Source organism: Dipodomys merriami, unplaced genomic scaffold (genome assembly GCF_024711535.1).
Source record: "Dipodomys merriami isolate MVZ:Mamm:240054 unplaced genomic scaffold, mDipMer1.0.p SCAF_63, whole genome shotgun sequence".
In the NCBI taxonomy this organism is placed as follows: Eukaryota; Metazoa; Chordata; class Mammalia; order Rodentia; family Heteromyidae; genus Dipodomys; species Dipodomys merriami.
This window is the reverse complement of record NW_027206213.1, coordinates 1285858-1519241: the sequence shown is the minus strand read 5'-3', so window position 1 is coordinate 1519241 and position 233384 is coordinate 1285858. Positions and strand designations below refer to the sequence as shown.

General features: G+C 40.8%; 3 protein-coding genes across 9 annotated transcripts; 2 read left to right on the top strand and 1 right to left on the bottom strand.

Moving 5' to 3' along the window:
• The first annotated feature begins 27095 nt into the window (after positions 1 to 27095).
• On the top strand, positions 27096 to 42561 carry Prokr1 (prokineticin receptor 1). 4 transcript variants are annotated; one of them, XM_070004488.1, is made up of 5 exons: positions 27096 to 27595; positions 28845 to 28874; positions 29676 to 29794; positions 29999 to 30648; positions 39554 to 42561. In XM_070004488.1, the coding sequence occupies exons 4-5, from the start codon at positions 30164 to 30166 to the stop codon at positions 40248 to 40250; spliced, it is 1182 nt and encodes a 393-aa protein (XP_069860589.1). In that variant the 5' UTR covers positions 27096 to 27595; positions 28845 to 28874; positions 29676 to 29794; positions 29999 to 30163; the 3' UTR covers positions 40251 to 42561. The 4 variants fall into 4 exon arrangements, with proteins under 4 accessions (XP_069860589.1, XP_069860591.1, XP_069860588.1 ...); XM_070004490.1 differs by lacking the exon at positions 28845 to 28874; XM_070004487.1 differs by having other exon boundaries at positions 28845 to 29794.
• Positions 42562 to 72386: 29825 nt separating this feature from the next.
• Arhgap25 (Rho GTPase activating protein 25) lies at positions 72387 to 151241 on the top strand. Of its 4 annotated transcripts, XR_011368224.1 has the most exons (12): positions 72387 to 72672; positions 108981 to 109186; positions 114311 to 114398; positions 117669 to 117785; positions 132233 to 132440; positions 137273 to 137405; positions 141457 to 141530; positions 143020 to 143141; positions 143724 to 143920; positions 146585 to 147093; positions 149547 to 150724; positions 151114 to 151241. XR_011368224.1 is itself a non-coding variant. In XM_070004485.1 (11 exons), exons 1-11 carry the CDS (start codon positions 72612 to 72614, stop codon positions 149758 to 149760), a joined length of 1923 nt encoding a protein of 640 aa, XP_069860586.1. In that variant the 5' UTR covers positions 72387 to 72611; the 3' UTR covers positions 149761 to 151241. The 4 variants fall into 4 exon arrangements, 3 of the variants coding, with proteins under 3 accessions (XP_069860586.1, XP_069860585.1, XP_069860587.1); XM_070004485.1 differs by having other exon boundaries at positions 108981 to 109180; positions 149547 to 151241; XM_070004484.1 differs by having other exon boundaries at positions 149547 to 151241.
• A 32308-nt stretch (positions 151242 to 183549) lies between these two features.
• Positions 183550 to 189323, bottom strand: Bmp10 (bone morphogenetic protein 10). The gene is made up of 2 exons (XM_070004438.1): positions 188990 to 189323; positions 183550 to 184490 (listed from the first exon to the last, which is right to left on the bottom strand). Exons 1-2 carry the CDS (start codon positions 189321 to 189323, stop codon positions 183550 to 183552), a joined length of 1275 nt encoding a protein of 424 aa, XP_069860539.1.
• Positions 189324 to 233384: the final 44061 nt, after the last annotated feature.

The following is a 233384-nucleotide window of genomic DNA, read 5'->3' as shown; positions in this document are numbered from 1 at the left end:
TTATGTGGTACTGAGGAATCGAACCCAGGGCTTTATGCATGCTAGGCAAACACTCTACCACTAAATCACATTCTCAGCCCCACCACATTTATTTCTTGACTGTGCTTGTTTTGATTTTGCATTCAACAAGACACAAATTCATTTGGTCACCACAGCTTTAGAATTTATTGAGAAGCAACATTGACTGGAGGGGCAATTGCCTGTGATTTCAGTTAGTGATGGACTGCTTTCCCTGTAATGACCTCATATCTAAAACAGAACAATAATTATCAATAGGTATGCTATAACTGCAATGTAAGGACACTTTCATATATTGTTGTATGATAGATCCAGTTGCAAGAACAGGGAAGCCTCCACTTAAAAGGCCAACTTTTGTAGTCTTTATTGGAGCGCTGGGGACAGCAGGGGGACCTCCAGTCACAAGCCCTACTGTGCTGAATACAACTAACACAAGGCTTATATGGCCAAAACCCACAAAAGGTGCATGGAATTAATCTTAATAAAGTCAAAAGCAAATCAGATGTGAACACAATCAAAGTAAATAAAAAACCAGTGAACACTCAGATCTAACAAAGATGTTAAATATAAGCCAAAACAAGTCAAGTGTGGACACAATCAAGGGGAATGTGTCAGGAACCAATCATCTGAGTAGAGTAAGACTTTTCTGGGACTTATCAACTCAAAACACGTTTGTAAACTAAAGAATGTCCACTGTTAGTAAGGTCTTTTGCTTAGACCCAGTCTCCTTACTTCAGTATGATAATTAAATAATATTTAAACTCTAAGCTTTGTTTATAATTTTTAATTTCAGAAAAACAGATCAGAGAAAACAAACAAAATGAATAACATAAAACCACCTATTTAGGTATGAAAGCAAAACCAATTCCACACTAGGATACTACTTTAAGGCAAGCATCAACCCAGAACCCTGTGGTTGCACAGATATTTTTTGACACAGTCAAAATAAGTACAGATACAATCTAGTTCAACAACAAATAACTAGGGATCCATAGACTAAGAAAATAAAAAAAAGAGTCAGGGGACCAGAAATTAATAGGTATAGGGTGAATTGTAAGGAGAAAATAAGATTAGAGGAAGTGGCGCTGCAGCTCAAGTGGTAGAGCGCTAGCCTTTAGCTGAAGAGCTAAGGGACAGCACCCAGGCCCAGAGTTCAAACCCCACAACTGACAAAAAAAAAAAGAAAAAGAAAAGAAAAGAAGATTAGAGAAAGGTAGAGAGCAAAAGGAAGAGAGAGAAGATAACTAAGACCTAAATTCAGAGAGAGGAAAAAAAGAGAAAGAAAGGAGGAGAAACAAAAAGAAAAAGGAAAAAATAAAAATTTTGAAAATGAAAAAAATTTAAAATATATATATAAAGAAATAATGCTACAATTACCCAGTCAGAACTTCTTAATTAATTAAAATAAGTTTTGAAAAAACCTTGAAAAAAAAAGAAATAATGCTACAATTAAAGGAGCTAAGGTTGAGAAATTGCAAATTAAGTAATCGATGTCTGAATTAAGTATTCACACATGAAGGATAAGGCCTAATGATCAAAAGACAGGTATGTATCTGGGGATGAACATGGTTTCCCTTAGTTGCAATAATTAGTATATGTCTAGGATAATCTTATCAGATAAACAGAAAAGCTCAAAAGCTATGTACATATGCCATATAAGATGATGCTAGACAAAATGAACCCCAAGATATGGGGTTTTTCTTTGTTGTTATTTTTAATATATTATGTGACTTTTTTTTTGTTTCCTTCGTATGTTCTTCCCCCTATGGTATCACCCCTGTTGTTACTGTATTTGATTTTGGCACCCTGCATCTTGTATATACATTTATCTAATCTGGGGAGGGGAAGGGGAATAACAAAATGCTGAAACAAGGACACAGGATGACCCATTGCAACAACGAGACTCACAAGACACTATGTTGGAAATGAACTTTACAACTTCTGGAGAGGGGAGGAGCTGAGGAGGTGGGGGAGGGAAGGGATAGTAGGAGAAAAACAAAGAAGGGGATAACAATGTTCGACAAAAATCTATTCATTACCTCACTTGTGTAACTGTAACCCCTCTGTACAGCATCTTTACAATAAAATAAAAAAAATAAACCCACCCATAACTACTGCCACCTCTGACTATTACCAGTCACTCCCATTTGGTGTATCTTAGTCCTGCTTTTCAGCTGGTATCTTGAAGAGGAGAGAGATGATAGAGTAGCCATCAGGGGTGATGCCTCAGTGCTTGGCAGAGACTTAGGTGGGACAGGTGTCTCAGGGTGTGGCTTCTTCCTCGTTTACAGCTGTAGGTCAAGTGCTCTATTCAGCCAACCTTGACTGCTCCCACAAATCCCTTTCCCTTCCCACCCTCATGGCTGGTGCTCTAGCATTTGAGCCATGCCTCTTTTCTGCTTGTTAATTGGAGATAAGAGTATCTTGGAACTCCAAATGGATCAAAGACCTTGGAGTCAAAGCAGACACTCTGAAAACATTACAGGATGGAATAGGAGAAATCCTAAGTCTCCTTGGCACAGGCCGATATTTTCTTAATAGAGACCCGGAAACACAACAAATCAAAGAAAGGTTGGACAAATGGGATTGCATGAAATTGCAGAGCTTCTGCATGGCAAAGGACATAGCTAGCAAGATCAGTAGAAAGCTCACGGATTGGGAGAAGATCTTTACTAGCCATACAATGGACAAGGGTCTCATATCTAAAATATACCTGGAACTCAAAAAATTAAATCCCCCAACAACAAATCTTCAAAGAAACAACTACCCAATAAATAAGTGGGCTAAAGACTTAAAGAGAAACTTCTCTGAAGAGGAAAGAAGGATGGCCAATAGACACATGAAGATATGCTCAACCTCTCTAGCATAAAAGAAATGCACATCAAAACAACATTGAGATACCACCTGATCCCAGTTAGAATGGCTATAATCAAGAACTCTAATAACAACAGATGCTGGAGGGGATGTGGACAGAAGGGAACCTTACTGCATTGTTGGTGGGAGTGTAAACTTGTTCAACCACTTTGGAAAGTAGTATGGAGGTTCCTCAAAAGACTTCACATAGAGCTCCCCTGTGACCCAGCAATCCCACTTTTGGGCATTTGCCCAAATGTTCACAAACAAGACCACACTAAAGCTACCAGCACGACCATGTTTATTGCAGCATTATTTACCATAGCTAAGATATGGAACCAACCCAGATGCCCCTCAGTGGATGAATGGATCAAGAATGTGGTATATATACACAATGGAATTCTATGCCTCCACCAGAAAGAATGACATTGCCCCATTTGTTAGGAAATGGAAAGACTTGGAAAAAATTGTATTAAGTGAAGTAAGGCAGGCCCAAAGAAACATAGGTCCCAGGGTTTCCCTTATTTGCAATAACTAGTATATGTCTGAGTCAAGCAGAAAAGGTCAGATAAGGTGATGTTAGGGAAATGAACTCTAAGATATGTATTCAAATGTTTTTTCTTTCATGCAATTGTTTCTAACACATTTATAAGATTATTTCTTTGTTGTTTTGTATGTCCCTCCCCCAAGGTATAACCCCTGCTTTCACTGTATTTGATGTTATAATTTGTGGAGGGGAAGGGAAAAAACAAATCGTTTAACTAGGGATACAGGTGGACCCATTGCAACAATGAGATGTACAAGTCGTTATGTCGAAAATGAACTTTACAACCTTGGTGGTGGGGGAGGAGGATTTGGTGGGGGTTAGGGGAGGATGGGATGGGAAGGGGAAACAAAGGAGGAGGCTACAATGCTTGATAAGAAATGTACTCATTATCTTGCCCATGTAATTGTAACCCCTCTGTACAGTGTTTTTACAATAAAAAAAAAGAAAAAAAAAGAAAAGTAAATAAAAAGAGAGTCTCTTGGAATGTCAATTCTCAGATCTCTGCCTCCTAAGTGGCTAGAATTAAAGTGTGAGCCACATCCTTGAGGCATAGTCATGGATTCAGTGATAGAATTAGTTCTTCTTCCAGGCCCACCTCTTTTCATGTTCAAACGTATAAACAAAATGAAGTGCTACGAGATCTGACTTTTCTCCATGTCTTAATCTTGCTTCAAAGTCCTAATTTAGAATATGGCCCAATAGGGACAGAGTCACACAATTATCAGCCCACAGGGTTAGTGAACTAAGGTCTGTTTTGCGAGATTTTCTGTTTAACACAGAAGGTACAATAAAGAAATAACGTGGATGCCACCTAGCATCATTTTTTTCTTTCTTCTTTTTTTTTGGGGGGGGGCTGACAAAGTATTTTTGAAAGAGGAGATCCTGATTAGAAATGTGAAGACCCCATTATGATAATTGCAGCTGATTTCCTGCCTCTAAATGTTCTTCCTGCCTGTGTCACTGCCAGTGACGGACAGCTGGCTTTATAATCACATTCAAGCACTGTTTGCTTTTCTTGACCTTTACTGAAAAACATTTTTTTTTCTGAGCTCTGGACATGAATAGAGTGTTTTAATTTAGGGGGAATAATGTGTTTGCATCATTCCCAGCCATCAGTGGATATGATAACCTGCTTTATTTCTACATTCCACTTCAAAGAGGACTTCTGGAGGATGTCTGGAATTGAAACCATTTCGTCATGAACCCTGGGCTTTGGCTCTCTGCACGCAAAGAAGAGCATGCTTGGTTCTGGTTGAGTTAATGAGGGTACAACTATACCCTTGGCTCTCTAGAACCTCCCAAATCTATTCACTTTGTAAATCAGACATTATTAAGTGTTCATGCAGGTCGATATGAACAAATAGTTTCCTCCACTTGCAAATATGACTTTTGTTTATTATTATTATTTTAAACTTTTCCTTTCTTCATCTTTTACTTTTGTTTCCAAATATACTCTCTACCTCCCTCTACTGGCAGAAGTTGGAGTACTACAGCATCACATAGGCAGTTCTGGATTCAGGTCTTAGTTTTCATATGGATCTGGGGCTAGCACATTCACCTATTAGATGGGTTGTAAGTATTAAGCAAAAAGAAGTGCATTTAACATGGTCCTCATATGCTTAGTACACGACTTGGTAAGCACTGGATACAAGTAACTGCTGAAGTTATTTTCTTGTGCATTTAAATGATCTTTCTTTCCATTCCCATGTGGTCTTTAAAGATTGTCCCCTTCTTTTACATCCCATCAAACCTTTCTTAAATCCTTCCTGGAGGACCAATATCTTGGGGAAAACTATCTCCTACTTATCAGAGCATGCTGGGGCTCCTTCACTGGTCTGGAATCTCTCTTGTGTTCTCCTGTAAGTATTGTACTTCGTTTTCAAGAATTTAGCTGGCTGACTATGATAGCTTCTTCTATAAACAACAGGTTCCAAATTGCTGAGTCACAGGGCAAGTAAAAGACACAAGCTTAGAAGTTTCAAAAGCCTGTGTTCAGGAGTATAGGATGTCTATATGTTATGTATAGCCACAGGCCATATAACTTACCACCACGCAGAGACACTTCTGAAAGGGAAAGAGCATGTTGTTGTTGTTGTTGGTGGTGGTGGTGGTAGTGGTAGTGGTGGTGGTGGTGGTGGTGGTGATGGTGGTGGCGGTGGTGGTAGTGGTGTGGTGGTGGTGGTGGTGGTGGTGGTGGTGGTGGTGGCGGTGGTGGTAGTGGTGGTGGTGGTGGTGGTGGTAGTGGTGGTGGTAGTAGTGGTGGTGGTGGTGGTTATGGGGCTTGATCTCAGGGACTGTGTGTGTGCTGTCCCTGAGGTTTTCTGTGTTCAACGCTAGTGCTCTACCACTTTGAGCCAAGAGCCACCTCTGGTTTTCTGGGAGTTAATTGGGGGTAAGAGTCTCACAGACTTTCCTGCTCAGGCTGGCTTCAAACCATGATCCTCAGATCTCAGCCTCCTGAATATCTAGGATTATAGGCATGAGCCACCAGCGCCCAGCCAGTATATTATTTTTTTTTAAGATTGAATTATTTAAAAGTATTTACTTATTAATCAATGGATTGGTTTTATTGTATTAACAGATATGAAGAAAAACAGAACAATTGGATGGAAAATTATCTTGATTTACAGACAACATGATTTTATATATATATATATATATATATATATATATATATATCCCTAAGCAAGGCCAACCCCACAGACACAACCAGTTATTACTAAAATTCAGCAAACTTGAAGCATACAAAGTAAATCAGATTATTTTTATGTATCAACATCCAATAATGTGAGAAGGACATTAGGAAAAGAATTTCACTAACAATAATATCTCCCATCTCCTCCCCAAAAGATAACTGCTTAGGAATAAATTTAAATAAGGAAGTGAACAACTTGCATGATATAATTATAAACATTACTAAAAGAAACTCAAGAGAACAGCAATAAGTAGAAAGACATTTTGTGTTCATGGATTGGAAAACTTCATATTATAAAGATGTCATTACTACTCCCAAAGAATATACAGATAAATTTAAGCCCTATCAAAATTAATGTTGCCTGAGGTATGGTATAATCATACATATCATACCTATAATCCCAGATATACAGAAGATGAAGACAGAATGGTTATGGAGCCAAGTAAGCCTGGGGAAGAAAACAGGATCCTGTCTAAAAAATAAACCAAAGCCAAAAAAAGCTGAAGGTGTGACTCCAGTGGAAGAGCACCTGACTTGCAAACATTAGTCCCTGAGTTCAAACTCTCCTATTGCCAAAAATATAACAATACCAATGGTATTTTTATTTTTTGCAGAACTGGAAAATCTCTCCCAACATTCATATGTATGGCCTCTCAAGGGATCCTGAATAAGGAAAATTCTTTTTAAAGAAAAACAAAGCTAGACTTTTCATACTTCCTGATTTCAAAATGTTACAAAACTACAGTAATCAAATCATTGTAAAGCCAAGAACAGTGGCTCACATCTGTAATTCTTGCTACTTGGGGGAGACTCCGAATTCGAGGATCACGGTAAGAAGCCAGCCCCAATAGAAAAGTTCATTGAGACCATGCCTCTCTAACTCATAGCTGGGCACAGTGGTTAGCACATATCCCAAAGCTACATGGATCTGGAGGATGGTAGTCAAGGCCAGTTCAGGCAGAAAAGTCCACAAGACTCCATCTCAGAGGAGGGAAGGTAGATGTAGTGGCCCTGCTTGTGATCCCAGCATCTACAGGAGGCCTAAAATGAGCAGATCTTGGTTTAGTTGGGCTGAAAGAAACACCCTATCCTAAAAATAACCAGTGCAAAACAGAACTCCAGCCTCCAGGGCTGGCTAATGCTATCCCACCACTCATCTAAGCAGGACGCTAGGTCACACTACGGCTATGACCCAGCTGCTTGTTTACCAACTAGTTGGCAAACGCATCAACACCAAAGTCTTTGCTAAATGACATGAAGGAGTTAGATCACCCGAGTCTACTGTGATCTGTCTCTGGAACTTCCCCTATTTTACACTGACTCTGGGCAATCATTTGTGTTTACAGCCATGGGTGCTAGAAGCTTACTCCCATAAGCCTGTTAAGGTGAATGTTTAAGGTGGCATTTTGGTTTCCAGTCCTCAGATTTCTCCAAGCGATTTCAAATACCTTATATAGGTGCCCCCTACTTTCCTACTATCTGTGACACACACACACACACACACACACACACACACACACACACACACACACACACACACACACAGTGCTCCTTCTCATCCTGCTGTGGATGTTGAAAGTATAGCTAATCAAGGGAAGCACAGGCCTGTGGGGCCACGCCTGTCTGATTCAAGGATTCATGTCCTGTCCCAGATCTATGCCGCTGCTTTTATACAGAAGCCCTGATGAAAGCACTGATGATGGATGGTAAGAGCTGCTCTTTGCTGAGAGCTACCAGGTCCTGTGGTAAGCATTTTACCTACTGAAGCACTTTAGGGTTTCACAGTCACTGTCTCAAGCTGCTAAGTTTGGATCATTTTTATGCATCAATCGATAATTAATATTCCTATAAACATTTACCCAACCAGCCCCTCAAACGTTACTGCCTAAAAACCAACACAGAGAGAGCGGGTGAGTCATGTGGACCTGTCACTGCATCATGCCTCTGGACATCTTTTCTTTCTGTCTTCTCATTCCTGTCTTTGAGGAATGTTTTTCTCACTCAGAAGACAGGCCATCAGAAGGTTAAGTGGAACCATGAGAGTGGTCCCAGAGTATGTTCAGTCACTACATCCATCAAATTGAGTCCTACGATCAAGCCTGAGTCCGCTGAGAAAGGATGTGGCTTGTGGAGCGAAGAAAGCAAACTCTTGTTACTGACCAGTGTGAATAGAGTTATTATAAATAATACCAAGTACTTATACACTCTATGCTTTTCAAGCATAGATTATGTTTTTGATGACAGATAGTTATATATTAAATAACTAATTGTATTCAAAACAATCAAAATCTAGCAGAAGTTTGCTAGAAGTTTGTTTCTGTGCTCTGTAAGATAAGCTAGTCCTTTTTTCTGATCTCTACTCCCTCTCTTCAATTCTAGCATTCTAGCATTCTAGCATTCTAGCATTCAATTCTAGCAATTCTAGAAGGATTTTTTTGTGTGTAGTGATCTGTTGAAATCCATAAAGCATTGATTTCAGGACTCCAAAACCTAAGGAAGCTCAAGCCCCTTTTGTAAAATGATACAGTATTTGCATATCACCTATAAATATCCATCCATTTGCTTTAAATTATCTTTAGATAGCTTATAATACCTAGGATAATATAAATATGATATAGTTGGTGTTTAAAAAATTATAATAAAAATTATCTAGTCAGGCACTGGTGGCTCACACATGTAATCCTAGTTATTCAGGAAGCTGAGATCTTAGGATCTCGGTTCAAAAGCTGGCCTGGGCAGAAAATTCCCTGTGACACTCTTTCTTCTCTTTTTTTTTTGGGGGGGGGGTTGGTTGTAGGGCCTGAACTCTGGACCTGGGTGCTGTCCCTCAGCTCTTCAGCTCAAAGCTAGCGCTCTACCACTTGAGCCACAGCTCCACTTCCGGCTTTTTTCTTTTTGCTTATGTGGTGCTGAGGAATCGAACCCAGGGCCTCATGCATGCAATGCAAGCACTCTACCACTGAGCCACCTTCCCAGCCCCTTTCCTCCCCCCCCCCCACATGACACTCTTATCTCCAATTAACCACTCAAAATTCTGCAAGTGGGTGGGTGCCGGTGGCCCATGCCTGTAATCTTAGCTACTCAGGAGGCTGAGATCTGAGGATCACGGTTCAAAGCCAGCCTGGGCAGGAAAGTGCGTGAGACTATTATCTCCAATGAATCACTAGAAAACTGGAAGTGGTGCTTGGCTCAAATGGTAGAGCACTAGCCTTGAACTGAAGAGCGCAGGGACAGCGCCCAAGACCAGAGGTTAAGCCCCACGACTGACAAAAAAAAAAAAAAAAAAATCTGCAAGTGGAACTGTGACTCAATTGGTAGAATGCTAGCCTTGAGCATAAAGAGGCTCAGGGACAGTGCCCAGGCCCTGAGTTCAAGCCCCACAACCAACTAAAAAATTATTTGTACACGTTCAGTACAGATACAACCTTTTAAATATTTCCAATATTTGGTTGTTGAATGCATGAATCCATACAGAGACCCACCTTCATGTTCAATTTGTTGTTGCATGTAAACTCTTCTTCTTGATGGCACTTTAAAATAATGTGACCTTTTAAACAGCAGGCATTCAAAAGAGCGACTGGATTGAATTGAGGATAGAAAAGCCATTTGAACATAGATTCTGTTGGAAACCCAGGCAACCTTTTCTGATTCAAGGAATTACAAACAAGAAAAAAATATTCCATACCACTCAGATTTCCTCGCATCCTTCATATCTGAAATAACTTAGTCCTAGTGATTATCAATGCTGAATTAGTTCACCCTTTAACTTAGTCTAAATTAACTAAATTCTATCTTTTTTAGGCAATGCAATAATTTTGAACTTATTTAATTCTATTTTTATTTTCTGAGCATTCAAGGAAAGCTTAACCTACTTTATTCAGATCTTCCAGGAGGTGAATATATAGTGTAAGAGTATAATGGTAATATCTCTCAGGTGATTCTGATGGACAACTTTTATTCAAAACCATATTCATGGAAGTAGTAAAACCTCGGTTCCCCAAACAGAATTAGGAGTTGGAAGGTCAAGTTCAATCCTGTATCTTTTCCTGTTCTCCTGCTTCATTTTTCTCAATAAGATGGGAAAGCCATAAGTTTCCAGTTGTATAAACCTAAATTTGAATTCTGACGCTACCATTTACATCCCATTTAACTATTTTATTTTTTAAATGCCAATGCCAGGACTTGAACTCAGAGCCTTGTGTTCTTGTTCATTTGTGCACTCCACTGGCACACTGAGTCATACCTCAGTGCTTTTTGCTAGTTATTTGGAGACAAGTCTCATGGATTTGTCTGCCAGGGCTATGAACCATGATCTTTAGATCTCAGCCTCCAATGAAGCTAGGATTATAGGTGTGAGCCACAAGTGCCTGGCTAGCCTTTTCATTTTTAAGTATAAAATGAAGCTAATGATAGGATCTACCTCATATCATTATTGTAAGAATGAATGGATGATATGGTTACAGGGCTGGTACACCTGACATAGTCATTGATACAGTGACAGTTGCACATTTGGACCCAGAGAGAAATTGGGCCATGGAGGGCAAAAACATGGGAGAACCACCAACCTGCCCAGATCCAGAAGTAAGGTGTGCACCTTCAACAAAGCCTTTTGGCACAGGAAAACTTTGCCTTGGAATTCATCTGCTCAAAGAAAATCATTCAGTGTTGATCTAAAGACAGAGTTGATACTGAATGAATAAGATTACGGCAGCTTATTTTTAAATATTCTTGCTGAGGGTGGTCTGGCTGATTTCTCTAAGTGTTGACTTGTTACTCTTTTCTACAAAGTCCCACAAACTAGCTGACTAGATTCTGAGGATGGAAACAGGCTTCATGGATGGGATCAGTGTGACTTTTAAGAGACACAAGGAAGATAATTTAATAAGGACTCATATAATAAGTCGAATTTTGTCTTGTTTCACACACATATAAAGGTTCATCATAGTGTACTATGAACAGCATTTTTGTTCTTTTTATCATTGGACTATTGCATTATCTGGCTATACCACATTTTGTTTTATGAATGAACATATATTTTCAGTTCTCATGCATTTATGCAAGAATGCATTTTCTGGATCATATACTATAACTTCTTGAAGTACTGCCAAACTATTTTCCACATTGGCTGTGCCATTTATATTCTCAACAGTAATATATTATGATGGTTCCAAATTTTCACATCCTCATCCACAATTATTCTCTGTTATTATTATTATTATTATTTTTGGGTCTGGTCGTGGGGCCTGAACTCTGGGCCTGGGTGCTGTTCCTCAGCTCTTCAGCTCAAGGCTAGCGCTCTATCACTTGAGCCACAGCGCCACTTCCGGCTGTTTTCTTTCTGCTTATGTGGTGCTGAGGAATTGAACCCAGGGCCTCATGCATGCAAGGCAAGCGCTCTACCACTGAGCCACCTTCCTAGCCCTGTTATTATTATTATTATCATCATTGCTAGGTTGGTGTGTGTATATGGTATCCTATTCAAGTTTTGATTTAATTTTCCTGTAGTTAGTAAGCATCTTTTCATGTGTTTATGTGGGGGCTGAACTCTAGGCCTGGGCGCTGTCCCTCAGCTCTTCAGCTCAAGGTTAGTGCCCTACCACTTGAGCCACAGTGCCACTTCCAGCTTTTTTCTGCTTATGTGGTGCTGAGGAATCAAACCCAGGGCCTCAGGCATGCAAGGCAAGCACTCTACCACTGAGCCAACTTCCCAGCCCTTGTTTATCTTCTTTAAGGAAATGAATTTAAAAGGTAGATTATTTGTTTTCTTATTATTCTTGAAGGTTTCTTTCTCTTATTTTGGATATGAGACCTTCACCAGATATATGATATGCAGATCTTTTCTTCCATTCTGTTGGTTGGCTTTTCATTTTTTTGGTAATATCTTTTGATGAATACAGAGCATTTATCTCAATGAAGTCCAATCAACCTACTTTTTCCTTTGCTTGCTTATATTTTTAAAAAATACAATTAAAAAATAGTCATACCTAAACTCACATAATTTATTCTTAGGTTTTCTTCTAAGAATTTTATAGTTTAGTTTTTATATTGAGGTCTTTGATTCATTTTGATATGAAGAGTCCAAATTGATTCTTCGTACATGGATACATAGTTGTCATAATACCATTTATGAAAAAAATTGATTCTCCTGCATCAAATAATCTTGATAGACTTAAAAAAAACAATTGATATAACCATCAGCCTGGAGGAGTCACATGGTGGAGTAGAAGCTCTCTCTACCAGACTAGTTAATGTGAGGAATCTAAGTAGCAAACAGCAGACTGTATTCTGAAGAGCAAATGAGAAGGAGAGCACCAAGAACCATGAAATAAAGAGAGAACAGATGAGGAGTCTGGTGAGCTAGAAAGTGAACAGAGTATATTAGGAAACAGCAGCTCCTGCTCCACTTCCCTGGGCAGGTTGGGATGTGAAAGCCTCCAGCACAAGGTGAGCCAGGTGGTCTCTGAGGCAGACTGGAAAATCTAGCTGTGGAATGAACCTTAAAACATAATGTGGGTTTCTCCTATTCCTTCCTATAATGTTTTCAGAGTGTCTGCTTTGACTCAAAGGAAACCCTACTGCATTGTTGGTGGGAGTGTAAACTTGTTCAACCACTTTGGAAAGCAGTATGGAGGTTCCTCAAAAGACTCCACATAGAGTTCCTATGACCCAGCAAACCCACTTTTGGGCATTTACCCAAATGATGACAAACAAGACCATACTAAAGCTACCAGCACAACTATGTTTATCACAGTATTATTTACCATAGCTAAGGAACCAACCCAGATGCTCCTCAGTAGATGAATGGATCAAGAAAATGTGGGGGATCTATCTATCTATCTATCTATCTATCTATCTATCTATCTATCTATCTATCTATCTATCTATCTATCTATCTATCTATCTATCTATTCTATGCCTCCATCAGAAAGAGTGACATACCCCATTTATTAGGAAATGGAAAGACTTGGAAAAAATTATATTAAGTGAAGTAAGCCAAGCCCAAAGAAACATAGCTCCCATGGTTTCCCTTATTTGCAATAACTAGTACATGTGTAGGACAAGCAGAAAAGGCCAAAAGCAATGTACATATGACCCTATAAGATGATAAGCAAAATGAACCCCAAGATAGGGGCACAATTATCTTTTTTCTTTCTTGCTATTGTTTCTAACATATTTATAATGTACTATGTGATTTTTTTTTGTTTCTTTGTATGCTCCTCCCCCACAGTATAACCTCCATTTTCACTGTATTTGATGTTGGTATCCTGCATCTTGTATATACACTTCTCTAATTCAGGGAAGGGAAAGGAAAACACAAAATGCTTAAATAATGATACAGGTTGGCCCATTGTAACAATGAGATGTACAAAACACTATGTTGAAAATGAACTTTACAATTTTGGCTGGGCAGGGCGGGGTAGTTACGGAGATGGGAGGGAAGGGGGAAAATAAAGGAGGAGGCAACAGTGCTCAATAGGAAATGTACTCATTACCTTGCTCATGTAACTGCAACCCCTCTGTACAGCATTTTTACAATAAAAAGTACAATAAATAAATACATTTATTAAAAATAATGTGGGGTATTGGCTTAATAGTAACTTCTACTGCATGATAGGACAGGATAGGAAGAGACAGCCATTCATTTCTACCTTGGAAAGCTACAGTGAGGAGCCATCTTTAAAAGGCCTGGTGATCAAGACTGAGTTAGCCTGGACCCCTAAAACCAAAGAGCAACCACAGCTCAGGGTTGGTCTTGAGACACCTGGCCAGGAGGTCTTGGAGCAAGATGGCGAAAGGCTCTCGTAGAAAGGAAAACAGTTTGGCATGGCATCCTAGTAAGTGAACAGGAGCTTGGGAAGTGCAAGTTGTGCTGCCTGCTGGTCCCTTCTGGCCTGGGGAGAGTGCTTTCACTGTTTAAGGATCATTTCAACAACAAAGAACTGAGCTCCCAGCTGGAAGAATACTGTGGTCCCTGAGCTGGTAGCTGATAACAGGGCTCAGAAGGCAGTCGGGATTTGAGACTAAAGTATCCTGGTGGCTTGAAAAACAAGGACTTAATTGCAGTTTAGGGTGTCTTGGGACACAGTGTCTGAAAATGGGATGGTCAAAATAGATGGGAAGAGGAATGGGTGGGAAGAGGAAGTGGCTTTTATGTGTGTAAACTGAGAAATTAAAGCAGTGTTGGGAGCTGAGGTAATGAAAAGCCCGGTGGTTAGTGGCCGCACCTTCCCTTGCTAGAGCAAGTCCAAGTGCTGAAGATGTAGCACAAAGCCTGTGCCTGACAGTGTTCAGCATCCAGGAGCTAGCTGCTAGCCATGGATGCGTGCTGCCAGGAAAGGCTGAGAGCTCTGAGCATAAGACCTGAAATTCACATGATGTCCCCAGCCTCTTCCTTTCCACCCATGCAGACTCTGAAAGAACTAGAACTTGTAAACAAAGTACCTGCCTCCTTCACCTCCCCACTACCAGGGCAGTACTCAGTGTGCTCTGTTTCCCCCATATCAGGCACATTGGGGAAATACCCTGAGGGCTATACCTGTGCTGCTCCAGAGAACACAAACAACAGAGCCCGGGCAAAAAGTGGCAACCTGATCGGTAACTAGACTACGAAGTACCAGGACACTCGCAGTGGCTTCCACGTACATAATGAAAGGGAGGCACTTTGGTGGAAGGAGCACAGAAGTAGACAACTGACCAGCCCCATCCTCAACCCACAAATAGCTGCAAGCCACAATTGAGAAATTCAAGAAAGTCCTGTTTTCCCCTGTCTGAATGATGCTGGGGACTAGGCCTGGTGCCCTGAGCAAATGGGAGTTTCCTATGGAATCAGTCCAGTAGTGAGAGATTATGATATAACCCTCTTACTACACAGCTTTGTTTGAATAATGAGTACACTCTAACTGAAAGACTATAGGTAAATCTGTGTAAATCTCAATGAAGAAACAGCACCTATGAAAAAGAAAGAAAGAAAAAAAAAAGCAATGTGATACCTCCAAAGGTCAACAACCCCAGACTAAGAGACACTAAGAATAAGGAAGAAGAAAACTCAGAGAACTCGGATGCATGATTATAAGAATGATCAATGAAATGAATGTGGTCATGAGTGGAAAACATGCACAAATCAATGTGAGGATACAAATAAACAGCTGAAAGAGCTCATAGATAATGCAAATAACCAGCTGAATGAAATAAGAAACAGAATGCAGGCTATGAAAGAAGAATTCAATAATGCTGTAGAAATCCTAAAAAAGAATCGACCTGAAATTCTGGAAGTTAAAAAAAATATTAATAAGTGAAAGACAAAACAAAACAAAAACAACTGAGTAGATAGTCTCTCTAGTAGACCGAACCAAATTGAATATAGGCTATCAAGACTAAAAGAGTAAAAGGGTTCATTTCCCTAACATCACCTTATCTGACCTTTTCTGCTTGACTCAGACATATACTAGTTATTGCAAATAAGGGAAACTATGGGACCTATGTTTCTTTGGGCCTGGCTTACTTCATTTAATGTAATTTTTTCCAAGTCTTTCCATTTCCTAACAAATGGGGCAATGCAATTCATTCTGATGGAGGCATAGAATTCCATTGTGTATATATACCACATTTTCTTGATCCATTCATCTACTAAGATATGTATTCAAATGTTTTTTTCTCTCATGAGATTGTTTCTAACACATTTATAAGATTATTTCTTTGTTGCTTTGTACGTCCCTCCCCCACAGTACAACCCCTGCTTTTGGTATAATGGTATAATTTGTGGAGGGGAAGGGGAAAAACAAATTGTTTAAATAGGGATATAGGTGGACCCATTGCAACAATGAGATGTACAAGTTGTTATGTCAAAAACGAACTTTACAACTTTGGTGCGGGTCGGGGCCGGAGAGGGAGAGTGGGGAGGATTGGGTAGGGGGGGAGAGGGGAGATGGGAAGGGATGGGAAGGGGAAACAAAGGAGGAGGCTACAATGCTTGATAAGAAATGTACTCATTATCTTGCCCATGTAATTGTAACCCCTCTGTACAGTATTTTCACAATAAAAAATAAATTTAAAAAATAAAAAAATAAAAAAGACTAAAAGACCAAGTAGGTGTATTAAATAGTCAGATGAAGAAAAGGGAAACAAAAATTAAAGATGTATAAAAAGATCAAATGAATGAATGGCAAAGGTACAAGCTAAAGAAATAGAAAATTTATTCAATAAAATAACAGGAAAAATTTTCCCAAATCTTGGAAAAGAAGCATCCACTAAGGTACTAAAACCTGCTAGGATTCTATCAGACAAGACCAGAAAACCACCACTGAAAAAGATATCATAGTTAAAAACATAAATATACAGAAGAAGGCAAGAATATTGAAAGGTGCAAGAGAGAACAAGTCAGCCAGACGTGGTGGCTTAAGTCTGTAATCCTATCTACTTGGGAGGTAGAGATTGGAGGAACATAGTTGTTCGCCAGCACAGGCATACAAAGTTTGCACAATTCCATTTCTCAATCAGTGGTTGGGTGTGGTGTTATACACATATCATCCAAGTTTCAAGGGAAGCACAATAGCTGGCTGTAGTCACGGGCACTTATCATCTTGGGGAAGCACAAGGAGGTGGATTTCAGCACAAGCTGGCCTAGCCATAAAATGGACCACTACCTTGAAAATAACTAATGTACAAAGGGGCTGAAGTCATAGCTCAAGTAATAGAATATACCTAGCAAATATAGACTTTTAGTTCAATTTTTAACATCACCAAAAACAAAAGAGAGAGAGAGAGAGAACAAATAACATATGATGACAAATCCATAAGAATAACAACAGAATTCTCAAATCTTAGAAAGTTATATTTCAAGCTTTAAAAGATAATAATTACCCATCTAGACTACTGTACCCAGCAAAGTTATTCTACAGAATTGATGGAGAAGTAAAAATCTTCTTTGATAAACAAAACTAAAGAAATTTAAAACCACTAAGAGGATTATAAACACAATTAGAAAAGCATCCATAAGAACAAATCTCAAAAGATAAGTCAGAAACCAATTAAGATGAAGATCCAATAATTATAAGAACACCCAGTAGCAGAAATCACTAGCACACTGTGGAGACTTTCATCAGAGCCCCACCACTGTAAGTCAGGAAAGAGGAAGAGGAGGGTCTGGCCTTGCTGCGTGGTGTGCCTGTCTGAAGCCAGGGAAGTTCAGCGCTATCCCTGGATCTTTCACACAGCCTCTCTTTGCCTCCATGGCATATGCTGTAAGATCTTTCCTTTTTAAAATCTAGGATCTGTCCATCACCTTTCTTTCTGGAAATGATAGCCGCAGAGTAATCACTGTTTTGTTCTCACAGGCTCCACCTGGAGAAAATAATATGAACTTAGAAACCTCTCAAGACATAGACTGCTCTTCCTGGTTTCACACACACACACACACACACACACACACACACACACACACACACACAGGGGCGGGGGGGGGGAGAGAAAGAGAGAGAGATTCTAATATGCAACATACTACATTAGAATATTCTGAAACCGAAGTGGGTATTTTGATCCATTGTGATATTACAGTCTAACATCAGTTTTGCAAAATAAGCATCCATCTATGCTAATATCATGTTTTTGTTTTTGTTTATTTTGCCAGTCATGGGGCTTGAACTCTGAGCCTCGGCACTGTCCCTCAGCTCTTTAGCTTAAGGCTAGCGTTCTACCACTTGAGCCATAGCACCACTTCTGGCTTTTTCTGCATGTGTGGTGCTGAGGAATCGAACCCAGAGCCTCGTGCATGCAAGGCAAGCACTCTACCACTGAGCCACCTTCCCAGCCCCTAATATCATGTTAATAAATACTGTACGAGGTTATTTGAGGCATTCTGCATTTAAGAAAATATCTAAAGCAATATATGAACAGAATCAGGGATAAAGTCATGTGAGAATTTTTGTTTTCTATACTTTGTATGGTTGTACATGTTTCTTTTCTGATTAGAGATAATATTTAAAACCACTAACAAATATATTCTTTGTGTACTATGCCTAATTGAACAGTATATATGCAGACATGTGATGTTTCTTTGTTCTCTTGCATCAAACCCAGGGCCTTGCTCATGTTTGACAAGTCAATTACCCCTAAGCTATGTTCCAAGTCATTACATGTCCCTCTTTTTTTTTTTTTTTTTTTTTTTTTTGGTACCAGGGTTTGAACTCAGGGCTTTTCATTTACTTGGCCGGCACCCTACCACTTGAGGCACATCTCCAGCCTGGCTTTTGCTGGTTATTTTGGAGATGGAGTTTCTCAGACATTTCTGATTGGGTTGGCGTCAAACTATAATTCTTCAGATCTCAGGATTACAGATGAGAGTCACTAATACCCAGCACATGTCTTTATTTCTGAGAATAGTATTTGATGGGAAGATAGTAGAGAAGGAAGGTGCAGGTGAGCAACATACCTGAGCATAGGCAAAGTGATGTTATCTACAGGAAAAAAGCTGGACAAAGATTCTAGGGAGTCAAAGACAAGGTGTTCCTTTAGAAAGCTGTGTTTCTGGCTTAGCAACTTCAACTCTTCAAATTCCTCTTAGTAAGTAGAGGCATCTATTCTGCTTTGCCTGCTTTTGTTTTGGTATTTCTGAACCTTGGCTTTTCCCTATGCTCTTTAAATACTATTTTAATTATCACTGAAAGTAGTTTCATTAGGTCAGCTATCACATCCTCCTGGCTTTTTGCCAGAGAGAAAAGTGCTTTGGTGCAGTCTCATTCTAGAATTGAAAATAAAGCCAATTAAGATTTTTTAAGTGCTTTTGAGGTTTTCCCATGTATATCTCATACTCCTTTCGCCACATACACACACATACACATGCAGCTTGAAAATGATCTAAATCTAAGACAATCTTGTAAACATTCAATGAAACATGTAAAAAACGAATTCCACTTTTTAAACAAGAAATTGCTCATGTAAATTTCTGCAAAGCAGAAGGCTACCAGAGTGGATTGGTCAGCACTAATCTCTGACACGTCTCTTGACTTTGAATGATGTCATCCTCCTGGCCTGGCGCCTCTGGCTGTTCTACTGGCGGCGGCAGCTGAAACTAATGTCCAGCAGACCTAAAGTCAGGGCAGGAAAAAATGGTTGTGTGGAGTCAATCAGGTTAACCTAGACTTACTATAAAGCAAATCTTGGCAGATCAGAGTAGAGACTGAAGAATCAGAGGATGTTCAAGGTATTTCCAAAGTTAGATTGTTTATTTGAGTTCTTTAATTACTATTAATCCACTTTTCATTGTCACATTTTATGCCCTTGGCTAACTGGATAGATAAAATGGCATGCTGTAGCTTTTAGATAGCATACATTTCACTTCTGTAGTAGTTGAATCTCCTCTTCATTGTTTGTGATTACTTTAGTCCTTTACTTATTTATCACATTTGAAGCATTACACCAATGGCATAGGTTCAGCAAAACCTCAGAACAGACAGATCATTGAAGTGAAACACATATTTTCTTTCCCCCCTGAGTTAAGTGTGAATAGTTTTCTTTTGTCCCTGTAGACATTTCCTTCTGTGGATGTTCTCATCACACATTTCCCTTCCAAATGGAATAATATTGCAATATGGTTTTATAATCTGATGCTTTCCATTTAGTAACATATCATGACTATCTTTCCATGTCAATCAGTACATTTTTACAGCGACGTATCCTAATTAACTTTTCACTGAAATCTACTACACATTCATAAAAGTACATTTTTTATAAGGATGTAGCTGGATCAATGTTTGGCAACTGAAGAAACCCATGTTACCAGGTATTAGGTTAAGGAATGGAATGTTACTGTATCTCTAAAAGTTACTTTCCAGAGCCTTTCCAAATAACTCTTTCTGGCACCTTTCTTAAAAGTGTTCTTCTATCCCAATTTCTCCTAGCTACAAATACACTTTTCACAGATTCTCTGTTAGTAGTGTTCCATATCCTTATCATAACATACTTGTTGTAGGTTAAATGGTGCTCTTTTGAAAGATATGATAAAATCTTAGACACAATGATTGCAAATACAACTTAATAGGCATTTTCAGGTGATTTCAGAATGAGATGAGGCCACCAGAGTGGGTCCTAAGTCAATAAGATTGATGCCATTGTAAGAGGGAAATGTTGTATGAAGACGGGTACACAGGGAGAATTTATGAGCTGACGGAGGCAGAGAGAATACAACTGAAGCCAAGAACACCAAAAATGGCCACCAACAGTTTAGGAAAGAGATAAATGAAGATGGATCCAGTTCTCAGAATGAGCATACCTCTAATGACAACTTGGCTTTGGATTTCCACCTCTGGAAATAAGAATAAATTCTGTTGTTTGTCACACATTACTGTAGAGAAGAAATGAATACAAGAACCCAATTTTGAGTGGTACTTTTTTTCTAACATTTTCTTACTCTTCATTCAATACCCGTATGTATGTATGTATGTATGTATGTATGTATGTATGTATGTATGTATGTATGTATGTATGTATGTATGTATGCATGCATGCATGTATATATATATATAAATATATATCTTTAATTATTTCATCAGAGGAAAGTTCAGATGTGGACCATTTGTATCAAAGAAGTAGGAAGTATTAGTAAGCTGATAGCTATGAATCACTCAAGTGCTAAACTCCCTAGTTGTGTTCTGGCTGTAGGTGTTCCTGATTGACTCCTCTTCAATGAACTTTTAGGTGGCTGCATCAAGTTTCATCACTAAGAATTCCCAGTCTGTGGAACAAAGGACTCAACTATAGATATAACTTCCTCCATATACTTAGTTCAGAACATCTCAATCCCTAAACCGGGAACAGCAGCACACATCTGTAATCACAGCACCTGTAATCTCAGGAGGCTGAGGCAGGAAGATTGTGCGCTTGAGACCACCCTGGGTTACATAGAAAAACTCTGTCTCAAAATAGAAAGAAGGAAAGAAAGAAATAAAGAAGGAAGGAAGGAAGGAAGAAAGAAAGAAAGAAAGAAAGAAAGAAAGAAAGAAAGAAAGAAAGAAAGAAAGAAAGAAAGAAAAAAAAGAAAGAAAGAAAGAAAGAAAGAATCCCAGCCCTTTGTCTTTGAGAGCCTCTGGAGGAGTTAGATTCCAGAATCCCCTTTCATATTCTTCCCCTGCAGCTCACCCTTCCAGGACATCCTCCTAAGAGAATTCTGGGTCTGCATTCCCCTAAGATGGTACTGTTTTAATGGTATGGACTCATCTCATGGCTTGAGGACCAGGGCACTGCTCTTCTTCTCCTCTATGCATCATAAGCTCCAAAGCAGTGTGGCCTATGCTCTTGTGTCTCCTGAGTCCCATTGCCCATGGTCTTGTCACCATGGGGTTTAGTTAAGAGGGATAGGCAGATATCAAGTGTGGGTTCTAACCCTTCCTTCCCCCTTGTCCCCCTCCTCATATAAAACATTCCAGGATAGTGAGCTAAGTTGACTTTACAGAAACCAGTAAATCTCAACAGCAGAACTCCCTTGTGATCATATCATGCTCATGTCATCTTATTGTTTCCTAAAAGTTCATAATATTCAGATGTTAATGGACTAACAAGTTGCCTCTTACTTGCTCTTCTTTTTTTCAAAAGATTCTTGTTTGCTCGTTATTCTTTCAAATAAACATCTGAACAGTTTCTCTAGCTTCCAAAAGAATTCCATAAAGGATATGTTAAATTGTAAGCTTCTTGGAGCCATTTGTAGATTTTTAAATCTAATTTATTTGGCGGGGGGTGTGTGTGTGTGTGTGTGTGTGGAGGGAGCTCTTGTTTGCCTTTTTAAAATTTCTTTTGGAATTTTGTTTGTTGGCCAAAATTCTGTGTGGTATTTTTCATAAAAAAATAAAATAAAAGCAAAATTAAAAAAGAATTGCGGCAAGAGAAAGGAGCATATGTCTCTTTCTACCTGAACCTACCTTCTCCCTCCCTGTGTGACTTTAGGGACACAGCGGATGCAGGAGTCCAAATAACCAGCCAGGTGGGCTTTGGGAAGCATGGCTGGCACTAATACTGGAGAGATAATTGGAATAGGAGGCAGGTGGAGCTCTGAGCCAGCTCTGGCATCTTCCAGGAATCCTTGATGTTTTTTTTTTTTTTTTGTGGCATTCGATGAGGGTGTGCTGAGAAAAGCAGAAAATAAGCTGATTTATCAAAGTTGCTAGGCAGGAGAAATTGTGGCTGGGCCCTGGAGCCAAGGACCATGGAGAAGGGAAAATTGGGAACAGGTAGATATGTGTTGGGAGTATGGCTGGCCAGAGAGATGGACAGAGGGCTGAGCTAAAAGTCAAGAGACTTGGAATGGAATATGAGCTCTGAAATCAGTGGGCACTGGTTCACCGGGCAAGTAAGTAGCTTTCCCTTTTGGCCATCTAGTAACTCCTTTTTCAACTGAGAGTTCTCACTGAGGGAACTCGAAGGCCTTTTTTGAGTTTATTTCTATATGCTATTTACTAAATATCATAGGAGCTGCATGGCTAAAAACAAAGCCCCATGATGTTAAAAAAAATCTTTTATGTCTAAACTCAAGGGACATAATTATAGGGGGAAAATGAAGAAATAGGAATTTAGAGGCTAGGATGACTGCTGTCACTAGAATGGGAAAAGAAGATGATCAAAAGTAGTCCAAGGATATGTTGGGGATTGGCTGGGCAACTCCAAAGAAAGTACTTCCCAAATAGGTTCTTTGATCTTGTTTGTTCAGGAATCCTGCAGATGACAAATCCTCTCAGGTGGCCTGGGTCTCTTTAGAGGCAGCAGGAGCCAAGTCATCTTCTTCCCACATGGCAGTATGCTCTAATCACAGACAAAACTTTTCATGTTTTTGTTGTCCTTGGGAGTCTAAGATTCAAAAAAATATCATTATTGGAGTTTCAGATTTTGTTTGGGATTCCTTTCCTTTTATTCCATTAAAGACATTTTAAAAAAAATAGTTGTTTCAGAGTTTCCTTTAAGACAAGGGAGTCCTAGTTTAACTCAGACTATCACAATTCTAACTGAATGGACTTCTCATAGTACCCAGCTCCATATTTGCTTCTCTGCTGGAGGGGGAGCAGAGTGGCTGCAGACACCTAAGCCCTTCAAAGGAGTTACAACAGCACTCAGAATACAGAGGCTACTAGATTGCATCTCCTTCCCTGAGTCTGTTTCCCCCAAAGGAATGCAATAAATCACTGTAATTACGTCCTCCTGATTTATTTAGGGTAGATAAAAATACATACTTATCCCCAAATCATCCGTAGATAAAAATACATACTTATCCCCAAATCATCCGTGGCCTCCCACTCCAGGTCATCTTCACTAGGGGAACTTCATTGTTAGCCTCAACTACCAGTTCCTGCTGGGACTTTGAAGGGGAAAAGGAAATTCTGGAATTCTGCCAGGTAGCCTGCTAGATTCCAAGATGGCTTCCATGTTAATCCCCACTGGTCGTCCTCACCTCTTGATATTCATATATGTGTGTGCTTCCCTTTCCAAATTACTTCAAGGTTTGTTTCAAGTCAAATAGCACACTGCAGAAGTAGAGTAGGTCAGCTGCTGTGCCGTGAGTTCACTCATGTATCAATAGCTAGGAACTGATCATGAACACTAGAAATATGATGGGGAACTGAAATCTGTTAACAATAGCCAGTGAAAACAGGCTTAACAGCAAACATGTGAGTAAGCTTGAGGGTGCTTTCTCTTTCTGTTGAAACTTCAAATGAGTACAACCCTAGCTAACAGCTTAATTCCAATCTCTGGGAAAACTTTGAGCCAGGAATAATCTAGCTCAGCCATGGTGAGATTCTTGGCCCTCAGAAACTGTGATAATATGTACTTGCTTTAAGTTACTGTGTTTTGGGGTGATTTGTCATGCAATAAGATAACTAATGCATAGATAATAGATAACTAATAGATAACTAATATGTTGTGTGTCATACTTTTCTCTTTTGAGTTAAAAGGAGTCAGGAAAAATTATGCTACATTTACACTGACAAATCAACATCCATCTATCTGTCTTAGGTACCTAGATTCTCAAACATATTTTCTCAAATAGGAAATTCTGGTGATGTCAGTTAAACGCACAGATATCTAGGCTTTATTCCTTGGTTTGGAGTGAGATTTAGGAATTAATATGACTTATTAGCACCCTAGTTCATTAGGCAGCTTTGAAATGCAGAATAGAATTTGAACTGAATGAGACCTAGCCCTTCCTCAGGGAACCGTGCAAGGTAGACAGCAAATTGGTACATCAAAGTGCATCTGCTGGGATGCACAAGCAGTAAGGAAGAGGTAAAAGTAAGTGGGAGAATTAATATATCCTTCCTACAAAAATAACATTATGAGCAAGTTTTCCAAGATTGGCTAGGATTTCACAGGGTAAGATAAGGAAAGAATCAGTTACAGTTATAACTGATTCTCAAGTGCTGGCTGTCAGGCATTGTACTAAGCACTTTGCTTGCCTTAATTTATTTAATTCTCACCATAACCTTATGACATAAGAGCTTTTGTCAGACTTAATTTACCAATGAGGAAAGGCAGGCTTTGGCCATCATATTGTTCAAAGTTAAATGGTTCATGTACATGGAGCTTGGCAAAAAGGAAGTAGCTAACTTCATATCCTAAGCTCTTAGCTTCTATCCAGTTTCAAGAAACATGTGATTCAGAGATGTGAAAGTGCTGTAACTGTTTTGAAAACGATGGAAGCATTGTTCAAATGACAGAAGACATGAACCAGAGGTATTGTGTGAAGTGTTGGAATCTGGTAGTGTTGACCTCATGCAACTCAACTCATTCACATTGTTAATGAGGAAACAGAGCCCCAGAGAAGTTTCATGTCTTGCCTAAACTGACACTTCAATAGAGGTAGAGTAAATCCAATCTCTGAACTTTTTCCATTATGAATAATTGGAGGCCAATCATGGGTAGACATGGGATGGCTACCTTGCTAGCAGAGCTATATACCTGTATAATATACATAACATAAATTCACCATTTTAAGTGCTCAATTTGGTGTCACAACTTGGTGGTACATAATAGTGTTTTTCACCATCACTATCCAGTTCCAGGAGTTTTAGAAATTCTGAACAATAATATCCCATTCTCCCTCTATCCAGCTCCTGATAACCACTATTTTCTGAATTTGCCTATTCTAGGCACTGTAGCTCTGTAGAATCATGTGATATATGTGCCTTTGTGACTGGCTTCTTTCGCTTAGCATAGTGTATTCAAGGTTTACCCACATCATTCATTAATTTCTTTTTATCCTGTTTGAAAGGTATATACATAACATTTTTACCATCCTGTCTGTAAGTGTGCAGATCAGTAGTATTAAACATATTCACACTGTTATGAACCATCATCACCAACCATCTCCAGAACTTTCATTTTGGAGAGCATGACTTCTGCGCTGCTTAAATAAGAACACACTTTCCATTACTATAACAAAATACCTGAGAAAAACAACTTAGGGGTAAAGATTTATAATACCTCATAGTTTCAAAAGATTTCAGAGTATAGTTGTTTGGCTCAGTTTTATCTGAAAACATAATTCAGGAAGTACATGGTGGAACAAAACTACTCATGGCAGCCAAAAGAAAGGAGAGAAGGAGAGAGAGAGGGGAGAGAAGGGAGAGAGACAGAGGAGGAAGGGAAGAGAGAGAGAGAAGAGGGGAGGGATGAAGGGATGGGATTCCTAATTTACCAGTATCCTCTCCAGGTCAAGTCCCAGTGACCTCACTTCCAATGACTAGGCCCCATCTCTTGAAGACTACCATCTCTCATTAGCAATATAAGCTGGTGATTAAAGCATATGGGCCTTGGGGGGTCATTTAGTTTCCAAAAAAACAACACACTCCAAATCCCCTATCTCTCCCAGCCTCTGGCAATCACTGCTCTACTTTCTTCCTCCATGAATTTGTCTCCTTTAAAGTAGCTCATATAAGGAGAATCGTGGAGAATTTGTCTTCTTATACTTGGCTTATTTCACTTAGTGCAATGTCCTGAAGATAGATTTGTATTCTAAAGGATACATTCTGGAACCATTATAAACAGATGACACAATATCCTTCCTTTCTAAGCTCAAATGATATTCCATTGTGTATCTATCACATTTTATTTTTCTATTCCTCCACCGATGGATGCTTGGGTTTCTCCAAGTTTCACCTGTTATGAATAATGCTATTATGAACATGAACACCCAAACATCTCCTTGAGACACTACAATCAATTGTAGATATCTACCCAGGAGCAGGAATGCTGGACCATATGGGAAGTCTAATTATTTGACTCCATACTGTTTTCCATAGTGGCCACACCTGTTTACATTTGCACCATCACCCAAGGGCTTAGGGAAATCCCTCATCAACAATGTGTGTGTGTGTGTGTGTGTGTGTGTGTATTATATGTGTGTGTGGAATATATATATTCCATTCCCTCATATGGATGAATGAATATATACTACATATACCAACTATGTTTTGTTTATCTGTTCACCAGTCGCTGGACTTTTGTTCTGCCTTCTATTCTTTGTGAATAATCCTGCCATGAATTCCTGCTTTCCATTCTTTAACGGTTACATTCCTCAGAGTGCAATTCCTGATCTTGTCATAAATCTGTATTTAATGTTTTGAGGAATCTGTAGGCTCTGGAAGGGAGTCTGTGTTCTGAGCCAGCTCTGGTCATCTCCGCCTTTCTCTGAACAGATACCCCTGGGGGTGGGGTAACCTTTCTCTGTTGAGCCTCTGACATTCCCCGTCCGCCGCGCGCCCCGGGCCATTTGCTCTGCTCTCTAGTTCTGAGCCTCTTTTCCCCCCACAGGTGCAGAAACTGACAGCGGAGGGCCGCGGCGTTCGCTCGGCCCGCGGAGGGACGGGCGCATCCTGCGAGGGCGGTGTCGCGGGCAGCCCCGAGGCTTCTGCGTCCTTTGAAAGCGCACGGCTCAGTGGGGCCGTGTCCGCCCACGGGTGGCGACGCCGGGGCCGGCCAGGTGAGCCTCTGCCTGGAGTCCCGTACCCCGGAGCGGGCACAGCCACGGCCCGGCCGGTCCTCCCTGCTCCGAGCGCGGGCGCCCTTCTTCCAGCCCGAGCCTGAGCCGGGAACGCGCCGCCCGGCCGGCCGCTCCCTCCGGCGCGTCCTCCCCGCGAGCTGCAATCGGCGTCCTCGGCACAACGGCCTGGGGACCACCCCGGGCCCCCCACCTGCTCGCGTGCCTGGCCGACCCCAAGACGTAACCCTACTTGGGGCCCCAGACTCCAGCGCACCCCCCCCCCCGCCATCCACGGACAAGCTCGCCCCCTCCCCGTCCCCCGCAGCGGCGACCCTCAGAGGCGGGGACAGCGAGTGCGGGGCGGACCCAGCTCGCTGGACTCGCGCCCAGCCGCCACCGCCATCCGACCGAGCGAGCGCGAGTCCCCACGAGGAGAGACAGGGCACCGGCCTCGTGCCGCTGGGCATCGGGGGGCATCGCTGGTCCTGGGCCGGGAAGGAGGAGGCTGGACGCCAGGATGCTGCAGGTATGGAGCGCGCCCATCCCGCGGGAGATGCTTCCGGACCCCACCGTGGCGCCCGCCGCTGGGGTCGGGGAGTGGGGGGCTTTGAATCCAGAGGGACTTTTTTCCAGGGGCTCTGCTGTGCGCATGTCGATATCAGAAAGCACACGCGCTCTCCTACTTTTGTCCTCGGGCGCCCAGATGAGAAAGTTGGACGCAGGCAAAGACCCATCCATCCATAGGAGCTGAAGAGTGGGGGACACGGCGGGGGTTGGGGCGGGGAAGCGTGGTCCTCCACCTGGGGAGCTGAGGACACAGGAGAAAAGACCCCAGACTTTCCTTTTAAAGCCTCCATCACCTAGTACTTTTCCCTAGAAGTTTTGGTGATTCTGTTTTGAAAGTTGACTTTGAACCTTCGCAGTAGGGTGCTTTTGCAGGGTACCCCTCTGGGGTGGAGTGGCATGCCAGTTGGAAGCCCGAGGGAGGGGGCGCGGGGCCAGAGGGGTACCCCGCTGATGATGGCAGCCCTGATGTCTTGGTCTAGCCTTGGCTCTTCAGCTCTGGGTTCTGAGTCTCAGACCTGGCAGGGCAAAGAAGGACTGGGACAGGCAAAACTGGCAGCTCAGTGGAAGGGCGAGATTCGGGTGGGTGGAGGAGGAGGCCACCCTTAAGCTGCAGAGGGAGGACTTTCCCCCCCTCCCCCAGACAGGCCCCAGAAGTCTTGCCTTTGAACAGAGTATGACCAGCAAGCTTTCTTTGGGGGTTAGGTGTCTCCTTTTTCCAGGAGCTCAGGTTTGCCATTCTTCTCTCCCTTTTGTTTTCTGACTTTGTTATTGTTACTGCTGTTGATACTTGTCTCTACCAAATCATGCCCTCAGCCCCTTTTTGTATTTTCTTTCTGGAATAGAGTCTCACTTTGCCCAGGCTAGTCTGGAAATCAATCTTTCTGCTCCCAACTCTCAAACTGGGATTATTTATATCAATTGGGATCACAGGCATATATGGTTTCTCCTAACATTTAGGGTGCTCTCCAGAACTCAAACAGCCTGCCTTCCTTCCTTCCTTCTTTCCTTCCTTCCTTCCTTCCTTCCTTCCTTCCTTCCTTCCTTCCTTCCTTCCTTCTTTGCTTTTTTCTTTCTAATTTTATTATCAAAGTGATGTACAGAGGGGTTACAATTACATAAGTAGGATAGTGATTACATTTCTTGTCTAACTTGTTGCCCCTTCCCTCATTTTTTCTCCCTCTTTCCTTCCTCCCCAATCCCCCTCCAAGTTGTATAGATCATTTCCAACATATTGTCTTGTGAGTATCACTATTGCATAGGATCCCCCTTTGTCCTTTGTCTTATCATTTTGTTGTCCCTAGTTCAAATAAACGTTTATACAATACTCAGAGTACCAAAATCCAACACAGTGACAACAGGGGATAAGCAACTCCTTACTCTGTCTTCAGACTCCAGGAGACCTCAGGAAGACCTCAGAGGACAGGACACTCTGGCTTTATCTCTTGTCCCCAGATGACAAACTCTCTCTTGCCACAAGTAGTCTGCAGCCCCGTTGTGTGGTTTGATGCCTAGAATTTCCCTCCCTTCCTCATACTGGTCAGAGTGTGGAGAGCCTGTGTTCAACAGTGACTCCTTGTAATTCGGGGTGTAACACTGCCTTGTTTTATAGACATTATTGATCCCCTGCCTGGAGGAGGTTGAACCCCTGAATTAAGTTTAAGCTATCCACCAGAGAACACATCAGCTAAGGAAGATTGACTCAGATCCCCTTTTAAACCTATACAGATCATGATTTTGCTCCTTCAGCTTCTGCCTGGGGACAGGCCTTGGTAAATATTGTGCCCCCAGACTACAGGTCACAGCTCATTTTGATCAGTGAGAAGAGGGATGATGGCTGCTCAAGGCTCTGAGATTTTATAGCTCAGTTTTGTCAGGCTACTAACTCATAGGAAGCTGATGAGTTGTCTGAAACCCAACCCCCACCCTGTCTTCAGTGGTATTGAATCATTTCTCTGGAGTCACAGGAAGGAGTGAATGTTAAGATCAGGCTGTCAGGATAGTGCTCAGTGTTTGGATCAGGTCACTTCTGGTCTCTTCAGCCTCTCCACAGTCCCAACTTTGGCCCTTGAGGAAAAGTGCAGCACGACTGAGTCTGCAGTGGAATGGAATTAAATGGAATCAGAGCCAATGGTCTCTCCAGCCATACAGCCTTCCCAGAGTGAGTGAATTGATGTGGTTTTTCATTCATTTGTTTTCTCTCACTGGTTCCTTTATTTCCACTCCACCACTGGCTGTTCACTCTGAGCAGGTAGCTAATGGGCTGCTTAGGTTGCGGGATGATTTTAAACTCAGCTAGGTTCTCTGCACCATGTTGCAACTCTGTGTGTGTATGTGTATGTGTGTATATGTGTGTCTTTCAAAGGTTTAGCATGGAGCTCGGACACTGAAGCCCTGGAAAGAAAGCTGACAAGGACATTAACTTAAATTTAAGAGTGGGCTAAGTGTCATCGGACTGGAGAGAGACCAGCCTTGTAGACATCGCTCTAAAGGATCCCCGGCAGTGTTGCTCACAGCCCCAACTGGCCAAATGGAGATCACAGTGGGTGTCACCGCTGAGAATGCCACCAACATATCCTCCAGTTTCCTTTCTGAGCTCGACTCCTATGGAGTCCAAGCTGCTTCCTTCCCCTTCAACTTCAGCTATGGTGACTACGATATGCCTATGGATGAAGATGAAGATGTCACCAATTCTCGAACTTTCTTTGCTGCCAAGATCGTCATTGGCATGGCCCTAGTGGGCATCATGCTGGTCTGTGGTATCGGCAACTTCATCTTCATTGCTGCCCTGGCTCGCTACAAGAAGCTTCGCAACCTTACCAACCTGCTCATCGCCAACCTGGCCATCTCTGACTTCCTGGTGGCCATTGTCTGCTGCCCCTTCGAGATGGACTATTATGTGGTGCGCCAGCTCTCCTGGGAGCATGGCCATGTCCTGTGTGCCTCTGTCAATTACTTGCGCACCGTGTCTCTCTACGTCTCCACCAATGCCCTGCTGGCCATCGCCATCGACAGGTGAGTGTATGAGTAGTACAAAGGTGGCTGAGCAGAAGGAGCATCCAGAGAGTCCCTTGAGTTTCTTTCCCATCAGTTGTGCACTGATGGGAAGTGCCTATAATCCCTCAGACGCATGAGGTCCTTAAATGTTCACCCACTGGCTGAACAGTGTGAGGAGTTCTTCCCCAGTTTTGGTCAGAAAGAGATAGCAGAGCCCCCTAGAGTTGTGTTTTGGAAGACTTTTGCTCACCCTCCTGTGTACATGCTCTTAGGTTTAGAGGAGACAGGGAAGAAGAGGTGCTGAACAAGTTTAAGTTCTGTTCCTGGCAGCTATTTCTGTGTCAACTTGAAAATCTTTTTCTTTGTTTCTTTTTTTTTTTCCTTCCTAGGGCTTGAACTCAGGGCCTTGCACCCTTGATTGGCTTTTTTTTTTTCTCAAGGCTGGTACTGGACAGCTTGAGCCAAACCTCCACTTCTGGCTTTGTCCTGGTTCCTTGAAGATAAGAATCTCACAGACTTTTCACCCTGGCTGGTTTGAACCAGGAACATCAGATCTCAGACTCTTGAGTAGCTAGGATTACAGTGTGAGCCATTAGCGCCTGGCATTCAACTTAAAAATCTTAAGGGAACCTAATATAAAATGGTAACCCTTCTGTAGGTCACCTTAATAACAACAATAAAAAACATCTTAAGGGAAGTTTCTATTTCATTAGACTTCCTTTACTTACATCTCTTCTCTAACTCACTTTTAAGATTAAGAGTTGTTTTGAAAAAAGGTTTAAAGAGATTAAGATTGAGTTATTTTGGGGAAAAAAAGGATTTAAAAAGGAACATATGCTCACTTACTTTTCCTTGTTGCTGTGGTTGCACTAATTTCTATCTTTATATCCATGTACACAGGACAGTACAAGCTATCTGTTGCTAGTGATGATAAATAATATCAAGAGCATCATCAGCAAATTTCTCTTTTGAAAATATATTATATTGTTATTGTAAAGGTGATGTACAGGGGGTTATAGTTGCTTAAGTCAGGTAAGGAAGACATTTCTTTTTGAATCCCTTCCCTTGCTCTCTCATAGTTTTTCCCTCCTGTCTCCACTCACAAATTGTATAGATGATTTTCCATATAGGGAAAATGTTTCTGATACTTACTCTTTTCATTTGATAAAGACTTGCACAAATGGGGAGCTCTTTGTTCTGGGGGATAGTCTTTGCAAGCTTCTCTGCCTGCTTCTGACTCTCAGTACAAAGCACTTTGTTATGGTCCATGGACAGGTACCCTGAGGGCCAAGTCAGGCTTCAGTGTGCTTGGATCTGAATGCACCCAGAGCCAGGAGCACACATGCTCTTCCTGTTCCACAGCCTCAGGGCTCTGCCCTGTTCAACTTGGACATCAATTCAAGCCATCCCCAGGGTAGGGTTTCAGGGAAGAACTTGGCTCACAAGAGCATGGGAAAGGGCTTCTAAGGAAAAGGCCATGAAGAGATTTATTTTTAAGGGTGTGTCAATCGTTCATTAATTATTATAATTATTATTAATCTTTAAGTAGTTGACACCAAGGGCTTTAAAACCACAGAGGGGTGGAGCTTCTGCCGGCTTTCCCCAAGAAGTCAGCAGCTGAAATGGCCCTTGATCTGTCAGCCATAGCAGGTGCTTCAAGCCATCCTGATGGAGGGCTACTTCTTGGTCTAGGTCCTCCACAGGAGTCACAGAGCCCATGACAATTGTCCACTGAGGCAAGAACTCTGCAGGAGCAGGAGGTGTATTTGCTTCCAGAGGGAAGACCTGCTCAGAGCTGGCCATCAGGAGCTTCAGGTGCTTCCTCTTTGACCTTTTCAGAAATTCAAAGTGACTATTTGTTTCTGAGCACTTGGACATGTCAAAGCCATAGGGTCATTATCTGTGTTTCTTGCTAGCAAGATTTCTTTGATGCTCTGGGCTACTAGGGACAGGGTAGACAGTGTCTGCTGCGGAGAGTGGCCCCTGCTCTCTGGGGCAGATCCATTTTACTGCATAATGGCCCACTTATCAATAGGAGTAACAACTCTAGGAGGACTTCCAGGAAAAAAGGAAGCCAGGATAAACTGAGAAGCACAGGGGTGTTTCTAACATATACAAGATAGTACTAATCTACTGAACGTGTTTAAACCCATATCCTGCTTTCGCACCAAAGTCAGCTAGTCCTCTTCCCCGCCAAAATGAAGACTGCACACATTCTTTTGCTGAGTGAATTTACATAATGCAAGCTGGATACAGTAACAAAGATGACTTAGGGAGCAGGCTCTGTACTGTGAGGGCTGCTGTTTTTCAAGTGGGTTTCTGAGGGGAAGCTTGCATCCAGACTGTATTGCATGAAGGATTGGCTGCCCCTGGCTTTGCCTGACTGTCTGGCTGCCCCAATGCATGGAGTGTTGTTAAAATATGTCTTTGTGATCTTTGCTCCAAATGATTTTAATTTTAATGTGGTGCTATTAGCTAGTTTTAAGTTTGAGGTCCAGGAACCATTGATTTTTGTCTCGTCTTCTGTGTTTGATTTTTTTTAAATTTCCATTTGTGTGTGTGTGTGTGTGTGTGTGTGTGTGTGTGTGTGTGTGTGTGTGTGTGTGTGTGTGTGTGTGTGGCGGGGGGGAGGGGTGTACTGTGGTTTGTACTCAGCCTCTGGCTTGCTAGACAAGCACTCTAGCATGGAGCCATGCCTTTAACCTATTTATTCAGTAGTTAATTTTTTCCTTTTATTTGTTTTGTTTTGTTTGATGCCAATCCTGGGGCTTGAACTCAAGGCCTGAGCTCTAAGGTTTTTTTTTTTGTTTGGTTGGTTTTTTTGTTTTGTTTTGTTTTGTTTTGTTTTTTTGCTCAAGGCTAGCAAAGGCAACCTCTTAAGACACAGCTCTACTTCTGGCTTTTTGGAGATTACTTGGAGATGAGTCTCACAGACTTTTAACCAAGTCAAATCTGAAAATCATTGATCAAAATTTGAATACTAGCTAGATGCTATGGATCTTACTTGTAATCTTTCCTACTTGAGAGCCCGAGAATGAGAGGATCTCAGTTCAAGCCTAGCCCAGACAGAAAAGTTCAAGAGACTCATTCTTAACCCATATCAGGGGACAATGGTGGGTGACTGTCATCCTAATCTATGTGGAGGCTAGACTGAAATTGGGGAGTTCATGGTTCCAGGCCAGCTTGGGCAAAAAGTCTGAGAAATTCTATCTCTTAGCAAGGAAGAAGCAGGTGCCTGTGGCTCAGCCTAGCTAATCAGGTGGGTGAAATCTGAGGACTGAGGTTCAAAGCCAGCTCAAGCAAGAAATTCTGTGAGACTTTTACCTCCAATTAACCACCAAAAAGTCAGAAGTGCAGCTGTGGCTCAACTAATAGAGCACTAACCTTGAGCAAAAGCTCAGGGACAGTGGCTGGACCCTGAGTTCAAGCCCCAGGATCAGCACACCAAAAACTCTTTTACTTTTGTCTAATAAAAGTTCTTAAGGGAACTATGTTAGAATTATTTTGCTGTACCATCTATTTGCTGTAGGACCTTATATTTGTTTTAGTTTGACCTTTCTCATTCAAGTGTCCTCATCTATAAAATGAGAATAAAAAGAAAACCTAATAATTTGGATTGCTTTGAAGATTATGTAGAATAATATCTATAATAGCTTAGAACAATCCTTAAAACAATAGAGTAAGCACTGCGCAGAGTGGCTATTATATAGTTCTTCAGTTAACCCTTAAAAGACCAAGAACAATAACAAAACCGGGTACACTAATAATCACTAGGACTATTATTTTTATGATGTGCATTAGACAAAATAGTAATACAAGGTTATTAAGAAACACAGCTCTCAAGATGTAACAGAACCGCTTGGATTTCTCTGAGCCTGAGTTCTTTGTTCTTCTAGACCTCGAAGTTAGAGAAGCTCTTTCCTCCTGGCCTCTCTTTCCTCTTTCTTCTCCCTAGTCAAACTCAGCCCTGTCCTACCAAGTTTATTTAGCTGGACTGTCACAGTCTCTTCGTGGTCTTCTCTCCTTCTCTCTCTGGGCTCTGCCCAGCTGTCCGTAAACCTTTGTTTATGCATGTATACATTCTTTCAAATCCCATGTTTTTATAATGTGGTTGGCTCATGGCAGGGACTTAGCCACTGATAGTGGATCAGATATAAGAAGCTACGAGCCCTCAAGGAGATTATTTCCAAAAGATAATTTTCAGACAAAGAAGGAAGGTTATTTTAGAGGTGAGAAAAATTCTGCACAAAAACAATCACATCCATAGGAAAATCAAGGATAATTGAGCTAGGTGAAGTGTCTCTGAAGAGAAGACATTTGGACCAACCTCTGAATGGGGGAGTATGAGTCATGAATATGGAGAGAAAGCATCCCAGACAAAGGGAATTAGAAGTGCAGAGGCCCCGAGGCAGGAACAGACCGGATGGATTCTAGGAACACAGAAAGAAGGCCCCCGTGGCTTAAAAGAACTAAGAAAGATGGCAGTTAAATTAACCTGTCTTGAACATGTCTGTTCTCTCTTAAATGACCAATTATAACTCCATTTTCTTGAAAATACAGCCTAACGTCCTTCCCTTAACTTCCAATCTTGTATTTTCTAACATTAGACTTTAAGTTTCATGCTGTATGAAAGTAATTTTTTCAGAGTTGGAGATGTGGCTCCGTTGGTAGAGCACCAGCCAGTGAGCAAAAGCATTTGGTACCAGGTTCAAGTCTCAGTCTTGGTATTAAAAAAAAAAAAGTACCTATGTTTTCCAAAAATGGTTACAGTCTTTTTGAGAGCTTCTGGCATGGTTCTTTTCCTTTTTTTTTTCAGTCCATTGTAGGGGTTGAGCTCAAGGCCTGGGTGCTGTCCCCAAGCTCTTTTGCTCAAGGCTAGTACTCTACCAAAAATGGTAGAGCCACAGTGCTACTTCTGGTTTTGAGTAGTTAATTGGAGATGAGTCTCACGGGGAACTCATGGCTTTGAACCATGATCCTCAGATCTCAGCATCTTGAGTAGTTAGGATTATAGGCATGAGACAGCAGAGCTCAGCCTCAACATGGTCTTTTATATTTCTTTTCTTTTTTTGTGGCTCATAACCAGCTAACTTTTTTTCACTTTATTATTATTATTTTTTATTGTCAAAGTGATGTACAAAGGTGTTACAGTTACATAAGTAAGATAATAAGTACATTTCTTGTCAAACTTATTAGGCCTTCCCTCATTTTCCTCCTACTTTCCCTTCCCCTAGTCTTCGCCAAGTTGTACAGCTCATTTCCAACATATTGTCTTATGAATGTTGCTGTTGCATTGGTTCCCCCCTTGTCCTTTGTCTCACCATTCTACGAGGATCTTGATGAGGATAAAGTTTTATTGAAATCCTATTAGGTAACCAGAATTCATGGACAGTCAAATGTATGAAGGAAGGAAAACATCCTTACTGCCATCTGAAAACTTAAATCTAGAGCCAGGGAGAGGGGAAGAAGTAGCACTAAAGTGATAGCCAGTGACTAAGGAACGGGTAAATTGTGGAGAGCATGTTGAGAAGGTTGAGCTTATAGTGTACTGGAGCTATCAGAGGAGACCTCATGGAAGAGGTGGACTCAATGTGGCCTTCAACAAATGATGATCACCAAAGGAGAGGAAAGGAGTGCAAGAGGATAGAACAGTGTTTGCGAAATGTTAGAGGTGGGGATGTCTGAGCCGAGTGTGAGGAGACCTGGGGATCTGTGTGTGCAGGGACAAGAAGTGTAGGCAAGTAGAGATCAGAAAGGATAGGGCCATGTTCTGAAGGATCTCAACATTCAGCAGAGGGACAGCCCAATGGTAGAAAGGAGCAGAGAGCGCTCTGTCTGCTAGGTCTAGAGTGTCTCTCTGATCTGGAGACAGCCGGCACTGACCTTGAGAGGTATCTATCCCTCAGATCTCCCAGAGATCCCAAAGGGCAAGATCACCTAGCGAGCATGTTCGTCTGCTGGGAGGCCCTCCTCTGCTTGATGAGGCCAACTGAGGCCTGAGCAGCCTCACCCAGCCTAAGGCAGCACAGATACTCCTGGGGAGGTCATCAGTCAGATCTGCCTGCCCCAATAAGCAAGAACATATTTGCTGTCCATCCTAGAACCAGGCCAGTATCAGCTGCATCTGTCTTGACCATGAGTAGACCTGGGGTTGGGTCCTGGGGATTGAGAAGGCCAAATGTACCAATCAAGCACCCAGCCCACTGTCAGCACACCAATTAAGGCCTGGACATTTCTGGGCTCAGCAGCAGAACCGGTGGCTTTGGATGGGTCTGGACCTAAGTCACTAAAGTCATTTGTGCATTGGGGAACAGAGGTGTGTAGAAAAGTAGCTGCTCACTACAGACTACTTCATTGTGCATCATGATGTAGGTTGAAATCAATTGTGATGAAGAAAAGAGGAGGAGGCTTCTAGGATGCCAGAGAGGTGGGAAAAAGGGTTGGGCTAGTTCTTACTGGAAAGATAGGAAGTAAATGGTATAAAGGAAAAGTCACTAGCTGGTAGCAAGTTGTGGATCTGAGTCAGAGTTCTGAGCACTTTCTAGCCATGTAGCTTTAGACAGATTATTGTATTTCTCAAACTTCAGTTTACTTATCTATTAAATTGGCATCATGCTCAATTATTGGTTACTTAATAAAATGTAAGTTTTAAAACCCTCTGTGAATTCTAAACTTCTTTGCAAACATAAACAAGTATTACTAAAGCTAGAGTTCTGGATTATGGATCCTAGCCTAGCAAAAGGTGATAGTAATTGATGGATCATATTCTGCAGCTTGTTTATTGATGGATGTATCAGGAAGGCCTGTGGCACTGCTTAAGGCATTAACCTTGGAGATGGAGTTGGGGTGATGTCAGAGAGAGCAGGGATTATATAACACTGAAGATTAGTTTTGATACAAAGAATTGGATTCAGTAAAACAGAAAGCAATAAACTTGCAAATGCGATATTTTCCAATTACAGGCAAAAGAACATTGTTGGCATGCTGAATAGCACATTTGATGATACTGATAGCTTCCTGGATATTAACAGGTGATTTTTATGTATATGTAGTTCAGTGGAACCTCTCAGTACCCAGGTAAAGTGTGAACTTATAGATGAGTAAGTTTAGTCATCAGGGCTAGCATAAATGACTTCAATTCACAGCAAGTGCGAATTCACAGACTCAATGCTTGGTCTTCAGAATCTTGGGTGGATTCTCTTCTACATACTCACTGATAGACATTCTGAGTTGATGCATCATGGAAACCCTAGGACATTTTCTACACCTTGGGAAAAGGAGTAGAAGTAGTACAGAGAAAATCCCTGTAATGAGCAAATATGAAGGGGAAAGTTTTCTTTGACATAGAAACCAGAAGAACACGGGGTAGATAGAGAGCAAGTGAGCTGAGTTAAGGATCTGAAGGTTTGGACTCTAATTTTTGCTCTGAACTCACCAGCAAAAGGTCTGAACTCTGATTTTCAAAGTGAGGCAGAGCACATTTGAGGCCCTCACACCATCAGGAGCTCCAGGATCTTTATGAAGCCCCCTTAGCTATGCACTGGCAAAAGGATTGGCCACAGAGTGCAGATACTCCTGTTCCATTTTCAGCACCATGCAGCTGCCTAGAGTGGCTGGGAGGTGAACTGGTGGTCAGGAAGGCAGCCAGCTAGGGGTCTAGAGGGTGGACTCAACTCTCCTAGCTTCATCCAACATGTTCTGAGAGCTAGACGAAATAAAGCAGGAATCTCACTCATCAGCGAGCTCTCCAAATGTACTCAGTGAGTTTGGGTGCTTGTTTTGTGGAGCAGAAATTCAATACAAAAACAAAAATAAACAAATAAAATCCCAAACCACACCGCCCCAAAGAAAACAAGAATGATTCCTTCCTTAGATCAAAATCCCAAATAGTATGACTTTGCAGGGGTTAGTTTCAAAGGAAACAGAACTGGTTTGGCCTTCCTTCAAGCCTGTCATATTTATACTCAGTTCTACCTGGGATAAACTGTGAACACATGAGAATCTGTTGTTCTGCAGTATTGATAAATCATTCTCTCCCTCTTCCACTGCCAGATGCGCAGTCTTCCAGGAAACCCGTGCTCTCAACAGAAGTGTGTGTGCTCCCTGGGAAGGGCGCTGCCATACCGCACAGATGACTCACAGAGCCCGGAAAGTGTTCTCTCTTTCCTGGGCCACTGTGGTAACTGCAGTGTGGGTTCTTATGGAAAGAAGAGAAGCAGTATCTTTTACTGCCTGATGCTTTGTGGTCAAAAACAGAAAGCATATTCATATGTATTGTATTGATTTTCACTTCAACCCTGGGCAGTAGGGTTCAATGTGTTCTATCAATGACCGGGCACTGTACAACTTTTAGAAAGTCTCAAAGCCTCCGTCCTTCTGAAAATGATCAATGACAACCTGTTTTTCTTCTACCTGTGCAATAGAGTAATATTTTTAAAAATGCAGAATGCAGACAAAATTTTGCCCAATAGTTCAGTTGGAAAGGACTTGTTCTACCAACAACCCCTGGGTATTTTCAGTCCTACTTATCTCAAAACTTGTACTTAGGACAAATGACTTGAGAACGGGAAGAACCTGGAAATAGTTCCTGGATAGACCCCAATGTAAGATACTGTAACTACATTGAATTATACACATACTGTTAACAAGAACTAATATATATCAGGTTTAAAACATTGTCAGGAACAGTGAATGCAATATCACACGGAATCTTTAAAAACAACTCACAGCTTTGGCAGACAAGAAAGCTGAGGTGAACTAAAACTTGTCTGAGGTTGCACAGCTAGTTAGAGCTGGGGTTTCCCTTTATGGCTGCCTGTCTGAAGCTCCCCATTCAATTGCTTCTCAGAATGCTGCAAAACTGAAATTGGCATTCAGGACCCAGTCTTCTCTTGGTCTGACTCCATTAGTGTTTTCGTTCCAGGTACCTGGCCATTGTCCACCCGCTGAGACCACGGATGAAATGCCAGACAGCCACAGGCCTGATTGCCTTGGTGTGGACGGTATCCATTCTTATAGCCATTCCATCCGCCTACTTCACCACTGAGACCGTCCTCATCATTGTCAAGAGCCAGGAGAAGATCTTCTGCGGCCAGATCTGGCCAGTGGACCAGCAGCTCTATTATAAGTCCTACTTCCTCTTCATCTTTGGCATTGAGTTTGTGGGTCCGGTGCTCACCATGACCCTGTGCTATGCCAGGATCTCCCGGGAACTCTGGTTTAAGACTGTGCCAGGCTTCCAGACCGAGCAGATCCGCAAGCGCCTGCGCTGCCGCCGGAAGACGGTCCTGGTGCTCATGTGCATCCTCACGGCCTACGTGCTGTGCTGGGCACCCTTCTATGGCTTCACCATCGTGCGTGACTTCTTCCCCACCGTGTTCGTGAAGGAGAAGCACTATCTCACCGCCTTCTACGTGGTCGAGTGCATCGCCATGAGCAACAGCATGATCAACACCCTGTGCTTCGTGACCGTCAAGAACAACACCATCAAATATTTCAAGAAGATCATGCTGCTCCACTGGAAGGCATCTCACAATGGCAGCAAGTCCAGTGTTGACCTTGATCTCAAAACCACAGGGGTCCCCGCCACCGAAGAGGTGGACTGTATCAGACTGAAATAACACACGGACTTTGCAACGATTCAACCCAATGCGAGGCTTTGGGAACACTGATCTCTGTGGTGGGATCTGAACAACAACCACGAGTTTTGATTTTCAACACCATTTGTGGATCACCATGTTAAGCCCCTGTGTTCAATGAGCTTGGGATTTCTAAGATCTGATGGGATTTGACGTTGTGTCTAGTGGGGGGCTCTTCACGGAGTGTCTAATTTGTGCCGAGTAGGCCCTGCAAAAACCTATTACGCGGATGATATTGAGTTGCAAAATGAAATAAGATTTAAACCAAGAAAAAAAAATGTGGTGCAGACTGTCTGGAACAAGGGGATTTCCACAAGGGAGCCAGAGGAGATGGCTAGGGTTACAGTAGACATGTTTGTAATGGGAGGGCATCTATGGGTCATCCCAGCGGCTCACACCCACTCTTGCCCAGCTAATGATTGGGCTTGAGTTCACTCCTAACATTTGCAAGGCTTGGGCCAGAATATAAAATAGATTTTTTTTTCTACTATCTGCAGCTTCTCTTCTCATTTCTGACTCTCTCTGGGAGGAGCCGAATTCTGTGCAATCTTTCTGATTCCTCCCCACCACACTGGCCAATGGCCACCCCTCAAGCTTTTGAGACTAGGTTTGTCATCAAGAGAATGGACGGATTCTGTATGCTATTTTGGCTGGACTTTGTGGAGTTTTAGTCCTTGGCACAAAGGATGTGTGGACTCACTGTGAATCTGTCCCCTTGGCTCTATTTGCTGTGGGATAGAGGAAGAGGAGTATAGAAAGAGTCAGAACAGGACTTCTAAAGACATGTGGAGCTCAGGATAGGAGCTCAGGTTCTCTAGGTAATAGATGCTGCTACTTCACCTCACAGTTATTATGGTCTGCTCCAATTAGGCTTCCCCGTAATTCCTTCTCTCCCTTCTCCTATTTCTATGCTTCTGAAGCATGGAATCCTTTAAAGTAGATAGAACAACTTCTGTGGCCCCGTGCAATTTCCCCATTTTTACCAGCTCACAAGTATGACTGAGCAAAGGGCTCTCTCCTTAGCAGTCATTGGTATAAATGGAAGGCAAGGTGTCTCTGTTTTTGATGCCTGAATCCCATCCTACTGAGGATTCTGTGTATTAAGACTTGCTTCTTTAAAATACAGGTAGCCTTGGGAGGGGTAGATCATCATATCTCTATTTCCTAGTGTAAATGAAGTCATATGCTCAATACAAAGCATGTAGGTTAATGGTGTTAGGGATGGTACCACTGGTTCACTAAAGGCTCATCACACTTTCCAACCTGCCTCCTTTGCTTGATGTTTTGAATTTGGGAATACAAAACCTTGGACCAAGGTTTTGTTCTTAGACCAAGTTTGGTTCTGTTGTCTATGTGGCCCCAGGAAGTGCTGCTCTGAGGAGACAAAGGTAATACTTGTAAAGGTTTATAGAAGTGGTCATGGGAGCCAATAGAATAAAATGTGAAGAAATGCTTTCAAATGCATGAATAGTAAAAAAAAAAAAAAAGAGGGGGCTGTAAATATGTGTAGTATGCCTGGACAAAGAAAAACATGTGACCTTTGCTTGTAGCTAACCACCTTGTTATCTTTTCCTTTTGTTATTTCTTTTTTTAATGTGAATGATATTCTTACCCTTTTCTTCAAGGTGTATCATTGTCCTGTGTTACAAATAGCACATTTGTATTAACTGGGCCATGAGGTTGGGTGGCAGAGGCATGAAGGAAATATTGAGCAGGTGGGTTTGTAATCAGAGCAGAGAGGATCAGAGCATCTTTGTGATTATGGAGGTAGTAGACTGTCTTCCCAGTCAGCATGGATCTAGGCAGTGTAATTATGTTTCTCAAATCTGCTTTCATTCTTGTGAGTGTGTAGAGCTACAAGTGAACTTCTCCTTTTCTTCCTATGGAGAACAGAACATTAACAGTGATGTTTGTGTGGTGTTCCCCTCCAACTCAACAGATTGACCTTGCATTTTAGTCAGCATTCTCTCAGACAATGAAAGTTAATTAAAAATACATCCCAGAACCAAGCACACGTTGGAAAATAATATTTAGATTAAGAAATAATCAAAGGTTATACCTTAACTGGCATTATGTTTACCTTCTATTTAGAAGGCTAAACAAGGGCTGATTGTATTAAATAGAAGTTTTCACATATGATAACTAAAATCCTTTCTGCTTTTCAGCTTAAAATGTTTGTTTTTCACTCATTTATCTGTGATAGTTCCAGATGTTAATGTCTGCTTGTGATTTTATGGATGTTGTTATTAAGTGAAATAAAAACAAACGTATATGTCTCGTTGTTTGCTCTCCAATTTCCATAATTTCTGCTGCCCTCTCCCATTCCTTTCCAAGTTTTTATAGGATGGTTCTTTGAATATTGAGTAGATTCTGTGATTAGATAAATTCTGAGAGCAGTGCACTTACTGCTCCAAAACTTCCCATCTCCATCCTGAAGAGATTTAACTGATTTATGTACTTCTTCCTTTAAGTGTGCTCTGGTAAAATCATTAGTACCTTTTAGCATCCAAATGCCAAGAATTGAAATCTGAGGACCTGTTTACCCTGATGATATGAGCTAAACCTTTAAACAGGCTAATGTCCATACGTGCAAAACGAACAAGAGATGGACTTATGGTGTATCACATTCAGATTCACAGAACTGGATGCTCTCCAAAAACTGATGGCAAGACCTACAAGAAGACACCCAGGACTATGTCCTTTTCTCCTCTCTAAACGTTTACGGTATGCAAAAAGATATGCAAATTTTCTAGACAGAAGAATAGAGATGTGATTTTGTAAAAGCAAACCATTTCCATAACTGAAATTAAAGAACAGATTTATACCAAAGCTTTTAGGTCCATATGGGTACTGAATACATATTTTTAAAAATAAAATTTTAAGAAAGACATTAAAGCAAAGCAATGTGATTGCCACAGTACATTCTGAAGTGTGAAGCAAGTTCCGTGTTGGTTCTGGAAAAGAATGCTAAAGAATTTGTGAGATGACCAGAAAATTATAAATATGAGTCCTGCTTTTGAAAACTATGATAAATTTTGGAATGCATCCACAAAGAATGAGTTCGATTCTTCTTCTTAGAATGTGAGACTATCAAATTCAAAACATTCATTGTATAGTTGAGGAAAATGAAGTTCAGAATGAGCAAGAGATACGTTCAAGGTCACACAGCTTGTCCTCACGAGAGAGCCAGGTCTAGACTTCAAGTTTCCTGGAGCTGAGTCAAAGGTGCTGCTAGCACAATATTCTTTTATGCAGGGAGCCGCAAAATCTTGGGAAGGGGAGATAGAATGCTTTCCAGGAATCCTTGAGGTCACTATTCAGCCACTTTGGGCTTCTCTGGAGACCCTTCATCAGTTCAGCAGAGACTTTCCCGGCTTCTTTACAATCCAAGTTTAGTTCATTCAATCTCTGGAGCTCACAGCACAGACATGGAGGCCCAGAGGGTTTTAGGAAGCTCAGACATATTTATAGCAGCTTTTTCTTAATTTGCCTAGTTGGAGGTCTGAAGGCATGGAAAATAAAAACCCTTAGGCTCCTGCACTGTGAGAACTTTGCCTGCCTCAGGAAGGGGGAGAGACAGACAGACAAACAGACAGGCAGAGGGGAGGGAAAGCATGCTTGAAGAGTTCAGAGGCAGCAGGGGGCCACATCCTGCTCCTGCTCCTGCTTCTGCCAGTGAGAACTGAGGACCAGAAGGGTAAGGGAGGCTTTTGGAGGAGATGGAACTTAGAGCTAGACAAATGAGGTGTTAGAGAAGCAAAGAGGGAAGCAGTCTACACAGGAAAAGAGTTTTCTTTGGGGCAGTTTGGATTGGGCCTGTAGAATTTCCTTAGCTCTAAAAGATCCCTTTTTTATTTCATTCTACCTGACTGATATGAGCTGCTACTAAGTCATGATTTCTATATTCTCTTTCCCCACAAAAGAGGAGACATTCTTTTTTTCTGTCTCTTCCAAAGTCTTGCTATTTAAGAGGTGGAGGTAACGGCTGGAGCTCTAAGACCCTCTTGGACAATGACATAAAGCTTGCATTATTGGAATAATGGACAAGAGAGTAGGAAGGAAAAGTGCGCTCAAGATAACCTCATGATGTCAATGCTAACACTGAATTGTCTCTAGACTTCTCCTGAGGTAAATAACAAAGTTTAAGTCATTTCACAAGAGTTCTGTTTCTAGTTGCTACCCTAGGAAAGAGGTCCTAACTGGACTTCCAGATCAACTCAGCCACAGCTAGTTTTAACTACATTTTATCTTTTACACACTCTTCATCTTCAACCAATAAAACACGTGAGTGAGCTATCAGTAGTCTCCAGAATTTTTGTACCATAATAAAAACCACTCTGAATAATTCTATTTTAATTTTTAACCACACACATAAGGACACTTTATTGTTTTAACCCAACTTTAACCTTATGGGATAGTTATTTTCCCCAAATATTATTGAAGCTCCAAAATTTCTCATACATTTGTTCTTGGTATTTCCTCAATACCTCAGAAAGCTTCCTCAGGCTTCCTCAGCTTGCCTGACTCTTCTAAAGCCTTTCAATACAGAGGAGAAAAGAAAATCCACCTGTCAGTCAGGCTACATGCATTCCTTTGGTCAAATCCCTTCATTTCCTAAAACCCTTCACTTACGTGTCTCAGAGTTCAGGTATTTTTAACCCTTTAACAAGTGAGACAGTAGTAACCTTTCTCAGGTAGGCTTGTGCCTTTATCTAGCATGAGGACATATGTCGTTGACCCTAATGTGTGACCTTGGTAATGGGAGCTTCAGTCATAAGTACTTGCAAAGAAATATACACACATATCTACTAAAAATCAACACCTGTTTTCAGGCATTATTCACAATCCACATTCAAGGTGTGCCTGTGGTGGTGACACAGTGGCTGTAAGAATACACTCACAAAAGGGGTAGCTAGTTACAGTAAGAAAATCTACCTAAATCATAGTCTGCAGAATAAGCAGCTAGATGATAATGTCTCTCCATGAACACATGGGGGTTCTGTACGCATTTATATACATATGCATGCACATACATGCATGTAATTTGCTTTATATATTGTGTTTGTATGAACAATGACCCTAGACTATCTAGTTCCTAATACCTGGAACCTGTCAATGTTTCCTTCCATAGATGTGACTAAATCAAGCTCTGGAGATGGGTCCATTTCACAATGAGCCCCGAGTGGAATCGGAAGTGTCTTTGTAGATGGAAGGTAGGGCTAGACTTGACTACTTGAGGTAAGTCTTGCTGTGACCGCGGAAGCAGACTAGCATGATATACTTTGAAGGTGAGGAAAGCAGTACAGACTAAAGCCACTAGAAGTTGGAAAAATTGAGGAAAAGCAATCCCCATGCCACCCTGGATCCCTCAGAGTGAACCAACCCCGCTGACACCTTGACTTCAGTGTGGTGACATTGAACTTCTGATCTCCAGAACTATCAGAGGATACACTCAGCCATAGGCTTGCTTCCTTGGGAAACAGGCCTATGAAGAATTTGTTTCTACCCCTTCTTAGATCTGCTTCTAGAGTCCACTTCCAGAATTGCTTTAAGGTTTTGCTTCATCTCAATTCCAGGCCCCCCAGGACTCTCTACTGTTGGATTAGAAATGCTCTCCAAGCTTGCACTGTCATGCTGGAGATACCTGCCAAGTCCTTCCTTGGGGGACTAGGCATTTGAGGGGAGTGAAGTCATTGTTTGTGGTAAGATGAGATATTTGCATTGCCACTGGATTTTGCCTTGTTATTCTCTCTACATGCCCTGGTATGATGGAAATATTCCACAAGACTTAGCAGTCAAAAGGCTCTTCTCAGAAAACTGTCCTTCCTGGTTTTAAGAAAACTTGGCCTCCCCAAAGTCCTCAGGTTTAGAATGAGGAGAAGGCTGCACAGCTGTGAAAAGGCAGATCTGTAAATATTTCTACTCTTTTCTTCCTCCAAAGAACATCCACTAAGCCCTTGGTCCAGAATCACTTTTCCTGGAGAATTTAGCTCATTTGGAATGCTTTCCTCTTCGGGTTGCCCCGGTGGGAACATTGCATTCAAACAGATACCAAGCAGAGTTGCCTGCTGGCTTGTTTACATGGTTTGCTCACACAAGAGCTATGCTGCTCCCTCTGTGCTTGAGGATCTGCCAGGTGGGAGAGAGATGTCTTGAGCTCAGCAGAGAAATGTCCCAGCACACTGCTCAGCTCAAATGTTATGCTCACAATTACCCCTTTTGGGCATAACAAAAATAAAGCCAATTTCTTTTGCTTTATATAAAGATTCACTTATTACTTTACAGACAGGAATTCCACACAGGCTGTGCAGTTGGTATTCTTGTTTTTACTGTTTACATTGCTCCTTCATTATGTATTTAACAAATATGTCCTTAATGCTTACTAGATGTTAGAAGCATGTAGGTGTTGGGAGTTCAGCAGTAAATAAGACAAATTCATTGTCCTTGTGGGGTTTATAGTCTCAACTGATTGTAAGCATTATGCCCACCTTTGGTTATCAGCTCCACCCACCTGAGATTCTCCTAGCCCTGAGTTCCTGCCTTATAGCTAGCCCCTCTCTCTGGGATGGATGTGATGGATCCTTTCCTTGGTGGCTCTATGGGGAATAGATACCCCGATGGATTTGCTCCCACCTCTGCTTCGGATGGGGGTCTGACCAGCTTCCCCAGGACCTTGCCTGAGGTCCTATACTCCTGTCACCAGAGGACCACCAAGATAACTTTCTCCTGGCCCAGCGTTCTAACTGATGCCCAACACTGGCCAATAAGTCCTACCCCCAGATAAATGAAGAGTCTTAGATTTCACTGTGCAGGCTCTGCACTTCTGTTAGGGGGCTCCTCACCCAAAAAAAACTTGGCCAAGTATCTCCCTGATGGCCTCCGTGGCCGAGGGATGCAGCGGAGAAACATGACGACATTTCCCACTGGTTGTTTCCCACTTTTTGAGCCAAATTCACTGCTGAGGATGCTCACAGTCAAGATTTTGGTTCCACTATCACTTGCCATGGAAAAGGACACAACTAAATTACCTTACAATCAAATTTGGCCCCAAATTTAAAACTCCACTTCCCCTGCAGGATCCCTCCTCTGCCTTTATAGTGGGAGGTGGAACCTAAAGCTCCATTGTACAAGAAGCAATGGACCCTCACTGTCAAAATCTTCAAGCATTGACCATGTGGCGGATGCGCCATCTTGGCATCATGGGAGCTCAGCTGCTATTTTGAGCCAACTTGATTTCAATTTGGTTTTGTAGCCCTCCCCCGCCCCCACCTGACTAGTGGTGCATTATATCATGCCATGTGTCTGTCCCTGTCTTATCTCCTGTTTACTAAAAGTTTCTTGTTGTTGGCAAAGTTTTGTGTTTTAAACTGACCATGTGGTTCCATCATAATTAGGCAAAGTAATTCAAAAAAACCTTAAATGGCCGATTTTAAAATCTAAGTGTGCTCTATAATCTGTGCACAAACATGTCTGTCTATTTGTCTGCATGTAAACAGTTATGGTTTCAAGGTTACCAAGTATCTGCTTACTAAAAAAATCTTTGTCAATGGAAGCTGTGATTTAATCTAAATTGCTTTAAAACTTTGTGACCTGACTATAAGCCAAAGAAAAAACATTCAGTTTTAAAAGGCCTTGGGAAAGGAGTTAGAAAAGATGTTTTCCCTTGCAAATTGGTAATTAAGTTGGCTGTGATTTATGTCATTCTTTATATCCATCTGTGCTAAGAGTTAAGTATTGTACCTCTGACCATAGCTAATAAACCAAGTTTTCTCCCCTGTGCACCAATCAACTCCCTTTAAAAGCAAGGGACCAGAGTGACTCAAGATGGTGTGCTCCTGTGAATGGGAAATGTCCAGGCACAGCTGCTTAAACCAGTGGCACCAGCCTGCAAAAGCCAGTGTGAACCAGGTCTTTAACCAGTATATGTAGATTTTTGCAGGTAAGCAGCGGGAGATGTGACAGTTCATACACTCTGAGATGTCACAGCCTCACCCAGACTCTGGCCTTACTCCATCACACATGATCAAAAGCCTGCTAATTTGGGTAAAGCACAAGCCAATATAGATATTTGTTTCTGTAATGTTAATCCCCACAGATTAAGGGTGTGTGAGCAAAGGACATAAGTTGAATTCTATGCTATTTTACAATTGGATGTATTTCTAAAGGAAAAGAGATGCTAAATCTAGATTCTTGGTACAGTGCTAGTACATTAAGAAAAACTGCTTATTTCCTAAAGGTAACTCAGACTGCAGGAAAAAAAAAGGACAGTTTAAACCTTCCTCCCAGACGTAAAGGGTGAAGCCCAGTGTTTCAATGGGGCATTTAAATGCAAATTAAAGTGATTAAAGTGACTTTTAAAAAAAGTAATTAAAAATGGCATCCCCTTTGTAAAAATTGGGGAAGTTGTGAGGAGTGACTGGCCTCCCAGACAAAGTTTAAAATTAAAATTGTCCTAAAATGTTCTTTAAAAGTCTGAAAAAGAGTGATTGTTTAATTGCTATTCCAGTTTTACCCTTATAAGTTTTTTTTTTTTGTAAAAAAAAAAAAAAAGTTTGTAGACCTGAGATGATGTCTCTATTGAGATGTCTAAAGGCTTATACAGGTAACCATTGTTGGGGCCACTAGAAATCAGGTTCCTCAGCCAGCCAGAAAAATGCTTTTGTAAACCAGAGTGCTAAACAGGCTATGCTACTGTAGCCCAAGAAAAGGCATGTACATTTGGTAAAGGTTAAATGTTGTATATAAGCCACTTTAAATAGGCTGCCCAGAGGCAATGGGTGGTACTTAGAGTGCTAATCAGTTGTAGTTTAAAATCATCTACTGGGTTTTATTTTAAAACTCTGGCAAGTAATTGTTAGTCAATTGTTAACGTTATAGGTAATCTCTATCTCATTGAGTCCCTTGTTGCTTTAATTGGAAACAAAAAGGGCTTTTGTGACAAAGACTCTTTTTGCCACAGTTCAAAGCCATCCCAGGCACAAAAAAAATCCCCCTAAAACTCCATCTCGCAGCTAATCAGCAGAGCCAGGCTGGAGGCATGGCTCCAGACTCACCCCTAAGTATCCAGCCAAAGGCGGAAAGTGGCATTGTGACTCTTAAGTGGAGCACTAGCCTCAAGCAGAAGTGCTCAGAGATAGTGCCCAAGCCTTGAGTCCAAACCCGGTAAATGCCAACTGGGACAATCTATTCCAGTAACAGATGCTAAGACCATCCCCGCACCCTGCCAGGACAAAGTCTGTCCTGACAATGGAAAACCATGGAGAGGAGTATGAGGAGATGACATCCTAAATGGAGTCACTTTACGCTCGCCCTTTCAAAATTAATCAGAGCCAAGAGATCAAGAGAAATAGTTGCTTGCCCACCTAATGTCCATACCTGTCTACCTTCTAACTGGACAAAGTTAACAGTCTAGCCTTTGTTACCTACTATTTGTATTTATAGTAGCTTCTGACTGGTTCTCCCAACCAGTCCATTAGGCTCTCCCCTACCCAGTTGCCCCAAAGACCCTAGACACCCCTTTCTGCTTTCCTGCCCTGTGTCTAGTTATTGCTCCTTCCCTGTAATGGGCTGTGACTGGGCTTATATTCCAAATGGAACGTTTCTGGCCCATGTCCAATGTGTGTTCTCCTATGTCATTCATGTTAGCTGACCTTGTCACCTTGTCAGCTTTTTGCCTGATCTTTCCAAGTCTCTTTCAACAGGATAACATCCCCCATCCAGAATACCACCTGGGAACAAGTCAAGGCCATCCAGTTACTACAGACATCACTACACTGCCCTGCCTTGTCCAGCACAGACCCGGACCCTAAAGACCCCAGCTCCAGGGATTCCTTGATGCCTCCAGGTCAGCAGGAAGTAGCCAATGACACCGGTTGGCTCTGGTATTTTTCAAATATCTCTGCTACCTCCTCCTCAGGTTACTGTGATCCTAAAGCAAGAAAAGTCTTATTCCCCCTCCTCCAGGATGCTGGGAGTCAGGTACCATGCTATGTCTCCATCCAAGACAGAAAAGGCAATCAAGTCATTGATAGCCCCTTCTGGGAATCAATTCCTCCATGGCATATTCCTCTCTTGGGGGTACTAACAACAATATTTGCCTTTTATTAATTGTGTCTTGCATTTCTATTGTCATAGAAAAAGGAGGATCTTTACCAACCACTGTCAAGCAGATGCTTGTTGGATGGTACCTGGCTGAGCAACGAAGCAGGACCCCTGACTACTTCGCCCCTTTACAGCAGGAAGTAGCTCCAGAAGAAATGACCTACCCATACCCCCTGGTCTGGTACCCCCTAATTTTATTAAACAACAGAGAAGGGAATGTAAGCATTATGCCTACCTTTGGTCCTCAGCTCCACCCAGACCTGAGCTTCTCCTAGCCCTGAAGTTCCCACCATACAACTGGCTCCTCCCTCTTTCCACCCAGACCCACCTGAGCTCCCATCTACCTCACTTCCTATCCCAGATGCTGCTCCTACCCCTTTCTGGGGGAAAATATGGCTCCTCTAATAAACCTTGTAATAATCTTTCTCCTGTGCCTGCCTGCTTCTGCGTGGTCCTCTGGGACGGATGTGATGGATCCTTTCACTAATGAAACCAAAAACAAAAAAGAACTCATGTATAAGCAGAAAACTTGCAATAGAGTGTTACAAAGAAAGAAGGGCCAGGAAGTGATAGCTCAAGGCATGAGGCAGAGAGGAATTAGAAGTGGCTTAGATTGAGAGATCAGGGACAGCTTGGCTTCCAGGAGCTCAAGAAGAAGAAAGGTAGTACTGCAAGGACCTGGGAGATCTTTGTCAGCAGTGGAACTTATAAGAGCAAAAGCCTTGAGGTAGAAGAAGCTTGGGGAGGTAAAGAAGAGCATGTGGCTAGTGTAAGGAAGGAATGGGTTTAGAAGGTCATTCATCAGATTCCCCAGGACCTTAGAAAAGAGGGTGATTTTTTTCCCTTTAAATGGGAGAAAAGTATGTTTTTCTTTGGTTCTCCTCTGATTCACAAAGAAGGATCTTCCAGTTGCCCCTCAGGCATCAGATTATGAATTTTCCAGTGGTGTCCCTTCAATAAACTGTGTTTGATACCTCAAATCTAAAATCTCTGTCTTCAATTCTCTTAAAGAATATCCCTCTAGCTTTCTCCTGAGTAGGTCAGAGGAGAAAACCAGCTCAGTGGGGGAAAAGAAGAGATCTAGAGTCAAGTTATTTTCAACAGACTCTCTTTTCATTCTCCTGTTTTTATCCTCATTTATCTCCTCAATTTAAAGATGTAAAATCTAATCATGCTTGACCCTATGGAGATTACATGGTACAGGTGTGACTGTTTCTCAGCTTTCCTTGTTGAATTTTGGGATTTAACCTTCTTGGACAGGGAAGTCATTCTTTTTTCCAACTTCCAAATTTTGCTGCCATTTTTCCTCTCTTATTTTCATTTTCTTTGTTAAGGAATCCTATTGTAGCTATTCTCATGGGCTTTAGGAAGTATCAGAGACACATGTGAGTGTCTAAGATGACATTTGTAACTGGAAGCAGGCATAGCCCATTATTTGAAAAGATTTGAAGTTTGAGTTCCAGGGAGGCAGCACAGATGGTTGGCCACAATGTGGAGAGGAGAATAGGTTCTCTGATTTACAGCCAAATGCTCTTTCCAATGTTTTGTCCTGACTCTAAGAAGCCACAGGAGACCTGATGTGATGCAAGTTGAGGCAGATTCTTTTCATGATCTCAGTGGCTAAGAGCAATGAATTCACTTTTCTCTCCACAGGGCCATGAAAGCCCCTGAGAACTTACAACATTGTGATGCTCATCTCCAAATCCTCACCCGGAAAGCTGTAGTATGTACTTGTAGAGCAACCGGGCTTTCTTGCACAAGTAGGCTAGTGGCTAACAGAGGCTCCTCCTTTTAATAAGCTACATCCAATGAAGAGAGTAAAATTCTCTTAACTTCCTCTCAGGCTATAAGTTTATATATATATACACATATATATACTATATATATATACATATATATGTATATATATGTGTGTATATATATATATACATGACAAAGCCATGTGATTAAATATAGGGAATGAGCTGAAGGAAATGACATTAATGATAATCCAACTAAGGTAAGGATCCAAAGAAGCTAATTAAGAGGAGAAAGCTAGGCCACGAGGAAATCTTGGGAAGTTTTTATCTTCTGTAAACTTTTAAAAGTTTTGACCATAGCTGTCCTATGAAAGAGAAGATTTTTGAAACAACATGTGTCAGAAGGGTTAGCTCTTGACACTGCTGCAATTTGGAACTACAGATGCTACACGGCTTGCCATCTTATCAATACCTACCTGCTAGCCCCAGTATACCCAGGCTGACCCTGGCAACTCCTGGTATGTAACGGACTACAAGACACCAACTCTCCAGGGGATCTGACTCTCCATGTTAGCAATGGCTGAGACATTGCTCAAACTCAGATGGCTACTGTTTCACAGTCAAGAACAAATGTTCCCATTTAACACCTCATTCACTATAAAGACTTCTACAGAAAATTTCAGACCCATAAAGAGACCATGTTGAAGCTGAAAGGGACCTTAAGACTTACTTAATCTGAACATTCTGTGTTGTGGAAAAAGCAGTTTTTCTGTAGGAATTTGCTTAAAGATACATAAGCAATTAGTTGGCTTTGAAAAACAATGTTATTCTTCTTAAGGCTGGATTGCAGTGGAATTCAAAGTCAGTAACTCATATGTTCTTTCAACAAATATATATTGTAGGCCTGACAAAAGTGCCCTAAGCATTGAGGATGTAGGCTGAATAGTCTTACAAAGCTCAGACATCATAAAGTTTATGTTCTCACAGAAAGAAGGGCCTTTCTTCATATATATTTCAATAAATATGTGAACAAATGGATGTTTATGAGCAATTTTCAGTAACTGGAAGAAATGAATTAATGAATAAATCAACATTTCTATATAGGTTCTAGTATGACTAGGATAAACAAGTAAATAAATGAATATATAAAGTAGTGCAGGAAGAAAAAGTGACAGCAATTGCAAACAAACCAAAACCAAGAGCTCAATATGGCTATATTACCTTTCAACATTTACTCTATCTTTCCCTATTTTCAACCTATGTGATAATACCTTCATTTCTGTGTCTCCACTCCCTCATTAGTGTAATGTTTCTGGACTATCATGAGGCCTAATGTTGTAGGTTTGATCACTTCATGTGAAATACACATAAAAGACAGGAAATAAATTGACCAGAAAGCATTGCATGCTCATATTGCTCATGTATTCCAAATTATTTTCCAACTCTTATTTTCTATGTATTAATTTAATAAAACCTCATAGCTATGGGGCAGGGCAGAAGTCAGTAATCCAAAGATAAATTGTGATTGATTATTAAGATCTTACAGGGCTGGAAGACAGAGTGTCAGTTTAGGGGAGAACAGGTCAATTACAGAACTTTATGGAAACACAGTTCCAAAGAAAGCAAACCACACTCTTTCTTCTACCTGCCCCCACTTCAGCCTCCCATGCAAGTTTGGGTCACTCAGGTAGGAAGAAGCGTTAAGGATGAAGCACCTAGAAAAATTGCAGTTCTCCTATTCATTCCATATTCATTTCAACTGAACTGAAACCAGAGGGGTTATGCAATACTTATCTTCCTCTTGGTGGAAGAGGCAAATACTCTTCAAAACCTGTGCAAGAGCTTAGTTCTGATGCAGCTGACTTTGAATATCACATTTAATCGTGATTTTTGGTCTGTGGGCTCTGTTGTCACAAGGCTGTCATTTGCCTCGCTGATAAGGCACAAAAATGGAGAAGTGGTATAAGGATAAGAATATGGACCGGAACTGTGATGGCCATTACTACCCCTGCACCCGAGGCTTCTCTGTGCAAGGCTCATTTGGAATTTATTTGTGTGTGTGTGTGTGTGTGTGTGTGTGTGCGCGCGCGCACGTGCGCGCACGTGTGTGTGCGTTCACACCCACGCACTATTACTGAGGTTTAAATTTAAGGCCTGGGCACTGTCCTTCAGCTTTTACACTCAATGCTAGCTCTTTACCAACTGGAGCCACAACTCTATTTTCAGCCTTTTTTTTGGTGATTAATTGGAGATGAGGATCTCATGGACTTTCTTGCCTGAGCTGGCTTTGAACTACAAGCCTCAGATCTCAGCTTCCTGAGTAGGATTATAAGCATGAGCCATGGGTGCCCAGCTGCCTTTCAATAACTTGCATAGAAGATTCTTCCCATTCTGACTGACGTAGCAGGGCTTCATTAAATTGTACTCACTCACATGCCTCACAGTAAGCAAGCGTATTCCCATGTAGACCTGAAGAAAGCCTGCAGCTACTGCAGTTACCTCCATTCTCTGGGAACAAAACCCGTGCTAAATAAGAGGGATGCTGATCATGGTTCAGATGAAGTAATGGCACCTGTGCCTGACACACAGATAATATTCCATGTTTACTAGCTCCCCATATTGTTGTAAAACTCTTAGGAAACAGAAAACAACATATTGTTTGGCTGAAAAGTGCCATAGATCTTGTAACTATCAACCAATTTCACAAGTTTTAACTTACACTTTTATTTTCAACCTGTGTGTTATAGGAGGAGAATTTGTCTGAACCTGGCCTCTGTCTGAAAGGAAAAACATGTTTGGTCACACATCACAAACTATAGAGATAACCAGCCAAAGATATATTTCAGGCTCCTGGATAGGGATATAGTGTAGCGTGCGGTGGGGATTTAGGTTTCTCCCAACATTCCTGGCCTAGGTTCTATTATGTAGCAAGAGATTTGTTCCTTGTACTGAAACCTTCAGGGAGAGAAGCTGGTTCAATCTCCCAGGACCTGGGTAAGGCCTCTGATTGACTGAGGTGCTCCACTGAGAACAAAGCTTTCCAGAAAGTACACTGTTAAGAGATCACCTTGCTGTACCTGGCCTGTGAGCCCTTAGTGAGAGTTTAGCTACCAGAAGTAAATTAATGAGCTTGTCTTCCTGCCCATAGCCAGAGGAAAAGGACCCCATCCTCAATTTTCATAAGAATCCGGCCTAGAAAATTCCTGTCCAAGACAGAATGGAAGGTCTGGACAGTTACATCAATTTGCTACCAAATTTGAGGGGAAGAAAGCAAAAGACAGAGGAGAGCAGACCCCCCTGCAGTGGTCATCAGTATGGATGGACAGGTCTCTTAGGACCTGGGCAACTTTCTCTGTGATTTCAAATTAGTCTTCATAATTCCAAGTACTTCTTGTTTTGGCCATGGCTTATTTTTTCCAGTAGTCTCTTCTGGCAGAAAGAGAACTTTTCAAATAGCTCTAATGAATAGAGTCTTACTTTAGACACTAACTTTGGTTAGTGTCAGACTCAGAAAAGCCTACTCCATGTTGCTGCCTTTCCACTGAAGACTCTTATTCAGAAATGAAAGTAGTGTAGAGTGTTTCCTCCCTATCAAATACACACACACACACACACACACACACACACACACACACACATCCAACAATAACAACAACAACAACAAATTATTGGCTCTTTTCAAGAGCTCTTATTTCCTTTGCATAAATTAAAAATACATAAGCAACTGGATGCCAGTGACCCATACCTGTCATCCTTGATACTCAGGAGGCTGAGATCTGAGGATCATATTTGACACCAGCCCAGGAAGGAAAGTCTGTGAGACTCTTATCTCTAATTAAGCACCAAAAAAAGCCAAAGTGGAGCTGTAGCTCAAGTGGGGGAGCACTGTCCTTTGGCAAAAAAAAAAAAAAAAAAGCTCAGGGACAGCACCCAGGCATTGAGTACAACTCCAGGAGTGGTATACACACACATAAAAAAAATACACAAGCAGCTGGGCGCTGGTGGCTCACACCTATAATCCTACCTATTCAGGAGGCTGAGATCTGAGGATCTCAGTTCAAAGCCAGCCAAGGCAGGAAAGTCTGTGAGACTCTTATCTCCAATAAACCACTCAGAAAACCGGAAGTGGCACTGTGGCTGAAGAGCTAGAGTGCTAGCCTTGAGCTGAAGAACTGAGGGACAGCACCCAGGCCCAGAGTTCAAGCCCCATGACCAACAACAAAAAAAATACGTAAACATTTGTGAGTGTGTGTGTGTGTGTGTGTGTGTGTGTGTGTGTGTGTGTGTGTGTGTGTGTGTGTGTGTGTGTGTGTGTGTGTGATACAGGGGATCTAACCTAGAACTTTGTACATGATAGGCAAGCACTCTACTACCGAGCTATATCACCAGCTCTTCCTATTTTATTTTATTTTTTTAATGCCAGTCCTGGAACTTGGACTCAGGTCCTGGGCACTGTCCCTAAGCTCTTTTTGCTCAAGTCTAGCACCCTACCACTTGAACCACACCTTCACTTCCAGCTTTTTTTTTTTTTTTGTAGTTTATTGGAGATAAGAATCTCACTTTCTTGCCTAAGCCTCAGATCTCAGCCTCCTGAGTAGCTAGGGTAACAGGCATGAGCCACCAGTGCCCAACAGCAGCCCTTGTTTTTTGAGAAAGGTTCTTCCTATGTAGCTCAGACTAGGTGGTCAGGCCTCAGCTTCCTGAGTGCTAGGATTACAGGCAAACATGACCACACACAGTTAAATATTAAAAAAATATTAAATATCTCCCTTATTTGAAATTCATTCTCAACACTCTTAATCTCTATCCTTCTCCAGTCCTTCCTTTGCATATTAGGAACATTCTGGAATTTTTAGCATTGTTGAATTGGTGCTTTTCCTTTCACCATGGTACTCTCTCTGCCCTCCTTTCTCTCTGTGCTGCTTTCCCTGTGGGGAGATCTAGTTTCTTGGAAACTGGGAGAAATATTTGATAATTTATTACCACTGTTTTTCCTCTATAAGCTATCTCCTGGGGCTTCAAACAGGACTGGAACTACAGTATTCACTCAGCTGCTAAAGCCAGCTGTCTTCAACCTTTCTACTTCCTGTTAAGATAAAAGAAGGCCAATGGTTGAATAGAGCATGTGAAATGGTAGAGGAATGTGCCCTATGGATTGTTAACTCCAAATCTTCAGCAAATCTGACTTTAACTCAAAAAATGGTGCTGGCTTCTCAGTCCAAGTTGATAGCCAGCACACAGACTTAGGACTAGTTAATCAGGAATAACCTTTATGACATCACAAAAATCCTAAGAAGCTTTACATGTTAAGACAGTGGAATTGGAGGGTTTAAATTAATTTTTCTTCAATCCCCTAGACAGCTAATAGTGGATTTTCATTTTAAAAAAAGATTTCAGAGCACAGTTGAAATAAAGCTTTAGAATTCAAGTATCCATGAAGGAGGTGATTTCATAGGCATAAATGCACACCAAGGGATAAACAAGTGATGTTATTCAAACTAGATATTCAAAAGTACATGTGGGCTGATGGACGTAGAGAAGAGGGAAAGAGAAGTCTCAGCATGGAAAGAGGGAAACAAAGAAGGCATACCTGCAACTAAGCTAATTAAATTACACAACACAGATAGAAAGATGGGGTAAAATCAAATCAGAAAATAAGTATTACCTTTGCAGAACCGCTGTCAAAATTGTACATTTGATGAATAAAATCAAAGAGATCTCAAAGCTGGGCATCACTGGCTCACACCTGTAATCCTAGCTACTCAGGAGGCTGAGATCTGCGGATCATGGTTCAAAGCCAGCCCGGGCAGGAAAGTCCATGAGATTCTTATCTCCAACAAACCAATAGAAAACTGAAGTGGTGCTGTGGCTCAAGTGGTAGAGTGCTCACCTTGAGCTGAAGAGCTGAGGGACAGCGCCTAGGCCCAGAGTTCAAGCCCACAACTGGCCAAAAACATGAAAATAAAAAATTAAAGAGATCTCAAATTCCATTCATAAAGCTCAGTATTGTAAAAGAATAAACTATTCCTACATTCTTTTCAGAATCTTTAAAAAGAAGGTCAGGTATGAGACTTGAGATTTTTGTATCTATTACAGTATACATGCTCTAAAGGGAAGTCATATTTGTTTTGTTGTTTCTTATTTTTCCACTGGTTATAGCATACTCATAAAAATGAACATTCTTGTTAAAATGTGCTTTTTAATTTTCTCTTTAATTTACCAAATCACTTCCTAAAATGATTTTTTAGGTGAATTATCTGACCTTTTCTATTCTTGACATTGGGCACACATGCCTCTTTACCACCTCACCATTACCACAGTTAAAACTCGTGCACATGTGGGTTAAAATGTAGAAATTCTGATGGCACCTTAGTTGTCTAAGGCTGCTTTGCTGTTTTCTAAGTTCCATTGTGGAAAATCATCTCTACTGATGGGAAACATCTTTTCAGTGTGGAAATTGCAACTGGAGGTAAAGCCTATTGTGAAGAATCCAGACATATTTGCTTAACTGGTAAACAGCTTTGACAAAAGGAAATACTGCAGGAGAAGCAAAGGAGTCTTCAGATGGGTGCACATTCTGCTGGTATTCAGACATAACCCAGTAAGTTTGCTGACCTGGTGACATGGCCTGAGAGAAGCCTGCTGTAGGAAGTGGTAGCTGAAGAGAAGAAGGAGCCACACATAAATCTGGACTAATAAAAAAAAAAGATACATTTCCAAAGGGGGAGTAGGGATACAAAAAACATGATGGCTGCTACTAAATTTTTCCCTTAGCTTGGATGCCCATATGACTAGCTACACTGCTCTGGTGTTCCATGGCTTACTTTGTGCAGGTAGGTAGCTCAGAAAGTAGCAGTGGTCATCCCTAGACGAGCCAGAATTTGCTTGATAGAATGATGGTGACCATTGCTAATGTGCAATGGAGATTTGGAGAGAGAACCGGAAGCTCAATCAGTGAGGTACTTAGAGAGCCACACAGATGCCATTGGAGTGAAATTTTCCCGTGTTCACAACCATGAGGACAACTAGAAATTCTAGGGCTGGAGTAATAGTGTAGGCAGGAAAGAAGCAGGTTATTCGTTTTCTATATATTGAAATCAATATGATACTTTGGACCTAAGCATTAGAACATGTCATCGAAACTATGAATGGAATTGAAGTATTTTAGAATATGGATTATAGAAATTCATTTTTAGGGAGTAGGTCGACCTTAGGGAATTGAGAATCTAATAAGAGTAAAACATGACTTAGGTCTGGCCACTTTGATGAGAATAGCCTAGAGCTTTGAAACCATTTTTTTCTTGATGTAGCTCTACTTGGGGCAAATAGAACTCAAGCATAAACTGTGGCCCCGTCCACCGAGAAATAGTTCTTGTACTGAGCAGAAGAGATCTGTTGGAACGGGTTGGTTTGATCTACAGGCCTCAGGGGTATGGGCACAGTGTGCTTTGTGTGTCGTTCAGCACTGTGCCCTGTCCTCTCCACTTTCATGCACATGAATGGCCACGAGTATGTTGGGAGCTGTGACCACTGGATTGGCTGTGTGGTTGGCTGCTCTCCAGAATCAGAGAGAGAATGCAGTGTCACTAGCAAAAACCCTAGGGAAAAAGAAATGAGAAAAACCTAAGATAAAAGAGGCACAAAGGCTGTGGAAACTCAGATGCAGTGCGAAATGCCTCCAAATCACTATTCCCTTTACTTGAGAGTCTTTCGGGATAGGAGTGGTGAAAAAAATAATGTAGGTGGGCACTGGTGGCTCACACCTGTAATCCTAGATACTCAGGAGGCTGAAAATTGGGGATTACTGTTCAGTGCTAGTTTGGGCAAGAAAGTCTGTGAGACTCTTATCTCCAATTAACCACCAGAAAACCATAAGTAGTACTGTGGCTCAAAGTGGTAGGGTACTAGTCTTGAGAGAAAAAGCTTGGGGACAGTGCCCAGGCCTTGAGTTCAAATCCCATGACTGACAAAACAACAAAAAATGATAATAATGAATTGGAATTCTTTCCAAAGAAGGGAGGTTATAGATGATATTTAAATAACTAGGCATATTGAGTCAGCTACTCTTCAACCTCTGGACCCCCAATAAATCTGCAAAACAGACATACACTTAAAATGGTGGCAACTGAAATTTGAACTAAACATAAGACAAAAATATAACCATAGAAACTGAGAAACTGAGCTCCTAACTAAGGAATGCAGAGTAAACATGTCTGTCATTACCTTGCTTTACTTCCTGTTGGGATTTTTGCTTCTGATGGTTTATTTTAATAATTTTTATCATTTATTTTCTTTCTTTTTTAAAATAAGTTTTTTTAAATTGTGAAAATACTGTACAGAGGGGTTACAATTACATGAGCCAGGTAATGAGTACATTTCTTATCAAGCATTGTGGACTCCTTGCCTCCTCCTTTGTTTTTCCTCTACCAACCCTCCCTCCCACCTCCTCAACTACACTGCCCCCCACCCCCACCTAAATTGTAAAGTTCTTTTTCAACATAGTGTCTTGTACATCTCATTGTTGCAATGGGTCAACCTGTATCCTTATTTAAGCACTGTTTTTTTTCCTTCTCCTCCCCAAATTACACCAACATCACATACAGTGAAAACAGGGGTTATACCATGGGGGAGGAACATACAAAGCAACAAAAAAAATCACATGGTACCTTATAAATACATTAGAAACAGTAGCAAGAAAGAAAAAAACCACTGTGTCCCTATCTTGGGGTTCATTTTGCTTAGCCTCATCTTATCTGAACTTTTCTGCTTGTCCCAGACATATACTAGTTATCTTGCTTTGCTTCTTTATAGAACAGAGTCTGCATGTGTGTGTGTGTGTGTGTGTGTGTGTGTGTGTGTGTGTGTGTGTGTGTGTGTGTTGCATGCATGTGAGTGCCAGTCCTGAGGCTTGACTCAGGACCTGGGTACTGTTCCTGAGCTTTTTTCTCAAGGCTAGTGCTCTACTACTTGAGCCACAGCTCCACTTCTGGCTTTTTGGGGCTAAATTGGACATAAAAGTCTCAAGGACATTTGTGCCTTGGCTGGCTTCAAATGGCAATCCTCAGATCTCAGCCTCCTGGGTAGCTAGAATTACAAGCCCAAGTCACCAGCACCCAACTGAGAATCTGCATTGTAACCTACATCCCCCTAGAAAAGCTCCTCTTCCATTTTCATCTTTTGCAGCGCTGGGTTCCTTGAGAAGCTGAGGCTGTTTTTCCTGGTTGATGTGGACCTAACTTTGCTGTCAGCTCCTATGTGGCAGGAAGATGCTTTCTGATAAATACAAAGCCCAGGATCCTAAAGGAAGGGGACAAATGGTGTTTTGTAAGTCCAGCAGAGGGAGCTAAGAAACAAGAGCTTTTCCTCTTGCCAAATAGTCTCAATGGCCACATATGTAGAGAAACAAAATCTTTCTTTACCAGATTATAATTGGGAGCAGATTAAACCAGGATCTGAGTATCCTGTAATTTTAAAATTGAGTATATGGTATTTTAGTCCCATTTTGCCCACATTGAGCTAGCCAAGTGGTCTTTGTCGTTGAGGGCTGGGACTGTAACACAGGCCAGCAAATGCCAACATCTATAGTACTTTACGATCCTCTTTTGGAGTAGAGATAAAGAGAACAGAATCCAATTGAACTTTAGATTATAAGACTAAATGGCCAAAGCATTTCTCTTCATAATTTTCCCCTAATAAGAAAAGAATGGCTTTCCCTAAGGTAACAGTGTTATCCTTTCTGACAGATGCCTCGTTGAAGATTCTTATGACAAGCCCATCCATTTGATCCATAAAGGAAGCAGCCAATTTCCCAGAACAGATAGTATTCAGTTGGTTTTGTGTTAGGTCAGGAAATAGGTCAAACAAATAATTTAGAAATGAAAAGGCGAATTGGCCATAGAAAGGAAGGGAAAAAATAATAAACCAATTGTAAAGAGAAGTGGAATTTTTTTTAAATGACAGATTTAATTTATAACAGAATTTCAAAGGAAATTGATGGATAGACTAGCAAATGGAATAATAATAATTTTGTCTTAATGTTAGAATTTTGGATTACTTCCTGGGTATTAAAGATAACCAGAAGCTAATGGAACGTAAGTATCATTTGAATCAGAGTCTCTATTCTTTACATGGTGAATGAAATAATGATTGTGGAGTGAATCAGACTAATACAGGTTTTTTTAAAAATTACTTATCTACTTGTTTTGCTAGGATTCTCCTGCAATGAGTCAGACTCTTTTCTAGCTTTTTCCTTATATGAACAGCAGCCTATGGCTGCCCTCAATCTGAAGCACATAGTCTGATTTTGGTTTATATCCTGAGTAGCTCTGGACACGGATAGACTTTCCTCCACACTGTCCTTTTCCAGAAACAAGTCTTTGCTAGCAGGTGAGTAACAGCTCCTTTTCAGGAAGTCTGAGTCCTCAGTCAACTGGCAATATCACAAAACTCTGGTGGTTTTTCCAATTTTTCCAGAAACTTGGTGATTTTTCCAGTTCTTATATATAATGAGCAGCCAACTGGGGGCTGATCTCTTCCTTAAGGTGTAGGTGAAAATGCCTTCAACTCTCTAATAACTGAGATTGTTGAGTATGAAAACCAAGATTTCCACTATATCCCTCCAGTGCTGATCAGATCCTATGAACCTCTCAGTTTCTCTTCCTCCTTGACCTTCTACTTCCTCTTGGGCCGTCTGGATCATCATATTTGAAGCTTTGTTTCTGGTTTCCATCAGAACAAAAGCAGTCCCACAGAGTGAGCCTTGTTCCTCCCATATGCACCCATTTGTCTCCTTCCCCTTTCTTCTCTCAGTAGCATTTCTCAAGGAGATCCAATGGCGTCTCCCTTTTGTGGCAACCAGCTTGTTTCTCTCTGTTCTTGGTGTTTGCCTTTCTAGGGGTCTGTGATGTTGGTGGTGGTCATTCAGAGGACTACAGGTAACATTTCTTATAGGTCCTTTAAATAGTGTCTTCCTAAGATAACTTTTGGTGCGAATAACAGGTTAATACACGATCAAAACTCCTTATGATGATTTGAAATCAGTTATGGGTGTGTTTAAGAAAATACAGCTACAGATGCTCCATTCACAACCTTGATTTTGACACACAGCAATGCCAGGCTGAAGAAAGGAAAAATGTTGAGAAAATTCTTTACTGGGAAAATATGCAGCAGCAAAGCAATAATACAGCTGTAGGTCTATGGGCATATAACAGGAATAAAATAATCTCAATATTTTGCTTTCTCTCTATCCTCTCTAAAGTGCAATCCAGAGGTGGTCACTTTTGAACATTTCTGCTTTCAACTCTTCTAGTAATTACAATTGTAACTTCCTGGACTGAAAGGGATGACTAAGCGCTGAGCACAAGAGTGGGGCACACACGTTGGAGAGCTTAACTTGAAACCGGTAGACAGGAAGTCAGCAGCTACTGTGAAAATGCCCAGAGAGGTGGGACCCTTTCGCTACAGTTCTCAAACCAGCACCACTACTACATCTGAGAACTCACTCTGTAGAATATCAAATCCTCAGGCAGTATCCTGTACTTCCTGAATCAAAACCTTATGTGTGTATGGGGGTGCTGGAGCCCAGCAATCCACACTCTGTTTTAACAACTTCTCCTGGAAGTTTTGATGTGTGCTTAAGTTTGAGAAACACAGGTCTACATCAACTTCCACCTTCCTTCTGGTCCCATTTCTCTTGCTAGTGATTAGGATTACTGATGGACACTTGATCCTGTGTTGGCAAACAAGGTGCTGCAGCACATTTGTTGTAGGGTCTTCTGGGAACAAGGATCCTTACTCTTGCAAGAAATGCATGGGAATAAAGGGAATGCTACTTCTTCCTCAAGACAGTTTTCTGTCTACCGTCAGAGAGATAGAGCTGCTGCAGCCATCTTGGGTTCATGGAGTAAGGTTACAAATGGAGCAGGAATCTGAATGGAGCAAAGAATCTGAATGTATAATGATATCCTATAGCCCTGAAATTGACTATAGGCATGAATGGACTCATGCATATACGTTTGTATGTATATAACCAGTTGGGTACTCTGATTAGCTACTATACTATAGCCTTATTTATTTCCAGGCATGTAGATAACTGGCTGAAATGATTGATTCTCTAGTTCTGTGCTGGAGCATAGAAATCACCATTACAACTTGCATGATGAGAGGTAGCTATGAGAATGAATCTACTCCTGCCTGGGTTTATTCCCTCAGCATTTGTTCAATTATTCTCATACCTGACAATTGTTTTCATACCTGTCGTTTTTGAGTTCTAGACCCTTCCTGACTCCATGCCGTGGCAGCCTGGGCCATTTTCTCATCTGTGGTGCCTCCTGCTACTGTTTCCTCAGTGTAGTTCCATTTAGAGCTTTTCTTATGCCCTCCATTTTCCTTACACTATTTACTGCTATTTTGGTGAGCTGTGGAGAGAGCAGAGATAAAGGCATCTGTTGGCTTGCCAACTCCAGCCTTTATTGAGATTTGGTATTCACTATCCCTTGTAACCTATTTCAAAAGAAGAGGAAAAGATGAAGTCATAAGGAAGGAAAGTGGACATCCATGTAACCCTTGTGGGACACACTCTAGGGCTACATAAATGAGTCTCAACTCTTACATTTGATGTAAGGTGCTTCAGGTGTGTCAGCTTGACATAAGAGGCTTACACACACTTGAGTCTCTTACGTATGTCCTCCTTGGAGTTTAGATTATTGTCCTTTCCTCTTAGAAGGTGACTCAGAAGATGCTGATGCATATGGATATTTCTGCCTTCACAATATAATGAAAGTGGATTTTAATTTTCCTGTTGCTGACTTGAGAACACACAGACATGCACAGAGTTTTTCTCAACCACATGATGTTATCTTCAGGCAACACTTGCATTGGTGAGAAACCACCATGGGGTCTTTAAAGCCATCTCAAATAGGAATCTTTATTGCAGAGTTTTCTGACCTGAATGTCTTTCAATTTAGTATGTTGTTGTCATAGCCAATATTCTCTTTACTCATTGAAACTAGCTAAGTAATATGTGCACATGATAGTCCCAACTTTCAGGATGTGCCATTTTATATATGTAGCAGTTTATTTTGTGTGTATTCCTCAATGTTTCTGCCACAATCAAATGTATGGTAAACCCTAGGTCCTTTGCTATGTGCAACCAAGGACCCCTTTGCTGAAGAGCAAGGTATCACGATTCGCCCAGGGCCAGGATGTTGAGGCTTTTACTGGCTCTAGAAATGAGTAAGATTCTTTTTGAGTTTCAAATTCTTCCTCTGTATGAGACCAGAAATTAATCTGAGCCTCACAGGTGTTGGGTACTGAGGCTTGACAAGAGTGCTAGACAAATACTGAAGCACTGTGAATGGGAAACCCAAGTCTGAAATGTAAACACACTCATCTCTACCGAGACTGACAACAATCACTTGATCTTTTCACGTTTTAGCTTCAAACCAGATGCAAATTCCTATGTTTTTTCTTGTCTAAATCATATCTATGGGGCACTGGCTGGAAAGCTTTGGTTTCATTATAGTCAAAATAAAAACAAAGGCTTATTTTGAAGATATTTCAGAGTAGAGACTTTTATGATTTTTTTCCCTTTTTACTTACCCATATGTAAATTGACATGTTTTATGGTGGTATACACATACACACAGGCACACACACACATTACCTTAGATTACCTTAGATTTCAATTACCTTAGATTTCATTGAAAAAAGCTTGGTTTCTTTGCACTAATATTTCATTGGTTAATCCATTTCATCATCTAACTAGAATTGTTAGGATTACCTGGGGAAGGATTCACTGGGGCAAAGATACAACTGAGTTCATCTACACAATCTCTGCAATCCTTCTGATGGCACTATCATCAAATGGCTGGCTACTAGATGTGAATATTGCTTAGCTTATGAGTTGCTGAAGAGAACTGTGAACTTAGATAAGAGTAAACCTCTTAAAGTGGAGACCCTGCAGTGTCAATTAAGAGTGTTTCCTTAAATTAGTCCTCTGAAGTCTGTCCACTCAAAATTATAGCCTGAGGACCAGCAATATTGAAACATTTGGGAATGTGATAGAAATGCTATCTTAGTCCATAGCCTAGGCTTCCTGAATCCATCTCCATTTTAACAATTAACCAGTTAACGTATTACATGTTTTTTTGTGAGTCCTGAGGCCCATGCTAACATATTATGCAACCAAGTAGGGAACATGGCACCAGTATGTACAGCTAGTCAAAAGCTCAGGACAGAGTCAGGGACTTGTGATTGGTGTCTGACGTGGGGAAAAGCTTAAGAGGTAGGACTGCTAATTTTAGCTAGTAGCAGAAGTGAGTTGAATTGTAGGACACCCAACTAGTATTGTAGAACTTGTTGGTGCGGGAAAACAAACATCCCACAAATTCATTAGAAGGGAAGTATTGAGAATACAGAGGGATAAAGAATTTCCCTATGCTCAGTTCTAGGTATAGGTAATTTAACCATCATTATGACTCTTGATTAACAAGAGGTGGGACCTTTATTTCCACACAAACCTAATTCCTATTAGAATACTCTACCATAGATACTATCTTCATTTCCTGATGGATGAAAGGTCTAGGATTCAGAAATCACTGTGAGTGACTTGAAATCAGGTATCAGCACCTGGACCTCCAGTGGCCCAACCAGGCTTATTGAGCTTCTCTAAGTTCTTGGCTCATGTTATCATCATAATCACTTGATTCTCCAAACTCAGCACAAGTGATATCTGGCCATCTGAAGGTACCCAGTAACCTATGCCCTTCCATCTAGAGCCTATCCTTAATTTAAGAAGCATCCTTCAAATATTCTATGGTGATGGTGAAAAGCCTTAGCAACTTCCTATGCCCTATCAGTTGGCCGATCAGGGCCCGTTTCTAGAACTAAAACACAGAGAAGGCCCCTAGTTGAAAATCACAGGAGTCAGAGGGAAAGCTGTCTTGGAAGGGGTTGCTTGAGAGATGTCACTCAGATGAGTTCCAGTGATAAACTGAAAGGTTAGTGGGAAGGAGGACTAAAACCCAGAAGGAATGGCTATCAAAGATATGGGAACATTTTGAATAGTCTTTTACAGTAATCGCCCCTATAGTTGCTCTGGGACCTTTGCTCTGTGCAAAGATGGATATCCCTTCAATTACATTGCTATAATCACTCTGCCATTTACTATCATTAAAAAGGCCATGTCTTTTCATTCCCTCCCAGATGCAGTGATAAACAAAACTGATTTGATTTTAAGACTCATAGGCTATTTTCTGATATATTTCTTCTATCCAGATAATGTTGATATTTCAAAGTGATCCCAATAAACATCTCTGCTTAACCAATCTTCAAAATGGAAATAAGTTTTTGTCAGAATCTAAGAATCCAGTTGTGCTACAGGTGGGTAAATACTTCATATTTATCCACCCCCATAGACTCCAAAGCCTTTTGGTGAAGAAACCTGTTTCTTTCTTGTGACTCCTGTATCTGACCCATGTATCTGGGTCTATGCAACTTCCAGGAGGTAGTTCACTAGTAGCAACTCTTTCAGTGTTAATACATAGGAAACAGTTATGTTTCAAATGAAGATTTCCCCAAGTTATTATTTTTTTTCTTGCTGATACCAAGGTTTGAACTCGGGGTTTTATACTTCTGACGTTCTTGTCTTGCTGATGCTCTACATTTTGATCCATGTTTCCACCCAGCTTTTGCTACTTATTTTTGGGAATGGAGTCTCACAACTTTTCTGCCTGGCTTTGAACCTTGATCCTTTGGATCTTAGTCTAGTAGGTAGTTAGGGTTATAGGAGTGAGCCATTGGTGCCTGGCTGATATAAGCAAGTTTTGATTCTACTGCAGGTTTCAAATTTCATAAACAAAGAGATTTCGTTTAATAGGAAAAACATTTCACAAAAATTTCATTTCATAAAAATGGCCAAAGTTTATTTTCTCTGTTTTACCATCAGACCTACACATCAGAACTCAATCCTTTGTTTTATTTTGAATTTTATGTTAAGGTCTGTAGTGTATAGTGTATGTTTTTGGAGTTACAAATAACTTTTGGATAAAATATGGATTTCTGACGTGACCTGTAAGAAAATTATCCCTCTAACACATGCCTTTCTGTGAAATAAGATGAATAGTACTGTTCTTCTCATATATAAGGCCTTCTCATATATCAGGATGGGAAATGGCTATAAATCAGTGCTACCTTTGCCAGGGTGTGGTCTTGGTTAAGTTCCATGCTCCCACCCACTCTTCCCTTCCCTTCCCCCAGCAGGTCTGGGTGTTCTATATGTAGTTAGTCAATGTGAGTTTTGTTCATCTGTGGAGTCAGCGGTCTTTGTCACTTCCTGTTCTGTTGTGCCCTGCTGAGCATCACATGATCTCAGGAGAGTGGAAGCTGGCATTGAACAGCTTCTACTGAACAAAGGATGACTAGTTTGCTCTGCTGTAACTTAGATCCCTTTCCCTTCTCTGTTGTCAGGATTAGAACTCTTCCTACTTCCTCCCTCTCCTTTCTTGAAATAACACTTCCTCTCCCCAGTATGGCCAAGATATGTCCAAGCTAATCACGTTGGGGGTGTCATTGTTTGCACACGTGCTGGGCCGCTGGGAAGGCAAGCTGGTGAAACCACACAAATGGCTTGTGGTCTAGAATTAGTCACCACCTTCAGCATCTCAACACTGTAGTACATTGTAAACTGACAGCGCCCTTCCTCTCTCCTTTAGGTACCTCTCTGCATCTGCCCCTGTTGGGCTTTGTAGCCCAATAGGCCTTTATTTACGCAAGAAAGTGCAGGTCTCTCATGTTCTCTAAGTTGGAGCATGGATAGCACACCTTAACATACTAGCTAAGAAGTCACATGAAGTGGATCTTGAAGGGCTCTTCCTGACTCATCATTTCACCAAGAGAAATTATTTTCTAGTCTAACCTATATTAAGAGCTTGCTATATACCAGGTACTATACTGGACACTTTTCATGACCGAATTTAGCCTTCTTTTTTGCATAGGAGTAAAAGAACTTTTAGAAAGGTTAGTCAACATGTCCATACTGACACAGCTCATAAGGAAGCAGGACTTGAATTCAAGAAGTCTGGTCTAAGGCTTCTGGTTCCTATAATGGTTTCTTATCCCAGGTCAAAGCACTGAATTCTCTGTACATTTTATCCTACCTGTGAGCACATCAATGCTTAAAGACAGCTTTGAAAAACACCATGCAGACATGAATGAGTTTAGACACCCTGGGGCTAAAAGTGAGTTGGCACACAGATCTCCTGACCAGGGAGAGATGTGTTCAGCTGGTAACATAGGAACCCATGCGCTAATAGAGGAACACAAGCACCTCTATGTCCACTCTTCTTCTGGGGCTGTACTTTTCTCCCTGAGTTGGCCATTCCAGCTCACCTAGGTACATTAACGATGGCTAGTAAGGAGAATGGAGTTCCTTGTGAGACTGAGCCATCCTACTCAAGTGGTAAACCACTTATCTAGCAAACAACAACACATTGCTGTGTTAAATTCCTTGCTGGACATCTGTCTTACAGTCTTCCTACAGTGAGTGGATGGACACCTAGTGAGAGCTCTGTGGAGAGAAGGCTGTTGCTGTGTGGGCCTTTCTAGAGCTGAATTTTCTGATGGCCTTTCTGAGTACATGCAGTCAACTTCCCCCATGGGTCATGAGTTTTTCCAGGACCTACAGTAAAGCCACCCTGAAGAACAAAGGAAGTTCTTGGCGTATTAGTAAATGCCAATTTCAGAATCTTTTCAGAGTTCCTAAATTAAAGATTCCAGGACTGAATCTCATGACTGACACGCTGGATGGTACTAATTTTCTTATGGAGGCACTACTGGGTTGGGGCTCAGGATGGCTGCCTCCCTTACAACCATATTAAGGACAATGGTGTTCGGGTCAGGTAGGTTGTAGGTGTGACGTCACCAGAGTTCCCAATTATCTGAGTCAAAGTCAGAGGGATACAGAGCTGTGGAGAAGCTGGAAGGCAGTTGGGTAAGCCGTGCTGGTGTGATGGATGGAAGCCTTGATCATAAAATACTCCTGTCACTCCTCCTTTCCCTTCCCCCTTAGTGCTGTGTATACTTCCTGACTTAGTGATTTTGGATTTGGCCATGTGTGCTGTGTTGGCCAGTGAAATGTACAGATAGGATAGAAGCAGAACCTTGAAATACACTTGTGTGGTTCTTGTTTCTTATACTCTTTTAATTCCTATTGAGAAGATATTCCCCAGGTCGCCACAGCCTTTTCAGCTTGGTCATTAAATATTAGTTGGGGCTAGGCTTACTTTGAGATGAGCATTGAAGATCTAAGCACAGATACTTTGCAATTCAGAGGGTGGTCTAGGTTGGAAATCTACACTGGGGTCATGGTATATACATGTTAACCCAAGTTTTGAGGTAGACAAGCTCAACAACATGTAAAGAGAGATAAAAACAAATCCACTGAGTTTTGATTTCCTCCCATGTTTTTCAGCTCAGAGAGATAAGAAGGAATTAGCAAAGAACCAGAAACAGGTTAGCCCAAAAATTAGATAACTAAGTGAGGCGCTGTTCCTGAGAGCCAGGTAGAGTGCAGAGGTTGGGATAGTGATCAAATGTGTCCAGTCATGCTGATAGGTCAACTAGATGAGGATAGAGAACTCATCTTTTGGTCTAGGGAAAGAAAATTGATTGTTTTCCTAAAGCTATTCTGTTGAGCCATGGGGACAAAACTATCAACAGAAGTAATTCAGGAGAGACATTTGCAAGTATTGATAGCTCAGAATTGGAGGAGAATGGTCAGAAATGAAGAAGAGAAAATGAGGTGATAACCAAACAAGGAATGACATCAAGAGATTTTTTTTTTGTTGGTCGTGGGGCTTGAACTTTGGGCTTAGGCACTGTCCCTGAAAGAGGTGTTGTTTTTTTTTAAGATGAGATAAAACATAATCACTTGGATGGTAAATCATAGATGGCAAATATCCAGGAGAGAGAACACAGTGATATGTAATAGGGGATGGGGAATGAGGAAAGTTGCTTCATCTATTTTAAATGGGGTCAAGCAAGCAGGCAAGTAGGTGAGAGGCTATAACAGGGGAACATGCAGACATTCTCTTCCCTTCCAGTTGCAGCAGTTTTCTTAATGAAGCAGGAAGTCAGGTACCCAACAGAAAGTGAGAAAGTAGGAGGTGATGAAAGAAGTATTACAGAGCCATCTATGGCAATGGAGTGAATGAAGAGGCCAAGGCGAAGGAGCTTGCTGCTGTGATTGTACTGTGCACATTGTACCACTATCTAATAAAGCCTCACAACACCGCTATGAACTAGCCTTTATTATTTGCCCTATTTACAGATGAGGAAATTGAAATGCAAAGTGGTCCAGAAGCACAGCAAGAAGTAGTAAAGCTAGGATATGAACATTGGTAATCTGATTCCAGGGTTCCAATGTTTAACCACTGGATTAAACTTTCCTCGTTAAACACGGAAAAGTCTGTCCCAGGACTGATCTATATAGAATGAAGCTTGAATTAATGTTTGCAATATACACTCTGGTTACAGCATCACCATGCAGCATGGTAATTTTCAACTTCATTTTTCTGATGAGGTCCAGAAAGAGTCAGTTGCTTGTTAAAAGTCATCCAAATAATTATGTGGTTAAAAGTGTAATTGTCCTCAAGCTTAAAAGAAATTGTAGATATAGGAAGGGGAAAACCTGAGTTGGTATACAAACATACACAATTCTGAAGAATCATCATGACATTTGTATGGGTCAGCCCAGTTGAAATTGATAGATAACCTTAACACATTAAAAAAAAACAAAAAACTTCCTGCTTCAGTCTAGAATCACTTTGAACCTTTATCCTGTAGAGAGCTGATAATGTGTTTAAAGAAAGTAATTTTGGTGGTATTGCCTACTATCTTCCTGACCTTTTTGTTTATGATGCTTTAATCCTTGAGATGAAGAGGACAGAACAAAACCTCCAAGTAAGAATCTTGAATTTTATTTTAATCAAAACTACAGTTTTCTATCTGAGAAAGGCACCCATTTTAGCTTTAGAAGCATTAATTTTTTTTCTCAAGATATGTGCTCAAATGCCACTACTGAACATTTACCACTTCCTCAAAATGCAAGGAAGCGGACAGTTAAGAAAAAAAAAAGCACGAAGCAGCAGTTGTTTATCACAACTTTGCTTTAGCGAGGCCTGAGATTCTGCTTCTCATGACGCAGAGTTGTGTCAACTGGGATATTTCTGGTAAAACTGAAAGCAAGAAAAGCCGGTATCAGCCCCTGGGGACTGTGGGTAGGAGAGCTTAGGTGCCATCCTCAAGTGACAGATGGGTGAACCTTTCATCTGAGAAAGGAGGAGAAATATTGGCAAATCAAACCTCAACCTTGGACTGGTTGTGAAGCCGTTGTAAGGGAGACACAAGAGACAGGCACAAAAAGAGGAATACTGAGCAGACCAGAAGGGCACGGATTGTAACACACTGGCTACTTCACTGGCTACTCACTCAAACCGGAAGCAAAATGTCCCTCAAATTGCCAAAGAACTGGGATTTCAACCTGAAAGCGGAGGCTGCAAAAATAGGTATTGTCTGGATTCAGATCTTTCTCTTGCCTTTGGGGTTCTTACACCTGAGTGCCCACCATTTGCATGTTGGTCTAAAACTCTTAAAGCAGGCCTGAGTTTTGGAGAAAATTTGCATTCAAGTTGATATATGAACTTAGGGTTTCCATTTTCATTTGGAAGTGAACTCCTTGATATGTAGGACTAGGTCACTTTGGATTGTCTTAGGCTATATAACACATACAAGATGGAGGTTTCTATCAGAGCAAATTCACTTCCTTTTGATTTGGAAACTCATGCATATTTTTGAATGGCTTTCAATAGGAGCATAAACACTTGCTGTCTTTTGCCGTGCTCAGTTGGTGAGCAAATTCAATGGTGAGTGTCTTGTTTTGTGTGCCCATGGGCTCAAAGTGGACCTACCTGTAGCAAAAAAATTGATAAGGAGAACAAGATGGAAGTGTGTCGGCATTTTAAAGCACAGTAAAAGCAATTTTAAAGGAAGAGACTCAGAAGAGTTTTTTAGAAATATGTTTTTGATTAGTTACCTTAAGGGATAATTCTGGTATAGTCTACAATTTATATTCTTTCCCTGATGATGGTTCTATATTAGTTTAAATCTAGTATTTGTTATTATGAAGTTCTTTATGTAGATTTTTTCTATTATTAAATCATAGCAATTTAGAGTATAGCAATTGAGCTGAAAGTATTTATTATATATAGAGAAATAATATATGTATATATATTGAGATAACTTCCTTGCTCTTAGACATAGATAAGTGTTAAGGTATTTCTAATAATGTGGAGGAGTTTTACTAGGAACGAAGCTTAGATCAGACCTCTAATGGTAGTTGTTGTGCCATAAAAAAATGATCTTTTGAAAGATCACAAACGGAGAATGTTGATGAAGGTTTCAGAAAAGATTTGAAGGGAAAATGAGAATAATCAGAAAAGCCATTTATCTAGTGGTCAGGGAAGACTGATGTTCCCTAATCAGCTGGAATCTTTGTGTTCTGAGTCTAATCAGAGAATAAGAATGTACATGCCTCTTACCTAAGCAAAAGCATTTTCTCTTAATCAGTAATACAAATGTGCTTGGCTCATGTTCATTCTCTGTCATCAAAATTCATGTTCAAGGCAAAACCACTATGGCTCCATTTCTTTGACAATGTCCTGCTTCCTCTTACATAAGGTCATCCTGCCCCTTTTCAGTTTAAAAAGAGAAAATGGAGAAAATGAATAGTTGCTATTTTTCAGGCATATAGAAAATTATCACATTAGATTCTCAAGCCTGGGATTAGGTTGGGTGGATTTCACAATTTCTACTAGTTTCTCTTTAAATGTGGTTCCATGGATACTCTGATGCAGAGTTACCTCCATTGCTGGTTAAAACACACATATCTAGGCACCATCCTGATTTATGAAATCAGAAACTCTGAAAGAAGGCCCAGGATTCTGCTTTTGAACCAGTTCTCACCCAATGAAGCTTTTCTCTGGGTACTGTGAGCTAAGGGCACAGTCTCACAGTTGTTATCTAGCATATAGCGTAGTGCCTGGGACAGCAGGTCATACAATCACTATTCATCACTGTATAAGGTTTATGAGAAGGTGATGTCACTTACTATTACTTAATGAAAAACATATAATGATTTGTTGTCCCCAAGGGACAGGACTGTAGCAAAATGTATTTTATGTGTGTCACATAAACTGGGATCCTTATGATGATCTGAGTCCTCTCGTAGGAAAGAGTTCCTGACTCATTCACAGGCTCCCAGGACTCCTCCCTTCATGCCGTGTCCAGGTGCAACAGTAGCAACTATCTTCAAAAAAGCCACCTGCATTTGAAGTGCCTGTGAAACTGGGGGAAATCAACAGACCAGTGGCTTTTCCATCCTGGGTAGTGAATTGTAGAACAGGGTTTCTCATTTCTTACCTGGTCACTACTGATATTTGGGGTTAGGTGATTCTTTGTTTGAGGAGGAGAGGTTCCTGTGTATTAAAGGATATTCCACAGTGTCTTTGGCCTTTATCCACTAGGGTTGGTAACACTTCTCTGCTACTCCTACTGTGACAGCCAAAATGTTCTCTAGGCATGGCCAAATGTCATCTAGAAATAAAGTGGAGGTAATATTTTCTCTACCTCAGAACTATTGGAATATATGATCACCAAATGGGTACAATTATAAGGTCAACAATAGAACCTACATATCACCTACCAATTTGCTTTCTAGCTTCATTTTTAGAAGGCTCTTATAAAGATATGACTTCAGAAGAATGCACTGTATCTTCAGAGTAATATTGGGACAGGCATTTGCTGGGGAAATAGCAAGATGCTGACCCATAGTGTGGCCCAGGAAGAGGCCAGACTTTTCCTTGGTCAGCTATGCTTCCAGTTCCCCTACATCCTAAGTGCTGATCCAGGGCTGGAGTAAAAGCCAAAGTCTCTGAGCGTTGGGAGGTGGGGGGTGTGTGTGAATCTGTGTTACATTTTCATTTCAGAGAAGACCCTACCCCTCGCTGGCAGGACTGCCCCAAAGACCACCACCATAAGCTTGAAGGGTCTTGTTGTAATGATGGAAGAACATGACCCTGCCTATCTTGCATCATAGAATACATGCTGGAAGGAAAAGGGAAAAGTAGAGACAACACTTTTGACTTGAGGTGGGACAAATCATGTACATTTCTTTGAATCTTTATCCTTTTTAGTCTAGCAATTCAAATGGTGACGCCTCACGTGGTGTTCATCTGCAGTCACTCAAACACTTTACTCTTTTATGTATCTTTCTTTTTGGACTGAATAGTCATTCCTGGGAGTAGATTCTGGGAATATCATCTTTTATCCCTGCAGCCTAGCACATCCAGTGTCTTACATGGGGGTATTCTATTGAGAGGATATTGACCATCCAAGAAAAGCCCCTCTACTCTGTGGTCTCTGAATGTTTACCTGGAGCCCTATTGGATGGATTTTAAGACCATTTACATTGAACCAAATCAAGCACATCTTCTTTTCTCAGTTCTCTTAAATCAAATAGGGGAGAACAGGGCCTGGTAAGCATATAGTTATGAGGTACATAAGGAAAGTGGCAATGGAATGGTGGTTGTTTTTAACCTTTTCCTCCTTGAAATTTAATACTGTAAGAAACAAAACTTTGTTATTGTACTCATCTGTAAAGTGAATGAAAGCAAAGTGGGATTTTTCTCACTTGATTTCTCAGTTGATATCAATTGAATCATTGTTTAACTGACCTGGGTCTATTTTTGAAAATCACAGTAAAAGAAATAAAAATATTTGTTACTTAAACTTCTATAAAAAGACTTATTTGTAAAACCACAAGGACTTGCACAGTATAGCTTATTCTTTTTGTTCAAAGAAACCAGACTTGAAATTATAGTTTAAAATACACTCATAAATTCATACACATAGAACTGAATTTTTTAAAAAAAAGTCCAGGAGATGGTGGCTTAATTCTATAATACTAGCTACTCAGAAAACTCAGATCTGGAAGATTGTGATTCACAGTCAATGAGGGGAGAAAAGTGTACAAGACTCCATCTCCAAAATAACCAGCAGAAGGCAGGGCTATAGGTATGGCACAAGTGATAGAGCACCAGCTGAACAACTCCACTACTACCAAAAAGTACAATGAATTATTTTGAAATAGGTATATAATGTGAACAGGCACCACACACACAACAAAAATAACATGTGGACAATACACATATGAAAATGTACTTAGTACAAATGAATATATACTTAATAATAGAATACAAATGAAAAGCATGATGATATACTTGCTCATACCAAATTGTTTGTAATAAACAAACCTGACAATTCCATATTTGTCTGGAATGTGGAGCATTGAGATCTTTCATTCACTGAGGATCCAAGTATTTTGATAAGCTACTTGGTATGGTTTACTAAAGTTGATGATGTCCAAATCATAGAAAGTAGCACTTTCTTTCCTGAGACTATTCCCTAAAGAAGCTGTGTAGGTAACCAGAACATATGTGTAGAAGTTTCACAGATGTACTGTTTGTACTAAGTAGAAGACAGGAAACAATTCAAATGCTTGCCAATACTAGAGTGGGAAAGTCAATGCTAGTATCTAAGATGAAATGCTGCCCAGAGCAAAGTGTAATTAATTATAATTCCACACATAAATGAAATTGAACAGCAGAAACTTCATTTTTGGCAAAAAGAAAGCCAAAGAATAGAATGGTATTCATTTATATTAAGTTTTAAAATCATGTATGTATATAGGTGGATAAATTGTAAAGAAAAATTGGCTGACATAATATTCAGGGTTATTGCTACGTCTGCAGGGAGACCTCCAAGTGCACCTAACTTTACTAACAGGCACGTAAGAGTTTATTGTATTATTGTATATCAAATGAATGGAGCACTGATAAATTAAACCCTCAATAACCTGTAAATATTTACAGCATTTTTGTAATAGTTAACTATGGGCAAAGATATACATATGTATTACTGTTAAAATAATGAACAAGTATTAACTGTATTATTGAAAGTGCCCAAAGCTAAAACTCACTCCCAAATAATTTCTGGCTGTGAATGCCCAAACCAATGACAACTCAACTTAGACCCAGAGACTCGGGCACCAAGAACCACCAAACTTGTTTTTGTCGATCCAAGCATACTTGGGTTTTTATATGGACTCAGAGTCTTACAGATGACACGTGTTCTTTGGAAATCCCAAAGCCAGCTTCAAAGTCTTGGTCTAGCTGAAGAGGATCCACCATGACAGAACTCACACTTGGTCTTCTGTAAGATTCCTGACCTTGAGTTCCCAGGATACAGGGTTTTCTTCAAAGAGCTACGTGGCTCCATGTAGTCACTGGAATATTGCCCTCCACATGGGAATTCAGAGCCTCCCTGAGCCGAAGTGGCTGATTTATGCATGCTTGGCACTTCTGCCTTGGTGAAAGCTTTCTTTGCATTCATTCCAAACTTACCATGTACTAACCCAGATCAGTGTGAATTCTAGACCCAAGGTGGCCTATTTACTGTGGCCTAAGCCATTGTGCTCGGAGTAGCTCCCAGTCCCTGGTGGCAGCTTAAGGTCCCATGCATGCAGTCAGAGTCTGGATAAGAACACACTTTCCTTTGAGATGAACATTGATGCTTCCAGGACCCACACTCTGTCCTTTTTGCTAAAGACATAGCATTATTCCTTGTTTGAGTAAAAATGACTATTCCTCTGAGATGATCACTGACTTACATTTAGGCATAAGTTAAATTTTTCCCATGAGGATGTATCTCCTATTGTCTAGGTCTAGAGACTTCTTACTCCTTGAGGAGTGGGGGTGTGGGGGCTGAGGTCTTCTCTGGGCCTCAGGCAGCAAGAATAGTGAGGACCAACCTACTAGTAAAGGGAAGACACACCTGTTTTCTACCTATTTACTCAAAACAACCCTGCCTTCAGACAGCAGGCAAGATTGGCACTCTGTGCTATATTGGGCACTAAGTGTGCTTGAATTGACAGAGGTAAGCCCAGTAGTTCTGAATCTCAGTTGAGATGTCCCTAGCCTGGCTTAACCTAGCCAGAAGTCACTTGTAGGAATGATGGTGCTGTGTCTCTCTGTCTCATGTATCTTCAGAGTATCCTATAGTAGAATCATATGGAAACTATATACAGCTAGAATCTAGTCCTTTGAGTAAATAGTACTCACTTTGAGGGTGTTGGAAAGATTCTAGGACAGATTGAGAGGAATAAGTTGATGATGGCAATCCTTTTACACACAAAATAGCTTGAAAAAAAACAAAGAAATGAGTGCTCCATGTGATAATATCTGGGTGTCTAATTAGCTACGTTGACATGCAAGGCATGGAGGGTATAAAGAGTTAAATGAAGGCTTGGTTGTTGGTCACAGCATGGGGCTGAATAGTACTGGGGAGGGTGAAAACACATGGAGGGGGCCACAGTAAGACATGGACTATTTGGAAGGATTTTATTATAGCAGTTGGCATGAAAATTCTGAAGAATCCCCAGAAGGAACTGAGATACGAAAGTTACAAGGGCAGATCATTTACATTTCTTGTCTTAGCCTTTACTCATCACAGTTTACTCTTTGAAAGCCCTTAAAAATCTATATATCCATATATATATCCATGAGTGTGTAGACATATATATTTATACATCAGTGTGTATACATATAGATTTATATGTATACACCCCTTGGGTTAGCAACCAAATATAAAGGTAGTCCTGCTTTCCACATCTCTACAACACACAAGTAAGTGGAGGCACAGACAGGGAAAAATACTACAAGATCGTGAGAGAAATGCTGTGATAGGAACAGCTGTGCGGGCCACAGGAGGAGGCAGGGACCTGGAAGTCTGATGCCACCACTCTATCCCACTGTTCCTTCCTTTAAAATACGTATGTCCTTCAGCAACTCTGCACTTGCCATGGTTCCCATAATCTACTTCCCATAATCTACTTCGTAGGAGAAGCAAATTATCTATCTATCTATCTATCTATCTATCTATCTATCTATCTATCTATCTATCTATCTATCTATCTATCTATCTATCTACAGCTTCTTTTGGAGAGATATTAAAATGTAAGATGAAATTCCTTGTGATGTGACCTTGGGCACTGGTTCAGTTGTCTCTTGCCAGGCTTTCCCCAGGGATACTTTTCTCACACAGAAGCTTTCAGCCACCCCCACCCCGCCTTTTTTTTTTTTCTATCGTTCCTCTTTATATTGTTTACTAGAAGTTCTTTTCCCATTCTGGGCTCCATTAGTGCTGCTCAGTTTCTACCATATTTGGCTAACAGTGTAGGTTTAATGTCTACTGAGTCTACTAATCACTGGAAAGGCAGTATAACAGCTGTATGTGCATTTCTAGATCTCAAGGCTATGCATTTCCTTTGAAGATGATACCTGTGAATGTTTCTCAACTTGCATCTATGAGTCATATTCCTACCAACTAACAGATTACTTGCTTTTTTTTTAATCAAAGGATTTGCTCTTAGTAAAAATTTGTAGCACCAGAATTCTAAGCTCTTATGGAGGAACCTAAGTACATGGCCTTTGGAACCTACTGCTAATCAGCAGTAAATCTAGGGCATGTGTTTAACTTGTACAAAGAAGATTCATGGAAAGAAGATGCTGATGAGAAGAAAATGTTGCATGCATATACCACATAGGTTAAGTGCTTAGCAAGCATCTGTTTCCTTTCTTTGTGGATGATCACATTTTCAGCCTCAACTCAGAAGAACAACCAAGATTAGACAGCAGTATCCTGGTGCCCTCACAGCATACGGCTCATGAGCTGTACTTTAGCATTATGCTCTCTATTTTTATCTTTACTGCAAGTGATCATTTCATATTTTTTCCCTAATTGTGTTGGAAAAATGAACACAGACCTCTTATGCATAACACCATGTGAGAAAGTTGTTTGAGAATACAGTGCACAGAAATAACTCAAGGAGGGCTGTGCTTCCTCTTTTCTGACAAGACAGTGCAACTTACCGTGTTCCTTTCCTGTCTTGGCTGCCAGGAAACTGAGCTCAATTTGAAGCTTACCAAAAATGACTTCTATCCCTTTGAATAGCACACTTATATTCTTTGCCTTTGATAAGAATTCATGTGTTCATTGAAAATGGTTTCCCATTTTCCCCTGAAAATCTCCTTAAGCACTTTCTTTAAATAAGGGAGTATAAGTACACGTAATATATCAATCAACACAGAATCCTTCATCTAGCCTGTAGGTAGATTTCATGTGTTTTAGTGGCAGCTGGACATCACAAAATTTAAAATTTTTTTTTCAGTCGTGGGGCCTGAACTCTGGGCCTGGGCACTGCCCCTCAGCTCTTCAGCTCAAGGCTAGCGCTCTACCACTTGAGTCACAGCACCACTTCTGGCTTTTTTCTTTTTGCTTATGTGGTGCTGAGGAATCGAACCCAGGGCCTCATGCATGCAAGGCAAGAGCTCTACCACTGAGCCACCTTCCCAGCCCTATCACTTAATTCTTTAATGCATTTCTTCTTCTTCTTCTTCTTCTTCTTCTTCTTCTTCTTCTTCTTCTTCTTCTTCTTCTTCTTCTTCTTCTTCTTCTTCTTCTTCTTCTTCTTCTTCTTCTTCTCCTTCTCCTTCTCCTTCTCCTTCTCCTTCTCCTTCTCCTTCTCCTCCTTCTCCTCCTTCTCCTTCTCCTTCTCCTTCTTCTCCTTCTCCTCCTTCTCCTTCTCCTTCTTCTCCTCCTTCCTCCTCCTCCTCCTTCCTCCTCCTCCTCCTCCTCCTCCTCCTCCTCCTCCTCCTCCTCCTCCTCCTCCTCCTCCTCCTCCTCCTCCTCCTCCTCCTCCTCCTCCTCCTCCTCCTCCTCCTCCTTGCCAGTCATGAGGCCTGAACTCTGGGCCTGAGCACTGTCCCTCAGCTCTTCAGCTCAAGGCTAATGCTCTACCACTTGAGCCATAGTACCACTTCTGGCTTTTTCTGCTTATGTGGTGCTGAGGAGTCGAACCCAGGGCCTCAGGCATGCCCAGCACCCCTTTTTTTCTTCTTAATCTAGATACCACACATGAGTAAAAATGTGGTGTATGTCTTTCTAAGTCTGGCTTATTTTGTTTGACATGATGACCTCCAGTTTCATCCACTTTCCTACAGATGAAAAAATGCACTATATATTATGGCTAAATAGTACTCCATTTGTGTACCTATAGCACATTAAAAAAAATAAAAACTATCCCTCTGTTGACAGGCCACCTAGGCTGATGACATGGCTTAGCTATTGTAAACAGTCCTTAAATGAACACATCAATACAATATTTCTAAGAGGTGTTCAAAGAACATCAGTGTGCTGAGGATCATTTCTTCTAGTTCATAAATGCAAATGAAATTCTATGAGCACTCCAACTCTATGTCTGGAGTTACACAAAAGAATGGTCCCTTCAGGCCAGTGATTTCATCCATAAAATATCAGGTGACAAGTGAAGAGTATTTGGTTTTTGCTATTCCTGGGACTCAAACTCAGGGCCTGGTTATTGTCCCTGAGCTTTTTTGGGGGGTTGAAAGAGCTCTCAAGGCTAGTGCTCTATCACTTGAGCTACAGCTCCACTTTTGGACTTTTTCTTGTGTATGACTCTCCTGCCCAGGATCTGAACTTCAACTCTCAGCTCTCAACCTCCTGAGTAGCTGTGATTATAGAAGTGAGCCACTGGTTCCTAGAGTGGCAGGTGCTTTTTAAATAGCATCACTCATACCTTTATCTTTCTTTCTTTCTTTTTGGCCAGTCCTGAGCCTGGGTTCTGTCCTTAAGCTCCTTTTGCTCAAGGCTAACACTACCATTTAACCTACAGCACCATCTCTGGCTTTTTCTGTGATTAATTGGAGACTAATTAATTGTATTTTCCTGCCTTGGCTGGCTTTGAATATCATTCCTCAGATCTCAGTGTCCTGAGTAGCTGGGATTATAAGTGCAAGTCACCAGTGCCTGGCTATATGTTTATCTTTATGAAGAAAGTTTTCTCAAGGTCATCAGCACCACATGCTTTTCATAAGCTGTGAGGTATCTATCACCAGAACGGTGCCTGACTCTGGCAACACCTGACTTCCACTCTCCCTTCCTCCCTACACTATTTATCCACTCCTAAAGGTGCTCAGCTAGAGCTTTCCTGCAGACAGTCTACTCGTCTGCTAGAATTCTAGTCTTTGGTGGCTGAGCCATTTGTTTGTAGGTTTAGTGTTTCAAAGTGAAAGAAGAAGTACACTGCAGAGTTCCTGAGTCTGATGTAGAATAAATTTCAATACTTTAAAATAAATTTTACAAAGTTTACAAAAATAACTTTCCTGGCAAAATATAAACGAGTTATGATGGAGTAAATCAGCTGTAGTATTGTAGTTAGAAAGCTAGCATTAGAGCAGACTTGCCTACATTAGAATCCCAGGATTTTGTGAGTGATAGAACCTTGGAATTCAGCTTCTTCAACTGGAAAATGAGCACAATTAGGGTGGGAATGACAGGAGACCATCCACAACATCCACAGCAACATATAAGAACTTCGTAAACATTAGCTATCATCATCACTATCCTGTATATTACTATAATGTAGGTCTGCTATCAACCCCTTCCAATCAAGTCCTTTGTGAAAGTCACAGCCAGCCACACTCAGATTTTGTTTGTGTTTGTCAAGTTGAGTTCTTTCTTTTAGCTATGTGGATCTTTACAACATCTATAGCATCTACAACATTCCCTGCTTGACCTTGGTCCCTGGTTCATGTCTGACATGCTGGTCTGTAGTTGGTTGGTCAGAGCATCTTACTCTTTATACTTCCAATTCTCGTATGTCTACTTTTCCTTTAATGCCTGTGAATTTTATCACTTTTGTTTGCATAGCTATCTTTGTTTTCTCTTGTTTGGTTTTGTTGTCAGTTCTTTCTTCCTTTCCTTCCCTAACTTCCTTCCTTCCTTCCTTCCTTCCTTCCTTCCTTCCTTCCTTCCTTCCTTCCTTCCTTCCTTCTTTCTTTTTGTTGGTCAGGAGGCTTGAACTCAGGAACTGGGCACTGCCTCTGGGCTTTTCTGCTCAAGGCTCATGCTCTATCATTTTGAGCCCCAGCTCCACTTCTGATTTTCTGATGGTTAACTGGAGATAAGAGTCTCATGAACTTTCCTGTCAGGGCTGGGTTTGAATCACGATCTTCAGATCTCAGCCTAATGAGTATCTAGGATTGCTGGCATGAGCCACCAGCTCCCAGCTCAGTTCTTTCTAAAATCAATAAAATGTCCAAGTTGTGACTTCCAGTAAGAGCGATGGCAGAATACCTGCTACATATAGAACATCACTGTCTCTGATGTTGTGAACAAAGCAGCTCCTCAAGCTTACTTACCTGGGTAGAAAGAGTGACCCTGGCCTGGAGGACCCTTCTCCATGACTCAGGTGCCATAGCTCCAGAGCTTTCAACTGTTTCTTGCTATCATGTGCACCCCTGGCCTCTGAAGACAGGTTGAGAGCTATTAGCCTGGGTCTCTTTGGGACTCAGTGTTTACCAGTTTGTAATCACTTACATGTAGGTTACAGTAGCAGCAGAGTAGTTTTTTTCATTTACTGAAGAATCCTCCACCTGGCCTGCTGTACATATACAGATTATTATTGTTGTTGTTGTTGTTTTCAGTCATGAGCCTTGAACTCCTATATCCTTTTGGTTTTCTGGTGCTTTATCGGAGATAAGAGTCTCATTGACTTTCCTGCCCAGGCTGGCTTTGAACCGTGATCCTCAGCTCAGCTAGTATTACAAACATGAGCCACCAGCACTCGGCTCAGATCATTATTTTATTTGCTCATTTATTCTTAAACTTCGATCAGCATAAATTAACTGCACAAAGGGATTTTACTGTAATATTCATATACATGTATCTAATTCCTGCTCTCTTCTCCTTTGCCAATACTGGAGTTTGAACTCAGGGCTTCACACTTACTTGGCTTACTTGCTGTTCTTGTGCTCTGCTACTTGAGCTACTACTTCTAGCCTGGCCTTTTCTGTTTATTTTGAAGGTGGAGTCTTGCAGACTTTCCTACCTGGGTTGGCTTAAAACTATGATCTCTGTTTTAGCCTTCTGTGCTATCAGTGCCTGCCAGGATTCTTCCTCCTTTCCAGCCATTTTTTCATATGTACATAGAATGTAATTTTACAGATGATGATGATGATGATGATGATGATGATGATGATGATGATGATGATGATGATTTGGTGGGACTGGAATTTGAATTCAAGGCCTTGTGCTTGCTAGGCTGTTACTTTACCACTTGAGTCATACCTTCAACTCAGAAGATCATTGCTTTTGGAGATGGTTGGAAGGGAACAGCAAAAGCCTTTGAAACAAGGCTTCTATATTTCTTGTTCTCAATTCTGTGGTGGCCACCCAAGGATTAATTTGTGTTCTTTCCCTCTAACTACTATTCTAGGTTTTATTCCAGACTGCTGATTATTTAGAACTTAGAAGTCCCCTTTGCTGGTGGGTAAGGCATCTGATTTGGAAGCACGTCCAGAATCAGTTGTATAGGTGTCTTCCGGTCCAGTCTCAACCCAGGTATTCTGTGCAGTTCCTGAAGTCTACCTGCTTCATCTTCACATTGGCACTGATCATCTCACTTCAACATTCCAAGTCATTCATTTCAGTCAGGGTGTGCAGCTGTCTCAATTCATTGAAACTTAGTTTTAGGACTTGAGACTCTCAGTGTGAAAACCAGGAAAGTCACCCTAGATTCAGCTCTCCTAACCTTCGTAAATACCATGACGTTGACAGAGGCTTCTCATGTATCCTGAATTGAATTTTCCATGAGGATACCAGATTTTAGGTAAAATGGAATTGGGGAAATACCTTTTAACTAGGAATTTTTGCTCTTTCTGGTGCCCATGATCAGAAGTCCTTCCAAATTCTGCTTTAACTACTTGCATATGTTGTACTAGCTTCTTCCACCTGTTTTAAATAAATCTTTTTTTTTAATCCTTGCTAACATATTGGCAACTACACTTGTCAGTAAATTTTGGAATCCTTTCCAAATTCTTGTTCTCATGGATCCTATCTTTAGCTCCTAAGTTTGTTATTGAACTGTATGTTTGTTTGTTTGTTTTTCTCCCAACTCTGTCCCCTCTGCCAATCACCATGCCTCCAGTTTTTCTTCTCCTGGAAGGTCTGACTGAATTTCCCAGTAGGAGTAGTACTTCTGGCTGCCACATTATACCACTTTGCTAAGCTTTCTTTTACTCTGGTTGGCACATATTTTTGGATAACTATTATGTATTGGATACTCATGATGTAAGAAGGATGAAACTAAGACTTTGACAGTCTCTTAGAGAGTCTGAGTTGACTCCACCAAAGAGAATCAGATTTAAGCAGCATAATTGGCCTCATGACAGGGTTTATTCTATAATCCCAATTTTCCTTGCTCCATTTGAGCCTTATAAGAGTAAGTTTATACTTGTATTCAAGTTCATAAACTTCCAAAAAACAAGCCTTTTTCCAAGACCAGGCTGTCATTCTTATCAAGAACCAGTAGAGAGCGCCCACTGACAATGTACTGTTGCTTTATTTCTGTGTATAAACTTGTTCCGTTTCCATTATTTCTTTCCAGAAAGACTTGGATTTAATTAGTTCTCTAGCCTTCACAAAACCATCCTCATACCTCAACCTCCTGTGGCCCCAAATGATCTACATTATAATGCAAGCCATTAATGTGATCACCCTTTCACCTTCACAGATTAAAAAGCAAGGTTCTAGAGTATATATATGAAAGAAAAAATTCTTAAGAAGCCAGACCTGAATATAGAAGGTGGGGTAGGAGTGAAAAATTTACAGCCCTTAAAGGAAGATAAACCTGGATTTGATCCCTAGCTCAACCTATAAGCATCTCTGACTTGGTCAAGTCATTTGAATGTCTGGGCTTCAGTCTTCTAATCTCCAAAATGGGGGAGGATCTCTGCAACAGAGTTGGTACCTAATACTTTTTCTATTTAGCTCCGTTACTCACAGTCAGAAGTCAGCCATATTCTCCTCTGTTATTGTCCCATCTTTGAAATTTTCCTCTCAGGCTTTCCATTTTGTAATTACCATATCTTAAGCATGTAGCTCACCCACTCCACCGTTCTCGAATATCATCTCAATAAGCCACCACTACATTTGTGTAGATACTTATTCAATACCCATCCCCCAATGCATCCTTCTTTCCATAGAATCTTCTTCTTCTCAATTTTTAAATTGTTATTATAAAGGTGATATACAAAGGGGTTACAGTTACACTAATCAAGAAAGGGTACATTTCACTTTGGACAATGTCACTCCTTTCCTCGCTCTCTCCCAGTTTTCCCCCTCCATCCCCACCCACAAGTTGTATAGTTCATTTTCAACATAGTGTCCACTGAATACCATTCACCCTTTGTCCCTCCATTTCGGTGCCTTCCCTTATACTCCCAAAGGCATGTAAAGGAACAAATAGAACAGCAACAACAAAAAGAAAACAAAAATTGCAAAAAGGAAAAAAATATCTTGTTTCCATTTCCTGGAATTTACTTCAATAAATATTATTTTGTATGGTCAGATGAACATAGGCATTGTGCCTTTCTGATCCTCTCCTAAGAGTATCCTCATTAAGTTTCACTGTGTGATTGTCTAGAGATCTGTGTAAGTTATTGTTCTGATGTATTTTAGATCTGGCTTCTGCATATGAGAGAAAATATGTGTCATTTCTCTGATCTTGGCTTATCTCAATTAATATGATTTGTTCTAGGTCCATCCATTTCCCTATAATTGACATAATATTATTCTTCCTAATGGTTGTGTAAAATTCCATTATGTATAGGTACCACATTTTTTGGATCCATTCATCTATTGTAGGGTATTTGGGCTGTGTCTATAACTTGGCTATTGTGAATAGTGCAGCAATGAACATGGATGTGCAGGCATCTTTATGATATCCTGGTTTGTGATGTCCTGGGTAGATGCCCAGGAGTGGTATGTTTAGATTGTAAGGAAAATCTATGTTTAGTTTTTTGGGAAACTTCCAGAGTGGTTGTACTAGTTTATATTCCAGCAGTGCAGTAGGGTTCCTGCTAACATTTGTTGTTCAAATTCACTATGCTGGCCAATCTAACTGGGGTAAGATGGACTCTCAGTTGATTTTTTGCCATAGATTCTTAACTCTACCATTAACTTCATTGCTGACCAAACACCCTAAGAACCTCTGGCCCTGGAAAACTCCAATGATCTACTCCTTCAGTGCCTGCCACTGGGAAGTTGAATATTACTAGAGAAAATCAGACATCTGGGCTGTCTACGTTTGCAGCTGTCATCATAGGTTTATAATCCACAGAGCCAGACAAGCTCACAACACCTACTGTCTTAGTCAATTTGTGATGTTATAACAAAATGTCTGAGGCTAGAATGGAAATTTACTGCTAACAGTTTTGGAGGCTGGGAAGTGCATGACCAAGGTGTTAACATGCTTAATATAAGTGTTCCTGATAGATGATGCAGACATGGCCGAAGGGACACAGAACAAAAGGGGGTGGGGTGGAGAACACTGTGATCTCACATAACCGAAGAGCAAAAAAGAGTGAACAGACTTCCTCAAGCGCTTTTTATAGCAGCACCCACTGGAATTTCGTTTTCCTTTTTCCTAAATTTCTTATGCCTATTGGAATGGTTAATCTTGATGATCAATTTTATTGGATTGAGATGGGCCTAGGAGATTAGGAAAACACACTTCTGGGTGTGTTTGTTAGTATATTTCTAGAGAAGATTAAGCAGATAAGACTTGCCCTGCATGTGGGTGGAGTCATCCCATAGGCTGGGGACTTAGAAAGGATTTAAAGGGAAAAGAAGGGAATACTTGAGAATGTAGGCATTGTCTCTCTCTGTTTCTAGCTTCCATGGCGTGAGCGTCTCTCCTCTACTATGCATTCCTTTCATAAGGGACTAAACATGTGAGAAAAAACACATCTTCCTTTAAGTCTTTCACCCACTTATTTACTGGGCAGTTGTTTCTTTGAAGATTTGTTGTTGGGGGCATGTGAGAAAAAACACATCTTCTTTTAAGTCTTTCACCCACTTATTTACTGGGCAGTTGTTTCTTTGAAGATTTGTTGTTGGGGGCTTTAATTTTTTGAGTTCCAGGTATATTTTAGGTATGAGACCCTTGTCTGTTGTATGGCTAGTGAAGATCCTCTCCCAATCCATGGGCTTTCTATTGATCTTGCTAGCTATGTCCTTTGCCATGCAGAAGCTCTGCAATTTCATATAGTCCCATTTGTCCAACCTTTCTTTGATTTGTTGTGTTTCTGGGTCTCTATTAAGAAAATTTTGGCCTGTGCCAAGGAGACTTAGGGTTTCTCCTATTCCATCCTGTAATGTTTTCAGGGTGTCTGCTTTCACTCCGAGGTCTTTGATCCATTTGGAGTTGATTCTGGTGCAGGGTGATATATAAGGATCTAGCTTTAGTTTTCTACAAGTGATTAACTAATTTTGCCAGCACCATTTACTGAAGAGGCTGTCTTTCTTCCATTCTATTTGTTAGCTCCCCTATTGAAGATTAGATGGCTATAGGTCTTTAGGTTCATTTCTGGGTTTTCAATTCTATTCCATTGGTCCTGAAGTCTGTTCTTGTGCCAGTACCAAGCTGTTTTGATTACTATGGCTCAACAACTGCCCAATAAATAAGTGGGCTAAAGACTTAAAGAGAAACTTCTCTGAAGAGGAAAGAAGAATGGCCAATAGACACATGAAGAAATGCTCAACCTCTCTAGCCATAAAAGAAATGAAAATCAAAACAACATTGAGATACCACCTCACCCCAGTTAGAATGGCTATACTCAAGAACTCTAATAACAACAGGTGCTGGAGGGGATGTGGACAGAAGGGAACCATACTACATTGTTGGTGGGAGTGTAAACTTGTTCAACCACTTTGGAAAGCAGCATGGAGGTTCCTCAAAAGACTCCACATAGAGCTCCCCTATGACCCAGAAATCCCACTTTTGGGCATTTACCCAAATGATCACAAACAAGACCACACTAAAGCTACCAGCACAACTATGTTTCTTGCAGCATTATTTACCATAGCTAAGATATGGAACCAACCCAGATGCCCCTTATTTGATGAATGGATCAAGAAAATGTGGTATATATACACAATGGAATTCTATGCCTCCATCAGAAAGAATGACATTGCTCCATTTGTTAGGAAATAGAAAGACTTGGAAAAAATTATATTAAGTGAAGTAATTCAGGCCCAAAGAAACATAGGTCCATGGTTTCCCTTATTTGCAATAACTAGTATATGTCTGAGTCAAGCAGAAAAGGTCAGATAAGTTGATGTTAGGGGAATGAACCTCAAGATAAGTATTTAAATGTTCTTTTTCTTTCATGCAATTGTTTCTAACATATTTATAAGATGATTTCTATGTTGCTTTGTATGTCCCTCCCCAACAGTATAACCCCTGCTTTCACTGTTCTTGATATTGGTATAATTTGTGGAAGGGAAGGGCAAAAGCAAATCGTTTAACTAGGGATACAGGTGGACTCATTGCAACAATGAGATGTACAAGTCGTTATGTCAAAAACGAACTTTACTACTTTGGGGGGGGGGGGAGGGAGAGGAGGACTGGGTGGCGGGGGCCGGGGTGGGGGAAGGATGGGAAGGGATGGGAAGGGGAAACAAAGGAGGAGGCTACAATGCTTGATAAGAAATGTACTCATTATCTTGCCCATGTAATTGTAACCCCTCTGTATAGTATTTTCACAATAAAAAAAAGAAAAACGAACTTCACAACTTTGGTGGGAGGGGGGAGGATTGGGTCAGGGGAGGTGGGGGGAGGATGGGAAGGGATGGGAAGGGGAAACAAAGAGGAGGCAACAATGCTTGATAAGAAATGTACTCATTATCCTTGTCCATGTAATTGTAACTCCTCTGTATGGTAATCTCACAATAAAAATAAATAAATAAGTAAATAAATAAATTACAAGTGGGGGGGGACAAAAACACATCTTCCTTTCTCAGATATTTTTCTGTTTTCAGTTATGCAAAGTTTTATTGACACATTTATGTACCTTTTTATTTTCTCCTCAAGGCCTTAACATTTCCTATCATCACTCACACTTTTGTAGGTCAAAGGGAAAAATGTGTACAGTTAAATGTAAATTGTTTCATTTTCTTGTCATCAATAGCTGCTATGTACCCACATCTTTAGACAGGAGCAGAGGGACCCTTCTCTGGAGACATACAGTCTACAAGGTCTTCTTGTCTCACTCCTACTCATAGGATAAGGAATATAGCCCAGGAGACATGTCTACCTAGACTCTGTGCTCTGCCTGCCAACTGTACCATCTGGGGCTGTGAGCATCTGCACACTGTGACCAGGAGCTGTGTCAATGAGTACATTCCTGGAACAGAAAGCCAATGATATTTTCCTGGATTCTTGCAGTGGCTGTTCCATGGATGGTTTATCTCCGAGAGGCACTAGAAGGGGGTAGACATCTGATCTCCAGTGACCATGTGCATGCACATGAGGTCATCACAATGAGGAGTGGATCTGGAAATCAGGAAAGAAGAATAGATTTTAAGACAATCTTTACATTCTTGCCACAGGCTCTCCAACATCTGTGCTGGTCTTGGTCACCTCTCACATGGCAGTCAGACTAATGAAGCATTGCTACATGCCTTTCTTCTAATCCAAGTCACTCATTATCCATACCAACAGAGGGTGGCTTTTCTTTCCTGTCTCACTCAGCTGTACTGCAGTATTGGATGCAGTCAATTGAATAGTTTGAACCAATAAGATAGTTTTTGCTCAAGGCTTCCTTGATTCCCCATCTCCTAGCTACTCTTTCTGAGATTGTGCTGACAGAGTGTCCTTGACCAGACCTGAGACCTCTGAGATGGCCCTCATAGTGCTGGGATTGATGATCTCATCCTTTCCTGTGGTTTCAAACTCTACTGGCTCTTGTGTCATTGGTTCCTATCATCTGGGTTCTATACAGCTCAGTATTTTTACTCAGATGACATAGGGGCTTCTTGCTTCCAACCTCACCAGCACAGAATCCTGAATTCTGTCTTCACACCCCATTTACCTGACCTCAGTAAGTGGCTTAGCTATTCACCAAGTTGCTGCTAGGAGTTGACTTCTGCTCAGCTTTTCCTCTCCTACAACACTTCCAATCCACAGAAAAGAACATTGGTACTATCACCAATGTATATGGTTAAACTAATTCTTTCCACTATTTTGATGCTGCAAATAACCCCCTCATTTCTTTCATAGTATCCTGTAGTAGTTTGCTCACCAGTGTTTCTGCCATCATTAGTGTTCTGTATCACTCCACAGACTTTAAAAGTGAAAATCAAACTAGATTGTCTCTTCCTTAAAGCCACCAATGACTCATATGAAGTTCATCCCCAACTATGGGCTAGGTCACAGCCCTTCTCTCCCAATCCATTGGCTGTTCTGTTTCCCAGCCATGCCCAGCTTCCGGCTCATGAAACAGTGCTTGGGCTATCTGGAGGCTGTCTGTTGATTCTCTGTGATGCCCTTCCCTAGATTTTCCTGAGGCCTCTCTTCCACTCCACTGAGAACTAGTTCAAGTATTATCACTCCTGACCCCAGTACCTAATGCAACTACTTCCCATCACTCCAGTTTCTCTATACCCCACTACCTCACTCTGTGTTGAGTTTAAAATGATCTCATTCACTTATCTATTCGTGTACTTGGCTGAAGGCTCTCTAAAGTCAGGACTTTTGTCTATTTTGTTCACTTTTAGATCACCCCAAGGCAAAGAGAGTTGTATCTGGTACATAAAAAGAATTCTGTACAGTACCTGGGGATCTGACCTGTACCTCCTAACTATCCTCCACCCTAATGACCAAAACATATTTAAAGTTTTTATTATCTTTCTTCTTGCTATCTTTATTCATGACTGAACAATAGTTTAATGTAGGGAGAAAACTGTGACTTTCTTATAGAGAGAGGACTAGGGCTTTCATCCTCTGGAACTAATTTGAAACAGCACACGGGTGATGAAGCAGTTAGCTGTTTCCAAGAAAGGTCAGGCCCTCAGTCACAGGATTTATACTCCTGAATAAGATCACAGGAGGGTACATCCTGCTCTTATAATTGAAGTCTTCCTGATGACTGAAACTAAAATGTGGGCAGAGAATCCCAGCATTTCAGATTCAGAAGGTAAGGAGCAAGGTCCTTGATCACCTTCCTCCATCTTCCCCCCACCAACTGGGCAGTGGTTCTCTTCTTTACCTTCCAGGGAGCATCTGAATCAGGAATATAGAAGCCTTTTTATATTGGTGATATAGGTAAATGAGCAATTTACTTTGTGTTGTTCTCCTTGGAGAAAAATCCAGTTTACACTTACTAGTGTGCATGAAAAGAGTTAACTACTTAGGGAATACACAAGCAAAAATCTAAGTATCTATGTGATTTTTTTTGTTTCTCTTGTATGTTCTTCCACCACAGTATAACCCTTGTTTTCACTGTATTTGATATCAATGTCCTGCATCTTCTATATACATTTTTCTGATTTGGGGAGGGGAAGGAAAATAACAAAATGCTGAAATAAGGATACAGCCTGACCCATTGTAACAATGAGATGTACAAGACACTATGTTGGAAACCAACTTTACAACTTGGGGGAAAGGGAGGAGTTGGGGAGATGGGGAGGGAAGGGATGGTAGGGGAAAAACAAAGAAGGTGGTAACAATGCTCGATAGGAAATGTACTCATTACCTCACTCATGTAACTGTAACCCCTCTGTACAGTATTTTTTACAATAAAAGCATAAAAACCTAAGTACCAGCTTTGTAGTATATTCAGTTAATGTAAGTGGATAGCTAAGGTGAGCGAGCAAGGTAAACCCAAAGATAGGAAACAAGAGGAAGAAAAGACGGAAGGTGGAAAGATAGGAGGAAGTCAGGAATGCCCAGCACATAAAAGAATACAAAGACACACCAAGGAAGGGAGGAGGAAAAGGTGTAGAATGTGAAGTGGGCAGACAGAGACACCTCCATCTAGTTTTGTAGTTTAGGACGACACTATTTAAAGCTCTATAAGTCAACTTCTAATAGCCACAAAGCAATAGTGAATTGGAGCTTATCAACTACACAATCAAAAGTAATTACATTGTTAGTCCCTTGTTTGTGACAACCACATTTGCAACTCTGGGCTGACTCACTAAAACTTCACCTTACTATCCCTTTAGGCAGAGAAGCTGAAAATCTAACCAGAAACTCCTAGACTCCCTTGCAGCTTGGATTCTAGAACTAGATCATGTTGTGTTAAACAGCAAACCACTCAAATGAGACCTGGATGGTGGAAGTAAATGGAGGTTGTCTTCCTGTAGCTTTTTCCTTGATGGTGCTGTTGCTGGGCAAGATCAGAGCCTATGAGACTTCCCCAAAGCAGAGCTCCAGGTTCCTATCTTCAGTGTACTGGGCACCCACCTCTGTAGCTAGGTCTGGTTTATGCAGTTTTCCTAATGGTGGCCTCAGAGGGATTGACTTCTTGAGAATGTATCTGGAGCTCACATTTTCAGCCTCTCCAAATATTTGACAGGAATTTCAGTCCTTGAAAGAGAGATCCTACTTCCTGCACTGAACTCTACCTAATATACCAGCATATGTTACCTAATGCTCCATGCCATGAATTTCCTACAGAGTTCCTCGGGCTCCAAAACTTATATATCACTTCTGACCTTTTTGATGCCTGTACATGGGTATCATTTCATTGCATGATGGAGTAAGGAAGGCTTGTCTTTTTCAAAACCCAGACAGGCTGTTGGACTTTTTCACTCACATGGTGGTAGAGGCTGTTGGTCTCACTGCAGCACGTCTTCTTACTTCTAACTCAAACTTCATTGCTGATCTGCCAAGACTTTGGAGGGAAGACAGAAATAGGAGTGGCCAGGGAAACTCAAGTGTGCAAGACTAGGAACCAGTGTAAGGGTGAAAAGGAAAGGATACCCGGCATGAATAAAGATGGCTAGAGCCACATGGGCATTTTGTAACCTTAGGGGACAATAAAATACTTATTATTCTTCAGATAACAGTAGCTTTCCACTTCCTTTTCTTATACTGGGCCATGGCATTTCCTCCTTTCTGTCCCAAACAGTATTACAGTGAATTACAAGTATCCCAACATTTATACCAGGCAAGGAAAGCCATTAATGTTCAGGGACTGGTTTTCAGTGACCCCTTACTCTTTTGCACTTGTATGAAGAGTTATTCATGTGTACTACAGAGTCTCAAAAATGTCTGTTATATGCCAAAGGTCAAAGCCGCCACTTTTAAGTTTTTAAGTACAGGAAAAAAAATCCTCCCTCTTCCTACTTTTTTTAAACGATCATGGGGTCAAGTATGATCTCAGTGATGGAGAGATCCTTGATTCATTACACTGATGCCCTGGTTCTAGACTCTTGAATCTATAAGTGAGAAGAATTTCAAGATGACTTACACAGTAGTAGAAGTGTTTTTTTTTAAAAGAGTTTTTGTTTTGTTTTGTTTTTTGGTCTAGTTGTGGGGCCTGAACTCTGGGCCTAGGCACTTTCCCTCAGCTCTTCAGCTCAAGGCTGGCGCTCTACCACTCCAGCCACAGCGCCACTTCCGGCTTTTTTTCTTTTTGCTTATGTGGTGCTGAGGAATCGAACCCAGGGCCTCATGCGTGCAAGGCAAGTGCTCTACCACTGAGCCACTTTCCCAGCCCAAGAAGTGTTTTTTTTTTTGTTTGTTTTTTTTTAAGAGACAAGATGGAGAAGAAATCAGTAGAGAGAAAGGGAAACATGCATCAAGTGAGCATTCAGAGTGCAAGAATTAGGGACACAATTGATGATTCTTCCATTGTGTTATTTGTATTAGCTAAAACAGCTTTGGAGATTGTATCTTTAATTTTCTCTCAGATAGGTGATTTCTTTGTACTAGGTACTTGGTAACATTCAATCACTTTGTTGCAATGCTTTGACATTATCACCCAAGCATGAGACATAGGGTCTTAGGTGATCTTAACAATCAAACCATCTTATGCCATGGGTGTCCATTTCTTGTAACTTTTATAGGCAATCCTTTGGTCAGAATAATTGCTGTTTCTGACAACTCAAGGCCAGAGAAATTGCTTTTGAAATTCTTCCTTAATGAAGAAATGGATAGGGACTGATGGGTGGGGGGTACTTAGAAAAAGAAAATATATTTATTTTTCTTTTCTTTTCTTTATTTCTTTTTTTTGGGGGGGGGTCTGGTCATGGGGCCTGGGCACTGTCCCTCAGCTCTTCAGCTCAAGGCTAGCACTCTACCACTTAAGCCACAGTGACACTTCCGGCTTTTTTCTTTTTTCTTTCTTTCTTTCTTTTTTTTTTTTTTTGCTTATGTGGTGCTGAGGAATCGAACCCAGGGCCTCATGCACGCAAGGCAGGCAAGTACTCTACCACTGAGCCACCTTCCCAGCCCCTATATGTATTTTTCTTAAAGATCAGTTAGTACAATGTTTAATCATGTGGTCCTAGCAATTTTGCAGTCCTAATGCATGATTCTGGCTTGCTTTGAGTCTCATGCCCTTGACTTTGGCTTATGTTATTCCTATGTCACCTTCCCTGTGCTAGAAGCCTCACTTCAACCAGGATTAGTGTGATAATTTAATGACTCTCATCCTCAGATCTTCCCTTTCTGCCAAAGGTGTTTGGGGGATGTTACAGATAGAGGAGTGTGTAGGAAAGCACTAGGATAGTTGGGAGGACAATGTGGTTTCTTTTCCAAGCTCACAGTTCTGACTTTTCGCTAGTCCGGTCTTCCTGGTCTGGACCATTACTAGAGTAACGAGTATGAATGGAAATTCCTAGAATTGCTTCTTGTTGACTGAAGCACAGGTCTCAGCCAGCCATAAGACAGCCCCTTGTTTTTTCTTGTGTAAACTGAAGCTGATAATGGCCGCTAGAGGACAGCAAACCCAGTCAATGTGAGTGAAGTGAAAATGACAGCTATTTTGTTAGTTTCAAAATAAGAAATCTACTGTCAAAATACTAGAAAATAACATGGGTTGGAAAATATTTGGAGAAACCGAAACTTCTGTGTACTGTTAGTGGAAATGTAAAAGAGTAAATCTACTATTGAAAAACTATTTGAGGGCTGGGGAGGTGGCTCAATGGTAGAGCGCTTGCCTTGCATGCCTGAGGCCCTGGGTTTGATTCCTCAGCACCACATAAACAAAAAGAAAAAAGCCAGAAGTGGTGCTGTGGCTCAAGTGGTAGAACACTAGCCTTGAGCTGAAGAGCTGAGGGATAGCGCCCAGACCTCGAGTTCAGGCCCCACGACTGACAAAAAAAAAAAAGAAAAACTATTTGAAGCTCCTCAAAAAATTAACAGAAAATCACTATAAAATCTAGAAATTCCACTTCTGTTTATACGCATGCACAAGGACTGGAGGCTGGGTCTTAACAAGAACTGGAGGCTGGGTCTCAAAGAGAGATTAGTATATCATGGTCATATAAACATTATTATTAATAATTAAGGGTAGAAATAATTAAAGTATCCATTGATAGACGAATGATTAACAAAATGTAGAATAATAATATGGAGTGTTATTTTGTCCTTAAAAGGAGAAACTCTTGTAATATTATGGGTAAACCTTGAGGACATTATGCTAAGTAATATAAACCATTCACAAAAAAGTTAAGTATTATATGATTGCATTTATGTAAGTACAAAATCAGTTACTTGGCTGGAGAAAGAGAAAATGGGCAGCTACTGTTTAATCATTCAAGAGTTTTGGTTTTGCTAGATAAAGGAGTTCTTGAGATGGATAGTAGGGATGGTTGTACCATGAGGTAAATGTATAGTGTACAGCTAAAATGACTAAGATGTATTTTATGTTATATGTATTTTACCATAAGAAGAAATTAGAATTGGGTTAACAAAAGCAACCCAAACCAAACATTACAAGTAGTTTTTTATGTAATAATAAGATTTTCCCCACGACCGACAAAAAAAAAAAAAGATCTTATATGGCTAGGAACCAGTGGCTCCCATATATCTGTAATCTTAGCTATTTAGGAGGTTTGAGGATGAAGTTTCAAAGCCAGCTCTGGGAAGACTATAGAATGCTTTGCAAGCAGGAAATGTGAGTCTTTCAACTTTGTTCTTTCTCATGATTCTTTTGGCGATTCAGATATCCTTGAGATTCCATGAGAATGTTAGGATAGATATTTTCTTTTTCTGTAGAAAATATCATTGGGGGCTGGATGCTGGTAGCTCACACCTGTAATCCTAGCTATTCAGCAGGGTGAGGTCTGTAATCCTAGCTATTCAGCAGGGTGAGGTCTGTAATCCTAGCTATTCAGCAGGGTGAGGTCTGAACACAGTGGTTTGAACCAGCCCCCATAGAAAGTCTGTGAGACTCTTTCTCTAGTTAACAAGCAAAAAGTCAAAATTGGAGATGTGGCTCAAGTGGTAAAGCACCAGCAAGAATGTGAGAGTCTGAGATGAAAGCCCATTACTGCTACATGAGCGTGCGCATGTGCACACACACACACACACACACACACTCACACACACACAATCTTGTACTATTAGATGGTCAGCTGGGGAGATTCAGAATTGCAAGTGAGTACTGGGGGTCTTGATATCAGTCTTCTACTTCCTCTTTTGTGATTCCTTCTTCAGCCTCTGCAATGGCTCCTACAAAGTTCACTTTGCCCTTCAGTGCCACCAGCTCAAGCAAACAAAGACTGGTGTTCCTTAGTTTTGTGAGAACGTTGAAGCACTGGCAGCTGAAAAGAGACCAATGGGGCAAAGGCCAGCGTGTGAACTTCTGGAGAGCCGGGGGCAGGCAGAGGCTCTGGGTGGGCAGATGCCTTAATGTTTTTGTGAGGACCATGGGTGATTAAAAAAGGGAAACCTCCTGAAGCATTTTTCAGACAGCTGATAAAGTTTGACAGCTTTGAAGCAGAATTGGAGCTATGGTGTCAGTGGAAGAGTTACAAAGGAGACTGGCTCTACAAAGCCTCAACCCAAGACTGAGAAACGTAGCTTGAAATGGACAGAAATACCAGCAATGCATAATTTTATAGTAACAAGTAAAATGTCACTAATTCCTTACGAATAGCTCCTAAACAGGACATTGACTTTGATTTTTTACTATGATTATGTTTCATGAATTTTCAAATGATTTCTTCTGACAAGCTACAATTATTTTTTTTAAACCCAGAATTGCAAAATCCACAGAAATGGAAAATTTCACTAATTGCACAGCTATAATATGGCATAGGGAACACACCAGATATTTTTGTTGTGTCATTTCCTTCATCTTGGAAGTATCATCTGTATACTTACACAGAAATACCCCAAGTAAATACTTGACCTGATACATAAAAATTTGCAACCCCTCCAATTTTTAGTACTTGAATTTTTAGTAACAGAGAGTATTCTCTCAATTACGTTCCATTATTAGTTTCAGTTATGTTATTATTATTTTTCTTCTTTTTTTTTTGAAATAAGGTGTCTCTATGTAGCCCAATGCCCCTTCTTCCTGAGTGCTGGGATTACAAACATGCACCATCACAATTGGTGATATGTGTGTGTATACATATATGTATATATATATATAATCACCAAGTGATATTTATTAATACATATATGTGTTATATATGCATATATATGTTATATATATTCTTTATTTTTTGCCAGTTTTGAGGCTTGAACTCAGGGCCTGGGCACTGTCCCTGAGCTTATTTTGCTCAAGGCTAGCGCTCTACCACTTGAGCCACAGTGCCACTTCTGGCTTTTTCTGTGTATGTGGTACTGAGGAATTGAATCAGGGCTTCATGCATGCTAGGTGAGCACTCTATCACTAAGCCAAATTCCCAGCTCCTATATATATACCTTTTTTTCCTGGTCAGTCGTGGGGCTTGAACTCTGGACCTGGGTGCTGTTCCTAGCTCTTTAGCTCTACCACTTGAGCCACAATGTCACTTCCCTATATATTCTTTAACACATAAAAATGCAGTCTTCTGCATCATTTTAACTTTTAAAAAGTTCTAATGCTGAATGTGTCAAATAAAAATCTATAATCTTCTAAGAACCTTCGGCTTTTTAAAAATTCTCTTAACTGTTACCTGGATAAATAACTTATTAGTGTTTTCTGTACCTTTCCTTGCATTCTTGGAATATTCTAGTCATGGGGAAATGACTGACAAGTTAGGCAAAAAAAAATCTCTAACATTATAAAATATGTGGTCTATTTACTTTACAAAACAGTGCTCACAATTGCTTTTTTTTCTATTCAGAGTTTTTTTTTTGAATAGAAAACTTGCAATGTGAATACAGATTCCCCTTATAATTACCTATCACAAGGGAAATAATGAGAATAATGAGAATTTTCCAGTAATTATTACTAAAAACAGAGCTGTTACTGGGAGAACACATTCTTCCCCCTGCATCCTCCCAAATTCCAGGTGCCCTTTCTTTCTGGACTTCGTGGAAGAAGCACTCTGGTGCTCTCTCAGCCTCTGCTGCTTCCTCCATTCTTTGTTTGTATGTGAGTGAAGTGTGATCTTACGGGAAATTCTCTCCACACTGGGAGCACCAGGAGTGCCTCATGATTCCCATTCATTACTGATTAAATGACAGCTCAGGGGAGTCAGGGTTCCTCTGGGGGAAGGGGAACATGTGCTGTGACATCTGGGTAGTATCATTTGCTGCTGGCCAGAGGAGCAACTAGCAGGTCTGCGAGTACAGGATGAGAAAATGGGCAAGTTGAAGTTCAGGGCAAGAGATGATTGTTTGGGAAAAAGAAAGGCTAAGAGAATATTGAAAAAAGGATTTTATTATGCAGATGTTTCAAACACCACTATAAAAAGTGATTTATAACAAATTACCATGTGCAACCATTAGGAAAATTCAATAATTTACTTGCATTTTGTCACATTTGCATTGATCACTTTCTTTATCTTTTCTTTGCTGCTATATTTTAAACTAAAGGTAAGATACCTTGTAATTTCCTTCATTCCTAAGTCTACATTTTTAAGAATATGTATAATCATTTCTTAACCACATTACCATAAATATGTTTAGCAAAATTAATTTATAATAAATATTTTTTATCATCTTGTTCTAGCCAGAAACTTGAGGCTTCACCCTCAGTTTTTCTCACTCAAGGTTGGAGCTTTACTACTTGAGCCAAACCTCTACTTTTGGCTTTTTGCTGGTTAATTCAATATAAAGGTTCCTTGCCTTTGTCTTCCCAGGCTGGCTTCAAAGTTTGATCCTCTACCACTCTCAATCTCCCGAATAGTTAGGATTACAGAGCTGGGCTACTGGCATCCAGAAAATTATTTCAATTTTTAATGGGATCCTTTCATCAACTTGTATTGGAGATCCATTTTATTTTAATCTCTGTTCATTGGTCATACACTTGGGTGAGTTCAAGTTAAAAATGATCATTTCCAAAGACCAGGAAAGGCCCCAGGACTTGATTGGAGAGACTCATCTTAGACTGGACATTGATTGTAGTTGCCAGTTCTGAGGTGGTATTACCCAGGCGGGTTTCTTACTCTGAATTACAGGGCCCTCGTTCATGCTTATAAAATATAACTATACCAGGTGCTGATGGTTCAGGAGGCTGAGATCTGAGGATCATCGTTCAAAGCCAGTCCAGGCAGAAAAGTCTGTGAGAGTCTAATCTCCAATTAACCACTTGAAAACTGGAAGTGGACTGTGGCTCAAAGTGGTAGAGTGCTGGCCTTGAGCAAAAGAGCTCAGAAACATTGCCCAGGCCCCATAACCAACAAAAAAACAAAAACAAAAACCAGTATTATGCGCACCCCATTATGAATGCTAATGGCTGATTTAGTAAATCTCCCTACCCCCCATGCTTACCTACAGTATGTGAGTAACTTTGACAATGGAGGGGCCAGAATCTCTCTTACTGCTCTTAATTTAGCACATGACTTATTGAACACATAGTGATGGCACTTACTAGGCCACAGTCCTATTTCCTTCCATTCATGCCCAGGGAAGCAGTTAGCTTCCACAGTTATCCAGCCACACTGTAAATGCAGGCTGAATTAACCACCCGATTGCCAAATCTCCATTTGGCTGTGTGCTGAGGAAGAGGCAATATTCAGTAGGAAACACACACAATTCTGCAAGCTTCTTGTTATTACACTTGGCTTCCTGTTATGCAGAGATAGGCGGAGAGAGCTGGGGGAGGTGTTGTAACCAAAACCCAGGGAGACCCAGAAGTAACTGCCCTCAACATTCCTAAGAAACACCAACACCCAGAGGAGAATCCTCGCTCTCTCCCTCCTCTCCTTTCACTCCTTTCTCTCCCCCACCATTTGTATCACCACCCTTCATGCCAAGACAGCACACTTACTTAATTTAGACATAGTCATCCGTGCTACATTCCTTGCAAAATGGACTTTGCTTTCTTCGCTTGGCAAGTAAGCAAGGACATTGGTTAAAGCTATAAAACGTGGGATAAGTAAACCTGTTTCATTCCTGGGCACTGGGGTAGGCATTCTGGAATCAGCTTGGAGATCTATCTATGAGTTAAGTTACCTAGATTTGTTTCAAGGATGACTATTCAGGGAAGGTGTATGGGGTTTCATTTCAGAGCATGTCCAAGAGTCCCAGCTTGTTTGCTTCTTTAAGAGGTGATGTTTTGTTCCTGCCAAAGTTAAAAATGAAATGTAGAACTGCAGAAAAAATCCAGGAAAGTAATCACACAAATTTATTCTGAAGTCCAAATGACAGGTTATAAATTAGGAAGGTTTTCAAAGTCCCTTTACTTTTACCTCCCAGTACTGAGAGTTTTTAAATGAGAGGAAATTTGCTGTAGAGAGACACAAGGTATTAAAGAAAGCAATCCTGGAGGTTCTAAAATCAACAGCTCTAATTTTCTTCTTGGTTGAATTGAGGCCCTTCCTGTCTGACCACGGGAGCGTCTGCACGGGTGTGAGGATGTGTTCAGACACAAGTGCATGTGTGCACTAGGGAGTGTGGAGACAGGGTGGAGAAAAGTATGGTGTATGTATGTTTCTTATACATTTACAGCAATCCTGACAGCTCTGCTGTGCAGATGGCTCCCTTCTCTGCCCCAGGGGCTGCTGCATGGGCCTGAGCCCTGGGCCCAAGTGCTGGACTTGCACTGAGTTAGCTCAGTCCCCCACTGCTTACATCTTGGCCGCACTGGGTTTGATTAGCAACGTTATGTTTCTTCCTAAGAGCATGGGCAGAGAGCTGGTAAGATGTAGCAGGATTACCTCACTTTTTCTGTTGGTGTCAGCACAGCCTTGGTGAGGGCTTGAGGTTTCAGTACCATTTCTCGGTCACTGTTTTTTGTAGGTCTGCTGAGTGTTGCAGAGGACACTTAGGGCGGAAATAAAAACAGGAGTTGTTTATGCACAATACTGAGGCACGCTGGGTGAGGCTGAGGCAAGCGTTCTATGGTCAGAATGTGTCCCTGCAGTGGACCTGTTGGAAATTAAATTGTAGTGCAACAGTGTTAAGGGTAGGAAAGGTGGGGCCTAATAAGGAGACATGGGGTCTCCTTGTGCATGGAATTATTTCCTTATCTAGGGAGTGGGATAGTTTTCATGAGTGTGGGCTATTATAAAAAGTGAGTTAGGGGCTGGGAAGGTGGCTCAGTGGTAGAGCTCTTGCCTTGCATGCATGAGGCCATGGGTTCGATTCCTCAGCACCACATAAGCAGAAAAAGCCGGAAGTGATGCTGTGGCTCAAGTGGTAGAGCGCTAGCCTTGAGCTGAAGAGCTGAGGGACAGTGCCCAGGCCCAGAGTTCAGACCCCATGACTGGATGCAAAAAAAACCCAAACCAAAACAAAAACAAAAGTGAGTTAGGCTCCTTCTTGCTCTGTTGCTCCTTCCTCTGGACCTCTCACCTTCTCACCTTGGTGTGAAGCGACACAAAGTTCCTTCTGGATACTGGCGCTATGCTCCTGAACTTTTCTACCTTTAGAACACTAAGCTTAATGAATCTCTGTTCTGTATAAATTGCTCAGCCTCAAGGGCTCTTTACAGGAGGGGAAAACAGATGAAGACCAGGGGCTCCAAGTAGTAGGTTAGGGATTGTGGGTGTGTTCCCGGCCTAGAAGAAGGGTGGTGCCATATCTGTCCACTCTGCTCTTATTCTTTCACCATGCTGATTCACAGTGTGGACACCTATCTACACCACTAGCATCCATGCTAGAATACTTGGGCTGTGTGGCCTAAGGATGGATATTGGACTGTGAAATCAAGTTTCTAGCCACATAGGTAGAGCAAATCATTTCACCTCTCTGGGCTTTAAGTACCTTGCTTCAAAAAAAAAGAGATGTAATATTTTTAATTATTTCCAGAAAGAGTATTTGTGAACATTAAACAAGGCTAGATATATAAGGTGGTTGTAACATGGTTGGTACAATAAATTAATATTATGTTTATTTGTATGAGGTTAGGATTCTATCTTGTACTGGCCACTCTGCTTGAACAAGAACAAGAGAACATACCTACAAACTGTCCTACAAACAGGAAAATTTGTCAGTATTTGTCGTAATTGCTCTTCAGGTCTGTGAGCTCTTGGGCACAGAGCTGGCTGGGTCTGGCTGATCTCACACCCCCAGAACTTGATATGATTCTTGCCAAGGGCTCAGGCAATGACTTATCCAAGCCACACAAAACTGAACCCGAGGTCTTCACTTCTTTCTCCTCTTAGTCTAGCCAGTGTCTAAGGCCTGTCCATCTGCCACAGGGCTGCCTCTCAGGATCTTTCCTTCTCCATCAGACTTACCTACACCAGACTGTCTGATTTGCACCTGACAAATGGTTCATTGTCAATCTTTTTTCATCTTTCTCTTTCCTGTCATCTCTGAATCTTTTCTTTCCTTCTTCTCATTTAATATAAAAGCTACTTCATATAAAGATCATATTAATACTAATTGCTCCTATTTAATTCCTATGTTTTAAAAGGCAGGCACTCACTGGGATATATCCACTTGTTGGCTAGTATGGATTAAGTTCTATGAAATAACCTATAATCCTGAGGGATGATTCATCCTGCCATTCCAGGATATGGAATCCTGTGCGGTTCCATGACTTTATCCTGTCTTCTCACTGGGTGCTATGTGAGGTGCCAGAATAAAAGGATGAGCAAATTACAAACATGAAGGCATCAGCTTTGTATACTGAATCTGCAAGTGGGAAAGAAAGACAGGGTAAGAAGAGTACCCACCCAGTGATTCATGCTGTGATGTACATAGATATCCAGGGAATAGAGGACAGAACCAGAAGGCAATCAAGTCTTGCTTTTCTGTGCAGGCTTTTCATAGATGTAACTAGAAGTTCACCTCAAAGAATAGATAAGAATTGGTAAAGATATAGACTTGGTATAGGTTGGGATGGGTGAGGAGGCCATTCTAGCAAAAGCATTTTATCAGCAGTTAAATGCAGGATGGGAAAATTTGGAACAAGGACTCAAGACTCCACAGTCTGCCCTTCATCTTAAAGGAGGGAGGTGCTGGTGGTCACTAGTGGCTTTTAGGCAGGAGATGAGGAAGAACTTGTGCATTAGCAGGATCACACTCTAAGCAATGTCGTCTGGGCAACTATCTGGTTTGGTTGGTTAGTGGCTGCCACTCATAGCATTCTCTGTAGAGTACAGTTGTTGGTGTCAAATATGGGAATAGTAGATGAGAGGACAGATGACTGTAAGCTCAGCTGTCTACCTGGTCAGCTGGACAATCTAACTGCAAACAGCTGGACGGATGGGTCTGAAACTCAGGAGAGAAGTCGGGGGTGAAGCCGTGTAAACTCTTTCCCCTTTGCATATTCACTGAAATGTGGTTCCCAAATTAGTGTATAGAGTATTTAGAAAACATCTAGACTCTCCTCCATCTGTGAATGCTCTGGACAACTCTCCCACCTTTCACAGCCATGAAAAACAGAGCCTAGAGCAGACAGTTGAGACCTAGATGGGAGCAAAACTCCCAAGGAGACCCTAGGAGATTTTGTGATTGGTTATTTTCAGACTGTGTGTGGGGTGGGGAGGGGTGTCATCAGAAGACAGGAAGACAAAGAAAGGAAGTGATCATGTTTCCTAGCTGACTTCTCTGTTCACACTTCCTTCTTTAATGGTCTCTTGTTCTGTGGAGCAAAAAAAAAAAAAAAAAAAAAAAAGCAGCTAACTTCCACAGCAGAAACCACATCCTAATGACATGTTAGCAATTCTTCAATCTTCTTCTTTCCCTTCTGGTTCACTCCTTCATCTGTAGTCTAATATTAGCACTATGCACAGTCCAATTGAGTAATTTGTCTGTGTTTTATTATGGTCCTCTCTTGCTCAGCAACATGAAATGGCTCCCTGTTACCTCTAAGATCAAGGCTGAAATCTCCATCTCCCACCAAAATCTGGGCCCTGGAGTCTGGCTTCCTGATTTGGTGAAACACTTAGTATCCTTTGTGGCTTATTTCAGCCTATGTTTTGTAATGATAACACTCACATTCCAGGAAGGGCTAACCTGTCTAACAAAATCTATGATGATGGAAAAATATTCTCTTTCTCTGATGTCTGATACTGTAGCCATGCATTCCTCAGGGCTCTAAAGCATTTTCAATATGGCTAGTGACTTAAGAAATGAGTTTTAGCTTAGTTTATTTTAATCCCTTTGACTTTACACCGCCACTTATGGTGCCTAGTACATGGTGCAGCTGGCTAGGGGCTTATTCTTTCTTTCTCTACACCGTCTTTATGGGTAGATTTCTGGTTCCATCAAGGTCCACATGTCTCACTTGCTCCAAAAATGTTCTGCAAATGTTAAGCAATTGTATTCTCACTTTGCCCTGCTTGTTCACCTGTAGCTTCCTCTGCAGCCCAAACCTGGTTTTGACCTTCCAGAAAGGCTAAGAGCTTGCACTATGCAGTCCAGCACTGGCTTAGCCTTATTATTTCAGCATGAGAAACATTTCCATGAACAGTAACAGATCTTTTCATTTAGTTCAAGGGGAATAAGGTTCACACACAGAGAAGAGAGGGTGCTCAAAGCAAAGAGACTTGGAGACAAAAGTGAGTGAACACCAAGGCCCATTATCATTAGCCCTGGCCAGTGAGCAATGTTGATGGTCAAGAATGGAGCTGTGTTTCATATGGAACAGAAAGTAAAAAGATAGTACAACATTGACTGCTTCTCTCTTTTCCAAAAGTCTCACGTGTGAAACATACCTTTCCTTTTTAAAATTTATTATTGTTGTAAAGATGATATGCAGAGGGGTTACATTTAGATAGGTCAAGTAATAAGTACATTTCTTTTTGAATTCTGTGTAACTAACCTCTTTCTAGTATGTGTAAAAATCTTTTCAGGATATATTTTCTGACCTGGAGAGATCTAGAGCTGCATCCAGTCCTTCAAATTTCCTTCTACTTATTCTCTTCCTGACCAAACCCTTCTGTTGTTCTTTTGGGTCACTTGTACAGTCTTTGAGTAAGGAATCAACTCCACTGAGCACCCTTGAAAACAGCAGATAGCCCAGGAGCAATATCTAAAATAAAATTCTTATTGAGGTTCCAGGGCACACAGATACCAAGTGAACCCTTCCTATCTGCATGTTGTAAAGTTGTCATCAAAATATGCAACCATTTTTCACTATAATCAAATAAATGTACTCTTGTGGTGATAGTCATCCAATGAGAGGGTGATATTTGGCAACCTATCTAGTTCCCTGGTGAGAATTGAGGACTGCAAACTGGAAGCCAGGAATAAGAGTATATGTAAGGAACACAGTTACCTTGTGAGGGTCAAAAGGAGCCCTTTAAAGATAGATTATCAGATTCTTTACGGAGAGCATTGGTACTTAAGGAAGGGTTATTACCTAGGAAGAAAACTCTGGACCCAACTGGAATCAGTGGAAGAAAGATTATCATTCCATATACATGTACAACATTTAAAAGTAAAACACGAATGGGAATAAAAGTGTGAACATAGGGAGATAAAAAGATAGAAATAAGTACAGTGTACTATTTGCAGTTATTGTTTTATCCCCCTTCGGTTTATTCCTTTTTGTCACTGTTTTTGATTTCTGTACCCTTTGTCACACATATAAGTTTATCTGATTTGGGGAAGGGAAGGGAAGCACAGAAACAGTAGGCCAGAGGGTAGATCAATTCAGCAGTGATACTCACTAGACACTATATTGGAAATGGCCTATACAGTTTGGGGGTGAGATGGTCAGGAGGGGGAAAACTGGGAGAAAATGAGGGATGGGTGACACTGTTCAAAAAAATATATGCGTTACCTGACTTATGTAACTTTAACCTTTCTGTACATCACTTTATAATAAAATTTAAACTAAAAAAAAGGAATGAGGGAAGAAAGCAAGTTTGCCTATGGAGTGACATTCTGAAGTAATAGAGAAAGATTCCAAAGACCCTCTTGATAGCAAGAAATAAAATCATCTGTTGACAAGCGTAAGATACAGACTGCTGAGTGGTTTGTGAATTTAGTTTGATCTCCACAATGATTTCCACATAATAATGAATTAATATTATAAGCTAATGTAACAAGTGGAGAAATTGATTGAACTTAGGAGAAATTGCATAATTTGCCCAAGGTCAAAAACCAAGTAAGAAAATTAAAACAACAACAACAACAACAACAACAGTAGCAGCATAAAAAAAAAACAAGGAAGAACTGATCTCGAATTGGGTAAAATGAACTGGGGTAGTTGATAGCTTCCTTCATCTAGGTCATGAATGTCCCAGGGATTTACAGAGGCTGGGTAGAATGATTATAAAAAGGAGACTTCCTCCCCTCCTGAGAGAAGAATGCTGACCCTGGATTTTACAAGTGAGGAGCATCAGCACCAGATCAAGGAACCAAAGGACTCTCAAGTGATTTTAGGATCAATGTTCAACTGGCTGGAAAAGAAGTCAGAAGGAAGCACTGAATGAGGTCCAGCGTGGTGGATGGTAGCTGTGGAAGTAAGAGAAGGAGAGCATCGCTCTGAGTGCGAATCACCACAGAGACAAGACATAGAGGCACAGATTGGGACCCAAATGGATGACAAGCAGAGCTCCTGTTGGACAAGAGTTGGTTTTACCACAGTGTAGAGAGGGGGTCTGGCTTCCAGGGCTGCTTTTGAGTTCTGTTAGTAGTGACAATCTGAGGGGAAAGGTCCTAGGAGGGCACCAGTCAAGGTTATTGGTCCAGCATGAAGTTCTCAGTGGGCAGGGGACAGAAGGTCACTCAATGACTCGTAGCAAGAAAATTCAAGACACGCAAACTCCCTGCCCATTGGCCACCGGAACAGAAGCTGGAGAGTTTCCTGGGGCCGGCTGACAGTGAGGTCCCAAGGCTGGCTCCTGCTTGGAATGGGCGGCCGTGGAAGAATGCTCGGGCAGCTTCCGGCGGCCTCTGCAGCTGCGTGGCCCTCACCCTGACCCCTCAGAGCCAGGCCATTATTTTCTTCTCTCTCTTGTCAGATACCAACTCCCACGCAGGAAAAGGAAGCACCTTTTGTCAGATGCTGCGGCCACTTCCTCTTCGGCAGGCTGCAGCCAATCTTTGTCTTTGCAGAATGTGGGGGCAGGCCGCAGCAGCAGCTGGAAGACAAGTGCGTGGGTCTGGGTCCAGCCCTGGTCAGGAGCTGGACCCCAGCCTGGTTTCCTTCCAGGGCCTGTGTGTGTTAGGAGTGGGGGGTGATTGTCCTTGATTCAGATCTGGACTCTTAAACTAAACCTGGCTATGACCCTACCCAGCTTCCTCTTTTATCTCCTCACTCACTCTTTGCTTACTGCTTCATGTCCTTCAGTCTGTCTCCCTATCTGTCTCTCTCTGTAGCTCGATCAAGAAGCGTGATGACCGGTGAACATATGGCGGCCTTTCATCCATCATCCACCCCCAACCCCCTGGAGAGACCCATCAAGATGGGCTGGTTGAAGAAGCAGAGATCCATCGTGAAAAATTGGCAGCACAGGTACTTTGTGCTCAAGGCCCAGCAACTCTACTACTACAAAGACGAAGAGGAAATGAAGCCACAGGTACCAGTTGGGTATTCTTTATTGATAGACTCTCCATCGCTAGGTTTGGCTCAAGGTGGGGCCCACTTAGGCCATCCAGACCGTCTTTGTAGAGCTAGGCACATCCATTTCTGGGGAGGTTGCTTTTGCCTCTTCACTACTTTTTCCATTCCTGAACTGTAAAGATGACATAGAGGTCAGGCAAATACAGTGGACATTCGTAAAAAAAATCACTAAGTCAAGGCTTATAATGTGGTGTTGTCATTAATAGGAGAAAGTGTATTGGGTACTTGATTTGGGGGCTGTTCTATATATACACACACATACATGTAAATAATACTATATATTGTGTGTGTGTGCTATTCATTATGCATAAATATTCATACCAGACACTGCTCTAGGAATTTGAAATAAATATTAGTGAGTAAAATAGGCAAAAATCTCTCTGATAGGAATTGAGAATATGAGGAGAAAGAAAATAAGCATACCATAAGAAAAGTTTGTAGTTTATTAGGGTAAGATTAGTTCTATGAAGTAAATATAAAGTGGCAAAGGAAAAGAGAGGTTTCTCAATTTTCAATTAATTAATTAATTAATTAATCAAGTAATGCCTTCACTGGGTTTGAATTCTGGGTCTCAAGCTTTTGCTTGTAGTGCTCTTTCAAGTGGTGCTCTATCACTTGACACACATCTCTACTTCTGGCTTTTTGGTCATTAATCAGAGATAAGAATCTCATGGACTTTTTTTGCCTTGGCTGGCTTTGAACCACAATCCACAGATTTCAGCCTCCTAAATAGCTAGGATTATGGGCATAAACCACCAGCATCTGGTGAGGTTTTGTAATTTTTAGTGAAGTGGTTAGAGTGCCCATGTGAAGAGGGTGACATTTGAGCCAGGACTGACGAGGAAAGGGAGTTAGCCAGATGGATCTCTGGGCCAAGGACATTCCAGACCTGGAGACCATCTGCCCAAAGGCCAAGGGGGCCATGTTGGTTCTCAGGCAGATAGCTTGTGGAGAGCATGGTGAGAATGGTAAGAAATGAAAACCAGAGAGGAGGAGGTCAGAGAATGAGGGCAGGGGCCCAGGTTGGGGTGCTGTAGACTGTGGGGAGGACTTAACTAGATAATACCTCAGGAAGGATAGCCAGAGTAGAGAGGTCATGATTTTTAGCTAATGTTGAAAAAGGGTGATTCTTGTTACTGTGTTCTATTAAAAAAAAAGTAGGGGGCCTGAATCAGGAGGCATGAAGCCATTGAGGTAAGTGGTTATGATGATGTCAAGAATCTCAGTGAGAACTATGGCCTGCAGGCAAACGGTCAGGCTGGGAATGTACTTTGAATATAGAATGAGCAGGCTTTCCCGACAGGGTGGATGCGGCTCAGGGGTGACTGCGGCTGGGAGAATGGGCTTTGATCATGGGTATCCTCCTTATTCCATAAATTCTTCATGGTCACTGCAGTGTGTAAGATGGGAGGAGGCATTGTTAACAATGACCCTGGGATCCCAGGTGTAAGCTGGGTGTCTCAGGGCAACTATGACAACTGCATACTTACGTGGAGCTTTTGTCTATGTGAGGGTGGGCTTGACCAGAAGGTACTTACAGGAAGGACAAACTCTGGGACCTTCTGGAGCCAGAATAAAACTCAAGAAGGGTGAGGCTAAGACGTGTGGATATTGGGGGTAGATGAGCATGTGAGTGGAGGCAGAATGAACCACTTTGGAAGAATTCTTTAAAGGGATTCTTTAAAGGGAGACCTGAGGATCTGTAACATATCAGCACGACTTTGGCGAACCACACCCTTTGCTTGAGAGTGTATTGAACATCTGGCACTGGAGACCTGGAAGGGCCTCAGAGACTCTACCACACATACCTAGTTTACTTTCTGATATACTGTGTGTGGTAACCAGACTTCCTGTCCTCTCTGAATGACCCAGACTTCATCAGAGAGGAGTAAGTTCAGGCTGAGACTGTGGCTGGGTGTGTTAGGACTGTGTAGAAGGTCTTCTTACCTGTGGAGAGTAAGAGGATAGGCAATTACATTTGAAGGCCAGCCTAGGCTGCATAGTAAGACCCTGTCTCAAAAACCCAAATAAGAAACTTTTTAAAAATGTACTCAGCATGTTTGTGTTGTTAAGTTAAAATATGAATTTATAAACTGATTATTATAAGGTTTAACTTTAAGCCTACTATAGCTTTTATGAGTTAAGTAAATTACCTCTATGTGTCTCATAGTTTATGTTAGGAAAACAAGATTGTTCAGACTACTTGAAATAATTGTATTAAGTGTTTTCTTGAAGCTAAATGTTTACTCTGAGACTTCTTGAAAGGAGCCACTGTTTTACATGTACTGATTAAAGTAGCTTTTTGTGTGCTCTGTCCTTCTAAAAGGATACCAAACGTATTAACAACAAAGAAAACCTGGAAACAGCCCCTTCTCTACCATAAGAAAAACAAACTAATCATAAAGGCTAAAATAATCTTTTGAAGGTTCCTACTTCTTCCCAGTGTAGGAGGAGCAAAGTCAAGGCCTTCTTAGGATTAAATTAGCCCAGAGTAATTAGGTAAAGCTTTGTCTAGGATGATAAGGATGATTTATTCTTAACAAATCTATTAATGTAACACATTAGATCAATAGGTCAAGTGAGAAAAACCACAGACCCCTCAATGAGTGGCTGAAAACAAAAAGCATGTGATAAAATCTTGCCATTCATTTCAGATAAAAACAAACTAAAAATGAAAATTTTAGGAATAAAATGAAAATAATCTCTAGAAAGAGTAAGCATATTTTTGGTATGTTAATACCTATATTTTGATTACAAAAGCCATACATGTTCATTGTAGGAATTTTAGAAAATGCAGAAAACTAGTCATTGAGTCTCATCAACAAGAAATAGCCACCTTAATCTACCATCACCTGTCCAGAGACATTTAGAAAAAACATTTAGAAAACCATAATATCATTTACTTAAAAATAACCATACCATAAATATTACTCCTTAATATTGAATATTATTCTACAATGGAATTAACAACAAATAATCTATTGTATGGATGCCCAGTAATTTAATTAACTAATTACTTGCTTTTGGGAATTTGAGCTGATGTTGATATATTATTGTAAACAAATTAAGTACTTGTCCAAATCCATTTCATATAGTCATGGTTCCTTTATTAAGATAAAATGATCTATGTTAATCATAAAATCATGTAACAATTTTTTGAGAATTCTGAGACATTGGCAATATCTAGAAATGAAGAGAAAGTTAGAGGCATGAGCTAAATTTTTGGAGCAAAGTAATGAGCATTCCCATGTTATTTCCCTACCATTTGTGATTCTGGTAAATTAATCACTGCAATGTAAAAAACATATTCAAAAAATGTAGCTATCTTCATAATCTCTGGGTAGATAGAAACATATCTTTATAAACATCGACAAAGCAAAATGAAATTTCAAATGATGACAGCAAAAGTATATACTTCATTTTTGGTAAACAAATACTCATAAAATATTTAAAGTGTTTCAAATCCATAAGAAAAATCCAAACAGTTCAGCAGAAAAATAGGAAATGATATGAGTAGAAAATTATATGTATTCAGTCTCATTAATAATTAATGACATACAGTATAAGCTAATGAGATACCAGTGTTTCCTTATCGAATTTGGATAGCGCCCTTAGACATTTTAGTGAATGGGGGCCAGGAACAGGAATTCCCATGCATCACTTGAGGAAATGAAAATACACCTTTTCTGGTGAACATTATGTCTTTTAAACATAACAAACCCTTTGCCTCCCAATTCTAATTGCAAGAATTTAATCTCATAGGTAGTTTTCTGTCAGTGGTGTGTGCTGCTAAATGTTTTACAACTTATAACAGACTTCTCTGGTAGATGAGTTATGATTTGTGTGCAGTCTTGGGCAATTTCTGTGGTATAAAATATTCCCACTATAATAGATTCAAACTACCAAAGTGATATTACTAAATTCAAGATGTGTAGCAGCAGAATATTATATAGAATTTCTGCTACATGGGTAAAACAAAAGTAACCACAATACTAGAATACCAGAAATACTAGTAAATAATAGGAAAGTGATTTATTACTACGACTACGACTACTATTATTATTGAGGTACTTGGGACTGAACTGAGTTGTATTTGCTAGGCAGCTACTCTATCACTTGAGCCACACCTCCAGCATTTGTTATTTTTGAGCATAGTAGGTGAAAGTAGTTATGGACAATGTGGGCCCTTCCCTTTCTGAGACAGTTCCTTCCTCATCAGTGTCCTCACCCTCATCCTGACTGGTGTCCCTGTGCCCTAGATTACCTTCCTCTATCCATTTATGACCTCAGAAGGTCTCGTGCCTAGTATGAGGAAAGAGCACCAAATTCGTAATTTATGTCCACATGAATGAGATGAATTAGAGTCGCTACCTTTTTCATCAAGTGGGACTTGGAAGTTAACACCTTGTGTGTAATTTGTAATCACATTGACCACCGTTTGAATCATAGCTTTCCTATGAACTAGCTTGTGATCTCGAGTCAGCTGACAGATGTCTCTAAGCTTTATTTCCTCATCTCTCTATTAGGGAAAATACAAATTCTTACAGATATCTTAAGTAGATAGAGATGTGCTGCAATATTCAGGGCAATCAGCAGGGAGTCTGGAACTTAATACCTGCTCAATACATGGAAATTGTATATTGTATATTTAGTGTTTTATTTTTATTATTTTCTGATTAAATGACTTTGGTGATCAAATGACAGTTTAAAGAGGAAATGAAAGGAAGCAAGTACCTTTGAACTTGACTTTCCTTCCCTCCCTAGCAGCATCTTTTCTTAAAAAATAAAACTAACAGGACCTTCTGGCATCACAAAGTAGCTTAGCACCATCCCCAAATGCAAAGATAATGCATCACTTCCTTATTATATTTACTGTATATTACTATTATTTATTATTATTTCTGCTGTTGTATTTTCTTTTATCCATGTGGTAAAAATTCTGTAGGATGCCATGTTGTTTACATACCTCAACTCTGAGTTTAGTAATATCATTTTGATAGTTTGACTCATATTTATTCTCCAGGTTAATTTTGGCTCACAGATGACAGAGCTACTTGTCTGAAAGGCCTCACTTTTGATCTTTCAGGGCTGCATGTATCTACCAGGAAGTACGATCAAAGAGATTGCCACGAACCCAGAGGAAGCTGGGAAATTTGTCTTTGAAGTTATTCCAGGTAAGTGCCAAAAGATGGAGGCAGAGGTATGCTACACTGCCCTGTTTTATTCAGTGAGTCCTTCCAACCAACAAACCAACCAATCTGTTAAGAATGGCTCTGCAGACAGCTCACAAGCCTATGCTAGTTGATTAGGTAGTATCAGGGTTGGCATAAAGCCCATAAACAAAATGAGTGCTCATTCATTCAGTTCTATTGAGTATTCTGTAATGACATGCTTGGAGCCAGGTGCTACATTGGGACACTGATGTGAAAAGATATCATCCCTACTCACTTGGAGGAGCTCAGAACCAAACAGACCAATCACAGGATATAAATTGTACTGTGGAACTTTGCTTTGAGTTTGTGAGGATGGAGGGAAGTCAACAATCTTATACGGGGTTCAACAGGACCTAATGAGAAAGGAGAGATGGACTTGCTGTATCTATTTAGTACATGACCTGTGTGCGTTACCTTCTTCCAAGAATTGGCTGTGCTCCTGCGTCTTCCATACTGGCCACTTTACTCTGTCTCTCTGTCTCTTGCTTAGACGCAAGCCCTAGCCCCTCCAGAAACTGCCAGGCTGTTGATTTGGCTGTGTTGTCTTGAAGCTATATCCCATGTTACAACAGAGAGGGTAACAAGTGTCCTTGGGGCCTTTTTCCTTTAGCATCTTCACATAACTGAAATCTAGTGGAGTTTGGCAACAAAGCAAACACATGAATAGATTGTGTGGCTTTCTAATGGGATAAATATTATGGGAAAGAATTAAATTGAAGAGAATGTCTTGGCTGAGATGGGGATGGTGGCAATTGCTTTGTCAATTATAAACAAACTGGAAGAACACACTACATTGAGAAACTAGCATCTAGGAAAATGCCTGAAAGTCCTGAAGGAGTGAACTAACTGCACATGAGAAGGAACAGCATCCCAGGGAAGGGGATGGGCCAGGGCTCAGTCCCTGGAGCCTGGTTTTCATATTCAAGGAATGCTAAGGAGTCCAGGGTGGTTAGACTGGAGTGGTGCTGAGAGTACGGATTTTGCTAAGATGTGGACAAATACAATTACAAGGTGCTTGGTTCTTGTGTTGAGAATAGAAAGCCATTGGGGGGCTCTAAGCATGATAGGACTCAAAGTTGTATAATTCTGTTGAATTGACAGTAAAGCATGGGGGAATGACAGTGAAGGGAAACCAATGAAGAGACTTTTGCAAAAGTTCAAGTTGAAGACAGTGCCAATAGAGAAAGTGTTTTTTTTCATAGGGTTGTTTCTGACAGAACGAAAGGATGTCCTAGGAAGTGTAAACTGAAAAGGCAATGTTTTGACAAAGTAGTAGACTGGAACGCACCTATGGTAGGGAAGAATAATGTATGAATTATATTCAAGGTCAAATTTGGAAGCAATATGGGCTACTGGAGTCTCTACCGGGAGGAATGAAACCTTGCTTTGAACTTACAGTAACTTTCTGGGTACCAACGGGCAGGTGGCTTTGCATGTCTGGGCTTCAGTTTTATGATCTGTAAGATGGGGATATTATGTCTCTATGGTTCCTGCAGCATTTTTATTAGTAGTGCCCTAAGCAGTTCTTGGATTCCCATTTTACTTTTAGCTCTCAGGATTTTCCTGAGAGGACAGGGATTCCATGGGCTGACCCCTCTGGTCAGAATTGCTGAGGATCCAATGACAAGATAAATTGAGACTCATTTTCTCGAGGTTTTAAAGAAGGTGAGGTTCAGTCACACTACAGGTCAGTCCAAGAGACTGGAACCAAAAGGAGCCAGAGAGGTCTTGTTCCCTAAATCCCATGTTTGACCCAACATGGTAGCTCAAATGGGCTTCTTCCTGAGCATATGGGAAGAATGGATTGAAAGTCATTTTGCAATGCAGTGACCTCTTATCATTAAAAGAGATTGTTTTCCTGACCCTCCTCAGGCCTCCTTGTGTTTTACCAACCTCAAATGATTTCAACTTTATAGGCTTCCACTTGGAAGGAGGCCTACATTACTACATGGCCTATAATTGACATTCTTCCTTTTCCTATTTTCCATTTTGGGTCACCTTTCTGCATTCTTTTGGTCTCTGCTGCTTTGCTATTTTCTTCATCCTTTTGTCCATTTGAGAAAATGGATACCCAGGGAATACTGCATAGATCTCTACCATAGTTTTAAAGGGAAGATGCTAAACAAAGTCCTACCAAGCTTTATGTGTCTATTAACTAGATATTGATAGCCTATTGTCTTCTAGGGCTTTCATCACCAAGAGAATGATGATCTGAACAAGAAACAATAATTTTGTGAGAAAGGAATACTTTTGCTCATTGCCCTTTCCACCTCAGGCTGCTGTCTTTCTCCATGTCCCTACAGTTGAGTTTAAGGCTAACTTGGAAAGTGTGTTTTTGTCTGGGTGCTAGTAGTTCATGCCTATAATCTTAACTACTTAGGAGGCTAAGACTTGAGGATCACTGCTCAATGCCAGCTCTGGCAGACAAATCCCAGAGTCTCTCTCTCTCTCTTCTCGTTTTTGGTTGGTTGTGGGGCTTGAACTCAGGGCCTGGGCACTATCCCTCAGCTCTTCAGCTCAAGGCTAGTGCTCTACCACTATGAGCCACATGCCACTTCCAGTTTTCTGGTGGTTAATTGGAGATAAGAGTCGTGGATTTTCCTTCCCAGGCTGGCTTCAAACTGTAATCCTCAGATCTCAGCTTCTTGAGTAGCTAGGATTACAGACATGAGCTACTAGCCCCTTGAGCCTCTTATCTCTAATCAACAAAAAGCTATAAGTGAGGTGTAGTTTGAGTATTAGAGTACCAGGCTTAAGCAGAAAATGTCAAGCCAGAGTGCAAGAACCTGAGTTCAAACCCTGGTAAAAATACCCCCCAAAAACAAAAAAGGAAGTGTCCATGGTGGGCATGATAGCTCAAAATCTTCACACTTGCATGGGCTGATCCCATTTCTGCGAATGCTGAACTTGACACTGTGTACTTTTTCTTCCTTTGGGTAAGAAATGGCTTCTGTCCCATGTGGAAGTAGCTTGCAGTCAAAACCATCTCAAGTGCAAACCACTGTATTCAGTGTTTGGTGTATAGAATGAGTGCTTTGATTAAAAAAAAAAATAAAACCCATAAAGACACGGAGATTCAGTTCTACTGAGGACAGTTAGCTAATGAATACACTATTGACTGGTAAGGCTTCATTGACCCAAGACAACAATTGAGTTCAGCCTCCCTTCCATTCCCCTTGCCTGAGTCTCCTGCCATTTTAAGACCTTCACATTTGCTACTCTTTCCTGCAGCCTCATGGGACCAAAATCGCTTGGGACAGGACTCTTATGTCCTCATGGCCAGCTCTCAGACAGAGATGGAGGAGTGGGTTAAATTCCTGAGGAGAGTTGCTGGTATGCCTTCTGGAGGTAAGGACCTCTTTAGGCCTTTCTGGGCAGGTTGTAACATCTGGGGAGGAGGAGGGAGTTCTGGACATCATCTCTCCCTGAACAGTGCTCGAGGGACAAATTAGATAATGATCTTGGAACCACAGTCATGACCAAGTCCTCTGCTGATTATGGAGAAAAGGGTTCAGAGCTTCTAGCTTTCCTTATAGGCCATCTCAGAAAGCCAATTCCAAATCTAAAGGCTAGATGGCAAGCCCTTTGCCCTTGTTAGCGAAGGTGTCAGCCAAAGCTGACCCTTGGCTTCCTGGCAGTGCTTACACAGCACTGTGGGTTAGCCCTATCATGGGACTTTTGGGGGCTGAGAGGGTGGATAGCAAAGCTGTAACTTATGCTATTCAGCACAGGAAGTATCAGAATGCTCTCCAGAGGATGAAGTGAGACCAGAGAAGTCTTACAGGTGTGCAGTGAATTGTGCATTGAATACTTGTCTGGGCTACATACCTTAAATGTTCAAAATACTGGGAGGGATTTTCAATATTTCCACACAAGTTCCTGGTTTCAGGGGAGAAAAAAACAAAACACCTAAGCAACAACAAAGACAACAAAGCCAGGTGTTAAAAAAAAATCCCTGGGCTGGGTTCTGGTGGCTCACACCTGTAATCCAAGCTACTCAGGAGCCAGCCTGGGCAGGAAAGTCCATGAGACACTTCAATTAACCACCAGAAAACCAGAAGTGGCACTGTGGCTTAAGTGGTAGAGTGCTCACCTTGAGCTGAAGAGCTCAGGGTCAGCACCCAGGCCCAAAGTTCAAGCCCCATGACCGGAAAAAAAAAAAGAGAAAAAAGAAAAAAAATCAACACACTCATGAGTCTAGTAAGTTTTCCCTTCATACATACATGAAATAAGTGTTATGTATGAGCCTACAAGACACCATTTTCTATCTTTTTTAGGGACACTCTGCCTTGCATCAACTCCAGGATAACTATATAAATACATAATTATTTATTGACTTTTCAGCCTTTTATTTTAGAAGTCATTTGTGGAAGCTTTCGTGGCTTAAATATTAAATATTGATTTGGTCTCCCAACAATTTCTTTCCAAAATTATATGAATACCACAATAATTTTATGGAAATTTGAAAAAGCCCTTAAGCCATTAGAACTATTTTTATGCATTTTTTTTCTAGCCAGGGTTCATATATACATGTATTTTCCAGAATGATGAGCAGAATATATGCCATTTGTATTTTATAACTTTTAAGAATTTATAACGAAGAATTTCTCCATATTGCTATAGAATTTTAACTGATACAAACAAGAGATTATTTAGTTATAAAGGTTAGAAATAATATCCAAAGATCTTAAAGGAACGGAAAGGTAGATTCAGTGCTAATGAGGCCAGGTATGGTGGTGCACTTGTAATCCCAGCAACCCAGGTGGCACAGGGAAGGAGAATTACAGCCCAAGGTCAATCAGGACAAATGTGCAAGACTATTTGGGGCGCAAGACTATTTGGGGCACAAACTAAAAGCAAAATGTCTGAAACTCAAGTGACAGAGTTCTTTTCTCACAAATTTGAGGCCCTGAGTTCAAATCTCAGTACTTATCATAGAAGGGAAATAAAGAAAGAAAAAAAAGAACGCTAAAAGAGAGGAGAGAAGGCAAGACTTTGGAACTCACCAGGGACAGGAGCTGAACAATGGAACAGGCAGTTGGAGCTTTTCTTGTTGATTTCTCTGGGGCCAGTTTCTCATTCTGCATTTCTCTGCATACCTGCCTGTTTTCATCTTGTCAGCAGCCCCCATCCTGCCTACACTTGTTCCTTCCATTGTTGTGCCAACCCCAACATCTCCCACAGGCATCAGCTACATTGGCAGCCTCATTCCAAACTCCTGGGAAAGAAACTCCCTCACTCAGCTGAGGTTGGTCCCTCTGGACACTCAGGGGCCAGACAGCTGTAGCTTGGGAACCATCCATGAGGACTTCTAAAGTGACCTGAGAGGGACAACTAGACTCCGCATGCCTGCTACAGCCATCTGTGACATCTGTACTGTAGTCCAGAGTTACATAGTTACATTAACCATCTTACAAGTTCTAAACACACATTTTGCTGTGCTCAGTGGGCCACATGAAGTTCTATTTTTAATCTATTAGGGCCTAGTTCTATGTTCTTTTAAACCTGGATAATCTTATCTGTGACCTTCTGTATTGACCTGGATTTAGAGACTGTGAAGCTGTTGATGCTTCCTGCTCTCCTCAGCTCTAGGCTGTCTGACTCTGAGAGCAGGGGATAGGGCTTACCTATGCACCTGCTCAGGGTCTCAATATTGGCAATGTACTTTCAGTAGGATCTGAGCCTTCTGAAAGGCCTGACTGGACCTTGCCTTGGTGGGCTGCATCCTGTCCTGGTACAGGGGGAATATTTCCCTCACCCCATCTCCAGGCTACTGCCCTGAGAAGCAAATTAAGCCTAAGTCCTTTAAGGTAGTGCAGAGTCCAGGGAAGGGAAGTCAGGGCAGATACTACTTGTTCATTCAGCAGTGTTGGCTCTCGTGTAGCATGCTAGGTGTTTTAAAGTTACTCAATGAAACAAAATCATAGATTCAGAATAACAAGATGTTTTGAACCAGTAAAGCCCCATCGAATCAGATATTTGCCCTTCTTGTTTGTAAGTCAGGGAACTCTAGTTCTGAGGGAAAAGTGGGTGGCTGTCTGAGGATGTTGGCTGATGATCAGGGCTGGGACTCCTTTCCACAACATCATTCTTATTACCTCGGGATCAACAGAACGCACTCCCTAAATACTGTAAAGTTACTGTTACACGCTGTTGCTGCCTATTTCTGGAACTTTATGCACCTTTTGGAAATGTTTCCTCCCCAGAAGCTGCCCACTTCTCACTACCTTAGAGACAAAATATTTTCTTGACCAAATTACAGCATTCACCTGCAGACACCTCCAGACTTTTACCTCTGGTTCTTATACTCTGTTCACTCGACCAGGGTGAGCTTGTTAAACCCTTCACTGCTCAACTCTTTCTACTTCCAAATTGTTTCATTTTTTCACTCTTAAGTAAAAATCAAGGGCCTTATTCTAATGTATAATGCATAATCACTCTCATCCATAAGTCTTTATCCTTTTTTTCTAGAATCTTCTTCCATGTTCATTTCACTCCAGCACCACCAGCTTCCTTAGTGCTCTAGACTCCTATACAGGGCCCTGGCACCTGTTTCCTCTGCCCAGCATCCTCTTGTCCCATCTGGCTGCATGGTTTGGTCCCATGTTTTTCTTAGTGATTGTATCTCTAAGTCTTTTTCTGATGATTCTATTTAACTCTAATTCCCCTATTCTCCCTACTTTAGTCCTTGTTACCCTTATTCCTTTTCTTCCCAACACACATTCTCTTCTAACATGCTAAATAATTTAGTCATGTTTGGTTCATAGTTAGTCTCTTCTCCCAGGCATGAAGGTTTCAACCTGTTTGGAAGAAATTGACTGTTTTAGTCAGCACTCAGAATGCAAACAGTACCTGCATTACAGACACAACAAATCCTATTCAATGAAGAGTTGAAGGAATGCCCCTCGTCCATAGCTATATCATATTCGACTTCCCTGGGCACTCAGCTCAGCTCACTAGACAATGGATTCTGTAAATAAGTTGCTCCTCCTAGAATTACCTTCTTGCAAGCAGTGGTGAGCTTTGGTGAAGCTCTTGATGGTTGAAAACCTCTTTAGAAGGTCTCATAAAAAGCTAGATGTGGTGCCACATGCCTCTCATCCCTGCTACTTTGGAGGCCGGGAGAAGATCACCATAATTCTAGGGTACCCCAGGCAAAAGCTTGAGATCCTGTCTGTAAAATAAATTACAAAACAAAATGACCTGAAATATGGGGCTCATACTAAAACCACAGAAGCTCTGGGTTCAATTCACAGTATGGCCAAAAATATCTGATAGAAGCTTTGGAAGCTTTCTAGATACGATATCTAGACACAAGCAATTGATATTTCCAGGCATCTATAGTTCATCTGTATACCCTAGGTTAGTCAGTACCAGTGTTAAAATTATAAATGTTTCCTTGGCAACCATCCTGCAGAACTGATGTCTCTTCCTGCCCTCAAGCACCTTTTGGCTCCTTTCGTCCTTGACTGGAAAGATGACTGCAGGGTCTCCATGACTCTCCCAGTTTCTTTTGATTGCCATCCTCCTGCCCCATAGCTGGCTCTGGATATTCTCCATACCTTGGTGTGCAGCACCTTGGTGTTTGACCAACTTCTCAGCAACCTAGCTTTTCACAGTCCTCTCTTATCTAGCCCATTCCCAAGAGGCCTGGATAAGAAAGTTAGACTGTCTCTTCCCTAGAAATTCAGGATGTGGCTCCTTGTTTTCTCAAGTAGGAGGAAGGGAACAGAGGCTTTCGTGGTCCATGTCTCATAACTGCTCCATGCTGGCTCCTGCTCATTTTTTTTCTGAACTGTGGGATCTGAACTTTCTCTTGTCTCGTCTCCTCTTAGACTGAAAGCTGGTTTTGACCCCACTTCCTGAAGGGAGTCCACATTGCTTTTCATTCTTCCTCCAGTGACTTCCATCTGATATTTCCTCAGGCCATTTCTGAGGATGTTCACAGTACGTTAGATTGTTCATATCTTTGCTCTGCTTCAGGCAGTTTTAAGGTCCTGGGGGTAGTATTTTAAGACTGTGTTTGGCAATACACATAGAGCTTGTAGGTATTGAGTTATTCTGTACCCGGAGTGTCTCCTCTTTCCCGAATTCTTGGAAATAGTTTGCACGCTTGTGTGTGTGATTTCATAGGCCTCCATGAGTTCAGCATGCGAGTTGTTTTGTCTGCAAGATCCAATTGTGTTTTAACAGGGATGATTTTTTAAACTTATTTCCACTATTCTCTCCTGTTTCCAATGCCCTTCAGCTAATAACACAGGGAAGATATTTATTCATTTAGCCAACAAGTATTTCTTGAATATATGTTACTTGCCGAGCCCTACACCCAGCCTGGGAGGCAAACCAGAAACAGTAAGAAAAGAGATAAAAGACCAAAAAAATCCCCTTTTCAGGGTGCTTCTAGTCTTCTATCAAAAGTAGAAATTAACCCCAAAGCCAAGGTAAAACATAAAATTACAGTTTTGAGAAAAGTGCCATGCAAGAAAACACATGCTGTGTGTGGGGAAAAATCTTTGTCACGAAAGTTGAAGAAGATTTTCTTGACCTAATGATTCGTTGAACTCTGAAGGGCCAGTAGAGGCTAACCATTAGAGAGGGTGGGGAAGGAATAGAGTTTCAACAGGGTACAGTGAGTATGTGGGTCCTGTAGGGCGAGGAAGGTGGTGACAGTAGAGATAGATTTGTCAAGATATTGGTCTTCATCCTAGCTGGTAGGGGATTTGCAATAAAGAAGGTAATAAAATCAGATTATATTGAAAAGATCATTCTTATTGTACGGACTTATGGCTTGGACTAGAAGTAGTAGATCAGAGTGAAAGAAGGAGACTAGCAATAAAACTAGACAAGAAAGGAAGGACAGATGGTAGTTTGGACAAGCATGTTGATAGTGGAGTTGGTTTGCACAGGACTCCAGAGGTAACATTGCCAGGAGTGTCAAGGACTGAGAAGGTAGTTTCAAAGATGACTCCTCAATTCCCCAGGTCCCTCTCTACAATCTTGCTCCTCTTGACTATCTGAGATGCTGGAAGGCCAGTCCAGGGCTCTGGGCTGTGTCTGGTTAGGTCACAACACTGTTGGCTCAGTCTTTTCAACAGGAGGGGAAGCATCTCCATTTACCCAGCAACCCACCTCCACGATCATTATCTCTGCAGGCAGTGCTGAGCCCTGTGCAACTCTGAAAGCATTTCCAGGGAAGGGTGGGCTGGCTTCATAAACGCTAAGTGAAGTTCTGTGTTCCTGCCAGACACTGATATATGAAGCAATGCTGGGAAGGGCTTGTGTAGGGGATTTTTTTTTTTTAAAACCCACCTCTGAGATATCTCTTGAATGGCAGTTGACAATTAGTGACTAAGTAAAAGGAGGCACTTATTTTTATTGAGGCCCTGACAGCTTTATGTTCACTCTTTTAAAGCCAAGAGTCATATGTATAAAGGTGAGCAGGGAGGAGAAAGTGGGGGAGTAGGAAGGAAGAAGCCAGGAGGGCTGGGCAGGTGCCGGCAGATCCCATGTTTCCTGCCAGGGAATCAGACTGAGCAGTATTTGCAAGCATGTGCTGATCTGGAAGCCAGAGAGGACGGGGCTCCAGTTCAGGGAGGAGAGGCTCCAGGCTGGCTCTCACGCTGTGAGTCCTGGCCGCTACCATGCCTCGTATTCCTAGGATGCCGCGCTGGGAACTGGGCTGTGGCTTTCCTGCCCTGGTGCTGCTCTTTTGCTGGGATTACAGAAGGAAAAGCCCTAGGCTCCGTAAGAAAGGTATTTCTTTTCTGTTTTGTAATTCAGTTCTAATACTTTCCGACACTTCACCTTAGCTGCTTGTCACTCTCCTCTCAGAGATGGGGGACGAGCCTGGAACTCTGAGTCCTTGCAGAACAGGGACCGGTGTTGGGGTGACAGGAAGAGGTTGGGCAAGGGGTCTCTCCAGGTCTGGAGGGGTAGGGAGATCGCTGGGGAAGGGGCAATTGGCCTGGATGCAGAAGAATTTGAGAGCTGCTAAAGAGGAACAAGACTGGAAGGAAGTCACAACAGCTCTGTGTATTTTCACTTCCCTATACCAGCTCAGTGCCCTAGGATTTCTAGACAATCTCAGGAGGAACCTTCAAGGGTAAAGGTAGAGGGCAGACTGGACAGCTCTATCCATGGTAATGTCATGTCATCCTTAAGTGGTTGTTCAGGATGGGGTCCCTTCAGTCCAAAGCTTTAGCTCTGGGGGATGGAGAAGAACAAGAAGAGTGGTATAGCAGAGGAGGTGGGGATGGCATGTCCAGCGTGGGAAGAACCTGTCCCTCTCCATGAGATAGGTGATACCTGAAATCTTTAAACAGAATTAACTAAACATAGGTTCCAGGGGTAAATACGACCTTAAGAAAAATTCCTAATCTGAGCCTTGGTTTTATTATCTGCAAAAATGGAACAGTGTCTGCTTGGTAGGGCTCTAGTAATGACTGGGATGTCACACATGAAAGCATCTAATTAGCTTAATTAAATTGGTTAATCATTATAATTATCATATTACATTTAACGATGATAATAACTATGTACGTATAGTTATAAAGAACTAGTTAAATTTCATAACTGTTAGGATGGAAATGCTTCTGCTGATAGGGACTAGATTTAAGTTGCTTTTGTTTCTGCTGGGGGTGTGTGTGTGTGTGTGTGTGTGTGTGTGTGTGTGTGTGTGTGTGTGTGTGTGTGTGTGTGTGTGTGTGTGTGTGTGTGTGTGTGTGTGTGTGTGTGTGTTGATAGTAGGGTTGAACTCAGTTTCTCTTATTCTCTCTTGCCTTTCTGCTCTACCACTTTCACTATATATCAACTTCTCGCCTTTTGTTGGTTAATTGGAGATGAGTCTTATAGTCTTTCTGCCCACCCCGCCCCCATCCTTGGGCTGGTTTTGAACTGTGTTCCTCAGATCTCAGATTCTTCAACAGCTAGGATTTACTAGCATGAGCCATTGGCACCCAGCATGGTTATAAGTTTGTCATGAATGAGGTGATTAGAAATGACCCCACTGCAAGAGGGCAGGCAAAGCTGTGAAGCAAAAGGTCCTTCAAAGCAGGGGTCAGGTTAAGAGCACATGACACAGAACTAGGAGCCTTGCACTGGGAGGAAGAATGATTTTTGAGAAACAACTGCCTTGCTTCATCTTCCTTTGTTGGCCTCTGTTTTGTGTACTTGGGCTTCCTCTGTTCTTTATTTTTCCTTATCAAGCCTCTTGAATCAAAGGCTGGAGATAAGGATCCAGAGATCTGAAATCAGTTCAATTCAAGATCAAGACCTTGAAGTTTCTTGGATGTTTGGGATTCTAAATTCCTCATATGTGATCAGACACAAATATGACTAAAAACCTGAACTAGACAAACAAACAAAAAATAAACAAGGATACTCTCTCTGTCATGTACAGTCATGAACACTGTTGGTTCTCATGTGTCCAGAGCACACAGTGGTGAATTCTTGTCAGAAGGAAAAGCGTTGGCTGATTTCTAGAATGGAGATGTAAAGTTTGAGGGTGATGTTTAAAGCGGTGAGATTAAGAGGAAGTACATGCAGATGGGGGGAAAGGTCCTGGTACTGTCTAACATTAGATGGGAGGAGGGACAGTCACACATTAGAGGGCAGGGTGAGAAGGTAGAGTCATCTGAGGAGGGTGTGTGGGAGCAACCAATGAGATCAAGGAGGAACGGAGAGAGTGGTATACCCAGAGTCATGTGACAAGTGACTGAGGAGGAGTGGCTTGTTGTATCACATGCTGCTGATTGAGCAGTTGAGATGAGGACTGAAGATTTAACTTTTGGGTTTAAAAATGCAAAGGCCATTGATCTCCTTGACAGGAGCAGGTTTGGAGAAGTGCTGAGCAGGGAGAAGGCATGGGGTATGGAAAGAATGGGAGATGGCAGGTAGTCATAGCTCTTTGAGGACTGGTCCATCATGTGCCAATCTCTGTGCCTGGAGATAAAAATAGAAGGCAAGCCAGACGGCCTGTCTGCCTCTGAGGAGCCCACAGTCCAGTGGAAGAGAGAGGAAGAGACATTTAAATAAATCATCATAGAGCAAAATGACAGGTGTGCACCAGGAGCTCGATGAGTGCAGAGCAGAGAGGGCCCATGCCTTCTGAGAAGGCATCTGCACCAAGGAAGTTTGGGCTCCTGAATAAAAAGCAGGAAGAAAACATCATCTGGAAAGGTTTTAAGGGCAAAGACCACTTTTTATTATTTGTACCATAATCTCCAGCTACCAAGGAGCTGGACCCACAGCAGATTTGCTGAATGAATGAATTTAGGAGGGAGGAACTTACAAGGAACTCAGCTGCAAAAAGGCCAGAAATAAAACAACAGAACAGTATAATGATTTAAGGCAGCAACAGTGGGAATAGAGAACCAACCAAATGTATATGTATTTAAGATGTATAGAAATATTTGGAAGGAGGGGGAAATAGCTATGCTAATTGAGTTAGTTGAGTGCAAGTACCTTGTATTAGTGCCTTTGTATTCTCAGTGCCTATAAGTAGATGATGTGATGAAGATTGAATACTGTTTCCTGTGAAGGAGTTAGGGGAGAAGCAGTGAGTTAGAGGTAGGATGAGTGAGACTAGAGAAGACCCTGGGAAGTGGAGACACTGGAGAGATACCTAGAATAAGGTAAAAAGAAGAGAGAGGGAGACAGCACCAGAGCCACAGTTATGTAAGTGATCAGTTTATAGATGATATCCAAATGTGTAAATTCCTATGACTTTCCACAAGGAGAGCACCCAGACGGGAAGAAGAGACCTCTGAGTCAGAACCCAAGACAACAATACATCAAAGGACCAAAGGAGTAAGCATAGGATAAAACACAGTAAAGGGAACTGAAATGAGTCATCAAGAAGAGGGGAAAAGAATGAGGATGGGTAGTTTGGATGGTTTGATAGCCTTGTGGGGAGAAGGTCTTAAAAACAACGGAAATAATGCTATCAGTCTTCATATAAAACAGTAATATGTGGAATTATCAGAGGCTGGACTCAGCCAGGGGATTTCAGCAGAAATCTTAGCAAGAATGTGAGATGGGGGGGATATAGGCTGATGGAACTAGACTGATCAATATATCATGGTCTGTGAGGAGAACAACCCACTGAACTAGACATATTTTATTTTATTTTTTTATTGTGAAAATACTGTACAGAGGGGTTACAATTACATGGGCAAGATAATGAGTACATTTCTTATCAAGCATTATAGCCCCTTCCTTTGTTTCCCCTTCCCATCCTCCCTCTGCCCCCCACCCAATCCTCCCCACCCCCCTCCCTCCATCTCCCCCTACCAAAGTTGTAAAGTTCGTTTTCGACATAACGACTTGTACATCTCATTGTTGCAATGGGTCCATCTGTATCCCTATTTAAACGATTTGGTTTTCCCCTTCCCCTCTACAAATTATACCGACATCAAATAGAGTGAAAGCAGGGGTTATACTGTGGGGAAGGGACAGAAAAAGCAACAAAGAAATGATCTTATAAATGTGTTAGAAACAATCGCATGAAAGGAAAAAAAACATTTGAATACATATCTTAGGCTTCATTTCTCTAACATCAACTTATCTGACCTTTTCTGCTTGACTCAGACATATACTAGTTATTGCAAATAAGGGAAACCATGAGACCTGTGTTTCTTTGGGCCTGGCTTACTTCACTTAATATAATTTTTCCCAAGTCTTTCCATTTCCTAACACATGGGGCAATGTCATTCTTTCTGATGGAGGCATAGAATTCCATTGTGTATATATACCACATTTTCTTGATCCATTCATCTACTGAGGGGCATCTGGGTTGGTTCCATATCTTAGCTATAATAAATAATGCTGCAATAAACATAGTTGTGCTGGTAGCTTTAGTGTGGTCTTGTTTGTAAACTTTTGGGTAAATGCCCAAAATAGACATATATTTTACTATGAGAACCTTGATAGAGAGAAGCAAGCACTGATCATCTGCATGAGGGCTGGTGTGGAGGAGCGTTCTTTCCTAGCTTGATAAAGACCTAGACTCACATGGACTATTTATATCAAAAGAGAAAAATGTACGACACAAGAAGTAAGAGATAAAAAAGATGATAAGGGTAGAGCTGACTGTTCTAGAAAGTATCACCTAAAGGAAAGGCAGGGTTCTTGCTTCTCCTGAGACAGGATCACCAGGGAGGGAGGGCAGGAAAGAGGGGCACAGATTGTGGGGAGGGAGTCCATTCATCTCCTCTGCCTGTTTACCTGCTAAGACAGGAACAAATGATGATGAGCTCAGGGGGAGTGGTGAAGATCTGAGTTAACAAAGATTGATTGCAGTTACAAATTTCCAGGATATGGAGATGCCTAGTTCCCCCAGAGCTCTCAGTAATCTGAGGTGTGAACACTTGACTAGTGGGGACTGGCAAGGTGGAGGGAAAAGTACTGTTAGGAATGAATGTACTGGTGAGACGTGGGCATGGTTGGGGAGAAACCTCTGACATCTCTATTCTCTGTACGTTGACTTGGGGTTATTGGCCTTCAGTGGGACCCAGTAAGCTCCCAGCCCAAGGTTTAACATCTACGTCTCTGCGGTGTTCTTTGGAACCTCATGAGCTAAGCCCAAGCTTTAGCTGCTCCAAATTATATCTACCTGTTTCTCTGGGGGGTACTCCTCAAAAGAATTTCACAAATGTCACATGATCGTTTCAATTATGATATGCTGATTTCTTTCATAGGTGAACAGGAACTTAATTCTGTGTGGTTATCCATGTTGTCTACTTATCCCACACTATTTTTTGGTGTGGTTCTTCGATTTTTCACACCTGGATGGAAAACTAATTGAATGCAACAAGCAGATCTTCTATGTCCCTTGTCTGTGGAGTCCATTCCATGTTTCATGTAGCTGCTGCTGGCACATGGTAGGGCACTCAGTAACTTAAAATGGATCCCCTTTCTATGGAGATGTTTCAGTTACTAGTGGTTCAACTAAAGTGCTAAAACAACCATTAGTCATGGAAAATACTTGCTTGAAGACAAATAAATTCATTAAATAATTCAGTAAAGTTTACTGACCATCTGCCCTGTGCTAAGCATTATGCTAAACATTAGGAATGAGAAGATACCTTCCCTATGTCCCTTAATTCAGGGGCTTTATGTTCATACAAAAGACACAAATGATGAATGCAGATATATGACAGAAGATGGAAGCATAAAGAAAGGATATAGTTTCTGCATCTGGGGATCAGGGAAAGCATGGTGGAGGTGATGCTATTAAAGAAACCACAAATAGAATTCCAGCAGACAGAAGAAGACAGAGCAGACTGAGCAAGGGAAAGCGCTTGTTGAGGATACAGAAACTGGAGAGCATTGGATTTGGGGAACACTGAGGGTGAAATTCTTTGGAGGCATGGCAAGTAGTCTCACCAAAAAGGTAGGTAGGTGTTGGGCTAACTACAGGGCTACGAATCTGTAAATTCTCACTTAAACCAGACAATAGCCAGGCAGCTCAGTTTGGGATTAAATCTAATATCTCATGAGGATGGAGGGGCTCCAGGCTTTGAGGGGCAAATTGATAAATGCTGTTGATGAAATAGAAACCTACTCAAAGCTCAGGCATGGTGCTCAAGTAGACCATTGGTGAGTTAAAAGCTAAGTAGTTGGGGATGGAGAGTTGAAATGACAAACGAGATTGTGGCCGATATAGGTGGATGAGGAGGCCAAGAGAACACAGGGTCTAAAGATCGGGGTCAGCAATTTTCAGGTGGGATCCATATTAGTTGGCTTCTCGATAGAGGTGGACAGCCAGAAGGAAAAGGGAGAAGGGGGGGGGACAAGAGCGACAGGGAGAACCTAGAGACTTTGCAAATCAATATCCTAGGATATCGCTGGGTATGGCAGAGCCCCAGTGATGACAGAGGGGAATGTTCAGACAGGACAAAACTGAAGCCATGGTCAGTCTTACAAACCTGCAGGACACGGAGGTCCTTGGGATCTGGTGGGAGAAGAGGTAGGCAGTAGCTCTCCTCACTTAGAAACTAATCTCATTACACGTAGAGGTAGGGAGATTACAGAGCCAAGTGCCTACTGGGCTGGGGTGGTGCTAGTCCATACTTGCTTTGCTGGAGGCTGTGCAGTTTGGAAAAGAAATTTTTATAAAGCAATTTGCATACCACCAGTTTATAAAAACGTTCAAACCACTTGACTCTGTAATTCTACATGTGGGAATTTGCCTTAAGGAAATAGTTCAAAAGAATGAGGCGTCTATGTTCCTTCATCCAAACATTAACAATTAATTAAGCCATTAATTAGACATTATGTATTTGTACTGCACATGTTCCAGGATCTCTGCTCGGCAAATAAGCATGCTTATTGTGGGGATGTTTATGTGACTAGAACATAGTGAACAACCTAAAGAATTTGAAATGCCACAGGGGTTTAACAGAGCAAGAGCCAATCATGCACTAGGCTGTTTTGCTTCAATACTCAGGGATACCAGTAGAAATCAGAATGGCCTTCCTGCTGCTGTGGGTTAGGCCACATTCACAGAACTGTGCTGTCTGACCTTGATTTCACAGAGTCCCTAAGAGTCAGAGTCAATGACAGTGAAGTGGGTATGACAGTGTTGCCACCTCATGGGGCTCCTGTTGAGACTAAATGAAGAAAAGATGTGCAAAGTGCTTGGCATACTTCCTAGCACATGAGTACTCAGTAAAAACCAAGCCAGCTGTTTTGGTTTGTTTGCTTTATGGTTTTGTTAGTCCAGGGCTTGAACTCCTGGCTAGCACTCTACCACGTGAGCCATAGATCCTCTTCTGGCTTTTTGGTGATTCATTGGAGGTAAGAGTCTCATGGACTTCCCCTGCCTGAGCTGGTTTTGAACTGTGATCCTCAGATCTCAGATTCCTGAGAAGCTAGATTACAGCTATGAGCCACCAGCATTCAACAAGCTGTGGTTTCATCAAATATGGAAAAATGTGGGTCAATTGAAAGAGACTGACAGAGGCTAACCAAAATTTTTACTCCCGGAAATATTATGAGTAATTTGTCTCCCAGGTTGTGTCTGCTATCCTTGCACTCAAATCTTTTCTTAATGAATATTTTTATTATGTTTAAGTAGTTGTACAAAGGAGTTTCCATTCCACAAATCACTTTTTTTGGGGGGGTCCAGTTGTGGGGCCTGAACTCTGGGCCTGGGCGCTGTCCCTCAGCAATTCAGCTCAAGGCTGGCACTCTACCACTTGAGCCACAGCCCCACTTCCAGCTTTTTTCTTTTTGCTTATGTGGCGCTGAGGAATGGAACCCAGGGCCTCAGGCATGCAAGACAAGCGCTCTACCACTGAGCCACCTTCCCAGCCCCAACAAATCACTTTATGAATACAATGCATCTTGAGCAATGTCACCCCTTTCCACATTCTCACCCACCCCTTCCCTCACTTTTCTTAATTTTTAGGACATGTTTTGAGATTGTTTTTGCCACGTAACAAAGCAGTTTATGTATATGAAGCGTCTTGCTCTCTGTCATCCCTTCAACATTTTCACTCCCCCTTGATGCGCCCTTCCCCTTATTTTTCCTCAATTCCATGGTATATACAGTGAATTCTTGACTGCATTCTTCTTCCCCTTTCCTCTTTATTTTTCTAAATCTCTTTCCCTAAATCTATCAACCCCACCCCTGCTTGGATGTACCCCCTTCCCTCCCATTTCTTGATACTTATTTCGTTTGGCTTTGCAAGTGACATAGAAAAATTCAGAAATGGGCCAAGCACTTTGACTTATCAGCTGATCTGAGGAAAGTCAGAATGATGGACAGGTTTCATTTTCTTTTTTTTTCCCAGCCGTGTTTGGTCAGCGCTTGGATGAAACTGTGGCCTATGAACAGAAGTTTGGCTCTCACCCGGTGCCCATCCTGGTAGAGAAGTGTGCAGAGTTCATTCTTGAACACGGTGTGAATGAAGAGGGCATCTTCCGTCTGCCTGGGCAGGACAACCTAGTTAAGCAACTGAGAGATGCTTTTGACGCTGGGGAGCGGCCCTCCTTTGACAGGTATGCTGTCCTTGCCTGAGGTGTGATATAGATGCTATCTCTTCTACCTCTCCCTGCTAGCTGAGCTACAGATGCACACAGACATATTCAGGAGTTCTGGCTCACAAAAGAAAAAGGTCTTTTGTTCTCACAGTTCTGAATTTGGGACCTGGAACCCAGCTAGGAGAGCTTAGGTAAGAGACAATGATCTGAACAGATTCAAGTGATGCTTCAAATATAAGGGAAGAGGCTGAAAGGGTAGGGAATAACAGAATCTGAGACCCACCCTTTCTAGGAAAGCCTAGAAGAGAAGCCTTATACAGACAACGTGGTTAAGAATCTACCGTATCTATGGAACTTAGGGTCTTCCTCCGTGTTCTAGAAGAATGAACATTTAAAATTAGTCTCCAAGACTATAGCACTCCCTGACTTACCTCAGTTCTGTGCCTTCTGTGGGGAGCATATATGACTGTGACAGCCTTGTGTTCTCCCGTCTCCTCTGTGGCGGTTGCCTACCCTCTTCTGGACATGTCCGGTGTAATGACATTTCCTTTCAACTCTTCTCCTCCTTACTCCTCCTGCCACTTGGCAGGGCTTTCCCACTGGGTTGTGCTAAGCTGCTACACCCTCCACCCCTGTGCCTATTATGCAATGCCCATTCTGGGATTACCTGCAGACACTTGTCCTACTGGCATCAGATCCATTGTTCTTTCCAAATTACCAACCCACAAGGCAAGATTTAATATGATAAGCCTAAATTCCATTTCTTTTCAAACACTGAAATCCCCCAAAGCTTATTTAGGACAGAGGGGAAAGCTGTAGACTTGAGTATTGGGCTTGTGTGGTCATTGTCTGTGTTTCCCTTCCCCACCACCCTGCTTCTACCCCAATCACCAGCATGGCCCATCTTTCCTATGTAACATTTCTGAGGTCTGTCTGTTTCTGTCTGTGCTCACTGCTATAGTCTCAGTTTGGAGTCTGCTCCTGGGCCCTAAATAAAGAGTAGATCTAATATCTTTCCCCCCATGACTCTCCACACCTCCTTCCCTTCCCCCTCTCTCCTGACCTGCTCCTCACCATCTCCCACATACCACACACAGTTCAGATGAACATGATCCATGATTGGCCTCCCTCTCTGCTACCCCTAAGCCAGACTGGCTTTCTGAGAGTCAGTCTAACATGGGTCACTTTCCCTTCAGAGATATTTGTGCTGGTTTCATTGACCTCTTGTTTGGTTGTAGTTTTTGGAAACATTTACATTAGTTATAGACTCTTTTTTTTTGTTTTGCTGGTCCTGGGGCTTGAACTCAGGGCCCGGGCACTGTCCCTGAGCTTCTTTTGCACAGGCTAGCACTCTACCATTGAGCCACAGCACCACCTCTGGCTTTTTCCAATTATGTGGAACTGCGGAATCATACCCAGGGCTTCATGCTTGCTAGGCAAGCACTCTGCCACTGAGCCACATTTCCATCCCCATAGATATTTTTTAACCTCTTGAAACAATACATTTTAGAAATCACTGAGTGGCAGAGGGGGATTGGGAGGACAGAGCCCCTTTCTGATGTCCCCATCAGCAGGTCAGTGGATGCTTCCTTAGATCTTCTACATTGCCCAACTCGTATGTTCCACCAGAAGAATCCCCCATTGACTCACTAGTATCAAATCTATATGGGGACTCTTGTGTTGGAGATTCTAGCACAGGTGTGGAAAGTTCTTATTAGAGATAGAAATGTAAAGTTAGCATTTTCCTTATCAGTTCTCTGTTGGGTATGGGTATTTCCCATACCTATACTTCTGTGAGAAACAGGCAAATGGATAGTCCACATCATTAGCACTCCTCTCCAAAGCAAGGGCCATCGGAGCCTTCTGAGGGGCCTAGGGTAACTTCTGGTGAATGAGTTGTTAAATTCAGAATCCACACAGTGCCTAGTGCTTGAATATATACAATCATTTGAGGCTTTTCTGCTAGGTTGGAGGATAGCCAATTCAGGAAAAATGATGCTGGAAGCATCGAAAAGACTATCAGAATGACATCTGAGTCAGTCTTAATTTGGTGGGGCATAGATATCACATAAAAATGTATAGAACGAACTGTAGAAGTTCCCTTGTGTTAAGAGAACTATGAAAACTTAGAACAGGGAACTTTTGACATGGTATAGTGTTTAGAGAGGTTGCTTCTGCCAAAAGAAATGATGTTTATACTGAGATTCAATAACAAGAATGAGATGTTAGCCAGGTCATCAGTTGGCAATATCAGGCTGACAAACAATGTGGAGGGTTTACAGTCCCGTGTGTGTGTGTGTGTGTGTGTGTGTGTGTGTGTGTGTGTGTGTGTGTGTGTGTGTGTCCGTTTGTCCTTTTATTATAATTCTGACCCATCTTATATTCATTTGTATCTTTGTCTGTTTGTCCTTTTATTATAATTCTGACCCATCTTATATTCATTTGTATCTTTGTCCGTTTGTCCTTTTATTATAATTCTGACCCATCTTACATTCATTTGTATCTTTATATGTGGCTATAATCACTTTCTCTTTCTAGTGTTGGAGATTTTTATTGTCTTTAGTTTCTTCTGATCAAACTTCTTATTTTTTTAATAAATGGTATTTTTCTACCAAGAATGCAGTTCTGACTTGTCATTTGTGTTCTTTTCCTCATCTCAGTCCCTTGTTTCCTTCGTTCATTCTGTGTTTTCTCTGTGTTGGGGGCTGGTCCAGGCAGAGCATCAGTGAACAGGAAGCTGGAGGCAGAGCTACCAGATAGAGGCTGGGGCAGGATCCTGGGAAAAAAACCAAATGACCTTCTGAATAGGGCAGTTAAAGGACAAGAGGGGCTTCAAGGGTTTTGCATGAGTTTGGGGCTCATATATTGAAGAGATTTTGGAAGTTAATTGGATGTGTGTTAGAATCCCTAGACTGGCCTGCTCATGGGGACATGAAGAGAATGCCACTCCTGCAGATTGTCAGCTGATTGTCTTTCTGTCTGTTCCTTGGGAACTTCCCATCATGTGTTGACAACTTTTCCCAGCTAGCTCTGTTCAGAGATATTTTTAGACAGCAATTCAGCAGGGTAGGACTTTTCAGAATCTCCATGTTAAGGGAATAGTTCCGCCCCAGATTTCCTGAGGGCAGCCATGGAGCGTAGGCAGGGATCTGTGCCAGCTCTGTGTTTTCTTTTAGAGGTAGAAAGTTCATAGGCTATGAAGGAGGGGCAGAGAATGGAGAGAACTGTAGAACAACAACTGGCTACCAAGAATAAAAACAAAATATCATACACAAAGCTCAAGACAGAGCTTTATAGACAAGTTCTGATGCTCTTCTTTCTCTTGCCCCAAATATCTCTCTTTTCCTTCTGCTGTCCAAATCTACCTCCTGTCCCTCCTCCAAGAGGAATATCATCCCAGTCGGCTTTCATTCCCCTTTGCTGAATGGTCCACGACAGACAGATATATGGACCATAGAGCTTAAGAGCACAATAAGCCAAGCCATCTAGGTATGTGTAAACCCTCTGAGTTCCCATAGTGACTCAATTACCCGATGCACTTCTCAGAACATGTTCTCTTTGTTAAGCAGTATGTGAATGTACGTGGAGATTCAGATTAATTTTCTCTTATAATGCTGCAAAATAAATTCAGTTACCTCCAAGCCAGAGCTCAGCAAACTTTATAATGGGCCACATAGTAAATATTTAGATTTTTCAGGCTAGAGATCTTTTGCCACAGCTATGAGCAGTGTGCTCTTACATTTAGGAAGCATAGTAGAATTGCGTAGATCAATGAGTATGTGGGGGTCTAAAACTTCATTGTGTTGAATTTCATAGAACTTCTACAAGCTATGAGACAATTTTTAAAAGTATCTTCCCTCGGCCATTTAAAAATGTTGAGAATCGTTTTCCACTTGCAAGCTACATAAATACAGGTGCTGGTCCAGCTCTACCTCTTAGCTGTGGCTTTTCAGACCCTGCTATGAGTTGGAGAAGCTGAACCACAAAGCCTTGCTTCTTTGCATCAACCAGATACTCATCTGAATGTTGTCTCAGTCCTTGTAATGAAGGACAGGACCTCCTTTCCTCCTCTCCAGGAAGACACACATGCCTTACCCTGTAACTCGCCACTTTTCAGATTTTATCTGGGGTGTTATTTTATCTGAGGAATCACCTATGGCTTCGCAGTTCTGGCTTGGGCATCACTTTCTACACACCTATCCAATGCACTTTCCATACCAGACAGAGTCCCATACCATGGCACCAGCCACACAATTTTGTAAGGATTTGATAACACTTGTGTCCCCTCTGTGGCCTGATGAAACCAAAGGTCCCCAAATGTCCCTTGGGATTTACTAATGAAATCCCAGTGCTGTCCAAAAGCAAAACAATGGTACTAAAAAATGTAGCAATGTAAACTACACAGCCTACTGATTGAATGAATTACGGGGAAAATACATGAATGGATCTCATTCATTATAAGCACAATGGGAGATTAAAGATAGAGATGCATTAAGGATATAAAGAGGTTAACACTTAAACATCACAGACTAATTTGACAGTGCTGTGAGGTACTGAGTGACTTAAAGAAAGTAGAAAGCAACAAAGACCAAAATAGTCAAAAGAGGTTTCATGGAAAAGTGGGCCTTGACTTTACCTTTAAGAAAATGGGTTGGAAGATGCAGAGAAAGAAGTGTGCAGGGTTGTTGCACTAAAAGTACAAATTAGCAAAAAAAATGTTTGGCTGTGATGGCACTCAACCAAAACTCTCCTCTGGAGCCTATGGTTCAATGGAGTAGACTATGTAGCAGGTGGAAGAGAAGAGAGTTATGGAATCTCCCGTTCAAAGTATGTTGCTTATTTTCTTCCAGAGACACAGATGTGCACACCGTGGCCTCTCTGTTCAAACTCTACCTCCGAGACCTCCCAGAGCCAGTGGTTCCTTGGAGCCAGTATGAGGGGTTCCTACTCTGTGGGCAGCTCATGAATGCAGATGAGGCAAAGGTTTGTGTCTGCTTATTTAGTTGTTCTGCTTTAGAAGAAAGCAGCTGGTTTCAGAATACTATTGTGGTAGGTGACAATGGGTCAGGGATCCCTATGCACTTTGGTGAGATTCTTTATCTGGGACTTACCAGCAAAAGATGGTAGGTGGTGCTGATGGTGATGACCAGACTCCATACTTCATGAGATGTCATAATCCAGCAAAGAAATGGGATAGCTGGGGTTAGGATAGATGGAGAGGAGAATGATGGAAGGTGACATTGATCAAGATTCATTGTACTCATAAATGGACATATTGAACTGAAACTTCTTTGTATAATTATTTAAAGATGATTTAAAATAAATTTAATAAAATAAAAAGGAAAGGAATGGAAGGATACTAATCACTTATGTCAGACTCACTTAAAAAATAATCATGCCTAGAGTTCAAGCTTGGGGACCAGCAATAGATAGATAGATAGATAGATAGATAGATAGATAGATAGATAGATAGATAGATAGGTAGGTAGATAGGTAGATAGATAGATAGATCTGGATGCCATTGGCTGATGTCTATAATCCTAGCTGCTAAGAAGGCTGGGATCTGAGGAATGTGGTTTGAAACTAGCCTAGGTAGGAAAGTTTGTGAGACTCTTATCTCCACTTGTCCACCCCCCAAAAGCTGGAAGTAGAGCTGTGGTTCAAATGGTAGAACAACAAAAATTAAAATGAAATAATGGAAAAGGTACTGTGGTCTTGATGAGACCCACAGGGATACAAGGCCAAGCTGACCAAGCTTTAGGGCGGCTCCAGTTCTATGATGGACATGGATGTCACATGTGGTTGCTCAAGGAATGCATGTGCCCTAGAGAGGACATACAGGGAACTGTTCTTCGATCTTTTTCAGCTACTGTTGCTCATGGGTCAATAATCTCTGTCTGTAATATCATGCCTGAGAGTGCAAGCACTCTAGAGAACTAACTAGAGAACTAACTAGAGAACTAACTAGAGAACTAACAACTGATGGTAACACCTTCATGGTGTGTGTGTGTGTGTGTGTGTGTGTGTGTGTGTGTGTGTGTGTGTGTGTGTGTGTGTGTGTGTGTGTGTGTGTGTGTGTGTGTGTGTGTGTGTGTGTGTGTGTGTGTGTGCTGGAGCTTGAACTCAAGGTCTGGGAATTGTCCCTTAGCTTTCTCACTCAAGGCTGTCACTCTTTCACTTGAGTCATCTCTACTTTTAGCCTTTTGGTGGTTAATTAAGAGTCTCACAAACTTTTCTACCCATGTTGGCTTTGAACTATGAACCTCAGATATCAGACTCTGAGTAGCTAAGATTATAGGCATGAGCCACCAGTACCCACCTTTTAATTGAGATTTTTAACACCAAGTCCCATAAGTATATTTATGCCATTTTGCTATTATAACTAAGTGCAGTTTTGTTGTTGTTGGTCCTGGTAGTGTCACAAACTCTCTCTAACAAGCTGGTATACAGCAAAACCTGTGATTGTTACTACTTAGATTTAACTTTGATTTTGCCATTTGACATAATGAAATTAAACTTATTTAGTTAGACCAGTTGAACTCCCTTCAATGATGGAACTGTTGTATATCTGCACTCTCTAATGTGATCACCACCAGCCATATCTGGCTATTGGGCACTCGGAATGTGGCTCATGAACCTGAAGAAGCAAAGTTGTACCTTTATTTAATTTTAATTTATTTCAGTTTTAATAGCTGTTGTATTAGACAGCACAGCAACAACTTAATCTAATTCTCATATCCACTGTGATATGAGTTGTTAGGTGACCAACGAAGATAACACACTTGAGTGACGTTTGTTAGCTACCTCAATTCAGGTTAGTTGCATAGCTTGCTTCACAGACTACATAAACGTACATATGAAAAGATAAATAGTGCCTATCTCTCCCTGTGAGAAAACACAGATGAAAGCATCTGTATCTTGAGTGACAGTAGGGAACATTATGATTTGAGTAGGTCCTGGCACAAGAAATAAGGCAATCTTACATTTGGAATTAGAACAGAAAGAGAACAGTAATGGTATCTAAGATGTTACAGTTATAAACAAAAATCAGATCACATAATCTGATAGAAGACACTTTATATAGGAGTTGTAAATTTTTTAGGGGAGGAAAAAGAAGAAGGAAAACTCTTCATTAATACAGATGTATCAGTTCACTTTTGTGAAAGCAGCAACACATTAGAGAATAAGGCTTAAAATTCAGCTGCAAAGGCATATATTCATCTCACCCCTCCATTCTGGGGAAAGAAAAGGAGACACTGAGATCCTTTTGGCAATATTTCTTCCCCACGCTTTCCCATGAAAAACCTGCTTCTTCCAATGTCTCCTAGCCTCCACCTACTTGAGGTTATTTTTTAATATTTTAATTTTTTGGGTCCGGTTGTGGGGCCTGAACTCTGGGCTTGAGCGCTGTCCCTCAGCTCTTCAGCTCAAGGCTAGCACTCTACCACTTGAGCCACAGCGCCATTTCCGGCTTTTTTCTTTTTGCTTATGTGGTGCTGAGGAATCGAACCCAGGGCCTCAGGCATGCAAGGCAAGTGCTCTACCACTGAGCCACCTTCCCAGCCCCTACTTGAGGTTATTATGTCTTTGACAGTCTGATATGTTACCCTCTAGAAAAATCTTGCAGTGATGGTCTCTGGAAGGAGTGAGACATAGCAACTTTTGCAAAGAATCCATTGTCTCAGAAGAGGAGACTTCTCACCACACTTCTCTCCAGCACTCTCTCTCGGCTAGAGAGATTACACCACAGGAGTAGGGATGGGATGTGAGTGAATGAGATTTCAGGGCATGTTTTCATCATCATGGCAGCTCATTGGAGTCCAGGGAGTGCTGGGCTCTAAGGAATGCCTGTAGTATTCTCACAAGCAGGATAGTATAGATGGTGATTTCAGACCCAACAGGAAGCTGTGGATGAAAAGAGCAAAGAGTTCCCTGTCGCATGCATTCCTTGAATGACGAGGCCTGACACTCAAAGCCACTGCAGAACTTTCCTCTCTCTTCCCACTGGGCCAGTTTAGCCCTGTGTCCCAGCAGAACTCAGCAAGGCCACAGTGCTTGGAAATATTCACAGAAGAATCTTCCTTTCCTCATGACTTTCTAAAAAATACATTTTTATTTTCTTTAGGTAGTTATCCTCACAACTTAGAAAGTGATTCTGAGATAATTGATTGTCATCTAGTTCTTGTTGGATCATTGCATTTTTGCATTAATTAACCCAGGGTTTGAGAATGTGGATTATCAGAGAATCTGTGCCTTAGAGAAGCTCAAGTTTGAGAATAGGGTGGATAGTTTAATTACAGACAAGTCTGAAAACTATAGTATATAAAAGCTGAGACCAGGGCTGGGAAGGTGGCTAAGTGGTAGATCACTTGCCTTGCATGCATGAGGCCCTGGGTTCGATTCCCTAGCACCACATAAGCAAAAAGAAAAAAGCCAGTAGTGGTGCTGTGGCTCAAGTGGTAGAGCGCTAGCCTTGAGCTGAAGAGCTGAGGGACAGCACCCAGGCCCAGAATTCAGGCCCCATGACCAGACCTCCCCGCACCCAAAAAAAGCTGAGACCCTCTTTATACTATTTCTTGCAACTTTCTGAGAAGCTATAGTATTTTACATGTATGTATATTTGTTGTTGTTTATTTTTGTTTTATTGTCTGCGGTGGGGCTTGAGCCCTGGGCCTGGATGCTGTCCTTGCATTCTTTTGCTCGAGGCTAGCACTCTACAACTTTGGCCATAGTGCCTCTTCTGGTTTTCTGGTGATTAATTAGAGATAATAGTCTAATGAACTTTACTTCCCAGTCTGGCTTTGAACTGTAATCTGCAGATCTCAGCCTTCTGAGTAAATAGGATTATAGGTGAGAGCCACCAACTCCCAGCAATATATATGTGTATATTTTTGTGTATTTTTAAACTCACAAATCTGTAGGAATAGGGTGCTGGCCAATGTGTTGTATCCATATAGATTTACCAATTCTATTCCCAGTTCCCCTTGCTGGTGAATAGCAACAGCTCTTAATATTATCAAAAATCTCTTCCCAGGCTCAACAGGAGCTGATAAAGCAGCTCTCCAACCTTCCTCGTGACAACTATAGTCTCCTGAGCTACATCTGCAGGTGAGATGCCACATCAGGAAACATTCACTGGGTAGAAGAAGAAAGAAAGACTCTCTCTGAGATAGCAGATTCCGGTCTAGGACTTTGAAAATTCATCTCTACACACATAGTATTGAGAAAGCTTTCTGTTTCCACAAGATAATTTCAAGACTCACTCATAACCTGATTGACACACAAAATGAAACACACCCCTTCTCAGTGCTGTAATCCTGGAATATGCAAGACACTCCAGATTCCTTATATCTCTGGTCTTTCTCACTGGAGACCAACCTAATGCTTTGAATGAATTGATTTTGAGCTACCCTTTCTGGGACAATCTCTGTGCTGTCCCTGGAGAAACACCTAACAGATGGATTGACATAGGTCAGCCGGACTGGGAATCTGGGTCTTCCTCTCACACTGTCTTCAATTTTGTCTTTCATTTTTTTGAAAGAATAGTGACATATAGTTCCCAAATTAGAACAGTAGGTTTTGACCTGATTTGAAAACTAGGAAGATACAGCAAATCATAAACAAGAAATAAACATCAACTTCAACCCCTAGTTCAGCAATGATACCTGAATTCTTGAACATATGTGCTTCTAAATGATTTTCAAACATAACTATAAATTTGGTAGAACATTTTGCTGAATTGGAATAAAAGCAAGATCAGCCTTTGTGTGTGTGTGTGTGTGTGTGTGTGTGTGTGTGTGTGTGTGTGTGTGTGTGTGTGTGTGTGTGTGTTTGTGTGTGTCCTTTCTTTTGGCTACTGTTATATTGTGAGCATTTCCCTGTGTCATAAAATAAGATTATATTTGGCTTCATAATTTTTCATCATTTTGATGTGATGATTTATTTCACTAACATTTTCTCCATATTTGGAGTTTACATTGCTTCAATCTATCCATTTTTTACATCTTTTGAAAAATATCTAGAAATTCTCTTTCAGCTTCTTAAACAGTGAATTTGAGAGATTCATGTCTCCAGTGAATTTTTAGTTACTGAGCACCTGTTGAGAGTTAGAGATACTTGGTACTCTAACTGAAGCATAGAGCAAAGAGGCCTTATCTCTAAGACTTCTCACTGATAACTTACTCCTCTCTGAAGACAAGATGCCTATAAACTCCTATATAAAAATATGCATATATATGGAGGCACTATACCTATAAAGTCTTTCAAAGTAAGGATCTAGGGGCACTCAAATACCAATTTTAGTTCTTCTAGTCACCTCTTAGTTCCCTGAACTGGATCTAGATACCTGCTTGTCTGATTCTCCAAACTCAGTCACTGACGTGCCATCAGCAGCTTGGTAACCTTGATCGTTTCTCTTCCCTCCTTGGTCTTAGATTTTCCAAATGAAATATAAACTCCTGTGGGCAGAACAGTCCAGTTCGACTCTCCAAATGGGAGGGAAAAAAATTGGAATCCAATAAATACACCATTTGTACCTGGAAGTGCTTTCTTCTGGCAACTTCCTGTTTTCTATAAGGGATTTCTTGGCTAACCACAGGTTTCTACATGAAATCCAGCTGAACTGCGCTGTTAACAAGATGAGTGTGGACAATCTGGCTACCGTGATTGGTGTGAACCTCATCAGGTCAAAGGTTGAAGACCCTGCTGTGATTATGAGAGGTAAATAGGCTGGTTCGCGATGATGAACAGAAAAAGTAACAGTGACAACACTGCCCCTTGTGTTCATGCACTACTCTGCAGTTTTCAGTCTATATTTCATTTTCAGCTGATTATCTCCACCACGTAACTAGTCTTATGAGATAAAATTTATGGGTCAAGGATTTTTCTAGTGATCACAGAGCACAGTAATCTTACTCTAAAATAGTGAGTGTTTCCTAGTCTTTTATTATTACTGGTAGGTATCTTTAATGAGATAGAGCCCAAAAAATCTCAGAAAAATGTCTCCATTTCCCCCCCTGTTAAATGGCCTATTTACCTGATCAAGAGGTTATATGGTACAGTGTAGACTGAGAATAATCTTAACAACTTTTTCATTAGCATCACTTCTGTACCCTTCCTCTCTTCCAGCCTTCTCATCATAATCTACTAAACAACTAGGAAGGGTCCTATAAGGGGATAAAATGAAATCTTTTGGAGTGTGTAGGGCCAAGTCTACAGCCATCTCATTAAGTTCAACCCTGGAGAGCTATCTGCCTCCCATCTCTGGTCTAGCATAATACATCTTTTGCCTCTTTCCATCAGGAACTCCACAGATCCAAAGAGTGATGACAATGATGATCAGAGACCATGAAGTCCTTTTTCCCAAGTCCAAGGACGCACCACTGTCTCCCCCCGTCCAGAAAAATGATCCCAAGAAACCACCAGTGCCTCGAAGTTCTGTAGGCTGGGATGCTACTGAAGACTCTCCAGTTTCCAGGACAGAAAGTGTCACTAACACAGTAAGACTCACAGAACTTTCCTGCCCCCTTTAGTCAGGTCATTCCACATAAGGCTACTCTGGGCTGGCAACTTGGGGAGTTATGGGTGATACTATGAGAGTGGGCAGAGCTGGTACAGACCTATTCAAACATATCTTGGAAGCCCAGTCTTTTTCAAAATTTAGTCTCTGTCAGAAATGCTCTGGAGGTGAGATTAGTGGCATGCCAATTGCTCAATGACTGACTAATGGGGTTTTCTCTGAAACCTTCTGAGAGAGACCTCTCAGGCATGGTGTAGGGAAGTTCAGTGGAAGGAAATAGATAAAGCATTGCAGATACTTTGGTGAGAGTTGTTGAAAACTCTGGGTGGAAGTCCAGAGAGAACTGGTTTCCTGCTGAAACCCTGAAACGTGATTTCTTTCTTAGAGTTATGTGATGTGTTCGTGTAGTATTTCTCATTCCCTGATAAGCTTTCTCGGCAATGTCAGCCCCCTCATTTGTACAGAAGGCTCGGAACTCACGTTCCCAATGTCCCCAAACTCTGCAGATTCCAAAATGTAGACAACTTGAGTGCAATAATTTGCAAAGGTCAAATACTTATATGTATTTATAGGAATTTTTTTTAAAGAAAAGAATGTGAACTTTGTATAGAAGCTTAATTTGTCATGTGTGGCCAAGGAACGTGTTCAGTGTTTCTGGTCAACTAGATAAGTTACCTACAGTGCTCTTGAAGATGGGAGTAAAAGGTAGTCATTTTAGAGATAATAGTTTTTCTTAGTTGATGCTTATCTAGGTATATTTTACTAACTGTTCAAAATGAAACTGCAATTTAGAAAAGCCTGTTCTTTATGTAATGATATCACATATACACACACACACACACACATACACACACACTCATATACACATGCAAAGTCCTTGCTATGCTCATTTAATAGATGTCTGTTATTCATTGTTTTTTATGGGCACCCATTGTGCTGGGAAATTTAAATGTATCACCTCTAGAGTCTTCCCCATAAATGATACCCTTATCTACATTCTTTGAGAATCCAAAATCAGGGAGGTTGACCAGTTGTCCCAAGATAGCAGCACTACTGTTCTTTAGGCAAGATTTAAGTCTAGTTCCTTCTTTAGGGATCCAGATGCTTATCACAGGGAAGAAGTAGGCTGTTACTGCTGAAACAGGTAATGAATTGGAAGGCAGAAAGAGAGCTTGAGCCCCCTGTTTTTCCCATTTTATATTTTAAGTTCATTTTTATAATCTTTGGTGTTTTTTGCCTTTACAATTTACTCTTTAAAGTAATATATTCACTTGGTTCAAAACCCCCCAAAGATAGAAAATAGGTTACCCTCAATTCTGTTCTCATAGTCTCACACACAGTATCCGTCCTTGTTGCCTGCATTTAGAAGTTTCTTATCCTTCTAGTGTTTCTTTATGCAAATATAATTGTTCCCTTACTTCCCTGTTTACACAAATACACTAGTTTTCTCTCTTTCTGTGTATCTGTCTCTTTTTTACTCTTGCCTTCTCTACTCTGAATCTTGCTGTAGGGGACAGGAAGTATTGGCATATGAATTCAGAGTTTTGTGCTTATATTTTGGTACTCTACCACTTGATCTGTTCCTCCCATCTAGCACTTGAATCTTGAATTTTTTAAAATGTAACAATCTATCTTGGAGAGTTTTTCCATATCTATGCATAAATAGCCTACCCGTGTAACTTCATTTTTGGCCTGTATGTATATAGTGTTCTGTTGTTTTCCTGTACCATAATTATTTTCAGTCCTACACAAGGCTTCAATATGTATGCAGGTAGATAAATTTCTGGGATAAATTTCCAGAAATGGGATTGCTGGGTCAGATAAGTAGACTTGAATATGTAATTTTAATGATAACTATTTAAAGAGTTTGTGCTATCTTGTACTTCCATAAGAAAGCAATGTATGAAATAATGTTTCCCTGCAATATCACAACAGAGTGTATTGCTAAATTTGAGGGTTTTACCAGACTGATAGGTAGTAATGATTTTAATAAGAGTGAGTTTCCACTGTTATGAAAAGCTTTTTTTACATCTATGAGCCAGTTGCATTTTTCCTTTGGTGAACTGTCTAATCTTGTCCTATACTTGTATGTTGGTTGTTAGTCTTTTTCTTTCTAATTTTTATTAAGTTTATATAATATGGAGAATAGCTAATAGGTGTATCCCTTTATATATTAGGGAAAGTTGCCTATGGTAGACATTGTAAATATTTTTGTCAGTTTGTCATTTGGCTTTGGGATCATTTTCATTTTACTGATTTAGTATGGGGTGATTGATTTGCTTGTTTCACTATTTTTTTTATTTGGGAGGTCATGGAAATCAAATCAGTGTCAGTTAAATTTATTGAACTTTTCTATATAACTCCTGGGCTGTGTGTCATAGTTACAAAGACCTCCTTAGTTATTCTTTCACCATAAGCAAACAAATTATTTTAGTCAGCACTTCATTTCTAGAGGATGAACAACTTTCCTAAGTGCAATATTCTTATGAAGAATTTCCATACAGATAATAAACTAAGGTGATAAGTAATGGTCTTCTGAGAGTAGCAACTATGCACATTTTCTTGCAATGCTCTAATTCTTAATCTTGGGGACATAATATGTGAGTGGGAAAACCTATGTAACACTATGAATATTTTTTTCTAGACAAGTGATTTGGATGCTACTAGTCCCACTCGACTACAGCCAAGTGACCAGCAACAAGAGGACAGCAGCAAAGCCCCTAGGGAAAAGCCAGGAGATTGGAAGATACAATCTCGAAAAAGGACTCAAACTCTCCCTAACCGGAAATGTTTCTTGACATCAGCTTTTCAAAGTGCTAATAACAACAAAGTAGAGGTCTTTAAAAATGAGTTTTGGTCTTCAGGGGCCAAGGCAGGGGAAGGGCACAGGAGAACCATGTCTCAGGACTTGCGCCATCTTTCTGACTCCCAGAGGACTTCCACCTATGATAATGTCCCTGTCCTGCCAGAGGTCTCTGGGAGCACAGTAGATGTTCCGTCTTCCTCTGCTTGTGACTCCAGAACAAACTCTGAAACTGGGCCTGGAAGGAAAAATTCTGGAGAAGAAGAACTGGATTCTTTGCAGAGGATGGTCCAGGAACTACGGAAGGAAATAGAAATACAGAAGCAAACGTATGAGGAGCAGATAAAAAAGTAAGTTCCATGCAGAGGAGCACTAGGAAGCACTTGACTTCCATCTTTTGGAAGCCATGGGGAGTCACATTATGAACTGTTTAGCAAAGACAGTAGTCCATAGTAGTTGGGTCTAATAAGGAAGAAGGTAAGGAGTGTTAACTGGCTACTTGAGTGAAAATCCTAAACTTATGATTAGATTTATGAAAAATTATGAAAATTGCCTAAGGAGCTTAAACAACAATTTCCAAATAGTGGTTCCTTAAGGCTCAGTATATTTTTAATGAAATGAGAAAAACTTTTACAGTGGTTTCATATTAATGTCATTCATTGATTCTGCAAATATTTTTTAAAGCATCTCCAATGGGCCAGCAGTAATCTAGCACTGAAGAAGACAAGAGAGGAGTCCCTGTTTTATAGAGAGCTTTCTTCTAGTGAGAGTGGACAGGGATAAAACACATGTAACAGAACATGTTATATCAGATGGAAAAAACTAAGTCAAGAGGTTAGAGAATTCAGGACGTCCATTTTCTAATGTTAAATGGAGAGACAGTGGTGATTAAGTAAAAGGCTAAAGAAGGTGAGGGAAGGTCAGGCCCAGATTGAAGAAGAACACAACTGCCAAAAGAAGGCAAGGTGCAGAGGTCACAAGAAGAAAGCAGGTCTGGTATGTTCATGCACAGGATGGGTGAAAGTATCTGGAGCAGGGGGAGACAAGGACAAGGAGGAAAAGTACAGCAGTCCAGGACCCAGTGGGGTTATCTTAACCATCAGAAAGCCTGTTTAAGATGGAAGCATCTGAATAGTTTCCACCTGACATGTTTCAGCTACTCACCAGCTTCCCATTGAACACAGGCTACAGGGGGAAACACAAGTGGGAGCCCTTAAGCAGCTAATGCCCCAGTCTCATGCAGTTCCTAAGATGCTTATACTTACAATCTGCTCTGTGGCATAGGTAGTGTCTTCTTGGGACCTTTTATGACATTACCGATTTCTCAGCAACTTCTTTATCATGAGAGATAACCCCAACCAGCTTTGCCCATATCCATACCAGTAATAAGGCCATGAAATGCACCTTGATGGATTTCCATATTTATAGATACTTCATCTGTATGAATGATTAAAGAAGTCTTCACCCACTTAGGTACCTAAAAGGAAGATTATTGTTAGCCTGTACCCATTATTCCTACAGATCTCTGTCACCCTATAAGCAAAAGGCTATTATCTGAGACCCTGAAATCAGTCATTTGTGGAATGATGAGTTCTGTGAAAGTTTGGCTATGATCAAAGCTATTGCAGAGAAGGCTTCCATTTCTTTCTAGCAGAGGAGTATCATTGATAGGAAAAGAACCAGCTGCACCACAGGTGGATGCTCTTGATCAGAACAGCTTTATGTGTAAGAAAGATCTTGAATATCCACAACAATTCTATAGAGTAGGTAGCAGCTGCATTTCCCAGGAGAAATGGAACTCAGGACGTATAAAACCATTCCTGAAGGTCATGTGACCAGACATTGATGGAGTTGGGATTTTAACATAGGTCAGCCAGACTCCAGAACCCATACAAACACTACCTGTTCACTAGAAGTAGTGCTTAGGTTCTAGCACAATATCTCACCTGGGGTTTTCTCCTAGCCAGAAGCGTTGGAGAACTTGGAGAAGAAAACTAGATTTGGAATGTAAAAGCCAAAAGGAATGATATTAGTTTTGCTCTAAGAAGAGATATAGAGGGACAGATAAGGCTCTGAGGAGATGTTGTTACACGTAGAGTATGTCAAGGTCCTTAAAGATAATATCCGACCAAGATAAGGGCTAAAATGGGCACTCAAGTTTGAAGAACACATGCAAGTAGTTTAAGGAATAGGGAGGCGGTGTCCAACAGAATGAAATTCTGAGGCAAATTTCCAATCATACCACCTGAATCCCCCAGAAATGTTGGGAATCTGGAATATGGATGTGGCCTCTACAGATTCTGTTGAACAGGACAGATGTTAAGTTGCTATAGGGGTAGACATACAAATCTGTCAGAAATGATCCCTTCTTTCAAGGATCTTATTATCTGATTGAAGATAGAAAACATGAAATGACATGCAGAATAGTAACTTAAGAGATGCCATAACATGGTGTAAATGACAGAGGCGAGGCCTAGACCTGCTCTTAGAATCCAGATTGGCTGGAAATTCTTCTTGCAGGATGGAGAAAAAGGCATCCGTTGGATTTGGGTCTTGTGTTTTGGAAAAGAAAATGAACAAGAGCTTCTAAACAAGAGTATAGAGTTGCGAAGGGGAAAATCTACAATTAACACCCCGTTCTTTCTTTCATTTGTTCATTCTTTCATTTGTCCATTCTTTCTTTCTTCTTAAGTCCTACTTCCTTTTTTATTCTCTTTATTTTTTTTATTAACTTTAAGTGGTTGTAAAAAGGGGTTGTCATGTAACAAAACAGTTATGAATACAACTTCTCTTTCCTTTGTAGTCTTGAGAAGGAAAATTACGATGTTTGGGCTAAAGTGGTAAGACTCAATGAAGAGCTGGAGAGTGAAAAGAAGAAATTTGCTGCATTGGAAATCAGCCTCCGCAATGTGGAACGCTCTCGGGAGGATGTCGAGAGGAGGAACAAAGTCTTGGAAGAAGAAGTCAAAGAATTTGTAAAATCAATGAAGGAGCCCAAGACCAAAACAGATGTTTGAGGGTTCCAGAAGTACTGCTAAGATAGCCTGAGACAGGCCCAGCATTGCTGCTTCTCATCTACCTGACTGGAAAACCAAAGTACTCTCTGAGAGTCTTGAAAAGGACATTTGTGGGGAGAAACACATTTCGTAGTAAATAAATCAGAGGAATTTCCAGAAGATAAGGGTCAACAGAGACACATATGGGCACATGTGACACGAGGCTTTTACACATGAGGCAATTGTGTTATTTCTATATGGTCTCAGACAGTGAAAATGGAACTTCCCAGAGTATATTGGCTAAGGTCCAATGAAGACCCTTGGGGAAGGACATCTCGGGATTCAGGTCGAAGTGTGGGCCTGGCATAGAGTTAAGCTGAGGCATTATTTCTTTATTTTTTTGTGTGTGAAATCATTTGCCTGCTCAGAGACCTAGGGACAGGTACTCAGCTCTGAAGCAGTCACTTACAGAGGTAATGATTGAGAAGCTGAACCTGCTGGAGCCAGAACCCCATCCTCACATCCCCACCCTCCAAGAATTCCCAAACTTATTATTAGACTGAAAATAAGCAAGCCATCAACTTTATTTATAAATGGATAATTGTATTTAAATAAAGAGAAGAAGGAAGAAGAGGAGGAAGAGAAAGAGGAAGAGGTGGAGAAGAAGAAAGGCTATTTGTAATCCTTGCAAAACCTTCATAAGAATTAGTAAAAGACATCCTGCCATTGGAGCAGGTGCATCGCTGTCACGGTATCTGGCTTGGTGAAGGGTGCATTCCACTTTTCTTTCAGTACCCCCAGTTGTTTATGGAGGGCCTGGGAACAAAGGCTTCCAACTGTGCTGTGCTCTCCTGACAGACTCATTGTGTGTTTTCATTGGATGTCAGTAATTCTTTTGTTTTACCAAAATGTGAGTGATTTTACTCTCACAAGGGTGAGGAACATTCAGACTGCAGATAGTAAATGGCCTTCAGAGTGACTTGATGTAAGTATGCATCTCATTGGCTCTTGTCAGAGCTGCCTGTGGCCTGTATTGATAATTTTTTGAACCAAGAATGATGTTTAATATTCAAATGGCAAAACAAGTTCCCTATCCTGAAAACTCATCAGGCACTAGACTAGGAGGACTTTCCTGGCAGATAACTATTACTCTTCATCAGAGGCTCCTGCTCAGGCCCCTCAACCCTGGATAGATTGGTTGAAGCTTTTATGTTTTCTGTTAATGAGTTGTTAAAAAAGAAGTCCTTAGACTTGCTAGCATCAGGGTTAGAACTGTTACCTTGCAGATATTAGACTCTTAAATATCTAGGATTATGGGCATGAGCTACTGGTACCTGGATTCTAGATGTTATTTTTTTTATTTCTTTTGCTCAGGCTCTGCACCACCACCTGTAACCCCACAGAGACAACACAGAGCTCCATCCTAGAGTCTTGCTTGCAGAAGATTAAAGATGGTCATTTGGAATATTGTTAAGAAATGCAATAAAATATTTGATTTCCTAGGTTCTAATTGTTTTTAATTACAGTTACAAGCATAGCATCATTTGTTGGATTCCTGATTTGGGTTGATGAGTGCCCACAGTTAGTTCTCTTAGCATGGATACATACATATGTTCCCTACAGATGCCTAATGTTTGACTCGTTGGGTGCTAAGTGGAGTGCAGTGTGGAAGTGGCCAGTATCACAGTTCCATAGGAGACAATTGTCTGAAAGTACAAGAAAGCCCTGAGGTCAGTTTGCGGTTTATGTTCCAGGTCCATGGTGGGTCCAAGAGCAAACAGTGACAATGCCCTGTTGGAATCCCATCCCCCTCCTGGTCTGGTGATACCTCTGATCCTATTCCTTCCACCCATATTCTGAGACAGCAGAGAATTATTGGAGCTTCAGAAGCATGGGTAAATGAGAATGTTGACACTTTACTTCATGTTCCAGAGTTCTAGTTCCTCATGACTCCAAGGAAGGGTCAGGGAAGATCTGGGATATGGTATCAATGTTCCCAGTGCCTCATAAAGGTAAGCACAAGTTAGATGATAGGATAGCTCCCTGTGTCACTGAGGCCAGGGAATCAGTTTCAGAAAGGCAGTCCTGGAGAATGATCTCTGCCAGCTGTTGGTCCCAGAGATTTCCTATGACAATACAGGACTGTATTTTTCTAGCCATGCCCTCATCCCCATACCCTCCTCTACTCACATGCCTGGAAAATTCTGCAATCTGCACCTAAAAACTGCTTCCTTGACAGCATTCTTTTTTTTTTAATTCCCAGACATGAGCACCCATGTGCACTTACACACACACATGCACACACACACACATGCACACACACACACACACACACACATCAGGGCATGTTTCTCTTCACTTCAAGGCAGATGTATGGTTTCCCACTGAGTTTACACACTACATGAGACAGTTTGTACTAGGGCACTATCTGAAATAATCTCCTCCCAATAGATTTTGGTCAGTGTCTGAAGCATGAAGAGACCAATGTGGCATTCTTTAGTACAGAGCCTGCTGCAAAGGATCTAAGAAATAAACACTTGTTCTTATTTTCACCAGCTTCCCTGAGCTCTGATCAGAAAAGCCAGAAGCTGGAGATGACAGTGCAGCCTCGGGCTGCTGAGAAGGGGCAGGGAAGGAGCACAGTGCCACATCAACAGCTGGCTGGGCTCCACTGGCTGGGAACAGGAAGACATGCGGACACTAACATCTGGTAAACTTCCGCATTCCACCACTTCCTGTGCAGATAACAGCAATGAGCAGGCCATGTGCTTCCAGCAGAGCAGGGCAAACACAGATTGATCCTATAACTAAAATGGATGCCTTTTACAAGAATCATATGCAGTCCTTCATCTTGCCACATAAGGCAAGGAGGAGAGAGACCCGGTGGACCTGTGACTGCCCCCAGCCCAGGCTAGCATTCAGAGCTGGAAGGCTTATGGCTCAGATTTCCCAGGGCAATTTCTTTCTTCCTTTTCCTTCCTTCCTTCCTTCCTTCTTTCCCCCTGTCTCTTTCTCTCTTTCTCTCTCTTTTTCTCTCTCTTTCTTTCTTTCTGCCAGTCCTGGGGCTTGAACTCAGGGCCTGGGCACTGTCTCTGAGCTCCTTTTTCTCCAAGTTAATACTCTACCACTAAAGCCACAGCACCACTCTGGTTTTTTCTGTTTATGTGGTGCTGAGGAATGGAACTCAGGGCTTCATGAATGCTAGGCAAGCACTCTACCACTAATCCACTTTCCCAGCCCCCAAGGCAATTTCTTATGGGGAGTGAGGAGGGAATTTCAACAGGGATGTGTAATTGCAACTCTCACTTCCTCTGATACTGGAAAACTCTCTTCGAGTCACAGAATAACAACATTGGAAGATGCTCTGGAGTATATTTAACCTGACTACTCCTTCCATGGGCAGGGAATGTGTGGCTGAGACAGTGACTGAGCAGTATTCCCCTGACAACAAGGAAGGAAACTAAAGGAAGTGATGGGGGTGGGGGAGTGTCTCCTGACCCACAGCTCATATTCTCTTTGTTTCTTTTCACGACTTCCTTCTCAAAACACCAAGTTTATGTTAGTATGAATCAAAATAACCAATTACCTCTCAGGAGAGTATGGAATCAGCCTTAAAGTGAAACAGAAAATTTTCTTGAGAAAAACAGGTTCTTTTCCTGAGGTTTTCTCCAATTATTAGTGATCTAAGTTCTATAATTCTAATCAGGGAAAGCCAAGTCCAAGCTGAGTGCTTCTAGAATATAAAGCAGGCAACAGCTCCTGGGTATAACTACACACCTTATTTGAGATTTTTCATCTGCTTGTGCTATCAACTGATGTTTTAAGACAGTGGCGCTCAGTCTTGGCTACACAGTAGAATCACCTCAGGAAGGGTAAAATAGAAATTCAGATGCTCACATCCTATCCCATACCAATTGAAGCAGAGATCTGAGAGAAGGGATTCTAGGAATTCACTTGGTTCTAAAACTGCTGAGTTTGCTCCAAACCCATGCTAATAATAACATTGAATCCATGTGCTCCTCTTTCCCATTTGTAGTCATGGCAACTCTCTCTCTCTTTCTCTCTCTCTCCACCTTAGCTAGCTTATTATGTGTTCAATCATTTAGAAGAAGAATGTAACTTTGTGTAAACAAATCATCCAAGAATGTTGAGATGTCCTTGCTTAGAAGGTTGAGTGGATTCATAGGCAAAGAAGGTAGACACTTGAGGGCGTGGTTTAAAGAGTTCTGGCAGGTATTGAGGAAAGAATCCCTAAGAGTGTCTTTTGTTACTCAGCAGCAAAGTAGAGCCACCTACAGGTGAAGACTTCTCCATGGCCCAAAGTCCTAACCATCTGCTTATTCCGAGGAAGGACTGGAATGGCCAGGTGTCACCAGGTCCTTGCAGGGAGTCATTCATGGTCTGGCAAATCAACTGTACTCTCAAAAGATAACTCTGAGGAACTAGGATATCCATGGAGTTTCTGATTCTTTGTGGCAAAGGAAGGATGAGACTAGTCTTTTAGACATCCATGCTGAATTTCCTCACTTACTCTCAACCCTTCTTTCCACTCAGAGAAACCTTCCCTCTTCTTTGGAGATTATGATGGCCAAGCAGGGCACATTGGATAAGCCTAAAGGATGTGCTTTAGACAGAGAAAAATGTGCCTATTCCACATAAAGAACTCAGTAAGAATAATGTACTGGGGAAGAAAATAGGGTCATACATTCTCCATCTGTTTTTCATCTGGGATGTGTCATGAGTTAAATATAAGCTCTGTCCTGACTTGATGTAAAGCGTCTTCAGCTCTGTTTCACGTGGTCTGACTGTTTTCAAAACACTGTTGTGGGTTAGCAAGCAGAGGAAGCATTGCCACATGACCACTTTGAACAAGGCCCATCTAACAGTGCATTAACATAAACTTGCCCTTTGCTTCTTGAATTTAATCATTGCTCCTGGCAAAGATACAAAACTCTTGTTTTTCTTAGAAGTTGTTCCTTCCCAGGCTGTGAAAGAGTGCAGCAATTTTCCTGCTGGTCCCCTTTCAAGGGAAAAGCTAGATGAACACATGGCTCAGCTCAGCTGCTCTGGAGCTGCAGGACAGAAACATTCTGTGGGAACTTGAACTTAATCACTAGGAAGCAAGTGGACTGCGTTAGGTACTGTGCATATTTTAGGACTGGATACCATTACCTCTTACTATCTTCTTGAGATTGGTTGATCCCAAGGCTCCTTGTAGATTCCAAAATCAATGGATGCTCAAGTCTATTAGCTATAGTGGCCTATGTGTATATATCCTACTAATATCCCCTAGTATACTTTAATTAATCTCTGTATTACTTATAATATCCAAGCCAGTATGGATGTTGTTGTTATGCTGAATTGTTTTGGGAAGAATTAAAAGGAAATTGAATGTGTATGTTTATTACAGGTGTGTTTTGGGGAGGGTAGGTTCTGTCTGTAGTTGGTTGAATTGTGAGATGTAGAGCCTTTGGATATAGAGAAGCAACTATATTATGAAAAACTGAAAAAAAGAGAGCCTCAAATAGGAGAGTCTTTACTCTGTCACTCTGCAGTTGCTTACCTGCTGCAGTGCTGAGTACTAAGCAAAAGTAATGCTCTCAGCTGTGGGCTATTGCTTTTATGTTCTCATAATGGATTTCATATTATTGATCCAATGATGTGAAAGTCGTGAATTTTACTTCATATTTTTTTTTATTCATTGGCAGTGGTTCTTGTGTGTCCCCATGGCTCTTCTGAAAGTATTAGAATACACTTCCCAAAGAATTTGAGAGTAATTGGAGAAACAAAATATACAAAGAGCACATGGCATTTAATAACGGTTATGTCAATCTTAAAATAGTTGACTTCCATAAAAGATAATCTGTATGATGAGGCCAATTCTATCTATGCATGGATATAAGAAAATTGTGCCCATGATAGAACAAAATGTTATAACAGCTGTTTTTCTTTTGTCTGCTGGGAACAACAGAGCACACCTTGTCATCCCAAACTACTTGGGAAGCACCGATTGAGCAGATCATGGTGCCAAGCCAGCTGGGATAGAAAAGGCCTGTCCTGTGGAGACAGTCTCCACAGAAAGGAAACCAGACATGGTGTTATGCATCTGTAATCCCAGTGATGGCGGGAAGCCTAAAATAGGTGAATTACAGTCCAGTGTACTTCTGGACTGGAAAGGAGACCCTGTCTCAAAAATAACCAGCACGTAAAAGGGCAAGAGGTATGGCTCAGGAGTGACTGCTCAGCAAGCATGAGGCCTTCAGTTCTCTTGTGCCACAGAAAGAGATAATACAATTATTGAGTATTTTCTACCCTGTAAGTATGGAATTCTCTGCTTTACCTGGGATATCTTATTAATACTCATATACAACTATTAGGCAATTGACAGTATCATTCCCCTCTTACAGATGGGGAAATAGGTTTAGAGAGGGTACGTAATTTGCCCAGGTTTACATTCCGTGTGTGTGTGTGTGTGTGTGTGTGTGTGTGTGTGTGTGTGTGTGTGTGTGTGTGTGTGTGTGTGTGTGTGTGTGTGTGTGTGTGTGTGTGTGTGTGTGTGTGTGTGTGTGCCAGTATGAAAGCTTAAATTCAGGGGCCCCCACTTTGACTTGGTTTTTTTACCCACAGCTGGCGCTCTTCTATTTGAACCATGCATCCAGTTCTACCCTATTAGCTGATTAATTGGAGATAAGAGTCTCTTGAATTTCTCTATCCAGGCTGGCTTTGAATTATGATAGTCAGGTCATCTTGAGTGGCTTGGATTATAGGTGTGAGTCACTGGCATCAGGCTAAGACACATTTTTTCATTTCAATGTTTTGAAATCGGTATGCATCTTACAGTTGTTTGGCATATTTCAAGTGTAACACTTTATTCATTGGTTGCTGTTTAAGGGAGAAAATACAATAAATGATGACAGGAACAAGCATCAAAACCAGATCCCAGATTCTTACCACAGATTACCCAGTCACAATGGCTTCAGTGTCAGAGGAATCACCCTACCTGTGTCTAAGTAATGAGCACAAAAACAATAGACAGCCTCCCCCTGAATAGCAATTTGCCAAGGTTAAATCTGCTGAGCAAGTTGGTCAGTTCATTTAGGTTGATCAGTTTATTTGCTATAGAGGAACACTAGTGTTTTATTCCCACTATTTAGAAAGCCTTGTCTTTTTTTTTTTTCTTTCTCCAGGCTTTATGGTTTAATCCTAACAAAAATCCCAGGGCTAGATTGGATTTCTTTTTTGATAACAAAGTTACCTGTTTCTGCTGTTGCTCTTGCTTTTGTCAATAAGTTGACTCTGAAAACTACTGTGTGTCCACTGAAAATCTTTTTTTTTTTTTTTTTGTCTATCATGGGGCTTGAACTCTGGGCCTGAGCGATGTCCCTCAGCTCTCAGCTCAAGTCAAGCGCTCTACCACTTGAGCTACAGTGCCACTGCTGGTTTTCTGGTGGTTTATTGGAGATAAGATTTTCACAGGCTTTCCTGACCGGAATGGCTTTGAAATACAATCCTCAGATCTCAGCCTCCTGAGTAGCTAGGATTACAGGCTTGAGCCACTGGCACCCAGCTCAGAAATCATTTTTGTGGCAGCTATTAGGGCTGTGGATGGAGCTAGGGCAGGTTTAGAGCAAAGTCAATACTTCAAAACAAAATCTTTAGCAATTTAACATATTGGCCATCTGACAAATTGGCTTTTTAGTGAATGAATCTGATTTTACATACTAATAGTCAACCTTGGCCAACTGGACACAGAGAGGTATCAGAAACTATCATGCAGTCAGGAGGAGAGCAGCATAATTCCAGTTGCTGGCCGGGGGGGGGGGGGGGGGAAGGTCAGGGTCAGGAACAAGGCAAGCAGGCCCACTTCCTGGACTAAGGAGGGGAAGTGCTGAAGAGAATAACTAGGTGTGTTTGGAAGATGCAGTTGGAAACCCCATGAAGAGATCACAGGGAGGCAGAAGGCAAAGGTAGTGTCTCATCTGGAGCTGTGTGTGTGTGTGTGTGTGTGAGTGTGTGTGAATGTTGGAGGGTGAGTGCCTCCAGGTGGCTGCTGCAGGAGCAAGGGGCGACTCTAGTCCAGTCTGCATTCTTTCCTCTTGAGGCCCCACCCCAGAGGCAAGGGCCTGTTTCCTTTCCACCAAAACTCTTAGCTCGCTAGGCTGAGCTCCTGCAAAGCTGCAGCATCCTGGAGGGGGTACAGTTTTCAGCTCATCCCAAGGAGGTTTATGAGCTGCTGGACGGCCTCAGTAGAGCAGAAATGGCAGTGTAGCACCTCTAGAATGGGGAAATGCTAGTGTGTCACAATTGTAGCTAGGTAAAATCTCATGCACATAGGGCCTTCAGGGATTCTAAAATCTCAAGAGATGCTCTAAGAAGCCCATCTGAAGATATCACTTTATTAATTTGCTTAAAAGGAATTTTTATTACTATAATAGATGGTAATGACTACTATCATGATAATAATGGTGATGATGATGGTGATGATAGAGCTTCAAGTGGCTTCTGGAGATGCTCAAAACCACAACCCCAGGAGCAGCCAGAGCCAGCCACAGGAAGGAAGGAAGGGGCATACAAATGGCTATTCTGCAACCAACCTGCTTCTTATTCAAGATGGAAAACTTTTTTGAGACATCAGACCTTGTCTTCTTTTTTCTTTTTTGTTGAGACAGAGAAAGATTTATTACATGGCCTGGGCACACCACAGGGAGAATGAAGTAAGCATGCAGACCCAGCTTTGGAATATAGACATGAGCTTTAGAGGTAAATTGAAGAAGAGAGATGTGCAAATTGAAACAGTCTCCCCAGGCAAAATGGCTCCTTTTCTCCACTCTGGTCCTGTAAGGGGTTTGAATGAGTTATTCTGCCAGCACTTGAGGGAAGCAATCAGGTTTCTGTGATATGATTCTTCCTGCTCCAGGATGCAACTTGATCATCATAGGTAATTGTCCTCGTGGGAGGGGTGGTCTGTCCTTCTGGGTTCTGCTGTTCTTTTCCTTGGGGTGGTTTCAGTTCCTGATCATGATGATGTCGTTGATTAGACTTGTCCTTCCAGGTCTCCATGGTGATTGGAGGGCAGAAAGAGTCAGACTCAGAGACAGATGTAAAATGGAGTCAGGGATGCCAAGATTTTCTCTTGGTTTAAGTTAGCTATGGGTCCAGTGCTTTTTAGCAAGAGTGATTGTTTTTTGGTGATTTTTTTGAACTCAGGGCATTAGGCTTTTCTTATGGTGCCTCAAAGGGCTAGCTATATGTGTTTAGCTATTTGCATGAAGACTAAGATATTGTACTTGACCTCCAGAACGAAGCATTCTCCTTAAAGCAAACTGTGTTCTCCATTTCCCTGTTGCATTGTAGACATCACAGTGAGATCCACAACCATGCTGCATATTCCCAGCATGGAGGGGGGTAGAAGGGACAGAAATTCCTCCCAGTTACAGTGTGCACCTCAAAAATGAGAGTCTGAACCTTAGTGAGAGCATTGAGTGTCTGAAATAGCCTAAGAAAATAGAATCTTCCAGCACACAAGTCTACTATGGGGAGCTTCCTTGCATGAAGCAATGTGTAGGAATGAGCAAACACATCCCAAGGAACCACAGGACCTGTATCTACCATGTTTCCTCCAGGCCGATATTGAGGAAACAGCTGGACATGCAGAAGCAGGTTAGATCTTCGGCTAGAAGACATAATGCTATAGGTAGCATCACTGACAAATATGTGTCCTCCAAAATCTTCTTTAAATATTGTTTAAAGCCATCATTTCAAAAGAGCCAAGGTGGTGGACAGTTAATTTTCCATTTCTGTAAAGATTCCAGAGTGAGATTTATCTGAATTGGATTCCCAGTTCTACTCTAAGTGCTATCATTTTGATGTTTGCATTTCCACCATTAAGATTGTGAAAAACAAAACAACAAATAAACCTTGGTGTAGCCCTTTTCATAAAAAGCCATGACAATGTCCCATATATTAGACGGCACTAATAACAGAAATCTACTTTTTCACAATCTGAAAGGCTAGAAGCTCAACATCAAAGTGTGGACAGGTTAATTAGTTAATTATTTCTTCTGGGACCTGTCTTCTTGGCTCACAGTTGATCACCTTCATCTGTGTCTTCCCATGACTATTTCTAGGGTGTTGTTTCCTACTCTCTTCCTGTAAGGAAGGAAGCACCAATGACCTCATTATAGCCTATTCAGCTCTTTAAGGTCTCCATCTCTCAATAGGGTCACATTCTGAGGTCCTGCCTCATCAAATGACCTTCAAGTGACACAGTTTGATACAGAACACTTAATAAGCACGTAGTATTGTCATCTAGCTCTTCAATGCAGAGGAATCTTCAACTTTCAGAATCTCTCTTGCAGTACAGGTAAGAGTAATAGCTTCATAACTAGGAACATTGGGTTGATGTTTCATTTTTCATGTTCTACCAAAGGAGGTAAGATCAGAGTCCTGATGCCCGTGTATCCTAGAAATGCCATGAGATGTTTACTCACTGGATGAGAGAAAGGTTGGCTTTTAATGACAACATTCAGCATTTTTATTATGAAATTATTTTTCAGCTATGAACATTTTTATTGGTTCCTTGTGGTGCTGAGGCACTACTGAATTTGATCCAAGAACCCTGAGTGCCTAGCCTATGCTCGCCTAGCTATTCTGTGATGGGTTTGTGGGGATATGTCAGGCAAATACGATTTTTCTGGAACTGCTTTGATCCTCTAGGGATCTGGGCTGGACCTGGAGGCAGCACAGGGTCCCACTGAGCTGAGACTCAAAGTAGATCTGCAGCCTCTACCTCAGGAAGCCAAGAGGCATCTTGAGCTCTTCATGCTGAGCTTCTCCATCACAGCATCCTGACACCCAGGAAGGCAGGGTAAAAAAAAAACACATCATCTAGGGAAAGAGGGAGAGAAAACTCTTCTTAATCCTTTGTACAAACCTGCTGAAGGAAGAAGGGGAAATGGACATTAGTCCATGATATGCAAATATTTATAAATGCATTAATTGAAATAAAGTAGGTTTAGTGGAGAACTCAAACAGTGTAATTCCTTAAAAAGGCAAAATCATAGTTCAACAACAACTACAAAACCCCACCAGGAAACTGGCACTTGAAAAAGGTGAGGTGGAGTTAAGAGGAAGGGGAGTAGATTAATGAAGAGCAGGGAGGGGGAAGAACACAGTCAAGAATTCAATGTATATCCTACAAAATTAAGAAAAGCGAGGGAAGGGGGAGTTTGGGAGGGACGGGTGAGACTGTTTAAAGGGGTGACATTGATCAAGATAGATTGTATTTATAAACTGCTTGTTGAAGGGTAACTCCTTAGTACAACTACTTAAAGATAACAAAAACTGAGAAGAAGGTGGGACAAAGGGTGAACAAATGTAGCAGTGACACTCAATAGGCACTATGTTGAAAATGAAAATATAACTTGTGGAGGAGGTGTTGGGAGGGGAAAACTGGGAGAAAATGAGGGAAGAGGCGACATTGTTCAAAAAGAAATATACTCATTACCTGCCTTAAGTAACTGTAACCCCCCTGTACATAACCTTTACAATAAATATAAATAAATGTAAAGAGGAGGATGAGGAGGGGGAAGATGTGGAGGGGGGGAGGAGGAGAAAGAATAGGAGGAGGAGGAGGAGGATAAGAAGCAGCAGCAGATGAGATCTGAGAATCTCAGTTTGAAGCCAACCTGGGCAGGCTTCAAATTATTAGGCTTCAATTAGCCACAAAAAAAGTCAGAGATGGAGGTATGGATCAAGCAGTAGTCAACTTTGAGCAAGTAAACTTAGCGACAGCATCCAGGCCCTGCATTCAGACCTCAATACTGGCACAAAGCCAAAGTTGACTTCAAACTCCTTCCTAGTGGCTGAGGCTTTGGGGGTTACCAGTGAAGATACGTTTTATAAAGAAATAGACAACAATTGTTCCATAAAGAGTCCACAGAAAATTGTCAGTGCGTAGAGAAATGTCCTCATGAAGATCAAGACAGAGTGATGTGTCTGGTGTACTGTAGGCCTGGCTGTTAAGCCCAATATGAATTAGGTAGGTCAAATCAAATCATGGTGGTGGTCTATTCCTGCCGCTAGTGGGAGCTCTAGACTAATGGCTTTCCATCCACCCACTGCCAACTAGACTAAAGGTCTATGGTACTTTGGTGGGGCCCTGGACTAGATTTGGAGGCTAAAGTCAAAACCCTCTACAATGTTTTCTGTGGAAGTCCTATGATTTCCTAGGGCTAGTTTAACATAGAGGCCTGGGACCTTTCCCCTTTAGCCCCTAATCATTTTTATAACAGGGATCTAGAGCTAAAGATGGGGGTCTAAGACCCAGATGCCAGGAAACTAGACATCCTGCTTCTAGGTAGTAAACTAAAGCCTGCCTGAGACCTAGACAAAAGATACCTAAGATCAATGCCCTAGACCTCCAACCTGGCTGAATATCTAGGGTTTGTACAAAACCTTCATTAAAATAATGAAGTGATCTTGGAGAACTTCCCTTAAATATACTCTATGGAAACAAGACTTGCTGTATGATGTAGACATCTTCCACCTGGTTCAGAAGCATTGCATTAACATAGACATCACTATTGACAAGATCAATTTATTAATGTTGGTCTCACATATGAATCTCACAAAAGAGTAGAACACAGATTGTATCTTTCTGTGTCATTGATTAGACCTAAGTCATAACATAGTTCTTGGCATCCAAAAATAACAATTCTGGTGGTTCCCAACTGGTGTGCCTTTGCCTACTACCCCAGCCATCACAAACACACAAGGGGACTTCACTATTTTAGTTTTTTGAGGGGAATAGAAAGATACTTACTATCTGTGGGAATTCAGAAAAGCCAACCAGCCGGAAGTAGTTTTCAATGTCTCCAATAGATTATCTGCATCCCTTTCAATCATACTGAATTTTCTGGAACTGAGGATATAGGTGTGATATGATAAAACATGAGTGACACATGCAAATCATCATGGAAGGGAAAAGGAAGGTAGAAATGTTCAATGTGCTTCCAGGTGGAGAAACTACATAACACTCAACAGGAGTATGTGTCCTGTTAGTAATTGTGGTTATTTGCAAATGAAATCTTGAATCTATTGTTTTTCTTTCAATGTGCATCTGTTTTTACAAACAGCTAGCTACTAAGTTAAAACATAAATGCTTCTTAAATTGCTTTGACTTTAATTTATAACTGGTGGAACTATATGTTTCTTTTGAGCCAAGAATACCATAAAGTGCTTTTTAAGGAAACCCTGAACTGAAAAATTTTAGAAACCTCTGGCTTGTTATTTGTGGATTGACTATTAGACTCAGGATTATATGCCTTTAATTAAATATTGTCTCTTTTAACTCACAAAATAATCCAAAAGAACAGAAAAATATCTTTGAAGAGAAAACATTACCTAGTTTTCTTCTTCCCTTATAAGGAGCTCTGCTATTGCGGTCTCTTTTTGAACACTTACTATTTATTGAACTCATACTTTTATCCAGATTTTATTTATTTATTTTTAATATGACCTCAACATTCCCAACAATGTTTGATGATTACTGTTCATATTTATATATGCTGAAGGCCAAGGAAAAGAAGATAATATCTAGTCATGGTAACAAATAACAGGGTGATTTTTGTTTTCGTTTTGTTCGTGCACTGCTGTTTGAACTCAGGGCTTCTATGTTAGTAGGCAGACACCTCACTCCTCAAACTACGCCCTTAGCCCTTTCTCCACTTAGTTATTTTTCAGATATTGTTTTACTTTGGGGCTGGGGCTAGCCTTGGTCTGAGATCCTCTAATCTATGCCTTCCAAGTAGCTGGGATAATAGGCAAGTACCACCATGCCTGACTTACTAATTACACATTTATTGAGGACACAGTATTTTTTGAATGCAATACTTTCCTGACAGTTATGTTGAGTTGGGAACGCAATTTGAGAAGTACCAGTGTCCTGGCTTGGAGATGGCATCACAAATATCCTAGCACTGACCTAAAGCATGCATTTTACAGCCACAAGAGAATGACCAAGGGGGTTTCTAATAGCTTCCTTTGAAATCCTTTTGTAAGAGTTCTAAAAGAATTTTCTGTGGCTTAGGGGTCATGAAGAAGGAGACCCATCCAGAGGGTATGTAGTCATTATTAGGAAACACCACCTCTGGGGGCTGGGAAGGTGGCTCAGTGGTAGAGCGCTTGCCTTGCATGCATGAGGCCCTGGGTTCGATTCCTCAGCACCACATAAGCAAAAAGGAAACACCACCTCAATAAAGATTCTGCCTGGTTTCCACACAATGTTATGGACATTAGATTTAAAGCAAAATACATTTTCAACAGCAATAGAGATAATTAGTTTGGGGACATATATTCAGCAAAACAGCTCCAGATTGTATTGCAAGCATTAGCTTTTTATTATTATATACCAGATATGTAATGATTGTTTTCCCTGGTTTAGCAAACCTTGAAAATTCCAGGCTCTATGAGAAAGACAAGAAAAGAAGGTTTTACTTTTGGTTCTTCTAGAAGGGGAGAAGCAGCAATAAGAAGGAAAATAAATAGAAATCTGAAAGTCATGACTGACACTATTAAAGAAATAAACAAAATGTTCTGACAGAGAACAAAAACCAATTTGAAAATGAGAATTATGGGCACTTACCAGAAGTCATGTCAGAGGCAAGGTTTAAGTAGGTATGGAAATTAAATTCTTAGAAACACAATTCCAGCACATAGATTTTGTGTGATGGTTTCTTGAGACAAGGTTTCACGATGTGAATCAGGTTGATCCGAAACATGGCAAGGCCCCTGCCTCAGCTCCCTCCTAAATGCTGATTGCAATTGTGCACCACTACATATGGATTTCCAAAGGGATTGGAGCAGGGCTGCAATAGAGGCATGCACAGGATTGCTGTTGGGATAGGCATAAATGGAGCATCCAATGCCAATATGGGAGTTGTATGTGAGAAGGTGGTGCTGGAGTAATATTACAATGAGAAGGAAATGGCAATAGAATGCTTTAGAAGATGGAAGGAAAGGATCCAGAACAGAGGAGCTAGGCTAACCAAAGTGGAATCATCAGACTGGAACCCACAGAAAATTGGCTGCATGGAATCAGGTCCCAGATGTGACTAGACAAGAATGGATTGAGATCAAGATGTTGGCTATTTTTTCCTTTTTTTTATTGTCAAGGTGATTACAGAGGGGTTGTAGTTACATAAGTAAGGTAATAAGTACATTTCTAATAAGTACATTTCTTGTCAAACTTGTTGCCCCTTCCCTCATTTTTTCCTTCCTACTTTCCCTCCCCTTCCAATCCCCCCAAGTTGTATAGATCATTCCCCACATGTTGTCTTGTGAATATTCCCCACTTCCATGTCCCTTGCCTTGACATTCTGTTGTTCTCTTCCCTTCCTTAATTCAGATAAACGTATATACAATACCAGGGTACTAAAATTAAATACAGTGACAATAGGGATATACCATAGGGGGAAGAACATACAAAAGAAACAATGAATCACATAGTATTTGTAACAAAATGGAAAAAATCATATTAAGTAAAGTAAGCCAGACGCAAAGAAACAAAGGTCCCATGGTTTCCCTTAATTGCAACAAATAGTGTGCATCTAGGATAATCTTAGCAGATAAGCAGAATGGCTCAATGGCTATGAGCATACGACCATAGGATGATGCTAAGCGAAATGAACTCCAAGACATGGACACAAGGGTTTTTCTTTGTTGTTGTTGTTGTTAATGTACTAAAATGGTGGCACTTTATACTAATTGTTTCGAGCTCTTCCTCCTCCTCGTCCTTCACCTCTCTCTGTCTTCCTCTCACCCTCTTCCTCTTTCTCTCTCTCTTTCTATGCCAGTCCTGGGGCTTGAACTCAAGGATTCGCACTCTTGCTTAGGTTTTTCACCCAAGTCTGGTGCTCTACCAGTTGAGTTTTGCTAAGAAATTGGAGATGAGAGTCCCTTGGGGGCTGTATAATGGGACAAAATGAGGGGTAACACTATTCAAAAAGAAATATACTCATGACTTTACTTACATATCTGTAACCCCTCTGTACATCACCTTTACAGCAAAATTAAAAAAAGAGTCTTTTAGATTTTTCTGCTCAAACTGGCTTCAAACAGGAATCCTGAGTAGCTAGGAATCCTGAGTAGCTATGATTACAGTAGGCATGAGCTACTTGCATGCAGCTTGGGAATTTCTTCTAACATGCTACAGATTCAACTAGTGTTGGCTGATGCTCATCCTTACCCATTCCTTTCTTTTCAGTCCCTCCATAATGTGGCAATTGGAGGGGTTCAAGAGCCAGACTAGGAATTCTGAAGAATAAATTATTCCTTTAGAAAGGTTCATCTGATGAATAGATGCTCTGGATTTATTGTTATTACAAAATAAAGCTCTGAACTCCTGTGAGCTACTCTCTGTTTAACTTCTCTGGTCTCCGTATGGTATCAAAGATAATATAGAGGGGTCCAAACTACTTTCCCATAAGAGAGAAATTCCTATATCCTGCTTTAGTCTTGGAGAACATTTCCAGCAATATCTTCTTTATCCCAATCTTTTACATTCTACCTTCATTGGAATTAAATTCTCTATCTTTACTCACAATTTTCTGTTTGTTAGTATGTTTAATCCTAGCTCCCTTACTTTGCCATAGGGATGAGCTGTATCAGAGTTCTGTTAGCAAATCATGAGTAAACAAGGAATCTGTTTTTATCCACTTCATGATGTTGTCATGAGGATTAGAGGAGGTGCCACCTTTGGAATGCTGCCTGGCACTTACTAAGAGCTTAGTGTTAGCTACTATTTTTTATCTTAATTAATTTTGATCCTGTCTCATCACTCTGTAGTATCCTGGAGTCTTATGGGTCACTGTCACTCCTAGGCATGCATACCTGTACTCTATACAGCATAGACAAAGAAAATTCATTTTTGAGGGGGTGAAGCCACAGCAGTTGATGGGATCCACAGGAAGAACATAGCTTCTAGGACATGAAAAAAGAGTGAAATATTTGTAATACTCTTTTTTTGAATACTCTTAACTAAAAGAACATGGAGATGTCGGTGACCGTTGGAAGGATTGTTGGACAGTCTCATGGTCTGCATATTAGGAGACTTCAGAGTACCTGCATTCATTTCCCAGAGCCATCTAAGAACAAAGTGAGGAAGGCAGAATCATATAAATCTAGCCTTGGAGCTTTGCCTTGGGAATACCATGAAAGTGACACGCACAAAATCAGAGAACATAAGCTGAAGGATGCTGGATCTGTGAAGAACAGATCAAATGATGATAAACTGGGACAAAGTAAAGAAAGGAGCCAAGAGACTCCTTAGACTGGTACAATAGATGACAGAGAGTGAGTGAGAGAGAGAGAGAGAGAGAGAGAGAGAGAGAGAGAGAGAGAGAGAGAGAGAGAGAGAGAGAGAGAGAGAGACAGAGAGAGAGAGAGAGAGAGAGAGAGAGAGAGAGAGAGAGAGAGAGAGAGAGAGAGAGAGAGAGAGAGTCAGAAGACAGAAGAGTTGATTCCTGACCAAGTTCCAGTGTGATAGATCAAGCAGTGTCTGTGACGAACTGAAGACCAAGTAAGTCCAGTCCTGTCTGCCTATGCCACACATTGCAGGTGTGTACCTTGTTTGACAAATGTATTTCTATAAAGCTGTTTACTGATCTCTACTTTTCTAGCAATATTTGCAATTCCTCACATATTTCTATTACACATTCACTGATGTATTCCACCTATGGAAGCATCATCATAAAGGTATAGCTCAGAGTGCTAAGATCCCTGCCTCTTCTTGGACTATCTTTGAGGAGAATCTTCAGTGAAGATGGGGAAATGCCAGTGCCTTGACCTGTGTCTCTGTTGAGGCTCTCACAGCTGCTACCACTTTGTCATGTTAACCCAAAAGTCATAGGCATAGTGGCATTGAGAGAGAGGATAGATTCCCTTGAGTCTGCACCTCCGGGTCTTGGGTGGAGAGACATGTAGGTTGACAGTAAAGAAATGGCCTCCTGGTGTTCACTGGAGGAACAATGCCCTCTAGTTTCCCAACCTGAGTCCTCCACTCCTGACCTTTCTCCTCACTCCACATTCATGGTTCTATCTGATGGATACCTTATACTTAATTTTTCAAACTGGAGCACTTGATGTTCCCTTTCAGGCATCTTTCTGCCCTTCATCATTCTTGGTTAGTTGCCATTATTACCAGTCTCACTTCATACAGTTACCATCCAACCAGTTACCCTCACTAGAACACAGGGGAACCATCTGGTGTTCTCCACATCTGTCCTCTGTTCCTAGCATGGCCTTTTCCTCAGCCTGTATTATTTCTGAATATGTCTCTTGAAACCTGACCTCAAGATCTTATACTGATTTACTGCTTTTATAACTTATTTGCTGGGCTTCCTACTTCCCTATTTTATCTCTCAACTAGTAAGTAGGGTAACTCTGGGGGTCAGTGGCCTTGATGGAAAGGGATGGACAAACAATCTGGGTCTCAGTAAGTAGCTCCTAGATCTGCAGAGCAAGGGATTTACAGCTGTTTTAGCTTTTAGAAGTCAGCAGATGGAGTTATCAAGAATCAGAGCTGTGGAAATCTGACAGGCCGAGCATCCTTACCGGAGCAGGATTATCCAGATATCCACAATTTTTAGATTAATTCAGGAAATTTACTTCTGTTCCAATCAAACACTATTTACTAAGTAACTATCATGTTGTAAATCCTGGGAAAGGCAATAGAAGTGTCAGGCAGCAAGTGAAGCCAACATGGACCATGCCTCAATGGGAAACTTAGTGGAGTGAAGAAGCAGATAGATTTACTGAATGTTACCACAAAGGTCAAGGTGAGATGGACCATCTAGAAAATTAACCTACGCCTCAAAAAACAGTAATGCCACAATGAAAGATCTAAAGTGAGAGTGAAAGGGAAGAAAGACCAAATAATGAGCTCAATAACACAATGATAAGAATTGTTAATGAAATAAAAGAACAGATGCTTAAAAACTGGACAGATTCCAAGAGAAGTTAAACAAACAAGAAGAACAATTAAATCAATAATACAAACAAACATGTAGATGAACTAAAAAAATCAGTAGCAGTTCAATACTTGAGAGAGGTATTCAATAAAGAGATGAAAACTGTGAAAAAAATCCTGGAAATGAAGAATTCCATTACTCAAATTTAAAAATGCACTTGAAAACCTTGGTAATCAAAAATAGGCAAAAGTTTATAATAGGTTGAAGATAAAGAAAAGGAATTAGCTCAAACAGCCAAACTCTGAAGAATTACTTAGAAGATACCAAAGAGACCCCCTGGACTCCATCAAAAGTTCAAATCTACACATAATTGGAATAGATGAGTAAGAAGAAATAAAATCAGAAGCCAAATAATGGCATAAAATGTCCCCAACTTTGGGAAAAAAAAGTATCTGTTTGAAAGAAGCTTACAGAACTCCAAAAAAAGTCAAAGAAGGAACACCCTTAGGCACACTTTAGTAAAAACACTAAATATCCAAGGAAAAGAAAGAATATGAAGAAGCAAGTAAGTGACATTGGCAGTCCAACAGCAGATTTCTTGACACGAACACTAAATGCAAGGAAGGAATTGAAAAATATATTTCAGGCACTGAGAGATGAATATATGAATATTGCCAAACTAGACTACTATATCCAGCAAAACTAGCCTCCAAAACAGAAGAATAAACATAAGCTTTCATGATAAACAAAAACTAAAGGAATTCATGACTATTAAATCAACAGTGCAAAAAATACTTAAGGGAATCCTACCCTCAGAACAAGATAATCAAACACAGAGGACTATGGGAAAGAATAAACCTTACTAGAAGCATAAGTGAGCAAAGTAGGAAGAAATGAACAAAATGACAAGAAATACAATACATGTCTCAAAAGTAACATGAAATGTCAATGGAGTCAACTCTCGTCAAAAAAGTGTAAAAGAGCAGCTTAGGTTAAAAAAAAAAAAGGAAGATCAAACCATCTGTTGCCTGCAAGAAACATATTTCACTGTCAAATACAAACATAAGCTTGGGAAAATGAAGTGAAAAAAAAATTCTATGCAAATAGTCTCTAACAGCAGTCAAGAATAACCATATTTACAGCTTGTAAAAGACAGACTTTACACTTAAATCAGCCCTATGAAGCAAAGAGGAGGGTTACTTCATATTAACAAATGGAAGGAACCATGAAGAGAAAGTTACTATTGTCAACATATATGTTCTAGATACTAGCACACTCAGGTTCATTAGACAAATATTTCTGGACTTACATGTGCTGATATACCCCAACAGAATGGTAATAGGAGATGTCAATACCCCATTGTCACCAATAGATTGGTCACCAAACAACTTAATAAAGGAATATCAGAATTAACTGACATCACAGACCAAATATACTTGGCAGACATCTGCAGAATATTTCACCCAGTAGCTGCACAATCCACAGCCCATGAAACTTTTTCCAAAAGAGATCATATCCAGGATATACAGCAAGCCTGAGCAAATATCCCTTGTACTCTGACCATAATGAAATTAAACTAGAACTGAATGACAAAAGACAGTACAGAAAAATTTCAAATAGGTGGAGACTGAACAACACATTATTGAACCATATGTGGATCATTGAGAAATAAAGGCAGAAAATTTTATTTTATTGTGAACATACTGTACAGAAGGGTTACAATTACATGGGCAAGATAATGAGTACATTTCTTATAAAGCATTGCAGCCTCCTCCTTTGTTTACTCTTCACATCCCTTCCCAGCCTCCCCCCCCTTACCCAATCCTCCCCCCACCCCCACCAAAGTTGTACAGGTCAAAGAGCTCAAAAGTAAGACCTGAAGCTTTAAATGTACTACAAGAAGATGTAGGGAAAACCTTGGAACATATAGATGCAGGTAGCTTTTTACTAAATAGATAAGATACCCAGAAGATGGGAGCAAGAATTGACAAATGGGATTATATCAAATTAAGGAGTGTCTGTACAGCAAAAGAAATAACCACCAGAGTCAAGAGACAAAATGGGATAAAATTTCCACTAAATATTCAACAGGTGGAGGATTGATACCCAGAATATACAGAGAACTCAAAAAATTAAGCAGCAAGAAAACAAGTAATCTGATCAATAAATGAGCAAGTGAACACAATAGAGTGTTTACAAAAAGAAAAAAAAGAAATACAAATAACTAGTAGATATGTGAAGAAATGTTCTATCTCTTTAGCCATAAAGAAAATGGAAAACAAAACACTATGATTCCGTTTCACTCCAATCTGCATGGCAGCCAAAATAAGTAAATACATGAACGAATAAACAAATGCAGGCAATGATGCTGGGGGAAAGGAACCCTCGTGCTCTTTTGGTGGGAATGTAAACTAGTACAACCATTATGGAAATTAATCTGGAGGTTCTTCAAGACACTAAAATTGGATCTACATATGACCTCATTACACTACTATTGGGCATATATGTGAAAGAGAGTAAGTCAATATACCAGAAAGACACCTGCATACCCATATTTATCAAAACACTGTTCACAATAGCCAAACAATGGAATCAACTGAGGTGCCTAACAACAGATCAACAGATAAGGAAGACATGATATATACATACATGTATATATGTATATGTATATGTGACAAAACAGCACCATATTGCCTATAAATCTACAAGTAAACACAATGGATGGTAAAAAACAAAAAAATATATTTGGATATGATCAATTAATCAATTAGTTTTAAAAACATGGCACACAGTCTCAGTGTGGCATAGATGAATCCATAACATGGCACTGGGACTTTGGGTTAGACTAATTCACCTGGTATACAAGGATCAGAGGAATAGTGCTATGTTCCAACCACTAATTTTTAAGTTCTTTGTGAATAATAGCAATATTGATAGCTTTAAAATGTTTAAACTAGTTATAAATGATCGATGGACTGCATCTTATTGGTAATCTGGGTTATTTCCAATTCAGTCTTCTTTCATATGGCACTTTGAGAATACGAACATATCAGTTAAATATGTCTCATAATGTCTTCTATGGAAATCTCCTGCTCTGTTGCCGAGTTTTCATATTTGGTCTTTGTCTGTCAAGCCAGTTAAGGAAAGCCACTTCCTCAAGTGTCAACTGTGGATCTAAAAACATCTCCCAAAGATAAGCAGTTGTCATAGCAAAGCACAACAAACCTAAGGTGATAGATCATGGGACTTGGTTATTGTACTTGCTGTGTGAATCTACACTGCCTTCCACCTCAGCCTGCTCCACACATAGCTTTTCAACACCAGGTCCTGGGCTGTCTCAAAAGCACTTTGCTTCTCACTTTGCAACTCCTCAAGCAGATGGCATCCATCCACGTCATGTGGATGCCTACTTATTAAATAATTTTTTTCTTGGCAGCACTGATTTGTTAAAAGTCTGGATTTTATTCAAGGATACTCATGAAGGTTTAGAAAATAAAGGTTATAGAACCTGGAGGGTTTTGTCTGTCTGGTTGCCTGCTTGCTCTCTGCATCATTTAGAAAAATGTTTGGAGGAGGTGGTGCTGTGGCTCAAGTGATAAAGTGCTAGTGTTGAGCACAAAGAAGGTCAGGGACAGTGCCCACGCCCTGAGTTCAAGTCCCACAACCAGCAAAAAAAAAATGTTGTGAGACAAATCTTAGGACAAGGGTTTACAAATAAGCTCTGGATGCATGAGCTTGAGTCCTGATGTTAGAAGCTGAGAAATCCAGATCTTTATTGAATCCAGGCCCTTCTTTTGATCGATAAGTTAAGTTAGTTAATTCTTTCATGAGTGTCTTTTTCCAAAGCACAAAAACATCAAATACGACTGTGAAATCGAATAAATAGGAATGGCAATTGTCTATAGCTATAGATTAAATATTTTACTTAGCCACCTTGGCATACTAAGTTAAAAAATAATTGCCATGCCTATATTAACTTAATCTACTGTTGAATATATCTTAATTTACTAGCTAAGCTTTAATCACTGGAATTGGGAGAGAAAAGAGTGGCTATCCTTTATTTCCAACTAAGCATTGCTTTAAATCAGAAAAACTAGTATGTGCTTCTTATGTTGGGGAATAGGAAGCATATGAAGGACTTGAAGTTCAAGCCCTAGGAAATCTGAGCAGTAATCAAGCTGGTGTACTGGAGAGGTGAGCAAGAAACATTACGTTTGAGCAGTGATTGACTTGCTCCTTTCAAATCCGTCATGGAGAGGAACCCAGGCAAGATTCCCATGGACCTGATATAGACAGTGTACACAGAGAGAATTTGCTTAAATCCTAACTGTGGAAGGGTTTTAGAAATGCCAACAATGCATCAACATCCCTGCCATCAAGACTAGAGTCTCTTTCCCCTCCCCTGGGTGCTGAATCAGCCTTGGTGACACTTCTACCCTCTAGGGTGTGGAGGAAGGGATGGTGTAAGGCTTTTGAGGCTAGATGATGAATGTTCCAGCCTCTCTTTCTCTCAAAGCACACATTTTGGAAGGTTTCTGCTACCATACCAGCAGTGAGAACACCTGATCTAGCCATGTGAAGAGTATGGTGAGAGCAGAATCAGGCCTAAGGAGCCCATCCCAGGTTCTGTCACATGATGAAACTCTGGTCATCCTTTTACCATAGGACAGCTCAGCGAAGAAGCCCCTCCCTATTCTGGACCAACCCCAAATTTATGGGTTTTTATAACTGTCCCAATCAATGTTGGGATACAATTTGTTATACACTGAAAATTAAAAATAAGATGTCATCCAGTCAAATTACTAGAGGACCAATGAGACATTGGCACACAGGTACTTAGGCTGCACTTGGAGTTTCCGGGACATCACAGGGGTCAGCATTCAGGATCACAGGAATTGAAGGGTTTCATTTATTTATTTATTTTTACTAGTCCTGGGGCTTGAACTCAGGGCCCTCTGAGCACTGTCCCTGAGCTTCTTTTGTTCAAGGCTAGCGCTCTACCACTTGAGCCACAGTGCCACTTCTGGCTCTTTCTGTGTATGTGGTACTGAGGAGTCGAACCCAGGGCTTTATGAATAGTAGGCAAGCACTCTACCACTGAACCACCTTCCCAGCCTGGAATTGAAAGTTTTCAAAGAACTCACACAAAGTGTTAAAGTTCCTCCAGGCCTAGAAGAAATTGATCTATGATAATCCTGGGAAGAGATAGTGATAGAAGTTGGGCCATCAGAGTTCAGAGTTCATTGTGGGGTGGGGTGGGGGGGTGGGTGTGGGTATGGTGGGTGGTGTTGAGCCCTTGGCACTTGCTCAATTTCCTTGCCTATTGGCACTCTACTACTTAAGTCATTCTTTTAGCCTGACTTTTTGGAGATGGAGTCTTGAAGACTTCTGCCCAGGATGGCTTTGAACCATGATCCTCCTGATCTCTGCCTTATGAATATCTAGGATTATAAATATGAGCCAAATGAGTATTTTAAGAAGAAAGCAGAATGACTTAGAATTCAAGTCCAACTCAGCTTCCCACATATAAAATGGGGAGGAGGATATGTTAGGAATGACTGCATTAGCCAGTATCATGATCAAGCAGAGTTCAGCATCATATCTCAAAGCTGTTCTTTAACAATGAGCCCTGTTTGGCTTGATTGAGATTGTATGACCAATCATTCAGAAGGGCAAACAACTTCATCTGCCTGTAGCTTCCCCTTTTCCACCCACAATCCTGTAATTTGCATAAGTTCTCATACTTAGCAAAAGAAAACCAAAATCCAGTGAAATCTTAATTTCAGACAGTGAAAATGTTTTTAGTATAAGTATGTCCTGTGCAATATTTGAGATATACTAAACAAATTGTTCACTTTTTTAGAAAAATTTTAGATAAAAATTTAACCAGACATTCTACGCTTTATCGAGGAACCTGATGCCTGACCTAAAAATATACCAAGAAGACAGGCTTGGCCCTTGGGAACAGAATGCAAAGACTTGATTCCACTGTTTATGCCTCATTCAGACTTACTTCGCAATTGCATTTTTGGGGGGTAAGAATTGGAAGAAAAAGAAAGAATAAAACACATAACAGTCACAGCAAAAGGCGTAATGGGAGCTAGACTCTATAAATATTATGTTAACTAAAATGACTGGGCCTGAAGCACAAACAAAATAACTGCAGGGGGCTGGTGTCTGTTTTGGCTGAGTTTCTTAATATAGTAACTCAGTTCCCATCCTGTTAGCACTCATTCCTTATCAAACATTGAACTGGGGTATAAGGAAGTTTAAATTACCAGCAATTGGAGATGTTTTCTAAACACTTGAACAGATGGTTTATTGCCTGAAAAGCATGTCTCCTTTCAGAGAACAGAGTGTTGAGTTTGATTATTTCAGGAGAAGCTTGTGGCATAGTTCTTTATTGACTTTAGGTTTAACACATTGAAGACCACATTGTCCTAGGCTCTGTAGCATCCATGGAGTTTGACCATTGGACAAAGACTCCATTTGTAGTGCTGTCTCCTTGCTTCATAGACACAAAAGCCTAGAGACTCCTCCTCTAAAAATTCTTACCAGTGCAGAAAAAGAGCCATAACGATGTAGATGACTTTTAAAAATGAATATCACTTGAGAGGGTACAAGTGGTTAAGTTGGACCTACTACCACTGAATCATTAGTGAGTGTAACAAACAGATAATGTCCTTTGTTTGACAATTTTAGAGGTGTCTAGAATTCACTACAGGATGATTACATCAATACCTAGCTTCATGTCTTTACTCTCTCTTAATTTATAATAGCCTTTTTATTAACTTATTTTTTTCATGTGGGTACCAGTACTGGGGCTTAAACTCGGGTCCTGGGAGTAATCCTTTAGCTTTTTTTCCTCAAAACTAATGGTCTATCACTTGAGCTTTTCAAGGGGTAATCGGAGATAAGAATCTCACCAGGAAAAAAAAAGAATCTCATGGACTTCTTTGTACAGGTTGGCGTTGAAATGAAGTTCTCAGATCTCAGCCTCCTAAGTAGATAGGATTACAAGAATGAGCAGCTAGTGCCTAGCTTTTTATTTAGAGAGTATCATCTGTTTTGTAGAATGTTTTCATGTGAATCAATTGGATATGTGTTTTATATGGTAAGGTTGTTATATATTTTAGGCAAGAAGACTAATAAAAGATTTTCTAGTCATTCCTATGATGTGTGAGGAAGTTGGCTCAGAACTGTATGTCTGAAAATTTTCTACTGAATCTTGATTTGACAAAAGAACTTCACATGTCCTGTCAAATAGTTTTTTTTCCATTTTATTAATGCATTGATTCTATAAAATGTAATCAATGTAGTAATTGTACAAAAAGATACATTTCATTGTGATATTTTATACATGAATATAATGTACTTTGATGATACTTATTCTACTACTCTCTCTTGTCCCTGCTGCCCCTCCTGCTAATCCCTTTTTATTTATACATAGCCTTTCTTCTACTTTCTCATCTTTTTCTAATGTAGGTTCTACATTTGAGAGAAAATAAGCAATACTTTTCTTTCTGAATCTGGTTTATTTTGCCTAACGTGATCATCTTCAAGTTCCATCCACTTTCTTGAAAATGGTATAATTTCATTCTTATTTATGGCTGCATGTGGCATATAGCACATTTTCTTTATCCACTTATTCATTGGTAAGTACCTAGGCTGCTAAGCCCATGGTATAGTTATTGTGGATAGTGATGCAAACATGCAAACATCCATGCAAACATGGATGTGTGTATAGGTATTTATACTATATGCTGACTTAGATTGCTTTGGGTGATATAGCAGGACCTATGGTAGCCCTATTTTTGGTGGTTTTCTTTGTAAGAACCTCAATACTGATTTTCATAGTGGCTATGCTAACTTGCATCCCCAGCAGTATTAAGGGGACCTCCATACCCTCATCATCATTGGTTGTTTTGTGTTTTCTTGAGGAGATATACTCTGACTGGGGTAAGAATGAATCTGTGTAATTTTAATTTGCATATTCCTGACAGCTAAAATTATTGAACATTTTCCCGTTTGCTTATTGGCCATTTTTACTCACTTCTTTTTTACATTTTTATTGTTATTATAAAGGTGATGCACAGAGCAGTTACAGTTACATAAGTCAAGTAAAGAGGACATTTCTTTTTGGATAGTGTCACCTCTTCCCTTGTCCTCCCCCAGTTTGTACCTCACATTCACTTTTAATTCTTTTCATCAAAGAATCTTCAATTGAACTGAATAGTCTAAATTTTTTTGCGGGAGGTCCGGTCATGGGGACTGAACTCTGGGCCTGGGCGCTATCCCTCAGCTCTTCAGCTCAAGGCTAGCACTCTACCATTTGAGCCACAGTGCCACTTCCAGCTTTTTTCCTTTTGCTTATGTGGTGCTGAGGAATCGAACCCAGGGCCTCAGGCATGCAAGGCAAGCACTCTACCATTGAGTCACCTTCCCAGCCCCATGAATAGTCTAAATTTTTAAACTATTCTCAAAATCATGTTTCAAAGTAAAAGCAGATTGAGGTGTCTCTGAACTTCCAGGTTGGGGCTGTCGAGATAGGAAAAGTTACTTTAAGTCTTCATGAATGGTCTGAGGAGGGGGAAAAGAGGGTAAGAACGATTTCAAGCTGACAGTACTAGAGAGTGAATCCAAGATAATCACATAATCCCTTTATAACCATCCAAATTAACCAGCTCTCACCTGCTCCATACAGTCCTCTTAGTTATAAACAGTCACTTCTGTGCAAAAGAGAGCTCTCCTCCATGTGCCTAGAGTTCCATGCCGTGACTCCCCTGCGTGTTCTCATAACACCACAAAGATCAGTTACCATTCAGGCATCCTCACAGAACTTGGAATAAAAGACTAGCTTTGAGCATAATTTTCTGCATGTTTTGTAAAAACAACAACAACAACAAAACTACCTTCCAAGACAGCTTGCATGTATATGTCAACCCAAACAATCCCTAGCTACCTCAATAGAAAAGAAACCTGATAAACAGGCCACGGATCCAAAGTGACTTTGGATTCTGCACCGGTCAGCTCACATGTGCAGAATCTATCCAGGATTCCTACTGTGAGAGACAACCCCAAATGAACTTATTTATAGAAGAATAAACAAGTTGCTAATGAACTCAAAACTAAATCCTAATAACGGTTTTTCAGACCTCTTTGGACCAGATCTATGGTAGGTATTCTGCTCCCTCTTCTTAAGGACTAGAAGTCTGCCTCACTTTGTCAGTGCTCATCCAAGGGCAAGGGCTGTGTTTCCAGATACCTGCCTGCCAGATAGTGTTCGCCATCCAGGATACTGGAGGAATCCTCTCAAAAGAGATGTGGGAATAAAGGACTCATTTTCTACAGTGAGCTGACTCCATGCCCTTCAAATCCCACATTTTACAATGAGAATGAATTTCCTTCTAGAATAGTCATTAGGGTGTGTCGGGGAAGCTCCAGCGGATGTGGAGTTCATTTATGTCTACCCACCTGTAGGAGTCCACTGTGTCTAACCACATGCCAGATATATACTACCCATTTCCCATTGCTATAACTGACTTCTCAGGAAGTCAGAGGGCGTGGGATTGACATCTGGTCAGCATCTCTGATGCTTCTTGCTACATCATCATGTGGCAGAGGTCATCACATGATGAGACAGAACAAGCACGTCAGAGACAGATCACTTTTACAATGAAAGCATTTAGATCTGTGTGAATGGCCTACATTCTACCATTTCTACCTCTGTAATTGAGAGAAGTGTTCAAATCATAGCACACACCATTGCAGGGAATGAGGAACAGTGGGCTTAGAATGCCAAAAGGGCTGCCATAAGCCAGAAGGACTATCATGAAGATGGGGAGTTAGACTTGTATGGTAAAGTCTCAAGTGTATGGGTTGGGAAGTTATGAGGTACCTGGCAAGACTTCAGTTCCACTTAAGGAAGAACCATGAACAACATTCTGCTTACCATGGTACTTTCCCAGTGACTCGCACACATGTGACCCAAACTATTTGCTAAACTGAGTGCAGTTCAGATTGAGTCCCTCCAAACATGTAACAGGTACTCTTAAGTGAGTCCCTTTCTCATTACTAATATTTGCTTAGAAGTTAAAAAGTACATGAGTAGGTTCAAGTAGACCACATTGAATAGCTTGTAAAGATTCCTTCTTAAGCTTAAATTCTATGAGGTCCAATAATTAGTGACCAGCAAAATTTAGCCTAAATATTTCCCAGTAAGAATTTCTTTTCCATATGCTCAATTCAGAATTCAATGAAGACATATTTCCCAGTTATTGACAATGAGAAGCCAGTTTTATTTTCTGTGTATATTTCTGGCATTCATGAGGTTTATACGTCATGTGAAATGAGATAACAATGTAAAAGCAGAATCCCCTTCTTTAATAAGAGTACTTAGAAGCTCAAGAGAATGTACCACTTCATGAGGCCATTCTCTACTACTACTGCATGGAGTTTCAATGTGTATGCTGTGAAGTGGATGTGTCAAAGCAAGGAGCAGAGTGTCCAAAGGGAGACTTCGTCTCAAAGAAAAAATAAACTGCCAATAATTATTGTCAAAATATTTTTTCCGTTTTATTTAACAAGATGATTCCGAATGTACACCTTTTGTTTATGAACACAGTGTAAACTATTTATTCCCATCTTCATTTTAGTCTAGTTACTAAATAAATTTGGACATGACTAATTCTCTTGTTTTATCCCAAGAATGTGATTGTGCTTCAGCAGATTGGCATGTCTGAACACGCACTGATATTCCACATGCACAGAATTCTCTTCTACACTACACTCCAATCAGGCCAGGCTTTCACAAAGACAACAATAAAAAAGCAGTGCTTGTTGTGTGTGATAGAAACATGCAGGCCACAACAAATGATATTCCTTCATGGAGTTATTAATTTATGAACACATTTCCACATGCAAAAATATCCTTCTATCACTACATATGGTATCATCTACTTTCCTTCCATGTAATGTGTGAACTCGAGGGTCTCTGTTTGAGGACAAGGAAATACATCTGTACACATCAGCTCACAGATCTGCAAAGCATAATCCACAGTGTCTCTAGAGTTCTTACTCTAGCCCTTAAAAAGGGTAATGTCCCTTTTGAGGAGTATATAAATGACAACTATTTTTGTCAAGACATATTCTTCATGTGAACATATATTTTACGCAATTATATTTTTTACTCAAAGAATATCCATTGGAAAGAATATTAAAGCATTCATTGACATTCTTGAAAATTGGTCTTTTATCATTAATTTCCAGACCAAATATGATACACTGAAAAAAAATTTGGCCTTTGCGGTTGACCCTTTGATAAATCAATAAATTAATATTTTGATATTTATAGAGTCATATGGACTCATCCAATCAAATCTTTGAACTGATGGCTCAACAAAGACAATGGGAACATCAAGAGAAGAGAAACCTTCTTTGACCTATCTAACTAAATGTCATTTTGTTTCATTGAGCAGCAATTGTATTCAGTTGTACAAAATTTACCTCACATGATAAAATGACAGTATCAACTTGTGGAATGACATGACATGACATGCTGCCTATTGATAAAGTGTTTTATAAAGCATCTACACTTCAGTGAAAATTGTAATATTTACTAGAAGGGCTCACAGCATGCCTATAAGACACAAATACATAACATTATGGCAAAACTCCTTGAAATAACAGAACAATTTGTTGCAAAAAGAAATGAAAATTCAGGACACATAATACTCTAAGTGAGGCATACTCTGGGGAAAGGGTACTAGTCGTAATGCACAGAAGACTATTCTATCAAAAAGTGACTCACAAACATAAAAATAAAATAGTTCATATTCTACACTATATTACAAAAATAAATATATCAATCAATAAATAGTAGGAAGCCTAGAAACCTTTACATGATGGTTTTGCTTGTGGGCTGCCACTGCTACAATTTTCCTCAGGAGTCATTAGCTGTATCAACTACAATGACCATAATTCAGCTAAATGATAAAGAAAGAAAAGACAAGTAGGGACCAGAGTGAAACCTCTATGACCAAAAAATAATAAGGAAGTTCTCCTTTCCTAAGGATCCAACTCTTCACTAGCTTCATGTTGAGGCAGAGAAGTAGAAGGGTTGCACGTGTGTTGTTGAAACCGTGCTTCTATTTATGGTTTGTACCATTTGTTTTGTGATAAGAAGAAAGCATGAAATCATAATTCAGCTAGCAATACTTCAATAAGTAATCTGTAATTTTTCTATACCCATTTCTAAAGAAGAACATCATAGAAATGCAGGCTGATATCTGGGCAGGGTGAATAGAAAAACATCTGCAATATGTACAACCTAACTGCAGGCAATCAGGATGGCCACCTCTCTTCGATAGCAGAGTGATTACAGATATGCAGGACAAGGTTTCTCCAGCAGCCTGGTAGAACCAGGTGGGGCACAGTGAGGTACTGGGGCTGGCATCTCCAGCCTCAGCACTTATGTAAAGAGCACTGCTAGGTGTTCAGGAAGTTTGCAAGCCAAATGTGCATCACATTGGTACCTTGCAGTGGGCCATGGTAGGACCATGTGCAAACGTACAAAGCAGGGCTTTTTCCCACATTGGACTGAAGGCTATAAAGCATTTATCAGCACACCATTACCTTATAAATATATTACACATAAAATAAATAAGAGCTACCAGAAATGATCCTGTTTAGCTGAGATTTTTACTGTATGGTTATTGAAGTGTCCTTTGGAAAAGGTAAGTACCGTGGAATCTATGAATATATAGGGTGTACCATGAAGTATAAAGGATGTACCATCTTCTACTGAGGGCTCCCAGTATGTCTAGTGATGCAAACATAAGTGCATGTGTGTACTCATCCTCATCATAGAATATGAAGGCTAGCCTAGAAATGAAGGGTTTGGAATTACATGGCCATCTCCAATTACCACTCAGTGTGTTCCCAGTGATGGTTGCACTATCACTCTTCCAGGATAATGGATTCTCTAAGACTCGCCTTCTGGGCACCAGTGTATGTTTAGAGCTGAGGTTCAAATTCAGTTCAAGACAGTTTTCCTTGCCTCTGTTTTCTAGAGCAGCATAAGCTTATAACCCTATGAGTTTCATGCAATAAGCGGGCAGGTTTTATTTTTATGGGAGGAGGACAGATTTCATAAGAAAACATTCAGCAGAGGTCAGGAGTGAGGGTCAATGTCCTAGAAAACACATTCCTGATTCTAGAATCATCCCTATTGCCTGACTGGAGATTCCCAGATGGACCGAGGCCTATTCTGCTCTGGTTCCTCCAACAGAGGCCATGATCCTGAATGGGGGCACTGAAACTGCAGCCACGCTCAATGTTCATCTAACTTCAGTGGCCTGGTAGACCGTTCCTGTAAGGGACACTTCCTACACCCTCAGCCTTGGTCAACTCCAAATGAAAAATAACAGCATTGGAAAATTGCAATTGCTGTAGTGTTCTTACCATGAGACAGATTCAATTTCAAAATTCAAGCTTAACTTTCAAGTCATTGGTTTGCAAAATTTTCCATTAATTCATGCATTTAAAATGTATTTTTTGGACTCTGATCTCCTTTTCTTATACGTAAGTATTTTTCATGAGAAATCCCTGTCATAAAGGATCTTAGTAAAATAAAATCAAATTACACATTGGGGAAAGTAAAAGAAATATCAGATTAGTACCTCTTTATCCTGATTGAAAATGCTTTTAGGGATCCCCTGATAGCCCACAGCCTGGAGGCAGGGGTCCCAGGAAAATGGAGAAATATGTGAAGCACGAGGGTAAGGAAGCCCAGACATGGGCAAGAATGAAAACAAAAGTAAAGAAGCAAGGAAGACATAGTATGATGTGAAGAAAAATATGTTAAGGAATAATGAGTTCAACAAACAGGCCCCTTCTGATTTTCCTTTTCTTGGTCTTTGATTATTTTGTTTTTTCCAAAAGATTGAATTCTTTCCTTAGAACAGCTTATGAGTTTACAAATATATCTGTAGCCTTCCTCCTTTCTCCCTCTTCACTTCTGTCCTTTGCAGCCAAAAAAAAAAAGTCCAATGCAAATGGCCTTGCTTTCGGTTATCTGAGGGGCAGAGCTCATCCTGAGTTCCCTTTTGGCTTCCTTTCCTCACCATCCCCTGCTTTCTACAATACATAACCCTCATGGGCTCATTGCTGTTGACCCTCGAGGACCACTTTCTTTTTCAAAACTCGTTTCTATGACCACCCCTCGCATGCATGCGTCCTCCTTTACCAGGCCTGCAGCTCTAAGCAATAGCAGAAACTCAAATAACAAAAACTACACTGGAACATCCAGAGAACTTGGGAAACATAATGTTAGAATTCTTAAATTCCCAAATGTAATCCTAGAACTCTTAAATTCCTAATGCAAATTTTCATGACTTAAATCATCAGAGATGACTGAACACATGGCATTAGCTTTTAATATATTCACATTTCAGTGAGCCATGCATGTATTTGAGTATAACCTGCTTCTGTTGAACCAAAAGATGCTCATCAGTTCATGCACATACATATAGACATACGCAAATTAGTGTGTGTAGCTAGCATATTTTTGCTTAGGGGTTGCTGTTTTCAAATTGTTGTGAAAGATAAGTAGTGTGGGCCTGCCATTTGCTGTTAAATGTAGCATTGTCAGGAAATGCAAGCCTGAAGAAAAACAGACTGGAAGATTGGATAGCTAAATATGTTCTTCCTGCAACAAACTCACTTGTCCATTTCCCAAAGGCAAGAAGCCTCTATTATCTGTACACCCTCATTAAATAGTCTTATTAAATAAACACAAAATATACACATTTACAGTTATTAAATAAGTCATAGGATTCCTCTTCTATCTACAGCCACATTCAGAGACTGCCATGCCTTCATATTTGAACTTGTAGGTGACAACACCTTTGTCTAAATAAAGGATGGATATGGGCTCCAGCTTTGTGGGCACACAGCAAGCTTTGGAAGCTTTCTGGGAATTCTTGAGGTGAACTAAGGCCTGGATAATCGCATGCTTTGTGGGTGTAAGATGCTCTGCTAGAGGATAATTACAAACACCACGGCATTCATAGGCTTCATATCCAGGAGGAGCAATGATCCAGGAGTCCCAGCCAATCTCCTTGAAGTCGATGTAGAGCGGGGTCTTCTTGCAGTAGTTTCCTTTGGCATTCCTTCTGATTCGAGCAGTGGAATCATAGATGATGTTTGACCTCATCTGCAGCAAAGCTTCTTCTCCTGGTTCTCTGGAAAAGTCATCCACATCCAAGTTGCCCATCTCTAGAAGTTGCTCGTGGGTGATCATTTCATTCATTTCTTCCTTTCTCTCCTTGTCACTACTTTGATCATCAGAAAACACAACAAGCAAAGGGTCATGCTTATTCTGAGTACTGGTGTCTATTTCCAGCTGTCCTCTTCCAGCATCCTCAAGTTGGTCTTGAGTGCTCTCAATGTGGACCTCCAGCTGATGAGTGGAAGAGCCTAACTTTTGCCAACGTCTGACGGCATCTGTGATATCAAATGTCTCCCACTCACTGTTGAGTTCATAGACCTCCCCTGACACTAAGACCAGCATGCTTCTTTCACCTGTGTTGTCCCCTTCACTCTGTAGCACTTCAAAAATAGTAATTTTTCGCTCCACTCCATCATACATCAGGCGATCTCTCTGCACCAGTGTGTACAACCTGAGTTCTGCCATCATGACCTCTTCATGGTGAGGGATAGACACATTGAAGAGGAGAGGGTATTTTCGGAGCCCATTAATACTGACTGGTTGAGAAAACAGATCTGAAATAAAAGAAAGATGTACAAAAAAATCAAACTCCCAGTATGTGGCATAGAAAACCAGGTGGCTAGTTATGTAGGAAGAGAGCTAATCCATGCAAGTAGCTTGACAGTGGATGAGAAGAGAGGACCAATGAAGACAAACAAAATGTTAGCTTTCTATGACACCAAAATATGATGAAGAATTGATATTAGAATACTAAACTGCATTATGATTGCAAAACTAACATGGAAAATGAATGCCAAAGGGTTAGAATTTTTTTTTTTAAAAAAGTGTTCAGCCTTAACTGAATATGTTACCGAAGAACTAGATAGAGATTGGCAGATGATCCCTATTTTTCTAACTAGTAATATTCAAAAGTAAAAGGAATTTTATTTTTTGTGGGGCTATTACGAATGGAGTTGCTTTCCTCATTTCAGCGATGCTTTTCTCATTGTTGGCATACAGAAAAGCAATTGATTTTTGAGGGTTAATTTTATACCCTGCTACTTTGCCAAAGTTTTGAATCAGCTTGATTAATTTGGGAGTGGAGTTCGTGGATTCTTTAAATACAAGATCATGTCATCCGCAAAGAGGGAGAGTTTTACTTCATCTTTCCCTATTTGGATCCCATTTATGTTTGCATCTTGTCTTATTGATGTAGCTAGGCATTCTAATACAAAATTGAAGAGAAGTAGAGAGAGTGGACACACTTGTCTCGTTTCTGAGTTTAGAGGAAATGGCTTTAGTTTTTCACCATTAAGTATAATGCTCACTGTAGGTTTGTCATATACAGCCTTTATTGTATTGAGCAATGTTCCGTGGTTCCCTAGTTTTTTCAGAGCCTTCATCATGAAGGGGTGTTGGATCTTTTCATTGTATTTGATGTTGGTATAATATGGGAAGGGGAAGAGGCAACAATGCTTGATAAGAAATGTACTCATGTAATTGTAACCCCTCTGTATGATATTTTCACAATAAAAAAACTTATTAATAAAAAATAAGAAAATGAATAAAAATTCTGAAGTTACAATAAAAAAAATAAAAGGGAAGTATCAAAATGGTCTCTCCAAAATGAGGAAAAATCCAGAGTTGGGTATCCTTAGTGGTTATTTTATACTTACTATTTCTTAAAATAGTTAAGGGCTTATTCCTGAGGTGAAGTTATATGGAATGTATTTTGCATGTTTTTCAGTTGCTTCTAAGTACCAACAAAAATCATGTTGCACACTGGGGGAAGAAATTTTGACCTATGGACTAAATTTAAATTCATTGGCCTGTTTCTCCTAATCAACTATTAATCACATCTTATTTAACCTCTTGATACAAGCACAGCTCCCATTCAGACTTTACAATGCAGAGAACATTTCAAGCACTCAGTTAATGTTCGTTGACCAGCAGAATGAAGCTGTAAACCCACCTTGGAAGATTAATACCATCATCTTTTGCAAAAACATGACTCAGACTCCCTGCTGTGTCTGAACCCTACCCTGAAAACTCCAACAGAGACAGAACTTCAAAGCTATTCATTAGTTGCTGATTCTGCCTTTCAGGTATATGTCCTTGAAATGTCATTAATATTTTGGGTTAAAATAGCAGTAGTTTGGGAACTGTCCACTCAGTATAAGAATAGAGGACACACTTGGAGAAAATTATATTAAGTGAAGTATGCCAGGCCCAAAGAAACATAAGTCCCATCGTTTCCCTTATTTGCAATAACTAGTATATGTCTGAGACAAGCAGAAAAGGTCAGATAAGATGATGTTAAGCAAAATGAACCCCAAGATAAGGACACAAGTGTTTTTTTTCTTTCTTGCTATTGCTTCTAACGTATTTATAAGATACCATGTGTTTGTTTTTTTTTTTGTTGTTGCTCTGTATGTCCCTCCCCCATGGTATAACTCCTGTTTTCACTGTATTTGATGTTGGTATAATTTGGGGAGCAGAAGGGAAAAAACAAATTGTTAAACAGGGATACAATGAGATGTATTGCAACAATGAGATGTACAAGATGCTATATAGAAAAAAGAACTTTACAATTTAGGTGGGGAGTGGGGGGCGAGTGTAGTTGTGGAGATGGGAGGGAAGGTATGGTAGGGAAAAAACAAAGGAGAAGACAACAGCGCTTGATAAGAAATGTACTCATTACCTTGCTCATGTAACTGTAATCCCTCCTCGGTACAGTATCTTCACAATAAAAAACTTATTAAAAAAAAAAAAAAGAATAGAGAACACACTACCTTTGGATAAGGAACTGGAAAAGACCAAAAATGGGAGAGTAGCTAGGCACAGGTGGCTCATACCTATAATTCTAGCTATTCAGGAGCCTGAGATCCAGGGGTTGAAATTCAATCAGTTTGGGCAAGGAAAGCTATGACACTCTCCAAATAACCACCAGAAAGCCAGAAGTGGAGCGGTGGCTAAAGTGCTACAACCCTATCCTTGAACAAAAAAGCTCAGGGTCCAGGCCATGAGTTCAAGCCTCAGCACCCTTCCCACCTCTCCCCCCACCATAAAGGAGAGGGGGCTGATAACTCCCTCCAGGAGAAAAGTGCTCATTGCAGTGGGAGAAAGGTTACAAAGGCAAGGAAGCATTTGGTAGAAATGAATACATTCCCTATTTTGAGCCTGATGATGGTTTCAGTAGAATCTTATATATATTAAAATTTATCAAATCATACATGTTCAATGCATAGATGTCTCTGCAAAGGCAGACAGTGAACAGTCTATACAAATTCCACACACGAGATGCTTTTCAAATGTCTTTTATGATTCTTACAATGATCCCACAATGCATATTCATTTTGTATCAGAAGAAATCCTTCACACACACACACACACACACACACACACACACACACACACACACACACACACACACACACACACACACACACACACACACACACACCTGATTTCCCAGATGATAACAGAAGGGTGAAGTAGAACTAAGAATTGAAGGCCTGCTTTTCCCACCTTGGATGTGGCCCTTGTTTCCTCAGATGGAATCACAAGCTTGAAGTCTTTTTGGTCTTTATCTCCTAGGGGAGCTGCACTGAGCAGACTCAACGTGTCAGAAGAAAGTTAACAGCAGCTGCCAGGGTGAGCCTAGTGGGGGAATACATGTCCTTGAGCTGCGCATTTCCTCCCACCAACTTGAAGAGGTACACGGGCTGAATGGTCCAGGGAAGCCTGATCCTGACCCAGAGATCTCCAGTACTAGCAAGCTTGGTGAATTCCACACCCTGACCTTCATAGACCAAACAAGAATGATAGCTCAAACCTGAGCTATGGATGGAAGGCTCAGCAGAATGAGGGAGGCTTCCCACATGTGGAGGTTACATTCAACTCAGTCTTCCCTCCAAAAGAAATCTGTAATTTTAGCTTGCCTTTCCCATTAGGAATGCACTACTGAATAGAAATGTTGATGGGTCATTTATTAAATCAAATTAAAATTGAAAGAAAATATTGTCTTAAGGATTCAAAAATACCTACTGCCTAGAATATTAAACAACATGATAGCCATTAAAGTTTCTTTAGCACTGAGTAGTCTAATTCCTTCTTACTGGTATCCTCTTATGATTTAGTCAATGTATTCTGTAGATACCGTTGCTCCCATGTTACAGGTAGGGATAATGGAGGCTCATATATTTACCAAATGTTTATCCAAACTTCCCAAGTCAGCCAGCTCTCAGAATCTCAAGTCTTGACCAGTTTCTTTACCAGTGTTTTTCTGCTTTCAAAGAGAACTAGCCAATATTAGTCCAAACCTCTTTTATGCCTGCTTAAGGCATAAATGGTAAATAATTTTTAAAATAGTTTATTTGAACCCACAGCTTCTACCACAGATACCAGAAATTTTTTTCCTACTAGTCCCACATTAAAAAGAAAAGACTAATTTACTAGCTTATTAGGTCTAGTTACTGAATCAAAAGCTCATGCCATGCTCTTCATAACGGCATAGAAACAATCATCTGAATCATTGATTGTGTTGTATATGCTTCCTGAAAACTGACTCTCTACCCTGATGCATCAAGGATAACACAACCTTTGGAGGAATTTCTAAAATGTAAGTTTCTATTCTCCATGAACATTTCTTAAACAAAATCACAAGTTAGAAACTCAGTGTCTAACCAAAAACACAGATCTCTAACTTCTCGCCCCCGCCCCCTTTCCCTCTCTTTCCCATTTTCATTCTAAGTAGAAGCTGGTGGGTTTTGCAGTCAACTAAAATCCCAAATGAAAACCTAGGCCTAACTGGAAAATGGCAAACCTATCACAGCAGACCAATATTTTTCTTTGATTTCCAGATTAAACACTTTGTAAAGATTCAATTAATTGAGTGGCTTTGTGTTAGAAATTGTTTTTAGGCCTTTCATCCATATGAATCATTTTAGAACAAGATGTTCATTGTTTCTGTGTCTGTGGGATGTATTCATCCTATTATCTTCAGGCATAAATTTGCTTATTGTTTCATGAGAAAAATCCAAGCCAGAGACTATCAAAGAAAATACAAGCTTACCTTCATTCTTAAAGCTCCTGATAATGTTGGCAGAGGGTACGGAGGTCCTATCTGTGGCGAATTTGTTGTAGAGTTCCAACATGTATTCTGGTGGGTCAACCTTGGCTGAATCCTGCATAGGAATGTCAGACAGGTTCAATGTCTTGAGAAACTCATCCTTCATGCTCTGTAGAAGTGTGTTAAAGTCAACACCATCTTGCTCTGAGAAGACATCTTCGAAGAGGGGCATATCTTCTTCTAGGGGTGACTGATCAAGGCCTATGATGGGACTACCAGAAACAGAGTGAGTCACCAGGCATAAGGCAGCGCTCAGCTGCAGGATCAGAGAACCCATGGCTCTGCTCAACCCTCCAGGACAACCCAGGAAGGTTTAGCTCTCCTGGCCTCTAAGTGGCAGTTTTATCTTGCAGGGCGTAAATGTCTCGTGTCGCTGGAGACAAGTTTGGAAACTCTTCCTCTCTTTCCCCCTCCCCCTGCATCTTCTTCTCTAAACCCCCTCCTCTCCCTCCAGCAAGTCAGGTTGCAGTAATTGGATAACAAAATCCCTTATAGGGGCCTAGCCTTTCTTATCTCCCTAGTATAAACTTGTTCACCAGATTTTGTTTTTATCTCACAATCCCTTTTTCTCTTAATGAGCATTTTGTAAACATTTCCACATTCTGACACTGGTTGAGAGATAGGGCACTTTTCTCCTTGTGAAGCTTCTGCTACTCTTCCTTTTAATTCATTTCCTTTTGGCAAAAATGCCAAACTGCTGCTTTTATGGGGTTCATTGTCATACATGGACACAGTAGATGCCCAGAAATAAATATAATATTCATTAGTGGTAATATATGCCAATTCCAGTCATGGGGCTTACATCCTCAGGAGCTTACATGCTCCTGAATAGCCAAATTTTTTTCTGGTAATTGAATTGATATAATTTTTTTGATGCGTACACTTTTAGAACCAAGACAAGTGTGAGATTCATAGCCAATAGCCTCTGTCCTCCATATTTGATCAGGATAACATGACATTTTGAAAATAAAGTAAGTGCTTAACTATAATGGCTACTAAAGTATAAAAAGATGCTTTCTTCTTGAATATTTTACATATATAATCTAATGTCCTTCTAATAACTCTATTCTTATTCCCATCAGATACTTGGGCCATAAAGTTTCAGTTACATACAAGTGATAGAACAACAGATTGAACCCAGGTGAACTGACTCTTAAGACAAGAATGTGGTCCTGCTTGTAAATAATTATTCCCTTGCACAAGGGCACGGGTAATAGTGTCAAAAGGCTAATTTATCGCACAACAGCACTGCATTGTGAAGGAACAGTAAGGAAGCAGGTAGAACTTTGCAGCTGGCTGTAAACCTCAGGTCCTTTGTCTATGCACTCACTCATTTATAGGACCCAAATCTCTGCCAAATTCAGCTTCACAACTAAATCAGATTGCTCATCAAAAGACTCTATCAGCAATGCTACTAGGCTTATGACAAAGGCCAAATGCCTCAGCCTGGGGAAAATCTTGTAGAACCGATTGTCTAATTTAGAGAAGACAGATTGTCTCATCACTCTGTCTACCCTCGTGGATGGCGGTAACAGCTATAGTGCCATTATGGGGACCAGGAAACAAGTGTGTAGGATGACTTTACTGCTAGAGCAGTGACACTGATGCTTCTTCTGTCTTGGTTGGTACACTGCCTCTTCCCCACCCAGACAGCTTGATGCTGTGTTCTCAGGATATTTACTACACTGGGATACTGTCTAATTTCAAAGCGAAATGTTCTTACAGTTACATTTTTTTCCAGGCTCCCCTAGGAGTCTAGTCACCTTCTGTTTCTTCGCTCCTAACATGTAAAATTTGAGTTGCTACAGAAATATATTTCATTTAACCGCTTGTTCATTGTGCATTTGACTAGTAGCAGGTGCTGATCTAATGTCTATTCTGATGAAAAAAATTGCTTCTATCGTAAAAAGACAATTGTAGACTAGATATAGATGACAGCCTGCATAGAGTAGAAAGGCCATTATGTGATATACGGGTGGTGCATTTTAACGTGAGGTTTCTGACAACTTGCCAGCAAGGCCCCTGTATCGGGTCCTGATCTGAACAAGCACCGGTTTATCTTCATATGCAGAGATGTCAACGCACACTCCAAAACTCTGAATGGCAGGCATGTGCACAAGCTGCCACACGATGAGAGAGCAAGTGTTGGTACTTACAGCCCCCAGTGCAAAGGTTTCAAAGGTCAGGAAGAGAGACATGCATCTTGTGTTGCAGAGTTCTAGTACTTCACATTCTTGAACTGAATGAAAAATGTAATGGAGATGTCACTGACATCCCTGTACTTGTCAGAGGAACTATAGACAAATATTTGGGTCACTTCATCAAAATCTTTAAGTTTTAGGTTGATTGAAAGATAGAATAGAAAAAATGATTATAACAACATCTTACCACCTACAATATCTTGAAGTGTTTGGTCAAGGTTCTTAACTCTACACATGTTCTAGGATGGATGAAGCAAGAAGCTGAGCTTTGTGTGTGCAGGAAGGAGAAACAAGCATCCTTCCCCTTCCGGACCTTCCCCTTCTGAGTTTTACTGCAGGTTCTCTTTTTCCCATGCTTTTCTCTAGAAAGCTTTTCCTAATGACTCCCATGTGATGCTACAATGTCCAAGTATCTTTTCATTCTTTTCCCCATCTTGATTTTCTATCCTACTATTTTACTGATGAGCTCATTCTTTTAGATCTGACCCATTTGAAAGGTATCACTATTTATCCAAAGTCACTGAATAAAGATTACTATGTTGCTGAACCAAATGCAGTAAAGGTAGGTGGTAGCATCTTAAGGAAACTCACACATGAGAGAACAAAACACTAATTAGATCATTGCTTTTCAATCCTGCTGCAAAATGCTCTTAAAGTTTAGGGCCAGTTTTCAAAAATGAGTTTCCTAACTAAAGGATTTAACATTGATCTTCCTTGGATTCTCAAAGGGATCTATGATCCTATCCAGACAAGGCTGAAAGCATTAGACAACATCCTTTGGAACTCTGCTATTCTCTATGAGGCTTGGTAAGAACAAATCTTAAGTTTCCTTGATTGACAAGAGGCCAAGAAGCCATTGTACACAACTCTAGGTTCTTGAAAGTGCTTGCATCATATATCTTACTTCAGGATATTACATTATTTTTACTGCCTACTTAGAAATTATTGAGACTTTGGGGGGCCATCCCAAAGCACCTGTGATAATAAAAATACTTTTTGCCAGATGTTGGTGGCTCACGCCTATAATCCTAGCTATTCATGAGACTGAGATCTGAGGATCATAGTTGAAAGCCAGCCCAGGCAGCAAAGTCCATGAGACTCTTATCTCCAATTAACCACCTGCAAACTGGAAGTGGTGCTGTGGCTCAGAGTGGTAAAGTACTAGCCTTGAGTACAAAAGCTCAGGGACAGTGTCCAGGCCATGAGCCCTGAGTTCAAGCCCAGTGATTGATAGAAATATGTGTGTGTGTGTGTGTGTGTATTCAACAGAATATATATATATATATATATATACATATATATGTATGTATACTGAAGATATTCTCTATGAAGGGCAGCCAAGTAGAAGCTTCTGTTGTAATGGGAATGCCACTGCCACAGTCACAGGAGCTGCATGTAAACACCTTCCAAAAAGGCTCAGCTCAAGAACTAAAATTTTCTTTATTGTAAAAGCGTTTTAATAATTTTAATTTTAGAAAATTATTCCAGATACAATGTAATACATTTATTATTTACCTTTTAGCAAATTTCAAAAATAGCTTGAAAAAGCTGCTTTTGTATAGGTAGTGGATAAAAAAAAGTATTTGAAAGGACATTATGAGTATTTTAACAGGTGAACACTAGGTATGTATCATGAAAACAGGGACATGTTCTGTATAGTCCAAGATGGCATAACTATTACCACTGAATAGAATGACTGATGTCTACCTTAATTCAGTATGAAGAGCAGCTTTTAAAACCATCAATTCTTTCCAAAAGGAGAAGAAATTACTTCATACTGTCATAAACTCAGTTACTAAATGTTTAAGCTAGAAAATCACTGTTAGATGTGCAAAAAAGGAGTCCTTTTGTTTTGTTTTTGTCAGTTGTGGGGCTTGAAATCTGAACTTGGGCTCTGTCCCTGCAGTCTTCAGCTCAAGGTTAGCACTCTACCACTTGAGCCACAGCGGCACTCCCAATTTTCTAGTGGTTTATTGGAGATAAGTGTCTCATCGACTTTCCTGCCCGGGCTGTCTTTGAACTGTGATCCTCAGATCTCAACCTCCTGAGTAGGTAGGATTACAGGCGTGAGCCACTGGCATCCAGCAGAAAAAGGAGTTCTTAGTTGGATTGAACAGTTGTCTCAAACTTTTCTCATACTTAAGAGACCATATGTAATTCTTAGTGCAGAATATAACTGAGTATGACTGAGTTCATTAAAGAACTGAAATATCAATTTAATTTTAATGTATACCTTCAAGTAACTCGTAACTATTATACAAGACAGTGCAAGTAAGGATTATATTTAATAAGAATAAATATGGGAATAGAATTGTTAGTAGTCAGAAAAGAATAGCAACTGCAGGTAATGCTGCAGTGTTTTCCCAATGGATTTCCTGACCCTGTTATTTCTACTAAGAGTATTTGTTATTATACATCCCTGTCAGCACTTATGTGGTTGGCTTTGGGAACTGTGGTTGACCTGGGAGGTTCTGTCTTTTGTGTTTCTCCCTCATTTATTCCTATGGTTTGCAACAGTGCATGCAGACAGTCTGTGAACAAAAGAGATAATTTGGATTGGCTCCCACACTCTATTTTAAGCTATTTGATCCCAATAAATCACAATACCCAAGAGCTAAAAAAAATACTGAAGGATAGTAAAGCAGACCTACCTAAGTTCATAAATAGAAAAAAATCAATATAATAAAGGTGTCAATAATTTCTGAGTTCATGCAGAAATTCAATAAAGCTTCATTATAATCCTAAACAAAACTTGCAGTAGAACTTGAAAAATTATCATAAAATGTCTATATAAAGGCAAAAGATTTAAAAATTAGGTAGGGTATATCTGGGCACAATGGCTCATTCCTGTATCTCCAACCACTACTTAGTTAGGAGGATTACTGTCCAAAGTTGGACCCAGGCAAAAGGCATAAGACTGTATCTGAAAAACATAACTAAAGGAAAAAGGGCTGGAGGTATGACTCAAGTGGTAGAATGAAATGGTCATCTACCTTAGAAAGAGAGAGCCCCTGTATTCAAAACCACAAAGAAAATTCCTTGGAATCATGAATTATCCATTTCCTTTTAAGTAAAGTTTGTGACATTTGCCCTCCTGCCAGCAACATGCTTATCACCTGGCATGAGGCAAGTTTTACTTGCTATGAAATATTATATTATATGTACTGTGTGTGTGTGTGTGAGAGAGAGAGAGAGAGAGAGAGAGAGAGAGAGAGAGAGAGAGAGAGAGAGAGAGAGAGAGAGAGAGAGAGAGAGAGAGAGAGAGAGCATCATGGAGCTTGAACTCAGGGCCTGGGCACTGTCCCTGACCTTTTGCTCAAGGCTAGCACTTTGCTACTTGAGCCAAAGCTCTACTTCTGGTTTTTTCCAAGTATGTGGTACTGAGGAATCGAACCCAGGGCTTCATTCATGCAAGGCAAGCACTCTACCACTAAGCCATATTCCCAGCCCCTATATATATTTTTTATTTGTTAATATTTTTATTGTAAAGATACTGTACAGACGGGTTACAGTTACATGAGTAAGGTAATGAGTACATTTCCTGTTGAGCAGTGTTACCCACTCCTTTGTTTTTCTCCTACCATCCCTTCCCTCCCCACTTCCCCAACTCCCCCCACCCCAAGTTGTAAAGTTCTTTTTGTTTTCAACATAGTGTCTTGTATGTCTCACTGTTACAATGGGTCAACCTGTATCCTTGTTTCAGCATTTTGTTATTTCCCTTCCCCTCCCCAAATTATAAGAATGAATAGTAACAACAAGGGTTATACCATGGGGGAAAGACATAGAAAAGAAAAAAAAACACCGACAAAGATAAAATCTCTTGTGCCCCTATCTTGGGGTTCATTTCGCTTAACATCATCTTATATGGTTATATGTACATAGCTTTTGACCTTTTCTGCTTTTATCCTAGACCTATACTAGTTATTGCAAATAAGGGAAATCATGGGACCTTTGTTTTTGGGGTCTGGCTTACTTAATATAATTTTTTCCAAATCTTTCCATTTCCTAACAAATGGCCCAACCCCTATATTAACTATACTTTAAGAAATATATTTGTTGTTCCCAAAGCCAAGAGAATCTCTTTTGAATGTGCTTCCAGAACCAGACATGCTAAAAATGAGAATGCCCACTGACCTAGGATATCCTGGGAATGGAATAGACTGTCCATCAACATGCTCTCAGAGTCACCAGAGGTGTTTGACAGCTGTGCTAAGCAATGACACAGAGTGCAAAAGACAAAGACGTAAACCCAGCCAGGGCACTGTGCCACCACCAGAGATAAGTCAAGCCCTTTAACACCAGAGGCTGCTAAGGGTTTATTCCTCACTCTTAACCAGATAAGCTGCCATCCACGCCTCACAGCACACTCATCTAGAAAGCAGCCAGGACGAAGGACTAAGAGATGTGAACAAACACAATTATTTTGCTGGGGAAAATGTGCAGATCTCAAATTGTTTTGACTTCATTTCCAAGAGAAGCCAGCAGGCACAGACTCTCAGAATGCTGAGTTTTCCAAGCATGCCCACCCAAGCCTTATATTCACTCTTATTAATACCAGTCTCTTTGCACTCACTACCTGAGCCCCTCATTGTATAAATTAGCATTTATTTCCCCACTTTCCAAATATATCTGAAATTCAAAGGGTTACCTGAGTTGTCCCAAGCACATGGTTGAGGAAACTTCAAGTGACATTTGCCACTCTCACTCTTCATTCTCAAAAGAGCCTTTGTTAGGCTTATCAAGCTAGACTCAGAAACACTAGATGGAATGTGATATAAACCTGTGCCTATATTATGGTTATACCATGTATTGGGAAAACAGGGCTTCTCCATAGGGACTATTGCTGACAGTTTTTCTGAAGGTTGAATGAAGTCTCTGGTGATTTTAGATTTCTTAAGTCAGAAGAACAGGCACCACAAGTTCCCTTTTTCTTCTTCTTCCAACTCCTCTTTTGTTTTAGTATGAAAAAAATGGTCCCTTTTGTTTTCAGAATTCAGTAATATACATTTGGAAAGAACAGCACACATCACACACATTCTTTCTTTGAGCAATCATTAATGCAACCTTGTCTATAATACCAAGAGAAACTACACTCATGGTAATGAACTTGGAAAAGTGACCATTAAAAAATCATGAACAAAAAAAGTAATGTGCTTTCAAGAGTTAGCTCAGCCATATGATTCTATGAATGCTGGGGCCACAGTCTAAGGTAGTATCACTGTGAAGAAATGCTGCAGCTTCACCTTGCTTCCCAGTTCACAACCCATGAAGGCAACTTTGTAACTTAGAATCATCAACGACTTTCAAAGCTGAAAGGACTAGCAGATGTCAGCCTGGCTAGCCACAGGACACTGCAGGAAGAGAGAAGAAAGGAGACAGAAATAAATAGGACCTTCCTTATCAAGGAGCAGCCACTTTTCTGACTACTTTCTCTTAACAAGTTCAGAAAAGTGTATGCCTAAAGAGCTTCTTGTCTGTTGAGACAGATGCACCAATCATTATGAAAATAGAGCTTGCTGTAGCTCACTCATCTTCATGAAATGCCATCCACAGAACAAAAGCAAAAAGAAAAAACCTTAAAGCTTTAGGTAACCATCACTTTTAAATAATGTTGAAATGGCAAATCTATTCACAGAAACAGCCTTCTGATTCCTAAACATTATGAATTAGTGCCACTGCCTTTAAACCTTTAGTGAACTGTCAAGGACATTTTTTTCCTTTCTTTCCTTCAATGGAAAAAGGTCAAGATTCAAGAGTCAAATTCCATTGTAATCATGTGATGTCATAAGACAATAATTCTGCTTAAGCAATCCTTGAGCAATAGAAATATGTGACTGGATTCCCTTTTGGTGCTGTTTTTACTTCTGTACTTTTGTACATGTTTATCTGTTTGGGGGAGCTTAAGGGGGAACACAAAAATGATGGGACACAGGGTGAACTAAAGCAGCAGTGACACTCATTGCTTCACTATCTTGAAAATGAACTATATAGCTTGTGTGGGAAGGAGCAGAGAATAAGAAAACTGGAAGAAAATGAGGGAAGAGGTGATACCGTTTAAAAGGAAAAGTACTTATTACCTGACTTGTGCAACTGTAACCCCTCTGTACATTTCCTCTATGCTAAAATAAAAAGGAAAGACAATGACAAAGTACATTTTAGTTAAATGCCTTCAATTAAGCTTGCTGTGGTACAGTTTACATTGGGTACATATCCAGGAGACTAGAGCCATGTATCTGATCTTTCACATGTCCTCCAAAATTATTAATAAGTGATCTACCATAGCAGCATGGATAATTATTCCTGAGAGTTTTGTGTAATCAGTATTGATAACAGCACCTAAAATGAATTCTGGTGAGGGATTAGCAACAGATATTGTCTGGCTATTAAAAAGCCAGACAAACAGCAAACTGGAGCCTGGATAGTTGACTTGTAGGAAAACTGGAGGATTATTTTATTTCCCCTTAAATTTCTGCAGTCTCCTTGATTCTACCATCCCTCTACACAGCAAGCATAGGCTTTGCTAAGATGAAATGTCCAAGCAAACTTAGTAATACAGACAAGTAGCCGAATTTGTGATAAAATCTGCATCCCCAAAGCTATTTATTCCAGGCTCAAGAATGGGTTATTCTCTGTTGCATGGTTGGCATAGTTCTGAGTTGTATCAGCTTACCCAAGATAAGGTTAGAATGTGTGTCTTCTCAATAACACAGACAACTTGAGGGCAGAGGTATATTCCATCTACACATTCCTACAGCCCTGTAAGAAGCTTGGAATATAGCATATGCTCATTCAAGCAATAAAGACAGGTAGGTGTGTATCACCTATTCATTTCCTTTAGGTTCCATAAGGTACACCACTGCAAAGTAACTTAAAGTGACCAAATTGATTTATATTTCAGTTAAGGAGACGGACATTCTTTTTTTTAAATTTTATTTTATTGTAAAGATGCTGTACAGAGAGGTTAAAGTTACATGAGTAAGGCAATGAGTACATTTCATGTTGAGCATTGTTACCCCCTCCTTAAAACATCACAATCGTCTTCAAAGCTGTGTGTACATGATAATCATAAAAGTACTTGCACCAATTATTTCTCGCTATCCATTTACTGTCCCATGCCACCTCCCCCAACTTTCCTTCACTGATAATGTCACTTTCCAAAAGATTAGAGATTTTTCCCCCCTCTGGATGCATTTTCTTTTGGATGGTATTTTGAGATTATCTAAGTTGTTGATGAGAGGAGGGAGAGGGGGAGGGCAGATGCCCTCAAATTAAAAAGACACATTCTCCCAGACCAAAGGCCTTTGAGAAAGACATCTGTGGATTCTCTGTTTTCTTAGTGCGTAGCATCCTCTTTCTTCTTTAACAGACTGAAGTTGGATCTAGAGAAATGAGATACTGAGAGAGCTGCTAACCCTGGGTTCTTTCCCTCAAAACTGCTTCTAGCCAGAGTATACATTTCTCTGCCTGATCTAGACTGTGTCCCCAGAAGATTACATTAGGTTGGAATCATTTTATTTCCCAACAGAAACAGTGATTTTGGCTATAGCACCCTGCTCTACATAAATGGTCCTCTTTAGGACGTGTGGTGATGCCAAATAGCTCTGAGAGGAGCCAGAAATCTTGAGCCTCAGGCAGACACAAACTTATCATGGCAAATAATTCACCATTCATCACCACCACTCAAACAGATGCTTGTTAAGTACCTGCACTATGTATTTCACAGTGGAATTAGGCTGGCACGAAAGGCACATAGTACTTTCACCACCAACATAAGAACCATAATTAAAAGCTATTGCTTATTCGGGTTTTGCTATGTCTCTGGCATTTAGGTTTATGCTTTGTGGTCATTGTTTTATCAATTTTTTCCAAACCCTGTAACCATGGTGCTATCATCTCTATTATATAGATAAGGATGCTGTTCAAAAGTCCAGGAAGATCCAGAAGCTGATGGCTCACACCTATAATTCTAGCTACTCAGGAGGCTGAGCTCTGAGGATCACAGTTCAAAGCCAGCCCAGGCAGGGAAGTCTGTGAGAATCTTATCTCCAGTTAATCACAGAAAAATCTGGATGTGGTACTGTGGCTCAAGTGGTAGAGCACTAGCTTTGAGTCAAAAGGAGCTCGGGAACAGCGCCCAGGCCCAGAGTTCAAGCTCCAGGACCAGAAGGAAAAAAATCCAAGAAGAGTAAGATCAAAGTGTGACAGCAGCCCTGTTCAACCACACAAAGCCCAGTTGTTCAATTAAACCACTCCACACCTAAGAGGGCTGACACAGAAGGGGCAACATGGCAGAGAGACACAGCTTAGAGGGGGAGAAGGCACAGGAAAAGATTGTTATATCTGTTTTGAGTTGCAGGGAGATGAGAGTGACACAGATTTGAAAGAGTAGGTAAGGAAGAGAATCTTTATCATTTATATCCTGTTTCCTCTGGAAAGTAGGAAACAAACAACTTGTGGTATAAGTAAGTATAAAGGTTGGGATGGAAGTTGTGCAGCTGCTACTGCTGCTACTGACAGTGATAATGATGATGATCCACTGAAACTGAAATCCAAGAGAGAAATCTGGGGGGCAGTTTCAATAGCAACACTAGTGACTCACAATGATTTTGTGAGTAGCATGAGTCAAGACATATAAAACATTTATAAATATGGCTAGAACATAATTTCCCCTGTGAAATTCAGAGTAACAACAATGGAAACAATCCTGCTAGAATCTTCACCAGACTTCCCAAGTAGGGCTAACCCCATTTCTACAGTTGTGAGAATCAATTGTGCCTTGAATTCAGCAATAATCAAGTACTGTTACATCTGCCAGTAGTCAGATGCCCTGGACCTACAGAACCACAGCAAGGATGGCAAATACTTTGAGCTGCTAAGTACGGAAAGCTGAGTGTACAGGTGAAGATTGAGGAACAGAATGGGTTACAGTCTCATTATAGTGTGGTGAGGTCTCCTAGTAAGCAAGCCTTGAGAGACGAAGAAGACACTAGTAGGGGGGAGCAAAGTTTAGATCATGTTTTGTACCTATCACTGGGAGTGTGTGACCTAAACCTTTTCCCTCCTTTAGTTTTGACTTTATCAGAAAAACATGTGGGCCTGCATATTCATTCACCTGAGGTTGCTGAGTTTGATGTTTTCCTCAAGTAGTATTTGACTAGTCAAAAAAGCACACTTAAGACAGGAGTTAGAAGTAATATTTCATAAGGCCTTAGAAATAAGGTTCTTATGGGAGGACTTTGGGAACCCTCCCTGCCTTTCTTTTGAGCCTATGCAACACCTGGTCTTTGAAAGAGCTCAGTACTCCATGGCTTGGAAATGCCTGTTTTTTTCCATTTACATTTAATACTCCAACCTCTGACCTCACCAGGAAATGAGACTGCTTCCATGAAACACTGGGAAGGCTGAAGGACTCCAGGTCATGATGGAAATCCATCTGTGGGATGAAGCAGCAGTGCCTGTATTTGAGACATGGCTTTACAAGGCCAGAAGCCAGGCCTCGCTTCAGTATATGGCCATGGTTCTCTCCTGGCTGCTTTCTGGGAGTGGTGATAAGATTCCACAGAGTGTCTGTTTGGAAAGTTACACATTCATTCACCATCAGAATTTCAGAGCAGTTGACATTTAGACCTTTGGATGGGGATCATTTCAGGATTGGACTATGTAGGGGGGGCACAGTGGCTGATTCCAGAAAAGGCAGAAAAGAGGATGTCAGATTGGAAACTAAATTTAGTCATCATGCACATGCTCATCACACTCGCTGTATCTCTCCTCTCACAGAATTGTTCACTCATGTGGCAGGCAGTGGCTGATAGCATTTATGGGCATCTTCATGATGCGTTTCCAGACTACTTTGGAATGACTTAGCAGTGTCCTTAGGTACCCATGACTTTGGAGACGCATTGTATCACTCCATTTGCCCAAAGAGCAGAGATAGATGCCAGGATTTTAAGATAACCTCAAAAGGAGTGGCCAACACACATCTTTTTTTTTTTTAACTTTTATTTTTTTGTGAACACATTGTACAGAGAGGTTACAATTACATGGGCAGGTTAATGCATACATTTCTTATCAAGCATTGCAGCCTCCTCCTTTGTTTACCCTTCACATCCCTTCCCAGCCTCCCCCCCATCCCCCACCCAATCCCCCCCCCCCCCCGCACCAACATTGTAAAGCTCATTATCCACATGCAACGTGTACTTCTCATTGTTGCAACAGGTCCACCTGTATCCTTAAACGACTTGTTTTTCCCCATCTCCTCTACAAGTTATACTGACATCAAATATAGTGAAAGCAGGGGTTATACTGTGGGGGAGGGACATACAAAGCTACAAAGAGATAATCTTATAAATGCGTTAGAAACAAATGCATGAAAGGAAAAAAAACATTAAAATACATATCTAAGGGTTCATTTTCCTAACATCACATTATCTGACCTTTTCCGCTTGACTCATACATATACTAGATATTGCAAATAAGGGAAACCATGGGACCTATGTTTCTTTGGGCCTGGCTTACTTCACTTAATATAATTTTTTCCAAGTTTTTCCATTTCCTAACAAATGGGGCAATGTCATTCTTTCTGATGGAGGCATAGAATTCCATTGTGTATATATACCACATTTTCTTGATCCATTCATCTACTGAGGGGCATCTGGGCTGGTTCCATATCTTAGCTATGGTAAATAATGCTGCAATAAACATTGTTGTGCTGGTAGCATTAGTGTGGTCTTGTTTGTAAACATTTGGGTAAATGCCCAAAAGTGGGATTTCTGGGTCATAGGGGAGATCTATGTGAAGTCTTTTGAGGAACCTCCATACTGCTTTCCAAAGTGGTTGAACAAGTTTACATTCCCACCAACAATGAAGTAAGGTTCCTTTCTGTCCACATCCCCTCCAGCATCTGTTGTTGTTAGAGTTCTTGATTTTTGCCGTTCTAACTGGGGTGAGGTGATATCTCAATGTTGTTTTGATTTGCATTTCTTTTATGGCTAGGGATGTTGAACATTTCTTCATGTGTCTATTGGCCATCCTTCTTTCTTCTTCAGAGAAGTTTCTCTTTAAGTCTTTCGCCCACTTATTTATTGGGCAGTTGTTTCTTTGAGGATTTGTTGTTGGAGGGTTTAATTTTTTGAGTTCCAAGTATATTTTAGATATGAGACCCTTGTCCGTTGTATGGCTAGTGAAGATCTTCTCCCAATCGGTGGGCTTTCTATTGATCTTGCTAGCTATGTCCTTTGCCATGCAGAAGCTCTGCAACTTCATGCAATCCCATTTGTCCAACCTTTCTTTGATTTGTTGTGTTTCCAGGTCTCTATTAAGAAAATTTCGGCCTGAGCCAAGGAGACCTAGGGTTTCTCCTATTCCATCCTGTAATGTTTTCAGAGTGTCTGCTTTGAGTTCAAGGTCTTTGATCCATTTGGAGTTGATTCTGGTGCAGGGTGATATATAAGGATCTAGCTTTAGTTTTCTACATGTAGTTAACCAATTTTGCCAGCACCATTTACTGAAGAGGCTGTCTTTCTTCCATTCTATTGTTTTAGCTCCCTTATCGAAGATTAGATGGCTATAGGTCTGTAGGTTCATTTCTGGGTTTTCAATTCTATTCCATTGGTCCTGAGGTCTGTTCTTGTGGCAGTACCAAGCTGTTTTGATTACTATGGCTTTATAGTAGAGTTTGAAATTTAGTATAGATATTCCTTCAGCTGCCAACACACATCTTATAAGCAATACTTACAGCATGAACTTTGGGAAAGGGTAGTTATCACCAGAAGGGAATCAAGTGGTTCACATGTTGGCATTGTGTAAGCTGGTGGTGATTAATGGTTTATCAAGAGGTATCCTATAAGACAGAGCTCTCCATACCAAGATGACCTGAATTACAGACACTAGATTATATTAGTCAGGGAAGAATTAGCACATATTTCATGTGTCTTCTCTACTGATATTTCTCATTAGTATTCAGTTTTAATGAGTTTATATCTTAGCTTTTTACTAACTGATGGTTGGAGATAGAACCGTTAGAGCCCAAGAATTGAGGTTCTTGGTTGGTCTAGTAGGTTGAATATCATTGATCTGGGTCAGAGATAACTGATGAAAGAGAGAAGAAGTGGAGCCTCCATCTTTCCAACACTGTTGGAAACCCAAAGGAAGAGATAGTGGGGCAAGCAATGGGAAATGTTGTAGCACATGGTGATTGTTCTGTATCCTTAGGAATAAGAATGGAAGATGTGGAAAGAATTTAATAATTCAGCTATTTTATTAGTCTTAATCTTCTTCTCTGCCCATGTTTTTCTCTAATGTTTTTTAAACACATTACACTGTGCGTTAGATACTTGGATAAGAAATTCTCTGTAGTTATTATTTTCTCTCCAGATCCCTTTAGGGTTTTATATTATACAAGATTTAAGAACATATGAATTTTTGTCACAATAAGGCCACTTATTTGCCATATGTACTTGAACTGATTATTGAATCTATGATTCTGAAACTTTTTCCTATCTTTAAAAGTAAACATCAAATACTACATATCTTATAGGATTGTTGTGAGACTACACTAGATAATACCTATAAAATATTTTAAACCAATTCTAGTCATTGTATGCACTTTTCATCATTATGTAGTACAAAACGTTTTTCCATTATTAATACATGGAATCACTTGATATTGGTAACTTCATGTGAATCATCTTGATCTATACTTTGATCTTAATAGATTTATGTTGGTAACCATAAGAGTTAATGAGACTGCTCTCTTTGGGAGTGTAAATAAGGAAAGATAAAACAAAGCAACATGGCTTACAAGTTTTAAGTATATTTAAGCCAAGATTTTCTTTTATTGCTTGGGAAGTTAAGGGTTCTTTATATAGAAGATGGTTAATAAATGGTAGCATAATGAATTTATATGTATAAAATATTTGAAATGTAAGAAATAAACAGTTTTTAACTACTCCATTTCCTTTGGTTATAGAATTCCACTTGGGATACCTAAGATCAAGCTGCCACAATTATTTCAAAAGGCAACACCTAGCAAATACCTATGGCCTGAGCTGACCTGGGTGGCAACTAGATTTGTTGTCAAAAACTTTTTTTCCTTCCAACTATTGATTCACATCAGAAAATAAGGTTGTGCAATGCCTAACATTGATGGGAAGTTTTTAACTGTATTGGAGAGAGACAGACAGACATAAAATGAAGAGAAGTTACAAAGCTCTCTAGTTGAACATAAGCGCAACATGAGAAGCAGAAGGTAGCTGTAATCCATCACCTCAGCCCTGCCCCTAGTTTTTTTTTTTAACATTTTTTTTATTATTTTATTGGGTCCAGTTGTGGGGCCTGAACTCTGGGCCTGGGCGCTGTCCCTCAGCTCTTCAGCTCAAGGCTAGCGCTCTACCACTTGAGCCACTGCACCACTTCTGGCTGTTTTTTCTGCTTATGTGGTGCTGAGGAATTGAACCCAGGGCCTCAGGCATACAAGGCAAGCGCTCTACCACTGAGCCACCTTCCCAGCCCCATGCCCCTAGTTTTAAAACCACTAAACATAGCTATAAGTTTGGTTCCTAACCTGGTACAGAAGAAACAATAAGCCATGATTATTTTCATGATCACTGAAAAACAAACTTGGATCAATATAAACATGAATTTAAAACACAGATTAGCAAGATGTTTAGTCATCTCTATGGACAAAACCAGACTAGTGATTGGCAGGGAATGGGTGGGAGAAGTTGGGGGTAGGGGTGATGGCTAAAATGATGTGAGAGTTCTTGTAGTGCTGATAGAAACGTTCTAATATTGGCTGTGGTGATGGCCACAGAACTCTATTAGTATACTGAACATTAAATCAAACCCTTTAAATTAAATGGTAAGCTGCATGGTATGCAAGTCACACCTCAATTCAGCTTTTAAGAAGAACAGCCTGATTACAGCTCTATTTACCCACTCTCAATGCATGATGTGTGGGGTGAAGGGCATTCCCTAATAAGCCTAGAAATGGTGGTCCACAGAAGCCCATTTGGGGCCTTCAAAAGCAAATCAACATAGGCATTCATGGACAACAAGCCAAAAATCCTACTGTGTCCCAATTCCAGTTAGAACTAAGGCATCTCTCAAAAGTTCAGGAATGTAAGATGGTTGGTACTTCTTCATCAGCATAGTGAATGAACACCAAGCAGGAAGACTATCAAAGCATGGTGAGACTGTCACACACAACTCCCACAAACAACTGACTACCAAACCAAAAATATATTCTTTAGTTTTCTGGGTAGCATACACTAAGCAAGTGCTCTACCTCAACACTCTGAGAAAAGGTCTATGTTGCCCAGGCTGACAAACTCCTGTAAATACAAGGATTTCTTGCCTAAAGAGGAAATTTGCATAAACTATAACACATGACAAGTATTAAGATAGTCACTGTTCCCTCATACAATATCCAAAAGCAGTAAGTTACTTCACTTGGAATAAATGTCGATAAACACTTCACAGTCTTAGTTACCTAAAATGTGTTGGGTGTGAAACAGATACTCAGGGAACTAGTTCTTAAGGTCTTACTGAGAACAGATCTTATCACTTAATATTGTAGTATGAAGTCAATTTATGATCAGAGCCAACTAGCACAATTATGTCCATTTTTAAGGGTATAATGGATATATGTTCTGTTAAAACATACATACTAGCTTTAGACTGCAGTTGTACTATGATTGAGATATTAGTTACTATAAAAGTATGTTTTTGAAAAGTAAATGAAGTTAGGTAATGAATTTATGAAATGAATAAAAGTTAGCTACTCTGTCAAGATCTTAATCTGGTTTTTGAGGAGGGTATTAAGCTCATAGAAGTAATGCAAAGCCATGTATGTGTTTAGGGTTAGGGTTTCTTTCTGGAAGGATTTATAGACAAAATCAAAGCATATGCCTGTTGATACCACGTTAGGATCGACAGTATTTTTTTAAACTTGTCAGTATTTGTTTTGAGAAATATTGAAATAGATGATCCTTAATCATGTTGTTTTGTACTTCACCAGGATGAGATTGTAAAGTCCATAATCCTGAACTTTTATGTGTAATGAAACTTTATAATAAACTCCCGTTGGTATTAAAAAAAAAGAGAGAGAGAGAAAGGACAGCCAGGCATTGGTGGCTCACACCTGTAAATCCTAGCTCCTCAGGAGGCTGAGATCTAAGAATTGCAGTTCAAAGCCAGACCAGGCAGGAAAAGTCTGTGAGACTCTTATCTCCAATAAACTATACAGAAAAAGCCAAAAGTGGTACTAGGGCTCAAGTGGTAGAATACTAGGCTTGAGCACAGAGAGGCTTAGACACAGAAACCAAGCCCAGAATTTAAGCCCCAGGACCAGCAAAATAAAAAAGAAGAACAACAAAGGAAAGGGAAAAAAGGAGTTTGTTTTATAAACCTTTAATTCTACCATGAAGAGAGACAGCTTCTGTAAGTACTTTAGTGTGTGACTTTCTTACATTTTCCATGCTATAGACTCTGTTTACTAAGCCATTTTTAAGCCTAACAATATAACCTGAATATATTTTATGTCAATGTGCATTTATAAAAATTTCATTTAAATTGCTGCTTAATACCATGCTTATTTACAAGCAAGTGTGTTATAAAACATTTAAATTGTTTCCTAATTTTTACTGATAATTGCTAAAGACTAAAAATTAGCGGGGAGAATTTATGACAGAGTGAGTGAACACAAAACATTGCCAATGATACAAGTGGAAGAGCTGACTTCACCTTAAATGAAGATATGAGCTATAAAAATGTTTTTATTGGGGATGCAGTGTCTTGCTCTAAAATTTAAACCCAACTATCTGAGACTCCAGGTGCATTTCTCTATACCACATCAGCATTTCATAACTAGTAGTCTCTCTAGACTGTCTTCCTCATTAACAGCAGAACACTGAAACTTGCCTATCAACTCTGGGTTGTGGAGGCTTAGACTGAAACAAAATTCTTTTTTCCCACTATTACAGCTATCCATTTAAAGTTATCTGCTAATGTAATTAGCATAAAGGAGTTAATGAGAGGGGTTAAATAATAATATAATTACATAATATATAATATGTACAATAGAATATGTAATACTCTGCTTTGTAGCAGCCTTTGTCTTTCCCAAAGCCCCTGCTGCATCACAGGAGAATATTTACTGTTCAGACAGAGAAGCTAAAAGTGAGAGGTGAGACTTTGTTTCCCTGGACAGACTCAGCAAGTGCAAGGCAGAGGCAAACCTCCAGCTCTTCAGCTGAATCTGAATCTTGGGTTTTTCCCACTAATAAATTATCCAAAGGAATGGATCATTGTAAGCTTTTCCTTCCTTCTTCAAGAACAGGAGTCAAGCACGTGACTTGTCTACTCATTAGCATTAATACTGCTGTGAAGCTGGAGAATTTGGACTCCTTTGCTTGTGTATGACAGCTGCAAGAGGACAGTCTGTTCCCTTAGCTCCAAAGGAATGATGCTCTGTGCAAAGTTCATTAATGAACACAAGACACTGTCAACTGTTAACTTATTTTAAACTCAACTTTAGGGAAACTCAGGTTAAAAATAATTAAAGGAAGACAAACTGGAAAGGTTAAAAAATAAAAATAGATTTTATAATTCTTTTATGAAATGATACGAAGAAAAAGAAGAAGGAGAAGGAGGAGAGGAAGAAGATGAAGAGGAGGAAGAAGAGGAAGAGGAGGGTTTAGGAGAGGAGGGGGAAGAAGAGGAGAAGGAGAAGGAAGGAAGGAAGGGAAGAAGGAAGGAAGGAAGGAAGGAAGGAAGGAAGGAAGGAAGGAAGGAAGGAAGGAAGGAAGGAAGGGAGGGAGGGAGGGAGGGAGGGAGGGAGGGAGGGAGGGAAACAGAGAAAGGAAGAAGGAAGGAAGAAATGATACCCGTGAAGCTAAGTCTAATCCTTTCCACATTCTTCCCTATGACCCTACCCTCCACTTCTTGCCCACAGGAGGCTCACACCCTTTCCATCACAGTGAATCAGTTTCTCTGACAAGCCCTTGGTTCTGCTTCTCTTTCCAGCCTTTCATCACCAAATATTCGAGGCACACATTCCTTCAGAGCCTGCAGCAGCCACTGCTTCACACAAGTGGCTGCACATTGCAGATGCACACCACAGTCCACCCAGAGTGGTGGAGGGGTTATCGCAGACCAAATTCCTGAGGCGGTCACTTCCTCTCCTTATCACGGAATTGGGGATTTTTATGAGGGCTGGGTGGATGTAAGCATTTCCAATGCTCCGGCTAGCCTATTAAGTATGACTTCCTGGCAATACAATTTGGGAGTGAGCTCTCATCTGTGCTAACAGAGAGTGCTTCTAAAGAGGGCGATCTGACAAGTCTAGAGATATTCAGTCAGGCATTCAGTCACACAAAGGCCCACTGGCTGCCTACATTGATCTGACCCTAACTGGCACAGTGGAGATGATGAGCAAGGCCGTCATGGGTGGACAACGTGCAAATGTGCAGAGTGCTGTGGATCCTGAGCTATCTGGCTGTACAAATACGAGGGATTATCTTGTCACACTCATTGGGCTTAGAATTCATCTCACACCTTTCCATGTCTGGATTGTTCAGCCAAGGTTAGGCCTCAGAGCTGTTCCAGTGTCTCTGGTGGGAGTTTAAGGATGAGAGTCAAACCACAAAGAGATTTTTCCACAGGGTCTTTACTGAAAAGTTGCTTCTGTTTTTTCTGGGTCAGGTCAATGCAGATTGGGAATATCTACTTGGAAACATCTTTTGGTACAAAACTTTCAGGATAGCATTCTTCAACTTAGTACTTTCAACTCCATAATTAAGAAATGCAAGCAGGAGAGAGCTATGATGGAATTACTCTTCTCTTCTTTATCTTGCAAAAAGTAGATATGCTTTTGCTAGTCTTTTTCCGTCCCTTCCTAGACAATGTCCTTAAACCCACTAGATGGGGACAAATCTATGTGCCTGTGCCAGGAGGATAGAGTCAGAATGAGACCACCCCAGCAGGGTGGGGTGTGAGCAGATGATGAGTGGGTCATATGGTATGAGAAGACAATGGCCAAGGGGCAGAGCCTGAGTGTCCCAAGAAAGATATCCCCATGGGGCAAAGGATGTAGTGGCAATGGGAGGTTGGTTGCACATAGAATGATTGCTCAGATATGGAAGGGAAGAGAGCATATAATGTCACTAGCCAAACCAATCCCTGAGGTGCTGGGTTTGGATCGCCAGAGGTCTTGCATATTGGAGTTTCTGTCTGGAATCAGTGGGGCGGTTTGCATTAGAATGGTATGGAGAATGGGGTAAAGGATGCCCTCTGACTTGTCATGTACCAACAACAGTAGCGGCGACTCAATATTCTCTTGAGACAGTAGCTCACATATAGAGCTTCTTTCTGGAAGATATCCCCAGCTCCCTATCACCAGCCTATTAGTGCAGGTGAATGGATCCAGGTTTGGAGAGTTAAGAGAGAGATTAATTCACAGAAGACAAAAGATGATTTGAAGTGTGTATGTATTTATAAGATAGGTAAAAAATATCATGTCCCTTGTTGGAGTGTGTTTATGTGCATGCATGTGTGTATGCATGCACGTACACAGATACAAACATGTGGTCTATATATCATTCCACCTCTCCTTGTCCTCCACAGACCTGAGTCACAGCTCTTTCTTCCCATAGAATTGTCTCCATTGGCCTTATAAGGAAGCTTCTGTTTCTTCTTCTTAAGGCTACAGGAAGTTGAAACTTTAGGTGCCAAGAGGCATAGCCCATGGTTACATTGCCATAGTGACTCAGCTACAGTCATTCTTGAAGGCAGGCCCCAGAAGGAGGTTCATTATTCTATAAGTCTTCTCATGAGAGATGATGGAAGACAGACTACCCTCTGCTGCCCAGGGGCACTCTGAGGCTCAGAAACTGCCAGGTGTTGCTTGGTGCTTGCCTCAATGCACTTGCCTACTCTGCTTGTCCTCCGCTATTTCAATAATGCACTCTTCAGATGCTCCTTCTGTGTAGCTCAGAAAGAATCAAGAGAGCTACTGTGTAAGTAACCTTGGTGTCCTGTCCATCAATCCACCCAAAATGCTTCTTAGAACATTCCAGCCAGCTTTTGAAGTCCTAAAAGTTTATCACTCAAGCCAAATTACCCTATTCTTAAACAGTAACTTGGTTCATTCCCATTTTCCCTTCTTTGATCATTGAAAATGTCAGCCCTGGTGAGGGCCATGAATTGGACAGGGATCTGGGGATCATGGGTACCACTAGGAAGTGAGGTGGAAATGATGGTGTTGGGAAGTGAGATGTACCCAAAAGGAATATGCATGTGCTCTCTGACAACTTTAATATTGAATGGAGATGAGAAGTGCAGCAAAGGGGATGGAAAGATTTTGCATCTTGGACAAAGTCCTGCATGCATTTTCCTGGTGGTGCTTTGAATATATTTCTGACATACCATTGTTGTTGTTCATTCCCAATAATGCAGAGAAAGGAAATGTTGGTAAGAGATGACACAGAATTTGTGTATTCTCCATAGAGCTAATGTCACCTCTAAAATGAGGGATGGTGACCTCTTCAGCCACTTCAGGGAAATCATTTGAATGCAATGTTTGTAATTTATGCACAATGAGACTATACTGTTATCCACACAAAAAATTATAATCTTACTCTGTCCAGCAAACTCATCTTCATTTCCCTTTGTGTTTCTTACTAGTTCATACAAAAGCACATTATTGGGCTTGAGTCTCACCTTCCTTGCTCCTACACCCACCTGGTGGACACTTCATGAATGACATACTACACTTAAAGGGTGGCAAACAGAAAGGAACTGGGATGGCTTTGATCAAGAAAACATTAAATAAAAAATAAAATAAAATAATGAACAAAAATAGACAACTAAATTTGGAAAAGTAAGAAAGAGAAGAATAGCAGCTAAGGTTATAGAAAGGTGGCAGATTTCTGATATTCTACTTTTAGCATTGCCAATCAGGTGTCAAGAAGGAAAAGCACAGCGTAGGTGAGGACACCAGGCAAAGTATTGGCAGACAGGAACTACTAGATATCAAAATGGTTGAATGTTAAACCGTTAAAAGGGGGTTAAAAATAAAAACAAAGAGGAGTTCCGGGAAGATGGCGGAGGAGAAGCTGGAATCTGAACAAGCTCTCGCATAGAAAGCAGTTTTAGAGTTCCAGTGAACAGTCCTAAGCCAGAGAATCACACCAAGTGTGCCGTCACAGGACAGAGAGTTAGACAAGAGAGGGGAAGCCAAGGAAACACATCAGCTGCCGCTGCGGCGGCAGGGTCGCGGCAGCGACCACCGCCGCCATACCTGAGACACAGAGAGTCCGGGACTAAGGAGCCAGACGCAGCGGACGAGCGGATTCTACTCAACACCAACAAGAACCAACAAGGAGCGGACATCTTCATCCTGCTGTTTGCAGACCAGAGACGACCCAGGATCCAAGACTCGGCGTGAGTACAAGCCCGACGTCCTCACTCCTCAGGGAGCAGAGGAGGGAAGGCCACCCCTCCCCCCCCAGCACCGGTGATCTCCATCTTGGATACCGACAAAGCTCGGAGGAGCTGCTAGCTCCAGCTCAGGCCTTGGAATAAAATGAGTCATTTATCAGGTCACAAGAACTTAACGGCGAAGTGACCTGCCAGACTCAGCTCCATCCAGGGAAAAGTCACCCAGCTCAGGCGCCAGCCATTGGAGTGCCTTGCCTCACTGGGTAACCAGAGCCAGAGGCTGCCCCTCCCTCTAGCAGCCACCACAATCAATTGAAAAACAGAAACCCTGAGAATGGCTCCAGGCTGGGCGCTGTGAGCTTTAGCACAAAATAGCCCCAGGGAAAAGCTACTGTTTGTTGAAAGGCCTCAACTCTACCCAGAACCTAGCCTCATCACCACATCCCCCTCTTTTGTGATTCTCAAAGCAGATCACCCTCCCAGAAAACTAACCTGGGAGGGGGATCTCAAAATCTTGGGTAAAGCAGAGCATTTTTCTGCCTCTTCCAACCAACCGACTTAAGAAACCAATCAAGCCTCAGGACCTCAAGCTGACCAGAGACTCCAGCAAGAGACTGGATACAGAGTTACAGACAAAAGGGAGATACAGGATTCTTCCCACTCCTCCCCATCAAAAAAAAAAAATCAAAAGACTTTTTTTTCTTTCTTCTTCTTCTTCTTTTCTTCTTTTTTGCTTGTTTTTTGTTTTTTGTTACCATATATATATATATATATATATATATATATATATATATATATATAACTTCTAAAACTTCTAAAACTTCTAAAACTTTTATTAATCTTTAATTTTTGCCTCTTCTGAAAAAATAATTGTTTTCCAGTAACTTTTTTTTTTCTCATCTTATAATTTTTATTTTAGGAATACGTGAATGAGCTTTTTCCTTTCTTTTCTTGTCTTCTTTCTCTTTTTCTTTCTTTCTTAATTATCTTTTTGTTTTTTATCTAGCTCTACTGAACTTCTGATCTTTTCTTCTCCCTTTCCCATCCTTAAAGTTTTTCACATCTCCTCTATGTCCCTCCCCTTCTCTGAACATATTCACATTCCTCTCTAAATAGACGGTCTTTTAACCTCTATAATAACATTAATTTTTACGTTTCTATTTTTTTCTGGTCTCTCTTTATTCCCCTTTCCGTCTCTTCTTTTTCTCTCTCTCTCTACTTGCATCCTACCCAACCCATTTCCTGCATTGTGATTAGGACATAGTTAACTCTCCCTGTGCCTCCCCACACCAATCCTATTTTTTACCCACATCTCTCCCTAATCCTAATAATTTCTGGTTTTCCAAATTCTTTTCTGTGGTTCGAAGTCCTTTAACATATAGTTGTTTGATGTTGAATAGATGTATCTGTTGAACTAGATTGTATCTGTAGACTATTGACTGTACAAATGCAAACTTTGGTTGATGGTTGCCTTAAGATAGTGTTCTAGCACAAAACTGGTGCAATCTTCATCTCAAATGGGCCGAGTAAGCCGGAAAAACACAAGAAAAATGGCAAATTCGGGTATCTCAATTCCCAACCTTGATAATCAGGGATTAGAACAGATAAAGAATAATCCAGAGGAGAGTTCCCAAATAGCTCTACAAACACTAATAGCAAACATGATAAATGAGAAGTTTGACAATGTACAAAGGACTCTGTATGAGCATGATAGGGAGAGGAGGCATCCCAGAAGTTTGTACAGGAATATCATAAGCGTGAGGAAGCTACTCAAAAACTGATACAGGATTTGTGTGAACAACTTGAGAATACTCAAAGAGAAAGGGAGGAATGGCGTGAGCAGGCAGAGAACGCTCAAAGAGAACTGCAGGAATCCCACGAACGGGAAGAAAGAGAACTGCAGGAATCCCACAGACGGGAGGAAGCTAATCAAAGAGTAATTCAGGAATTGAGAGACCAGGTAGAGAATACACAAAGATCACTAAAGGCATTCATGGAATCCATTAACAAAGAGCTGAAGGAAGTCAGGGAGACCACAAAGGGAATGCTGAATGGAACCCAACAGAAGGAATGGGAGTCCAAAGAAACCATAACCAATCAACTAAGTGATTTGAGAACAAACACTGAACACCAAATTAAGGAAGTAAAGAAATCCATACAAGACCTAAAACAGAGCTTCAACAAAGAACTTGAAGCCATCAAAGCTGACCAATTAGAAGGAAAAGAGATAAAAAACAAAGTAGAGAGTCTTGACAGCAGGTTAGACCATGCAGAAGATCGAATCTCAGGGATTGAAGACAGCCTAGATATTATAGAGAAAGAACAGACAACCATCCAAGACAAGTCCAAGAAATATGATAGGTCTGTCCAACACCTGGAAGACACCATCAGAAGGCCCAATCTAAGGATAATGGGTGTAGAGGAGCACCTAGAAACAGAAGTTAATGGTCTAGGAAATTTGTTTAACAGGATCCTAGCAGAGAACTTCCCAAACATACAAAAAGATAGGCCTATTCAGATACAAGAAGCTTTTAGAACCCCAAATAGACCAGACCAGAATAGGACATCCCACCGTCACATTATAATCCACACAGGATCAACCCAGACCAAGGAAAAGATCCTTAAAGCTGTCAAGGAGAAAAGGTTAATCACCTGTAAAGGGAAACCAATCAGAATTACCTCAGATTTCTCAGCAGAGACAATCAAAGCAAGAAGAGCCTGGAATGACGTATGCCATGCCCTAAAAACAAACAACTATCAACCAAGAATACTGTACCCAGCTAAACTCTCCTTCATAACTGAAGGCCAAATAAAAACCTTCCATAGCAAAGAAAAATTGAAACAATATATCTCCACCAAACCAGCCCTGCAAAAGATTCTTAAAGATGTCCTACACATAGAAAACCAACAAGAACGCAACAAAGGCCAAGAAACTGCACCCAAACTGAGAATCCAAGAACCTTAGGAAGAACCCAGTTTTCACAGCCCCCAAGAAGGTGGATAACATGGCAGGAACTCCCAAATACCTCTCAGTCCTATCTCTTAACGTTAACGGACTGAACTCTCCAATTAAGCGACATAGACTGTCTAGTTGGATTAAAAAACAAGACCCTTCTATCTGCTGCCTGCAGGAGTCACATCTTGCCCATAAAAACAAACACATTTTCAAGGTTAAAGGCTGGAACAAAATCTACCAAGCAAACGGCCCTCATAAACAGGCGGGAGTTGCAATCCTAATATCAGATAAAATAGACTTCAAATTAAAATTCGTGAAAAGAGATAAAGAAGGTCGCTACATACTAATTAAAGGATCTCTCCTTCAGGAGGATATTACAATCCTAAATATCTATTCACCAAACAATGGAGCACCCAAATTTATCAAAGAAACACTACTTTCCCTCAAATCCCATATAGATCCAAAGACATTAATTGTTGGGGATTTTAACACACCACTCTCCCCACTAGATAGATCAACCCGGCAAAAACTCAACAGAGAAACCGCAGATCTAAACAGCTGCATAGATCAACTAGACTTAACAGACATCTACCAAACATTTCACCCAGCAGCACCAGAATACACGTTCTTCTCAGCAGCACATGGAACGTTTTCTAAAATAGACCACATTTTAGGCCACAAAGCAAACTTGTCTAAATTCAGAAACATTGAAGTTATACCTTGCATTCTCTCTGACCACAAGGGAATAAAATTAGAACTCAACACCAAAAGCCACCAAAGAAAGTCCGGTATCACATGGAGGCTGAACAACACACTGCTGAATCATGAGTGGGTCATGGAAGAGATTAGAAAGGAAATTAAAATGTTCATGCTATTCAACAAAAATGAACACACAAATTACCAGCTCCTCTGGGACACAGCAAAGGCAGTACTCAGAGGCAAGTTTATAGCTCTGAGCTCCTACATCAACAAATTGGAGAGATCGGAAACTAACACTTTAATGACACATCTAAACCTCCTTGAAAAAGAGCAGCAAGATAAACCCCAATCCAGTAGACGGAAAGAAATAATCAAAATTAAATCAGAATTAAATGAATTAGAATCCAAAAAAATCTATAGAAAGAATCAACAACTTAACAAAATTGACAGACCCTTAGCAAACCTTATCAGAAAAAGGAGAGAACACACCCAAATTAATAAACTCAGAGATGAGAATGGAAACATCACCACGGAAACAACCAAGATTCAGAACATTATAAGGGAATACTTCTCAAAACTTTATGCTAATAAGTTTGAGAACTTGACAGAAATGGACCTTTTCCTAGCAAATATTGACATGCCAAAACTAAACCAAGATGAGTTAAACCAGCTTAACAGGCCCATATCAAGCATTGAAATAGAAACAGCAATAAGAGACCTCCCAGCTAAGAAAAGTCCAGGACCAGATGGTTTTACAGCGGAATTTTACAAGGCCTTCAAAGCAGAGCTCACACCAATACTCCTCCAACTCTTCAATGAAATTGAAAGAGAAAGCTCACTACCGAACACATTCTATGAAGCCATCATAACCCTCATCCCAAAACCAGGCAGGGACTCATCAAAGAAAGAGAACTATAGACCCATTTCTTTGATGAACATTGATACAAAACTTCTCAACAAAATTTTGGCCAATCGACTTCAACAATTCATCCAAAAAATCATACACCATGATCAAACAGGATTCATTTCAGGAATGCAAAGCTGGTTCAATATACGCAAATCAATTAATATTATTCATCACATCAACAGGAGCAAGAATAAGAACCACATGGTTATCTCAATAGATGCAGAAAAAGCATTGACAAGATCCAACACCCCTTTATGATGAAGGTTCTGGAAAAATTAGGAATCCATGGAACATTCCTCAATACAATAAAGGCTGTATATGACAAACCTACAGCCAGCATTATACTCAATGTTGAAAAACTAAAGCCATTTCCTCTTAACTCAGGAACAAGACAAGGATGCCCACTCTCTCCACTTCTCTTCAATCTAGTATTAGAATGCCTAGCTACAGCAATAAGACAAGATGCAGACATAAAGGGGATCCAAATAGAGAAAGAAGAAATAAAACTCTCCCTCTTTGCAGATGACATGATCTTGTATTTAAAGAATCCCATAGACTCCACTCCCAAATTACTCAAGCTGATTCAAAACTTTGGCAAAGTAGCAGGTTATAAAATTAACCCCCCAAAATCAATGGCTTTTCTATATGCCAACAATGAGAAAAGTGTGGCTGAAATTAGGAAAGCAACTCCATTTGTAATAGCCCCACAAAAAATAAAATACCAAGGAATTAACTTAACCAAAGAAGTGAAGGACCTCTATGATGAAAATTTTAAAAACTTGAAAAAGGAAATCAACACAGAACTTAAAAAATGGCAAAACCTCCCATGCTCCTGGACTGGCAAGATTAACATCGTGAAAATGGCAATACTTCCCAAGGCTATCTACAAATTCAACGCGATACCTATCAAAATTCCACTCTCATTCTTCAAGGAAATAGAAGAGGCAATCCAAAAATTCATATGGAACAATAAAAGACCCCGAATAGCAAAAACGCTCCTCAACGGAAAGAACACTGCTGGAGGAATATCAATACCAAATTTCAAACTCTACTATAAAGCCATAGTAATCAAAACAGCTTGGTATTGGCATAAGAACAGACCTCAGGACCAATGGAATAGAATTGAAAACCCAGAAATGAACCTACAGACCTATAGCCATCTAATCTTCGATAAGGGAGCTAAAACAATAGAATGGAAGAAAGACAGCCTCTTCAGTAAATGGTGCTGGCAAAATTGGTTAACTACATGTAGAAAACTAAAGCTAGATCCTTATATATCACCCTGCACCAGAATCAACTCCAAATGGATCAAAGACCTTGAACTCAAAGCAGACACTCTGAAAACATTACAGGATGGAATAGGAGAAACCCTAGGTCTCCTTGGCTCAGGCCGAAATTTTCTGAATACAGACCCGGAAGCACAACAAATCAAAGAAAGGTTGGACAAATGGGATTGCATAAGATTGCAGAGCTTCTGCAGGGCAAATGACATAGCTGGCAAGATCAATAGAAAGCCCACCGATTGGGAGAAGATCTTCACTAGCCATACAACAGACAAGGGTCTCATATCTAAAATATACTTGGAACTCAAAAAATTAAAGCACCCAACAACAAATCTTCAAAGAAACAACTGCCCAATAAATAAGTGGGCAAAAGACTTAAAGAGAAGCTTCTCTGAAGAAGAAAGAAGGATGGCCAATAGACACATGAAGAAATGTTCAACATCCCTAGCCATAAAAGAAATGCAAATCAAAACAACATTGAGATATCACCTCACTCCAGTTAGAACAGCAAAAATCAAGAACTCTAACAACAACAGATGCTGGAGGAGATGTGGACAGAAAGGAACCTTACTTCATTGTTGGTGGGAATGTAAACTTGTTCAACCACTTTGGAAAGCAGTATGGAGGTTCCTCAAAAGACTTCACATAGATCTCCCCTATGATCCAGCAATCCCACTTTTGGGCATTTACCCAAATGTTTACAAACAAGACCACACTAAAGCTACCAGCACAACTATGTTTATTGCAGCATTATTTACCATAGCTAAGATATGGAACCAACCCAGATACCCCTCAGTAGATGAATGGATCAAGAAAATGTGGTATATATACACAATGGAATTCTATGCCTCCATCAGAAAGAATGACATTTCCCCATTTGTTAGGAAATGGAAAAACTTGGAAAAAATTATATTAAGCAAAGTAAGCCAGGCCCAAAGAAGCATAGGTCCCATGGTTTCCCTTATTTGCAATATCTAGTATAGGTATGAGTCAAGCGGAAAAGGTCAGATAATGTGATGTTAGGAAAATGAACCCTTAAATATGTATTTTAATGTTTTCGTTTCTTTCATGCATGTGTTTCTAACGCATTTATAAGATTATTTCTTTGTTGCTTTGTATGTCCCTCCCCCACAGTGTAACCCCCGCTTTCACTATATTTGATGTCAGTATAACATGTGGAGGAGATGGGGACAAACAAGTCGTTTAAGGATTCAGGTGGACCCGTTGCAACAATGAGAAGTACAAAAGGTCATGTCATCACCAGCTTTACAATGTCGGTGTGTGGGGGGGAGGGGAGTATAAATGGGTGGGGGGAGGGGGGTATAATTGGGTGGGGGGAGTGGGGAGGCGGGGAAGGGAGGTGAAGGGTAAACAAAGGAGGAGGCTGCAATGCTTGGTAAGAAATGTATGCATTATCCTGCCCATGTAATTGTAGCCCCTCTGTACAGTATGTTCTCAAATAAAATAAAATTAAATTAAAAAAAAAAAAAAAAAAAGAAAGTTTACTCAAACAGAACCCAGACTGGAGGACGTCCTGTGCAGGTGCAGTTACAACCTCAGACGTGAAACACAAGTCCTGAATCTTTCATGTTTTTTATTTTCTTTTTCCTTGTTAAAAATTTTATCTCCTAACCAACCCAGATGCCCCTCAGTAGATGAATGGATCAAGAAAATGTGGTATATATACACAATGGAATTCTATGCCTCCATCAGAAAGAATGACATTGCCCCATTTGTTAGGAAATGGAAAAACTTGGAAAAAATTATATTAAGTGAAGTAAGCCAGGCCCAAAGAAACATAGGTCCCATGGTTTCCCTTATTTGCAATATCTAGTATATGTATGAGTCAAGCGGAAAAGGTCAGATAATGTAATGTCAGGAAAATGAACCCTTAGATATGTATTTTAATGTTTTTTTCTTTCATGCATGTGTTTCTAACACATTTATAAGATTATCTCTTTGTTGCTTTGTATGTCCCTCCCCCACAGTATAACCCCTGCTTTCACTATATTTGATGTCAGTATAACTTGAGGAGGAGATGGGGAAAAACCAGTTGTTTAAGGATACAGGTGGACCTGTTGCAACAATGAGAAGTACAAGTTGTCATGTCCAAAACGAGCTTTACAACATCAGTGGGGGAGGGGAGAAGGGGGGGAAGGAGAAGGATTGGGATGGGGGAGAGGGGGGAGGCTGGGAAGGGATGTGAAGGGTAAACAGAGGAGGAGGCTGCAATGCTTGGTAAGAAATGTACGCATTATCCTGCCCATGTAATTGTAACCCCTCTGTACAGTATATTCACAAATATAAAAAAAAGAATAAATAATAATAATGAAAAAAAATTTTATCTCCTAGCATAACTCACACACCTGACATATTGACAGAGCACTTCCATTGTACAAAAAACTACAAGTCTGCCTTAGAAAAATGCAACGCATTGGGGCAGTGCCCAATGCAAAACAGCACCCAGCAGTTATAACCTGAGGATGCCACTCTAGGTCAACAGTAAGGCAGCAGCTCCATGAAAACACCAGTCAAGTAGCTAGGCTGAGCTCCCTGATAGATAACAGAGTGAGCCACAGCAGTAATTCCCCATGTTCCCACTGAAGCAAGGTAGAGCAACCCTGCCAATCATATAATCCACCTCAACCCTGAGAGGTTGGCCCACACTAACCCAGTGAGTCTGAGTGAGTGCAAGCAGAAGAGAATTTCAGCTGAGGCATGACACATACATATGCATGAGAGGCAGTAGCTAATCAGATGGGCACCTCTTAGCCTGGGAAAATCTGAAACAGAGTGGCAGGGCTGTTTCTACTCCCAGAAAACAATAGCGTTAGAGACTTCCCAGTAACATGTTTTATTCTGGAGCTAGGACACACAGCACACAGCACAACCTGAGCAAGGCAAAGCATAGGCATAACAGTCAGAGTGCTCTCTCTCCAACTAGGGCACCTACTCCTACTCAAACCAGATCCTAGGGTAGGATCTGAGACTGGAAATCTGGATCCATTTTGAAAATACAGCCCTGCTGCCAAGAAGCCTTAACTTCCTCAGAGATGGAAAACTGACTATTTTGGGATTTGATTTGTGTGTGTGTGTGTGTGTGTGTTTCTTGGTATGTTTGCTTTTTTAAAAATTTCTTTTCTTTTTATCCTCTTTATTTTCATAACAGCCTATCTAATTTTCCCTGGCCTTACTCTGTTATATTTATCTTTTCTACCTATTTGCAACCCCTAGCACTATCACCACTCTCCACAACAACTGAATTGAATACCTTAACACAAGTATGTTAGCAATGTGTACTCATAACACCCATTCTCCTTCCTGCCATCTTTCTTACTCCATATCCCTTCTTACCTTTCCTATTCTTAATAGATCAGTTGTAAACCATTTGGTACTGAATAAAGCCTCATCCCAGTGTGCATGGCATGATTGGTTGTATAGATAAAGATATCAATGGTATCTTATTGCATGTAAGTATTTCCTTGGGTCTTGAATTGGCACAGTTATGAAAGCTGAGATATAGCTCCACAGTAGTAGAGAGAAATGGCTCACCAACAATTAACACCCAGTCTCTTGACAATTAGGAGATAACCCAAAGGAAGTTGTCACACAATTAAAAGCTCAAATCACAAAGAGTTTTCAAATGAATAAGATCCAACCAGGAAATACAACACTTCCAGAAATCAACAATTATGTAACAAAAGATCAAAATAATAGTGGAAAAAAACTCTCATACTGGGCTCAAAGAACTTCTGATAAGAATATTCAATGAAATGAAAAGAACACTTACAAGCAACTGCACAAACACAAAGAGCATAAGCAAAGACAGTAATTCAGTGAGAACACAGAAAAAAGCTAAATGAATTCTAAGTAAACACAAATAGATGGCTAAATGAGCTCAAAAACAATACAGCTAAACAACAAAGAGATTGAAAAAGACAGATAAACAAATTAAGATATCATTGCAAGACATGAAAAAGGATCTCCATAGAGATAGAAATGTTGAAAAAAAAAGCCCAAGGGGAAATCCTGTAGATAAAACATGAAATGAAAGTCTTTCCAGAAAAGTACATAATATTGAAGGTAGAATTTCAGATTTCAGATCTTGAGTTATAGAATAGAAACATACAAAATGTAGAAGAAAATACAGGGAAAATTGCAACAATGAGATGTACAAGACGTTATGTTGAAAAACGAACTTTACAACTTGGGGGGAGAGGGAGGATTTGGAGGGGGGTATATGGGAAGGTATAGGTAGGGGAAACAAAGGAGGAAGCAACAATACTTGATAAGAAATGTATTCATTGTCTTGCCCATGTAATTGTAATTCCTCTGTATGGTATTTTCATAATAAAAAAAGTTTTAAAAATTAAAGAAGTATGAAAGGAAATCACAGAAACAGGATGCAATTGAAAGACCAAATTTATGCCCTATGGGCATTAAGGAAAAAGAAGAGATGGTAACTAAAATGATAAGAATAATAGTAGAATAGTCAAATTCTTCTGTCTTGAAAAAGAGAAGCCTATTCAAAGACAAGAAGCTTTCTACAACAGCCAACACACCTGGCTAGGGGAAAAATTTCCATGAGATTTTTTTTTTTTTTTGGTCCGGTCGTGGGGCCTGAACTCTGGGCCTGAGTGCTGTCCCTCAGCTCTTCAGCTCAAGGCTAGCGCTCTACCACTTGAGCCACAGCGCCACTTCCGGCTTTTTTCTTTTTGCTTATGTGGTGCTCAGGAATTGAACCCAGGGCCTCATGCATGCAAGGCAAGCACTCTACCACTGAACCACCTTCCCAGCCCTCCATGAGATTTTATGGTAAAAACAAACACAAAGAATAAGACAAGACTACTGAAAGCTACCAAAGAAAAAAGAGTTTAACAAAATGAGTGACAGGGAGTTACAATATGTCTTGAATAGGAGTGGATAATGAAAAGGGGTTGGGCATATGGAAAGAAGAATAATGGGTGAACACTTGTAATAATGTACATACTTGAACGTGTAACTAGAAAAGTTGATGAGACCAGTAGAGATAGGATATGTAGGATTGGAGTGGGAACAGGTAGTAAGAATGGTGGAAAGGGTGATATTGCTCAAGACGCATTGCACTCTGTGTTTTGTTTTTTTTTTTTTTTGTGAAAATGCTGTACAGAGGGGTTACAATTACATGGGCAAGAATGAGTACATTTCTTATCAAGCATTGTAGCCTTCTCCTTTGTTTCCCCTTCCCATCCCATCCTCTCCCTGACCCCCCACTCAACCCTTCTCCCCCCCCCCACCAAAGTTGTAAAGTTCGTTTTCGACATAACGACTTGTACATCTCATTGTTGCAATGGGTCCACCTGTATCCCTATTTAAACGATTTGTTTTTTCCCTTCCCCTCCACAAATCATAACAACATCAAGTACAGTGAAAGCAGGGGTTATACCGTGGGGAAGGGACATACAAAGCAACAAAGAAATAATCTTATAAATGTGTTAGAAACAATTGCATGAAAGAAAAAAAACATTTGAATACATATCTTAGGGTTCATTTCCCTAACATCAACTTATCTGACCTTTTCTGCTTGTCTCAGACATATACTAGTTACTGCAAATAAGGGAAACCATGGGATCTATGTTTCTTTGGGCCTGGCTTACTTCTTTCCCAAGTCTTTCCATTTCCTAACAAATGGGGCAATGCCATTCTTTCTGATGGAGGCATAGAATTCCATTGTGTATATATACCACATTTTTTTGATCCATTCATCTACTGAGCGGCATCTGGGTTGGTTCCATATCTTAGCTATGGTAAATAAGGCTGCAATAAACATGGTCGTGCTGGTAGCTCTAGTGTGGTCTTGTTTGTGAACAATTGGGGAAATGGCCAAAAGTGGGATTGCTGGGTCATAGGAGAGCTCTATGTGGAGTCTTCTGAAGAACCTCCATACTACTTTCCAAAGTGGTTGAACAAATTTATACTCCCACCAACAATGAAGTAAGGTTCCCTTCTGTCCACATCACTTCCAGCATCTGTTGTTAGAGTTCTTGAGTATAGCCATTCTAACTGGAGTGAGGTGGTATCTCAATGTTGTTTTGATTTGCATTTCTTTTATGGCTAGGGAGGTTGAGCATTTCTTCATGTGTCTATTGGCCATCCTTCTTCCCTCTTCAGAGAAGTTTCTCTTTAAGTCTTTAGCCCACTTATTTATTGGGCAGTTGTTTGTTTCTTTGAAGATTTGTTGTTGAGGGCTTTAATTTTTTGAGTTCCAGGTATATTTTAGATATGAGACCCTATTGATCTTGCTAGCTATGTCCTTTGCCATGCAGAAGCTCTGCAATTTCATGCAATCCCATTTGTCCAACTTTTCTTTGATTTGTTGTGTTTCTGGGTCTCTATTAAGAAAATTTCGGCCTGAGCCAAGGAGACCTAGGGTTTCTCCTATTCCATCCTGTAAAGTTTTCAGAGTGTCTGCTTTGACTCCAAGGTCTTTGATCCATTTGGAGTTGATTCTGGTGCAGGGTGATATATAAGGATCTAGCTTTAGTTTTCTACAAGTAGTTAACCAATTTTGCCAGCACCATTTACTGAAGAGGCTGTCTTTCTTCCATTCAATTTTTTTAGCTCCCTTATCAAAGATTAGATGGCTATAGGTCTGTAGGTTCATTTCTGGGTTTTCAATTCTATTCCATTGGTCCTGAGGTCTGTTCTTGTGGCAGTACCAAGCTGTTTTGATTACTATGGCTTTATAGTAGAGTTTGAAATTTGGTATTGATATTCCTCCAGCAGTGTTCTTTCTGCTGAGGATTGTTTTTGCTATTCGGGTATTTTATTGTTCCATATGAATTTTTCATTGCCTCTTCTATGTCCTTGAAGAATGAGGTTGGAATTTTGATAGGTATTGAATTGAATTTGTAGATAGGCTTGGGAAGTATTGACATTTTCACGATGTTGATCTTTCCAATCCAGGAGCATGGGAGTTTTTGCCACTTTCTAAGTTCTGTTTTGATTTCTTTTTTCAAGTTTTTAAAATTTTCATCATAGAGGTCCTTCACTTCTTTGTCTAAGTGTTATTATTTGTCTTTTACTATTCATTGGATTTACTTTTAGATTTATAGGCACATTCTAATTATTTTAAGTGAAGGAAACCATGTAGCCTATGTTTCTTTGGGTCTGGTTTACTTTGCTTAATATAATTTCTTCCAAATCTTTCCATTTCTTTATGAATGGGGCAATGTCATTGTTTCTGATGGAAGCATAGACTTTCATTGTGTATAAATACCACATTTTCTTGAGGCACTCATCCACTGAGGGGTATCTGGATTGATTCTATAAACAGCACTCTAAACATTCACACAGTGAAAACAAAGGAAGATATTCTTTGGAGAGGATCACAAGGGCTCAATAATTATGTGCATATGATCATATAAAATGATCCTTTATGTCAAGTTTTGGAATTATATGCCTCAATCAGAAAGAATGACATTTCCCCATTTGTTAGGAAATGGAAAGGCTTGGAAAAAATTATAGTAAGTGAAGTAAGCCAAGCCCAAAGAAACATAGGTCCCATGGTTTCCCTTATTTGCAATATCTAGTATATGTATGAGTCAAGCAGGAAAGGTCAGATAATGTGATGTTAGGAAAATGAACCCTTAGACATGTATTTAAATGTTTTTTTCCTTTCATGCATTTGTTTTTAATGCATTTATAAGATTATCTCTTTGTAGCTTTGTATGTCCCTCCCCCACAGTATAACCCCTGCTTTCATGATATTTGATGTCAGTATAACTTGTAGAGGAGATGGGGAAAAACAAGTTGTTTAAGGATACAGGTAGACCTGTTGCAACAATGAGAAGTACAAGTTGTCATGTCAAAAACGAGCTTTACAATGTTGGTGCGGGGGGGGGGGGAAAGGGGGAGAAGGAGAAGGATTGGGATTGGGGGGGGAGGGGGGATGTTGGGAAGAAAGGTGAAGGGTAAACAAAAGAGGAGGCTGCAATGCTTGATAAGAAATGTACGCATTAACCTGCCCATGTAATTGTAACCCCTCTGTACAGTGTGTTCACAAAAAATAAAAAAAATTAAAATTAAAAAAAACATTAACCAATAAAAAATTAGCTTATATTAGTTAGGAGGGGGGATTTAACTGTAACATCTCCACATTTACTCATACTATATTCCAATCAATTTCATCCTCACTATTACAGTCCCTGCCATCCTCTCTCTCCCTTCAAAAAAGCATCCCCAATAAGTTTCCTTGTTCTAATTTCATAGCTGAAAATAATTTATTTTGATGGTATTCAACTTCCTTCACCCTCCCCATTAGCCCAAATTTCTCCTGCTAGTCTTCATCCTAAGTTAATTTTTTTTCTTTTTAATTTTTTAATTGTTATTATAAAGGTGATATACAGAGGGGTTACAGTTACATAAGTCAGTACATTTTCTTTTGGATGATGCCACCTCTTCCTTGCTCTCCCAGTTCAGGCCTTAAATTTATAGTCAGCTCTTAACTGAGCCCAGCTCTGTTCATTAAAACTATCAAGCTCCAAGGAACAAAAATCTATCTGGGATATCACTGCAAGTTTATGTTGTAGTCTGTTGGTCTCATTAGAGTCCCCTGGAAGGAAGCTTTCTGTAGCCAAGCAAATTTATAACTTATTACAAGTCTTGTCATTTGGTAACTCATTTTAATCCAGTATTTCCCAAATTAATTGTACAGTCACTTGATTCCTCCTTCCCTTCTTCCCTCCTCCTCTCCCTCTCTTGCTCTCTCATTCTACTTTGGTATTTCACTGCTCTCAAACATAGAAAAATTACCTTAGTTGTATGAAGTGGTTTTAATTCAAAATGTCAGTTTATGAGTACAATGCATCTTGATCAAGGTCATTGCTCTACCTTTAATGGTCATGACTGTCAGAGCTGGGCCCCTTCTAGTGTGTCTTGTCAGTAAATTTGGAGTAGAATCCGAGAATTTGCATTTCTAACAAGTTGCTGTTATTTCTCCAACTCCTACTCTTCCTTATGTGACTCAGGTTTTTTTTTTAATTTTTTTATTGTAAAGATACTATACAGAGGGTTACAGTTACATGAGTGAGGTAATGAGTACACTTCCTCTTGAACATTGTTACCCCCTCCATTGTTTTCCCCCTACCATCCCCTCCCTCCCTCCCTTCCCCAAGGTTCTTTTTTTTTTTTTTTTTTTTTTGATTGTGATTAAGTGATTACTTAATTTCCGGAAATTCACAGTATTGTGGAATAATGATGCTCATTTAAAGTCACAAGTTCATTCTAACTTTCCTGGAGCAAATTGTCTATCACAGTCTGTAATATATAACGGTGCTCATATGTTATATACCATATATGTGATCAGCAGCATGGGGATATTTAGTAGTGGTTCAACCAGATGAGTGGGAGTTCTTTGTTTCTTAAGTCCTGTTAGTTTTGTCATATCACCTAACATTTTGGATTTATCATCCACTTATCAGGGAGACCATGTACTGTTTGTCTCTTCGTTCTTGGCTTACCTCACTCAACATGATTCCTTCTAGCTCCATCCATTTCCCTGCAAATGCCATTATTTTGTCATTTCTAATGGCTGCATAATATTCCATTGTATATAGATACCACAATTTTTGGATCCATTCATCTGTGGTGGGGCATCTAGGTTGTTTCCATATCCTAGCTATTGCGAACAGTGCTGCAATAAACATGGAGGTGCACGTGTCCTTGTATATTGGTTCCTGTTGTTCAGGGTAGATGCCTAGAAGTGGTATGACTGGGTCGTAAGGGAGGTCAATCTTTAGCTTTCTAAGGACCCTCCAGACTGCTTTCCAAAGTGGTTGTATGAGTGTACATTCCCACCAGCAGTGTAATAGCGTTCCTCGTTCTCCACATCCCCTCCAGCATTTGTCGTTGGCTGATTTGTGGATGTGGGACATTCTGACTGGGGTAAGGTGGTATCTCAGGGTTGTCTTTATTTGCATTTCCTTCACCACCAGGGATGATGAACATTTCCTCATGTGTTTCTTTGCCATTTTTATTTCTTCATTTGAGAAGTCCCTCTTTAGTTCCCTTGCCCATTTAGTAATTGGTTTGTTAGGTTTGGGAGGGATTAGTTTCTTGAGTTCCCTGTATATACAGGATGTTAACCCCTTGTCTGATATATTGCTGGTAAATATTTTTTCCCAATTAGTTGGTTGTCTTTCTAGCTTGGTTGTGATAGCTTTATCTGTGCAGAAGCTTTTTATTTTAAGGTAGTCCCATTTGTCGAGTCTCTCTCCAATTTGTTGTGACCCTGGGACTCTGTTCAGGAAGTTCCTTCCTGTGCCTATTAGTTCAAGTGTCTCTCCTACTCTGTCCTGCAGTAGTTTCAGAGATTCAGGTTTAATGTTAAGGTCTTTAATCCATTTTGATTTGATGTTGGTGCATGGTGATAGGCTGGGGTCCACTTTTAGTTTTCTGCATGTGGCTGCCCAGTTTTCCCAGCACCAGCGGTTGAAGAGGCTGTGTTTCTTCCATTGTATGTCTTTGGCTCCTTTGTCGAATATCAGCTGGCTGTAGGCCTGTGGATTTATTTCTGGATCTTCTATTCTGTTCCATTGGTCTTCGGGTCTGTTTTTGTGCCAGTACCATGCTGTCTTTGTTATTATAGCTCTGTAGTAGAGTTTGAAGTTCGGCATGGATAGCCCTCCCATATTGTCTTTATCCCCTAGAATTGTTTTGGCTATTCTAGGTCTTTTGTTGTTCCATATGAATTTTTGGACTGTTTTCTGTATTTCAGTGATGTATGTCATTGGGAGTTTAATAGGAATTGCGTTGAATTTGTATATTAGTTTTGGAAGTATTACCATCTTTACTATATTAAGTCGGCCTATCCAGGAGCATGGGAGGTCTTTCCATTTCCTAGTGTCTTCTGCAATTTCTTTCTTTAACTTTTTATAGTTCTCATTAAATAGTTCTTTTACATCTTTGGTTAGGTTAATTCCTAAATATTTTATTTTTCGGGAGGTTATTGTGAATGGGGTTGCTCCCTTTATTTCCCTCTCTTCCTGTACATTATCAGTGTATAGGAAGGCAACTGATTTTTGTGGGTTTATTTTGTATCCTGCTATTTTGCCGAAGTGATTTATGATTTCTAAGAGTTTGGGGATGGAGTTTTTGGGATCATGGAGGTATAGTATCATGTCGTCTGCAAAAAGGGATAGTTTAACTTCTTCTTTCCCTATGCGGATCCCTTTAATGTCTTTTTCTTGCCTTATTGCCCTGGCTAAGGGTTCTAGGACTATATTGAAGAGGAGTGGAGACAGTGGGCATCCTTGCCTTGTTCCTGATTTTAGGAGAATTGGTTGTAGCTTTTCCCCATTAAGTATAATATTGGCTATTGGTCTGTCATAAATGGCTTTTATTGTTTTTAGAAATGTTCCTTCTGTTCCTATTTTCTCCAGAGCTTTTAGCATGAATGAATGTTGAATTTTGTCAAAGGCTTTTTCTGCATCTGTAGCGATAATCATGTGATTCTTGACCTTGGCTCTGTTGATATGTTGGATTACATTTATTGACTTACGTATGTTAAACCATCCCTGTGTCTCTGGGATGAAGCCTACCTGGTCATAGTGAATTATTTTTTTTTATGTGTTTCTGGATTCTGTTAGCTAGAATCTTGTTAAGGATCTTTGCATCTGTGTTCATCAAGGAGATTGGCCTGTAATTCTCCTTTTTGGTTGGGTCTTTGCCTGGTTTGGGGATGAGTGTGATATTGGCTTCGTAGAATGAGTTTGGGATAGCTCCTTCCTTCTCTGTTTCTCTGAAGAGCTTGAGGAGTATGGGTATTAGTTCTTGTTTAAAGGTCTTATAGAATTCTGCTGTGAATCCATCTGGTCCTGGGCTATTTTTTGTTGGAAGATTTTTGATAGCTTCCTGTATCTCATTATAGGATATTGGCTTATTTAATTGGTTAACTTCTTCTTTGCTCAGTTTGGGCAACTTGTATTTCTCTAAAAATGCATCCATTTCTGCCCGATTTTCTTCCTTTAGAGAGTATAGCTTTTGAAAGTAGTCTGTTAGAATTGTTTGGATATCTTGGGTACGTGTTGTGATGTTTCCAGTGGCATCCCTAATCCTATTAATATGGGTTTCCTCTCTTCTTTTTTTAATTAATCTAGCCAATGGGCCATCAATTTTGTTTATTTTTTCAAAGAACCAGCTTTTTGTTTGGTTTATTTTGGTTATGGTTTTCTGATTTTCTAATTGGTTAATCTCTGCTTTTAATTTGGTTATCTGGCTTCGTCTAGTAGCTTTAGGTCCCATTTTTTCTTGTTTTTCTAGCTGTTTTAATTGCAACATGAGATTATTTACTTGGTCTGTCTCCATTCTCTTGATGTGGGCACTGAGGGCAATAAATTTGCCCCTCAGGACTGCTTTTGCTGTGTCCCACAAGTTTCTTTGTGAGGTGTTTTCATTTTCATTGAGTTGTAGGAAATGCTTTATTTCTTCTCTGATCTCTTCTGTTATCCAGGCATTGTTAAGGAGTGTGCTGTTCAATTTCCATGTATTAGAGAAATTTCTGCGGTATGCTTTGTTATTGAGAGCTAGCTTGATTCCACTGTGGTCAGATAGGATACAGGGGATTATGTCGATCCCTTTGTATTTGCTTAAGTTCCTTGCATGAACTATGATATGGTCTATTTTGGAGAAAGTTCCGTGAGCTGCTGAGAAGAATGTGTACTGTGTTGTTTTAGGGTGAAATACTCGGTAGATGTCAGTTAATTCCGCTTGAAGTATGGCCTCTCTTAATTCGGTAGCTTCTTTGCCAATCCTCTGGTTGGTAGACCTGTCCTTTGGTGAGAGTGGTGTGTTAAAGTCTCCTAGTATTATCGTATTGGGATCTATTTTATTCTGTAAGTTTGAGAGCATTTGTTTGACATATCTGGGTGCACCAATATTTGGGGCATATAAGTTGATGATGGTTATATCCTCCTCTTGGATTGTTCCCTTTATTAATATGTAGTGTCCATCCTTGTCTTTCTGTACTGATTTTAATGAAAAGTTTATTTTGTCAGATATCAGGATAGCTACACCTGCTTTCTTACTGGGGGCGTTTGATTGGTAGATCCTTTTCCACCCCTTCACTCTGAGTTTGTTTGTATGTTTGGCTGAGAGGTGGGTCTCCTGAAGGCAACAGATGGATGGGTCTTGTTTTCTTATCCAGTCCTCAGTTCGTTTTCTTTTAATTGGCGAATTCAGCCCATTTATATTAAGAGAAAGTATAGAGAGATGCATTGTTGTCCCTGCCATTCCGTTTTCCTAAGTTTTTCTTTTTTCCTTTCCTCCTGTGCTTGCTCAGTTAGACTTTGAGTAATGCCTGTTTGGGGCAGGCCCCAGTTCCTGGCTGCTTTCTTCAGGTTGTGTCCCCCCTCTTAGAATTCTTTGTAATGCTGGCTTAATGTTTATGTATTCATTTAGTTTTTCTTTGCTATTAAAAGTTTTCAGTTCTCCATCAAATGTGAATGCTAGCTTTGCCGGGTAGATCAGTCTGGGTTGGCAGTTATTGGCTCTCAGGGCTCGTATGGTGCTTTCCCAGGCTTTTCTTGCATTCATTGTTTGTGTGGAGAGATCTGCAGTAATTCTTATTTTTTTCCCATTGTAGTATAGCTCCTTCTTCATTTTTGCTGCATGCAGGATTGTTTCCTTATTATTCAGATCTATCATTTTTACTATAATGTGTCTAGAAGTGTTTCTCCTGGGGTCTTGCTTGTTGGGTGTTCGATAAGCTTTTGTGATGTAGTTAAGATGGTCGTTTTTGAGGTGGGGAAAATTTTCATTGATTATATTGTTAAATAGGTGTTGCATTCCCTTGCTCTGGAATTCCTCACCTTCGTCCACTCCAATTATGCGAAGGTTAAATTTTTTAGCATTATCTGCTTGCTCTTGAATATCCCTTTGGTTTAATTTGAGTGATTTTTCCATATCTGTCACTTTTTGGTCCAGTTGGTGTATTCTGTCTTCTGTATCTGACACTCTACCTTCCATTTCATTCACTCTGTTGACAGTGGCTTCTATTGTGGTTTGCATGGAGGAAATGGATCCCTTTATGGATTCAATGTTGGTTCTCAGAGTACTGATCTCACCTCTCAATGAGGTTTGCATTACCTCTAATTTGGCGTTTATCTCACTTCTTACTGAGGTTTGTGCAGCTTCTATTTTTGCATGCATCTCTTGTTTGATACCCTGTATCTCTTTGGATAGTTCATCCTTGTGCTCTTTCAATTTCTGATCAATTTCTCGCTTTATTTCTTGAGTCATTGCCTCCAGCAACCCTTGGAAGTAGCCTTTGTCTTCCATTCCTGCTTTGCTCCCACTGGGGCTCTCCCCTGTGTGGCTGCTGGCTTTTGAGGTGAGCTTGCTGTCCTGGGTGGTAGTAAACCTTGTGATTTTTCTCTGTGATTTTTGCATGGAGGTTCAGGAGACTGCTCTTCAATTTTGTTTTGGTGTGTCTGTCTTTGCTTGGTTGCTGATTCTGTATTGGTAGAGAGAGTCTGTGCCTGATCTGGGTTCTGTTGGGAGCCTATTTCCAGCTGCTATTCTGACTTACTTAGGATTCTCAGCTCTCTGCTGTAGATTGCTGGCAGTTCCCGCCTTTGGAAGGGTTGAGCAGCCTAGACTGCTTGTGTTTGCTCCTACGGGTGCTCTTGTGAAGAACAGATGCTCTGGATGCACTCTCCCAAATGCTGGAGTCTGCTATGGGCTCCTGATGTGTTTTTGTTTGTTTGTTTGGGGCTGGTTGTGGGCTTCAACTCTAGGTTTGGGTGCTGTCCCTCAGCTTTTCAGCTCAAGGCTGGCACCCTACCGTTTGAGCCACAGCACCACTTCTGACCCTTTTTGCTTTTGTGATGCTGAGGAATCAGATCCAGGGCCTCATACATCCAAGACTATCACTCTATTGCTGAGCCGCCTTAACAGTCTGAGCTCCTGCTTACTATCAGGTGCTGGCAGCCTGTGTTGCCCAATTCCCAGTCTAGGGTATATGGGTGGAGTTTTGGTGGGGTTTGGGCTTCTCTTGTCCTGGGCCTCCAGGTCTTTTGTTGTCACAGGCGTGCTTCCCGGGGGAGTGTTGTTTCCTGGTTTTCTCCCCTCTGTTGAGGTGTATGCTCAGCTTTTTACTTCAATTGGGAGGAGTTGGTTGTGTTGTTCAGGCGCCGGATCCCTGGGCCTGGTTCCGGCCCCAGCCTGGAGTGCGCTTGTTAGGCCTGTGCTGATGTGTATACCACCTAGGTTATGCAGCCTGGAGCGCACTCGTTAGGCCTGTGCTGATGTGTATACCACCTAGGTTATACAGCCTGGGGGACACAGTTCAAATTTCTTCTACTGTTGGTAGTCTTGACCCAGGGGCGCTGTTCCTGGCTTGGGCATTTAAGCTCCCTTCCAGGGGTGCTCTTGCTCTAGCCTGGCCAGCTAAGTGTGCTCCACGGGCTGGTGGAGCTCTCAAACAGTTCCCAGTTTTAGTGGGTCCTGTGGTCCGGGTGTTGGGGTAGGGAGTCTAGGTCAGGGTCTGGGGATTCCCTCCAGCTCTGGTCTCCCTTGAGGGATACACTTCCCCTGTGGGGTACTCACCCTGGAGCTGGTTGTTTCTGTGTGGTGTAGGTCGTCAGTTGTTGTTGCAATCCGGGCTGGGTTGGGCGGTGGTGGCTCTGTGTGATTCTTTTCTGTCTCTGCCTCTGTCGAAGCTGTCGGGTCAGGAGTGTCCACGCTCAGGCAGCTTCTTCACGGTACCTCTGGGGCCCGAGTGGCCCGCCGGGTCGTTGCGATCGTGATCGAGCGGGCGGGTGGTCTGCAGACAGGTCCCTTTGTCACACTGCTGGCGCTGGCGCCGAGCGGCTTTGGT

Coding starts and splice junctions, on each gene's coding strand:
- Prokr1 (XM_070004489.1), top strand. CDS start 30,164: ATGGAGATCACAGTGGGTGTCACCGCTGAGAATGCCACCAACATATCC. Junction 30,649..39,553: donor CTGGCCATCGCCATCGACAG/GTGAGTGTATGA, acceptor TTTTCGTTCCAG/GTACCTGGCCATTGTCCACC.
- Arhgap25 (XM_070004484.1), top strand. CDS start 72,612: ATGTCCCTCAAATTGCCAAAGAACTGGGATTTCAACCTGAAAGCGGAG. Junction 141,531..143,019: donor CTCCTGAGCTACATCTGCAG/GTGAGATGCCAC, acceptor GGCTAACCACAG/GTTTCTACATGAAATCCAGC. Junction 143,142..143,723: donor CCCTGCTGTGATTATGAGAG/GTAAATAGGCTG, acceptor TCTTTCCATCAG/GAACTCCACAGATCCAAAGA.
- Bmp10 (XM_070004438.1), bottom strand. CDS start 189,323: ATGGGTTCTCTGATCCTGCAGCTGAGCGCTGCCTTATGCCTGGTGACT. Junction 184,491..188,989: donor CAGGAGCTTTAAGAATGAAG/GTAAGCTTGTAT, acceptor CTTTTATTTCAG/ATCTGTTTTCTCAACCAGTC.